Raw genomic sequence first — 288,358 nt, forward strand, 5'->3', positions numbered from 1 at the left:
GCTTGCTATGCTCTTTATGGGCTTTTCTGGTGATATCCATAGTGATCTCTTTCAAGGTTTATTTTCCTGGCTGGGGGTTGGCACCACCTTCCAATATAACATCATGTCACAAAATTTAACTAGAACAGTTATTTGAATTGCTAGCTCAATGGCCTGAGCTATTAAGGTTCAAGAAAAATCTTTAGGTTCCCTAGCATTGTAGAATAGTGTTAGATTATTTACTGCAGTCCAAGTAGGGGCTTGTGCCATAGCTAAAACCTCATGCCGTACTTAAACACTTCTCAACAAGTGGAATTGGAGCCCACTAAACTATTTGTATTAGCTAGATCCTTAAAAAGAAATTCAAGCTTTATACTAGAATGATTTGATTTTAAATTCTCTAATATTGTTAACTGGCTACTTTCAGGATTTGGGACTCTTGTGTTTTGAGTCTACAAATTGTATTAATTATTATTTTAAATAGTACTCTACCCATGGTTTCGTTACTCAAGATAGTTGATTAAAGGCTTAAAAATATTCATCAAACATACCCACGGATATCCAAAAAGTGAAAGTCATTAGAAAAGTGAACAAGTCTAAGGCCCACTTCCTTAAACCTCCTTGTTTCTCAAATGTGGCCATAAGACTCTTGCATAAAGAGTCATTGTTAAACATGATGAATATTGCCTAACTACAAGACTCTCCCCTCCTAGGGACTTGATGGACCTGGCGCAGGTTGCTGGCCACTCCAGCATTGCAGTGGGATATCATCGGTGATTTCTGTGTAGAAACATCTCAGTCAAAAGGGGGAAATGATAATGTAGAGAATAAAATAAAGCATTGCTAAGAAGGTTATTTAAAATGGAGCTTGGAGGACACTGAGGAAGTGTGGCTTGTGGACATCTCCTGTCTCAAATTCCCAGAATTCTTGCTGAACTCACCTAAAAATCAAGACATCTGCTGCATGTTAAAATGGACTTTCCAGGAGCACTAGCCCTAACAACTGATCACATACAGATTCATGTTACAGTAGCTATCCAGTACCAATCACAATTCATTCAAAATAACTTTTGTAAATTCCCTCTTTCCTCTTTTTTTTGTTAAAGATTTTATTTATTTATTCATGAGAGACACAGAGAAAGAGAGAGAGGCAGAGATATAGGCAGAGGGAGAAGCAGGCTCTATGCAGGGAGCCCAACGTGGGACTCAATCCCGGGACTCCAGGATCACAGCCTGGGGTGAAGGCAGCGCTAAACCGCTGAGCCACCCGGGCTGCCCTCCCTCTTTCCTCTTTAAAAACTCTAATTTCTTTTATCTCTTGTCCAGAGCACACTTTTGATTTTGGTTGAGTCTGTGTTTCCCAGATTGCAACCCCCAACTAAATGCATGTATTTTGTTTTGCAGCTTGCGGTTTTGTCTTTTGTTGGACTACAATTGATTTCGAGTATGTTATTTCTTTTCTTTTTTTTTTTTTAAAGATTTTATTTATTCATAGAGACACAGCTAGAGAGAGAGGCAGAGACACAGGCAGAGGGAGGAGCAGGCTCCATGCAGGTAGCCTGACGTGGGACTCGATCCCGGGTCTCCAGGATCATGCCCTGAGCTGCAGGCGGCGCTAAACCGCTGCGCCACCGGGGCTGCCCGAGTATGTTATTTCTTTACTGGCTTATTAAAGATATGATCTTATATGCTACTGACTTGTAAAATTCCACAGTGAACCTATGGGAAATAAACTGTTGCCAAAGACTACATCTCTGAGTGTTTATTTGTTTTCCCTGCCAAAATAATTGGGTCATCCAAAATCCAAAGCAAAGTAATAATAATTAACATTGGTCAGTGCTTTGGGATATATGATACTCATGTCAAACTTGAAATACAGGTTGATTCATTATGCTAAATTTATAATTGACCAAAATCTGGTTAAGCACGTTTTCAGATTGAGAAATTTTAAACTTAATATAGTATTTACTTTTATAATATCCTACTGAAATTATAAATAGCCTTTGAACGGACAAAATTGACAGCTGTTTTTAATTTGGTGCTACAGTGGCCACAATAATTTTTTTCACAATAATTATTTTAATACTGTTTTCCCATATTGTAGACACTTAATAGGGCTTTCCAAATGGTTTTATATGATAAAACATTTTGAACGCAGCTGTGAAAGACAGGAGGAAAATAGCAAATATGCCACACTAGCTAACTCTATAAAAATTACTCAAGAGGTGGTTTAGGGGTAAAATAGATTATATACTAACTTCTGAGGATACTTGGAGGCCTACTGAGGACTTAGTCTGGAGAAAACTTAAAATTAAGGAAATCCTAGATGTTGGCTTGATCAAATCAAATTGTTATATCTTGTATTAAAATAACAACTAAGGAAGGGAGGCACCTGGCTGGCTCAGTCAGTAGAGCATGAGGCTCTTGATCTTGGGGTTGTGGGTCTAAGCCTCACACTGATTGTAGAGATTACTTAAAAAAGTAAAATCTTAAAAAAAAAAGAGAGAGAGTAATTCAGGGTTAGAGGAAGATGGCAGCAGAATGGGAAGACCTAGGTTTGCCTTGTCTCATAAATACAATGAGAAAGCTATCAAATCATCCCAAACGCCCCAGAAATCAACCAGAAGCCTAGCAGAATAAACTCCACAACTAAAGGTAAAGAAGAAACCATACCAAAGAAGGTAGGACATGTGGAGACACACTTTGAGAGAGACCACCATCTTGGCTGCTGCCATGGGGAGGGAGCTGGTTCCAGAGAAGGCCGAGAGATACTGTAGCACACAGGGGACCCCATACAGGAAGACAAATTCCCATAGCAATTGACTTGGAAAGGAAGAGGGGTTGAATTTCATGAGTTCTTGCAACCATCAGGGATTACAGCCTGGAATTTTAAAGGTCAGCAGGCTTGGCTTGGGGGGAGCCCAGATGGCATTGGGGATGCCCTTGGGGAGAAGGCAGGGTGAACAGCCCACCAACATACAATGTAGAAACTGTGGTATAAAGAGTGCCTGGTGCACTCAGTGAGGAGGTTATTTGCTCAGAGTGCATCATAGAGAGGCAGCATTCATGGAGGAACAGGAACAAAGGACCTGGCAGGCCCTATTTCCCTCCCTCCTGCCCCTCACATCAGCACAGGGCCACATGTGGGAACCACTCCAGCACCAACACTCACTACCTAGCTTATACCAAGCACCATTCCCCTTGCTCTGGTGGAATCACCCTTTCTAGTCATGCTTGCCTCAGTCCCAGTCTGTGAGCCACTTCCTCCAGGGGATTGGCCTAACCTCCTGCCAACACTGCATCTCTCAACCAAGGAGTTTTGCAAGGCCTCAGTTCTGGTGGCAGCAGTGACAGGTCTCGTTTTACAAGCAGACCAGAGTACAATTAGTTAAAACTTGTCACATTCAGAGCAGGGACAAAACGTGGCCCACAATAGGCAAAGAGAGCCTCTGAAGATGACTGGTCTGAAGGATAGTGTCCAAGACACAACAGCAGAGTGCATACATCATACATTGCAGACATTCCCTGAGGTGTCAGGCCCTGGGAAACAGGGGACACTACACTGCAGGGCACTATAGGACCTCTTCTTCATAAGGCCGTTACACTGAAGAACTAGACACATAGCTGCTTTTCCTAACACACTGAAACAGAGACTTGACACAGAGGAATTTGCCTTAAATGAAAGAACAGAATGAGGCCATGATCAGAGATTTAAGTGAAACATATTAGTAACATGCCTGATAGAGAATTGAATGATTATAAAGATACTGGACTTGAGAGAAAGGTGAAAGACATCAGTGAGTGGCTAGAGTGGCAATACTTCTATCAGACAAAATAGATTTTAAAACAAAGACTGTAACAAGCCAGTGAAGGACACTACATAATCATAAATAGGACAATTCAACAAGAAGACATAACTGTGAATATTTCTGTACCCAACATAGTAGCATCCAAATACATAAAATAGTTAATAACAAACATAAAGGAGCTGATCAATAGTAACAAAATAATAGTAGGGGACTTGAACACCCCACTTATGTCAAAGGACAGATCATCCACTCAGTAAACAATGGCTTTGAATACCACACTGGACCAGATGGATTTAGCAGATATATTTAAAGCATTCCTTCCTACAACAGTAGATTGCACAGTCTTTTCAGGTGCGCACGAAACAGTCTCCAAAACACACCATATATTAACAAGTTTCAACAAATTCAAAAAGGTCAAAGTCATATCATGCATCTTTTCTGGCCAACATTATAAAAGTAGAAATCAACCACAAGAAAAAAATCTGGAAAGGCCACTAATACCTGGGGGTTAATTAATCTGCTACTAAACAATGAATGGGTCAACCATGAAATCAAAGAAGAAATTCAAAAATACATGGAAACATGATAATGAAAACACAATGTTTTAAAACCTTTCCGTCTGAAGAGACAAGTTTATAGCAATACAGGCATGCCTTAAGAAACGGGAAATATCTCAAACAACCTAACCTTGTACCTAAAGGAGCTAGAAAAAGAACAACAAAAAAACTCTAAAACTGGCAGGCAAATAATAATGATTAGAGTAGAAATACATGATATAAATACTAAAAAAACCAGAACAGATAAATGAAACTAGGAGCTGGTTCTTTGAAAATATAGAATTCATAAACCTCTAGCCAGACAGAGAGAGAGGGAGGGAGAGAGAGAGAGAAAGAACTCAAAATTACAAATGAAAGAGGAGAAATAACAACCAATATCATAGAAATACAAACACTTCTAAGAGAATATTATGAAAAACTATATGCCAACAAATTGGGCAACCTAGAAGAAATGGATAACTTCTGAGAAACATACAGTTTACCAAAACTGAACCAGGGAGAAATAGGAATTTGAATAGATTAGTTACCAGCAAGGATATTAAATCAATAATCAAAAAATTCCCAACAAAATAAAGTCCAGGACCACATGGTTTCACAGATGAATTCTACCAAAAATTTAAAGAGTCAATACCTATTATTCTCAAACTATTCCAAAAAATAGAAGAGGAAGGATAGCTTCCAAATTCATTCTATGAGGTTATTGTTACCCTGACACCAAAACCAGATTAAGACATTACAAAAAAAGAAAACTATAGGCCACTTGACGGGATGAGCACTGGGTGTTATTCTGTATGTTGGTAAATTGAACACCAATAAAAATTAATTTATTAAAAAAAGAAAACGATAGGCCAATATCTCTGACAAACATAGATGCAAAAATTCTCAACAAATACTAATAAAGAAAACTAACAATACATTAAAAAAATCATTCACCTTGATCAGGTGGGATTTATTCTGAGGACGCAAAGGTGGTTCAATATTTGCAAGTCAGTCAACATGATACATTACATCAATAAGAGGAAGGATAAAAACCATATAATCATTTCGATAGATGCAGAAAAAGCATTTGACAAAATACAACACCCGTTCATGATAAAAGCCCCCAACAAAGTAGGTTTAGAGAGAACATAACTCAACATAATAAAGGTCATCTATGAAAACCCCACAGTGAACATCATACTCAATGGGGAAAAATTAAGAGCTTTTCCCCTAAGGTCAGGAGCAAGACAGAGATGTCCGTTCTCACTACTTTTATTCAACATAGTACTGGAGTCCTAGCGACAGGACTTGACAACAAAAAGAAATAAAATGCATGTAAATTTGTAAGGAAGAAGTAAAACTTCCACTTTTTGCAGACAACATGGTACTATATATTGAAAACCCAAAAGACCCCACCAAAAAAACTACTAGAACAATAAGTGCATTCCATAAAGTTGCACGATGCAAAATCAAAATGCAGAAATATTTTGTATTTCCATATACTAATAATGAAGCAGAGAAGAAATTAAGAAAAAAAATCCCATTTACAATTGCACCAAAAATAATAAGATACCTAGGAATAAAGCTTAACCAAAAAGGTAAAAGACCTATACTTGGAACTATAAAACATTGATGAAAAATTGAAAATGACTCAAAGAAATGGAAAAACATCCCACACTCATGGATTGAAAAGATATGGTTAAAATGTCTGTACTGCCCAAAGCAATAATGCAAACCCTATCAAAATACCAATAGCATTTTTCACAGAACTAGAACAAACAATCTTAAAATGTGTATGGAACCATAAAAAACCTCAAATAGCCAAAGCAATCTTGAAAAGAAAAGCATAGCTGGAGGGATCCCTGGGTGGCGCAACGGTTTAGCGCCTTCCTTTGGCCCAGGGTGCGATCCTGGAGACCTAGGATCGAATCCCACGTCGGGCTCCCGGTGCATGGAGCCTGCTTCTCCCTCTGCCTGTGTCTCTACCTCTCTCTCTCTCTCTGTGTGTGACTATCAAAAATAAATTAAAAAATTAAAAAAAGAAAAAGCATAGCTGGAGGTATCATAATTCTAGACTTCAGGTTATATTACAAAGCTGTAATAATCAAAACAGTATAGTACTGGCACAAAAATAGACACATAGTACTTGTCCCTTAAGTAATTTTAAAGAGGCTGTGCTAGAGTTTGACCACAAGAGCCCTTTTAGCTATTTATATTTTTAAAAGCCCTCTTTCCTTTTTTAAAAAAAACTAAGTGTCAGATGATTGTGGGTAGTGTTTACATTTCAAAGACATAATATTTGTAACTTTAAGAGACAGAGGAAGAATTTTTTTTTTCTAAAAGTTTTGGGGGTAATTGTTATTTACCTTTTTAAAGTTTTAGACAATTTTATTTCAATATCCCGATCTTTTGTACTATCTACAAACATTTTAAAAGGAAAAAGAATGTGGTTTGGCAATTGGCAAAAATGGGTGGGCTTTGACTCGCTTGTAGAGTTGAATTGCCAGTTTTATAGGGATTTTCAAAACAAACACAGTTATTTTCAATTCCCCCCAAACTGGATTACAGCCTGAATATTAGGGGACTGACTCACCAATTTAATTAAACTTGCTTCTATCAGAGAATTGTTTAACTAAAATGGAAATCAAAAATAAAATAATAAAATAAAATAAAATAAAATGGAAAAAAAAAAGATTTATGCCCTTGTAAAGTTATAAATAATTTTTTAAGAAGTCTTGTTTCTAAATATACAATTCAACTTCCGGCTTCTACTAGTTCCTGAGCATTGGCCTTCTGCTGATCATTCATAGAAGGATCTCGGAGAACTTTTGGTCACAGGTTTTCTCTGTGAGGGGGGTGTTATGAACAGCCACTAATCTTTCTAATTCCACTCAAAATTTGGTATCATGTCCTGAAAGTAGAGATAAAAGGACTTTATTACTGAAAAAATATGCTTCTGTTCAGAGGATATAAGTTTCTTTGTGGTAAAGGGCCTAGGATTATACCTGCAAAGGGCATTGTATAAGGATGCCTAAAGCTGGTAAAACCTGATTATAAAACCCTATAAAGTAGGAGTAAAGTGAGCCTTACTGATAGTTTTGAGAGCTTGTGTTAAATTCATTTCCTGGCTCTCAGCATTTATATGAATAAATTGCATACTCTGAATCAACGTATTAGGCCAGAGTGCTTTCTGTAAACCATGTAGGGAAAAGGAAGTTAAGGGGAATTTAGATGGATGTGGCCATTAATTTTTGTCTTAAGTCTACTCTCTGTTCTTTCATCTTTTCAAAGAGAGTGGCCAAGGCTAGCTATTATACTAATAAGACAATAGACAACTTCCTACAAACAATTTTTTTTTCTTTTAAATATAGCCAACTTAAAGTTTCCATTATCTGGCCACTGATGATTAGAATCTTCTTAATCTTAACAATGACTCACACCAATAAGCCTCTTTATAGAAAAACTGGGGCAACTTCACTACTATACACTAATAATGCAGCAGAAGGAAGATAAATTAAGAAAAAAAATCCTATCTATGTATCTACATCTACACAATGGATTATTATTCAGCCATAAAAAGGAAGAAATCTTGCTATTTGCAACAACAATGATGGATGTGGAGAGTACAATGCTAAGTAAAACACGTCAGAGACAGACCAATACCATATGATTTCATTAATATGTGGAATTTAAGAAACAAAACAAATGAACAGAGGAAAACAAAAGAGACAACCCCCAAATCAGACCCTTTACCATAGAGAACAGATGGTTACTAGAGGGGAGGCGGGTTGGGGGATGGGTGAAATGGGTGAAAGGGATTAAGAGTAAACTTAACCTTGATGGGGCCTGAGTAATACATGGAACTGTCGAATCACTATATGTACACCTGCAACTAATGTAACATTGCATGTTAACTACTCTGGAATTAAAATTTTAATTTTTAAAAAGACTGGGTTTTTTTCAACATTCCTTCAGCTATTTGGGGTCTTTTCTTGTTTGATACAAATCTTAGGATTATTTGTTCCAACTCTGTGAAAAGTGTCCCACGTATTTTGGTAGGGATTGCACTGACTGTGTAGATGGCTCTAGGTAGCATAGACATTTTAACAATATTTATTCTTCTAGTCCATGAGCCTGGAATGAGTTTCTATCATTTTTTTTTGTCTTCCTCAATTTCTTTCGTAAGTGCTCTGTACATTTAGAGTCCAGATCTTTTACCTCTTTGGTTAGGTTTATTCTTAAGTATCTTTTGGGTTTTGGTGCAGTTGTAAGTGGGATCAATTCCTTAATTTCTCTTTCTTCAGTCATTGTTAGTGTATAGAAATGCAACTGGTTTCTGTGTGTCGATTTTATATCCTGCCGCATTGCTGAATTGCTGTAGGAGTTCTAGCAATTTTGGGGTGGAGTCTTTTGGGTTTTCCACATACAGTATCATGTCATCTGCAAAGAGTGAAAGTTTGACCTCTTTGCCGATTTGAATGACTTTTCTTTCTTTTTGTTGCCTGACTGCTGAGGCTAGGACTTCTAGTACCTCAAGAAGTTAAAAATAGAGCTACCCTACTACCCAGCAATTGCTCTACTGGGTATTTATTCCAATAATACAGATGTAGCCTAATGCCAGGACACCTGCACCCCAATGTCCACAGGTGCAATGTCCACAATAGCCAAATTGTGGAAGGAGCCAAGACATCCTTCTGCAGATGAATGGATGGAGAAGATGTGGTCTATATATACAATGGAATATTACTCAGCCGTCAGAAAGGATGAATTACCCGCTATTTCCTTCAATGTGGATGGACCTGGAGGGTATCATGCTAAGTGAAATAAGTCAATCAGAGAAAGACAGTAATCATATGGCTTCACTCATATGTGCAATAAAAGAAATACTGAAAGGGACCAGAAGAGAAGGAGGGGAAACTGCGTGGGGAAAATCAGAGAGGAAGACAAACCATGAGAGACTCTTGACTCTAGAAAACAAACAGGGTTGCTGATCCCAAAGTGGGTGGGAGAACGGGGTAACTGGTGATGGGCATTAAGGAGGGCATGGGATGTGATGAGCACTGGGGGTTATATGCGACCGATGAATTATTGAAAACTACGTCTGAAACTAATGATGTACTGTATGTTGGCAAGTTGAATTTTAAAAAAAAAGGCTGGGGGCCATGCTCCAGGTTTAGACCATGGACCCAAGCAGCATCCTTGGAGAGGGCATAGATAACATAGCCCCCATGATCCAAAAGTTGACTCCCAAATAGAGTCTAAAAAAGCAAAGATCTTCACTTCACAGGCAGTGAAGCCAAAACATTGAATTAAAGATGCTTGAATGTTCTCCCCTGAGGAAACTCCCCTGAGTAACCTGGTTGATTTATGAGCTTATTTTGCAGAAGTTGACGGATCCCCAGCAAGACGAGCTGAGACTGGAGCAAACCAGGAAGAGTTCTTGTTGTTGCACAGAAAGGACCAAGAGTGGGTGAAAATAACCTCTGTGAGGACACACACCTCAGATCCCCTCCATCATCATGCTTTCCCTGCTGTTTAATGAACATGTATCCCATGAAAAGACAGGATTCCTGAATTCCTATATTCAAAAAGGAGAACTCCTCCCTTTCTCCCCTATCTCCAATCATCATATCCCATTTAACCTACACACCTGTGGCATCCTGAGCCTCTGTCCTTAAATACACCCAACTGCAACTCCGTGTGGATGCAGATCTGAGAAATTTTCTCCCATCTCCTTGCTTAGTGCCCTGCAATAAAACCCTTTTTCTCCACCATAAAACCAGCATCAGTGTTTGGCGCACTGTAGATTGAGCCATGGGCCCTTGTCCAATAACAGAAAGGATGGTGTAGTGAAGACAGGGTCTCTGGTTTCCCATGAAAATGTAAGGTGTCTCCAGTCTCTGGCCCCCTAAACTATTTCACCAGGCAGCTACTACTGGAAAGGAACTTTTCCAGGACTAAGAAGCAACAAAGTTTAAGATGACAAAGGTCCCTTTGGGCTGCAACCTCTGTGACAAATTCTCCTGGCATCCTGGATGGAGAATGCTGCTTACAACCTTAGGTTTCAGAACCTCAGTCTACTCAACTGACCACCAAGGTATACCCAAGTAAGGGCACCCTCTGAATGGTAGAGACCAACAGAATAGTCTTGCTGGTCACAAAGTCAAGCTCTTAGGACACAGAACAAGATGAAAGGAAAAGCTTCATCTGGTTTTTAAAAAGGGAACCCTTTCACTATTTTTTTAAGGGAGACAGAACACGAGAGACTCCTAACTCTGGGAAACAAACTAGGGGTGGTAGAAAGGGAGGTTGGGGGGCGGGGTGACTGGGTGACGGGCACTGAGGGGGGCACTTGATGGGATGAGCACTGGGTGTTATACTATATGTTGGCAAATTGAACACCAGTAAAAAATACATTTATAAAAAAATAAAAAATAAAATAAAATAAATTTAAAAAATTAATTAAAAGTAAAAAGGGAACCCACAGCAAAGTTTGTCCAAACAGACCAGTCTGAGGAGAACTGTGAACTCACCCCAGACGGTGAGCCCACCTTGAACAGCAGGCTGACAGGGCCCATGCCTGCATCCTTCCCCGTAGCCCTTCCCACTTATTACAAATGCTACAAAGAGAAAAGAAAACAGTGACCACCTCAGGGAGAAAATGGTCAAACCAAGACTATTTTACCAATTTTACTAGAGTTGCCAAGTGCAAGCAACTGATTCCACAAATATTTAATCCAGCTGATCTAAATTTAGAAAGAGAAGCAGAGAGAAAGGACTCTCACGGCTTTAGGTACATTAGACCCCCCCCTCCGCTCCCCCCCCCCCCCCCCCCGCCAGGCAGGGAGCCAGGGGCTGATGTGGCTAAAATTCCCGTCTACCTGCAGCTTTTGTCAGGTGTCTCAGGACCTCTCAGCTGTGGTTGTTTTCAGCCAGGGATGTTATCCTGCCAGTTCCACCAAGTGTTGTGGAGGCAAAATATTTCTGTACTCTTCAACATTCTTCTAGTTGGCCTGAGAATTAAATTGACAGAAGATAGATTAACAGGAGAGAAAAAAACACAAAATTTGATTTTGTGTGCACAGAGGCCAAATATTAAAATTGAGAAGCAAACAGATGACCAAGGAAGGCAGCTGCTATATTTTTTTAGACAAAGAGGCAATAAATCTGTGAGGAATTGACAGGACAAAAAAAAAAAAAAACCACATTTGGGAACTTCAATTAGTAAGGGATTCTAAATGGAAATTTGGACAGGGGCCGTAAATTGCTAAAAGTAAAATGTTTATTTACATCCTTCTTGGCTCTGATCCCTCTCTCTGGAGATAGGATGTCTCTTTACCTTCTGGTACAAGATGTCTCCTCTTTTGATGGGAGATTTATTTCCTGCTTTCTGGAGACAAATGGGGGCAGAGTGGGTGTCTTTCTTGCACTGTTCCTTATGTAACTTTAATTCAAAATTGTTAATATGCCAAAGTGGCACATTGTGGGTGACCCTCCTTAGGCCTTCTGTGTGCTTTTGGATTGGTTAGGGCTTGGAATAAAGAGGCTGCCGTGCAACCCCAAGAGACTGTTCTTGAGACCTGGATTCTCCATACATTGCAGGTTCTAGGTCTCTGGCTTTCCAGATCTACACGGCCAACAAATGTGCGGTATGCACGCCCTAGCTGAACTTGGCAGCCAAGCACCCTCAGGCATGGGGAGCTGGGCTGGTCGACAACTACTGGCCGAGCCTCCAGGATGAAGGGAGCTCACCCCTGAAATCCTTCTGCAGTGTCACCTTTAAACTTGAAACCGTCCCCATTTGTTCCGCTGATGGGGTCCTGGACTCCTCTGGCGATCAAGACTCCCAGGTCTGTCCTAAAGAATATTCCTGTCAGACTGCCCAGTCTCACCCTGGCAAAGTATCCAGTTTCCTCCAGTCGTACTTTTGGAGGGAAGATGTGCAATTATGAGGTCGGGGCTTGGAATCGGGGAGCTGTCTCTGACCTACAAGAGGTCACACCAGGGACTGCGCATCTCCCAACGCTTGCCCCATTCCGGGTTCCTGTCTGCCCTGACCTTCACAGCCAACATATGCTGTACGCACACATCGTGTGGCCGTGGGCCCTCCAGCTCAGGACGGTCCCCAGCCACCTACATAGCCTCCTGGGTAGAGGGATCCCTTCCCTCAAAATCTTTCTGCTGTGGCAGCTGTAACTGGGAGAGAGGCAGTCCTTGCTCGGACCGGCTGCTCGATGAGGTCTCAGTCTTTTCCAGAAATCAGGGTTCTGAGGGGTCTCTTATTGGAGGATTCCCTGGCCGCTCTGGCCAGCAACAGCCTGCCAAGGTGGTCCAGCTTTTCCCTCATCTGTCCTTAGGGGAAGCAGCTACATTTGTTTAGGTTTGGTCTTGAAAGGAGGCAGATGACTTGTAACACCAAGAGCCTGATCTCGTAAGAGACCTCGGGCTACCCTGGCCAGGGCGTACTGCACGTGCACGGAACATACCTGTAAGCTGGCCTCGGGCAGGCCTGGCTCTCCAAGCCTAGGGAACGTCAGTCAGGCCACCAACCACCTCCGGCCTCTGGCCCAGAGGGGAGCCCCCCTCCTGAGAGCTGCTCTGATGTAGCAGCTGCAAATGGGCCACAGTCAGGCCCCAAGTGGGCTTGTTGCCCGGTGGGGTCCGGGGCTGCTTTAGGAATCAAGACTCCCCAGTGTCAGGGCACCTGGCTGGCTCAGCGGTTGAGCATCTGCCTTTGGCTCAGGTCATGATCCCGGGGTCCTGGGGTCGAGTTCTGCATCGGGTTCCCCGCATGGAGCCTGCTTCTCCCCCTGCCTGTGTCTCCGCCTGTCTCTCCATGTCTCTCATGAATGAATAAATAAAATCCTAAAAAAAAAAAAAAGACTCCCCAGTGTCTCCTAATGGAAGATACCTTGCCCTGCATACCCTGCCCCTTCCTGGCAAAGCAGTTGAAAAACCTCCAGTTTTGTCTTCAGGGGGAGTGTCATATAAGGGATGGGTCGGCCTTGCAATTAAGCTGATACCTTGTACCACCAACAGTCCACACCTGTGACACGGCCTCTCCTGACACCTGCCCTGTTCCAGGTTCCTGGCCAAGCCGACCCCTCATCTCGGCCCGTGCATATGCAGTAAGCACCGCTTCAGCCACTTGGGGTTGCCGGGGCCCTGCAGCCCTGTACAGCTGGGTCCCAATCCCAAACACCTGTTTGGGTTTAGTGTGGATGGGACCAGCCCCAACCATCACTCTGATGTAGCAGCTACAACCTGGGGGCAGTCTGTCCACATTTGAACGTGCTGCCTGAGTGGGTCCAGGGCTTTTCCTTCCAACAAGGCTCTCAAGGGTCTCTTATTAGATGATACCTGGAAAGCACTCCTGGCCTTGTCTGACCACAACAGTCCAATAAGTTCGAGCTCTGACTCGGAGGGGATATTGCCTGACGGGACGGATGGTATTGCAAGTACCCAGACATCTGGTCCCTAAGAGTCACTTCTCTAATCCAGTCTTCCAAGACCAGGGCTCTCTTCTGGGTCCCCAGCTACCTGGCATGGTGCTACATGTACAGCTCATCCCCCTAAGACAGTTGGGAGCCTCCAGGGAGTGGAAGTGGTACCAGACACCAATGCCTGCGTAGGCTACAGTGTGGAGTGTGCCCACCACCAAATATCACCCTGGGGCTGCAGCTGCAGTCTCCATTTGGACTTCCTGCCTGAAGAGGTTCTGGGCTTCCTCAGCAACCAGGGCTCCCGGTGCCTCTTATTAGATAATGCCCCACTGAGAAAGCCCCACCCCGCCCAGGCAAGGTTGACCAATATCCTCCAGCTCTGTCCTCAAAGGAAACATGCCTTTTGTCCACACCATCCAATTCCTTGACATGGCCCACTGGATCCGCACCCTCTTCCAGGGTCCCGGCTGCCTGGAACTGCTTTGACCATGCATGGCCAGTTCAGGCCCCTGTGGGTGGCTGGAGGCTGCTGGGACCCTCCCGGCTCCTGGGGCAGGGCCAGCTCTAAAATCGTGTGGAGGCAGAGCCGCAACTTGGCCCCACTGTTGTCTGGATTTGGACTTGCTGCCTGAGGGGTCCCAGGTCTCACCAGCAACTGTTGCTCCGTGTCTTTTATTGGAGGGTACCCTGGCCTGGCTGCTGGGGCCCACCCTGACAAGGGAGTCCCGATTTCTCCAGCTCTGCCTTCAGGGTAAGGACGCGCATCGGTGCGGGTTAGAGCATGGGAAGAGCAGATGCCAGATACTTCCAGCAGCCTGCCCTTACCACCCAGCCTCACGGGGCACTTGCGCTTTCCCAGATCCCTCCAGCCCGATCTGTGCAGCCGCTGCGAGCGCCGCACCTGCTCCATCAGCTGCCCTGGGGCAGCAGAGCCCTGGGGGCCCGTGGAGCTTCGAGAGCGCAGGGAGCCAACTAAAGAAAACAGGAAAACACTCCGAGCTGCTGACATGAGCCACGGCCAACCCCTACGCAGGTTCCCCGTCTCCTGAGGTCTGGGCTCCTGCCTCAGTCACCGTTCCCAGGTTCTCCCGGTGGGGGATACTCCAGACTCCTCAAGGACTGCCTCCAAGGAGAACGTGCCCGATTCTGTAGGTTAGGGCTTGGAATTGGGCAGAGCCTTTGGGACTTCGAGGGCCTGCTCCCCTGGCCCGGCATCTCCATGCTCATGCCCTGTTCCAGGTCCCTAACTCCCCGGGCCTGCACCACGCAGTAACATCCCCGTAAGCCCATCTGGGGTCGATGCAGCCCTCAGAGCCTGGGAAGCCCGCGCTAGGCCCCGACCACTTACACAGCATCCACGGACGACGGGGCCCACGCCACGCTTCTGGCTGATGGCTAGTGATGAGACACGGTCCCCATGGACCTGCTTCTGGATGGGGTCTTGAGCTTCTTTAGGAGCAGGCCCCCGTGGTGTCTCCTAATGGAAGAAATCCCATTCAGGGGGCTTCGTCCTTCCCTAGAAAGGCAGTTGAAAAACCTCCAGTTCTGCTCGATCCCGATCCCGGGCTAATTTAACCTGGGAGACCTGCGCCCGCACCGTCTGTACCCTGCCGGCTGAACTGGGGCTGCAGGGAGCACCCCAGGCCCGTGGGCCTCCCGCCGGGACCCAACCTCCTGAATGGCCCCGGGTGGAGGGAGCCCCACCTGCTGAAAATCCTTCGGAGGCAGCAGCTTACAGGTGAAGCCAGTCTGGCTCCATGTGCAGTGGCTTCCTGATGGTTGTCCGGGTTCTCAGCTATCGGAGGACACCCCAGCCATCCAGCCCCCTCTCCCTGGCAAGGCCCACCTTATTCCTGCAGCTCGGCCATCAGGGGGAATCTAGGCGTTTGTGGAGGTTCAGCCTTGGAATTAGGCAGATGCCAGGTACCCGGATAGCCACCTCCGTGACCCTCCTCACCTGACACGGCCCAGGCCAAGGTCCCTGACCACTCTGAGCTGCGTGGCCCACTTATGTGTGGTCCCTGACATGTCCCCTTGGCTTTCAGGGCCCTCAGATCCTGTGGAGCTCAAGCCAGTCCTCAAATCCCTGCTAGCTGCCAGGGTGAGGGAGAGCCTGAAATTCTTTCTGAGGCTTCGGCTTGAGCTGCTGACTGTCCCCAGCTGGAGTGGCTGCCCAGTGGCTTTTCCAGCAATCAAGGATCCCAGGTGTCTCCTATCGTGAGGCTTCTCAACCACCCCTTCTTGCTCCACTGAGACAAGGCAGTGCGGATTCTTTGAGCCTTGCCCTCCAGGAGAATATGAGCCTTTTTGTATGTTAAACCTTGGTGTTAACGCCAGGTATCCCAAATGCCCCCTCCTGTGACCCGGCCTCAGCCAACATTGCCCACTTCGAGGTCCCTGGTCACCCTGGCTACTTCGACTTGCGTAGCCTATGCTTGAGGGGTTCGTAGCCTGTCATTTGGCTGCTGGCTATCAGGGCCCTCTCTGGCTGTGGAGGTCAGGCTGGTCTCCCAACACCTGCCGGCCTGCAGGGTGGAGAGAGCTCACCTCCACTAAAATCATTCTGAGGCTCCGGCTTAAACTGGAGACAGCAAGTCCCCATTTGGACTGGCTGCCTGATGGCTCCTCCAGCAACTGGGGTTCCCAAGGGCGTCTCTTATTGGAGGGAAGCATGGCCTCTATAGGGCCCGGGCAGGGCAAGGCCATCCAGGCTACTTTAGCTTTGCCTTCAGAAGGAATATTTACATTTGCATGGGTGGGGGCATAGATGTGGGCAGATTCCTTGCACCCTGCATGCTCCTGGTACCTGATATCTCTGGACATTTGCCCTCTCTTCCAGATCGTTGGCTGACCTTACCAGGGAGGCCTGCACATGGAGTGTATGTACCCCAAAGTCTGGCTTTGAAAGACCCTGCTCTCAGAGCCTGTGAAATTCAGGCCAGGCCTCCACCACCACCACATCCCCTCTGGTGTGGAGGGAGTCCACCTTTTGAAAGTCGCTCTGAGCCAATAGGTGCGAAAGGGCCACCACTTAGGCTTGCTGTCCGCTGGGCTCCAGGGCTTCCGTAGCAATCAGGACTCTCCTGTGTCTCCATATGGCGGATACCCTGTCCTGCTAGGCAGGCCACACTTCCCAGCAAGGCAGTTGAAAACCCTTCAGCTCTGCTTTTGGGGGGAATATTCCATAATTGATCATTAGGCTGATACCCTGTACACTGTTCAGCTCTCTCCTGTGATGCGCCTCACCCACCATTGCCCCATTGCAGGTCTCCTTCTAGCCTCAACACCTGCCAGGCCTGCTCATTGTACTCTGTGTCCTGTCCCCTGGCCCTGGGCTGCAAGGGCACTCTGGGCCTGGGGAGCTCTGGCCAACCCCGATTACCTGGATGTCCTCTGAGTAGAAGGAGCCACTCCTAGGAAGTCGTGCTGAGGCAAGAGCTTTAATCCGGCCACAGTGTCCCCTTTTGGCCTGGCTGTCTGCTGGGATCCTGATGTTCATTAGCAACCAGGGGGACCCCAGGTATCTGTGACTTGAGAGCGCCCTGGTCAGCACTTCTGGTCCCACTCTGCTCCTAATGGCAAGTGCATCTTTCCGTGGATTAAGCTTGGAATTAGGAGGAGGCTTTGTGCCCCCAACAGTCCCCCCACCCCCCACCCCCAGCAACCTGGCCCTCGCTGTCATTCCCCATCTCAGCACATGCAGTACACACTCTGATTTCTGTCCCTGGGCAGCTGAGGCTTTCCAGGCCTGTGGAGCTGGGGTTGATCCCCAGCAGCTTCACAGGAGGAAGTTTCTAACCCCATGATGTTTGCTCAGAGGCAGCCGCTCGTGTGGGTGACAGGCCCCATGTGGACTGGCTGCTGGATGGGGTCCCTGGCTTTTGCTGCTTCTCCGAGGCCCCAACCATCTGGTTTGCCTCTGGTGTGGAGAAACCTTTCCTCGGAAAGTTGCTTCAAGCAGGACAGCTACAAACGGGGCATGCAGAGTAACTGCTTGGTAATCCACTTTTCTTTAATAAACATTTCTCAACAGTATGCTCTTTGGCCAATTCACAGGAACTATAAATGGTTATTTTCTTTAAAAGTAATTTTGTCCAGTTTTATTTCTGCCTTTTGGAGAGGGAATCTATCAGACTCCTGTGCTTGCCATTCTTGCGGTCCCACACCTAAGGGGGTTTGAAATATACTTTGCTCAAAAAACTTCTGGAAGCATTACTGGGCAAAATTGTTCTTGACTACATCTTAAAAATATCTACAAACATGTAACAACTAGGGAAGAGGGAAGCTAATTCTTGGTGCCAGTTTGAAGAGGAATTTATAATAACTGAAGATGGATATGGTAGTAAAATGAGGCCTGAGGCCCTCCTGAAACAGCTGACCTCCTGGCTAGCAAGGAGAGGCGAGGGCTCCATTTCTGAATGCTTCAAACTCAGGAACGTTGCAACTGCAGCAAGGAGGTTGCACGGCTAATATCCCGCTCAAGTAAAATATCGAGTGTTGAATTTAGAGTCTTGATGTGAAAACACTAATAAGACATTATTTAGTTGTTTTCACACCACCCTCTGTGAACTTTGATATTTACCTGAAAGTATTTCACTACACAGCTTCCCAGCAGTGCACTGTACTTTCAAAACTCGTGCATATAACCCCACAGGAAAGCAGGATTTGGAGCAACACCACTGTTGTTGGACCATTTCTAAGTATATGTGTTCGGGATAATCCAGCATGATGCTTTTAATTAATGCCATTCTGATCTTATGGATTTCCACTGTTGGGGGGCAAGGTAAGTTGAAAACATGAAAACAGATGTGAATATTTAGTTCCTCTCTCATATATGTGTGTGTTGGGTGTGTGTGTGTGTGTGTGTGTGTGTGTGTGTATGTTTTAAAATGAATAAATAGGTAAGAACATTTCGGATAAAGGCTTGTAATTTAATCTATTTTATCAAAATGTTTTCATACATGAAATTAAGAGAAAATAGGATGAAACACGTCTTCTCTGTTCTCTAAGTTCCCACATACGAATAGCCACCAACTACAACATTTGGAGGGGAATAACAGGATGAAAAAGCTGCATATAATGAAATCGAAAGCACCAAGTACCAGTTGTAATTCTCCATAAACTCTACAATGCCACTGACCAGAAAAACCATCCCAAGAAAATCCGGACCCCTTCAAAATGTCTGCATTTTCATAGGTTTGTTAACTGAAGATTTAAATATCACTAAACCAGGAACTTCCTTTTTCAATCTAATTGTCATTCAACAAAGGGAAATCTCTATTAGTAAAAACAGTACTGTATATCCTAATTTTTGTGTGTGATGTGCCAGTGAAATGTCAATGAGTTATTTTCTTTCTGCTGTTGTTGCTATTTGCTTTTTCTGAGCTCTTCAGCAAATGTTGGAAGTGGAAGAGAATTGCACATCATTTCTTTTTTAAAACTATAAAAAAATAAAAATTAAAATTAAAAAAATAAAACTATAAGCGATGTCTTACAATATTTTAACAATGGTCTCATCTTATTTCATGTTAAAATTAAAAAATCATCATATCCAAATAATGGTAAGCAAGCCTCTAACAAGATCCAGGACAGCTGATTAGACCACGTGTGGAAGTAGAGTTTCAGTCCTGTGTTATATTGTTTGATTTACAGGAATTTATTTTGCTATTTTATTGCTTGCTAATTTTTGCCTGTAATGAACATTCTTTGGGGGGAACTTTCTCTTTAGCCCTAACATAAGAGACAAAATAGAAGCAATAAAAATGCTTTACTTTTAAGAGCCACCCTCATAAGAGTTCCAAAGCCTTATTTCTATGGACTTGAAACTCCTTTTGTTTGTTACTACTTTTAGCATTGAGAGACAATCACAGGAGAGCAGTTAGCTAATGGGGTTAAAAGTACAACAACAGGCATTGCTTAGTCTCAATTAAAAATACCAAATTCTCTGGTTACACAACAGCCTCACTGAAGAACTATATAGATGGGTGTATTTGATATATTTCTTTTAACCTGTGTGTCTGGTATACATTGTTTTAAACACCTGTTAGAGATGGCATTAAGAGAGGGTTTCTAAATGGGGAAGAGCAGAGGAAAATAAGTGTAAAATGTGAGAATAATATGTAGAATTTTTAACGACTCATAGCCCAGAAAAAGATATTCGAATTTCCAACTAGTCTTCTGGAGAACCTTCGGTGGAGCTCTGTGCAAAAGTTGTGTAGATGCTAAATGACCTGTAAGTCTGTGTTGCTCTTAGATGCCAGTTGAGAAACTGGCCCCAAAGCAAAAGCAGCTTATTAAAGTCAACCTCATATAAAAATTCCGCATGCTCTCCATAGTGAATATCCGCTGAGCAACGTATTACGCTGCAGCAAAGAAGCTCAAAAGTAAATGAGAACTCCGTGCCTCACTACAGCTTCGAGTGTCCTTGGAGGAAACCAAAACATGTCAATAGATGGCAAGACTATGTGTGTGCCTTTGTGTATATAGATGCAATGTGTGCACATATATATGTACACACATGTGATATACGTGCGTGTATCTAAGGGCGTGGATTTATTTCACAGGGAATGTGGTCATAAGCTTTAGCAGGATGTGGAGACAGCAGACATCATCTCCTACTGGATTTTGGAGGGGCTGACCGGCTAAGGGAGGCCTGCCAAGGGAAGTCAACTTTCGGAGCTAGCGGGCCTCCGTGTGCACAATAAATATTGCTAAATGTTGTTGCAGAATGAGCTTTCAAGGGTTGGTAGGAGAAGGGCAGAGAATGGAGGTGGTTATTCTGGGCAGCAAAGTGTATGTGGGTAGAAATGCTATCATTTGGGTGAGGCCAAAGCATACCTGGCAAAAGAATGAGGAGTGGTATGACTATCAACATTGTAGCTGAGGGGCTTTTCCTCTGAATCTTCTCCAGAACTACCACGTGTCAAGTTGTTACGGGGTGGGGGACTTCAGGTTTCACAGGTTAAACACCACCGGAGTCACTGGTGTGACATTCTGTGCCACCTGCTGGAAAGTCACCTCTAGACAGATGCAGGAGGGAATCTTCCGAGTTAACTGGTCTGTGAGCTGAATTTCTGGAAGTGGTTTTCTTTATTTACCTAAGGCTAAACCAAAATCGCTTCATCCTCATGGCACCGGGAGGAACCTGACAACACAGAGGCTGAATCAGAATAGAGAAAAGAAAGGCCTTGGAGGCCCCGCACGATTCCATCCCTACCTGCCCGGCGCACAGTGTGGACCAGTGAGGGTTGCTGCTCCCCTTGGCCACCGGTCATGGATCGCTGTGTGGCATTTTCCTTCTCAAAGATACTGCAGAAAACATTTTACTCCACATGACTCCAAACCCTACATTTCATGTAGACACTAGGCTTTTCAAATACGCTTGTCCTCTTAATCAGAGATCATTTTTTGTTTTCTCCTGATTAGTACACCAGAAAGCACATAAGGTAAAGGAATTTGAGCTAGATGAAAGGAAAAAAAATCAATGAGATGATTAAAATAGGACTTAATGATTCACTGATGTAGGTTAATTCTACCGTTTTGTTTTTTTGCAGGGCCTTTCCATTGCGATTTTCCAAAAATAAACCACGGAATTATATATGGGAGAGAGGACTCTGAGGCGTTTTCCCCAGTTCCTGTTGGGACAATTTATTACTATTCTTGTGAATATAATTTTGCATCTCCTTCTCGATCCTTTTGGACTCGCATAATGTGCACGGAGGAAGGATGGTCACCGACACCCAAGTGTCTTAGTGAGTAAATGGCCTATCAGTAGATGTGGCCGTGTCATTGAGTAGCTAGACATGTGCCAGATGGGACATCAGGCTCTTGGCCCACCAGCACAGGGGATCAGGACTAGACGGTGAAGAGAGTGTCCTTTCTTGAGGAGCCTTTTCTGAAAACTAATTGAAGAATATGTGACCTTTCTTGTGTTACCTAGAAGTGCTTTAAACATTTTAATTTTAAAAACTGATGATCTATATACTTGACTATTCATGTGTAGCGCCTAATATTTGCTTAGGTTCAGCCTAGTCATATTTTTCCTTTAAAACAAGTCTCTTTACATGCACATCCTGTTTTGAAACTTACCATCCTCTTGGATATTGTGAAGATGGTGTGAGCGTAAATATTTTCGCTGTCGTATTTTCCAAAAAATACGACAAAAAAATCATTCTTATGATGATGTCTGTATTGATTCTCAATGAATGTGAAAAGTAGACTCAGGAGAGAATAGATATATTAAGAAAAAAAGCAATGGAGGGGCACCTGGGTGGCTCAGCCGGTTAAGCATGTGACTCTTGATTTCGGCTCAGGTCATGACCTTAGGGTCCTGTGATCAAGCCCTGAGTCTGGCTCTGTGCTCAGTGGGGAGTCTGCTGAAGAGTCTCTCTCCCTCTACTCCACTCCCCTCTCTCTTGCTCTCAAGTAAATAAATAAAATCTTAAAAAAGAAAAAGACAATGGGAGGCAGAAAATATGAGCCAACAAAGGAGACAGTAATGGTCTTTCTCCTTCTGTTTTGGAAACATTTATGAGAATTAAGAGAGAAATGGAGATTTTAGATACTAAAATCTAATCTTGTACCTAGAAAAGCTTATAAAAATAAAATAATATCTATAAAAACCATAGAACAGAATGAAATGTTAATTTACTTCCGTCTCAGAAATATGTGAGTGTATTTCATATAGTAAATGTCATCATATATAGCAGCATGATCAAAATTCTTTAGAAATTTTGTTTTATACGTGATTTCAGTTTTGTTAAGTTTGCCATTCTTTTAAAAATATTATAAAAAGCAAATTTAGTTTTTTTCTCTTTTTACCACTTCCATCTTGTACATTAAACAATTTTTGGTTCTTAGGACTGTGTTTCTTTCCTTCTGTGGAAAATGGTTATTCTGCATCTTCAGGACAAACACACCTGGAAGGTGACATTGTACAAATTATCTGTGATGTTGGCTACAGCCTTCCTTATAATGATGATACCATTACATGTTTGGAGAATGGTTGGTCTTCTCCTCCCAAATGCAACTCCACCAGTAAGTAAAATGCTGTCCTGTCACATCCTGACATGTGATGCGATTTTTTTTTTAAAAAATATATCTATTGTCAGGGGTTAAATGTAGATTTCACTACTTGCTTTTATGTTTACGCATTTGTTTTTCAGTTCCAGCTGAGTCTGATAGATATACAAATAACATAGTTCACCTGTCTACACAAATCCGTTGTGTGCAAGAGAAATATTAGACAATACAAACATTTTGAAGGCAGTCCCTGTATGTTAAAGTAACATCCACTTATCGTGTACATGAAAATTATGTTAGTTGGAAATAAACTTTATTTAAAACGAGTATTTAACTGAAAATGGAATATTTAAGTGAACATAAGTCCAATCCTAGTTAAAATGTCTTATGACTACGATAGTTTTTTATGGTTTTTCATGTGTGTATATTAAATTCTTAGGCTTAATTTGATAAACAATCAGTTTCTATGTTTAAAATATTTTGTACCTGTGAACGTTATTTGCCAGTGGCTTAGAATTTGGAAAACACCTCCTTTGAGTTGATGATGGCATCTCCGAGACCTGTGTGAACACTTGGAATTCTTCATGTTTAGAAATCCCTAGCAATCATTCTTAAGCCAGTTCGTGGAATTCCAGCCCACGCTTGCACAGCTTAGTACTCAACCAAAGACTCAAGAACACTCTTAAGAAGACTTCTCTAGCTCTTTCTCATCATAATACCCTCTCTCTGTTACTCTGCTCTGTAAATTCCAGCCACCATGGTCTCCAATACTGCGATCTGTCCTCTCAATTCAGGAAGACCATGGCTTCTCCCTCCCTGCCACAGAGTCTGGAAAGTGCTCTCCAAAGCTGAAACAGTCGTAGACTGTGCTTTGGAGTTTGAATGATTTTTCCCCTTTTCTTGGTCATTACAGACTTCACTGAGTAGTTTTTTAGAGATATGTTTTGTACAGTTTTCTAACGTTTTTCTGTTAGGAAGGTACGCTGATGCCAGCTAATCTATCCTCTCAGGAAATGAAGTCTTCTGATATGCCTTTTTTTTTTTAAAAAAAAAGGTTATTCACAACTAATATTTAAATTTAAACTTCTAGAAAAGAGAGTTTTTTTTTTTTAAGCAGCTTGAATGACAATACTTACTCAGTTACCAGTTAGGCCACAAGTTCTTTTAATTACAAGGGGCTTAAACAAGATTAGTCTTTGCAAAACAAATTTTAAAAACACACTTATTGACTTCCTACCTGAAATGTCCAGTGGTGGAACAGGGCTCATGGTTTATAAGGCTTCAGTTATGGTATCAAGATTTCATTGTCATCTCCACCTCAAGCACCATCTCTCTTCATTTTGTGGGGTGATGGCAATTGTCAGTGCAACAATTGTATTTTAGAGGCCTGACAACTCAGTTGGACCAGTACTAACCCACACAAGCTGGCTCCTGTGTACATTTTGTGAGATTCCATCATTAGCCTTTGAAAAATTCTGTGTATCTAGGTTGAGTTTTGGATCACAAACACCATGGAGAGTCAACGACATTTCAGGGCAACTGGACTCCAGCATGCATTCTGAGAAAAATTACCTCTGTGTCCATGAGTAGAGGATCACCTATTTGAGCTAAGGTTACTGATCTACAGGATAAGTATTTTAAACTGTCTAGCTAACAATGATTCAAACTTCATGCTTTTTCCTTAAATCCCGAAACTGTTTCCATCTGTGGTGGAAGCTCTTATTTTCACATTTCTGCATGGCCCAGGCTTTCTGAACAAAGAGTGCTAGCAAACTTTGCTAAAAAATGATTAAACAGCAAACATGCCTTGACGTTAGAGATGGTGTACCCCTCCAGGGTGACTGAGAGACACCTTTCTGGAGCCATCTGCTTACACTTCAGAGTAGTTAAAACCTTCCTCTCTCTCTCCCCACAAATTTGTCTCTGATCCAGAGAAAAGATCTCTTTCCTTTTTTCTCTTGCGAGGAGGATGGGTCAATGTGCCAGCTGCCCTGTAAAAGCTCCATGTCTCTTACTTCAGAGGTTCCTTTCCTATGGCGCAAAGCTACTGCTTGAGCACAATCACATCGGGCTGTCCCTGCATCCGATTAATGGAGTCAGATAGATTATAGGCTAGAGCTCAGAGAACTGGCAGTATGGATGTTTGTGAATAATAACCTATTTAGTCTCTTGTCTAGAGAACTAATGTTTCCTGTAAGGAGGATGTATTTCCGTATACATGTACATATACACACACATTAGGTACTTAATGTACTACCAAGGGAATATATAGTATGCTATAGGTGGTAGATATATAAATAGACACATTTATATAGTGGAATACTTATATATATATTTTAAATACTGCAGTTCATTTAGGAGTTCTTACATAAGGAGAAAGTACATAAAATAAATATTTACTAAATAACTCACAATGACATTTCCTAAAAGATAATTTATCCATTAGTACATAACGATAAAGGCTTTTGCCCATTTGTTGTATGCTTGGGATAACATTAGAAATAACACCTTGATTCTGTGGTTGCCTGGGTGGCTCAGTGGTTAAGCATCTGACTAGCTCAGGTCATGATCCCAGGGTCCTGGAATCGAGGTTCTGCATGTGGCTCTCTGCAGGGAGCCTGCTCTTCCTCTGCCCATATCTCTGCCTTTCTCTCTGTGTCTCTCATGAATAAACAAAATCTTAAAAAAAAAAAAGGATCCTGATTCTTAATATGCCTTACAATCTTGTGACATGCCAGCCTTAGTGAATGCCAGAAACAAAAGTAAGAGCAGATGGTTTAATCTCTGACGAGTTGGACTATGAAGGCTATGATGGATATAAGAGCAGAAATGGAAGCACCACAGGCTCCATGGTATGTGGAAAGGATGGCTCATCCCATTTTGTCCACATGCTATGGTAAATACTTCTTGTTCTAGGAAATAAAAGCAATTCTGAATGTATTTCTTTTTAGCAGACTCTATTGAAAGATGTTTCCTAATGAACAGTAATCAAAATTTAACGTGTCTTCACACAGCTTTGAGAGACCAATGTTAAATATCGATATAATAACAGATCTTTGAAAAGCACTTAACCCACCCAAATAAGGTTGTTTATATGCCACATACATTATAATATTTATGAACAAAATGAAAGCTGTTTTCAGAATACCATGACTGCGAACTGCCAAATAATTCAAAATAGGCAAACATTACCAAAGTTATAGATTGCTATGCACGCTACAGCGACTCTAGATATTTTAATCCTTTGACTTTCATTCTTTTCCTTATCATTTGATTATTAACTTATAATTTATAATCAGAGCCTTGGTTTTTTTTGTCTGTTTGAGAGCAAATAAACAAAATTGAATTTTGAGTTTCATGGCAAAATTGAGGAGGGGGTATAGGGATAGAGCCCTTGCCCCATACATGCAATACAGTCTGTCCCATTATCAACTTGACTGACCAGTGCACCACATTTGTACAATTGATGAACAATTTGACACATCACAATCACCTGAAGTCTGTAGTTTTTATTACAGAGCTCATCCTTGGTGTTGCATAGAGTCTTTGATTTAAATGCAGCACAGAGTGCCTTCAGGTCATGCCAAATCATACCTTTCCTTAAATACGGCTGTACATTTTCCCCCATATATATTAGTTTTCTACTGCTGCTGTCACAAATTCGCACAAACCTATACTTAAAACAATACAAAATTATTATCTTATAGTTCTGGAGGTCAGAAGCCCTGAAATCAAGATGTTGAACCACGGTTCCTTCTGGAGCTCCTAGGAAAGAATCTGTTTCTGCCTTTTATAGCTTCTCGAAGGCCTTTGCATTTCTTGGCTCACGGCTCTTCCTCATATCACTTCAACCTCTGCTTCTGTTGTCACCATTCCTGCTTTGCTTCTGACACCCTGCTCCCTTCTGTGAGAAACGTTGTGATTGCACTGGGTCTACGGCTATACAAGTAATTCAAAATAATCTCTCCACCTCAAGGTCTTTACCTTAATTGTATCTAAAAAGTCTGTTTTTCCAAGGAAGGTAACATAATTGCAGGCTTCGGGGATTAGGACATGGACCTTTTGGGGAGGCCATTGTTTTGTCTATACTACCACATAATAACTGTTCTTGAATAAATCAACTGAAAAATCCTACATCAGTCAAGATCAATTATTTTCAATAGCTTTTAATCTTTGTAATTGGATTAGAAAGGGATTACAAACAACCAATAAAGAATCGTCACACAAACTTACAGCAATAAAATACAGAGATACAGAAGTTCAACTTTTCCTAAAGCTGAGTGAGTTGCATTCCAGGGGAATATGCACAAGCTGTTTTTAAACTATTAAATTGCTAATAACGATGCATAAAACTGGCTAGTCCAAATAATACTTCTGGGGACCCATGGGTGGTTCAGCAGTTTAGCGTCTGCCCTCCGCCCAGAGCGTGATCCTGGAGTCTGGGGATGGGGGCTCCCTGCGTGGAGCCTGCTTCTCCCTCTGCCTGTGTTTCTGCCTCTCTCTCTCTCTCATGATTGTGTTCTCATGAATAAATAAATAAAATCTTTAAAAAAGTAATATTTCTGAGATTTAATTAGAAAACATTTCATCAGATTTTTGTGATATATGCTTGATTTATTATTTGGGTTTTTTTTAAAGATTTTAGTTATTTGAGAGAGAGAGAGAGAGAGAGAGAGAGCGCACATGTGCATGAGTAAGGGGGAACAGCAGAGAAAGGGAGAGAAGCAGGCTTCCTGCTAAGTGAGAGCCTGAGGTGGGGCTCAATCCCAGGACCTCAAGATCATGACCTGAGCCAAAGGCAGCCACTTCACTGACTGAGCCACCCAGGCGCCCTTGTCATCTATATTTTCACATGTGAATTTCCATATCTAATTTTATAAATGAACCACAAATAACAGATTAAAAGAGAAAATACACACATATATTCATTTTAACCTGAATCAGAAGGTTTTCATAATGCATTGGTTTTTTAGAAAGATATTAGAGATGTGGTTGGGTGTAATAGGAAGATTCAGAACACCTAGAAGCAACTTGGCCATGTGTTTTTTAAAAAGTCTGTATACTAAATACAGTTCCGCATTTGTAAAGTTAGGAATTATTTGCTTTTTAATGTTCCCTCCTACTTAAAATGTACTAGACATATCTTGTTTGGGCCATTCTAGTTATTAACTTTTTAAACATGCCTATCATTTAATTAAATATGTTGCATTTTAGGGGGCATCTGGGTGGCTCAGTGGTTAAGTGTGGCTGCCTATGGTTCAGGTCGTGATCCCAGGGTCCTCGGGTCGAGTCCCACATCAGGCTCCTCACAGGGATCCTCCTTCTCCCTCAGCCTGTGTCTCTGCCTCTCTCTCTCTGTGTCTCTCATGAATAAATAAAATCTTTAATAAAATATGTCGCATTTTAATTTTTATTACTTGGAAGAATGATTTTCTTGTGATTTGAGTATGAAAACTATTCATGTGCTAGATAAGTTATTAAAATTTATTAATTAAATAAATGAAACAATTTACTTCATAAGTGATTGCTCAGGACTTATTTATTACAGTCCTGAGGATATTGTCATACAAAATTTCAACTTGCTATTCAACACTCTAATTCCTCTAAAGGGGCTTATACATATTTGTTGGGCATAAATAATTTGAGGTTTTTTGAAAGTAAGAATATAAGTGTCTCTGTGTATGAAGTCCTCTGTTACTTAATAGCATATGTTAAATTTACTTTCACAATGATTATTTCATACATATTTAACTACTTTACTTTTATTTTAGATGTAGAATGTCTTCTTCCAGTTTTAGAAGCAAATGTAGGTGTTTATCCAAGAAGAGTAAGATACAAAACTGGAGAAGTATTGGAATTTTCCTGTGAACAAGGATTTACAGGAGTTGGACCAGCCTCAGTTCAATGCTATTACTTTGGATGGTCACCTAGTTTTCCAACATGCAAAGGTCAGTATTTATTTCAGAACTGATGAAACAACTTATATCAATTTAATATGTGTCTATATATTCTATTGGTCATATATATAATCTGACAAACTGCAAAAAAATGGTGATAGTATTATTTTAACTGAGGAGAAGAAGAGATGCTGCTCCATAGATCAGTTATGTTTCCTTTATCAAGGGGTTGATTCTACCTCTGTTTTGAAATAGGTAATTGAGTTTTATAGAGCAAATTATAGCAGCTGGGATGAGAAAATGTTAGGGATTTTCACCCAAACTCAATAAAAAATTATGCTTTAAAAATATTGTATATATTTTATTAAGTAATCAGAGTAATCAAATAAATATATGAATTTTTCAATATAAAACAATGATTTATTACTTGCTTCAGATGACATTACTTTTTAAAAATATTAGATAAAATTATTTTATATATTTATAAATATTAACTTATACCATGGTATCATACCACATATTTGATAGCTATTTACTTTTATATGATATCCAGATTATTGAACTATAAAATCTTCAGGGGAAGAATATTCTGGCTATAATAACCTGCAAAATATTGGGGGTTGGAGCAATCAGAATGTTTACATAAGGAAAGAATGTAAGATGACACTAAAAATTATTGTTAATTTAAAGAAATGCAGTAAGATGTTTTGTAGATGCAAGTCAATGTCCTTATTTCTTAGATAGGCATTCTGAAGAATTTAGAAGTAAAATCTCACTATATCTATCAGTTACTTTAAATTACTTAGGGGGCACCTAGGTGGTTCAGTCAGTTAAGCGTCTGCCTTCTGCTCAGGTCATGATCCATCCCAGTGTCCTGGGATAGAGCCTCATGTAGGCTCCCAGCTCGATGAGGAGTCTGCTTCTTCCTCTGCCCCTCCCCCTGCTCTTTCTCTTCCTCTCTCACTCTACGTGTTCTCTGTTAAATAAATAAATCAAATCTTAAATAAATTACTTCGCAAAAAAATTAAGTAAATTGGGCAAAATGTATTCACATATATCCAGGTGATCAAAATACATATTCATTTTTCTTTAATTAGTTCAGAATTGTTTATAATAAAAAGTCAACATTTGAGAAAGAGAATAGCCAATACACCATGTATGCTGTAAAAAAACAAACCTGAAAAAAAAATAGGAATAGTAACATAAGAGTAATTTAGTTCTTGGCCAACCAAAACAGTAACTCCACATTTTGCCAGATTTATAAGACTCTTTAAGCATTATTTAACAGTTTCTTTATGACAGGGCAAGTACAGTCATGTGGTCCACCTCCTGAACTCCTCAATGGCAAAATAAAGGAGACAAGGAAAGAAGAATACGGACACCGTGAAATGGTGGAATATGATTGTGATCCCTATTTCCTAATGACGGGGCCTAAGACAATACAGTGCATGGATGGACAATGGACAGATTTGCCCACTTGCACTGGTAAATAGATATTAATGTTTAAACAGAACAGTTTAAACTTTGTACTTATATATAAATATGTATATATAAAGATTTAAAATATTTAAAAAGTAACCAGATCTTTATTACATTTTCTTAGGACAAGTTAAAACATGTGACTACATACCTCACTTTGAGAATGGCTATGCCCAGTTCTCTATCCCTCCCTTTCGACATGGTGTTTCCATGAAGCTGAATTGCAGAAAAACATATACAATGATTGGGAATAATGTAATTACCTGTATTGATGGAATGTGGACTGAACTTCCTAAGTGTGTTGGTAAGAATATATTTCTTACTTTTGTATTTGATTGTTTATAATTCTTTAAATCATTAGGTATATTTACACCAGCACATGCTGGTGCCCATCAGGTATTAAATAGTTGGGATGTAAGACACTGAATTGTTTGTTCCTAATTACTTAAGAAAATGAATTGTTAAAGATTTTCATTGACCTATGAACACCATGCAAAATTACTGAGATACTAAGGGCTCTGTAAACCAAGAGAGTTTGGGACTTCTGCTTCAGAATAATATCAGATCGCTTTTTTTTCTGGGTAGCTACTGCTGTATCCCATCTTCACCATGTGATGGACTATGCCAAACTGATTTTCCTTGGCTTTTGGATAAGCAACGTTCTTTTAAATCTCTGTGCCTTTCCTCATTTGTGTCTTTGCTCTCTTCCTGAATGTCTTTCTCCATTTTAATCACATGTAAAACTATTCACCTTCATGATTCAACTCAAAATTCACTCTGTGGAAAAAAAAATTCACTCTCTGGGTTCATTTTGCACTACGCACACTCTGACCTCAATACTCTAGGAGAACCATATAGTCTCTCCACTGTGCTGTCTGTATATTTATCATATTGTCTTGTACCTAATGGATACTTGTCTTCCCATTTAGATTGTAACGTGCCAGGCCAGCAGGGTCCTTCTGTATTGACCCAATCTCGAATTCACTGCCTAAATAATCGTTCACTTAGGTTTACATAAAGTATTAAGATTCTGTGTCAGTAACTCATTTCATAATTATTTTTGGTTGTTATCCTATAGGTTTCTCTTCCGGTGCATGGTCCACTTGGTATCAGCTTTCTTTTCCTGTCTCACATACCTTCTGTTGGTCTAGACTTTGTCATACACAAAGGAAGTCTGTATAGGCTTTAGTTGACATTTTTAATGTCTCAAACCCTTTCTCATATCTTTTTTCCTCAGCTTAACCCAGTAGTAGGCCCAGAGAGTTTCTAGATGAGAAGACATTGAGGTACTTTGATTCAAGTTTTGCTTAGAGCTGAAAAAATGGGGAAAAAACAAAGAGAATGTTGTAAAACATCCATGTTCCAGTATTCAGAATTTACATTTTTGATATTATTTGTTTCAAATGCTTTGTAATAGAACAAATCATTTAAATAAAAGCATTGAAGAAAAAGGGAACTATCCATTATCCTATCAACCTTCCAAGAGAAATTCCAATTGAGTCGAATTTGTATTTTCTATTCTACTTTTTAGTATGTGTATGTATGTATATGTATATAAATATACATATGTACATACGTATATAAATATGTATATATATGTAAAGTGTGTATATATATATATGTATATATATATACTAAATTAGATATATATTTTTTAAAATGTAGGATGATATTTTTGCATCTTTTCCTAAACTTAAACAAAATTATTGTCTACTTGCAAAATGTTTTTCCTTCAACATTGTAATTTTACTGTGTTATAATCTACCTTAAGAATGTACCTTGTTTTATCACTTTGTTACCCTATTGGAAATGGAAATTATTTATTTTTGTCCTGATATAAAAGACATACTTCAGTGTTTCCTTAAGTATACATCTACAAGTGGAGTTAATGGACTCAGGTTGTGGATACTTTTGACTTTACAAGGTACTGCCAAATATGTACAGAGGTCTTACTCTTCTTTGTCACCACTTGATATTTTAATATTTTTGAATTGTTGCCAGGTCAATGGGTCAAAATCATTATCTCATATTTAATTTTGCTTTTCTGAATAATAGTAATATTGAGCATCAGTACAAGTATTTGTTGGCAGCTAGGATTTTCTCTTTTATGCAATGAGCATTTTTCTTTTATTTTGTATTTTCTTACTGATTTTAAGATTTATCTGAGTTCTGAATTGAATCTTCTCCTATTGTAAATATTTTAAAGTATTTTTGTTTTATTGTAATATTTCTATGATGTCCTTCTCATTGGAAACTTGTGTTTAAGTTAATTGTCTTACCAATTTTCCTTTCTTCAATTATATGTGTTTGTTCATACCTTATTGAGGAATCCCTTACTTTTTTAGGTGCATAAAGATATTCCCTTTTTAAAAGCATTATGATCTTATTACTAAGATTTATGTCTTTAATATATCTGATATATTGTTATATTAGAGTGCTTTTTTTGTCTCTATGTGGAAAACTATATCAATACTAAGAAAATTGGCTGTTCTATTTTCTACTAATACTTATTTCCCCATGTATCATTACTAGTACCTTATTTATAAATATATCTATTTCTAAATTATCTATCCTGTTCCCTTGACTTGTTTGTCTATTCTTATTCTAATATGGAAAATCATTCTTATTATAACAATATCTGTTACTTATTACTAATTAGAATCATCTTGACTATTCTTAAAAATGCCAAAAACCAAGTACCTTGATAATTTTGATTCAATTTTGTTTGGGATTATATGAAATTTATAAATTCAGTAGAATTACAATTTTATTTATTATTGACTCTTCCTCTCATGAACATAATGCTTCAATCTCTTTACTCAGGTCTTATATCAAACGTTATTAAAATTATTTCTAGGGATCCCTGGGTGGTGCAGCGGTTTAGCGCCTGCCTTTGGCTCAGGGCGTGATCCTGGAGACCCAGGATCGAATCCCACGTCGGGCTCCCGGTGCATGGAGCCTGCTTCTCCCTCTGCCTGTGTCTCTGCCTCTCTCTCTCTCTCTCTCTCTCTCTCTCTCTCTCTGTGACTATCATAAATAAATTGAAAAAAATAAAATAAAATTATTTCTAAATAAGTTTTTTCCCTAAGTCCTTTGGGATTCTACTGATAAAACAAATGAGATCTATTAATTTATATATTTGAAGAGTTATACTTTCTTTTAAAAAATTTTTTAAAGATTTTATTTATTTGAAAGAGAGAGAGAACATGAGTGGCCAGAAGGACAGAGAGAAGCAGACTCCCCCCTAGGCAGGGAGCCTGATGTGGGGCTAGGTCCCAGGACCTGAGATCATGACCTGAGCCAAAGGCAGATGCTTAAATGACTGAGCCACCCAGGTGCCCCAAAGTGTTATGTTTTCTATATGCAAGGTTATAATTTAATTTTGAATATTGGTTTTGTTTCCAGCAATCTTGCTAAGTTCCCATATAAGTTCTAATGATGAATTTAGACATTTTATTTTTATAAATAATTACAGTTTAATCTCTTTTATTTTATTGCTTTAGCTCATAAAAATACCTCTGCATGCTCCAGAAACAACAACCAAAATAATAGTCATGTAACCTGAGTTCCATTAAGTTCTGGGGTGTTTGGAGTCACCTCTTAGAGAAAGAGTTGGATATAGAACCTAGGAACTAGGCCTGGTCCCTGCTCTTCCTGTGCCTCTAATTCTTTTAACTTGATTCTAGATTTTCTGATTGGCTTGTCTATATGATTCTTCCACAAAAGGAGTGAAATCCATTTCAGATTTTTCTATCAGCCCACCAGCCTGTGTGCTCTGCTCTTTGACCCTGCATTCTAGCAGTCCTTGGGCTTTCATCCATAAAGCATAAGTATTTGCATGCCCCCCACCCCACCATGTCCTCAGATACCATTCCCCTGTGTCCTATCTCCAGCAATTCCAATATATTAAAGCCTTTAGTTTTGAGCTTTAAAGACTAGGAAACTTTCTGCTGCTATTCTTCAAGACTCTAAAGTAGAAAACCCAGAACCACTCTCTTCCCTCATCTCCTAGCCTTTTGGATTATCAACTGGCCTACCCACTTCTGGGGATGAAAACTGTAGCTGTTGCAGATACCTGGTCACTGCCCACTCATGATGACCTGCAAGGAGGGAAAGTGTTCCAGTGTTCCAGCCTTAAGAGCCTAGACTCTGTTATAAAAAGGTGTAAATTATAAATGTTCATGGTCAACAATTTTGATATAAGGGGAATACAGGTATCCAATCACTAGCATCACATAGGGAGGGTAAATTTAAAAATTGGAATTATTGGGGAAAAAACACATAAAAGGAGAGAAGTAGCAGAGCAATCTTTGTCTCATTATCCCATCCTTTGACATCCTCAGGAAAAGTTCCACAATGATCTATATATTTATGGACAAAAGGGAAAAATTATGACAATAAAAACCACCTAGACAAGCAAGTGGCTTATTATAAATGCATGTTCTTAGTGTTGTCATCAGAGGATTCTTTCTTTGAGCTTACTTTGACTTATTGAGTCAGGGTCTTTACTAAGCTTCTGAAATGTGGGAGTAATTGAACCTAAAGGGACATCCAGATTTATTTCTCCTAATACTATACTTCCCACTGCATCACCTCTTTATTATTGAAATGCTTTGAAAACATTTCACATAATTTAGTAGAAAACAATCACGTAAGAATGTCTTTTCATGGCCTTTAAAAATTAGGCTGAATGAAGTTTCATAAGGACTGTCCTCCAGTCAAAACCCTTGATCAGACCAATCCATCTTGCACTCTTATTTCCCAAAAGACTTAGACATATTTTTCTGTCACTCAAAGATGGAACACAGATTTTTATTTCATTTTTCAATTTTCAACAGCATAGTCTGTGCAATGAAATTAAGAATAGCTTTTTGCGATATTGCTTGAAGGCATCAAACGTAATTTAATTGTACCATTAATATTTCAGATATTTTATTCAAAATAATTGCTAGTTTCTGCTCAATATTCTTATCATGTATGAATATCTTCCTTTTTTAAAAATATCTTCCTTTTTTATAGCAACTGACCAACTTAAGAGTTGCAGAAGGCCAGTGTTTTTTGCAAGAATACTGATGTATCCACATAGGAATAAATTTAATCACAGTACCAGAGTAATTTACAGATGTTTGGGGAAGCCTGGATACAAGCAAACAGTCTGCATAAATGGGCAATGGCATCCTGAACTACACTGCAAAAGTAAGTTTTGTTTTAAAGATTCTGTAGACCTTGTTACATCTTTATCAGAAAATTTCTCTTGTAATTAGTATGTGTTTTTAAATTAAATTATTGTAATATGTAACTTTTTAAAAGATTTTCTTTATTTGAGAGAAAAAGAGAGAATATGGGGGGGGATGGGAGAGGGTGAGAAAGAAAAGAGAAGCAGACTGCCTGCTTAGCAGGGAGCCTGATGTGGGGCTCCATCCCATTACCCCAAGATCATGACCTGAGCTCAAGGCAGACACTCAACCAGTTGAGCCACCCAGGTGCTCCAATATGTAATTTTTAAGTTGATGGTGAAGTTAGAAACTACTCATAACACTATTTTCAGACAAATATTACCGCTTAAAAACACTTGCCTTCTGGTAAGGATGATGGAGTAAATCCATTTTATTATAATCTCTTGAAATCATAAAAGACAAAAACTGTAAAAATAGAACAAAAACTGAATCTTCAATGACATTAGGAAATAACTAAAACCCAAATGACCTTGTGAAGGATAACTAACAGATATTATAAATTCTGGATCAAAAGTAGAAAGTAGGCTGGGAAGAAAAATGATCTGATTAAGAAATTATCTTCCTAAGATTAAGTCTCATATTCCTCAAAGGCTTATTTTCAAATAATTTGAGCAATAGAATTATAAATTACAATTATAAAGTAGGCACCATGTTAAATTAAACCAGATATAGAGAAGATAGAGTAATTACAGAGAAATGACAATAGAGAAAATAGAGTAGACTTTAGACTTCTCACCAACAATATAAGAAGCCAGAATAAACCAAGTAATATCCCCAAAATGCTTAGAGAAAGTAATTGGAAATCAATTGTTTTCTAGAACAAAATTATTTATTGATTACAAAATAAAGACTTTTTAAAAAAGATTTATTTATTTATTCATGAGCGAGAGAGAGAGGCAGAGACACAGGTAGAGAGAGAAGCAGGCTCCCTGCAGGGAGCCCAATGTGGGACTAGATCCCCAGACCCAGGATCAAGCCTGAGCCAAAGGCAGACACTCAACCGCTGAGCTACCCTGGTGTCCCAATAAAGACATTTTTAAACATAGGAAAGATGGAAGAGACTTTATCACTTAAAAACATGCTTTGAAAGAAATCATATAAAATATGTATCAGCAAGATGAAGTATTAATTCTTAACAAAAGAGTGTTATATCATTAGAAATTGTGGGTAAAAAGTAGGATATATTAAATTTAAATAAGCAATAATTTCAAGAAGGTGAGGTGACTATTTAAAACAACTAAGATGTTTTTATTTTTATTAAGCCTCTTTATTCAATATATGTTTATTTTTATATAAAGAAGAAATATTGTTCTGAGAATTTCAAGAATTTTAAAGCCTTTTCTGTGCCCTTGGAATGTCTACTTAAATTAATTACTTACTGTGCATTTAGTAATTCTCATAAGTTTAAAATATTAATACCTATAGGTCACTTTCTATAACCACAAAGAAATAATATTTCAAAGTAATATTAATACTTATTTACCTCTCTACCCTTCATTTTGTGGGATACTTCCAAATGACTTTATATTATAGTATTTACAATACTAAGAACAATATGATAATTCTAAGAATATATAGTAAAACTTATGAGATGCAACCTAACCAAAATCTGGAGTGACATTCATAGCCTTAAAAAAATAAGCTTGGAGATATCTATCTGTCTATCTATCTATCTATCTATCTATCTATCTATTTCCCCAAAAGTTAGGAAAGTAATTTCCAGATATTATGAGGCAAAATAATAAAAGCAAAAGCAGATGTGAATGCAATAAAATATTTTACTTATAGCTGATCCATGAAATAATACTAATTTTGGAAAAGATTAATAAGCAGACCTGTCTAATCAATTCTACTCTACTCAAGAAGAATAGTGGGCAGGTCCAAATAGGCATTTCTATAACCAAAAAGCAGACAAAAATACAAATATAGGAAAAATGATATAAGAATACAATTTTGAAAATAAGGAAATTAAAAACATAACTGAAAAGGAAAATACCATGAAAAGGGCATTTATAGATCTTGGGGGAACCCTCTTTCTGGAGATTTCCTTTATCCTGAGGTAGTTGCCTTGACAAAGCTCTACCAGCCCTGGATTTTGAGTCCATTTCTCCCTTGGTGTTATTTCTCTCCCCACAGTTGACTTTTCAGGGTGAGCCCTTTTAAGACTACCCATATTTAGCCTTTCCCATGGGTTCAATTCTATCCTCTGAGATTTGGAAACAGAGGATATCACCAGGGCAGCCATGTCTTTAGGAGTTTTACCAGACAGACCACTTCAGTTAATCTTAAATTTTAAGTGTGAGTCAGAGACTATTCCCTGTACCATTATATCCATGGGAAAAGCAGTTGTTTAGAAGCTGCCCACTTTCACTTGGCTTAAGTTGGAATTTCCCCTTTTCTCCCCCATGATAAAACATATAGAGAGCACTTTTTAAAGAAACTTTCCCTATTGCCTCTTTAAAATTTATTTATTTAGCTCCTCATGTTTGTAATACTAGTTTAATGGTAGCGGAGTATATTTTATAATCTCTTGGCATGTGCTATAAAGGTTATCATTTTACCTTTATTTAATTTATTTTTTGAGAGACAGCACAAGTGGGAATGGGATGGGGATGAAGGGTGGAGGAATAGGGACAGGGAGAGAGAGAGAATCTCATGCAGACTCCTGCTGAGCATAGAGCCTGACATGGGGCTCCATTTCAGGACCCTGAGATCATGACCTGAGCTGAAATAAAGAATCAGCTCCAACTGACTGAGCCACCCGGGCACCCCTGTCATCTCACTTTAAATCTTGGTATAATTGAATTTGTAAGAATAGGCAAAGGAAATAAGAATATTCTTTTAATACCCTCAATTGTATATACAAACACATATGGATCTCTAAATATCATAGTTCATGAAAAAAGCAAGTTGCCTTATGATATGCGATAGCATAGCCTTTATGAATGCTAAAAAATAATTTTACAGACACTAATAATATATTAAATGTAGATTCACATGTATGTGTTTAGAGTAGAAAATAAAAATTGGAAACTACCCATATTTGGTAAGGTAGAAGAAAAAATGATGAAACTAGAATAGCAAAAGTAACTTTATTATAACTATAGAATTTAGTTTCTTTTATTAAGAAAAGGGAGAAGACAATGTTACTTATACCCTGAAAACAAGAAAAATCCAGATAAACTATAAAATTACAGTTTTTAAAAACCAGTCCATCAGAGGGCTAAGAAACGAATGAATGAAATTCCAGGCAGTAATATTCTCTCCAAGGAAAAAGGAAAGTCACGTTGCTGCTTTCATCCCTCCTGGAACAGTGGGAGGATGAAAAAGCCATCAGAAACATAAAATAAGTAAAATAGCAGAGTTTTACAAGAATATTTACAAGTGGAATGAAGGCTGACATGACACTTAAAATTTCCAAGAGCCAGGAAACAAAATACATGTGTCAATCTTTTCTGAATGCCCTGTTAACATCTAAAATTGAAATAAGGCATCCAGGATGTCTGTCTCCCCTCACCATCAACGTTGAGATGACTTCAGAATGTTCACTTTCCTTTCCCTTGAGTTCTCTTTGGAGTCCTGAGTTCCCTTTCCATATATTTCTTGGTCAGGTTCTTCATCATGACAAAATTTACACAAAAAACCTTGGAAAAAAAGGCAGTGGAATTATTGTTTTATTGCTGCCTTAAAAATCTCAGAATTTTTTGTGTAAATTTCTTCAGTTCCTGACAGGCCCCTTCTCCTTTCTAGTCTACTCATACCCTTCTCTCCATTTGGGGAAAAAATGACCAAAACAATATATCCTCCCACTCTCACTCCCCATGATGCTTTATGTTTGTCTGAGAGAGCTACTTTGGTGAATCTGGAATAAGACATACCTACCTATATGGAGAAGCAGCAGCTTTAAAAAAAAAAAACAACACACCTCTGTGGTACTTCATATCATGTACATTAAAAAATATTCTGTATCACAGATTTAACATTAGAAGCTAAATATGTTTGCATATTAGATAAGGCAGTACATAATGTTCCATTCCTCCGTTGCTAGCTGTCAGATTACTGATAATTTTTAATACTAAAAATGTTATAGTATTTAGAACACATTAACAGTGGTATTTAGGATACCCTAAATCTCAATATGAGCTAGATAAAAATTAAAAAAAATTGATTTATTGCATTAACTTGATTTTCTTAAAGGTTGTATTTGTAGATAATAAAATCATATTTCCGGAGTGAGCTAGAAAAATGAGAAGGAGGCCTCCTGAAAGTTGAGAGAAGAGTTTAATAACAATTTTGGAAAGAAATGGTAGGTAGCTGGTAGAGATTAGGTGAGGAGAATATCAAGTGGCAAATATTTGTCACACAAATTGCCATTCTTTTTTTTTAATAAATTTGTTTTTTATCGGTGTTCAATTTGCCAACATACAGAATAACACCCAGTGCTCATTCCGTCAAGTGCCCACCTCGGTGCCCGTCACCCAGTCAGCCCCACCCCCCTGCCCACCTCCCCCTTCCACCACCCCTAGTTCGTTTCCCAGAGTTAGGAGTCTTTCATGTTGCCAGACTTATTCTTAAGAAAGACAATAAAGTCCTTCGTTTTACGATTCAGGAATACAAGGCCCCAAGAAATCACTTGGTCAAAATCAAGACTGGAACTTCTTTCTAGGTTCTTCTGTCAGTGTTGTTTCAACTACACTCTCTATACTAGGTTGAAATTACAGACGTAATTACAGATGTTTGAGATGTTTGAGATTACAGAGGTCAACCTCCCTATTCCCCTGCACTGAGATTTCTAGGAGATGGACAGCAGGTGGTTTCTGACTCCCAAGATTGGCATCACAGAGCCTGATGCTCTTTTAAGAGTCTTGATGAAATCCAACAAGTATTCATCCTTGTGATTTTGTATTTAAATAAAAATATTTGAATATCGGGATGCCTGGGTGGCTCAGTGGTTGAGTGTCTGCCTTCGGCTCAGGGCGTGATCCCAGGCCCAGGGATCGGGTCCAGCATTGGGCTCCCTGAGGGGAGCCTGCTTCTCCCTCTGCCTAAGTCTCTGCTTCTCTCTCTGTCTCTTATGAATAAATAAATAAAACCTTAAAAAATATTTGAGTATCTAAACAGAAATTAATAAATGACACTACAAAATTTCTCAACAAAGAGGAAATGAGACACTGAAGTAGGACATTTTCTACATAATAAACTGCTCATCTATTTATCGAATGTATCTAACCTTCTTTTCATGTGCTTTCCATAGCTTGTCCTCTAGCCTGTGAATCAGACTTCATTAACTGAAAATGTACAATAACAGTAATATCAGGCTCATTTTTTTTAAGATTTACTTATTTGAGAGACAGGGTGCGCACAGGTGGAAAGGACGGAGGGAAAGGGAGAGAGGGAATCCTAAGCCAACTCTATGCTGAGAGGGGAGCCTGACGTGGAGCTTGATCTCATGACCTTTAGATCACGACCTAACCCAAACTGAGGTGGATACTTAACCACTGTACCACCCAGGTGCCCCAATGTCAGGCTAATCTTTACCTCAGTAAGTTACTGAGCCAAAACAGATCTTAAAAGACCAAGCTGTTAAAGGTTGACTAGAATAATGATGCCTCTAGAACTATTATGACATATATTTCTTAAACCAATAAATAAATAGGGCAAATCGTAATAGAACATAGGATATGCATGAGTTGTCCTACCTCCCAGATACCCTTCTAGTTTTTCTCAGAAATCACTTTTGTTTAGAGGACTTGCAGTATAGAATTCTAGTATGTCTTCCTTCACTTGAAAAAATAAACAACAACCTAATATAAAATTCAGGTTTCAGATAGTATGTGTGTTTTGGCTGAATTTATACTGATCTTAGGTTCTATTTTAAAATAATTTTTGAAATATTTACTATAAATTATTGTTATATTTCAAGTGTAATTAAACCAAGAGTCATTAGCTCATTCTTCTTAGTTTTAAGAGAAAACAGTATAGCGAGAAATAATATTTATCAGTTTATTTGTAATAACTTTGAAAGGAAGTGCCATTAGACAGCAGCATCTGTCCTGGAAAAAAATGAGCTAAAGAAGGACACAGTATGAGCCCAGGCCAGGCGGTGGGACTGTGGCTCAGATAATGATATTTTAGCATCCAAACTGACCATTTAAAATTTATCCCTTCGAACAAACCACGCAACCAAAAAGAAGTTAATTCCTAATCAAACAGAGGCATTCTAATTACATCGATTGTCAGTCATTGTCATGTTTAGAAGAAAAGGCAAATCATAAAAATCTTTCACTGAAGTCAAGGTTAGGTTATTAGGGGAAGTCTTAGTCAGTTCTATCATTACTATTGCCATTTTAATTTTTTTTTTGTTGTTTTAACTTGTTTGAATCACATGTACATAACTTTTTTGAATCATATGGTCAGCTGGAAAAAAAAATAAATGGGTTAATTCGGAAATTATACAAGAATACCAATGGAATAATGAATAGGAAATAGAAGGGAACACCAGAGAAATTTTAACCCAATGGTTATAACACAAACGTGCTTTGCAAATCGTAAACTATGTTAAGATAAAGTATGTTTGTTTCTACAGCATCATGTGTATAAATACACATATAACACACACATGTATAGAGAGTTACTAGTTATTGGATGTTCCTTTATACTGAAATATTATCTTCTTGAGCTTTTCTCCCCCTAGCTTTTATTAATCAAATAATTTAATTCCAATATATTTCAGGAGACATGGAACAACTCTGCCCACCTCCACCTCAGATACCCAATGCTCAGAATATGCTAACCACAGTGAATTATCAGGATAAAGAGAAAGTAGCTATTCTCTGCAAAGAAAATTATCTACTTCACGGACCAAGAGATATGGTGTGTAAAAATGGACAATGGCAGTCATTACCACGCTGTATTGGTTAGTAGCTTATTTCTAAATAATATGATTTTAAAAGTGTATACTAAAGAACAGGAAAAAGAACTTATGACTTTTTTATGCACTGTATTCTGAAGCATTAAATTGGCACCCAGTTCCATCACTTTTCAAAACTGTTTATCTATGAGTTACTTCCAACAGTGACCATAGAAGAAATATTTGAGATCTCTACTGGATACCCACTTCTATAAAGTATATTTACTTGATATGCAACTTAAGATGTATAATGGGCAATTTGGAAGTATAATGGTCAATTAGGATGTAAATTTGGTAACTGCTACTATAAAGATGATACCTAAAGTTATAGGACTGGATGGGATCATACAGAGAGTTCAAATGGCTAAATAAGAGAGAAAGTCAAAGGGACAGCCTTGGAGACTCTCCATTAATAGAGATCTAGGAAATGAGGAGCAGCCAGGTAGGGTTGTGGAAGAAAAACTAGGGAAGTGGTTCTAGGTTCTAGGACACAATTACATTGTATGTGTGTGTGTGTGTGTGTGTGTGTGTGTTTAGGGGGGTTATTCCACATCCAACAAGCAAGTCTTAGACACCTGCTGGGAGTCCTATAATTCAACTAAATTCTGACACTATCTACCCAGAGATAGCATCAGGTTTCATAGGTTAAGAACTCAGTGTTAGAAGATTACTCCTTGCACCCCTACTTCAGAGGCCAGTTACACATCTAGGTTGTCATCTGTGCCTCTGTCTATAGATTGGAGGTCCCAGAAACCCCCTCCTTGAGTTTACTTAATTTACTAAAGCAGTTCACAGAACTCAAAGAAGCATTTTACATACTAGATTATGGACTTATTATAAAAGGGCTTAACTCAAGAACAGCCAGATAGAAGAGATGTATAGGAAAGGTCACAGAGCATCCATGCCCTCTCCAGCCAACACTTTCCCATATCTCCATTAATTCACTAACCCAGAAACTCTCAGAACCTTGTCCTTTTGGGGTTTTATGGAAGCTTCATTACATAGGCATGATTGATTAAACTTTTGTATTGGTGATGGATTCAAACCTCCAGCCCCTCTTCCTTCCCTATAGGTCAGGATGACACTGAAAAGTTCCAACCCTCTAATCACAGGGTTAGTCCTCCTGGCAACCAGCCTATCCTCAGGTTACCTATGGGTTTTCCAAAATCCATCTCATTGACATCTCATGTACTGCTGTCGTCACTTAGGAAAGCCCAAGGGTTTTAGGACCTCTGTGCCAGCAATGGGGAGAAAGACCAAATATTTATCATAAATCACATTACCAGAGCTGGTGTCCCCGAAGCCAAGGACATATTGCAAAATGTTATTCAACAGGACAACAAACATGTCAAAGTCTGCCTACAACTAGACAAGAAGGCTGATAGTTGAACAATGGATTTAGCTCCCTAGAGTAACTGGTAACTTTGCTTTGATGTATTTCAGTAGGGGGCAATACCTAATGCCAGTGTGTTCAAGAGAAAATGTGTGGTGATAACGTCAGATCAGAGAGGATAGGAAACAAGTAGGTTTGCTCTGAAGGGAATAGGGAAATAAAGTGGTAGTTAGATAGGGGGTATGAATTAAGGGAAATTTTACCTACTCAGTTATAACATTTTCAGGATGTATGTTGATGAATGATTTGGCAGGGAAGGAGAAATTGACAATACAGACAAAGGGGACAATTCATGGAGTAGGGTCTTTGCTGAATTTAAAGGGGAGAAAATCTAATGCCCGCATGAAAGAGTCTGAGAAAAATGCAAGGACAGTAACTCAATGAAACAAGAGGTAGAAGAAGTTATTTGGGATAAGATTATTTATTTGGCCATTTCGTATCTGTATCTTTGGTGGTATATGGAAAGATAAATCAGTGCCATAGGATGAATCCCAGCCATTCTTTTATTTTTAATTTTTTTTTATTTATTTATGATAGTCACAGAGAGAGAGAGAGAGAGAGAGGCAGAGACACAGGCAGAGGGAGAAGCAGGCTCCATGCACCGGGAGCCCGATGTGGGATTCGATCCCGGGTCTCCAGGATCGCGTCCTGGGCCAAAGGCAGGTGCCAAACCGCTGCGCCACCCAGGGATCCCCTCTTTTTTTTTTAAGATTTATTTATTTTAGAGAGACAGCGAGCAGAGGAAGGGGCAAAGGGAGAGAGAATCTTCAGCAGTCTCATGACCCTGAGATCATGACCTGAGCCGAAATCAAGAGTTGGGTGCTTAACCAACTGAGGCACCCAGGCACCCCTGTATTCTGGCTATTCTTAACATGAAGTTGAAACATTTATTGACAGAGAAAGATGCATATGATATTATTTGAAATCAGAAAAATAAATGAAAAGCCGTACGTCAATCATTCATTTCAGTAAAGCTAAGAGTTTATGATCACGTACTGACAGGTACATGACATTTGCATAAAGTAACAGTAGTTCCAGAGAATAGAAATGGAAAGGGAGTTATTTATTTTTACTTTATTTATTTATTTATTTATTCATTCATTCATTCATTCATTCATTCATCATTTATTTGAGAGCACGAGAGAGAACACAAGCAGGGGGAGCAGCAGGAGGAGGGGGAGGAGAAGCAGGCTCCCAGCTGAGCGGGAAACCTGACATGGGGCTTGATCCCAGACTGTAATATCATGATCTGAGTCAAAGGCCGACACTTAACTGACTGAGCCACCCAGGAGCCCCTAGCTTTCCTCTTTAAGTAAAAATTTTTATGAAGAGGGTGGGCAGCAGGCCAGATAGAAGTAAATCTTACCTGTTCGTCATGCTTTAAATAAAAACCATTCTTACTACTTATACTTGCATGCCCTTATAATACATATATACTGAATACTTAAGTGTATTTTACTTTAGGGTGAAAGGAAGACCTATAATATTTTTTGGTTATCAGTTTATATTATAGAAATTATATCATGAGTTATTTGAGCTCTCAGATACCATATATGACATTGAGGATATAAGGAGATTTACTTATAGTATTTCACTTAAACTACATGTCGATTTTCTCTCAACACATAAATGTTATTTTCCAGAGTTTACACAATATTGTGGTCCCCCTCCACCTGTTAGCAATGGAGACATCACCTCATTCCCATTATCAGTATATCCTCCAGGATCAAGAGTCCAGTACCGTTGTCAGTCTTTCTATGTACTTCGGGGCTCCACAGATATAATATGCATAAATGGACAGTGGTCAGAACCACCCAAATGCATAGGTGAGTTCTTCATATTCTCCTGGAGTTTGATTTTTGATATTCATAGTGAAATTTTCATGGACAAATTTCATAGGATGACTTTTCCTTAAATTTAATTTAGCTGAAAATCTGTCTGACATTGATTCAAGCCACTTGGCGAGTATTTGGTGGAGCTGGGATTCAGGCATGGCAATCTGGTGCCAAATTCATATAGTTAAGCCTGATGCTCTGGTGGCCTTTTGTATCTACAGAAGAGACAGGGAGAAAAAAGGTCAACCTCTCTTTAACACTACAAGGACTAGTCTATCATATGTCATCAGGAAAATAGTAACATATCTTACAATCTCCTGGGCTTGGATAGATCTAGGTACGGAAAGAAGTTCTTTATGGTTGCCACTGCCTAGGATGGCTCCTCAGATTTAACCTTGGGCTTATTTCAGCAACTCTGAACAATTCCTGTATCAGAGATTATGGGCTGTAGAGAACATGCCGCTTAGCAGTGCCAGGGTGTGCTATTTGCTCAGGGGAATGCTACCATTCAGACTGCTGAATTTTAAAACGAGTGAGTGGACTCTGATCATGGGGGAAAGTAACTCTGCTTTCCTACAGAAATCAAAGTTTCACAAAAGTTATGACCCAGCAAGAATTTGTTTGTAGAAAAGATGCTCTAAACAAGCAATATAATAGCTAGTAGAATTTGTGGTCTCATTGATAAGTAGTTACCTTCAAGTATAAGGTATATTCTAAGTGAATACTTAGAGATGATTGGTTTTTATACATATTGTCCTCTTCAGCCCACTTTCTGAACTATATATCTGAAGAGATTGTAATAAACTTATTTTTACTATAACATTAGTAAGATGTTAATACATTTATGTGCACTTTTTGGAAACAATGTAAAAAGAATCTTGAGTTGGGAAAGGAGGGTAAATAACATTGACCATAATAGAACATTTTAATTTAATCCTGTTTGGTATGTGATCTTTAGGCATGTAAAGCAGAGTTATTAAGAGCACAGGCTCTGAAGTCAAACTGCCAAGGTCCATATTCTGGCTCAGAATATCCACTAAATTATGTGACCTTGAAAAAATTAATCTCTCTGAACCCCCATCTGTGCTTAGTTAGCCCAGGGAAATGATGCATGGTGTTGAGAGAAGATGCATACAAGTACTAAGAACAGTACTTGGAAAACACAATAAATATTAGCTTTCAATATTCTTTAAGAAATTTCAGTATTCTTGGAAAGGAAAAGTTATATTATTAATAATTTATTTTTATTATTTCTTCTTTCAGATGCATGTGTAATATATGAAGGTAACATGAACAAAAATAACATACAGTTAAGAGGAAAAAACATCAGAAACCTTTATGTGAAAACGGGGGATTTTGTTGAATTTGACTGTAAAGAGCCATATAAAGCAAAGACATCAATGCAGTCATTTCGGGCACTCTGTCAGGAAGGGAAAATCGAATATCCCATGTGTGGATGAAATAAGCATAGTTTCCCTGAATATAATTTTAAAAGTAACCCTACGTGTATAAGTATGCATTATGTAATCAATTCTATAGTTTATTTTCTTTATTCTTTCAAGTGTTGTTTACCTCAGTTTTATTTTCAACTCTGGGTTTTCAGAGGTTCACAAGTTTATGAGCTGAGAGCAGGGCTTTACTTATTAGGTGGATCACATTACACCTGGGCAAATCAAAGTACTGGGTTTCCTATACATATAGTACCCACGGAAAGTGAGCCTGTACCTCAATTCAGTACTTAATTCCATCTAACCTCTTCCAATTGTCTAAAATTTATAAGATAATTTTAAGGCGTTCTAAGTCAGCTTTACTTCCTCTTAAATAAAGTTGTTATGGCAATATCTATCACATCATAAAAATACAAAAACTATCACCTCTTACGCTTGTAGCAAGCATTAATATTAATAAATCCTCTAGTGTGAGCCTAATTATTCATCAAATACTAAATAATCCTTAAAGGCACAAATATACCATCTTCCAAAAATGAATAGAAGACTAAAATATTTATAAATCCTAGTGCAGAACTTCTAATATAGTCAAGAGGTGGTATAAACATACACAAAGATAACTACAATTATGAATGAAAATTATGAGGTTACAATATTTACAATTATGAGGATTATCGAGATATGTATAAAGAAGATTGAGAGGAAACACAAAGTATAACTGTAATAATTTATGTGGTTTGAGGTTAATAGGTTTAAGAAATTAGAATACTTATAAATTTTTATATTTCCTATATTTTATAACTTCTCATTTTGAATTATATTACTTTTACAGTTAGATAAGAGTTATCAAGAACTGTGATTAGACACCAAGAAAGTAGAAGATGAGAATGTAAAGACCCTGTAAGGTCATGAAACTTATTTCAGGCAAAAACTCCGTTATTTTTTGATGTACCATAGTTCAGGGAAATACTGAACAGGAACTTTTAGAAATATGCTCTGTGTGTTCCTGTATTTTAGCCAGCATTTCATAGTTTAAAAAAAAAAACACAGAAAAAACCTGCTGGCCAAGAAATATTTTAAGTATCTATGAAAGTGCTGACAACAAATGCAAGTAAAAATTAAGGCTTATGGATATAGCAATAGAATCTGCGATATGACATTAAAACATAAGCAAGTAAGAAAAAATAGATAAATTGGATTTCATCAAGATTAAAAACATTTCTGCTTCAAATGACATGAATAAGAAAATGAAAGCACAGCAGACATAATGGAAGAAAATAGTTGCAAATTATATATCCAAAAAGGGACTCGTATCTAGAATTAAAGAACTCTTACAACTCAAAATAAAAAAATAACCCAATTTTAAAATGAGCAAAAGATCTAAATAGACATTTCTGCAAAAAAAAAGAAGATGTATGAATGGCCAATTAGCATATGAAAAGATACTTAACATCTTGAACCATTAAGCAAATGCAACTCAAAATCACCATGAGATACTACCTCCCACCCACTAGGATGGCTACAATCAGTCAGATAGTAACAAGTATTGTTAAGAATATGGATAAATTGGAACCCATATACACTGCTGATGGGACTGTAAAGGGGCACACCCAATCTGGAAAAGCAATCTGGAAGTTCTTTGAAAGGTTAAACATAGAGTTATCATAGTCTCAGTAATCTACTCCTAGATATATACACCAAAAGAAATAAAAACATATGTTCATGCAAGCATTGTACATGAATGCTCATAGCATAATTATTCATAATAACCAAAAGTAGAAACAACCCAGATGCTTATCAACATACCCAAAACATAGATCTTATATAATATTATTTGGTTACAACAAAGGAATAAAACACTACTACATGCCACAACATGGATGAACCTCAGAAACTTTATGTTAAGTGAGAAAAGCCAGTCAAAAAGGATTACATATTATGTGATCCTATTTGTTGGATATGTTCAGAACAGACAAATATATAGGGACAGAAGGTAGATTAGTGGTTGCTTAGGGCTGAAGTAGGGAGACAGAGGCTGGTAGTTAACAGTGATAAATGTTCTCAAATTGATTGTGGTGATAATTGTAGAACTCTGTGATTTTACCAAAAAATATTACACATACAATACATTTTAAATGAGTGAATTGTATGATGTGTGAATTATATCTCAATAAAGTGATAACCAAAAAATGGTGGCAACATTTCAAAATCATGACAAACACTGGGAATTAAAAAAATAAAATTAAAAATTAAGATACTATCAGAATTTATAATGAACTTATACGAACTCAAAGATTGATAAGGTTGCTCCTAGCTCACACCGGCTACCTACTGACCTCTTGGTCAGGAGGAAGGCAAGTAGAAATTTCATTTCTCCTTCTCAATTCTGAGGGGGAAATTTTGAAAGTGAAATGTTATTTAAAAGTTTTAGAATGACAGAATACATATAAAAATGTTTTATTTAGAGAATAGAAAACAGTATTTTATTTAAAGATTTGAGAGAAAGACCACCCACAGGGGGAGGGGTAGAGGGAGAGAGAGAATCTCAAGCAGACTCCCCACTGAGGGCAGAGCCTGGCATAGGGCTCAAGCTCATGAACCTGAGTTCATGACTTGAGCCAAAATCAGGAACCTGATGCTTAACTGATTGAGTCACCCAGATGTCCCTCTAACAGTATTTTATTATTATTATTTTTTAAGATTTTATTTATTTGTTCATAGACACAGAGAGAGAGAGAGGCAAAGACACAGGCAGAGGGAGAAGCAGGCTCCATGCAGGGAGCCGGATATGGGACTCGATCCCAGGTCTCCAGGATCACACCCCAGGCTGCAGGCGGCGCCAAACCGCTACACCACCGGGGCTGCCCTCTAACAGTATTTTAAACTTGGATATTCTCGCTCCGTTCTGAGAATTTCTTCCTTTCTCAAACTATTTTGTGGCACATATTTCTAAACAATTTGCTTGAGCAGCAGTGTAGTCCTTGAGAAGCTTTGCTTCCTTAGCTAACTACCTGCCTCCAAGACGTAAAGAAAGTTAAAAAAAAAAAAGAAAGAAAGAAAGAAAAAGGAGTAGGAATGAAAACTCCAGAAAGCATTTCTTTATAGAGAGTTGTCAGGTGCATAAATTATGTGATATACAAATAACTAGAAGAATGTGATCCAGATCCATTTACAAGAGAAAAGACAAACAACTGACACTGTGAGATGATCGAGATACTGGAATATTGAATAGACAAGTATTTTAAACAAACTTTATAGCTATTCTAAAGGACATAATTAAAAAAGCATTCTCAGTGAATAAAACCAAAAGACATTAACAGGAAAATAGAAGCCATAGGAGAGAAAGAAATTCTAGAAAAAAATTTTTTTTAATTATTTATTCATGAGAGACACAGAGAGAGGCAGAGAGACACAGGCAGTGGGAGAAACAGGCTCCATGCAAGAAGCCCAATGTGGGACTCCATCCTGGGACTCCAGGACCATGCCCTGAGCTGAAGGCAGACGCTCAACAACTGAGCCACCCAGGCATCCCCCAAATTCTAGAAATTATATTTCAATGCTTGAAAAAAAATTTCACTAGGGAGGCTCAAAACAGATGGAATTGACAAAAGACAGTGAGCATAAAAATAAATGGAAATAATGGAAATAAACAATGGAAATAATCCAATTTAAATAATAAAGAAAAATAATTATAAATTATTTTTTATGGGAATGGTTGTGGAAATGGTTGGACAATAGAAAAAGGAAATGTGTACATGGAGTCTGAGAAGGAAAGAAGAGAGACTATGGAAGAAAAATTACTAGACCATCAATTCCTCAAATTTGATGACAGACATATACAAGATCTAGAAAATAAAGTCCATGCAAGATAAGTACAAAGAAAATACATTATATACAAACTACCGAAAACTAAGGATAATGAGAGACTCTTGAAAACAGCCATAAAAAAAAAAGTAATGCGTGCTATACAATGGAACAATAATTTCAATGAAGGCTGACTTCTTATTGGTGGCTATGGAAGCTGAAAGATAATGGAAAGTGTTTTTTATTTTAAATACAAAAACAAAACATTTTGAATTCAAAATATTATGTCTACTGAAAAAAAATCCTTCAAGAAGAAAAGCAAAATAAGTACATTTTTAGAAAAAAAGAAAGCTAAAATAATTAATGAGGATGCATCATGGCCAGACCTGTGCTATCAGAGATGTGTGCGCCTGGGAGTGAGGGCGGCAGAGGGGAAGGAAGATCCACAATTGGTCCCCTCCCTCCAATAGTTGTCAAGGCTCCGAGAACTCAGAGATCTGAGAAAACAAATGCTGCCATGCTCCAGTAGAAAGGACACCTGTTGGGCAGGTGGGAGGTGGGAGATGGGAGACCTGACTGCGTGTGTGTTGGGAGAGCTGCCCCCGGGGGGACATGCCTGGCCCGAGGGTGCTCAGATGGTGAAGGGGTGGAATCCTAGGTGTCAGGTGGGACAGGTGCCCTGAGGATCCCCAGGCCCAGGGGAGACCAGGTGGGCCCCAGGGTGGCCCATTCCGGGCACCGGAGCGGGCAGCTGGCTGGGAACAGGGAAGGTGGGCTCCGGCCTTCGGCTCCCTGTTGCCGAGAAGCTCCAGGCCCTGCCCCAGCACCCATCGCTGTCCCAGGAGGCAGCAGGGAGGCAAGACCCTCCCTGGGTGCCACAGCAGGAGGTCCCCGAATCTGGGGTTTTGAAACTCAGATAAAACTGCTCAGCCGCAGGCTGGATGGACACAGTTTTGCTGGGAACTGGGAAGAGAAGAGGGATGGATTGCTCTTCTGCAAGGGTTCACCGAAAATCTGCAAGGGGCACAGATTTTCAGCCGTGGGGCTCGAGAGTGGGGTGCAGCCAGAGTCCTCCCACCCATCCATGCTGAAAGCCTTCAGGGAGCAAAACAGCACCGGCTGGTGGAGTCCAGAGCCACTTCCACGAGCCCCTGCCTCCCGCACCCTGGGGGGGGGGGGGCTGTGCGTCCTGCAAATCCACCAGAGAATCAGCCCGCAGGCCCCTCTCCCGGAAGGTCAGCACCCACAAACCCGGCTCCAAGGCTACTACTAGTCCTGGAGGGCTGCAGAGCTTCAGCTCCTGGGGAAAATAGTATATGGAAGTCTTTGTATTTTTATTCTTTAGTCTTTCTGTGTTATTTTTTCAGTTATTTTCCTACTTTCAATTCTTCTCTAAATTCTTAAATTTTTACATAAATATTTTATATTTATTTTTTATTTTTTATATTTATTTAAAAATATAAATATTTTATATTCAGTTATAAATATAAATATATTTTATATATATTTATATTTATTTTTTGTTTCCTTTCATTGTATTTTATTTATATACATGTAATATATAAATGTTATTTATAAATATATGTTATATATAAATATATATGTAATATTTATATGAATATATATCTCTTTCTTTCTGTCTTATTGTCAGATCTAGTTCTTCTTCTTCTTTTTTTTTAACAAGCAGACCAAAACATATCCAGGATTTAGTTGTTTTTTGGTTATTCTTTTCATTGTTTTTTTTTTTCCTTTTTCTTCTTTTCTTTTCTGGAAAAAAATGACAAGATGGAGAAATTCACCTCAAAAGAAAGAATAGGAGGTAGTACTTACAGCCAGGGATTTAATCAATTCGGATGTAAGTAAGAGGTCTGAACTAGAATTTAAAACAACTATTACAAAGATACAAAGGAATTCATGTCAGCCCTGTGAGAAATATTAAAGAGGACCCTTTGAGTAGAAAGAGAGACCAAAAGTAATGAACACCAGAAAGGAACAGAAACAATCTAGAGGAATGGCGACTGTTCAGGTAATATAATGGCACTAAATTCCTATCTTTTAATAATTATTCTGAATGTAAATGGATTAAGTGCTCCAAACAAAATACATAGGGTATCAGAATGGGTAAATAAAAAAAAAAAACATCGATATCCTGATTATAAGAGACTCACTTTAGACTCAAAGATCTCTCCAAATTGAAAGTGAGACGGTGGAGAACCATTTATCATGCTTATGGACATCAAAGGAAAGTTGGAGTAGCCATCCCTAAATCAGACAAACTAGATTTTAAACCAAAGACTGTAATAAGAGATAAACAAGGATACTTGATATCATAATAAAATCATCTATCCAACAAGAAGATCTAAAAATTATAAATATTTATATTCCTAACTTGGCAACAGCCAAATATATAAATTGATTAATAACTAACTTAATGAAATTCATTGATAATAATACAACAATAGTGACTTTAACACTTACAGCAATGGACAGATCATCTAAGCAGAAGACCAACAAGGAAAGAAGGCACACTGGACCAGATGGACTTAACAGATATATTCAGAACATTTCATCTAGAGCAGCACAATACAAGATCTTTTTGAGTGCACAAAGAACATTCTCCAGAAGAGATCACATGCTGGGTCAGGAATCAGGACTCAACTGGTACAAATAAAGTGATATCATGCATATTTTCAGACCACAATGCTATGAAACTTGAAGTCAACTACAAGAAAAAAATTAGAAAACTACAAATACATAGGGGTTAAAGAACATCCTGCTAAAGAATGAATAGGTCAACCAGGAAATTAAAGAAAAGATTAAAAAATACACGGAGGCAAATGAAAATGAAAACATGACAGTTCAAAATCTTTGGGATGTAGCAAAGGTGGTCCTAAGAGAGAAGTATATAGCAATACAAGCCTTCCTTAAGAAGCAGGAGAAGTCTCAAATACATAACCTAATCTTACACCTCAGCTGGAAAAAGAACAGCAAATAAAGCCTAAACTCAGCAGGAGAAGAGAAATAATAAAGATTAGAGAAGAAATCAATAATATAGAAATAAAAAATATAGTAGAACAGATTAACAAAAGGAGATGGTTCTTTGAAAGAATTAACAAGATCAATAAGCCCCTGGCCAGACTTGTCAAAGAGGAAAGAGAAAGAACCCATATAGATGAAATTCTGAATTCAAGAGGAAAGATCCTAACCAACACTAAAGAAATACAAACAATTATAAGAGAATACTATGATCAACTATATGCCAACAAATTAGGTAATCTGGAAGAAATGGATAAATCCCTAGAGACATATAAACTACCAAAACTGAAACAGGAAGGAACAAACCATTCTAAAATTTGTATGGAACTAGAAAAAAACCCAGAACTCCAAATAGCCAAAATAATGTTGAAAAAGAAAATCAAAACTCAAGGCACCACAACTCCAGACTTCACCTATATTGCAAAGCTGTGGTCATCAAGACAGTACGGTACTGTCACAAAAACAGACACATAGATCAATGGAACAGAACAGAGAACCCTGAAGTAGACCCTCAACTCTATGGTAAACTCATCTGTGACAAAGCAGGAAAGACGATCCACTGGAAAGAAGACAGTCTCTTCAACAAATGGTGCTGGGAATATTGGACAGCCACATGCAGAGGACTGAAACTGGACCACTTTCTCACACCACACACAAAAATAGACTCAAAAGGGCTGAAAGACCTAAATGTGAGATGGAGATCCATCAAAATCCTGGAGGAGAACATAGGCGGCAATCTCTTTGACCTTACCTGCAGCGACTTCTTGCTAGAAATGTCTACAAAGGCAAGGCAAACAAAATCAAAACTGAACTAATGGAACTTTATCAGGATGAAAAGCTTTTGCTTTTCAACAAAAAGCAACAAAACTAAGAGGCAGCCTATAGAATGGGAGAGGATATTCACAAATGACATATCAGATAAAAGGCAAGTATCCAAAATGATAAAGACCTTGTCAAATGCAACTCCCAAAAAACAAAAAAATCCAGTTGAGAAATGGGCAGAAGACATGAACAGACATTCCTCCAAAAAGACATACAAATATTGAGAAATTCTCAATGTCACTCATCATCAGGGAAATACAAATCAAAACCACAATGAGATACCACCTCACACCTGTCAGAATGGCTAAAATAAAACAACAGATGTTGGTGAGGATGCAGTGAAAGGGCAACCATCTTACACATTTGGTGGGAATACAAACTGGTACAGCCACTCTGCAGAAAGCAGTATGGAGGTTCCTCAAAAAGTTAAAAATAGTACTACCCCTGACGCCTGGGTGACTCAGTGGTTGGGCACCTGCCTTTGGCTTAGGTCGTGATCCCCGGATCCAGGATCCAGTCCCACGTCGGGCTCCCTGTGAGGAGCCTGCATCTCCCTCTGCCTATGTCTCTGCCTCTCCTCTCAATCTGTGTCTCTCATAAATAAATAAATAAAAAATAAATAAATAAATCTTTAAAAAAAATAGTACTACCCTATGACCCAGCAATTGTACTACTAGGTATTTATCTGAGGGATACAAACATAGTGATTCAAAGGGGCACATGCACCTCAATATTTATAGCAGCAATGTCCACAATAGCCAAAATATAGGAAGAGCCCACATGTCCATCAACAGATGAATGGATAATATATGGAATAATGAATAATATATGGAATATTATTATAAATATATAATGGAATATTATTCAGCCATCAAAAAGAATGAAATCTTGTCATTTGCAACAACATGGATAGAACCAGAGGGTATTATGCTAAGGGAAATAAGTCAGTCAGAGAAGACAGATACCATATGGTTTCACTCATATATAGAATTTAAGAAACAAAACAGCTGAAAACAGGGGAAGGGAAAGGAAAATAAAATGAGATAAAAACAGAGAGGGAGACAAACCAAAAAGACACTTACCTAGGTATTGCTAGAGAAGAGGTGGGTGGTTGGGGTAATGTGTGAGGGCATTAAGGGGGGCACGTGATATAATGAGCATTGGGTGTTATATGCAACTGATAAATCATTGCATTATATCTCTGAAACTAATAATACACTGTATGTTAACTAAATTTTTAGAAGAGATTTTATTTATTTATTTGAGAGAGAAAGAGAGAGAGAGAGAAAACACAAGTAGGTGGAGCAGCAGACAGAGGTAAAGGGAGAAGCAGGCTGCCCACTGAGCAGAGAGCCTGACGCAGGGCTGGATCCCAGGACAAAGGCAGATGCTTAACTGACTGAGCCACCTAGGTGCCCCTAAATTTTTAATTTAATTAATTAATTAATTTAAATATTTTATTTATTTATTCACATGAGACAGAGAGAGAGAGAGAGAGAGGCAGAGACATAGGCAGAGGGAGAAGTAGGCTCCCCCAAGGGAGCCCGATGTGGGACTCGATCCTTGAACCCCAGGATTACACCCTGAACCAAAAGCAGAGTTCAGCTACTGAGCCATCAGGTATTCCTAAATTTTTAATTTTAAATAAAATTAAAAAGAAAAGAAATATGTGTGCATCTAACATGAATTTTCAGCTCTACTCTCTTCCTTCTCAGGGTTTTTTCCTGGTAACCAACCTCTAGTCACCTGGTTTGAAAAGGAAAATGTAAGCCACTCTTGTAAACCAGGAGCTCTTCTCAGGTGTCCCCAAACCTGCCTGTCCTATTACTTACTGTAGGTTCTTCTCACTTGAAATACATTCTACTTGAAAAATAACATCAAAGAAAAAAGAAGTGGCATACAACTAAGTGAAGCGGAACTGGGTTTTTAAACCAGATTTCCTTCTGAGAGTGATCAAAACTCTTCTGACCTTAAAAGTGTCCCTGACATTTCTAAACTTAATGACTAGTACTTTCTCCCTATGTTTAAATATCCTCCAGTGTTCACTTCCTTTCTTCATACCTCTCTTTACAATAAAAGTCTTACTATACCAATAACTCTCTCGCAACCAACCTCAAATCTCTTGCCCCCTCTTCCTTTGATGGTCCAGTCTAACGGATTTCCACACTGAAGGAACTTACCCATCTGTCTTCCTCATCCCTGTACTTAAGCAGCCAAGCGTTGTGGAGAAAAGCAAATAGGCATATTGGTGTCTAAAAATTCATGATCATTATGTTCACCACTGCTAAACAATCATATTCCATTTTGTTTGTGTCCGCCTAATAACCTCTACTCTCTTGTTTTGATTAAGGCTCTGACCCTTGACAAAAATCACGGGACATGTCACTTAGCTGTCTCGTTACCAGGTCTTAACACCCCAGCTTCTTTGATTTCTTTTGGTGTGTTTGTGTACATTGAAAAAAAATAATATGATAGAGTAGGAACTTTCACAGTTTTTAACTAAATTACGTCCCTCGCAACATAAACGGATACACTCTTAAAGATGTATGTAGTTGAAGAGTTTAAATCGTGATTAAAAACTCACTATATGCTTTGACCAGGGTAGAGCTCTGAACGTGTAAAAAGAAAAAGTACTACTTATAATAACAGAAAAATTGTTTTAATAAAGCAAAGTTTGGAGTTCTGATCTAAGGGAGGAAGAACCTGAACTCATCTCCTCCACACCAAATCCATACCTACTGATAGAGCTAGTCTTCATAAAGAGGAACTGAGGGCTCATTGAACAACTTCTGTACAACTAAAGATAGAAGGACCACACAGAAAACAGAGAGATAGAGATGCAGTAAAAAAAAAAAAAAAAAAAAAAGGGACCCCCCCACCCCCAGCCTTGCAAATTGCAGTGAGGAGGGATAGTACTGAGAGACCATGAGTAGCTTTGTCTGCCGTGTGGCACAGAAGAAAGCCTAGGTTTAAAAGAACAACTAGTATCTGAAGAAACTAGGCCTAGAATCTTACCAAATTGTGAGAGCTGCTGGAACTCTCTCTGGGTTGGAGAGGCTGGAAAGTGCCATGATTCCTGTTCCCATTCCACCTTGATAGTACAGATAGGAAAGGGTTCTGGGCACCATAACTAACCTGCCACCTCGATGAGCCCCAGGGCCCTAGCACTCACCAGCCCCAGGCAATCTGGTGCACAGGAAAAAAGTGTTGGTTTCCAACAGCAAGTGGAATATAAAGGAACTGGTCCTAGGATCCACCAAATGTCAGGGAAGCTACTGGAACTCTCTGCCCTGGAGGAGCTGACAAGTCCCACAGTCTGTGTTCCCTGTCTACCTTAATATGATGAATGGGAGTAAAGTCCAAGAACCGTAGCAAACCTACTGCCTCAGTGAGCCCCTCATCCTTAGCCCTTACAAGTCCTAACCAACCCGCCAAAGCATCCCACACATGATGCACACTGGGACTCCCTGATCAGAGCTCTCCACCACTCTAGTGGTCACACCAAAATAACATAGGTACAAAGCACTCCAGATCTTCATTACTTTAGGTCCAGAGGGCTTGCAAGGGCACATGTCAGTGCAGAGCGCTCTAGGACCTTTTGGCTCATGCTTGCTTTGGTCCCAGCCATGCATCCAAGGTTCTCCCTGCACAAAGCACCCAGGAACCCCTGGCCTGTGCCTACCTTGGTTCCAGCCTGTATGGAACACCTTTGAACTTCCAATCTGCATCCTACCTTGGCTCTAACTTCCTAGCCATGATGATCTCTATACTGAGTACCTTTGGACACCCCAGCTTGCACGCACTTCAGCTTTAGCTGTCCTCCTTAGGTGCCCTCTGAGTAAAGACCCCTGGGATCACCCCAGCCCATCCCATGTCAGCTATAAGTGTCCTACCAGGGTCCCCCTGCATGGGACACCTCAGGATTGCCTATCCCATGTCTCACCTTGCTTAAGCTATCCCACTGGATGCCTCTCATGTGGAGTGCCCCAGGACCTCTGACCCATATCCTGCCTTGGTTCTAGCCACATTTCCAGGGTACTCCCTGAATGGTGAGCCCAGAATACTCCAGCTGGCACCCAGTTTGGTTTTGGCTATCTTGCAAGGGTACCCTCTGTGCTGAGAACCCAAGGCTCATGCCCACTTCAGCTTAATGTCCTCCCAGGGTGCCCTCTGCTCCAAGAGCCCTGAGACCACATAGGCCAATATACACTTCTCCTTAGGCCATCTTACCAGGGCACCTCGGCAGAGAGTGCCTCAGATTCCCACACTAGACACAGCTCCAGTCAGCCAGCAAAGTTACCAAACACACAGTCTGCTCAGGGGATTACCATGCACAAGACCATTCCTTCACATTTAGGAGAAGTGGACATTACATCTAATTCACAGAAATGAAAACAAAAAGCCAAGTAAAATAGGGATACAGAGAGATATGCTCCCACCAAAAGAATAAGACAAAACCCTAGAAAAAGATTTAAATGAAACAGAGATAAGCAATATGCCTGATAAGGAGTTTAAAGTAATAATTGTAAAGATATTCACCAGACTGGGGAAAAGAGTGGAAGATCTCAGTGAGAAAAAGAACCAATTAGAGTTGAAGAATACAACTGAAGTGAAAAACACACTGGAGAGAATCAGTAGTAGATTAACAAATGCAGAAGAACTTATCAGTGATCTGGAAGACAGAGTGATGGAAAGCACCCAATCTGAACAGCAAAAAGGAAAGAATTTCAGAAAATAAGGACAGGTTAAAGGATCTCTTAGACAACATCAAATGAACAAACATTTACATTGTCAGGGTTCCAGAAAGAGAAAAAGAAGAGTAAATGGAGCAGAAAATGCATCTGAAGAAATAAAAGCTGAAAACTTCCCTAACCTGGGGAAGGAAATAGACCAGGTTTAGAGAACACAGAGTTCCAAACAAAATGAACTCAAGGAGCTCCATCCCACAGCACACAATAATTAAAATGTCAAAAGTAAATAATAAGGAGAATTTTAAAAACAGCAAGAGAGAAGCAAAAAGTATGTACAAGGGAAACCCTATAAGGATATCAGCTAATGTTTCAGCAGAAAACTTTTGCAGGAAAGAAGAGAGTGGCATGATATATTCCAAGAGCTGAAAGGGAAAAAAACTACAACCAAGAATATGCTATCCAGCAAGGCTATCATTCAGAATTGAAGGAGATATAAAGAGTTTCCCAGACAAATGAAATCTAAAGGAGTTAATCACTACTAAACTGTCTTCACAAGAAATGTTAAAAGGAATTCTTTAAATGGAAAAATAAAGGCCATAATCAGAGGTAAGAAAATCATTTTAAATTATCTAAAATATAACTACATATACAAAAAATATGAAGGAAGGAGTAAAAAAGTTCTTTTAGAATGAGTTCAAACTAAACTACTAACTTAATATAGACTGCTATACATTTTGGATCGTATATTTGACTCTCATGGCAACCACAACCCCCAAACCTATAATAAATACACAAAAAATAAAGAGAAACGAAGTATAACACTACAAAAAGTCATCACTCTAAAGGAAAAAGAGGAAGAAGAAAAAGCAGCAGCAGCAAGAGCAGAAGAAGAAAGGAACAGAGAACTATAAAAATGAGAAAATAATTAACAAAATGAAAATAAGTACATACCTATCAGTATTTGCTGTAAATTGCTGCCGGTCAGGGCAGCCCGGGTAGCTCAGCAGTTTAGTGCTGCCTTCAGCCCAGGGCATGATCCTGGAGTCCTGGGATCGAGTCCCATGTGGGACTCCCTGCATGGAGCCTGCTTCTCCCTCTGCCTGTGTCTCTGCCTCTCTCTCTCTCTGTTTCTCATGAATAAATAAATAAATAAATAAAATCTTGAAAGAAGAAAGAAAAAAGAAAGAAAGAAAGAAAGAAAGAAAGAAAGAAAGAAAGAAAGAAAGAGGTCTGAATATTCCAGTCGAAAACAAAGGGTGGTAGAACAGATAAAAAACAAGACCCATCCATATGCTGCCTGTGACTGACTCACTTCAGACCTAAAAGCACATATGGAGTAAAAGTCAAAGGATAGAAAAAGATACACTATACAAATAGAAGCATGCAGAAAAAGAAAAAAAGCCACCATAGTATACTTACATTAGACAAAAAAAGGCTTTAAAACAAAGATTGTAACAAGAGACAAAGAGAAGCATTACATAATGATAAAGATGTTGATCCAACAAGATATAACAATTATAAATATCTATACATCCAACAACGGAGCATCTAAATACATAAGGCAAATCTTAACAGACACAAAGGGAGAAATTGACAGTACAGCAATAGTAGGTGACTTTAACACCCCACTGACATCAGTGGGGCAGAAAACCAATCAGGAAATGGTGTCTTTGAACAACACATTAGGCCAGAGGGACTTAACACATACGTGTAACATCTATCTAAAAGCAACACAACACATATTCTTTTCAAGTGCATATGGAATATCTCAAAGACAGATCACATGATAGGCCATAAAATAAGTCTCAATAAATTTAAAAGGATGAAAATCATATCATGCATCTTTTCTGACCACAACAGTATCATACTTGACAAAATATTGGTGAACCACATTGAACAATATGTCAAAAAGATCATTCACCACAATCAGGTGGGATTTATTCTAGGGATGCAAGGATGGTTAAATATTGGAAAATCAAGGTGATACACCATATCAATAAAACTAGAAATTAATCACAAGAAAAAAAAACTGGAAAAAACAGAAACATGTGGAGGCTAAGCAAGATGCTATTAAACAGCCAATAAGTCAGTTAAGAAATCAAAGAGGAAATAAAATACATGAAGATCAATGAAAATGAAAAAAAAAAACACCAAAAAACAGTCCAAAATCTATGGGCTGCAGCAACAGCAGTTCTAAAAGGGAAATCTTTAGCACTGTAAAACTCTCTCAAGGAACAAGAAAAATCTAATAAACAATTTAAACTTAAACCTAAAGGAACTAGAAAAAGAACAACAGACAAAGCCCAAGGTTAGCACAAGGAAGAAAATAATAAAGATCAGAGTAGAAACAAATGAAATAGAAACTAAAATCAAACAAACAATAGGAAAGATCAATGAAACTGGGAATTAGTTCTTTGAAAAGATAAACAAAATTGATAAACTTTTAGCCATACACAACAGGAAAAAGGAGGACAGAAATAAAGTCAGAAACAAAGGAAGAAAAGAAGTACAAGAGAAATACAAAGTATTGGGATGCCTGAGTGGCTCAGCGGTTAAGTGTCTGCCTTCGGCTCAGGGCATGATCCTGGAGTCCCACATTGGGCTCCCTGCATAGTCTGCTTTTCCCTCTGCCTTTCTCTGTCTCTGATGAATAAATAAATAAAATCTAAAAAAAAAGAGAGAAAGAAATACAAAGTATTTTAAGGGACAACTATGGAGAATTATATGCCAGCAAATTGGACAATCTAGAAGAAATGGATAAATTCCTAGAAACATACAATCTTCCACTAGTGAATCAGGAAGAAATAAGTAAGTTGAACAGACCAATTATTAGTAACAAAATTGAATCAGTAATCAATCAAACAAACAAATATCCCAATAAACAAAAACCCAGGACTAGGTAGATTTATAGGTGAAGTCTACCGAACAAAATGAAGAGTTAATACACAAAATACCTGTTCCCCTCAAAGTATTCCAAAAAATAGAAGAGGAAGAAAAGCTTCCAAACACATTTTATGAGGCCAGCAATACTCTAATACCAAAGCCAAAGACACTGCAAAAGGAGAAAACTGCAGGCCAATATCCCTGATAAGCATAGATGCAAAAGTCCTCAACAAAATATTAGCAAATCACGTTAAACAATACGTTGAGAAGATATTCACCACAATCAGGTGGGATTTCTTCTGGAGACGCAAGGATGGTTAAATATTGGCAAATCAACGTGATAGGGCATATCAATAAAAGAAAGGGTAAAAACATCACATTATTATCTCAACAGATGCAGAAAAAGCATTTGACAAAATTCAACATCTGTTTTTTTATCAAAAAAAAAACTCTCAACAAAGTGAGTTTAAGATGAACTTATCTCAAAATAATAAAGGCTATATATGAGAAACCCACAGCTAACATCGTACTCAATAGTGCCACTGTGGAAAACAGTGGAGTTTTCTCAAAAAAATAAAAATAGAGATACCATATTATCCAGTCATTCCAATACTGGATATTTGCCCAAACAAACAAACAAACAAACAAACAAACAAACAACTAATTTGGAAAGTTATATACATCCCTATGTTTATTGCAGCATTGTTTTCAACACCCAGGATGTGGCCCCAACCCAAGTGTCCGTCAATAGATGAATGGATAAAGAAGATGTGGGATATACATACTGTCTTACACAGTTCTAGGGCCTAGAGGGTATTACGCTAAAAGAAAGAAGTCAGACAAAGAAAGATAAATGCCATATTATTTCACTTATATGGGGAATCTAAAAAACAAAGAAACAAAAAGCAAAAATAGGCTCAAATACAGAGAGAAAACTGGTGGTTGCCGGAGGGGAGAATGGTGGGGGAATGGGCAAAATGAGAGAAGGGGAGTGGGGGGTATAGGCTTCTAGTCATGGAATGAATAAATTATGGGGATAAAAAGTATGGCCTACGTAATATGATCGATGATAATTAGTGACCGATGGTGGCTATGCTTGTGGGGAACACAGCAAAATTTACAGCTTTCTTGAATCAGTATGTTGTGCACCTGAAACTAATGGAACATTGTGTGTCAACAATACTTCAATTAAAAAACATGAAGGCTGAGATGTACATATATTCCTTGAATTTTCCAGATTAGAATAAACTGAATAATGGAGCAAGAAGCCGATGTGCAATGAATGAGTTGAGGAATTACTACTCCATATCACTTCTTGCTATTTGCATTTGTGTTTTACTGTATCTTTATTCATTTTCTATTTTTGCTACCTTTTTTTAAAAGTCCATTTTTGGGGATCCCTGGGTGGCTCAGCGGTTTAGCACCTGCCTTTGGCCCAGGGAGTGGAGACCCGGGATCGAGTCCCGCATCGCGCTCCCTGCACGGAGCCTGCTTCTCCCTCTGCCTCTTTCTCTCTCTCTCTCATGAATAAATAAATAAAATCTTTTTTAAAAAGTCCATTTTTATTTACTTATGCTTCCTCTTTTATTAAGGTTTCTATTTATTTGGGTTACTTTTTTCCTTTTTTGTTTTACTTACTGTTCTTTCTCCAACTTTTAGATTTGGCTGTTTAATTCATTTTTAAGAACACTGATGGACATATATTTTTAAGCTAATATTTTTCTCTGAGCACCATTTTATCTATAACCCATGAAGTCTGTAGTGTTTTATGTTTTCTAGAAATCCTGCAATTTAAATTCATATTTCCATTTCAACCCAATTTGTCTACTAGAAAGTTTGTAAATTTTTAGGAGAACACCTTTTTAAATTTTGCTTAGGTTATAAATGTATTGCATATAACCAGAGATTTTAGCTTACGTTAATCTATTTGGGATTTAATTAGATTCCTTTACAGATTCATACACATGGCCAGTTTTCACAACTGCTTCATGCCCACTGTTATTTGGATATAAAATTAACATAAATGTATAAAATATATCTTATTGACTACTTGTTAGAATGTTCTATATCCTTTACTTATATTTTGTTCACTTGAAGCATTTACTCTATGCTTCTCTAAACTATGAAAAGTTTACTCACTTGCCTTCTTATTACCTGTCTGATGTCATTCCTGCTCTATAAAATTTACTCCCACAAGCTTCAGGCAATGTCTATTTGTCCCTATGATGAGAAATAATAAAATTAGCTTACAGTTTCTTTCTTTCTTCTTCTTCCCTCCCTTTCTTCCAACATCTAATTTTATTGAATGTTAAGATCTTTCTTGGTGTTTATATTTGTTGTTTTACATATATTTAGAATTCTGTTTCAACTTTCAATTATATTATTTGATTTCCACCTATAACCTATGAAGAAAGGAATGAAGGGAGGAAGGAAGAAAAACAGAAGGAAAGTAGAAAGTTAGTGAAGAAGAAAAAACAATTGAAAAATCCATCAATCAGAGAATAATTAAATATATTATGTCACCTCCAGCTTTTGAAATACTATTGACATCTTATAAAGAATGAAATCAATCCATGTGTATCGATATGGGGATAGGTCTATCATACACCCAGTGAAAATGAAAGTCTTAGAATAATATATAATGTATTCTATGCACTACAAATGCCATCTAATATATATAAAACCAAAAATATGTGCATATGTATAAAAACACATTTTTAAGTGTGTATAGAAGCATCTGGAAGACAACAGCAAATTCTTTACAGTGATAATCTCTGGACTGAGGAAGTAGAACTGGAGTTTTGAGAGGAATAAAGGAAATTTTCATTCTTTATCATGTTTAATTTATACTGTTTGAACTGTTTTACAATGTTAAAGAGTTGCTTTTATATGTGACAAAAATATTATTTCAAAACTATAATTTAAAAGATATTTGGTCACAGAAAAATTTACATGATGCTAGATGCATTTTATATGAACTGAAATCTTTAATCTTTGGAAAATTTAATTTGGATCATACTTTCTTTCTCTTGCTGAGAACATCGAATATGTCCATATGCTTTGGGTTCCACAGACCGCAAAGGGTCAGTGGGTTTCCAGCAGTTACATACTGTGCTCAACTTTCTACAGAAAAATCAGATATTTTCCAGCCTTGCTTTAGAATGTTCCCTTAAAAAGGATTTACAGTTTTCTTACAATGAATGGCAAGTAAAACAAAGCCTTTATTTTCTTCTTTTTTCTTTCTTTCTTTTTTTCTTTGATGTTGCATGTTGGAGGAAGGAAGAAAGACTTATCATATCAGTGTTGGTTCTCTGGGGAGGGTTCCTGGGTCCTCCAAGGGGCACCCATAGGACTGAGGAGCCCAAGATGGGTAAGTGCTGAGCAGCGGTCACAGCCACATCACTGCACAGGGGGTCTGTGGACCCCCTGGCTCTCTGTGCACACAGGGCTCCTGGCCTTCAAGAGGAACAACAGAACTAGGACAAAATCATGACCAGAGGTTTCCCAGCTGCTGCTGCAGTACCATAGTTTGGCTTCTGCGGGCCTTATAATGGTCATTTAAAGACTGAAGTATATGAAATACAGTGCAATGCTCATTTAAAGACTACAATAGTTCCCGAGAAAATAAAATATATAAAAACGAATTAAAATCCTTGTCAGTGGAAGCCTTTACTGTCTGATGATTGGTCTTTAATTTACATTTGAGAAGTGTATTAGGCAAAGTACTTCTCAGTTTAAATTAGATTTTATACTTCCATGCTCTCCATTTCTCCTCCCAGGGAATCATGCTGAGTTTCCCTGAATTCAGTTTTAAATTGTGAGATGTTCCCTAGGGTTTTGAACTTTCACCACGAGGAAACAAACAGGTATCTATGAACTGAGCTTCCCTTTGAGAAATTAGTTTCTCTCTGCAGAACCAGGCAACACCCTTTTAAAGTTTGGAGTACCCTAGGGCAACCACCATGGTAGGGATGCTTTGACCATTGGCTTAGGGCCCTATACCGCAGGGGTTATCACAGCGGGGGTGGGGGTGGGGGGTGGGGGTGGGGGTAAATCACCTGAACACAGTTTGCTTTCATGTTCATCATGCTAAAGACCATCTCACAACATCACCTTCTCTAAAAAGCAAAATGACCACTATTGTGACATTAATCTCAACACTTCACGCATCTCACTGAGGTGATAACTCATTGAAACAGTTACATTGCCAAGCCACCTTGTTGGACTGGGCTTGTTTATAACATTGTCTGACTTTTTCAAAGTTTCTCCGATCTCCTCAATCCTTCAACTTCCCTGCCCACATATCCTGCCAATTCTGGGCAGTGACTTCGGCGGGACAAAAAATATGGGACGTGAATCACCTTCTGGCCAAGCGCCATCCTCTACTTGTGCCTTGGGTCTCATCTCTTCTCCCCTTTCCAGGAATCCTCTGCAATCTGCTCTGCAATATTTTCTCGGTGTCTCCCACCTGTCCTTCTTTACTGACTTATTCCCATCTAATTAGGACAGGCTCAAATTTCTCCCATGCCATTAAAAAAACCACCTGCCTTATCCCCATCTCTCCCCTCCATGTCACCCTCCCTCTCTCCCCATCACTGTCACACTTACTGCCAAGCTCACTATAGCCACATCTCTGTTTTTTGTACCTTAGGTTTATCCCTCAACCTGTTTCTATCTCAATTTCACACTTAACGATGCTGTTCTTTTCCAGATTACCAATAGCCAGGTAGCGTTTTCGGTCCTCATGTTTTCTGGCCTCATCTCTTCTGGTTTTCATTGGACCAGTCCAGCCATACCTCATCAGTTTCCTTCATCACACCTCATCCTATAGGCAATCACTACACTTTAGATAACCTCAAGGCCCTGAACTAGGCCTACATCTAACCCTGAAAAACTCATCTATTACCTTAGTTGTAATAGACATCTGCTACCTGATGATGGCAAATAATGCTCAGAGCTCTGTTCTGATACCCGGGCTAGTACAGATTGGGTTCCCAGGCTGGAAAATTAGCAGCCAAGAGCATTTTGGGGGAATACTCTTAGGGATCTACATCTGTGGAAGGAAAAGGAAGGAGGCAGTGACGTCTATCAACTCTGGGTAGCTCGGAAGCCGAGATGTCCCTTAAGAAGTGTCCTGAGTTGGAATGAAGGGTCTTTTCTTAATAACTCCCATTGGCCAGTCACTGGTTAATGGCAGGCTGCCCTTGGAAGGAGTTATGACCTTGGGAGAAAAGATTTTCTTCCACTGAAGCAATTGCCTTAGGAAGCTGATAATAGAGAGCTCCCAGCAGCTGAGAGAGAAAGTCTTTTGTTTCTGAAAGGAACCTGGGTTGGTCATCACAGCATTGGCTGCAAGAATCAACTGCTTAGGGCAGCCCAGGTGGCTCAGCGGTTTAGCGCCGCCTTCAGCCCAGGGCGTGATCCTGGAGACCCAGGGTCGAGGCCCACTTTGGGCTCCCTGCATGGAGCCTGCTTCTCCCTCTACCTGTGTCTCTGCCTCTCTCTGTGTTTTTGTCTCTCATGAATAAATAAAAATGGTATTAAAAAAAAGAACCAACGGCTTACTTAATATTTTTGCTTGGCTACCCAACAGATACCTCAGAAATAACATTTGGATACTAAACTCTTCATGCTAATCCTTACTCCCTCATACTGCTTCTTCCTCTGGTTCTTCCTACCACACTTAGATGGCTATCATCCACTCACTCAACTGTGAAACCAAAGTGTCCCCCTGAACCTTTTGTCTGGCTCACCCCCACCCACGTGCCATCAGTCTAAATGTCATGATGACATCACATCCTAAATATCTCTTGCTCTGGCTTGCACCCTCCCTGCTGCTGCCTCTGTTGATTTGCAACCCTCCTGGGAGTTTCCCAGATAGAATCTGGAACTGGTCCCTGTACTCAGAGGGCTGGTACAGAGGCCGCCCACTCCGGGTTGGTAGGTGGCCGGTGTAATAACCAAAGGGAAGTTACATATGAGGTCTGTCTTTGGCAGCAGTAAGATGAAGAGATCCTGCTCCTCAGATCTTATGATTTATCTAGAGGCCTTAACTAGGTTCAGTCATGTGTACCATGCAGGTGTTCTCAATACCACATGACTACCTCAAGGCTACATTTTTGGAGTCACTTCTGGGAATGGGAAAGCAAATGGAACCCATATTCCAAGGACAGGGGAGGAAGTGAGAAGCTGGGATCCAGCTCACAGGTCAACCAGTGGTCACATCTTTTTGGATGACCTTCCAAAAAAAAAAAAAAAGCCTCTGGTGTAAATTACCATCACAGTTTGCTTGCATGACGGTATTCTTTTCCTAAAAGTGGTTTCCCTATGCCTAAGTTTTCCCCGCTTCACACCAGTCTCTCCTTACAGCAGTCAGTGGTGTCTTTTTAGCAATTACTAGAAACATCTCATTTCAATCAGTGACTTCCAAAATCTTCAGTTTAGCCTACAAAGGCCTTCATCATGGGATTCCAGTCTCTCCAGGTTTATCTTGTTCCACTCTCTCCACACTAGATATTTACTAGCTTCTTGGAAGCATCATGTTCTCTACACATGTTTTCCACATCATCCTCCCTCGCCCTGTTCTCCCTTCAAGTCTCAGCTTATATATCACTTCCTCAAAGAAGCCTTTCTTGAGCATCTAGGACTAGGCCGCATCTCTTGGTGTTTGCTGACAGAGTGTCTTCTTGGCACATGTCATCTTGTGAGGATTTGGCTAATATCTTCATTTCCCATCAGAATATACGCTCCATAACAGCAAAAACGATGTGTCTTATTCACTGTTTTGTCTGCAGTGCTCAGCATGATGTGTAGCATATGGTATGTGCTTAATATTTGACTTCGTGTGTGCCATTCCCTCTATTTGGGATGTCTTCTCTAGACTTGCAGACCTCAGGCTTTTCCTATACACCCTCCAAAAAGTTAATCACCACCTCCTCATGCCACCACTTTACTTTGTATATGTTCCATTGTTGCATTTTTTTACACCTTCATTTATTTAGCATTTGGGGTTTACATATCGACAGCTCGTGAACCACATTGCTCACAAAATATTTTTAGATTCCCCCTCCACATAGAAAAGTCAGTAGATTGCACAATTAAAAAATCAGAACATATGGTAATACTAAATACATAGTCCTAAGACAGTTGAGCAAATCTGTTTTCTGGGATATATATAGCAGGTGTTCAATATTGTTTATGAATGGATTGATGAATTTTTCAATCAAATGAAAGTGGTGAACACTTTTCTATTGATATTTAATTTCAAGCAAATTTCAGTGTTATGGGATCCACTGTGGATAATGACTATAGAATATTAAAAGAGTGATTATGAACTCGAGGACAGTTCTGAAATATACATGTTTAACACTGAATGAATTCACATGTAATCCACATGTGAGTGGATTAGGCCTAGCTGTCCTTCATTAGAAAATTGTTACTTGGAGATTTAAAGAATGTCATCATATTGAGAAGGTCTTGAGTTAGGTGAACTAAATAGCTTCTAGATAAGAAAATGTGCTGTTCTGATAATAACAACTAGTCCTACCAGTGGTCCTAGTACCCAAGTAGTGCTATTACAGTGCTTATGAATGAACCCTAATAACAATTAGACATATAACTGTTAATCAAATCAGAAAGTGACACTGTGAGTATAAAAAGTCTTCAACAGGCCTTGGTAATACTGACAATGTCAGGCTGCAGGACTGATTTTTGATGTTATAATCTGCATCATTCCAACAATTACTTGAAAGTGCAAAATATAAAAATGGAAAGAGTTGTTATTTGTTTTTAGCCATATTCCTTGGGCAACATTTTAACATGTGGATAGTTCACCAATTCAAAATTTAATTATTAACCTTTAAGCTAATACTACAGTTATTTTTTTTTTTTTAAAGATTTTACTTATTTATTCATGAGAGACACAGAGAGGCAGAGACACAGAGAGAGAAGCAGGCTCCTTGCAGGGACTCAATCCCAGGACCCTGGGATCATGACCTGAGCCAAAGTTAGACACTCAACCACTGAGTCACCCAGGCACCCCTACAACTAATTTTTAAGGTTCTTTACGTTTAGAAAGTGTAAAGGGAAGTCTCTTCTGTATTTAATAAAGTAAATCTTCCAATAAGATGTATAGTTTCTTATCTCTAGTGTGTTTGGTTCTTTAATAGTGACGTAAAGATTGAATTAAGAGTAACAGAAAACCTTAATATTAATGAATATGATAAGGACAAATATCTCGAAGGTAACAATATATCACAATGAATGGATATTAGGAAACAAACATTTTGACGTATGGATCAATCTTTTTAACAGATGGAAAACATGCAATAAAGGTTAAGTTACATGTCAATTCAGTCAAACTGGGAAGGAAACATGTTCTGGCTTATTTATAAATAAAAAATATTTGACATAGACAATTTATATTTAAATCTTCAAGCAAGCTAAAACTTAGAGATTTGTAATTTTTCTTCTAAAAATTATGTTTTGTAAAGGATTTAATGAGGTGATATGCCATTCTTCTTTCTGCCATATATTTTATGTCCTTCAGGGTTGTTGATAAGACATCATCCTTGATGAGAAAGAGAGAAGAAGGAAGAGAGATTTTTGAAATAAGCAACATTTCTGGTTAAGTATTTATTATAATCTCAGAGCTTCAATATTTCATATAATTAGTCATTGTTTTAGCTAGTTATGGATAAAAGCAAGTAGATAGACTTGGTAAATTATACCACCAATTCCTTTTTAAAAATTCAGTGCCATTTGATACAATAATACAATTTTTAAACAATTTTTTCTAAGTCATTTACCTCTTTTTCTTTTTGAAATGAGAAATCTGAGATACATCACAACACATAAATACATATAAAATTTTTCTATCCTGATTTTACCATAGTTAAAAAATTTTAGAGTTTTTTACCCATGAGTGTTTTATGAATATTTTTTACAGACTATTCAAAGTATTTAAAAAGTTGCCCTTTTATTGTTCATGTCATTTTGTTCATTGTTCATAATGATCAGAACAAAACCACGTACACTTTGCATTCAGTTATTTCTATAATATTCTTAATTGAACATAAAATACAATTTCCATTTTATACTATATCTTTAAAAGTGTCAAAATCCTAATCCTATAAAGCGATTTAGATCATTTTATTGTATTATTGTAATATTTTACTAAAAACAGGATTATTCTTCATTCATACATAAAGAAATATAAAAAAGGTTATTGTTTTTCTCTGACTTATTTCACTTAGCATAATACCCTCTAGATTCACCTATGTTGTCACAAATGGCAAGATCTCATCTTTTTTATGGCTGAGTAATATTCCATTATGTATTTAATATCTTACATATCCTTCATCCATTTATCTATCAATGGACACTTGGGCTGCTTTCATATGTTGGCTATTATAAACAATACTGCAATAAACAAAAGGGTGCATATATCTTTTTGAATTACTGTTTTTGTTGGATAAATATCCTGAAATAGAATTATTGGATCATATGGTGATTCTATTTTTACTTTTTGAGAAACCTGCATATTATTTTCCAAAGCGGGTGTGCCAATTTACATTCCCATCAACAGGGCACGAGGGTTCCTTTTTCTTCACATCCTTGCCAACCCTTGATTATGTCTTCTCTTTTTCATTCTAGCCATTCTGACAAGTGGAAGGTGATATCTCATGGTTTTGATTTGCATTTGCCTGATGATTAGCACTGTTGAGCATCATTTTGTCTGTTCACGTGTCTTTGGCTATCTGTATGTCTTTTTTGGAGAAATGTCCTCTGTCCCTTTTTTAATTTATTATTTTTAAAAAATATTTATTTATTTATTTATTTACAGAGCATGAGTGGCAGGAGAAGGGGCGGAGGGAGGGGGGAAAGAGTCTGTACTGAGAATTGAGCCTAAGGGGCTCAAGCTCATGATTCTGAGATCATGACCTGAGCCAAAATCGAATGGGATCCTTGAATGACTGAGCCATCCAGGCACTGCATTTGGGGAGGCTTTTAAATTTTCCATCTATTGGGGCACCCATATGGTACAGTTGGTTGAGCATCCAACTCCTGGTTTTGGCTTAGGTAGTGATTTCAGGGTTCTGAAGTCAGGTCCCACATCAGGCTCCATGCTTAGCATGGAGTTTGCTTAGGATTCTTTCTCTCTCTCCTTGCCCCTCCCCCTTCCACTGTCTCTCAAATAAATAAATCTTTAAAAAAATAAAATTCTTCTTATATTTTGGATATTAACCTGTTATCAGATATATCCTTTGCAAATATCTTCTTCCATTTAGTGGGTTGTCTTTTTGTTGTGTCAATGGTTTCCTTTTCTATGCAGCTTTTCATTTTGATGTAGTCCTAATAGTTTATTTTTGCTTTTGTTTTTCTTCCTCAGGAGACACCTCTAGAAAAATGTTGCTAAAGCAAAAGACAAGCAAAAGACAAGTAACAACAAATAGTTGTTACTGTTTTCTTCTAGGAGTTTTATGGTTTCAGGTCTCACATTTAGGTCTTTTGCCCATTTTGAGTGTGTGTGTGTGTGTGTGTGTGTGTATCATGTAAGAAAGTGGTCCAGTTTCATTCTTTTGCATGTAGCTGTCCAGATTTCCTCTCACTATTTATTGAAAGACTTATTTTCCCCCATTGTATATCCTTGCCCCGTTTGTCGTAGATTAATTGACCATATAAAAGTATGGGTTTATTTCTAGGCTCTCTATCCTGTTCCATTTATCTATGTGTCTATTTTGTGCCAGTGCCATTCTATTTTGATTACTATATCTTGGTAGTATATTTTGAAATCTAAAATTTTGATACCTCCATTTTTGTTCTTCTTTATTCAAGATTGCTTTGGCTATTCAGGGTCTTTAAATAAATTAGACAAAGAAAAAAATACCATATGATTTCACTTATATGTGGAATCTAAAAAACAAGACAAAGAAACAAAAAGCTGACATTGATCCATAAACACAGAGAACAAACTGATGGTTTCCAGACAGGAGGAGGATAGAAGGATGGACAAAATGAGAAAAGGGGACTTAGTGAGAGATATAGGCTTCCAGTTATGGATAAGTAAGTCATGGGAATGAAAGGTACAGCATAGGGAATATAATGAATTGTATTATAATAGCGTTGCATGATGACAAATCATAGCTACCCTTGTGGTGAGCACAGCATAACAATAGAATTGTTGAATTACTGTGTTGTATGCTTGAAACTAATGTAATATTGTGTGTAAACTGTGCTCAAATAAAAACCAAAAAAGAATGAGGAAAAAACAAATAAAAAAGTATAATATATATATATATATATATTTAAATTGTCACATAAGGAAACCTTTAGTGTTTTCAAGGTCTTACACAGAAATATGTTCCTGAAAATAACAATTTTAATCATTGTTATTAATATGTTCTTCTATCAGCAGAAAGATTTGTGCAACTTTGTTTCCCATCTTTCCATCTTCCCATAACTTACACTTGTACCTAAACTGGGAAGTGGAAGAAAATGCAACTTTCTATCTCAACATATAAGTTGTTTCTCACATTTAAATATTGCACATATAAATCAATTTATTTGCCCAATTGCCAAAGTGTCACTAATATGAAATAGCAAACAACACTTCGAATTCAGACAACTCAGAAAGTTGTCAGAGTCTGCTTGGCTGAAAACAATAAAATTTTTGGTCCTATATAATGACCATAAAGTTGGAATTTTGTTGAACCTAATATCTCTGAAATTTATAACATAAAGAATCTCTTGAATAAAAATCTGAAGAAAATAACCGGTTATAGGCACTAACTTCTCCTTACCTTTGTGAATGCATCTTGGATATCTTAACTGCCCTCTGTCACATTGTACTCTGAGTTCAGATCCAATCATTGAGAACTCAGCTATATATGTATCTCTCTTACAAAGAAACTCAATATACTCGCCATGGAAAATATACGGTCTATTGTCAAAATCCCATTTCAGGAATACATTATTATTTTCCATTTCAACAAAAGATAATGTGCAAGGCTCTGAAAAATAAAAAGAAGAAAATTATCTTGACACATCTTGGCATTAACAGGGAGCATTGTGTTTCCTATTCATGATGAACTTAAAATTCCTAGGCATTAGAGCGGCAACAAAGTCAGAATTAATATTTGAGTCAGAAAATATGTTCAAAGCTCACAGAAAACAGTCTGCCATTTATCTCTGTGGTCCTGGATTTGGAAAAAGTGTATGTCCTGCTAGCACTTAGTTTTATACCATTATGGCTTTCAAGGATAGCAAACAAAAAAAGGTGTTTTTATAAAGAGCATTGATAGTTGCTAATAATTATTGAAATGATACTCTTTTTCTTATTTTTTTTCTTCAGGAAACTCAAATAAAATCTCCATGAGACAAAGTATTTGATTGTTGGATAGATTTTATGAATATGTAAAAAGAAGCTGGATTCTCAACAATGACTCAAACTCTATGACTTGATGGAGTCCAGAGGGGTTGACAGTTTCCTCCCTTTTAAATGTTTAGTTATTAAGGAATATCAATATTAGATTAAGATGATTTAAATTCTGAACATTGAAAATATTATTGTGTCCTTCCACTAATGCATTAAAACAAAAAAATAAAAGCTTAAGGTAATTATTAGTATACCCAACAAATTTCTTTGATTTTTTTCCAAAATATTGATACTTTCAAAATGTCAAGTTATTTCAGGAAATGGAGTGTGTCCTTATTTGCCTCCTGGATGACATAGCACCAAACAGTAGGCCCTGAGGTAGGTTAAAGGTCCAGAGTTATTAATAGAACATATGAATCATACAACTGTAAAACATTAACAAACATCTTTTTTCAATATTTTTAGTATTTATTGAATCTCAGTGTGTCAGATGTTATGCTAGCAGTTCTATAGATAGAATAGGAATGAACAAAAATAATCAGAAAGACTAAAAGAATCTTTATAGTTACTGCAAAATATCTTTGGAAATGAGGTCAAATGGCACTATAATTTAAAATGCCAAAAAAAAATGCCATGGTTCTACAAAACATGAAATTTTCATTAAAACAAGTTAAAAATTAATTCATGGACCTTCTGTTTTCAGCTATGACAAAATAGCTTATATCAGACCAGCACTTCTACTAAAAACTAGAAAATCTGAAAACAGACATGAAGCAAGTATTTCAAGGCAGAAGAGAATTTCTAAGGCAATCAGTACTCAAGATGCGAAGGTTCTGGTTAAAGCTCATCCAGATGAGTCTAACATTCTGTGTGGCATTTTGCTCTTGGAGCATTTGTTGATTCTCAGCATGAGCTGAGAGACTGTAGAGAATGGTCAACAGCAAACATAGAGCTAGCAGAGCTTTTGGAAATCTCCCATTGTTGAGGATAGAAAATTGGAAATTTAGATCAGCTATGACAGTCAGGACTTGAGGGGTCAAGGACTCAGGAATGGGAGGTGCAGAGAATGAACACGGTACTCTGCACTGGCTTTTCCCTTGAAGCATTTGCCTATTCTTGACTTGCAGAAAGAGAGAGGATAAAGAGCCAAGCAGAAAGTCAAGAAGGAGGAAACTTGTCTAACACCAAACTCTTAGTGAAGAGCCCTCGGGGTTATATTCTATTAGTAGGGGTGAACAAAGGTCTGAAGATACGATTAGAAAACGCTTCATCTCTAGTTAGAGTAAGGCCAATTTCCCCTACTCTATGAGCTGGAAGGAGATGAGTATTCTCTGGAACAAGATGACATCATTGCTGCAAACTTCTAAAATTTTCCATACATAATATTTGATACTTAATCAACTGTTAACAGAAAAAGCAAAAAAATAGGCTAGAAATAGAAACAGGTCTCCAGATGATTCACATAATGGAGTCTGCAAGCAAGGACTTAAAGATAAGTGTGATTAACATGGTGAAGAAGTAGATGTTAAGATAGTCTTTCATCAGACAACTGAAATATACAAAAAAGAAAGTATAAAGTGGGCATTCTAGAAATACAAGGATATTGAGAGCTCAGTGGATGAGTTTAAAGCAGATTGGACACATCCAAAGGAAGGATTAATGAATTGGAAGATATATCAATAAAAAATTGCCAAATGGAAACAAAGAGAAGATAAAAGTTAGATAACTTTCTTTCTAGACCTTTGAAAAATCAAGCCACAGATTCAAGAAGTGCTACCAACTTGAAGAATGAAATGCTTGGAGAAATGCACATGAAGGCCCCACATAAATAGCCTACTGAAAATAAAGGGGAAAAAAAAATCTCAAAACCAGTAGAGTACAAAAAGAAACCTAGTTTCGAAGAAGTACCACTAAGAATGGCATTTACTAACAAAAACTATAAAATACAGAAAAGAATAAAATGACATCTTTTAAAGCATGGAAAGAAAAAGAGAATCAATCAATCTATCCCTAGTAAAATTACTCTTCATAAGTCAAGGAAAATAAAGAAATTTGTAGACAAACAAAAACTGAGAAAATAATAAAGAAATATTTTTCAGGCATATGGAAAATGATCCCTATCAGAAATAGTGAAAAACAGGAGAAAATGAGAAAAAAAATCACTGAAAAATATATAAATAAATCTAAAAGATTATTTTTGGACAACCTAATATTCATTGTGTCTTTGGGACTTAAACTATATGTAGAATGAGAATGCATGACACAGTAATAAAAAAAAGTGGGAAGGGTAAATCAAGATAAAATGTTCTGGGTCCTAGAAAAGTGGTAAAAGTACTAATTTATATTCAACTGTAATAAATCATGGTTAATTATGTAGTCTCAGTGATAACAGTAAAAGGAAGGCAAGAGGAAAGTATAATTGACAAGGTAGTAGAGAGTGGAATGCTATAAAAAGAATTTATTTACCCAGAAGAAAGAAAAGAGAGAGAGAGAGAGAGAGAAAAGAATACAGAATAGATAGGTTATATATCTAGTATAGTAAGATGGTAGTTATAAACCAAAATTTATCAGTATTTATCTTAATATGTATAAGGACTCAATAGTCTACTCTAAGAGGAAAGATTGTCAGACTGAATAAGTATGCTTTAAAATAAACTGTGTTTTAAAGAAACTCCCTCTACCCCTGCTTCCCCTCCTTTGTGTGCTCTCTCTCTCTAAAATAATAAACAAATCTTTTCTAAAAAACCCCAAAATTCTAAAAAAAAAAAAGTTATAGACCCTTAGCAAAACAGTCAAGAAAGAAAGAGATACATCTTAATAGCAGTAATAACAAAGACATACCACTAAAGGCATTAAAATGAATGTAAAAGGATGTTGTGAACAACATTATGTCAACAAATTTGACAATTTAGATATTACAGACAAATTCTTATAAGCCACCCTATCAAAACTGAGAGATGTCAGGATCTTTCCTCAAAGAAAACTCTATGCTCAAATGGCATGTTTGGTGGATTCTTGCATTATCAAGGAAGAAATGGTACCAATCTATATTTTAAATTTAATTTTAAAATATTTATAACCCTATAATTAAAGATGAATTATTGAAAATTTTACTTGTCAGCTTGGAAAACAAGATATCCATTGCCTCTTCTACCCAGTATTATACTCAAGTCCAAGCTGGTGAAATAAGTTAGTAAATAAGTCAGAAATGGAAAAAAATATTTTCTTTTTATTTAAAGATCTGCCTTTTTATTCCTCCTGAGAATCTTGGTAGATACTGTTACTTCTACTCAGATGCTTCACTAATAAGGCATAACTTGCTTCAACTTTTTATCTTTATTTCCCCATTGTACTCATATTTTCTATTATAGTATCGATCACACAGAATGATAACTGTCAACACATGTATCCACACCACTATGGCTTGTTCATTTAATAGCCCCATACAACACCAGTAACTGGTGTGTGGTTTGTATTTAAGAAATATTTGTTAGGGCAGGCTGGACTATAGTTATTTATTATCTATAGGAAAGAATAGAAACCAGTGATGAAATAAGTATACTGATAACACAAATATAGCAAACTAAGCATTATAATAGTGTTATATCAACTAACAGAAAATAGAAAGTGAACAAAATATGGTTTTATTTTATTAAATAGGTGGATATTTCACAGTACATACCTAAACACGATGGTGGTGTAGTCCACATTCCCTCTAAACAATAGGACTCCCTAGACCCTTCAAGGAAATGGTGATCAAAACATCTGTATTCTACCGAGGAACCGTTTTCATAGATGCCTAATGTCGAACTAATTATGACTCCATTTTTAATAAGTGGAGGAGCTCCACATGTTCCTTTAGATTCTGCAAAAATGATTTAAAAATATACAATGAATTTTTATAATAAACCTCTAATACTTTAATAATTGCTACAGAAATAAAATAAGATAGGGACACATGGGTGGCTCAGTTGGTTAAGCACAGATTCTTGATTTCAGCTCAGGTCATGATCTCAGGGGTGTGGAATTAACCCCATCTGGGGCTTCGTGCTCAGTATGGAGTCTGCTTGAGGATTTCTCTCCCTCTGCCCCAGCCCTCTCCACAATATGTCTCTCTCTCTAAAATAAATAATCTTTTAAAAAAGAAATAAAATGAGATATTTCATGTAAAAACATTTTTAAGTAGCTGTCAGTTTTTAAATAATTGAGAGCATAGTTCTACAATAACTTCATACTATAAAAGTGATTATTACGGTTACAATTTTATTTATAATATTGAAATACATATGTAAAACTGGCAAAGTATTAATGATCATGATCTTATTTTTCTTTTTCTATCTAATCAAAAGTGGAAATGTATGAAGCCCCTTTGAAGCCATGCTTTTTGTATGCATCCTCTTCCATTTTTTTCTTATTAAAAGTAATAAAATAGTTCCATATCCAAGGAGAATACGGAATCTCTAAATCTGCATCAAGCCCTTTTCTGAAACAATACTGTCCAGCAAACCCCAAGAAAAGCAATGTTTTCCAGAGTTGTTGACTGTTCACATTAGGGGTATCGGTCCTCTGATAGTCTGGTGATATCTATAAGACCTACTAATTTCTCTCTTCATAAAATTGACTTATTGGAATTAAAAGATGTCAGCAATGTCATCCTACTTAAGTGTATGTGCTTATTGGATATTGATCAGATCATTTCCAATTTATAGAGTAGAAGATGATGATGTTGAGTTGCATAGGGTCTTTCATATACTTTGAACTCAAGTGGTAATATTGATCACCTGATAAATTGTCAGAAAGCACTGTTTTACCTTTTCTAATACATAAAGGATATCTCACTTCTCCTCTATTGCACTGTACAGACAATTCAGACAATGAGTTTGATGGAGATAAGTCATATCCTTGTTTACATACAAAATCTATTAAATCTCCGTGTAGGACCTTTCCTTCATACTTCCACTTCATCTCTATGTTATTTCTGTACATGTGATCCACGTTAATAGTACACGGCTCTGTAAAACAAAATAGTCTTTTAAATTATTTACTTATTTGGCAAATATAAAGCTTAATATATTTTTAAAATGAAAAATTTGACAGGTATCAAAAGCAATGTTTTATATTTAACATTATTAAAACTCCTCACACATATACATAAGAAACACTGTATTCCTAACAAATGAATTTATACATTTTTCTTATTATTGTTATATTATAAATTAAAACCATTTAATTTGAACATTAAAAAATATTGTTTAAGGGGCACCTGGGTGGCTAAGTCAGTTAACTGTCTGCCTTTAGCTCGATTTGTGATTCCGGGGTCCTGGGATCAAAGCCTGCATCAGGCTCCCCCCTTGGCAGGGAATCTATTTCTTCCTCTCCCTCTACCACTCCCCCTGCTTGTGCTCTATCTCTCACTTTTAAATGAATGAATGAATAAATAAATAAAATTTTTTAAAAAGTCAATAGAATAAAGAATAATAATTCTAAAAAATATATTGTTTAAATTATGAGAGACACACTTTAGACCTAAAAGTGAAATGATACAAAAAGATACACCATGCAAATAGAAGAAAAAAAAAGCCAGGTAGCAATACTTATATTGGACAAAAGAGACTTTAAAACAAAGACTGTAACAAGAGATCAAGAAGCACTGTCTAATCATAATGATAAATCATTCCAACAAGAGCATATAACAACTGTAAATATATATGCTATGCATCCCAAAAAAGTCTAGCTTTACACCTAAAGGAGCACTCCCCCTGCAAAAAAAAAAAAAGCCCAAGATTAGTAGAAGGAAAAAAATAATAAAGACCAGAGGAGAAATACAAGATACAGAAACTAGAAAGAAAGAAAGAAAGAAAGAAAGAAAGAAAGAAAGAAAGAAAGAAAGAAAGAAAAGATCAGTGACACCAGGAGCTCTTCCTTTGAAAAGATAAACAAAATTGATAAGCCTTTAGCTAGACTCATCAAGAAAAAAAGAGAGAACAAAAATACATAAAACTAGAAACAAAAGAGAAGTAAAAACTGACACCACAGAAACAAAAATAAGAGAATCCTACAAAAAATTATATGCTACCAAATTGGACAACCTAAAAGAAATAGATAAATTCCTAGGAACATAATCTTCCAAAACTGAATCAGGAAGAAATAGAAAATCTGAATTGACCAATTGCTAGTAACAATATTGTATTGGTAATTAAAAAAAAACCTCCCAACAAAAGTCCAGGACAAGATGGATTCATAGGCAAATTCTATTAAACATTTAAAGAAGTGTTAATATCTATTCTCCTCAAATTATTCCAAAACATAAAAGAAGAAAGTGCGGTTCCAAATATATTCTACAAGGCCAGGATCACCATGATACCAGAACTAGACAGATACTATGAAAAAAAGATAACTACAGGCCAATATCCCTGGTGAACATAGATGCAAAAATCCTCAACAAATTATTAACAAGCTGTATTCCACTACACATTAAAAAATTCATTACCATGATCAAGTGGAATTTATTTTGGAGATGCAAGGATGTTTCAATAGTCATAAATCAATCAATGTAATATACCACATCAACAAAACAAGGATAAAAACCATCTGATCATCTCAGTAGATGCAAAAAAAAGCATTTAACAAATCACCATCTACTCATTATAAACACACTCAATAGAGTGGTTTAGAGGGAGCGTACCTCAACAAAATAAAGGCCATATATGATAAACTCACAGCTAACATAATACTTGGTGGTGAAAAATGGAAAGCTTTTCCTCTAAGACCAGGAACAAGACAAAGATGTTCATTCTTACTACTTTTATTCAACGTAGCACTGAAAGTTCTAGCCACAGCGATTAGAGGAAAAAAAAAAAAGAAAGAAAGAAAAAGAAAAGAAATTAAAAAAAAAGAAAAAGAAAAAGAAAAGAAACAAAAGACATTCAAATTGATAAGGAAAAAGTTAAACTGTCACTATATGCAGATGACATGATACTATACACAAAAATCCTAAAGACTCCATTAAAAAACTATTAAAAGTAAAAAATGAATTCAGTAAAATTGTAGGATACAAAATTAATAGACATCAATTGCATTTCTATGCACCAAATCAAATATATTAATTTGATATATATAAGCATATATTATTAATATATTAATTATATCAAATAAAAATAAACTCAATTGATCAGTATTTAAATAAGCCAAATTATAATAGTTTTAACTGTTGGATTAACAATATATGAAGATTAAAATAATCAAGTTGACAAGGATTAAGAAAACTATTACTTTAATCCACTGATGATAGAGTCAAAAATCAGATTAACTTTCTGAAGGACAATTTGGCAATTAACAGAAAAATAATTAAAATTCCAGATATTTTTGATCCAGAAATTCTTCTTTAGAAAAAACAAAAAAACAAAATAAAATGTGAAATAAATACATAATTTTAAAAATGAAAAAATAGGGCATCCCTGGGTGGCTCAGCGGTTTAGCACCTGCCTTCGGCCCAGGGCATGATCCTGGAGTCCCCGGATCAAGTCCCATGTCAGGCTCCCTGCATGGAGCCTGCTTCTCCCTCTGCCTGTGTCTCTGCTTCTCTCTCCGTGTGTCTCTCATGAATAAATAAATAAAATCTTTAAAAATAAAAAAATAAAAATGAAAAAATAAAGGACTTTTTAAATGTGCAGACATTTTAGTACAAAATGTAGTGTTTCGAATATAAAAATGTGGAAAACACATTAAACTTCCACAAAAAGTGATTAATTTAATTATGGCATAGCTGCATTATGGAATACTATGCAGCTATTAAAATGTATATTGTAGAAGTTTATCAAACTTTGTTCATAATATAGTTTGTGGGGAGAAAAACCGAGTTACATAGCCACTCATGACAGCATATATTTTTTTGTAAATGTGTTGTGTGTGTGTACAAAAGGTTTGTAAAACCATTATCTAAGTCATTAACAGCAAGTTTCAATTCAAGTTACTGATATTTTCTGTTTTCTTCTAGTTGCTTCTATATATTATTTTTTTGGTAAATAACAATAACTTGCACTTATAGTTTGAAAGGCTGTTATTTTTAATTAAAATGACTATTTTATTTTAACTTAGAGAAAATTTATGATACCATTACCTATTTGTGAAAGTCTGAATGTAACAAGTTCATTGCAACTGTAGTGACCAACTACATCACTTTTAAATGTAGTCTTGACTAGAAAAGTTTAAAAATGAGGCAAATCTATAGGCTTGAAATAAAAGGTGAATATTATGTGCTTAAAGTTATCTCAACTTAGATAATTATTTTGATAGCTCCTTTAAGTCTCCACTTAAACATTAATGTTAATTACACCATGTCTTAATCCAAAATATATTTAAAGTAATCACAAACATGTTCTTATTTGCTCAACAAAATAGAACAAAGGTAACCATTCAAGTGAGGAATTGACAGCTGAGAAAGCTATTAACAATACTCTCCACTAAGGAAAGAACTGGATTGATTATTCTCTCCAACATAACATTCTGGAGACAATATAGGGAGAGATGATGAGGATTATAATAAGGCGAAATTTCAGTTAGGAGAAAACACAAAAAGTAATCAGTCACAAAAATGTGAATCTATTGAAATGCCACTGAAATGCACACTTAAAAATAGCTAGCATGGTGAAGTTTTGTTGTTCATATTTTACCACAATTTTTTAAAAAGCAGTAGTTAAGAACTAATGTAGTTTTAGAACCTATGATATTATATGTTCTGTTTACAGTAATGAGAAGAGAAAACACTTGGGGAAAAGGATTTATACAAAAATCCTCATTCCCATGCTATATAAAATGTTATATAAAAATCACATAAAATACAAACATAATGGTAAAGGAAATTCAATGGGTTGTTATAAAAGGAATAAGCTCTAGGATCTAATGTACATAATGACACCTAGAGTTAACAATATTCTTTTGAATACGGGAATGTTGCCAAGAGAGTAGATCTTAAATGCATTCTCATAATGATAAGATCATTGGTAGTACAACTATGACAATGTCAAGTGAAGGGAATGTTAATTAGCCTTATTGTAGTACTCATTTCAAAACATATATGTATATCAACTCATTGCCTCATATACCTTAAATTCATGTTATCTATCACTTGTATCTAAATAAAGCTGGAAAAAAATTTTTTAAATATATAATGTGTTCTCTGTCTTACCTAAGCAAATAGGTGGGGATGACCATTCTCCTTGTTCACAATGAGATACTTTTGCTCCACTCAATAAGTAGTATTCGTTGCATCTATATTCCACTGAGGATCCTGTTGTGTAGCTTGCTAATAATCCATCAACGACAGCCCCATTTATTACATTAGGTGGAGGCTTACAATTCTCAATATTTTCTAAGGAAAGAGGTTATTTTCAAATTAATATGAACTTATAACAACATAATGATATCATATAGTTATCCATACTACCGTTCTTCAATATTTGTATTATATTATTCAGGACAATTGATTTCTAAATTTTCCAGAAATAAGAAAAATGCTATTCAGCCCAAATATTTTAAAAATTTGCTAAGTAAGGGACACCCAGGTGACTCAGTGGTTGAGCATCTGCCTTTGCCTCAGGGCATGATCCTGGAGTCCCAGGATCAAGTCCCACATCAGGCTTCCTGCATGGAGCCTGCTTCTCCCTCTGCCTATGTCTCTGCCTCTCTCTCTGTGTGTCTCTCATGAATAAAGAAATAAAATATTTTTAAAAAATTTACTAAGTAAGAATAAACAGCCATTTGCCTAAACATGCAAACATATGCATATTTGTCACTTTTCTTGCTTATGAAGGAATCATGATACAAATATTATTAAAATGTGTAGAAAGATAAACAATAACCTGAGGATTATGGTCAATTCTAAAACTATCCTTTGTCATTATCCACTTTTACTTTTTAATTCTCATTCTTTTCATCTCAGATCTCAGTCAATCCATGGATGAAATTTTCCACTTTTTCTCTCTTTATTTCTTCTCTTACTCTGCTTGTTTCTTTAGCATCCTTAATAGCATTTCTCTCATGTAACAAGTAAATCTTAAGTAAACATCTTTGTGAAGATCTTTCTAGGAGAGATCAAGAAATAAGAAGGATGATGGGAAGAGTAGCACATAGCCTGGCAACATAGCCTGGTTGCAGCATAGCCTGGTTGTGCATGTCAGTAAAACAAAAGACCAGGGAAAGGTCTCAGAAGGGTGTAGGCTTCAGACTGGCCAGATGCATAAGCAATATCAGAAGGACTGACTCAAAGGCAGGAACAGAGTGCCTTAGTGTAACTTTGTAGGACATGAAGGGAGAGGAAGTAGAGCATGATCATGGCCAGTTTCGCAATCCAGAGTTACTTATGTGCTTTCATTTAAAGCTCGGGTCAAAAAAAAAATAAAAATAAAAATAAAAAATAAAGCTCAAGTCATAGTGTCAAACAGGTCAGATAACAATACTTAGCACTATTGTACATTCAAAATTCTTTTTAGTTTCCCAATTCTTTATATTGGGTTAAATTCTAAGATGGCTGCATATACGGAAAAAAAAGTAGCAGAGTAGGTGCTGAATCAATGTATTTTTTAACCTTTCTAAACATTAGTCTCTTGCTAAAAGTATTTGGATTGAATAACAAGAATGACAGATTTTATGCAACAGGCTTAGCTATTTGCTGGTAAATCGAGCATACATACCAATGCACTCAGGAGGACGTGTCCACTTTCCACGTTTACAAGTAATTTCTGTGGATCCACGGAGATGATACCCACTTTTACATTCATATGCCACTTTATCCCCATTGTAATAAATCGTAGAGTTCAGGTTTGCTGCACCATTCTCAATGAAGGGTGGATTCCCACAGGCTGTCTTCTTTTCTTCTGAAAAGAGACAAATTAAGGAAAAAAGACCATTTAGCTACACATGCAGACTTCATTTTAGGGAAAGCTTATTAAGGTGTTGCTAACCAATGCATTTCGGAGGTTCTGTCCACTTTCCATTTTCACAACGTATTTCTTCTGATCCTTGTATCTCAAAATTAAGCTCACATTCTACATGAACTGTTTCTCCATGACGGTAAGTTGTTGAATGTGTTTGGATTTTGGAGTTTAGAGGCAGAGGTGGAGGAGGACATCGATTTCTTCTTCCTTATATAGAAAAATCACCATATTTAGCCATATAATTACAAAACTATAATAGGTAGATTTAATAAGCACATTCTATAAGCCAAGTACCATAGGAAGTATGGAAGACAGATCCTAGGGTCACCTCCTTGAGCTCCACTTTTGATGTTCACTGTTGATGTTCACTTCCTTGTGTGATAACCCTCCAAGTAAGCAGGAATTGTGACTTGCTTCTAACCAGCAAATGCCGCAAAGATGATGGGATGTATGTGATTATGTAGCGTGATAGGCAACATAGTACAATAAGGCCATTTTTGCTGAGACACTCTCTTCTTGCTGATTCTGATAAAAAGGCAAGCTCCCACATTATAAGCCCCCAAATGGGGAAGGCAAAAAGGCAACAGGCAGAATACTGCCTCCAGCTGGCAGCCAGGAAGAAATTGAGACTTGCAGTTCAGCCATCTGCAAAGCACTCAATGCTACCAAAAACCACGAGTTTGAAAGCAGATTCTTCCCCAGTCAAGCCTCACATGAGACTGAAGCCCCAGCTGACACTTTAATTGCAGTCTTGTCCAGCAGGAATGCAGAGGAGCCAGATAATCTGTGCTCAAATCCCTGATCTACAGAAATTGTGAAATAACACAAGTGTGCTGTTTTAAGCTGCTAAACTTGTAATAGCATTGTTATGCACCAATAGGAAACCAAAAAAGCAAGCAAATTAAAACAGCATTCATTATCTCCTCTAATCCTAAAATAGCTTTATTAAGCAGGGACAATTCTTTTTCTCATATTATAGATAAATAAAATAAAACTTCTGAGGTAGGTAAATTAACTATTAAGTGGTGGATCTGTTCTTGTACCTATGTCTATATGATTGAAATAAAATCTCCTGTTCTTAACGATTCTACATCATAGATGGTGTTCATTTCCTTTCAAAGGAATGTTGGGAAAAATCATTACAATTAAGTGTTTTAAAATAACACAAATTTGTTCTTACAGTTCTGGAAGCCAGAAGTCCAGAATCAGTTTCATTGGGCTAAAATCAAGTTGTCAGGAGAGCTGCATTCCTTCTGGAAGCTTTATAAATCAGGTTCTCTGCCTTTTCAAACTTCTGGAGGTTGCTTGCATTCCTGGGCACATGACCTTTTCTCCTGTTGCTCCAACCTCTTGTTTCTGGTCCATTGTCACATCTCTATTCCTCTTCTGTAGTCAAATTTCCTTCTGCCTCCTACATTTAGAGCCTACATGGATAATCCCAGAAATTATTCCTACCTCTAGATACCTACCTTTATCACATGTGCAAAGTCCTTTTTGCCATATCAGTAAGGTAACTCAATGGTTCCAGAGATTAGGATATAATTTATTATTATTCAGCCAACTGCACTGCCTACCCTACATTTAATGACTATTTACTAGAGAAAATAACAGGCACATTGGCATGCTGACTAATTGGGTGGGGAGGGTGGAGTAGATTTTAAGTAGCTTGCTATTTATTTCTGGAATAACACGTTACAGATAATTTGCTAACAATTTTTTCCTCTACTATTAGACCAAAGCTCTTGAGCAGGACTGGAAAATTAAAAACAAAAACATCGAAGTTAGGATCATCCTGGGCAATCCCATCTCATACTCGTGGTCATCTTCCTTTTTCACCTCTCCTAGCATCTGTTAAAAATCTTCATCCTCTCTTCCAAGTTCCACTTTCTTGTCTTCCTCTTGTCTACCAATAATGACTATTTTCTATATTACAGGGAAAATAGAAGCTATCAAGACCTTTACCTCTCCCCATTCCCAATTCTCAAACTCCTTCAATTCAAATATTTTCCATTACTTCCAAAAATGCTATCCCACACCATATCAATCAAACCCTTCCATGTTTGGTCAAATACTTTATACATGACTTTATCATATTTGTCACATTGTGTCAATTACTCTTTCAAATCAGTTCTCTCTGCTAGGCTTGGATCTCCTTCATATCTCACTGTAGCTATGTTTAAATGACTCTTGAATTGTTGTCTTCCAATGGGTGATCATACTATCTGCTTGTACATGTCCAGTGATAGAAACTTACCATAGACATTACATTTTAGTATATCTCTTAATTGAGGACCAAATTTTTCATTTTTACTCTGGGTAATATTCTGTTGATTTTTCTGTTCTTTACCCCCATCATTTTGAAGACTGTATATTCATATCAGGAAATATGTATCTAAATAAGAAAGAACCCTCAGAAAGCTGCCAGCTTGGGATAACTGAATCTAATAATTCCCAATAAATAAAATTTATTTATTATAATAAAGAGTTTAAAAGTTATAACCACTCTACAAACTAATACAAAATTCAAGATTTCTTCAGATTAAATATTGCTGAAAATATATAGCAATGATTTGAAAGACCATATTTATTTTTAAAAATAGCACTCAGCATAATACCCTCTAGTTCCATCCACATCATTGCAAATGGCAAGCATAAGTCAGTCAGAGAAAGACAAATACCATATGATTTCACTCATATGTGGAATTTAAGAAACAAAATAAGTGAACATAGGGGAAGCAAAGGAAAAATAAAATGAAAACAGAGAGGGAGGTGAACCATAAGAGACTCTTAATCCTAGGAAACAAACCTAGTGTTGTTGGAGGGGAGGGCTGGTGGGATGGGTTAACTGGGTGACGGGCATTAAGGAGGGCAGTTGAAGTAATGAGCATTGAATGTTATATGCAACTGATGAATCACTAAATTCTACCTCAAACTTAAAAATAATAAGATTCAGGACAAGGATTAGATATCAAAAACATTTTTTTTCAGAGAAATTAAAACTAAAGCATGATATTTTGTGTGAGTACAAAATTTTAAAAATTACCTTCACATACAGGAGATTCTGGGTACCAACCAAAGTTATAGCACTGAATTAAGTCAGATCCACTTAGATAATAATTTTCATGACAGAAAAACTGAACAACATCTCCTTCTTCATATGTTTGCTTAATAGGATGAAAATAACCATTTTGTATTAATCTTAAAGAAGAGCATTTTAACTCTAAAAATGAGAGAACAATGAAATACAAAAGAGTGTTATTTTTTTTCTGTTGAACAAAGTATACCTACTACTTATGTACTATATCTGGAATAGAAATTAGTTTGCCATATTTTGTTATATAATATAATTATATAACATATTATATGTTATATTATATAATCATATTAATAATCATATAACTATCATATATAAATAATATATTAATCATAATATAATGATATATATTTATATATTACACTATATAATATATCATATATATTATAAATATATATTTATATAATATACTTATATAATATATTTATATTATATTAATATATTAATCATAATATAATAATATAATATATATTATATTCTATAATATATCATATATATTATAAATATATAATCTTATACTATATTTATATTATATATTATATAATAATATATATACTATATATTATATTTGTTAAATATATATATATTTATGTTATATAAATATATAAATATATATATGTTATATATATACTATATTTATATTATATATTATATAATAATATACTATATATTATATTTGTTAAATATATATACTTATGTTATATAAATATATAAATATATATGTTATATATATGTTATATATATTTGTTATATAAATATAATATATATTTAATAATAAATATAATATAATTAATATTATATAATATTATATAAATATAATTGATATAATTATATATTATAAATATAATATTAATCATAATTATATATGATTATTATATATAATTATATAACATTATATTATATGTTATATTTTGTTATATAATAAAATCTTGTCAATTCCTATATTTATTAAATAATTATCTGAACTAAAAGGAGTTCTTTTTTTACTTGAGAGCTTTAAATGATCAAAGCCTATGATCAACATAATTAAAACTAGAAGCAAAAAAAAAACCCAAAAAGTATGAAAAATGAAGCATAACTAGTGGGACAATTTATAAACATTGCTGTATGAGGCAAAGTCTTTAAAATGAGACTGGATTGTCTTTAAAATGAGGACCTACTGGTACATTTTGGTGTGAGGGCCCATCCGTACGTGTGACACTCTGTCTCTTCGGTCCTCTTTCCTCCCGCTGTATAGTAGCCAGGAGCGCACTCATACTGTACTTTGTCCTTCACTCTGAATGTTTTCTGTGTTGTGGAATAATTTCCATGATATAATTCAGGGACCAAACATGTTTCTAAAAAAAAATAAATGTTATTTATTTTGTGCACTTTATCACTAAAGCTATAATATTAAAAATCAATCTCAAAACATATTTTCACAAAATCTTAAACACATTTGGTAGAATTAACCTTTGGCAAAATTGATGAATAACCAGTGTCCCATTGCTCTATTCCCGTTTTTTTTTTATACACCTGTGTCTTTTTTTTAATATTTTATTTATTTATTCATGACAGACGTAGAGAGAGAGAGGCAGAGACACAGGCAGAAGGAGAAGCAGGCTCCATGCAGGGAGCCTGACGTAGGACTTGATCCCGGGTCTCCAGGGTCACACCCTGGGCGGAGGGCAGTGCTAAACTGCTGGGCCACTGGGGCTGCCCTATACACCTGTGTCTTAATGCCACCAGTCTTCTCTAAATTCTAGTCTAGTGTACTTGGCAAAAGGTCAGAATTCAACTGAAGTCTTGTATGGTAACAATTTTTTGATTATGTGCCATCTGAGGATTTGTACAATTTAAATGACTAACAACATAGTAGCAAAATATGTATATTCAAATCATTGGATTATTTATATATTGATATTGGTTTACTAATAAAAATAATGATACTATCCCAAATTCTCCTCTAATAAAGGAAATAGTTATTTATGTTGCGAGAAATAGGCTGTTTTTTTTTTTCATTTTATTCCATTCCATTCTTTTCTTCATTACTATAAAGAAGGAATTACTTCCATCTTTTAGCTGTTGTGAAAAATGCCGCTAGGAACATTGGTGTACAAGTGTCTGCTTGAGTCTCTGCTTTCAATTGCTCTGGGTGTATACCTAGAAGTGGAATTACTGGATAGTATGGTAATTCTATGTTTAACTTTTAGAGGAACTGCCACCAAACTAAGTGTCCATCAATGGATAAATGGATAGGGATGCCTGGGTGGCTCAGTGGTTGAGCGCCTGCCTTTGGCCTAGGGCGTGATCCTGAGTCCTGGGATCAAGTCCCACATCAGGCTCCCTGCAGGGAGCCTGTTTCTCTCTCTGCCTGCATCTCTGCCTCTGCCTCTGTCTCTCTCTCTCTCTCTCTCTCTCTCTCTTTGTATCTCTCATGAATAAATAAATAAAGTTTTTTAAAAATGGATAAATGGATAAATAAAATGTGAGGTATCTATCATATATATGAATATTATTTAGTCATAAAAAGAAATTAAATTCTGTTGCATGTTATAACACAGATGAACCTTGAATACATTATGCTAAGCGAAATAAGCCAAGTGTAAAAGGATATTATTGAATGACTCCACTTATACAAAGTACCTAAGATAAGGAAATTGATAGAAAATAGATGTTACCAGGTACTGGGGTACGGTGGGGGATAGAGGGAGGATGGGTACAGTTTCTGCTTGAGTTGATGAAAAAGTTTTGGAAAAAATGGGGATGGTCATACAACATTGTGAATGCTACTGAATTGTACACTTAAAAATAGTTAAAATGGTAAATTTCATGTTATGTGTATTTTACTATAATTAAAAAAAAGATCAGTGGTTGCCAAGGGTTTGATGGAAAGGAAAAATGGATGAATATGGAAACAGAGGCTTCTTAGGGCATTGAAACTATACTGTATGATATCTTAATGGTGGATACATGTCATTGCACATTGGACAAAACTCATAGCTTGTATAACACGAAAAATGAACCCTAAAGTATGAGCTTTGGTTAACATATCAGTATTGGCTCATCAATTGCAACAAATATACCACGCTAAATGCAAAATGTCATTAGCAGGAAACTGTATGTGGCCAAGGGTGGGAAGGGGTATATGGGAACTCTCTGTTTAAGCTGCTCAATATTTCTCCAAATCTAAAACTGCTCTAAAATTAAGTCTATTAATATTAAAAAATTAAATAGGAACTAGTGGAGTAGGAGAGTTGTGGGAGTTCTCAACTCTTGGGTTAAGGAAACATTTAACATATATGAAAAACAATATATCAACTTCTTGCATTTGCAGACATAATGAAAAATAAATTCTGTTAAATAAAAATGTCTTTCAATATAAGAAAGTACTATCCTCTCAGTCCCTTATCTTCAGCTTTAGGAGGTGATTCTTAAACACATACCATGTTCTTCCCTACAGGTAGGTTGAGGAGACCATCCATCAGCAAGACATTGAGCCACTTCTTCATCCTTTCCTCCAGTGGTTTTATATCCTGAATTACAACCGTAACGCATGTTCTCTTGAATTTTGTACATTAATTTTACATCAGGGATGTAACCATTTCTCAGCTCAGGCTTAGTGCACTTTTCTATGGGAAAAAAATGTCTTTGCTTAACTTGGTGAAATTAAGCTTGTCTTTTACTTAATTGTAAAACTAAGGCAAAAGTTTAATATTATTCTTGAAATTTAAAGGGGAGAGAAAAATTTCACTCTACAGTTCCTGATTTGATTTAATTTTGGAATTATCCTGCATGTTCTGCACCAAATTTCTTCAAAAATTGATTCAACTCAACAATGACACTCTTTGTATTGATTAACCTCAGTTCTGGTAGTGAATCCCACTCTTCTCACATCTACTTTTAGAAAATATAACAGAGCTCTTCCACTAACTATCATTAGTGGCTAATAGAAGAAATTTCATTTGGATTTACTTCCTAATATTTTTAAATCTACTGTGTTTGACAATTTTTAACACCATGTAACAAAAGCATATACGTAGTTTATGGATCCTTAAATAAGTCTGCAGATACCTTAATGTGAAAACTTTATTCATTCATTTTTTTCAATTCAGCAAATGATAGCCTAGTTACATAGTAAGTCTGCAATAGCCAGTCCATAGTCAGTCCGTGTAGACCAAGACTGAATCACAGACATGTAATTCAAAGTCTTTGAGTTTGCAGTTATTTTTTAGCTAATACTTACAACAGTGTTGTGTTAGATGATAAATTTACTTCAGCACTGAATGGGGTGCAATAATTTTTTAAGCCACACTATTAGACCCATATAACAAATCAATTCACAAAAGTTAAGAGACTTGTCCAAGGTTAATATGAGTTTAAATATATGGAGTACCTGCTGTGTGGCAAGCATGTTATATGAATTATCTCAGTGAAGTAGCATTATGCCCATTTTATTGGTGAGAAACTTGGGCTCACAATGCCCACTTCCCAGTGGTGGAGCAGAATTCCAATGCAGGCAGGTTAACTGCGGAGGTTGTGTCTTAACCATTAGACTACATACTCAACTTGAGTTCTTCTTTTCTGGCTCTTATTTCAAAGCTCTTGCTAATGTTTATTTTTAAGTACTAGTTATGAATATTTATTTATTTATTAGAGTTAATCTATGGTCTATGTTAATACTAAAAGTGCTATGCTTAAATTTATGGTATGTTCTCAATTCATGAGAACAAATGGATATGTTCCAAATGGATATGTTCACTAGATATAACAAACCTCTGTAACCATCATATTCATTTTTTTTCTAAATGAAACAGACTCAACTAAAGTCTCTACTCTGCAAAACAGAGCTTAGAGAATCCTTTGCTCAAAAGAGGTTAGCTGATCTAATAGAAGCTCATTAAAGGTTTGACTATAGGGTACCGTGCATGAAATAATGAGATGAACCAATCAGATTTCCTTTTTTCAAATTTGAACTCAAAATTCAGAAAACACACTTTTCTGAATTTATTGGAGAAGAAGTTGGCACAAAAAGGAGAGATGAGTCTTTCAAAGGATAAAACACTAGAGTAATAATCTTATTCTTCTTAAGACCAGAGTCAAGCATTTTTCTGGCTTCTTATGCACAATTATCTGTTTAAGTTCCTCAATCCTTAAAGTAACTCCTTTGCATCTCTGTTTCTTGCAATATGATAATATCATTTTCAATAATTATCCTTATTCTCTTTATAGGACTATTAAAAACAAAGACAATGACATTTTAATAAGAAATATTGTTTCAGAATTTCAGAATATGCCTTCATTTTGTAAAAGAGACTGTGGGCAAGTAATTTTGTTTTCATCAACCAAAAGGTTTCACCACCCACCAGGTTATCTTGGACCCTTATGGACTAATCTCTTTAAGTATTATAAATATTTTGAGGACACAGCCTATAGACTCACTGAAGCACTGTGGTTCTGGAGACCAGCCCTCCTGGGTACATGTGATTCGCTCCTCTTGCTTCCCAGTTTCAGTTGTATAACCAGCCAAGCAGGCAAATGACAGTGTTTTATTTATTCTCATTGGAAAGTAATATCTTTTAAAAGAATAGTAATATTGTGCAATTCTTCCATTTTCCACACTAGGAAGACCACATGTTTTCTCTGAAAAGAATAAATATCAAGCTGAAAACTGAAAAACATATCTAAAACCATGAAATGTGTGATTGCATGATAGTATATTTTTAAATTCACAGTATCTGTAGCCACTTTAACAAGTACTTGTTTTTAATGCCTACCTTCTAAGGGACTTCTGTTTCAATCAGAATTAATCTGCTAGCAATCACCAATAACCAACAGAATAAAACTGGTCTGGCCGCTTCCTCAGGGAGGATATCCCTAACTTTGTGAAACAGCAGTTTCTAATAGAAATATAATGCAAGCCACATATGTAATTAAAATTTCTAATAGTCACATTAATAAAAGGAGTAGTTGAAGTTAACTTTAATAATACATTTTATCTGACCCATTAAAATGTTAAAAATATTTTTCATTTTTTCTCCTTATTAAGTCTGAACCCCAGAGTATATTTACACATATAGCACATCCCAATTTGAACTAACCATGTTTCAATAGCTGTATGTAGCTAGTGGCTACCATATTGGATAGCAGAGTTCTAGAGTAGATGAAATTTTGCTTGAGATAGGCAAACCTACAAAATTTTGTAATGAATGCCATTTTTTTAAAATAAAAGGCAGACAACTAATTAAAAAATAACAGATTTGGGCAAGAGCTTTACAAAGCAGGACATGTAAATGGTCACAGACCTCAAAAAAAGTACTCAGTGTTCTTTGGCAATATTAAGACAGAACATACACATACCATTTTTAAAAAGCACTCATCCCTATGAACATCAGTGCAAAAAATCTCAACAAAATATTAGCAAACGGAATTTAGCAGCATATTAAAAGGACCCATGAGCAAGTGAGCTTTATCCCCGGAATGCAAGGATGGTTCAACATACAAAAATTGGTCAATGTAATACACCACATTGACAAAATGAAAGAAGGAATAAAAGTATTTATCTGTGCACCTAAAGACATATTCATAGTGGCACTATTCAGGTAGTCTCAAACTGGAAACAATTCAAATGCCCGTTCATGACCAAAAAGATAAACACATTTTAGACATGCGTCTAGTGGAATATTATACAGAAATACAATGCTGAATATCATGCAGCCGTGGTGAATGCTGAATGGTGAATCTCATGAACATATTATTCAGTGAAAGAAGCCTGTCACACAGAAGTAAATATTATAGTTACTGAGATAATTTTTATTGAGATATAATTGATGTATAACATTATATTAGTTTGGGGTATACAACATAATGGGTGTACATATATATTTGCACATATTGCAAAGTGATCTCACAATAAATCCAGTTAATGTCTGTCACCACACAGTTACAAATTTATTCCCATGTGATGAGCATTTTTAAGATCTACTCTCTTAGCAACTTTTAAGTAGACAACGAAGTATTGTTAACACACATTTCACAGAAAAATTGTAACAACTAAATAAGATAATTATATAACACAGTCATTTTAGAGTTATTTGTGGTTAGAAGGAAGTTAGAGAGAGAAAAAAGAAGGAAGTTAGAGGTAACTATTTGTGCATCACTAGGAATCTGGATAAGTAAAATATCTGAAACACTGTGTAACAGTTGAAAGTAACAGATTCAGCAACATGGAAATATGTTTAAGTGATAGCAAGTAAAACAAAATAGTAAGAAAATAAACTCTATGGCAAGCTTTCATTTATGTGAATTGTAAAGCACACACACAAAACAAGACACAGTTCAGATAGTTACATATTTAAGAATATATCAAACACCTGTTAGTGGTTCCCAGTTTGATGCTAAGGGAAATAGAATTCAGGGTCAGGGACAAAGGGAGGAAATGCATAAATAAAGCAAAAGCGGCAATTTCATAGACCAATGATGATTGCATGTTATAAAATGGGAAGTGACATTAAATTCAATTCTTGCCCCTAATGTTCCTAAAGGGGGTGAGAGAAAGCATGGAAATATGAAATTATGGTTACTTTTTTTTTCTTTTTTGGTTTGTTTGAGTAAAAGAAGAGATAACTATGTAATAATCAGGAAATTATCTAGAAAATACAATGTCTTGATAGAAAATTCTATCAGCTGGTGTCTCCCTATTTATATGGAAAATATTCATGCAATATTTAGTTTAGACAGTAAACTATTCATGCAAAAATTATATCTTATTGTAGAATTGAATGTATTAATATGATTAATTCTATTTATTTTACTTGCATAACTTTAATTGCAGATCCTTTGTGGTAGAAATTTGTAGTAAACTATTGCCTAAAAGGCAATTATAACCCATGGGGCTTTTTGTTTCAATAAATTCCCTTAGGTGTTTATTTTAGAAAAGTCTTATTGCTGTGGTTTCCTATTTTGTATATTCACTCTTGCTGACACCTAATTATCCTGTCTGGTTTTTTTCTCCTTACAGTTTAATAAATAGCACAATTAACTATTCCTCAATAATCTGCACGTACTCTGCTTGCCTCAGGCACACTTATTCACACACTGGGCAGTCTGGTGATAAAGATCTCTAAGAGTGAGGGAGTTCATCAGTACAGTCATAACTTACACCGTTGTCCAACATCATTATTAATAGAGCTCCACTTCACTCTCAGAAGTGTCCTTGTCTGCATGATCAATTATATGGTCCTCCTTCTAATCACTACTTAAAAATTTCAACCAATGAACAAATTAGTATAAACATCAAAGGGTGAAGATTCAAAAATTTTGATGAATTATGGCTATTTCTTTCTCCAATTTCCCACACTACTCTCTCACTTTATGAACATAAAACTTAAATTATACAAGCTTTGCCATGTTAGGAATGAATTCTAATATGAAATTAGAATTAAGGTTAACATACAACTTCTACGTGGCAGTACTGTTAGCTTGAAAAACCCTTTTAAGTAATTAGGTCCTAAAACCTAGTGATACAAAGCAGGCTTTTTTGTTTCTTTTTTTTTTTTATCTTGTTTTGTTTTTCTAAGTTTGTCACTATAGGAATAGTATACTAATTATGGCCAAAGGAGAAAAATAATCTGCCTAAATATTTATAAAAATGATAAGACATATGCTTTTTATAAAGTTGATACATAAAAATGAAAGTCTATAATAAAACTTCAAGTTAAATGTATGTTAGAATTCTCTTTTATAATTTTTAGAGAATAGAGAATATTACAAATTAATTTTACCTTCTGCAGAGAGTTTTCCTGAGATGATGAATATGATGATAAAAGACAAATCTTTCGACTTCATCTTCAATGGTGTGCCCAACAAAGATTTTTAACAATTCTAAAGCACTAGGGACTCCTCAGTAAGTACACAATACTTTGCTTGAAGACAAAGTTAATTATTTACAACATCTGTCTAAGTGTCTTTGTAACAAAACTTATATTTCATTTAAAATATTTTTGAATAATACCAAAATAACGCAGACTATGTTCATGGACAACACTTTTCATGCCAGAGTCCAGTAAGAATACAATAACTTATAAGGGAAACAAGAGCAGCAGCATAAATAATTAACTCAGACTGCATAAAAAACAAGGTAAATTTTCAACTTCAAATCCCTATTGTAAGTCCATGGAGTAAAGTTCACCTGTGGCCATTGATCTCTTTACCATCATTGATCAAATGGAGAGATGAACTTAGAAACATGAGATAATGGATACCTCACGTTAAAATTGTATTTTGCTGTCTAGGATGCACTGCTTAAAGAGAAATATGACCTACTCATCTCAAGCAATGATAAAATTGTATTATTGATAGTATTGTCTAATGTTTAGAGCATTTGTAATCTGTGGCAGGTGATGAAATCAGCACTGTGCTTTATTATTCATTTATAAAAAATATTTTGAGTGATCACGATATACCAGGTCATGTTCTAATCTTGGGTATATAGCTGTGAAGAAAAAAGATTGAAATCACCGTCCTCATGGAGCTTACATTCTAACAGTTTTTAATGTAAACTACAAAATAATATGGTGAGGTGAGAGCTGTTACTATTTTCATTTTGTAGCTTTTTATTAAAATATATTAAGAGAAAAGTACAATACCATAATAGAACAGAACAATGAATTCTCACAAACTGAACACATTTCACAGTAAGAAACAGAATGTCCCAGCACCCCAGAAGTCATTGCATATGCCCACCGCCAATTTGAGACACTATCTTGACTTGTAATGGTGTAGATCAGTTTTGCCTGGTTTTACACTGCATAAATGGAACCATGCAGTATTTTTACGTCTTCCTCCTTTTGTTTAATATTTTGCTTGTGAGATTCATCTATAGGTTTGCGGGGGCAGTAGATAGTTCCTTCTCTGCATAGTATTCCATTCTGTTAATATGCCGCAAATTATCCATCCACTCTATGGTTCATGGACATTTGAGTGACTTCCAGCTTAGGGATATACCTCTGCTTATTTTCATTTTTTTCTTTTAATTTGAAAATTTTCAGATGCTATCACCTGAATTCTACCATTACATTGTATTATGCTTTCAAAATCACGTATTTATCCATCTATTCATTCGTTTTTTGGATGTATTTGAAAGCAAGCTACAGGTAGCTATGCATGCCCCCCTAAATACGTAAGCAAACATATCATTAGCTTAAGCTCAGTATTTTTTTTTATTAAAAGATTTTATTTATTTATTCATGAGAGACACGAGACATGAGAGAGAGAGAGAGGCAGAGACACAGGCAGAGGGAGAAGCAGGCTCCATGCAGGGAGCCCGATGTGGGACTCGATCCAGGGTCTCCAGGATCAGGCCCTGGGCTGGGGGTGGCGCTAAACCTCTGAGCCACCCGGGCTGCCCTAAGCTCAGTATTTTTTAAGATTGTTCTTTTGATATGAAATTTATAAAGAAATGTGCAACTGTCAAAGGTATAGTCTATGGGTCTTGAACAATGCATTCACCAGTATACCTCAGGCTGCTACCAAGTTCCCCCTGACTCTTGTTATACATAACCACTGTTCTGACCTTTCCACTAATCATATTTGTCTGTTCTAGAAGCTCATATGCATGGAAAATACAAATACTCATTTTTGGTAAGGCTTATTTCATTCAGCGTAGTGTTTGGGATTTATTCATGTAGTTTTGTGTACCAGTACTTCATTCCTTTTTATTGCTTAAATTTCATAAAAGGGTACTCTGAAGCTTAGAGAGCATTGAAGTTGGTTTGTCAAAACACACAAAGCTAGCCAGTGGTAAGCCAGGATCAAAGAAAGTTCTTTTTAAAATTATAATAGGGGCTCCTGGGTGGCTCAGTCAGTTAGGCATCTACCTCCTGCTCAGGTCATGATCTTGAGGTCCTGGGGTCAAATAATGTCAGGTTCCCTGCTCAGTGGGGAGTCTGCTACTCCCTCTCCCACTCCCCTTCCCTCCTGCTCATGCTCTGTCTCTCTCAAATAAGTAAATAAAATCTTAAAAAATAAAAATAAACTAAAATTAAAATATATACTGAGATATCAAAATTAAATATCTAAATTTTTAACCAATTAAAAGTTACCAGCATCTAGTAATTTATATAGTAAGTGTCTTGCATTTAAAAATGAAACTAAATGAGGAAGTGTATTTAATGTTTCAAAAATTAAAAGTCTGGAAGATATCTTTTATTCCAGGTAAGAACAAAGTCAAACAACGTAATTTTAAAATACTGATTTTTTTGAAACTTTATTTACCTGGTATTAACTTCAAAGGGTCTACAGTGAAAAGTCTCCATCCCACACTTGTCCCTCAGCCACCCAGTTCCCTTCTGTAAAGATACATAATGCCACCTTACCTTATGCATTTTTCTAGAGTTATCTTAAGCATATATAAGCAAATGTATACCTTCTTTTTTCACTTAGTTTCTTTTCCCTTAGTTTAGATTGGAGATCACTCTATAGCAATGCCTATGTGACTTTCTGATTTGTTTTTCAGATCGACATAGTTTTCTACTATATGGGTGTATAAATCAAATTCATTATTGTTGAATAATGAAGTTATCTACCAAATTTTATTATTGCTAAAATTTCTGCAATGTTTAGTACTACACGTGCCATTTTGTACATGTGTGAACCTATAAGTACAATAAATCCCCAGATGCAGATAAATACTGGTAGTAGATTTTTCTAATGGAAATTACACCAACCAACTCTCTCAATAGCAAAATACAAGAGAATGTTTTCCCACAGTACCATTAGTGCTATTAAATACTTCACGTGAGTAATTTGATTTGTAAGAACATAATCATAGTATAATTTATATTTCTCTATGAGATTGAAGGCTTTTACATAAATTTGAAAGCCATCTTTAAATCTCTCTCAAGATATTTTTTAATTTCAAAGAGAGAAACAGTAACATTGCAGTGGAGAAACCTGGCAGGTACCACCTTATCACAGTGAGAAGAGGTAATATCATCAGTAATTGGACACATCAACATCATGTACTTTGCTCATTTTTCTATTAAAGTGTTGATCTTTTTATCGTGGGCTTGTATGAACTTTTTATAGATCAAAAAGAATAGAATTGGTCTGTGATTTTGAGCCACATATTTTTTTTTTCTGGTGTGCTATTTATCTTTTATATTTGTTATGGTGGATCTTGCAAGTTAATCAATTAATCTTTTCCTTCAAGATTATGGGATTTGTGTTAAAGTTAGAATTACTACAATATTGTGTTGTTGCTGTTGTTTTTTTAAATATTGCCTTGGGGATGCCTGGATGGCTCAGTCAGTTAAGTGTCTGACTCTTGGTTTGGGTTTAGGTTGTTATCTCATAGTTTGGTGGGACTGAGTCCTGTGTCTGAGCTTCTTGCTTTGTGGGTAGTCTGGTTGAAAGATTCTCTTCCTCTGCACCTTACCCCACACTCGTGCAGGCTGTCTCTCTCCCTCTCTCTCTAATACTGCCATGGTATGTTATGACACTCTTTTGGTTTAATTTTCAGTCAATGCATATAAAACAAATCTTTGTGAACAGGGTCAGATAAGTATACAATCTCATTTTTTTTTAAGATTTTTTTGAGAGAGAGTGTGCAAGCAGTGGGGAGGAGTAAGCCAACTGCTCCCTGAGCAGGGAGCCAGACATGGGACTCCATCTCAGGGCCCTGGGATCATGATCTGAGTTGAAGGCAGTTGTTTAACAGACTGAGCCATCCAGGTGCCCCACAAGCTCATTTTTCCCAGAGAGTTGCCATATTATTCTGATTACTTATCAAATAATTCATGTTTTTTGCCATGGATCTGAATTTCCACCTTTGTCATATGCTAAATTCTTGTATGTTTCAGCATCTACACTAGTCATGTCTTTTAGTACTATATTTTTAGCTATCCTAGCTATGGAATATATGTGAGCATCTAATAAATGTAGTCCTCACAAGGAGAAAGTGGAATAACATCTTTGATATGTTAAATGAAAATAACTGCCAACCTTGAATGCTATAACTACTAAAAACATTTTCAAAAAATAAAATAAAGATGTTTTCAAATAGATAAAAATGTAAAGAGTATGTCAATAATAGAACTCTGCCCAAAGAACTGCTGAATGGCATGCTGTAGACTAATGGTAAATCAAACATGAAAATTCAGGAAGGAAATAATAGCAAAGAGTAAAAGGTGGGGGAAAGAGCTTAAGTCTATGGGTAAGTATAAGAGAATATTGACTGCCCAAAAGAAAACCGATAATGCTTACATGGCAAATAAATATGTAGAATTAAAATGCATGGAATCAATGCAAAAGCCAGGAAAAAAGAAATGGACGAAATGTGCTCTATGTTTCTAGGACTTTTAAGAAAGTTGTAGAGGTAATAATGCCTACTTAATTAGCATTACTCAAGGTTCAGTATTAAAGTTTCTAGGTTAACCCAACAGAATAATGTTTAAAAAACATGTAACTAATAGATTAAAGGGATAAAAGTAATTACAAAAAAACCCTCAAACATGATTATCATAAACGAAGACAAGGAAGTAGAAAGGAAGGAGCAAAAACTTATTGGTCAGATTTCTGCTTATGGCCAAGATGGAGTAACAGGAACTGGATAAACTCTCCCACTGAGACAACTTAAAGAAAAAAATAGACAAAATTTAAAAAACAATAGTCTTTAAGGCGTTGGAGGTTAGGCAATGAGATGAGCCCAGTTATCACCCCAGGTCACTGCCTGAGGGTTTCCTCCACATTAGAGAGTATAGTGGTCTTCCTGAGGTGAGGAGATGAAACTGAGAATTATGAAACCAAAGCAGGTAGGATTCAGAGTGCAAAGTCAGGAGAGAAGAGAGCTGCACAGATAGATCTGCAAAGCATTGATGTTAGGTTTTTAGCTGAGCACCGACAAGAATATCTGGGAGAAAAACATGTCAGAGGCCATGGAAGGTATCACCTGAGATCAAAGGGAGGAATGCCTGAAGTCCATTTGGGATTAAGGAGGGAGAATTTCTGTTCTCACAAGTCAGAGTGGGACACTTCATGACTTACATGGCATTCATAGAGCTCTCAGGTTTTTACCTCAGTGGTGGGGAAAAATTGGTCCTGCCTAACAGCTTAAAGCAGGCACAAAGAAAATGATGCCAGATGGAAATCTGGATCTACATAAAGACTGAAGAGCACCTCAAAATGTACCTATGTGAACAATTTTAAAGATTTTTAGATTAATTAAATATTTTAAGAAGATATCTGATGGTTTAAAGCAAAAATGACAAAAATAATTTACTGTGGGTTTATAATATATTACAAGTAAAATGTTGACAATAGCACAAAGGTTGGGAAGGTAGAAATGTATGTTTTAAGGTCTTTATACTAATACGTGAGCAGGTTTAATATTACTTATGGATGGATTGTGATAGGTTGAAGATATTTACTAAACCTGAAAGTAATCAATAGAATAACATAACAAAGAGTTACAGGTAATAGCCAATAAGGTATATAAGTTAAAATCATAAAAAAGAACCTATTTATTTAATGCAAAACAGGTCAGAAAACAAGATAAAGGTGGTAGTGGGAGGAAGCAGATAGGGTGAATAGAAAATAAACAACAAGAGGGCAGATTTAAACTTAGCCATATCAATGATTTCATTAACTGTAAAAAATTTAAATATCCAATGTAAAAGGCAGAGATTGGCTGATTGGATAGAAATATAAAGGCCCAACTAGATGCATTCAATAAGAAACCCATCTTTCACAAACATACAAATAGGTTAAAAGTAAACTATGGATAGATAGACCGTACCGTAGTGGGCTATACAGAGGCTCCAAAAAGATATGTCTTTGGTGTAATCCTTGGAGCCTGTGAATGTGACCTTTTTTGGAAAAATGGTCTTTGCAGATGTATTTGAGTTGAGAATCTTGAGATCATTCCGGATTATCACAGTAGGCCCTAAATCCAATGAAAAATGTCCTTGTAAGAGTGAGGGAGAGGGAAGTTACACAGAAGAGGAGAAGACAATGTGACCACAAAGGCAGAGACTGGAGTGATGTGGCCAGAAGCCAGGGCATATCTGAAGCCATCAGAAACTAGAAGAAGCAAGGAACAGGTTCTCTCCCAGAGCCCTCGAGATCTCTCGAGTGCAGCCCTGCCAACACCTTAGTTCTAGATGGTCTCCAAAACTGTGGAAGGATATATTTCTATTGCTTTAAATCAATGATTTTGTGGTAATTGTTATAGAAGCTGTATGAAACTAATACACATGCTAACAATGATCAAAAGAGAACTGGATTATAGAACAATGTAAATGCAATCAGTGCCAATGAACTTAAAATGGTTAACATGTTAAATTTTATGTTATGTGTATTTCAACACAATTAAATATTTTTGAAATGTAAGAGAGAGAGAGAGAAAGAGAGAGAGAGAGAGAACAGGAGTTGCTATATTAAGTCAAATAAAATGGATTTTAGAACAGAGAATATTACCAAGGATAAAGAAGTTCATTCCGTAATTACAGCATGCTCAGTTTATCAAGACAACATAATAATCCTAAAGATCTCTGTAAGTAATAAAAGAGCTTGAAAACATGTATAGTTTAATCAATTTTTGTTTTTTGAATCATGGGGAAATATACATATCCACAATTATAGTCCAAGATTTTAAATAATCATCTCTCAGTAACTGACACAGGTAGACAGAAAACCAGTAAGTATACAAAAGTCTTGAACAACACTCTCACCTAATTTGATTTACTTACTATTTGCAGCACACTCTACATGATGGCAGGATAGACATCCTTTCCATGTGCACATAAAAGTTTTATCAAAGAGACTATATTCTGGGCCATAAAACAAGTCTCAATTTAAATCATAAAAAATACTAGAGTGGGATTAAATTACTAATCCAAAACAATGATATCTAGAATATATGCAAGCATTTGTTATTTAAACACATCTGTAAATAATCCACGGGTCAAACAAGAGGTCAAAAGAGAGAGTACTTGAGTTAAATGAAAATGAAAAACATTACAACAAAATTTGTCAGACACAGCTAAAGTAATCCTTAGAGGTAAATCTAAAGCACGGACTACTTATCTTGGAAAACAAGGATTTCAAAACAGTGACTCACTTTTTAAGAATTAGAAAATGAAGGCCAAATGAAATTAAAAGTAAACAGAGGAAATGAATAGCTGGTCTAAATTTCATATGAAGATGCAAAAGACCTAAAATAGTCAAAGCTACTTTGCAAAAGAACAAAGTTGGAGGACTTAAAACTACTTGAGTTCAAGCTTTCTTTTAAAGCTACAGTAATCAACACATCATAATACTGGCATAAAAATAAACAGATCAGTGGAAAAGAAAAGAATTCAGAAAGAGATCAATACTTAAATGGTTAATTGATTTTTGGCAAATGTGCAAAAGCAACTCAACTCAGTGGAGATAGAATAGCCGTATCTATGAGCGAGGCTAGAGCAATTGGTTTTCCATATGTAAAAAAAACAAGCTTTGATTCATTCTTTGTACCACATGCAGAAATTAATTTGAAATGGTTCAGAAAATATACAAACCAAAATGACACAAGTTCTAGTAGAAAAACATAGTGGAAATTCTTTGTAACCTTGAGTTAGGAGTTTTTAGATGCAACACCATAAATTTATTTATTTATTTATTTTTATTATTATTATTTTTTATGGTGTAGGAGGCAGGACATGTGGGATTCCCGTAGGTGTCCAGGAGTGAAATGCCCTGGCATAGCCCACGGTCTTCTTCTTTTTATTTATTTTTTATTTTTTTTTATTGGAGTTCAATTTGCCAACATATAGCATAACACCCAGTGCTCATTCTGCCAAGTGCCCCCCTCAGTGCCTGTCACCCAGTCACCCTGTCCCCCCGCTCACCTCCCCTTCTACTACCCCTTGGTTCATTTCCCAGATTTAGGGGTCTCTCATGTTTTGTCACCCTCACTGATATTTTCACTACTTTCCTTTTATTCCTTTTCACTAATTTTTATATTCCCCAAATGAATGAGACCATATGTTTGTCCTTTCCCAGTTGACTTATTTCACTCAGCATAATACCCTCCAGGTCCATCCATGTCGAAGCAAATGGTGGGTATTCGTCATTTCTAATGGCTGAGGAATATTCCATTGTATACATAAACCACATCTTCTTTATCCATTCACTTTTCGATGGACACCAAGGCTCCTTCCACAGTTTGGCTACTGTAGACATTGCTGCTAGAAACATCAGGGTGCAGGTGTCCCAGTATTTCACTGCATCTGTATCTTTGGGGTAAATCCCCAGCAGTGCAATTGCTGGGTGGTAGGGCAGGTCTATTTTTAACTCTTTGAGGAACCTCCACACAGTTTTCCAGTGGCTGCACCAGTTCACATTCCCACTAACAGTGCAGGAGGGTTCCCCTTTCTCCACATCCTCTCCAACATTTGTGGTTTCCTGTCTTGTTAATTTTCACCATTCTCACGGAACACCATAAATTTAATGAATAAAAGAAAAATTGGTAGATTTCATCAAAATTAAGAAGTTCTGCTTTTCAAAAGACACTGTTACAAGAATGAAAAGACAAGTAACAGACAAGGAGAAAATATTTGCAAGTCATTTATCTGATAAATTTATCTTCTATCCAGAATAAAGAATTCTTGAAACGTAGGAAAACAACCCACCCTGTTTTTAAAAGTAGACAAAGACAGACTTAGGGTGCTTGAGTGGTTCAGTTGGTTAGGGACCGGCTCTTGATTTTGGCTCAGGTTATGATCTCAAGGATTGTGGGACTGAATCTCAGGTCAGGCTCTGCATTCAGCAAAGGTCTTCTTGAAAGATTCTCTCCCTCTGGCCCTTCCCCCCACTCACACTAAGATAATAAATCTTAAAAAAAAAGTAGACAAACACTTGAACAGGCTCTTCATCGGACATATGGCTGGCAAAAGAACACATGAAAAGATGTTCAGCATCATTAGGATTAGAGAAACATAAATTAAAACACAATGAGAGAATACTACTCATCCTACTCATCGGTATGGAATATTTCAAAGGATGTTTGACTGTAGCAAGTGTTCCTGAGGATGTTACCAATGTATAAATATGCAAAGAAACATATTGGTGGGACACACTGTATTGCTTCATAGCCTCAAAACAGTGGTCTCATTGAAAATCGTGATGGGCAAACAAATCAGGAGGAGGAAAGATTTGAGGAGCTGGCTTAGTCGATTCAGTGACCTTGTTTACACATTCAATACGATACAAAGAGCAAAGAGGAGTCTCTACTGGAAAAGTATCTAGAATCAGAGATGAAAACGAGAAAGAGGGGGTGGTGGATGGAGTTATACCACTTTTTCTTTTTTGCTCCTCACTCACACAATGTTTTCTCTTGACTGATCCAGTTGTCTCGAGACTGCGCTGCACTGCTGTGTACTAGTGGGGCATGCCTGCAAGTCACAAGACCCAACATTCATACCATTGAATTTGGGAGTACGTGCTCCTAAAGGAACATCAGAGCTATCACATCTTTTACCTTATGTGGCCAAATTAGGGGTGTATGCAGTCCCCTTACTAAGCAGCAAGGACAATCCTATAATTCTTTATCTGTCAAATCTAACAATCTCCCTGGGAATAGGACAAATGGGAGGACATGGTAAGACTGATGTTATTGTCTGCTCTAAGGGTAATTAGTAAAACCGAGCCAGGGGAGGAAGGTCTGGGTTGAAAGAGTATGCAATAAAAAGGAACAGGAGATTTGGCAAACAAGAGAGTTTTACCTGAAAATACTCTTAGCTGTCTCTCTCTGCTCTGGTGCTAATGGCTAATGTCAGTAGCCATTTGACCCCTTTTTCCCAGAAAAGGAAAATTGGATTCCAGCTGATTTATGAGTCTGTCCAATCTCCACTTGGACAAACTGGAAATGTGATGCAACACCCTCTGTGATTTGAATACCAGTATCTGCTTAGAGCTACCTTTCGGCTCACCGTTTGTGATCTGAATTTCCTTGATTGGTTTCTAGGTAATCTGAAATTAACAGTATCCCCAAATTGCACAATATGGAGGTTGTTAAAGAGCAAACTCAGCATGCTGGCAGTGAGGCTCTGAATGAAGACGAGTTTTCCCTGGGAAAGCTGCCTGGGTTGATGGGTAGAAGATTGCTGCTGCTTACCAGTAGTCAGTACTTCCTTTACAGCAAATATGAACATGGATGGAATTAAAAGGTCTTTTAGGAAAATGGCAAAGGAATTCAGATGGCCTCAAAGAGAAAGTAACAGTAGGAGGAAGACCCTGAGCAACATTGCAAACCTATGTCTTTAGCAACACTGTGAAAGTAAATATGTTATTGGACTATTCTTTTAATGTACCTTGATAAAGATCAATTGCAAAGATTGACAGCAAGAAGAATTTATTTCAAATATTCAAACAATGTTTCGCAGGTATGAAACTTAATGATGCTTTGGCATAGCAAGGGCAAAGTTTCGACCAAATTCATTTTGTTTTCATTTAGATCATAATTTTAAAAAATACCAGTATTACAAATAAATTTTTGAATAGTGAAATATTCATACAATGAAACTCTACATTGTAAGATCTATTTCTGAAATAGGCTTTTATAAATATTTTAGGTAAAAAGGTGTCCTCAATTTATAAAGCTTCAAAAGCTATTTTAGGTGGTGCTCCATAAATATTTCTTGAAACCAGTAAGTTTTTAGAATATTTCCTTTTACATGGGTTGGAAATTTTTACACATACTCAAATATATAAGTATTTCTCTGAATTATTGAGAAATAATAAAGAAATTATGACCAAAGTCTTTTCATAGGAAATCTTTGTTGAAAGAGGAACTATAGATGATCACTTTCTTTATGATGAGAATCAATGACTGAACAATAAACAAATTAAGAGCAAGCCTATTAGATGGGGCACCTGGATGGCTCAGTTAGTAGAGCATACCATTCTTGATTTTGGGATTGTGATTTCAAGCTCCCCCCAACCCAAGGGCAAGCCAGCCTATTAGCAAATTTAGCTATTAGCAACAAGCAATCCAAAAGATAGTATTTTCTTAAATGTAAATGTACAAGGCTTTCATTGCTACAGGCAAAAATTTAGAAGTTATAAAGTAATAAACCTGGAAAAAAATCACCTATTGAGAAAAATAATTCTGAATACAGAATGCCTAATATGAATTTATTCCTCTCAAGCATGAAGCCAAAATACAATAGGAATAACAAGCTGTATTAGGGGTATGTAGCTAAAACTTTCCAAGGATCTAAAAGCATGGATTTTATTTCCAAAAATCATTTAAAACTAAATTTTAAAAAATGACACCATATGGTCATAATGACATCTACTGGACATTTGGGATAATAACAGTTAATAAGAAGGTTAATTTGAAACTCTTCTAACTTCACCATTAATAAACTCATGCACAAGAAAGTTAGATTGCAGTTAATACGTTTATTTTCCTTCTTTAATATAATGTAGTATATCTCTGTAGAAAATAGGTACTTCTAAAGTAAAAGGTTTAATTACTTCTCAACTAGTCCTCCAAACCACCAATAAATACACAGACAGGCCTTTTAGCTTTTAGGTGTTAGAATCCTGATACAGATTTATCACATAGCTTAGAAGGAATGCTCTTCATATAAATGTAGGATATTATATAAAGATATTATATAAAATTTTAAAAAATTTAGTCTGGGGCACCTTGGTGGCTCAGTGGTTATGTTGAACTCTTGGTTTCAGCTCAGGTCATGATCTCAGGGTTGTGGGAAAGAGCGCCCCATTAGTGGGAATCCACTTGAGATTCTCTCTCTCTCTCTCTCTCTCTCTTCTCCTGCCCCTCGCCTCCTGTGCATGTGCACTCTCTCTAATAAACCAATCTTAAAAAAATTTAGTCTGAGTTTCAACAATAGAAAAAATTTTAACATCTGGAAGTCATATAGTGTACTGTAGTATATGACATATACTGCAGTATATAGTATAGTATACAGTATACTATATAGAAATACTTTTTGGTCATAACCATCTTAAATTAATACCAATAAACATTATACCCTGGTGGTATAATTTACCAAGATTGCTTATACTAAGATTTTGTTAAATGAAATTTTGAGAAAAGCAAAGCATTGGGAAAGTCAACAAAAATGTTTGAAAATTACTAAGAATTCCTACAACACTTTATTGGAAGAAAAAAAATGGCAAAGAAGCAACAAAAATTCTACAGTGAATTTCAATATATTCTAATACACCAAAATGGTCTTTAGAGCCATCCTAACCAAATCTCAGCCAATTTCAGACTAATTAGATTTAATCCTCATTCTAACAAATTAGTAAGCCAGTTAAATGATCTCTGCATTTTTAGTTACCACTGATTCATTTAAAGTTAAAAACTTTTATGGCTTTCATTTACAAACAGACTTCGGGATGCCATCAGATTTCAAACAGCCACTGGAATTAGGCTTCTGTGGTCCTGAAATCACAGTGGCCTAGTACTGGTAATAGTGACCCAAAACTGCTGAGAATAACAAGTTAGGTTTCAACACCTAATCATGATCAGGTCTATGTATATGATTTTGGTGACAAGTTTCTCTTACAAGCAACAAAATGCTCTTTTTAGGTCAAATTATAACTTCAATCAGTTCAAAGTGAAGGGCTTTTAGTATATATATAAAGGGGCAGGTTGAATTTAATTTCCCTAAAGGAGCTCACTAGCCTATATGGATGGTCCAGTTAGTCAGGGAAATAAATGGAGATGTTGTCTAGAGCATTGTGAGATTATTTTATCCTCTTGTCACTTCTAAGTGTGTTGGCAGACTCTTATATTTCCAAAATTTGTTTTATAAAATGAGAGTATAAGCTATTCTTTTTCCTTTTGGAATATGATTATACTCAGACTAATGTAATATTTTAAGACAAAAGACATGAATAATAGTGTTAGAAATATTTTATGACATTGCAGTTTCTAACATGCATAAAGCTATAAAATAATAAAAGAAACAGAGATTATGAAACAGTTTAGTTATTGTTACATATATATATATTTTAATTTTAATACAGAGTCAGATTTTAGAAGCTGTACAAAGAAGAGCCAAAAACACTTTACACATTCATGATTAGCTTTAGTATTTTTTATGGTACATACTGAAAATGTTATCATTTACTAGTAAGGAATGCCAAGTGTGTCCATCACCATTTGAATAGCTTGTAGGGGATTTGTGATTTCTTCCATGTTATCTCTTCTCAAAACCCAATCTGGTTTAAGTCTGTGAAAAGAATAAAAATCTTGGATTAACAAAGTTCTTCCCTTAAAAGAGTTACTTTCACTGTTTTGTCTTAACAAAAATGTGGCCACTCCTGAACACTTCAGATGCCTTACAATCCTCTCACCTGTTTGAGAGGTTACTGCCTTTTACTACTGTCAAGTTATTTCTCACCATCCTTCCTCCTTTGAGGCTTATGCTATTTAGCTCTCTTACTACTGCCTTCTGGTCTTCTAATAAACTCCTGGTATTTGGTTCTTGGTCTTCTCGGCTCCTGCCACCATTCTCAGTAACTTCAACATCCTTGTAGCTAGCCCCAAGTCCAACAATCTCATCTGTCAGTTTTGTCCCCCTTTCCTTCTGTTCTAGCTCAACCGACCCCATCTTCCATGATCACATAATAGCCTTCGTCGTCAGCAAGTACCCCACCACTGACTTCTCAATCTGAGACTGCAATTCTCCCACCACTTCTGATTCATCCATGTTGTTTAATACATCTACTGTATTTAATCTTCCACCCCATGAGATCTCTAATTCATTGACCTCAACATGTACCTACACCCATCATAATGCTGACATCACTTCCCTCCTTATCTAGTGTAGGTCCACCAATAGAATCCCCTTGGCAAATTTCATTCATTCTATTGTTTCTCTTTCCTATTAAATTCATATGGAAAGTTCTATTTGGATTCCAAGTTGAATCCAAATATCAGACTTCTCCATTCCCGATAGCTGAACAGGAGGAAAAGAAAGACTGCAGAAACAGGCTGATTGATTTTATGTCAATAATTACAAAACTAAATGAGTGCTTATAATTGCCTAGTATGCATCCTTCCTCTTTCCCCAAGATGATCATTTTATTCCTTTCTTCTCTTCAAATGTCTCTGCATACCCTCCCTGGTCTGCTTTTGAGCTGATGCTTATAATCTCATACTTCATTAGGAAAATAACATCCATCAGAGGGGAGCTCATCCATCTTTCTCACATAACTCTCTACTACATTATACATTTCCATCTTCTTATTTCCTGTTAAAAATCTAAACATCTCTTAATTGGTAAGTGGTCAAAGTGTGGTAAAGCCATACAATCGAACAGTACTCTGTGACAAGAGGGAATGAAACTATAATTCATGCATCAACATAAATAAACTTCAAAAATATTAAACTAAAAAAAAAAAATCCAGTCACAAGAAGCTGTATACTGTATGATTCCACTTGTGTAACAATGTAAAAAACACAAAACTAAAAGTATTGAAGTAAGATAAGCAGTTGCCAGAATCTAGGGGTTAAAAGGAGATAACTGATTACAAAGGGGCACAAAGTAACTTTGGTGTGATATAAATATTTTTTCTCAGTTGAAAAAAAGGAGAAGCTATTCACTTATGTTAATTAGTTTTAAAAACATAACTGGTATTAAAATTTATCAGTCCCTTAAATAGAAATCATATGTAGAAATGGTCCTAATATGTTTAAAGCAAGTAGGCTCTCTTTTGTTATACCGTGAAATATGCAAGCATAAATCCAATTTACAACTACTATACAGTTTATTAGTAATTATAAAGCTAACCACTATGTAACTCAGGTCAAAAAATAGTGCATTGTCAACACTGTAGGATTTATGCCTTGTAGAGAAGTGCTGAGTGATGGAAATGGAGACAAGGAAGGAAGGGAGAGAGGAAGGAAAGAAGGAAATTAAACATCATGAGTTAACATAGTTCATCAAAATCAATTAAATCTTTAATTAATAAGGTAAAACCAGAAAATGCTAAATTAATCATTTTAAATAAAATTTTCTTTGCTTCAGCAAAAAGTAAAAGTCATAGTTCTAATGTTTTGAATTTTGGACCAAAAATGAATTCATAAATAATAACAAATTTATATATTAAACCAGTATTACAATTCTAATTTATAACATCTAACAGAAGGATGTTGCTGGAGTTCTCTACAACAGAAAACCAATTTTTCTATGTAAATCGTATTCTAATAAACCTGACTCTAAAAACTATGTAACAGAATGTTTAAATTACTAGAGAAGTTTCTAAATGCTGACTCAGGGATCCCTGGGTGGCACAGCGGTTTGGCGCCTGCCTTTGGCCCAGGGCGCGATCCTGGAGACCCGGGATCGAATCCCACGTCGGGCTCCCGGTGCATGGAGCCTGCTTCTCCCTCTGCCTGTGTCTCTGCCTCTCTCTCTCTCTCTCTGTGACTATCCTAAGTAAATAAAAATTTAAAAAAAATAAAATAAATGCTGACTCAAAGTGTCTGAACTTCTGGCAATTCAGAGCAGAAACCGAGTTTGCAGCCTGGCATGGATCTGGAAGTAGGAACTTAAGAGTGGCACAAAAAGGCATGAGGTGTTCAGGTTTGCTTTTATGACAAGACTCATATTCAGATGGTCTTGTGTATCTGGTCTCTCCGGGTGGTCTATTTGGTGGTCTTATCTTTTTGTGATGCCAAGATTCATCAACAGATTTGATTATTGTCACCTATATCAATTTAATTCATCTAAAGCTTTGCTATCAAACTTGCATTAATCATGGACTAGAGAAGACCTATTATTTCATTAGGGGCTACAAAATAGGGATAGTTTCATATTCTCTCTGCATTTATTAAACAATTTTTTAATAGAAAATTCCGACATCAACCATTTGATTACCCTATACAGTATATATAAGAAAAATGGGACACACTTGATTCTCTCCTTTTACCCATAGTAAGCATCACGAGTTGTTTATGTAGCATCCTTCAAGGGTAACCAACGATTTTTTCCCCCTTAGTATCATCATAAACTCATGAATTTTTCATATGAGATATTCCATTTGTTTTTCAATCCTCAATCTGTATGTGTCACCACCTCCCCACTAGCCTCCATCTTGCTGAGTCCAATGGGCATTTTTCAGACCTTACCTAACAACCTCTCAGTAGTATTCCACACAGTTGATGTGACACTACTCTGGAATATCCTCTATCCAATTACCAATTCTTCTTCAGAGCTGTTGTCTGGTTCTTTCTCTGTCTGAGTTCTGGGGAAATGGGTTCTGAGGGTTGGTTTGGGAATTTCTTTTCTAGGTATTCTCTTCCCCTAAGGTGGTCACATTTATTACCACAGCCTTAAATGTGATCTAATGATTCCTGAATTTCAATCTCTCAACTGATTCTTCTGCCTAGAACCACAGCCCTGATTTTCTAATGGCTTGTTTGGCTTTTCCTCTAATTTGTCACAGGTATCTTAGGCTTACCCAAAACAAAACCCATGATTCAATGCCCCCTCCCACCCTATCTTCTGTCCTTTCAACTTTTATTTCTTGTAATTACATCCTAGTTTCCCAGTGATGCTATTTTAGCAGGTCCTGTAAGTTACTCTCTATCCTAGCCGTTACCACAATCTTAATTACTTTATTCACTTATTTGCTTACTGTGATTCTCCTGAAATTACATAACTCCATGCTATGCAATAATCAAAAGTTCACCACCTTATGGCAGCTCCATAGGATTCTTACTCTCACACTGATAGAGGTGTCTGCTTGGTTAACCAGATAAGCTAATTAATACCCATTTTAAAAAAAATTTCTAAAGCTACCTGTCTTAAACTAGTTAAACTACTATTATTATCTCTCTAGGTCTGCTGTTGACTGAATGACCAGCCTCCCCAAAAAAGATATGTCCACATCCTAATCCTTAGAACCTGTAAATGTTACTTTATTTGGAAAAAAGGGTCTCCACAGATATACCTCACTGATGGATCTTGAGATAAGATCATCTTGTATTGCCTGAACTGGCCCTAAATCCAATAAGGAGGAGGGAAGAGAAGAGGCCCATGTGAAGACAGAGGCCAAGAATGGAGTTATACAGCCACAAGCAAAGGAATACCTAGAGTCACCAAAAACTGGAAGAGTCAAGGAAGCATAGTGCCCTAGAGCCCTCAGAGAAAGTAAGGCTTTGCTGACACCCTGATTTTGAACTTCTGGTTTCAAGAACTGCCAGAGAATCAGTTACTGTTTGTTGTTTAAGGCCACCAAGTTTGTGGCAATTTGTTATAGCAGCTCTAGGGAAACTAGTACAAGGTCTCATAAAGAACTTCTTTAGAAGAAGAAATTTCAAGTATTAGGGAGATTAGGAGAGGAGCTGGAAGTTGGTATTGTAGCCAGGAGGGATTTTTAGCAGCTTTTGAACAGTATAGCTTGTTCTACATGAAAGAAAAAAAAAACTTATATAGCAAAGCTTATTATAAAAAGCTAATTGTTAGACTTAGCAGTTAACTATTTAATACAAGGAATTTATCAAATGACTATTAAATACCCTAAGCCACAGTATTATTACTTCATTATTTACTGAGATTGTCTACTTTAGATTTACCGAAGATTCTATTCTCATTCATACGTTGTTTCTCCATTGTCAAGCTCAGTATCTTGCTTACAGTATGTATTCAATAAATGTTTGTTAAATGAATGAATGAGTGAATGAACAGTGACACGAAACTACAGAGTTCATTTATTGCTTACCTTGAAACTATTCTGGTTCTTACAGGTGTTTCTGGAATAAAGGGAGTACTTATAGAAGAATTCATCTTTTGTTTATAAAGTGTTCTTTCAGTATTCATTTTATGTTTACGAGCTGTAAGCTTGTAGAGACTATAAATACGGTCAACAACTTTGGACTTACTTCGAACACTCTAAAAAAGAAAATGTACAATTATTAAAACTAAAAAAAATTTTGGATCCCTTCTTTGCTAGTAAAATCAGCCATAATAACCACTATACGGTAAACTTATGAATCTTTAACAAAATAAAAGCCATGTTTTCCAAGTTCAGCAGTTAGACGTTTAACTTTTAATTTGCAAGAAAATTATAAAAAGGTAAATATTTAAAAAATTGTACTCCTAACTCCATACTGAATAAACAGGTAAATATTATGATAGTCCTTATACCTATTATATCCAGTTACCAGCTCCTGTGAACTTTCTCTAAGTTTCCAAAGTTATCTACTTATCTCTCACAGCCCTAGGTCAGGTACAGTCTTTTTGCCTAGACCACTACACAGCTATACCTCTCTCCTTCCTGACTGGTCTCCCTACTTCCACACATGCTTTCTCAAATCCATTCTTCAATCAGTAGTCAAAGTCATGTTAGAACTTAAACTACAACATACTCCCTTGTGTAAAATCCTTCAGCAGTTTTGTTCTCAGGATGAAGGCCAGAATCCTATGAGGGTCTCACCACAGAAAAGCTTGAAATGTATTTATGGTTACAACAAGAGGATGAGGAGTCACACAGGCCTGGTTTTCTACCTTACTAGGATAATTTGTTACTTCCCTCAAGTAAATGGGAAATGGCTAATCATATAATGGTAATAAATTTTATTTTTAAAATTCAGTTTCCTCAAAACAGAGGAGCAAAGAAAGGAGGGAAAAGCAAAACAAGACAAAATCAGAGAGGGAGACAAACCATAAGAGACTCTTAACCCTTGGAAACAAACTGAGGGTCCCTGGAGGGGAGGCAGGTGGAGGGATAGGGTAACTGGGTGATGGACATTAAGGAGGGCATGTGATACAATTTAAGTACTGGATGTTATATGTAACTGATGAATCACTGAATTCTACTTCTGAAACTAATAATATGGTAAATGCTAATTACTTGAATCTAAATAAAATAAAATAAAAATTAAAACAATAAAATTAAAACAATATCCTTATACATAGCTTAACAAAATAAGAATATAAATATAATATTATAAATTATGTAAATGTAATAATGAAAATTTCCCCTAAATCAGAGTATCTTTCAATAGAATGGCTTAATAAAATTCAGTGTATTCATATTCATAGCTGTATAGCAATTTAAAGGAAAGATGTATTAATAATGCATTTAATGAAGGGTGCATGGGTGGCTCTGTCAGTTAAGGTCCAACTCTTGGTTTTGGCTCAAATCATGATCTCAGGGTCATGAAATGGAGGCTCACGTTTGGCTCTGAGCTAGGTGTGAAGCCTGCTTAAGATTCTCTGCGCCCCCTCCCACTCTATGCACTTTCTCTAAAATAAAACCAAAAAAGCTTAGAAAAACATATTAAATGAAAAAAGCAAATTTCAGAGTGATTTGTTCTTATGGTACCAATTACACTAAAAATATATACACAGATGGTTGAAACAGGTGAAGGGAATAAAAAGCATACTTATGATGAGCAGAGTCATGTATAGGATTGCTGAATCATTATATTATACACCTGAATCTAAGACACTTGAATCTAATAGAACACGCATGTTAACTACACTGGAATTTAAATTTAAAAATACAAAAAAAAATCAGTTTAATACGTTAGAAACACCTCCTATATCAACAGAACACACACAACACAACACATAAACATCTCCTATATCAACACAAAAGGCAGGTTTGAACATATACAAAACCCTATTTAAATTGGGATAGTTACTGAAGGAAAAATGTGAAAGTCTCAGACCTAAGAACTTAGAAAGATAACCTCAAAGCAAGAGAACTAGTACTTACAGAGGCCCTATTCGTTGTCTTCAATAAAACAGCTAACAAACAACAGGTTTTTGTAAAAATGCTTCCACCCTTGTCTGCAACTTTGTCACCAGGTTTTTCTCGGTACATTTGCAAAAGGTCCAGCAGTGTATCTATGCAGTTTTCTGCATCAGAAACTGCTGCAGTAGTTTTCTCATACTTGAAGAGAACAGAATAAAAGCAAACATTATAGTAAACACATGTAGCCTTAGAAATAGCCCAAGCAAAAAAGTTCAAAAAGTTTTTGATCTAATACAGCAAGTGCAAAGGACTTCATGAAATGATTCCTTGGTAAAACTATCGTTTCTGGATTCATTTTATATTCATGTCTGCATTTTAATTGTTTTTTTCTTCCCAAATTCCACAAAATATGAATCAGATCTAAAATCTTTGAATGTGAACACCTTTAAGTAAATAAAAACAAGATTAACGACAAGCCAATTTTACTGAGAACCTCTTAGGAAAAACTTATTTGTGATAGCTCATCATAGGATAAAATAAAGACTAAGAATATATTTTTCCTGCCTCAATTACCTAACTGTATCATTAGATTCATGTTGAAATTTACCTGGGAACAAATAATGCCAATGATACTAAGATAAAAATAACAAAACCTTATTAACAGTTAACATTTATCTGGCACTTTTACATATGAAGCATATTATATATATGGACTCATTTCATTATCACAATAACATTGTGAGGTGGATACTATGAAATTATTACTATACCCATTTTACAGTTAAAGAAAGTAAAGTGGAGAGAGGCTAAGTAACCTATAATAAGCTGCAGAGCTGTGATTCAAACCCAGGCAGTGTGGCATCAGTCTGTGTTCTCAAACCACCACTTCTCAGTAAGAAAATATCAGGTAAAATCTTCTAAGTTGTGGCTGAGGGATTGGGTGGGGAAGATAAATTTGTCATCTCAATACTTTCGATTGCATGCATTAGTTTAGTATAGATATCTGTTACCAGTCCAAAGCCAAAAAACTTAATGCTAATACCTATATAGAATATTATGTACAGGATAATTAAGTGACAGCAGATTATAAGAGGTTCTACTGTTTTGATACAACGGAGTGGACACCAACCAGCTCTAGAGGTGGACAAAAAAGGACCCAAATCCAGCTCTACCAATTATCACAATGAAGTGCTTAGGCAGGAGACTTAATTTCTATAAGAATTATTATTCCTTCTCTATAAAATAGGAATAATAACACAAATTGCCTTAGAGGATTATTTAGGAACTAAATTAAATGATGAATGAAAAACACTAGTATGTAGGAATAGATGTTAGTAATCATTGTTACTAATAACATAAAGATAGAAGAAATAACACCATAAAAAGTTTCTATGTACAATTATGTTAACAGATTAAATATTTTTCCCCCTAAGACTCTTGCACATAAATAAATTTTTAACTGGGTGATCTAAGTTCTAGCGGTGAGCAAATATGAAGTTAATCTGCTGGGTCAGATTTCTTGCAAGGAACAATTCATTATTAAAATGGAAAATTACCTTAGCGACATTAAGCAAGACTTGTACAGCATATCTGATGACTTCCATACAAGGAATGCTACGATTACAACTTCGGATCAAAACAAATATTTTAGAAACTGCTCCACTCTGGGCCATGTTCTCGCAACAAAGTGGAGATAATCTAGTAACTACCTCTGAAAGGAGGGGAAAAAAAGAGAGAGAGAGATAAATTCATAGCAACAAAATGAAGTTTTAGCTAATACAGTATTATAACATCCTTTGTACACTCAAAGGTAAAAAATGCATTTCTAACCGTATTTATACAAGATATTGTTAAACTAACCTAGGTGCTTTAAGGCCTCAAGAATAGCAGAAAGGTGCTTATAGGTCAAAAGATAATGAAGTGCAAGCGCAGTTCTTTTGTAAAGTTTGTTTTCTTCTCGAATCTCCCTGTTAACAAGTTGAAGACTTAGTCGTATAGCTTTAATTTTTGTACAATCATTTTTCTTCCTCCAAGAGTATCCTCTCCATAATGCCTTAAAGGGACAAAACACAGTGATTTTAAGATTACAACCCATGATGTTTTGAACTTCTATCTACATCTATTTCTACAAAATGTGTATTTCAGTAAATTTATAGGATATAATCAGACACATTGCAAATAAGACCTCAATTCACGTTCTAATAAACAACAAAATCAATTTTTCTGAAAAGAAATATATATAATATCCCTGTAAATAACCCAAAACATCATTCATGGACTACAGATGTCTAAATCTATTTAAAATGTCAAAATACTTTTTTATCTCTTAATCCTAAATATCTCTAGGGAAATTTAAAAATGAAGGACTTAGCAAAGATACAGTATTTATGTGTTATTCAACTGGAGAACCTCAACTTTTTAAAATGTATGCGACTGTGTTTTTAAAATGTTAGATACCATGTAGGTGAATTATAAGCCAAAGTCTGGAACTAACATCATATTTCCAGTTACCTGAATTCTACTGATTGCATTATTAAATTTTTCCTGTTTTTTACGGAGGAGGAAACGGCGTACTGCTTTCTGTATTACTGATGCAGCTCTATTTTGCTGGCTCATACATTCTGGAACTTCATGCTGACTTGTGAGGATGCTAGGGTATTTCTGAGCAAACCTCTTTTGCTGTAATCTTGTTCGAAACCACCTCTGTTTAAAACATAGAGATTTTCTTTATTTCTGGTTTTTGAAATAAATACCTATATACACATAAATACACAAATGAAATAAACAGAACATTATGCTGAAATACTTTTCAACCCTCCCCAGTGACACTACTTCTCCACTCCGCTTGGTGCAAATCTTCTAATCCTCACTGGGTGTGTGTGTGAATTTAACCTTGCACAACACAACCTTCATTTCACAATTGACACAAATTCTTTCAAGCTGTATGTGTCATTCTGCAAATTACTTTCTCACTCAATACTTTGCATATATCTTAATAAATAGTGTTCTTATCCAGAATACATAAGTAATTGCTATAAATCATAACAAATAAGAACATCCAAAAGAGAAAAGGGCAAAGTATATGAAATGCACACATTAAAAAAAAAAAAAGCACACAATCCACAGATAATCATTTGAATAGCCAACGCATGAAACATTTTTTAGAACTGATAGCAATCAAAGGAAATCCAGAACAAAATGAGATTCAATTGGCCATTCATCAAAGTAGCAAAAATCAGAGTCTTTATTAATGCTCTGTGCTGGCAAGAATGTAGGGAAACAGGTACCCTTAGACTTTGCTACAAGTATAAATGAGTACAATTATTTCAGAAAGTAATTCAGATTTATTCCTGTGCCTTAAAACATCAACCAATTTCTAACCCATCAAGCCATCCTAAATATGACATCCTATAAGCAAAAGGCAAAACACTGTATGACCTTAGCATAAGGTATTTGGAAATTATTTATTAAAATAGAAAATGTATAACAAAAACTATATAGTTTTGCTGCAAAAGAAAAGCTAACCTGGATACAGATGACTGCATTAACCTGCTTGTTAGCATTCTTCATAGCCATGTGACGTTTATATGCTCTTTGAATTTTAAGAGCAGACAGGTGATAATATGCAGCTGCTGTGAAGTGAAGAAGTCTGATTTTGGTTCTTTGTTCTAAAATCTATATGAGAAATAAAAAATTAACCAAATATTTGACTCTTAAGACAACTGATCAATGTTTATATTTTTTTATATCCTTAATACCAAATTATATAAATTAGCAATAAGTTAACTTTTAATTATTAACATCATACTTACATTGTAACTCAAGGTGATTATAATCCTTTATTTCCACATGTGTAACCCTTAATGTAGGGTATAAAAAGCGAACTTATATTTTGGGCACTTAAGAACAGTATTTAATTTAACTAGACTACACAAAAAGTTAATTAAAGCTTTGACTGTAATGAAAGAAGTATATGAATACTAAACTCAAAAAAAATTACAGTATTCTAAGCACAACTGCTGGAGAGGGTCATAGTAAGTCAGACAAAATTATTTGAATCAATTTCTCCAATTATTAGGTAGTCTTTTTTTTTTTAAGATTTTATTTATTTATTTATTCATGAGGGGGGGGGGGAGAGAGAGAGAGAGAGAGAGAGAGAGAGAGAGACAGACAGGCAGAAGCAGGCTCCATGGAGGGAGCCTGACGTGGGCCTTGATCCCCGATCTCCAGGATCATACCCTGGGCTGAAGGCGGCGCTAAACTGCTGAGCCACCCAGGCTGCCCATGGGTAGTCTTACACAAATCTAGCACAAGACTCTTGTAGCAGAACCACTCTATAGTGGCCTTTAGACCTCCAATTTATATTTAATGAACACAATATAAAATATTTCTTCTTTTTAATTTCAAATTTAAGGATTTTGTCTTTGCCAGTGCTTCAATATATTTATTGGACACCAAAAAGTCATGCACTCTCTAGGAGGGAGTCTCTCGCTGAAGATGTGGAAGTTACAGAGGAATTGTAGCTCATAACACCTCAGAGTTGCTTGGTGAAGTAAACGGCTACTTGAACAACAACCTCCTTCTCATGTGGAGCTCTTCCCTCAACTTTCTTTCAGTTCCTTTGTTAAGATTCATTACAAGAGAAAATTTAGTTTGCACTTTAGGTGAGCATCAATGTGAAACAAGCTCATAGAACAAAAATCTACAGCAGCCAGTGATCTTGTTACATGGCTCTGCAGAAGCTGAATCAATTCAAGTTAATGGTTATATTAGTTCTGAAATTATTCTCCAAAACCTAAAATTTCTTAATATCAAATTCTTTCTCTTTCTCTCTCTCTCTCTTTTTTTGATTCTATTTATTTATCCATGAGAGATACAGAGAGGCAGAGACACGGGCAGAGGGAGAAGTGCCTCCCTACGGAAAGCCCAATGTGGGACTCGATCCCAAGGACCCCAAGATCACAATCCGAGCCAAAGGCAGATATGCTCAACCACTGATCACCCAGGTGCCTCAACATCAAATACTTTCATTTCATAAAACTGAGATATTCTACTTAAAAATACTTACTCTTTTTCTTACTAACCAACCACGCACTAGTGCTTGTAGAACAACTGTAGATTTTTTAAATTCTACATATTTTATCCTTTGACATTTTCCGGCCTTCCTGGCTCGTATATATCTCTGTATGGTCAAAGCAGCAGACTTCTGCCGGAGAAAGACCTGCCTTTCTTTGTATCTTCTAAAATTCGCTTGGATCAAACAAGCAGCTTGATGTCTCTATAAGGAAAAATTTGCAAGTGACATTAATAGAAAGAGGCTTAATAATTTCAACCCACTGGAGGTTTTTGAATTTCTCAATGTAAAATGAGATGGTATAATAGTGATTTTTCTTTACACTTATATATAGAGAGAGAACATCATTATTTCATATACAAGAAAAGGTGATGGTATATAATTTCTAACCTATATAGGTCTATAGCTAAAAATTAAGTTTTTATTAAGGCACAAGCCAAGGTTGTTAGATCTATCTGGTGCTCTTTCCCTCCCATCTTCTGATACTTCTCATTGTGAGGGAGAAAAGGACTAATATTACCACAGGACAAATACATTTAATAAAAATGTTAGCAATATAAAGAACAGAATGGGCATTATAAACAGCTATCAGAGAAGATGTTTGTTGCTGCAAGAACCATAAAGTACATCTTAGAACCAGCACATCTTAGATTTTTCAGTTATATAACATCCTGACAACCAAAGTCTAAGACATCTGAAGAAGTCTATAAATTAAAATGGGAACTAGGTTTGCTTTACAACAAAGATTCCCCCACCAACTGGCTGAATGACCTTGGGCAAGTCACTTTACCCCTCTACACCTCAGTTTCCTGATTTGTAAAAGAGGTATGCTAATAACTACTTCAGAGGGTGATTATGAGGATCTAATTAGTAAATATACACTAGTAGGTATAATAGCTATTTAATAGTATTATATGAATGCTGAAATTTATAAGTAGCATATTAATTTTAATTTCTTTAATAAAAAGCTATAGGTACTGCAGCTATTCTAAAACTTTGATGTTAAATATTTTAAATAGATCATCTATTGTAGCTTAAAGACTTTAATATATTATTAAGTGTTTGACTTATAGTAGATAAAATATGCTTCCTCCAAATAAATTATTTACTCTAAAATTAGTTACTTCAAACTTGGGTTTGAGAATATTTTGTAAATATAAATATATAAACCAAAATATTCATAAAAAGCATTTTTATAGGTGAATACAATTTTTAATTGACTGCAATGTGTTTAAAATGTATAGTTAACAAAAAACATTTTTTATTTTGTTTCCTAAAATAGTTTCTTGCAAATGAGCTGTTTTTAAATTTTTGCACCTACTTTCATCATTAAGAAGTGTTCACGAGCTATTCTTCCAGAAAGTATGGCTCTCCATTTTCTCTGAATGATAATTGTTGATGCTCTCACATTCAGAAACCTAAAAGGCAGTTATTGAAAAGCAATTACAAATTTCTTTAATCTACTCAATAAGTATTTATTGCCCATACCTACCCCCCATGCTAAATACTAGAGAAAGAAAATAAAGTGGAAAAGTATAATTTACATTTAAATTAGTAGCAATCAGAATTCTACACACACACACACACACACACACACACACACCTGACACAACGGAAAAGTTTTGTAATTGGCAAAATTGGCATATTCTAGTGGCAAGAAGTATGAATTTCTAGAATGAGAAAGAATTCTGAACAGGATCAAAAGAAAGTACAATTAGCCAGACCTAGACAAAGCCTAGATAAAGAAATAATGGCAGGGTATAAAATCTGAGTCCATATTGCAAGTGGGTAATTAAGCAGACAGCAGGGGGTCCCAAAGAGAACTTAGGAGATTAATAGCATCAGGCAAATGAGATGGACATTTGTTTGAAAGGAAAGTTGGCATCGTGCAAATATCTACAAAGAAATATTCTGTAAGTAGAACTGAAGAACTTAGAAAGCGAGGGCTAGAGATTAAACTTTAGGTGTCAACATAGTGATAATACATAAAAACTTAGAATGGATTTAACTTAACATCATGTTACCACATTTCTTAGAAAATAAAGCTGAGTGTCAATGAGAAAAATTCAGCATTTTGGAACAGGAAACTTAGACACTGGTTAACACCTGATAGCAGCAACTATATCTTTATATGGTAAGCCCTGAGCTTCTATCCATGGAATCTATCAAAAAACTCTTCTTACACAGTGTGTTCTCAAAAAACAATCTTTAAAATCACCACTGATACAATAATTCATCAATTCTGGTAAATGGAGAGAAATCCTTACATTATGAAATAAAAATAATATAGATAACCTGTTAAGAGTTTAGAAAATGTATCTCAAACAAATGAACCAGGAATCAGAAAATACAATGAATATAAATAAGTTGGTAATTAGGTCTTCATCATTAAGGTATGTGAGGGCAAGGTAAAAGAAAAGAAAAAAAATGAGTTAGAAAGCAAATTTTGCCAGTTGCTAAATTGACAAACAAAATGGACCAACGCACTAATAAGGAAACCAAGATCTTACTGGATTATTTTATTCACTTCCCATCCGTCCCATCCTTACCCTGATCCCTATGAACTTAAATCAAGTTTGAGTAAGTATTTTTTGCTGAATTATATCGAGGCTCTATCTCAATCTCAGTCTTAGAGATATACTTTGTTTCATTAATGGAGAACGTTAACAAAACAAACCATACAAGTTAACCATAGCAAATGTTTCAAAGAAAAATCAATAAGCAGTATTATTTTATATAAAGACTTGGCTACCACATTCACACAGATAACCATCATACTCTCCCCACACAGCTATGATATGTTACCGTGTTCTCTCCAGTTTGGTGTAGAAGCAACCTTGAACGATTTTAACAGCTTTTAATACAGCTAGATAGTCTTTACGTGCTTTCCAATACCTATACCAGGCTTGAATCTTGCAGGCAGCTTTCACTTGATGTAAATATTTCTTGGCTTTATAGCTCCTCCACACAGCCTTTTAAATACAGAAATTTAACAAATATGCAATGAGATATATTTTCTTGCAAACTGAAGAAAAACCAGTATTAAAGACAGCTAGAGTAAGGTTAAGTAGACGAAAATCAATTGCAGAAATACAGTCACATGACAACTCTACTATTAGGCTCATTCATTGCTGATACATATGAGTCCTCTGAGAACAGTGGGGCTAACCACAGTGAACACCTACTATGTGCTTTATTACATATAACCTGGAGCTGGCTGAGAGCTAAGACTAATAAAATCCTAACAAATATTTCTAAATTGTAATATGTGTACAATGTCTGAAAAGCCATATAGGCGCATTCATTGTTCTCACTATCTCAATCCATCTGGAAGAACAGAAGGGAAAGGAACGCACTGATTACCCTACTTCCTGGAATCTTTCCCACCTCCCATCCTACCTCCCTTATGTATATCCTGGGTTTTGTGTCCAGGCTGCAGCAGACTTCTGAGAGCAACTCTCTATCATAGGACTATCAGTTTTTCCAATTTCTGCATCCTTACGGCTGACTAAATGTTTAAGTGACAGCTATAACTTATTAAGCCCTTAGCACTGTACTAAGGGACACTGTAGGTCCTTACAAAACCATAATACCATATAATACCTTATATAATACCATATAATATCATTATATAATTTAGAGATGAGTAAATCAAGAGAAACTGAGTAACTTGTGAATGTGCAGGTAATAAATGGAAAAGGTATCTTATTTATTCTTTATAGATAATCTCATAACAGAAATTGATGTTGGGGAAGAAGTGACAACAAAGGTGGAAGGCAACAGAGTCAAGATCCAAAACACCTACAATAAATACTGCAGCCACCCCTTATGGGGTAGGGGAAGAGGAAGGGAGCAGGCTCCAGAAGTCACCTGACAGGCAAGAATGATATGAATGTCAAAATTACTCTTGTGATGTCCCTGACTTACTCAGACTGTATTAATGTGGTTTTAACGTAAACAAACCTGAATACTAACACACTGGTATTCAGTGGGAGCCAGGCATCAGTATTTTTAAAAATTCCAAATGACTCTAATGTGCACTAAAGTTTGAGTCTACCGATTGTATGTTAAAAACTAGATGTGTAAAATATAATTTTTAAATTTAATTACATATGAGAAAAATAGCTAAAATTTCCTAAGATTATTTTGCTTTTCTGTCATTTGACCATAACCGTAACTAATACATCCAGTTAACCTATTTCAACCATTAACTTCTTGGGCAGCATTTAAAATCTGAGCATTCTTTTCTTCCTCTCCCCCATGCTTGGTTTCTTGATCCGTTTTTCTTGTTCTCTCTTACTACCATGTTTTGGCTTCTCTTCTCAATATTCTCAAATGTTGACATTCTTCAGGGTTTGAGTCCCAAGCAGATCCTCTTCTTTTACCCATTTTCTACATTATTCCTGGGTGATCCTATCACTCCCACGACTTCAATTATCACACATATGGCAATAATGTAGAAGTCAAATTCTGAAATCTGTACTACTCTCCAAACTCCAAACATGGCCAACTACCTTGCTAGACTGCTCACCTGAGACATCTGTTAGGTACTTCAACTTCATCATATACCCCAAACTGAATTCATCATCAGTCTTCCAATCTGCTCCTCTCTTTGCTCCTTGTGTCCGTGAATGGTAACATCTGCTGAGCTACTTGAGCCATACCTATGCCTTGGATGCTTGTTTATATAATGCAAATACTACCTCTTCCATCCCATTGTCACTACATCTTACTAAACTATCTTTCACCTGACCTAATGCCAAGAGCCTCCTGGGTGGTCTCCCTACTTCCCTTCCGGTTCTTCTTCCACATTCCTGCCACAGTAGTTTTTTTAAAAATAAAATTATGATTCTGGTTTTCTCCATTTAAAATTCTTCTAGAACTTCTTTTAATCTAGTGGAAGAGACTAAACTTGTGTCTAGATCTCACAAAGCTCTGTGAAATCTCACTCCCTCTACTGTCAACCTGGTCTCACATTACTTTTTACACTGTACCACACACACACACACACACACACACACACACACACTCTCTCTCTCTCTCTCTCTCTCTCTCTCTCTCATTTTTAAATTCTGTGTTATCTCCTACAGGGGGATACACTGGATACATTTTATTGGGCTATTTTGAATTCATCCTTTGGCTTAACAGCTCAACCTAAATGCTGCTTTCCTGGGAAGCCTTTTCTGACCACCGAGAGAAACTTAGGTTTCTCTTCTTTATGTTCCCGGCAACATAAACCTCTCATTTTGTTTTATAATTGTGCGTCCCTGCTCAAGTAAGTGCTTTAAGGACAGCAACTAAGTATTTCTTACTGTCTACGCCAATCACCCACGATAGCATTTAGCACATTGCCAGCACTGGACATTTGCTCAATGAAAACAGTATATCTAAGTTTAACAGCAAACCAACAAGTACCAACATATCACACCAAGGTTCAAAGCCTAGCGTATGAACAGGTGAGAAATAAACTGCTGAAGTACCTAGATTCCATTCCTGGATCTGCCTCTCTCTGTGCAACATTAGAAGTTATTTAACTTTTCTCAGTCCTTCACATTTCAGGAGACATAATATTCTATACTTCTCACCCACTGATACGTGTATGTGTGCGAGAAGTGTGGATATAATATTCTTATGTGTTATATAGAGTATATATATCTTTTATGTAGAATAATAACATAATGAAAAAAATTATATAGAAATGCTTTGGAAACCAAAACTGCTAAATACTCTGAATAAAGTACATATCTATATAGCTTAAGTGGCCTCATTAACAAATGGGTAGAGGAATACAATTATATCATTTGGCCTAAATTTTGCCAAATCTCACTTCACCTTAGCTTAAATTTCTCACTTAAAAAATAATTTTACTCAGTAGAGAACTCCCATGTATCAAACTATGTGCTCAAAATCAGTATCTATTGAAATGCATCATGCAAAGAGTGACCATGTTCAGAAGATCCCAAGTTCTGTGCTGAATTACTATTGTGCCCCTTTCCCACTCTCAAACAAATGTTCCGTTTTGGAAGATCATTGAAATGGTCGTGTAAATGAAGTACTACTCTTTATGACCTGCGTAAGTTAATTTTACAAATTCTAACAAATACCGACTGCAGAAAGAATGCAAGCTTTACACTTAAATAGAGAAGTACCTGGATTTTTATGGTGCTATCTTTAATTTTCTGAAACCTCCGTTTCTGTATGAATCCTCTCGTTCTAGCTTGAATCATGATAATGCTGCTCCTAATTTGTAAATATACTTGTCTTTGATGTTTTGTAGACAAAAAGGCTCGGTGGTGATTTTGTAAGACCACTGCTGCCTTCCTGTACAATAAAAACTGCCTTCTTGTTTGCCACGTCCTGAAGTACTGCTGGAGGGTCACCGCAGCTCTTTTCTGCTGGACAAACCTTCTCCGACACACGGCCATCTGAAGGAAGTACTGAATGCGCAGGGCAGCACACTTCTGTGTTTCCAATTTCCTTGTGACCATCTCGCAGAAAGCTCTTTGAGTCACTACTAGAGCCTCTCTCTGGGGGTACTCGGCCTCCTGTGAACAAGTGACCAGGGAAGCTCCACGCCACTTCTGAGTCCTAAGTGCTGAGCCGTGAACAGCTGCACACTGAGCTTCGGTTCTGCAAGAGCAGAAGGCAGACTGCTTAGCACTGGCTACCATGTTCACCTCCGAGAGGGTTCTCAGTCTCTCTCTAACCTTCATGGCCCTAAAAGCAGCCTGAATAATTCGCACAGACTTCTGAACTGCCAAAAATTTTTCCCTTTCCACTTTTACTCGGATATAGGACCTAAAATAATTCTGTATTACAGCAACGGCGGTTTTCTTTGCTTGATAATCGAGTTTGGCTCTGTGCATTCGGTAGAATGACTGAATTCGTGTGGCAGCCAGGTGCCTATGCTGCATGTCCTCTTGCACCTTACAACTTCTATATGAAGACTGTGTACACACGACTGGCTGGGTGCGCACTGCAGTTAGTTCCCTGTATCGTCTTTGGACAAAAATTACATTTGCTCTCAAGTGGAGATAATGCTTCCTTACTTTGGAGGCTTTAAAATGCTTCTGAATAATAGTGGCAGCCTGATGCTGTTCCTGAATCGGTTTCCTTAGGATCATGTCCTGGAAATCTGCTTCAGTACAGGCTGCTGCTGCATTCCTGGGTGCACTGTGTTGAAGAGCTTTCTTTTTATTTGCTCTATATTTTTCTTGTATTACTTTTGTAGCCCACTGGATCTTTTGGTAAAAAAGATACTGCCTATACATTCTGTATGTGCTTTGTATTACGATAGCAGCTCTGTGTTTTTCCCTTAAAAGCTGTCTTGCTTTCATTCCCTTATATGCAGCCTGAATGATCAAAGCAGAACGTCTCTGTCGAACAGAATTTTCTCTTTGCAATTTTGCAGCCCTGTATGTTCGGTAATGTTGCTGAATTAAAATGGAGGCATGTTTCCAGGTCTGAAATGTAACATATGTTCTGTGCATTCTGTAAGTGGCCTGGATGAGAACCGCAGCCCTGTGCATCTCCTGCAGCTTCTTCTTTGCCACCAGCCTTCGGTAACATGACTGGATTGTAATGACCGCTTTTTTTAATTTCAAGAATTGGTGCAAGTGATGCCTGGCACAAATGGTGGCCCGGTATTTTCTCTGAACAAAAACAGTAGCTCTTTTGAGGGAAATGAACCTTTTCCTCACCACTAAAGATCTAAACGTGCTTTGAATAAGGGTTGCAGAGGAATGCATGTTTTTCAAATGTTCTCTGGCTTTCATCCCCCTAAACGCAGCCTGAAGGATCAGAGCAGAATGTCTTTGTCGGAGGTAACACTGCCTCTGTAGTTTTGCAGCCCTGCTTGCTCGGAACTGCTGCTGGATCACAACTGAGGCATGTTTCAAGGCCTGGTACTTCACATTTGCTCTGTGCATTCTGAAAGCTGCCTGGATGGCAGTGGCAGCCTTGTGCACCTCTTGCATCTTTTTCCTTACCATCCATCCTCTGTATGATGACTGGATTTTAATGACCGCCTTTTGTACCCGCACGAAGTGTTGGAAGTATTGCTTTGCACAGACAGTTGCACGGTACTTTCTCTGAACCCAAACAGCAGTTTTCCTGAGATGCAGGAATCTTCTTCTCATTCTGAGAGTTCTAAATCTCCTTTGAATAAGAGTTGCGGCTAAATGCATTCTTTTTAAATGTCTTCTAGCTTTCATCCCCCTAAAACCAGCCTGAATACGTATGACAGAATGCCTTAATTTGTTATACCTTTGAAGCTGTGTGTTTCTTTCCTTTACTGCCCGGTACCTTTGCTGTATTGTTCTTGTTACCTTCTTTAACTTAGTAAAATAGACTTGCTGTCTGTGTCTTCTATAGTAGGATTGGATAAGCGTGGCTGCGCTCTGCATCTTTCTGAGGGTCTGTCTTACTCTTGTTCCTCTAAAACTTGCCTGAAGAACAGTAATAGCTTTCATAATTGTCAAGTACTTTGCACGCTGAATCTTACCTTCACAATATGCTCTATATCTTACCTGAATTATGACAGCCGCTGTTCTCATTTTATGGTATCTCATTTTTGCTTGATGCATTTTAAACATGGCTTGAATAACAGTGGCTGCCATGTGCAGGTGTCGGTTATGCCTTCTTACTCTAATACCTCTATAAATAGCTTGAATTTTAACTGCTGTTTTCTTTAAATTAAGGTATTCCTTACGTTGGTGGTTTGCAATTTTAATACCTCGATACCATCTCTGAATTATGATAGCCGAAGCCCTGCAGTTTGCGTAGTTTTTTTTGGTTTTGTAAGCTCTATATGTGGACTGTATAGTGACTGCTGCTCTGTTGCACTCCTTTATTTTTTTTCTTACTTTCATACTTCGGTAAGCTGACTGTAAAACAACGGCAGCCGCTTTGGTTTTCAAGTACAACTGACGCTGTTTCCTTCCAATACTGTGAGCCCTGTAATACATTTGGATCAGACAAGCGGCTTTCTTCATGATTTTCCACTTCTTTTGTTGCACATACATTCTATAGTTTGACTGTATGATGACAGCACATTTGTGTTGCTTTTGAATCTGCCTTCTCACTCTCTTTCCCTTCCAAGTAGATTGAAGCCTCAGTGCTGCCTCACGGAGTTCAATGTACTCCATACGTTGCCTCTTTCCTGCAGTCCATGCTCTCAGATGTTGCTGGATGACTAATGCTGCTGTTTTTAACAATTTGAACTGTTTCTGGGCTTTGGCCATTCTAAAAGCAGACTGAATCCTCACTGCAGCTTGACGTTCCCTTCCGATCTGCTTTCGAACTTTCCAGCCACGATAAGCACACTGGAGAGAAATCACAGCTGCCCTGGTCTTTAAAAATTGTGTTCTTATACCACGAACAGTCCTGCATGTCCTGTACCATCTCTGAATCTTGATAGTGGATTGAAGCACATATTGATATTTCTTCCTTTCCCTATAGCCTCTAAAAGCAGTTTGAATTTTAAGAGCAGCTATAGATTGTTGTTTGATTAGCTGGCGTACTTTATAACCTCTGTAAGCTGCCTGCAAACAAGTAACTGCTCTTTTGACTTGCAAGAAGTTCTTCCTTTGATTGACCTGTGCTTTGTACGCACGATAGTAATTCTGAATGACAAGAGTTGCTTTATAAATTTCCAGGTAGTACTGCCGCTTCTTTCTCATCCTGAAATAAGACTGTAGCGAAATAGCAGCTTGTCTTTGCAACCGTATCTGCTTTCGAACCAGGTGACCTCTAACAAAAGCTTGCAGTTTGATACAGGATTCCCGCATCTGCACATATTCGTGTCTCTTTAGTGCAGCCAGTTTTGCCGACCGGTACCACTGCTGGATAAATAGCGCGGCTGCTCTCCAGTGTAAATATCGTTTCCGAGTTTGTCTCATCTTGACAATTGACTGTAACTTTACTGTAGCATTTTTTAGTCTCAGAAATCTTTTTCTGGAAATATAAGCTCTGTAACATGATTGAATCTTTATAATGGATGTGAGGATGTGAATAAACTTTCTCCTGGCTTGCATCCCTCTATATGCAGACTGTAGAACAAGGACAGCAGAACGTGTTTTCTGGTAAGATGCTAGAACCTTCTTTGCTGAAACATAAGCTCGAAAATGAATCTGAATTACAAGGGCAGCTTTCTTTATCTTCCTATATTTCTGTAATTGTTGATGTTTTCTTACTTGTGCCTGCAATTTGGTAGTCATTTTCTTAAGGTTTAGAAATCGAAATCTGTCTTGTCTCATCCTCCAGTAGGACTGAAGAACACAAGCAGCTCTGCTTTGTCTGTATAAATTGCGAGCTTTCATCCTCCTGAAAGCAGTCTGCAGTCGAATGGCTGCAGCCCGTTTCTGCAAATAGTTGGTGCGCTCCATCTTTCCTTTCAGATACGCTTTGTAGTACTTTTGAATGGTCAGTATAGCTTCTTTTTTTCTTTTATATAACTTTTGAGCTTGAAGGCACCGGAATCTTGTCTGAATGATAACAACACAAGATCTAATCTGAACATATTTCTGTAATTCTTTGTGCATTCTATACCATGATTGTATGACAATAGCAGATTTTTCTTCTTTAGCTCGTTTCCTGACATGCCATTCTCTAAAAGCTCTTTGCAATACTATTGTAGCTTTTATTTGTAATTGCATTTTGCGTCGCTTCCATCTTCTGAACATAGATTGGATTATGAGACATGATGACTTTAGCATCTTATATCTCTGTTGATCATGTTTTCTTCTTAAAGAAGCCCGCCAATGTCTCTGAATTGTAACTGTGGCCCGAAGATATCGTTTGTAAGAAGTAACAGCAATTATCATTCTTATCCTAGATTGCAGGATAATTGAATAGTATCTCAACTTCAGAAACTGTTTTCTGGTGGAGTATCTTCTCCAATACCTCTGCAAAAGGCAAGAAAGGACACAAAGTAAGACAGATGGAACCTTCTATACTTAATACCTCTGCAAATATTCATTTTTCTAACATTCTGTTTAAAAATAAACACATTAAATTAAAAAACAACATCGCATTTGGATAATATTTGTCTCTCTTGTTTGTAGTTTAGTTTATGTTGATACAGCTGTAGCCAATTTAGAAATCCTTGTCTCAAGCCTAGTGGTATTTATATTGCATTTGTATTCCAGGGAAAAATATGAAGCAAGTTTATATTCTATTAGAATAACATATAAGAAGACAGTCCAAATAAAGCTATAGTAATATTCTGCTGTCTATTGATTCTAAGTATAAATTTCCTATGAATATATCTTTGGATTTTTGTATTTTCCCCTTAATATCAAGGCTTCTAAGCTATCTTGTAATGATTGGAAACTGTTTATGTGGGGGATCCTATACAGGTCCAATAATATAAACACAGGAATCTGAGAAGCAAGCTCTGAGTCATTTTTTTCATTAAGAATTAGTGAATGGTAATTCCTAATTAGACACACAAAGTAGAATTCTGAAGATTTGAGAAGTGATAAATAGTTAACTCTTGAATAGCCAAGGTTGCTTTCTTCCCATACCACTCACATTCCCTAACTCCTTTGTTAGGGCAAAGGTGGGGAGAGAATTCCGTATCACAGCTTACTTTCCCTTACATATAAGTAAAACAGTATAGGGGCTAGGTACTTCTGTCTCCTATAGCACTATACCCATTGTCATGCAACGGTGCCTCGAGCAAGCACACCCATCCAGGGTGAAGAGAGTTAGGAACCCTCTAAGTTTTTCCTAACAGATATTGCCTATTCCTTACCACATGTCCATTGTGGTTTTGTTCCTACTCTTCAGGCTGATGAGAAATAAGGAGAAATAAGGCACATTACTATGAAGAGATGTGTAAGTAACCAGAACATTTGTCCAACTACACTTAAGTGTATTAAAGCAAAATCGAAAACTTTGAAAACTGTAAGATTGGAGCACCTGGGTGGCTCAGTGCTTGAGCATCTGCCTATGGCTCAGGTTGTGATCCCAGGGTCCTGGGATTGAATCCTGCATCAGGCTCCTGGAAGCCTGCTTCTCTCTCTGCCTCTCATGAATAAATAAATAAAATCTCCTTTTTTAAAAAAAGAAAGAAAACTTTAAGCTTGATGCAAATGTAAAGTATTTTATTAAGCTGCCATAAAAAAGTAGGGAAAAATAAAGCAAATAGTTGTTCAGAGATGTAGTTGCCATTCTTTTTCTTTCTTTCCCCCCTAGGTGTTTGTTTGTGAAACCTTCAAACTCATATATTAAAGGTTCAATATGGATAGCTCATTTTGCATTTTGATAATCATTTATTATGAATACTGCTACCAGTTTCTGTTACTGAAATGTTAATCAGTGTTGATATGGATCATGAAAGATAAGTTCATTGCCTCTCCTTGCAGTAGAGATTTTAGCAGCACTGCTCTCTTTAAATAGCTTTTACTAAAGAGCATTATGTATAATTTTCTTATTTAATTCTCACAAAACACAATAAGTTAGCATTCTTTTCTCATGTAAAGAAAAGAAAACTTATGATGTAAAAATTTTGTAAAGTCATCAAGCAAGTACCAAGAGTCGGTATTGGGCCTAGATTTTAAACCAAATAAAGTGCTACTTTATTTGTATTTATTATTTTTACTCTACCAAAGATACCTGTGGCAGATTGCTTTCATCACTCCCAATTCTTCATTTCTCCCTATCTCCATAACCTTTGCCATATTTTGTATTTTCTCTTACTAAAGATACAGAGTCTCTGCTTGCTCTTGGCTATGGGTAGTCACAGAAAGAACACGGCACACCAGTGTAATCAAAGGTTTATCACCTTTCTGGCCAGAGAACCAAACAGGGCAGCCCTAAAAACACCTGGAGAGTCCCAGGAGGATTGGAGAGAAGGGACAGCTCAGGAAAGCAATCCCTTTTGTTATGAATTCTTAGGTTTACCACGAAGCTGAGTACACATGGGTCTGACAGCAGATTAGCCTTTGAGTACTGAATTAAGAAACACATCACTGCCTAGATCCCAAACTGGCCATTTGATGATACACACAAGTGATTGATACGAATATCACTGTAAATGCTTTAAAAAAGAAATGTTGATGTTGAAGCCATACCCACAGAAGGCTGATAAGAACTTGTGGCCTGAGCCCAACAAAGCAGATTACTTCATGAAACTAAAATATCACATAGTATTTAAACAAACAAAAAGTCTCTCATAACGTTTAAAATATTCAGTATATAATTAAAAAATACTTGGCATAAAAAATACAGGTACAATTTCAATCTGGGTAGGAAAAGACACTCAACTGATGCCAATAGACACTGGAATTACTCAACAAAGACTTTAAAACAGCAGATGTAAAAATGTTCCAAATATTGAAACTAATGGAAGGATAGAAAGTATCAGTAAAAACATCAAAGACACGTATAAGAACCAAATGGAAATATTAGAACTGAAAAACACAATTATCAAAATTAAAAGAAAAAAAACAAACCAAATCTCACTGGAATGGTTCAATAGCAGATGATAAACAAAAGAATCAATATACTTTAAGATCAATACAAATTATCTAGGCTGAAAAAGAAAAATGATTCAAAAGGTAATATCTCAACAAACTAAGAATAGAGAGGAACTTTCACAATACAATAAAGAACATCTAGTCAAACATCTACAACTAATGACAAACTCATCAGTGAGAAACTAGATGCTCTTCCATTAAGATCTGGAACGATGCAAAGATGTATCCTCACCACTCCTATTCAACATCTACTAGAAGTCCCAGCTAATGTAATAAGAAAAGGATATAAAAGGTATACAAGAGACAAAAATAATAAACCTTTCTTTGTCTACAGGTGACACAATCATCTATGCAGACAATCCAAAGAGATGACAAAAAAACCCTCCTGGAACTAATAAACAATCACAGTAAATTTGTAGGATATAGCACCATTAACATTAGTAGCAAAAAAAGAGAAATACTTCAAAATAAATCTAAATATACAAAGGACCTGTAGGAGGAACACTATAAAACTGTAATGGAAGAAATCAAAGAAGATCTAAATAAATGGAGAGATGTATCATGTTCATGGGTAGAAGACTCAGTGCTGTCAGTTCTTCCTAAATCTATAAATTCAATGCAATCTCAATCAAAATCTCACCTAATTACCCTGTGGATATCAGCAAACTGATTCTAAGGTTTATTTGGAGAGGCAGGAGACCCAGAACAGCAAACATATTAAAGAGGAAGAAAGCTGGAAGAATAACATCATCCAACTTCAAAATTTACTCTAAGACGATAGTAATTGAGACAGTGTGGTATTGGCAAACTAACCAATAAATCACTAGAATGGAACTGGGAGCCCAGAAATATACCCATAAAACATAGTCAATTGATCTTTGGCAAAGGGATAACAACTGAGGAGACAAAGGATAATTTGTTTGTTTTCAAAAAATTATGCTGGAATAAGCAGCAACCACATGAAAAAGAATGAATCTCAACACTGACTCTTTACCTTTCATAAAAATTAACTAAAATCAATCATAGATCTAAATGTAAAATGTAAAATCATAAAATGTATAGGAAGTAACAACAGAACATCTAAGTGACTTTGGCAATGGCTTTTTAGATTTAATGCCAAAAGTATAATCCAAGAAAGAAAAAAGTTGATGTCAGGCATCATTAAAATTAAAAAATTCTGCTCTGTGGGGATACCTGGGGGGTGGCTCAGCAGTTGAGAGCCTGTCTTTGGCCTAGGACGTGATCCTGGAGTCCAAGGATCGAGTCCCACATCGGGCTCCCTGCAAGGACACTACTTCTCTCTTTGCCTATGTCTCTGCCTGTCTCTCTGTGTCTCATGAATAAATAAATAAAATCTTTAAAAAAGAAATTCTTCTCTGTGAAAAACTGTTAATAGAACAAAAAGATAAGCCATACACTAGGAGAAAATATTGGCCAAATACATATCTGATAAAGGGTATGAATCCAAATATACAAAAACCCTTAAAACTCAATAATAAAAAATGGACAATAAGAATTTTAAAAATGAACAAAAGATCCAAACATATCACCAAAGAAGACATACAGATGGCAAATAAGCATATGAAAAGATGCTCAACATCATACAGCATTTTAGGAAATTGCAAACTGAAACAATGCGATGCCAATATATATCTATTAGAACGGATAAAATCTAAAATACTGAACACCAAATGCTGGCCAGGACGTGGAGCAACAGGAACTCTCATTCACTGCTGGTGGGAATGCAAAATGGTACAGATGCTTTGGAAGACAGTTTGACAGTTTCTTACAAACCTAGTTCTTTTGTTTTTTTGTTTTTATAAACCGAGTTTTAGCACATAATCAGGCAATCCCACCCTAAGATACATACCCAAAGAAGCTGCAAACCAATGTCCACAGAAAAACCTGTACACAGATGTTTATAACATCTTTATTCATAATTGTCCCAAATCAGAAGCGACCAAGATATCCTTTGATAGGTCAATAGATAAAAAAAAAAAAGTCCTGAGGTACATCCTATAATGGAATGTTATTCAGCAATAAAAACATGTAAGTTATCAAACCAAAAAAAAAGACATAAAAATCAACTTAAATGCATATTGCTAAGAGAGAGAAATCAATCTGAAAAGAGCATATATACTGATGGAATTGAACTACAGGACATTCTCGGAAAAAACAAAACTACAGAGACGATAAAAAGATCATGGGTTGCTCGGAATTGTGAAGAGGAGTAAGGGATGAATGAATAGGTGGAGTCTAGAGGATTTTCAGGATAGGATTTTGATCAAACACACATAATACCACCACATAAACAGTGAAGCCTAAGGTAAACTATGGACTTTAGTTAATAATAATGTATCCTTGTTGGTTTATAAATTGTAAAAAAAAAATATAATACAAAAAAATAAAGCAAAGCAATAGAAATGATAAATGCCTGCATTAACAGCATAGATTATTCTCATGTGTTTAAAATACTTATTATGATTAAAAGCAAAAATTATAACACTCCTTGATGTGATTTTAATTGTATGTAGATTCAGTGACAAGACAACTAAACATAAAAGTGGGCAACAGGGCACAAAGGGTCCTAGATAGTGGTAAGTTTTCTATATTCAACTTAAAGTAATAAAATATTAATTCTAAATGGATTAAAAGTTACATACACTAACTCCTAGAGCAATCACACACAACAACAAAAAAACATGTACAAAGGGATATAGTCAGAAAGAAAACAGACTAAAGTGTGACACTATCAAATGTTCAAAGAACTGAAAAGCCAAGAAAGCAGAAAGGGAAAAACGAAAGAATGGAAACATTCAGAAACAGTAAAATGATAGAGCTAAATTCACATATATCAATAAATGCTTGAAATATAAATAGTCTAAACCACTGATCAAAGGACAGAGATTTTCAAAACATAAAAACTAAATGCTGTTCTAGACTTCACATCATACAAAATCATATAAGTAATTAACAAGCAAAAGGAAAAAAAAATATATACCCTGCAGCTGATAGTCCAGTGAAAGTCGGGGTGGTTATACTAACATCAAGCAAGGTAGACTTCGGAGTAAAGAAAATTACAAGGGATAAAAAACAACATTACATAATAATAAAAGACCCAACTCATCAATTTCAAGGGTACATGTGCCTAACAACAGAGCTTCAACATATATGATGATAAAACAAAGAACTGAAAGGAGAAAGACATATCCTATTACAGTTGGGAGATCTGAACATTGTTTATTCTTTTACTCAGAGGGCAAAGAGAAAATTAGTCAAGATATAAAAGACCTAAACATCATCAACCAAATAGATCTAACATTTACAGAACAGTCTACCCATTAACAACAGAATATACATTCTTTTTAAGTACCCAGAGCATTTACCAACATTGGGATGAAGAAACTTCCTAGAAAAGGCCTATAGATTAGGAAAAAATAATTGCAAATCACTGGCAAAGAATATGGAAAGGATATGGAAAGAACTTTAAATCTCAGTAAGATAAGCAGTTCAATTACAACAATAAGCAAAAGATTTCAACAGACACTTCACAAAGAAGATAATCCTGAAGCCAATTAAGCACTTGAAAACATATACATCATCAGTGATTAGGGAAATGCAAAATAAAACCAAGATTAGATACCACTACACATCTAACAGAATGGCTAAAAAACACTGACATCACAACATTGGAAGATGTGGAGCAATGAGAACTCTCATGCACTAGGGTGGGAATAAAAATGGTACAGCCACTCTAGAAACCAGTTTGCCAGTATCTTTTTTTTTTTTTTTTAAGATTTTATTTATCCATTGGTGATAGACATAGGAGAGAGAGAGGCAGAGACACAGGCAGAGGGAGAAGCAGGCTCCACGCAGGGAGCCCGACACGGGACTCGATCCCGGGACTCCAGGATCACGCCCCGGGCCAAAGGCAGGCGCTAGACCGCTGGGCCACCCAGGGATCCCCAGTTTGCCAGTATCTTATAAAGTTAAACACATACTTACCAAATGACCCAGCAATCCTGATCATAAATATTTAAAGAAATGAAATGACTCAAAACTTGAAACAACACAGATATCTCCCAAGCGGTTAATGTCTCATCAAATTGTGGCACCTCCACACTACTCAGTAATAAAAAGCAAACTACTGATATATGTAACTTAGCAGAGCTTCAAAGGTATTATGCTGAGTGAAAAAAAGTGAGTCCCAAAAGGTTACATACTCTATGGCTCCATGTATGTGACATTCTCAAAAAGGCAAAACTATGGTAACAGAAAATGGAGTTATGGTCTCCTGGGGCTGAGTGTGGCAGGAGGAATGACCACAAAGAAATAGCATGAAGTTTTCTGGGTGAAGAACTGTTCTATAACCTGACTGAGGTAGTGATTACATAAATATGTACATGTATTTAGTTTATGGAGCTGCACACCAAAAAAGAGTCTATTTTACTGAGTGCTAATTTAAAACTTAAAAATTTAATTATGTTCATTTAAAATTTTTTAAAATCTAAATCAAAAAAATATATTATATACCTAAAAACAAAAATACTTGTGATCTTTTGCATCAAATCATAAAACCATATTAGGAGATACATAACAAGACCTAAATATAAATAGGGACCAGATACCATGTTCAGTATTTAAAGATACCAATTCTAACTAAACTGACCTAATTAAATTTCAAATTCCAACACTTTTATACTTCAGATTCAAAATGTTATGCAAATGTAGAAGAATTAAATAGTTAAAAACTTCTTTAAAAAGCAAAAGGAGGACTTATCTACTAGATATCTGGATTTCATGTAAAGCTAAAGTACAAGACCCAAAGATGAAACAAAAAGAACAGTGATACAGAAAAAAATTCTAGAAACAGAAGCATAGATATAAGAAAATTTGATGTATGCTAAAGGTGCACAGTAATGAGTCAAGGACGATTGTTTCAGTAAATTGACTGCAACAACTGGATATCCAACTATTAAAAAAAAAAATAGGTCCCTAACACAAATCAGGAGGGATTTAAGTGTGAAAGACATTACATTAAAGCTTTTAAAATATAATGTAGAAGAATATCTTCAAGGCCTTGGGTTAAGAAAAAAGTCCTTAGATGGTACACAAAAATACCACTAGCCATAATAGAAATTAACAATTTTCATTTCATAAAACAGTAAATCACAGTCTGAGATGAAGATATTTGTAACACTCATATCCAACAAAGGGCTAAAATCCAGAATGTTCAACATCTCTTGCAAATCCACATGAAGGCAAACAATTGAAATGGAAAAAAAAAAAAAGACTAACACTTAGCAAGAGATTTCCAATTTAAAAACATGTCTAATATCATTATCAAGAAAATGCAAATTAAAACTACTCCAAGATACTACCTCACAACCACCAGAATAGTTAAAATTAAAAAGACAGTTTCCAAGTATTTACCTGAACATGGAGTTACATGAATGTTCATAAACAGCTGGTGTGTGCTATCACTATTTTACAATTTTTTGGTAATATCTACTAAAACTGAAATATACACTCAAAAACAAACAATTGTACTCATAGGTATATATCAAACAGAGTGTACATTTTACACCAAAAGACATATTCATAGAAGTGATCATTGCTTATAATAGATCAAAACTAGGAAGCCAAATGTTCATCAACAATAGAAAAGATAAGTATATTACAGAATATTATAGAATGAAAGTTGGACCACAGTTACACTCAACACTAATACATCTCACAAATTTAATGATGTAGAATAGAATAAAAGAATTTACATTGTTTGAACTATCTACGTAAAATTCAAAAAACAGGCAAGACAAAATTATACTGTTTAAAGATGTACAGAAAAAAGGCATATATTAGAGTAATGGTTATGGATGAGGGTGAAGGAGTTAATGGATTGAGAAATGTCTGCTGAGAAGATGACAATATTCTATTTCTTGATGTAGGTGGTGGTTACATGGGTATTAGTTTGGTGAAAAATTATCAGGCTCTACATTTGTGTTCTGTGCAATTTTCTATGTGTAATATTTTACATTAAAAGAAGTTCAAAAAAGATAATTTATTAAATCAGAATCCTTCACTTACTGATAGTAGTAGTCCGACACAAAAATTTTCAAATTAATAAAATAGATAAAATTATGGGGTGAAGTTTCAATGACATTTACATATGGTAAATTTAAATAGCACACCTCTCTGATGTTATTAAAATGGAATCTAATATCAAAAACAGAGAGAAGGAATATGTCTACTATGCAAAGTAAGATAACGTTAAAAATTTTTTGCTAAGTAGAAAACTAACATAGGCATTCTGGGTATATTATAGGTAATATTTTGTTACATGCAACTCAGTGGGCTACAGAGGAAAATGTGCACATTTATCCCAAATAAGTTTCCAGGGCATATAGTAAAGATTAAACAAAGAGCTTGGTTAGAGTTTGTGGATATACAAAGTAAAATGGGGGATCCCTGGGTGGCGCAGCGGTTTGGCGCCTGCCTTTGGCCCTGGGCGCGATCCTGGAGACTAGGGATCGAGTCGCACGTTGGGCTCTCTGCATGCAGCCTGCTTCTCCCTCTATCTGTGTCTCTGCCTCTCTGTCTCTCTCTCTGTGACTATCATGAATAAATAAATAAAATTTAAAAAAAAAATTAAAAAAAAACAAAAAACAAAAAACAAAGTAAAATGGTATAGTATGTCAGCATGTACCATGGAGCAGAAGATTACAAACCTCTAATATAAAATAAAGAAGACAGAAGAGGTAAAGAATTAGACTTCAGAGCAAAGGAAGCATTTCAATTTGTTTGAGTCTTATGCTGAACATAGTAAGAATTTTGGAGGTAGTTGGAAGGTATTAAGTATTTGTTCAAGTATCAAAAAAAAATTGAAAGTCTAATATATAACTGAAAACTTCATTATATTTTACTTTCTTCCTTAAAAATGACATTAAAACTTTTTAAATTCAAAATACCAGGATACTATACCTGAATAACTGATGCTGATTCATTTTGAACTTTTTCCAGTTTTTCCTTTTTTAACATTAATAATTTTCTTTGTGCTAAGAATCCTCGCCAATATTTCTGAATGGCCAATGCTGCATTGATCTCCTTTTTTAATCGCCGTTTTGTTAGGAAATTGATTATAGCTGATTGAATAATTCTTGCAGCTTTGTCTTGCTCCTTAAAGAAAAAAAAAAGCAAATATAAAACAAGGCTTAATTACTTAAGTTTGTAAGAAAGTCATCTATTAAATATTAATCAAGTTGATCCTGAAAAGAAAACAACCCCGAGACTTAAGATATGCTCATCTTTGCAGTATAGATACTTCTAGGAATGTTAAAAGGTCTGATAGGTGGACGTGCATACATATTTATATGATTAAAGAAAAATTTCTAGGAAATATAATCCTAAAATAAAAGATCACAGACATGTTTGATATATCACAGGTCCTTAATAATCAATATAAAGGCAATTTAAATATGGTATGTTTCTCAGATTATGGCCCAGAGAATTCATGCCTGATTTTGAAAAAAGGGGTGGACCATACAGGGAAATAAAAAAGAAAAAAGGAGACCCTAAAATAAACAAAATGCCTTACAATATAAGGTAGCATTACTTTGTTACAATTTGAACAAAGGAATGAACAAAAAGGGAGAAGCAGTAAAATATTTCCTCTTAGCATAGAATACATTATGGTTTTAAGGCATAGACACTCAAGACAACAGAATATTGGGTTATGGGAAGTGGCATGGAGACTGCTGACCGAAGAGGAGCTACCTGCCCTGGGAAAACCATAGGTTAGTACTCTACCCATCGCCATGTCTGTCACTTCTAATAATGAATTACTAGGAAAAACAACATAGGTTAAATACTTACTAGGCATCAGGCACCATTCTAAACACTTTATGAATGATTCATCTAAATCTTACACAACCATAAGAACAGATGAACAGGTACCACTTTTATGACTATGGGGAAACTGAGAGAAGTCAAGCAGACTGTCAGTTCACTGGTAGGGTAGGCAGTATTTGAACTGGGCAATCACTTTGTCATACTCTCCAAGGTAGGATTTATAATTTTAGTTATCTGAACTGGACACTAGAATATAAGCTATTCCTTCTGGTGGAAAGAACAATTTTAAAGCATGTTTGATACCCTTTATGTAGCTATCTGGGACAGCTCACCATCAAGGATGGGTTCTACACAGACATTAGCTATCGATGCTAATTATTAGTTAGTTCTAATCAGTAGTTGTTATCTGTGAATGAAAACTGCACAGTATGGGAACATATTCAACTATGGAAGGGATAACACAGCCACTCTAAGGAAAAATGTAGTTAAGTGATTGAAACAAATACTACAAAATGGTGAGTCATATATTAGATCACTTCTAAGTGAAAAAAGACTAGACAATTCTAAAACTGGGCTGAGAAATTATGTCCAAGTTGATTAAGCCATCGAACATCACTGTCAGTGCCCCTATGAAGCATTATGGCCTTTAAGGCTACAGATATCCAAATTAAAACCACTCCCCCCATCCACAATTTCAAAACATATTTCAAAGGTACAATTATCAGTGTGGTACTAGCATACAGACCAATGGCATAGAAAAGAGAGCCCAGAAATACCTCTCATTTTGTGGATAAAAGATCGTTGACAAGGGTGCCAAGAGCTTTCAATGAGAAGAGTCTCTATAATAAAAGATGCTGGAAAAAGTAGATATCCACATACAAGATAAAGAAGTTAGGCCCTTTTCTTATACCATATACATAAACTCCAAACGGATTAAAGTCCTAAATGTCAGACCCAAAACTATAAGACTACTTATAGAAAATAGAGAAAAACTTCATATTTAGCAATGATTTATTGGATAACACCAAAAGCACAAGCAACGAAAGAAAGCAAACAGACAAGTGGGATAACAACAACATTTTTAAAAAATGTGTTCAGCAAAGGACAGAATCAACAGAGCGAAAACAATCTATAGAATGAGAAACAAAATTTGTAAATCATATATCTAATAAGGGACTCCTATCTAGAATGTATAAAGAACTCCTATAATTCAACAACAAAACAATCAAATAACCTGATCTAAAAATGGGCAAAGGAATAGCTATTTCTCCAAAGATGACATACAAATGACAAACACACAAATGAAAAGATCTTCAACAATGCTAATTGTCAGAGAAATGCAAATCAAAACCACAATGAGGTATCTCATTAAGGTTAAGGAGTATTGGCAGGGATACGTTGTGCATCACTGGTGAGACTGTAAAATGCAATGCATAGTGACCAATGTGGAAAATAGTACGGCAGTTTCTTAAAAAATTTTAAAAATGAAACTACCATAGATCCAGTAATCTCACTTCTGGATATATATTCAAAAGAACTGAAAGCAAGGTCTCAAAGAGGTACACACATAATCATAGCAGCATTATTCACATGAACCCATGGGTGGGAATAACCAAAAGATGAATGAATAAACTAAATGTGATCTATGCATACAACAGAGTATTATACAGCCTTAAAAATGAAGGAAATTCTTCCACATGCTACATGGATGCACCTTGAGGATGTAAGCTAAATGAAATAATTTAGTCATAAAAGGACAAATATTGCATGATTTCATTTATATGAGGTATCTAAAATAGTAAAATTTATAGAAATAGAAAGTACAATGGTGGTTACCAGGGCTAGGGGGAGGAGGAAGTGGAGAGTTATTTAAGGAGCATAATTTTAGTTTTGCAAGTTAAAAAATTTCTGAAGATTTGAGAAGCTTGGGTGGCTCAGTGGTTGAGAGTCTGCCTTTGGCTCACGGCATGATCCCAGGATCCAGGAGCAAGTCCTGCATCGGACTCCCTGAGAGGAGTCTGCTTCTCCCTTTGCCTCTGTCTCTGCTTCTCTCTGTGTCTCTAATAAATAAACAAATCTTAAAAAAAAAAAAAAAAAAAGCATTTCCTATTAGGTTAAAAAAAAAAGAGTCAAAAGTTGCATTTGAGTAAAAATTTCTAGGGGCAAGAGGCATTCTTATAGTAGGCTAAGGTAAGTTAACACTTAGACCATCTCAATCTTAAGTAAACTAAAATGGAACAATTTTATGTGACATTAAAGAAGCTACAGGTGGAAAGTAGATAAATCCAAAGAGGCAAACATATTACAAAAACTAGCAACTGTTTGAAAACTTAGATAAACTGATGGTAAAAGTTCCAATGCTGACAGTCACGTTTTTTCTCTAAATTAGACCGCACGTCAACATTTTTAATGCTATGTCGTTAAGCCAATGTGTCACAAGCTTGTTTTATTTTACCTTGTATATGGGCCACATACAGGGATTTACTTTGCTTTACAGTTTATGCCTACTCTTTGACAGGGAGAACTAAAAGGTAGAATGTGTTGGAATACCCTTGGATAATCCTGCTTCATTCGTTGGGTAATTGGGCCATTAGACAATTTTCACTTGTCACTACAAGAACTTGAGCCAGTCTATTCTCCATGGATAGTTTATATGAATTATAACAATAACAAGAAAGTAAAATATAACACCTGAAAAATTAGCTGTCTGAAGGTAATATTTATATATTTATTAGCTTATAATATTTCTATGAGAATATATAGGGAACCTATTGCTTAATGTCCCAGATAGCAAATGAAAAGACATCATTGGATGTTAGTTTAATTGTATAAGAGAGGGAGCATGGTCCTCTGGAGAAAAGAGAAAAGCAGTGGTCTTTAAGAAACAAGGAAACTGCTACTACCTAGACCCAATAAATAAATCTGGAAAAGAGATCTCACCAGCAAAAAGCTAAGAAATCTTTACAGTTTACATCTTATTAAGGTTATCCTGAGCAGAAAAGAAAGAGATTTCATTCACCCTCCCCCCTAATTCTGATAAATATCCATTTCATGGGATTTATTTATTTTAAAAGGTTTTCTAGTTTTTTTTTTGGTTGTTTTTTTAAAGACTTTATTTATTCATGAGAGACACAGAGACAGAGACACAGGCAGAGGGAGAAGCAGGCTCCATGTAGGGAGCCTGACATGGGACTTGATCCCAGGACTCCAGGATCACACCCTGGGCGGAAGGCAGGCGGCACTAAAACTGCTGAGCTACCCAGGGATCCCCCCCACTCTTTTTTTAAGATTTTATTTATTTATTCGTGAGAGAGAGAGAGAGAGAGAGTCACAAACGTTTTGAGAAATAAAACAACAGAAACCAAACTACCACTTTTAAACTAATAAAGGATACAAAGGAAAAGTTTCGAGACAAAAAGAGCTGGCTAACTGAACTACAAATCAGATACTGACACCCAGACCCAAGGGGCACTCCAGCACCAAGATCAAGGCTCCCAGAACACAGCATAAAAAGTTCATGGAAAACTCCTGGTCCCAGAGATGGGTTAGATTCCAAGAAGAAAAAAGCTAAGTCAGGTATCCTCAGTTTACTTTCACAAATTCATAAAGGGGTAAGTCATTTTACCTCCCCTAGAGCAAACCAGGGGACAGTGGTTGGAAAAGTGACATATCCAGTGAAGGAAACATCAAGAGTCAGGAGAAACGCCCATCCCCAACTCAAAATACACGCAATTGTCAATATTATGGCAATAACTTCACAAATCATTAAAATGTCAAAATCATAACGAGAATCAATCAACTGGTATTTTGTGAAGTATAATTCACATTGTAGTGTTTTCATTTTGGGGGAGTACCTGATGGCGTTTCAGATCTGTTTTTAGTTTGTATTTTCTCCAAGTTGTCTGTATAAGTCTAGCAGCTCTTGTTTCTTTACAAAGATCCAAAAGCCTTGAGCAAAGAAATGACAAATAAGTGATAACCACCTAAGAGAAAACAGAAGAGATGAAAACAGAAGTTTGATGGAGAAAAATAGGCAACTTGCTGTCACCTTCTGAGACTCTTATTATTAGTTAAGGAACTCTTGCTTACCTTTTCATCAGGAATTGTATTGGACATGTCTGAATGATTAATCATAGCAGGTATTCCACCAAGGTCTCTAACTGCAGACCTAACCAACTGAAAGTTTTTCTTTTCGTTTTCTAGAAGTTCTTTGTATAGTTCTGAAGTGTTTTCTACTAGGCAAATAAAAAAAAAAGAAAAGAAAAAAAATAGAGAGATTAGATAGCTCTAGTCAAAAATCTGATGTGGCAGAGAAAAAACTTGAAAAGTTCATCAGCCAAATAGGGCTAACCGTGATCAAATGCTTTAAGAGACAAATCCAGAGAGCTTCCATCAGATTCAGATGATGAATTTAACACCACCGAACCAGTCTGCGTGCATTCTACGGTTTGAGTAGTACGCTGACATATAGCATCAAAGGGTACATAGTAAGGATGGTAGTGATGGATCAGGTAACATAACACACGGCCATCTGAGAAAGACACTGTAAAATTCTCCACCTAATTGGAAATAACAGATAATTAATTAGCTGTATTTAGATAGTAATATAGATATTAATGGTTTTATATAGTCTGTATTTCCTCTTAGTAGCTAAGAAAATCACATTAGGTGATAGCACCTAGGATAATACCATATTTATAGCCAAATTATCAATTATAAAATACTATGTCAAAAATAGAATTTGATTATTGTGCTAGGAGAAATAGGGTCCCTCAAAAATTTCATGTCCTACCTAGAACCTCAGGATATCACAGTATTTGAATATACTGTTATTGCAGATTTAATCTGTTAAGATGAAGTCATAGTGGGTACAGTGGATTCTTAATCCAAATGTCTGGTATCCTATCCTTATATGAAGAGAGACACAGAGACAGATATACAGGAAGATGCTATGTGAGGACCGAGGCAGAAACTAGAGTAAGGTGTCTACAAGCCAAGGAATGCCAAGGATTGCCGGTAACATCAGAAGTTAAGAGAAAGGTATGAAAACACATTCTCCCCTAGACCCTTCAGTGGCTCACCAGTATTTAGTTAAAATGTAGAAGATTGTCCATATATCTGACAATGTTTTCTACCAACCATATTGTTCAAGGTATAACAGTTTATTACATTTAGTAACATGTACTCTGTATCATTTTTCTGACTTCATATTCCGGACCAGATTTTTTTTTTTTAAGATTTTATTTATTTATTCATGAGACACACACACACACATGCACACTGAAAGAGGCAGAGACACAGACACAGGTAGAGGGAGAAGCAGGCTCCATGCACCGGGAGCCCGATGTGGGATTCGATCCCGGGTCTCCAGGATCCGGCCCTGGGCTGAAGGCAGCACTAAACCGCTGAGCCACGTGGGCTGCCCCCAGACCAGATATTTTATTCATTTTCACAGGGATCCCTGGGTGGCGCAGTGGTTTGGCGCCTGCCTTTGGCCCAGGGCGCAATCCTGGAGACCCAGGATCGAATCCCACATCGGGCTCCCGGTGCTTACATTTAAAGGTATACTTCATATAAAAATACAGTATCAATATAACAAATGGTTACAAAACACTCAACTCAAGAGTTTTTTCCTCCTTCTTATACCCTGTGGTCAGGTTCTCTACTGTCCCTTCTGCATGCTGAGTTTATTTGCATCTACCTTTAAAATAAGGGTGTGATCTTTAGGTGCCCGTTCTGTGTAAATGTCTCCTATTGAGACTCCTGATTAAGGTATATTTTCTTAGTAATACATAAAAAATCATGCATTATACAATTGGTGACAGCTAAGATAAAACACAGTATGTGAAAACATCCTCATTCATTTGCAGAAAAGTTTGCTTATATATAAGCTACATTATTTTAAAAACACAATAAAATATTTTGTGAGTAAATTCTGGCTTTAACCAAAAGGTACTTAAAGATACTGAAGCTAAAACAAAAACACTTACTTTTTTATTATAGAAAGCACAAACAGCATTTACCCACTCCATCAACAGCTTTATGCTTTCACTATATTGTTCAAAGGAACCACTATTTCTGTTGTCTTTTTTCTTATTGATAATAACATCAGAATGGCATGATTGTGCAGACATTTTCTTCATACTCTGTGTGTGTTTTAAAAAGTCAATTTCTTCTTTTAACTGATCTAAATTAAGGGAAATATCCACCTGAAACACACAAAAAAGGGCTACAGGTATTTATGTTTTTCAAGTATCATTTTTAACCCAAAGAAGTTGTTGTTGTCTTTTTTTTTTTTTAAAGGCAAACATAGTTTATGCGGAAGTGATGGAATACGTAGTGGTTAATGTATAGTGTGTCATGTGTAAAATTATGGGACACACAAGACTGGGTTCTAATCTCATTTCTACTTCCTCTCAATGCTTTAACTTCTAGCTTCAGTTTTCTTACCTACGAAACAGTGAGAACACCTTCCTTACAGGGGTGTTGTGAAGAGTAATTTGAAATATATATAAAGCAATTGTCCCAGTTCCCAGAATAAAATAAATCCCAGTAACAGTCTATTTGATGAAAAATGCTTTTATAAATCAATATTAAAAATTGATAAAAAGTGTAAAATTTATCAAATGTACAATACCTGAAAAGCAAATGCTATTTTCCAAAGTAATGCAAGAGTTTTTTCTCTGTGTCTATCCACAATATCCTTAGATAGGATTGCATTTCCTATAAATGAAAAGACAGTCTGTTAGCACAATATATCTACATATCAATTTTTGGTGAGAAGAAAATGTTCTATCTTTACTCAATTTTTACCATGTTCATCATTTAATTGAATTCCTTGTGATCTAAGAATTTGAAGAACAATGTCAACATTGTGCATCTTCTGAAGACGACTTATTGCAGGCATCCTGAGTTTCTTTGAGAGATTCCAGTCCCGTGTGAGAAGTTCCATGATCCGCCTATTAAGGGAATTTTAAGATGACATTATCATGTAAAAACATATATGAAAAGCTCCCTGCATCAAACGGTGGGTCTCAAACTCAGACCTCAAAATATCATAAATATCCTGCCTTTAGCCTCTCCACACTGAGATGCTAAGAATCTGTCAATGCATGATTGTCTTTATCATGTAAAGAAATATACTTAACTTTCCTTTAAAAAAAAACAAAACAAAATGCAAGATGAAGTTTATTTAAATGCAGTTATCACTCACATAAATCTTTCAAATTTAAAGGATTGTAGGTGAGAAAGAGCCCAAAAAATGAACTGAAAACTGTGGCTCCATAATTGGCAAATAAGTCATTTCTCATTTTAAGCCTGGGGTTTGAGGTCTATGAACAGAATGTAAGAAAAGAAAAGAAGAGACATACATACACAAATGCACACATGAAAAAAACAACAGAGTTCTATAGGAAAAAAAGAAAGGGAAAGGAAAGGAGGAGGATTTTTATGGAGGAGCTATTGTATTTTACACAGTAAGCAAGTGCTTTCTTTTCTTATTTTAATCCTCATACCAAGTCCTACAATCAGGCATTATTATCTTTTTTTTTTTTTTTTTTTTTTTTTTTTTTGCAGATGAAGAAACCAAAGCCCAGGGAAATTTAGTAAACTGCCTATAGTCACATAGCTAATAACATGAACTAAAACTGAGTTTTATTAGATTTGAAAGCCATTCTGTTATATCTATACCAGATTAATGTAAAAATATTTGAGTACCTATCTTAAGAAGGCATATACTAGAACTTAAATTCAAACCCCTAATATCATCTAGTTCACTAGTATTTTATGTACTAGATAGTAATCAATATTTCTATAGAAAAAGCAAGCCCCCATGGAATATTAGTAGAAATCTGGTATACAAAATCAAGTCTCTCAACTAGTTAGAATTCCTGATCAACTAAAAAGCAACATTATTCAACACTACTTTTTTCAAGTAACTCTTGATATAATTGTCTTCCATTGTGGAAAACAGCATTGAACATAAAACCAATTACTGCCTGTTCTGGAAAATGGAGAAAGTCTAAAAACGTGAATTCTTATTGGCTAGAAAAACAGACGTTGTGGCTTGGATTCATGAAATGAACAAATTAAAAATATATAAAAATAACATGTGAAACATTTTCATCAAATAAATGCTCTAGCCTATATGGAAATTGCTCAGGTGAGAGACAGCTAAAGTTTCAAAAGTCTATTACCTTGTTGTGAGAATATATAATCAGAAAAGAATGTTCACAGGAAATTTAATTTAGAAGGAAACAAGTGACATGTATGTTGTTTTTGAAGAACTGGGGAGTTCTAAAGATCCAGAGATCCCTTCCTCACAAATATCAAATGTAATATAAATTGGGAAGTTTCCTAGAAACAAGGCAAATGTCTCCAATGCTGAGATCCAGAAGAGCCCAACTGCAGTACTATGCTCATGGCCACACCTTTCAAAGCAGAAACTCGTAACTCACTGGACTCATACAGAAACCAATTTTGAGGATTCTAATTGTTACTGAGAAATACTGTGTGATTTGAAGCCAGACATCCTGAGTTCATGTCCTAATCATGGTATAAAACTTGGGCACTCTTACTTGAGAGCTTACTTTTCCTCATGTGTAAAACAAGGTTAATAATACTTACTAGAATTGGTCCCAAGTAATGTAGTACTTATGAAACCACTGTCAACATAATGTGCTACTTAAATGTTTGATATTTTAATTAAAGTTCCATGCTTGTCCCAACTCCTATTCTGGGGCATCACTGGTTTCTACTCACAGACCCTTGTCACTGTCAGCATGAAAAAAAATTCTGCATAGGAAACAAGGTTTCTGGATCTAAAATTGACACCATTTTACAAAAGTGTTGCGGATACTTATCCCAAATTTTTTTAACCCTTAAAAAAGTTATTGCATCACAAGAAAGAGCAAGAAAGAGGGGTGCCTGGGTGGCTTAACTGGTTAAGTGTCCACTCTTGATTTTGGCTCAAGTCATGATCTCAGGATCCTGGGATTGGGATCCTGTGTGTCAGGCTCTGTGCTCAGCTTGAGGATTTTCTCCCTCTCCCTCTGCCTTTCCCCCTCACTCACTCTCACTCTCACAAATAAATTAATTTAAAAAAAGAATAAAGACAATATAAATACAGAAAAGTGTTTTCCAGAAAATTTTAGTCTATTCCATTAAGTAAAATAATTCTATTTTCTTATACTTACACAAGGCGCACCCCACACTGCAAGTCTACAGCAAGATTTGTAACAGCAAAATCAAATTCATCAAATGGTGTCTGAACATGGTTAACAGGTAATCCCAATAAGCTAAGGTGACGGGAAAGGTCACCTTCACCACTTAGGAAGTCTCGTGAAAAAGCCAGAAGAATGTCTTTACTAGTCTGTGGAGAAATAGGTTCCAGGTATTATATCCCAAGATTATAATTTTATTTAGGTAACAACAGATTCTTAGTCTGTGCATATAGAAATAAAGTAAAATGAATGGTATTATATTAAAAAAAAGTCGATTTTATATCATATGGTAATAACGTACATATAAATTTCTAATTTAAGGACTTTTAAAAAATTTCTCTTAATAACAAACTCCAAAAATTAGTATTCATTTGACAATATGCTAGATTAAGAAAGAAATTTCTCCCCTGTTAATTCCCTAGAAGCATAGTTTTGCTGATTTGATTCTCAGATAGGGATGTGTGCTGGTTAAAGGTCAACGAATAAGTTAGACAGAACTACTAATAAGATGGACTAGACAGGCATTCTTATCCTATTCCACTCCAAAGCACTCTTCTTTGGGAAACTTAGAAGTTTTAAAAGTGAAAATACATAATAAAAACAAGCAAAAGTCTTAAATGTGAAATACAAAAAGAGAAAATGAAAACTATACCTTGAATTCAGCATCTTTACAGAAGAGACAAGGATCATGATCAATAAGTTTGGATATTTTGGCATAATCAAGGAAACAAACCAACAACAATAGCTTTTTCAATGTAAACTTAGACAAAGCTTCTTCATGACCTTAAATAGAAATACAAAAAAGCATAGCACATCAATCTGTGAAAGATAAGTTTCACCTTAAAATATGACAATGTACTAATAAAGAAAAGTAATGGTAAGCACAAATAGAACACCATGCGTCTTTCTGCTTTAAATGTTTGAATTCATGCAATACTCATAGAAACTCTGTTTTAATATTTGCAGCTCATCGAGTAAGAAGCAGATGTATGGAGGTATCAAGTGATGTAGTCTGTCTCATGCAACAAATACTTAATGAGCACCTACTCAATGCAGGTCGCATCCTAGGTGCCATATGTATAATAATGAGCTAAAACAAATACAGTCTCCACAGAGCTTACAGCCTACTTGTGAGGAGAGGGTGGGTAGAGACAACAAAAAGGTAAAAATAATTATAGTGATGGAGGAAATGATGGGGAATGACGGGTGTAAAGAAAGGGAGAATAGTGGAGAGAAGGACTATTTATACTGGCATCCCTAAGAAGATAAAATTTAAACAGAGACGAGGAAGAATAAAAAGAAGCCATTTAGGTATAGTGTGGAAAGAATGCAATGAAGGTAGAACCACTCACCATCTCTATATAGATGAGGAACAGTGGGGTGTCTATACTCAGCAGCTATATCGGGATTCCAAAGTAAGCGATTCAGAATAAACACAGCCAACCCTGTGACATCACTGTTGTCTTCCAAAGACAGGAGTTCTCCAAAAACTGTCTGAAAAGAAATCAAAGTCCAGACTATGTGACCTTTGAGGAGCAAAGGGATACAATAAAGGGAAAGCAAACTACAATCTTCTAAGGATTTGGCAATGTTCTATTTTCTAAATAGTATGGAAATAACATGGATATTTGCTAAATAACCTTTTTAAACCATACATGCTTTGTGTATTCTTTAGTGTGTACGGTGTACGATGAAAAAAACCAAAAGCTCAGGACTAAGATAATTTCTTAAGAATCATCTGACAAACCATATTTACATTTTAATTTTTTCCTTTAAATTAAAAAACTATCAAAAGTAGGCATGTTGTTCAAATTCAATGATTAATTATTCTACTTAAGTATATCATGAAGGTACAATAGAAACTTAAATATTCAAAATTTTCTAATAGTTAACAGGTGGAAATCCATCTGGAAATAATCTAAGATAATAATTTGGGAAGTTCAGATCTGTTTATAATTAATGATTTAAACATGAAATTAATTTAACATCAACATGCTTATTATTGATTTTTAAAGGAACTAGAAAAAACTAAAACCATATCATACTATATCTTATAACCTTACATTGACCAATTGTGGAGATAAGAGCATGAAAAGTATATGCCAAAACAGAAAAAACTTTATTTTATAAAGATATTAGATAAAGATTTTTTTTTTATTAGATATTACTTATTTTTTTGCCTCTGATGTTTTCTTAAAATTCTCAAAGGCCATGGCCACCACCAGAACCTTAAGATGTGGTGGTGAGGTAAAATACTTTGTTCACAATTACTCATCCTTCCCCCTTCCATGTAAAAGGATTATATATTCCCATCAACTGACATGGACTTACTGTATCTCATTTGTGTTGGGCCACAGTGTGCTCTGACCAGTGGACTATGGATGGAAGCGACACATACTACATCCAAGTAGAAGTTTTAAAAGGTATTACAAGTTTCTACCTAACTCTTTTGCTTTTTACTACAGCCCAAATAGAGGTTCTACTCTAATAAAGGTTCTAGAATTATTTAACATGTGAAGCAGAGCCAGTTGATATGTAATTTTCTGATTAACAAAAGCATACTAAACTGAAATAAGAAATCTTAGCAATGACACTATTAAACTGTGTGAGCACAGTAAGCTTATAACTTGTTCTCTTTGGGCCTCAATTTCTTGAAAATTGAAGCCAAATTACTGTTAACAATTCCTTTCAGTCTCAAAGACCATTGCATTCTAGAACCTGGAATAAACTGAACAGACTATCCCATGTGACAATGGCGAAGGCCTAAAGAAAATGTAAAAGATGAAAGAAGACTGGAAACACAGAGTATTTTTTAAATAGAATCATATTTCTAATAGTCAACTACTAATGTCTTTTTCATTCAGTTAGTTTTAAAATTTTAAGTCTTACTGAGCCATGCAATGAGTGAAAAACACTCAAATTTGATGACATTTTTATTGCATCAAAATGGTTATAAGTTCAGGCTCTGGCATCAGACAGGTATAGATTCAAATCCTGACTAATAATTGGCATATAGCATGTCGCTGCAAACCTAAGCTTCAGTTTTGCCAATGAAGTGGAAATAATAAAACATACCTCACTGGGTTTTGAAAAGGTTTAAATTAGAAAGTATATTTAAAACAGCCTAGTATTATTGTTTGTAAAAGCTCAAAAAAGGAGCTTACTATACTTGTTATTATATCCAGTACCAAATCACACGTATTTAAGAAAACAGGAAAATTACTATGTGATGATAGAGCAATAATATATGCTGGCATAATCTAATTACCTACTAAGTGTTTATTAAAGGATCTTAAATTTTATACTGAAAGACCAATTAACCTAACCAAATGAAACCACATTTTATTAAAGAATCTATTAAAAATATATAATAAAAAGTCTACTGAAGGTATATATAATAAAAAGTATAAAATTTTTTAAAGTATATAATTTCAAAAACTGAAGCATATACTTACCTCTAGGCCAATTCGTAGCCATAAAGGATTATAGGACAATAGCCAATTCAGGACTTTCTGCCGTTCTCCTGAAACGCATGTGAAAAGCAAGTAAACTCAGACCACTAATCAAATAGAGACAACAGATAAAATTTTATGGAGAGAAATCAGTGGGGAAAAGGGATAATCACTTATATGAAATTAGTTAATTTAAATACATCCACTCTTAAATATATATATGATCATATTAAAGCACATGAGACTTTAGGCAGCAAAGTCAAATCATGTACATTTTTGACTCTGAAATATAAAGTCTTGAGTATTTTTAAAGAATTAATTAAAGGGGTGCCTGAGTGGCTCAATCAATCAAGCATCTGACTCTCTCTCTCTCTTTTTTTTTAAGCATCTGACTCTTGATTCTGGCTCAGGTCATGATTTCAAGGTCCTGGGATCAGCCCTGCATTGGGCTCTGCCCTCTGTGGGCAGTCTGCTTGAGGATTCCCTCCCCCACATCTCCCCGGTCCTCCTGCCACTCATGCATGCACATGTTCTTGCTCTCTCGATCTCTCAAATAAATATATCTTTAAAAAACATAAATAATCACAAGATTTCTATAATTTTCTTACCCACATCTTTCCAGAGGTGTCTATCTCTTCTAACAATTAACCGCCTAGCTTCAATTTCAATTTCAAGCTTCTTAATAGCTTTAACCATTTTTTCAGAAGTAAATAAACGACATGCTGCACGACGTAATCTATTCAACCTGCACCGAGCAGTATAAGCTCTGAGAGACATTTCATCTTTTGTAGGAGCTCTAGGAACACTGATTTTATGTTGACTCTCCACTCCCAAAAGAAGAGTAGCAGCATTCACTGGGCAAAAATAAAGGAAAAATGTTTCTGGTTAAACAATATATACATATATTCTTAAATCCAGCAATAAATGCAAATTTAAGATGGCCAAAACAGGGTGTATTCTCCACCCCTTCCAAGATTGCTCATCTCTTTCCTATCTCAAAATATGGCTGTTCCTATTCACTCAGTACCTTAGACCATTCTATCATTGCAACATGGGGCTCTACGTGCAAAGTGGATCTCAAGTCTAACCACTTCTCACAGCCTCCACGGCAATTACCCAAGTTCCCACACTATCATCTCTAACCTAGACTAATGAAATAGTCTTCAAACTGGTTTCTCGGTTTCTATCCTTTGTAATAAACTTATAAAAAAGTCTCTAAAGAATATGACTTTAAAAAATCAATTAAATTTTGAAATGCAACCTGAATTTTCATAAAACACACTTTATCTCAAGAAGAACTAAACATCAGGCTGTGTTTACTTTTGGAGAAAAAGAAATGCTGCCTTAGAGATTGTCTAGCCAAAGGACCTTTTAATGTAAACATGCTATACACTATTCTCTAACAAAAACAGACCAGGCCTCTCTTTGAACACTGCAACAATGAAGAAACTATTATCTTAAAGACAGCCTATAGGATGGCTTGACAATTTAAATGTTTACAAAGACTTTCCCTTATCTTGAGTTGAATTGATCCCTATAATTTCTATGCAATAGTACAAGTTAACTTTCTTTCTCTCTCAGGAATAAAGCCTTCAAATGCTTGAAGGACAACATGTTTCCATCTTGTTCTATACCTGAGTCTCCACTTTTCCAGAACATGCACTGAAATGTTTTAAAAGTTCTTATCAACTAGTTTTAAGATTGTTCAAAATTCTATAGCTTGCCTACACACACCTTAAACTAAGGCTAAAGAGATCAGGCCACACAGACTGTTAGATTTATTCACCAGGATTATACTTCATTATGTGGTTAAGATTGAACTATATTTCTTAGTAGCCATGTTTCACTCTTAACTCAGACTGAATCTGTATTAAAATATAACTCATTCCTCTGAAAGGCCGGAATTGCATTGGTTAATAAACAAGAATGGAAAGCAAAAAGAAAAGGCAAAGTTCGGTACTTTCACTAAAGAATACTCTAAGAATTCTCACCTACACAATCTTTAGCATTCATGTCAATGAACTAGTCAACCACGCCATTAACTATAATAGATGTGCATAATTAAAAAATGGCAATTCATGTTAAGAACTGTTAAAACAAGAGTATTATTTAATTTAAACATTAATGTTTACCTTCAGAAATATTTGTTTTTACAGTGAAGTCATCAGGAGTTAATATAAAATTTAGCCACCAAGTGAAGCCCTGCTCCTGCTTTTCCTTCCAGCGTTCATCATAAAACATGTTTTTTGCAGCAAACGGCATTGGGTGTCTAGGAATATCTAAGAAAAAAAATTGGTTTACTGAATAAGAAATTCTCTTTTAAATTACAATGAAATATATAGCAAAAGATCATTTTTTGGTAGCAAAACCACCTTTAAGACAATGAACAATATTTTGTTTTTCCACTATGTGCTGAAAACAGTTGAAAATGTTTTATGTATAAAATGTAATCAAATTTTGAAGGGGAAAAATTACTGCTGTATCTCCTCGTTATTTAAAAATTCTAAGTCACCATGAGTTAATTTCACTGAAGTCTAAGAAAATATTGTTATTTGAATACATATTTTTACAATACAAGGCTTTAATTCAATGAAAAGTGTCAATCCATTTCCATTTCAAATGTGATTAATGCTTCATGCCATGTCAGTTTTTCAGTGACTTTAAAAATACTGAGCACTTACCTGTTTTTAATGGTTTTATGAAGGTTAAAGTAGACTGTGCCACAGCAACAATAGGTTTTGTTTTTTTGCTTGTTTTAGAATTAGGAGTTCTGTATATTCTTGAATCTAAAATAAATTAGAAAGCAGAATAGTAGCATTAAAAATGACATAAATTCCATGAATGACCTTTAAAAAAAAAGATTTTATTCATTTATTCATAGAGACAGAGAGAGAGAGGGGCAGAGACACAGGGAGAGGGAGAAACAGGCTCCATGCAGGGACCCCGACATGGGACTCGATCCCGGGTCCCCAGGATCAGGCTCTGGGCTGAAGGCAGTGCTAAAGCACCGAGCCACCCGGGCTGCCCAGAATGACCGGTTTTAAAGTTAAGTTTGGGTTCTTTAACATCACATCTATTTCGCAAATACATAATAATTACTGTATCTCTGGTACTATGCTATGAACTTGGTGGTCAATTAAACCTACGTCTCGAAGTTATAAACCAGAAGCTACACTTTATCTTATGTCTGCAGAAGCTTTGATTCACATTCATATATACACACACACACTAAATGATGGTATATATTGCAGGTTCTGTGCTAGGTGCTGAGAATGCAGAATTACACATGTGGTCCCAGCCCTTAGAAGTTCTTAGTCTAGTACAAAAGTTTAAAAGGAATTATAATACACTACATAAAGGAGAAAGACATTTAAGCAGCTATGAAAACAAGAAGAAGGGAGCTAACTTCACCTAGAAGGGTATACACCTGAGCTGACTCTTGAAGTGGAAGTTAGGCATGAGGAATGTGGGATGTTGACAGACCTGCAATGTGGCTGGAGTAAAAAACACCTATCAGAAAAACAATAGGAGAGGTTGAAAAAAGTAGAAAAGAGTTCAATCATAATGAAAATAGTGGTAGCTAATGTTCGAATACTTTGTTGCAGGCACCATCACAGTCTTTTAATATAGAATACCTCAGGTAATCATCCTAGCAAACCTCTAAGAACTGTATTATTATTATTATTATTATTATTAATTATTATTATTTATTATCCACTTTTTATATCATTAGGATACTGGAGCTTAAAACAATTAAACTACTTGGTCAAGATCACACAAGCTATTAATGGCAGAGCTAGGCAGTATGGTCCCAGAGGCTGCACTATTAATCAGTGTGATATACCTGGTATGACAAAGATTTAAATCTAGGAAGTAACACCATTGTTTACATTTTAGAAAACAGTGGCCAATGGAATAAAAGGGATCCAGAGGTAGAAAGCTAAGAGGAAGCTATCACAGTGGCCCAACTTAGCTATTATGAGAATTCAGATGAAAACAGACTCAGTGGAGACAAATTAGAAAGAAGAGTTATTTTAATAGCAGAACCAACAAGCCTTAATAACCACTGGAAGGGCGATTGGTAAAGAATAAGAACTTCAGAAGATTTCCAGGTATCCAACCAAGGTCACTGAGGGAGGTAGTAGATGCTGTCTACAAAGGAAACTGCTAGAAAAATCACAGAGACAAAGTGATACAGTTTATAGGATAATATATAGGTTATATCAGAATAGAAGCAGGTTTCACACTAGATGATACATCTACTAAATATAAACAGAACTAAGAAAAGGAAAAATCCAGCCCACCTCCTATTTTTAACGTGGTCTACAATCTAAGAATAGAATAGTTTTTATATTTGTAAATAATTGGGGAAAGAAATAAAATGATTGTATTTCATGACAAATAAAAATTACATGAAATTCAGATTTCAGTGTCCATGAATAAAACTATATTGGAACACAGCCACACTTACTCATTACACATTGTCTATGGCTCTTTTTCCTTCTACAATGGTGGAGGTCTGGTAGCTGTGATAGGGATCATTTGGCCTGCAAAACCTACATATTTATTATCTGGACCTTCAAAGAAAAAGTTTCCTTAGTTTTCATTTAGAGGGATTAAAAATCTATGCCAATTGTAAAAATAAGGAGCATGGTCAAACTGTGACAGTATTTATGAGGTTCTAAGCTTCTTTGAATTTGAACCATTTTAAAATAAAAATAAAAGTAAAAAGTCCTTGTTCTGATACACTGCATAGGATACAGTGCCTCTGCATGGAATCATTTTATTCTGTGGGAATCCTTTCCTGGAACCATCTCACAGCTCCTCATCACTCAGAAAGGCCATATGAAGTGCCTCCCTTTCTGTGCTTCCATGATTCCCTGTGCATAGCTCAGTTATAGGACTGACAATAGCTTGAAGACAGGAATCATACCTTTTCTCTTTGTATCCAGAGAGCCTAGAACAATCCATAGCACAGAATAGGCACCTTATCAATACTAAATAAAGGTATTTTGGAAAACTGACTTCCTTTGTTCTCCCGGGTTTGCCAGAATAGAGCCAGTTATTCTTAGTGAGTGTTAATCATGCTCTCATATAGGCTCATAAGTCAGAGACACTCAATGTGTCTAATTCTCTTTAAACTAGGTGGCCACCTTAAAGAAAATCATTCATTCCTTGTACACCCTGTAGGAGATCAAAATAGGTATAGGTAGTTCCCTATTCTCAAAGAATTTGTTATCTGGTCAGACAGTATCTATAGGAAACAAAACAATACAAGCAAAGAAACAGTTAACAGGTACATACAAGGTGTTAGATACGCTGAATTCAAATTTGCTTAGGGATTATACCTAGAGGGAAAGGAAAGCCATCAGGGAGTTAATAAAAGCTGACTATTGTACTTGAAATAAGTGAAAGATTTGAATTAGTGTGAAAACAACAGGTAAGAAAATTAATAAGAGGATACATGGTCCGGAACAAGACAAGGATGCCCACTCTTGCCATCTTTATTTAGTGCAATATTGGAAGTCCTTACTAGAGCAACTGGGCAAGCAAAAGAAATAAAGAATCCACATTAGAAAGAAAGAAGTAAAACTGTCACTATTTGCAGATGAAATTATATGTATAGAAACCCCTAGAGAGTCCATCACAAAACTGTTAGAATAAATGAATTCAGCAAAGATGCAGGACACAAAATCAATATGCAAAACATTAAGACTTTGATGAAAGAAATTGAAGATACGAATAAGTGGAAAAATATTCTAGACTCATGGATTTAAAGAATTAATATTGTTAAAACATTCATACTACCCAAAGCAATCCACAGATTCATTGAAGTCCCTATCAAATTTCCTATGGCATTTTTCATAGGAATAGAACAAACAGTCTTAAAATTTCTTTGGAACCACAAAAGCCCCCAAGTAGCCAAAGCAACCTTGCAAAAGAAGATTTTAAAAATCTTGAGAAAGCTGGAGGCATTACATTACCTGATTTCAAACTATATTACAACGCTATAGGAAACAAAACAGTATGGTATTGGCATAAAAACAGGCACACAGATCAGTGAGACAGAATAGAGAGCCCAGACATAAATCCACACATACATGGCCAATTAATTTACATCAAAGGAGACAAGAACATACAATATACAGTCTCTTCAATAAATGGCATTGGGAAAACTGAACAGCCACTTGCAAAAGAATGAAACTCAACTACTATCTTATATTATGCACAAAAATCAACTCAAAATGTACCAAAGACTTGAATTTGATACCAGAAACCATAAAACTCTTAGGAAAAAAAAAAAAAAAAAGCATTGACAACAGCCTTGGTGATGAGTTTTTGGAACGGACACCAAAAGTAAAGGCAGCATAAGTAAAATAAACAAAGGAGACAAACTACAAGCTTCCTCACAGTAAAGAAAATCATCAACCAAATCAAAGACAATGTACTGAATGGGAGAAAAAAGGGAAAAAAGGGAACACTGGTGCACTGTTGGCAGGAATGTAAACTGATAAAGCCAATGGGAAACAGCATGGGAGGTTCCTCAAAAAATTAAAACTAGAGCTACTGTATGATCCACAAGTCCACTTCTGGGTATTTTTCTGAAGAAAACAAATACTAACTCAAAAAGATTCATGCCCCCTATGTTCACTGCAGTATTACTCACAATAACCAAGATATATAAACAACCTAAGAGTCCTTCAATATATGGAGTATTATTCAGCTATAAATATGGATGAAATCTTGCCACTTGTGACAACATGGATAGACCCTGAGGGCATTATGCTACATGAAATAAGTCAGACAGAGAAAGACAAATACTGTATGATCTCATATGTGAAATCTAAAACAAAAACAAAAATCAAGTTCATAGATACAGAGAACAGAATTGTGGTTGCCTAACGTGGGGAGTAGAGAGGATGAGGGGTTCAAAAGAATAAACTTCCACTTATAAAATAAATAAGTCATGGGATGTAGTATACAGCATGGTGATTAGTTAATAATACTGTACTGCCTATTTCAAATAGACAATTTTCAAAGTTGCTAAGAAAGTAAATCTTAAAAATCCTCATCACAAGAAAAAAATTGTGTAATTATGTATGGTGATGAATGTTAACAAAAGCAAAAAAAAAAAACAAAACAAAAAAACAAGATAAATGGATGGATGGAATGACATGACTAGCATGGCAAAGAATGTTGTGGAATATAAATTAGCAGGCTGGCTACACAGAGATCACATGAAGATGATCTTAAATGGCAGAACAACAAGCCTGGAAATAATCTGTAACGGCAGAGAGCCCCTGAAGATTTCTGAGTAGTAATCCTTCCTACCCTGAAGGTAGGAAAGCCAGATATTAGATACCACTCATTGCCTCCATCAGAAATTTGAGGCCAGTGGATCCCAATCCCTATCATCACTGGTCAAAAGCCCAAAATAAAACTCTTACATTTACCTGATCCTTCTCTTACTTAAACCATAAAAATATAACAAAATATGGTAGAAAGAACATTTAACCTATAGTTAGGGAGACTTGAGTTTAAATTATAACTATTTTAGTAGCTTCTGTGACCTTGGGCAAGTTACTGGACATTTTGAGTCTGATATGAGGGAGTTGGAGAAGGAAATCATTCTATATAGATGGGACAATAAACCTGAAATACCTTGAAGACAGAGCCTGTTTGAGGATTCAAGGATAACAAGGAAGCCAGGGTGGTAGGTGCAGAACAAGCAAGGGGGAAAGAGAGGTAAGAGTGAGGTGGGGAGGAGGTTGGTGATAATCCAGATCTTACAGGGCCTTATGTATCATTGTAAGAACTTTGGCTTTCAGTGAAATGGGAAGCCTTTAGGGGGCACAGAACTGGATACCTTAGAGTCCAACTAATTTTTAAAGTATTACCTTGGTTGTTATGTGAAAAATAGACTATAGAGAAGCCAAAGGTAGAAGCAAGATCTAGTAGTATACTCTATAATGACACAGACTAAATCAGGTGCCACTGGAAATGCTGAGAAGTGATCAGATTCTGTATTTGGAAGAAAGAAAAGATAGGATTTGTCGATGAACTGAATTTGAAATCAGACAGACTGCATTTATAAAGAAAAGTTTGGAGAGAAACACACTTAAGGACAGTTACAAGGTTTGGGCCTGAGAGGAGAGGTCACAACAGAAGTGTTATGATGGGAGTGACATGCCAGGTAGGTGTATCATGGGAAAGGGGACAGCAAAGGTCTGGCTTTGGGCAAATTAAAGATGTTCACTAGACACTGAAGCAGAAATGTTATATGTTGGATAAATGAGTCTATAGATGAGATGTGCACCTAAAGATACAACATTGGGAGGCCTCCTCCATGTATGGATGGCAGTGAAAACTATGAGATGGAACCAGATCATTAAGGGAATGAGTAAAAGTATGAAAAAGGGTCAGTGGCAAAGCCTTTACTTACTCCAAGATTTAGAGGTTGGGATGATAAAGAGCACTCCACAAGGAAGACTGAGAGGCAACCGGTAAAGTAGGAAAAGAACCAGGAGAGAGTGCGGATGGTAGAATGAAGCGTTCCAAGAAGGCAGAAGTCCAAAGTATCAACCAGTTTGCTAATAGTTCAAGATGAAAATTGAGAAATATTTATCAGACTTAATAGTGTGGAGGTATTAATAACCTTGACAAGAAAAGGTTTAGTAAAGTAGTCAAAACTTGATTGAAATGGGTTCAAAAAATAAGAGACAAAGGGGAAATGGCTAATACAAACGACTTTCTTAAAGATTTTTTTTTTTACATTAAAAGCACCTTTTAAGTATCATGTTTACACAGTATTATGTTTACACAGAAAAGTATACATATCTCAGTGAACAATAACAAAGTGAACAGTTGGGTTCTTTCAAGGAGTTTTGCGCAGAAGAAAACAAAAATGGAGCAGGGGCTGAAGAGGGATAAATGTTATTAAGGTTTTGTTTTTTGAGATGGAGTAACAGCATATTTGTATCAGAAATGACTCAGTTGGGAGTAAACAATGGAAGATATGGGAGAGAGAAGACAATTGGTAAGGCAACGTCCTGGGGTAAAAGGGCACAGGGTCTGTTGTACCAGTGCAGAGCCCTGCCACATGGGGTGCATAGGTACTTCAGGTGTTAGTAGGTAGCGAGAAAGTTGTGGATGATACACAAGTAAGAGTGGTTAAGTGTTGAAGTGTGTTAAGGTTTTCTTCAGTACTTCCACTGACTCAATGAAGAAGGAAGCAGGTCATCAGCTCAGACAAGGTTCAGAGGACTATCTCTGGAGTCTAACCACCTGGGGTAGCATCCTAGCTTTCTCATTACTGCCTCTGTGACCTTACAAATTACTCAACTTCTGGATGCCCTTGTCTCCTCATTTTGAAAATCCGGTATTGATAACAATTATTTTGTGTGACTGTTATGAGTATTAAAGGAGGTAGTAGTAAAGCACTTACCCGTGGGTCTGACAGAGGACATGCTCAGTAATTGTTACTACTATTATCAATCATGAGAGAGAAGGAAGGAAAGGTGTTAGAGGTTTCAGGAGAAAAGAAGGGAGGGACGAGACAGTCTGTAGCAAAGTGATAACGGTCAGTAAAGCCAAAAAGAGTTAAGACCTTTTTTTTGGGATTTGTGGTCATTAATCTAAAGTCCGATCAGTAAGATTCAGGCATTGAGCAGATAGAGTTGGATTGGGATTGGAATTTACTACACAAATACAATGAGGGGAAGAGAGATGAATGAAATGACCAAGATGAGTCATGGAATCCAAACTGTAAAAGTAGGAAAGTAAGGACATGTCAGAGTGAAGGCTGCAGAAAGCATAATGGATTAAAGGATCCTATATGTAGGAAGGGGACAAAAAAAAATGTCAGAATTGGGTTTCTAGAGAAAATGCTAAAATCACAGAGACAATGATTAGAAATGAAGATGTTTTTAGGAGAATGTGGACTAAGTACTTTGGAACTAAAAACCCAGGATACTGGAAGGATATCCTACAAGGATTTTGAAATGATAAAGAATAATGATGGTAGTTCTGGAGAAGCCAAATGTAAAAATCTTGAGAGTAATCTTTCATTATAACAAGGAGGAATACAGGTGGGAGAGATTAAAAAAGAGCCTCAAGCTGTTTTGCTGCTGTTTGCTTTCTTTTCGTTTGTTTTCAAGGAAAAAAGGAGAAAAAATAGTAGCCGTGAGAAAGAAGGTGGGCCACAGGGACACCTGGGTGGCTCAGCAGTTGAGCATCTGCCTTTGGGCTCAGGGTGTGATCCTAGAGTCCCGCGATGGAGTCCCACATCGAGTCCCTGCGTGGAGCCTGCTTCTCCCTCTGCCTCTCTCTCTGTGTCTCTCATGAATAAATAAATAAAACCTTTAAAAAAAAAAAAAAAGGAAGGTGGGCTACTATCTCAAGAGGACCAAGGTCAGAGAAATAGGAAAGAAAACAGACATAACTGGAGAGGGTTGCAGTGAAATCAGGGCAGAGCCAGGTTTCAACAAGGTAACAAAATGAGGGAATGTTTATAAAAGACAACGCTAATCACAGACCATGAGTTCAGAGCTGGAGGGATCTAGAAAATCGTTCAAACTCAGGGATGTTCAAAGGGAAATGAGATATTAAATGAGGGAAATGAGATATATGATACTTAGAAGTTCTAGAATTCTTTCAAATGATCTGTTAAATTAGTAGTGTGGTTTGTTTTCCTGCCCTGCCCTTGACTGTCATGAGGTCATCTGGGTTCAACGGGCATGGTGGAATTAGTCCTGTTTTTGAGGCAGACTTGATGGAAAGGCTGTGAGCAGTGGGGAAGGAACAACGATGTGTTCCCCAAAGGAATGCAGACCTCTGGGGCCCTAGAGACATTCCCTCTAGGAATGTCTTCATTCCTAATTAATGGCTAAGTAAAGGCTGAGGGAGGTGCACAGGGTATGCAAAGTCCTCTTCCGTGTTTTCTCAGATAGGCCAGGCACATCACTGGGTCTTCCAGTCAGGGCTTGGACTAAGGTGAGGAAGTGGAGTACTTCCCCTGGGCATAAAACCTGAGGGGTTGCCAAATAACTCCATAATCAGGATTAAGTATTTTAATGCAGTACTTTTTAAAATGGAAATTAATGCAAAAAGATAATGAACAAAACAGCAAAGTTTCAGTAAGAACAAAATCAAAACTATTTTAGAACTCAGCCCCATCTTCTATTAAGCAAAATGGCACATAAAGAGTGCAACTTAGAAGTCAAGCTTATCAATAGGAAATTCACTAAGCCAAAAGAAACAGCAAATATACGCCTTGTAGGTATACTTTCACTAAAGATGTTATCAACAAGACTCACCTGTCTTCTTCTTCAGGTTTAATTTCTCTCTGTTAAAATGTTTTGAGATGGGTGTTGTCATCTTTTTTGTTTTTTTAAGAGCTGATGCTTTGGATTCCACAGGAGAAAAATGGATTCTTTTGATTTCTTGTATCTCTGAATGTCCTGTAGCTGTAATTCTAACATTTGCATCTTCCCTGTCTCCCTCACTCCTCCTTTTACGGGCAATTAACGTGGTCTTTGAGGGAGGAGTTACTACAATTTTATAACTCTTAGGTTTACTGAATACTGGATCTATAACTGGAAGACAAGATTGAAAACCATCTTTCTCTTTTGTATTATCTGTTACTTTTTCAAATTCACCTGCTACACTGTTGAGACATCTTTTTGCCTTTGGTTTATTAGTCTCCTTTTGGTTTTCTCTGGTACAATTGGATTTCCTTTTAGTAATGGTAGCAGAAAGTATTGGGCGTCTTGTAAGTTTATCCTGGCTGCAACTAGAAATATCCTGCATTGCAGAAAATTTAGGTTGATTTTTTGTAAAACTATAACAATCTGACTTCATTTCTAAAGCTCTGTGTTCTTCAAAAGTAGCTTTGGGAGATTTTGAACTCTGACATTCAGGAATACAAGGTAAAATTCCATTTGTTCTTGGATCTTGAGACTGTGAGAACTGAGAATTTTTATTTGAGGATAATGATAATTTACATGTTTGCTGATATATACATGTATATGCCATATTATCTTTTACAAATTGATTTGGGGATAGAATTGGATTAATTGGCTCAGATTCTAGATCTTGATTAAGTCCATAATTATCATTTATGAAAGAATCAGGACTTAAGATTTTCCGGTAATTTTCATGCACACTTTTTGATTCCAAATGCAAAGGCACTGAATTATCTTTCATAAATATATCTGATGAAAGACACGTCACTACCTCTAGCTCATTATTAGCTGCACGGCTGTTATTTACAAAGGAATCTGGACTTAGAAAATTTCCTTGGCTTTGTGTAATGTTCAAAGTGGAAGAACAGGCTGGGGTAAGAATAAGTTTACAGTTCTCTTCAGTTTGGTCATTAATATTATTTGTGGAGTTAAAGGAAGTTTCATTAACAACTTTCTCACTAAAACTAAAATCTTCCAAAATGCTGGCATCTTCTACTTTCAACAGGTCCCCGTTTTCACATGCATGAAGAGATATGTAAGTTGTAGACCGACGTACAGAAAGAGGCAAGGAAGTCTCACCATGGCATTCTTTGAAAATAGGACTAATAGGTGATATCGGTATTTTATTTTCTTCAAGGATTAAAGAATTGTTTTCTGTTGGGGAACAGCCTTCATTCATATCCAAATTTTCACAAGCTTGTAGTGGGTTCCTAACTCTGTCAGCTTTTTGTGAAACACAAAATGTTTTGTTAACATTTTGAACAGAGGAAATCCTCTTATTTGAAGAGGCTGACATTTTCTTCTTCTTAATCGTACCCCAAAGACTCCTCTGTAAAAAATAAGCAAAACATAAAGATTAAGTTGATAGTTATTGAATTATTACCTTTATATTAGCAATATTATGCATTTTACTTCAAAACTTATCAAAATAGTCTTTTGGAGGAGCTAAGATGTCAGAGTAGTAGGGGGACCCTATGCTTGCCTTGTCTCTCAAAATACAGCTAGATACATGTCAATCATTCTTGAACACACAAGAAACTGATCTGAGGATTGAGAAACAAACTGTACACCTGGAGGATGAAAAGGGGTCACATGGTGGAAGATAAGAGGTAAGGAGATATGATTTGGAGGAGAAAAAAATCACAAGTGCTGTGGAGAGGAAGGAGTTCTGATCACAGAGCAGAGAGAGGACCAAGTGAGTGAGCAAGAGAGAGAAAGAGACATCAGTGTACAGGGGATTGTACAAGAAAAACAGTTCCCCAAAACCACTGAATGGGAAAATGAGAGGGGCTGATTATCACAATTTTTTATAAGTAGCAGAACTCAAAGCCTGAAGTTTTTAGAAGTCTGTGCCATCCCCAGGGTGGAGCCTGACAGGCATAGTGGTACTCCTGTAGAGAAAGGTAGAGGTTCAGGAGAGGACAGCATGGTCTGAGGATCCCCTGGGTTGTACTGGGAGTATGCACCCCTTCTTGGAGTGCGTTTAGGAGAGGTGGCACTGCCTCACAGGGGACAAAAGAGCTAGCAGGTGTGATTGAGCTGCCCCGTTCACTACCACAGGCACAGAGGGACTGCTGAGGGCCTAAAGTGGATGTTGGCTTTTTGCTGTGCTTTACCATCAACTCCAAGCCTGTGAATGTTCATGTGACTGTCCTCCTGGGACAAACTGGCACCATCCACACATGGCAAAACCTTCGCCAGAGGATCAGCATGGGGCCATGTGCACTGGGTCCCTAAAATTTGGTTTCTGAAACACAGGTGATGTGCTAAGACAAAACAGGAGCACAGTGCCACCAGGTGGGTGACAGCTCAGATGCAGACAGGGTGAAGGCAGGGATCTGATGGATTCCTGAGACACACAAGGGGAGATTGTCTGCTCTTTTGAGAGCTTCCTGAACAGCAGCCAGCGTCATCTCCTGTCTCTGGGGAGGAGGGAGGAGGGTGACACTGTTTTTATTCCCTGCCCATCAGCAGGGATGGACTTCAGTGAGCAACAGAGCACCCACGATGGAGCCTTGAGCTCCTTACACCCAGCCCCATGGCCCTGTGCTCTGAAGGTACTTCTGAACTAGAGCAAGTGTGCCTGGAGCCAGAGCAGCAGCGAGCCCCTCCCCCGAAGGCCAGGACCCTCCCCTCCGCATGCATCAAGTCTAGTGACCATAGAGTGCTGCAGAACTTCAGCTCTACTGGATATTGGATCTTGCCTCTTTGAACACAGCAAAACACCCTGTTAAAACTCACCACACTCTGGACAAGGTCCAAACACTCCCCACTGCAGGCAAGGAGAAACTCTGCAGAGGACTGACCTGAGGGAAAGAGCAGCCAAAACACAGCAGCAGAATGCACACAGCATACACCAGAAACACTTCCTGAAATGCCAGGCCCTGGTCATTTCTGTGACTTTGTCTTAATAAAGCCATTACTCTCAGGAGCAGGAAACCTAACAGGCTTTCCTAACACAGAGAAGATAGAGATCCAGGGAAAATACCAAGACAGAGAAATTCATCCCAAAAGAAAGAAAAAGAAAAGGTCATAGCCACAGATCTAACTGAAACAGATATAAAGAGACTGAATCAGAATTTAAAACAATAATCATAAGGATACTAGCTGGGCTTGAGAAAAGCATAGAAGACCCCATGGAGGCCCTTACCACAGAGATAAAAGACTTAAAAACCAGTTAAGCTGAAATAAATATTACTATAACCAAGATGTGAAACCAACTGGATATAATGGCCACAAGGATGGAAGAAGCAGAGGAATGAGTAAGTGATATAGAAGATAAAATTATAGGAAGTAATGAAGCTGGAAAAAAAAGAGGGAAAGAAAAATACTGGATCACAAACATAGACACAGGGAACTCAGCAACTCCGTGAAGTGTAATTACATTTGTATCATAGGACTCTCAGAAGAAGAGATGGAAAAATGGGCAGAAGGTTTATTTGAGGGAATTATAGCTGAAAACTTCCCTAATCTGGGAAAAGAAACAAACATCTAAATCCAAGAGGCACAAACATCTAAATCCAACTCTCAAAAGCAAGCCAACAATAAAATATACTGTAGTAAAATGTGCAAAATACAGACAAAAGAAAAACATCCTGAGAGCAACAAGGGAAAAGAAATCCTTAACTTAACAAAGAAGACAAGTCAGGTTAGCAGCTGATATATCCACAGAACCTGGCAGGCCAGAAGCAAGTGGCATGATATATTTAATGCATGAATGGGAAAAATATGCAGCCAAGAACACTTTATCCAGCAAGGCTGTCATTCAGAATAGAAGGAGAGATAAAGAGTTTCCCAGACAAACAAAAACTAAAGGAATTCGTGACCAGCTCTACAAAAAATATGAAAAGAGATTCTTTGAATGGGAAAGACAGAACAAAAACAACAAAGACTAGAAAAGAACAGAGAAATCTCCAGAAACAACTTTACAGGTATTACAATAGCACTAAATTCATATTTATCAATAATCACTCTGAATGTAAATGGACTAAATGCTCCAATCAAAAGACAAAGGGTATCAGAATGGATAAAAAAATAAGATGCACTTACATGCTGAAGAGACTCACTTTAGAACTAAAGATACCTCAGACTGAAAGTGAAGGGATAGAGAACCATTTATCATGCTAATGACCATCAAAAGAAAGCTGGGGCAGCCATCGTTATATCAGACAAACTTGATTTTAAACCAAAGGCAGTAACAAGAGATGAAGAAGGGCACTATATCATAACATAGGGATCTATCCAACAAGAAGATCTAACAATTTTAAATATTTATGTTTCCAACTTCAGAGCACCTAAATATATAAAACAATTAATAACAAACCTTAAGGAACCTCATTGATAATAATATGATAATAGGAGCAGACTTTAACATCTGACTCATCTAAGCAGAAGAACAAGGAAACGACTTTGAATGACATACTGAAACAGATGGACTTAACAGATCTATTCAGAATGTTTCATCCTAAAGCAGCTGAATACAAAGTCTTTGAGTGCACATGAAACATTCTCCAGAATAGATCACATATCAGATTTCAAAAAGTACAAAAAGATTGAGATCATACCATGCATATTTTCTGAAACTTTAAGTCAACCACAAGAAAAAATTTGGAAAGACCACATACATGGAGTTGTTAAAGAGCATCTACTAAAGAATGAATGGGTCAACCAGGAAATTAAAGAAGAGATAAAGAGATACATGGAAACAAATGAAAATTAAAATATGATAGTCCAAAACTTTTGGAATGCAGCTAAAGTGGTCATAAGAGGGAAGTATACAACAATGGAGGCCTACCTCAAGAAACAATAAAAATCCAAATATACAATCTTATCTTACACCTAAAGGAGCTAGAATAGGAAAAGCAAAGTCTAAAGACAGCAGAAGTAGAGAAATAATAAAGATTAGGGCAGAAATAAATGATATGGGGGGGTAAAAAAGACATCAGTGAAACTAGAAGCTGGTTCGTTTTTTGTTTTTTTTTTTTTAAGAATTAAATTGATAACCCTCTAGCGAGACTTATCAGAGAGAAAAGAGGAAAGGTCTCAAGTAAATGAAAGCATGAAAGAGGACAGATTATAACCAACACCACAGAAATACAATTAGAATAGTATGAAAAATTACATGCTAAAAAATTGGGCAATCTGGAAGAAATGGAGAAATTCCTAGAAACATACATAACACCAAAACTGAAATATGAAGACAGAAAATTTGAACAGACTCATAACCAGCAAAGATTGAATCAGGAATCAAAAATCTCCCAACAAACAAAAGTCCAGGGCCAGATGGCTTCCAGGGGAATTTTACCAAATAGTTAAAAGAAAAGTTAATATCCATTCTTCCCAAACTGTTTCAAAAAAATCGAAATGGAAAGTAAACTTCCAAACTCATTCTATCAGGCCAGCATTACTTTGATTCCCAAAACAAAGACCTCACTAAAAAGGAGAATTACTGACCAACGTACCTGATGAACATGGTTGCAAAAATTCTCGACAAGATACTAGTAAATCAAATCCAGCAGTACATTAAAAGAATCCTTCATCGCAATCAGGTGGGATTCTTTTTTTTCCCCTCGGTTGCAAGGGTGGTTCAATATTCACAAATCAACGTGATACACATTAATAAAAGAATGGATCAGAACCATATGATCCTCTCAATAGATACAAGAAAAGCATCTAACAAAGTACAGCATCCATTCTTATCCTCTAAGGAGAAAAACTGAGAGCTTTTCTTCTGCGGTCCCAAGATAGAGCCCCAAGACAGGGATGTTTACTCTAACCACTTTTATTTAACATAGTACTAGAAGTCTTAGCCTCAGCAATCAGACAAGAAAAAGAAAAAAAAGGCATTCAAATCAGCTAGGAAGAAGTCTTTCACTATGTGCAGATGATATGATACACCATGTAGAAAACCTGAAAAACTCCACCAAAAAACTGCTAGAACTAATAAACAAATTCAGTAAAGTTGTAGGATATAAAATAAATGTACAGAAATCTGTTGCATTTCTATACAACAATAAAGAAACAGCAGAAAGAGAAATCAAGGAATCAATCCCACTTACAATTCACCAAAACCCATAACTAGGAATAAACCTAATCAAAGAAGTAAAAGATCTCTCCTCTGAAAACTACAGAATGCTTATGAAAGATACTGAGGATGACACACAGAAATGGAAAAACATTCCATGCTCATGGATTGGAAGAACAAATTTTGTTAAAATGTCTATACCAGTCAAAGAAATCTACACATTTAATGCAATCCCTATCAAAAATCATTAGTATTTTTCACCGAGCTAAAGCAAACAATCCTAATATTTGTGTGGAACCACAAAAGACCCCAAATAGCCAAAACAATCTTGAAAAAGGAAAGCAAAGCTGGAGGCATCACAATTCTGGACTTCAAGGGATATTATAAAGCTGTAGTCATTAAGACAGTATGGTACTGGCACAAAAACAGACCTACAGATCAGTAGAACAGAAGAGAAAACCCAGAAATGGACCCACAAGTATGTGGTCAACTAATCTTTGACAAAGCAGGAAAGAATATACAATGGAAAAAAGTCTCTTCAACAAATGGTGTTGGGAAAACTGGACAGTCACATGCAGAAGAATGAAACGGGACCACTTTCTTACACCACACAGAAAAATAAATTCAAAACAGATGAAAGACCTAAATGTGAGACAGGAAACCATCAAAATCCTAAAGGAAAACACAGGCAGTGACCTCTTTGACATCAGATGTAGCAACAACTATTGTTTTACCAGATACATCTCTCTCTTTTTTTTTAAAGATTTTATTCATTCATTAGAGACAGAGAGAAAGAGAGAGAGAGAGAGAGAGAGAGAGAGAGAGAAGAGAGAGCAGAAACAGGCAGAGGGAGAAGCAGGCTCTATGCAGGGAACCCAACGTGGGACTCGATCCCAGGGTCTCCAGGATTACACCCTGGGCTGAAGGCGGCGCTAAACCGCTAAGCCCACTAGACACAGCTCTGAAGGCAAGAGAAAGGCAAAAATGAGGTCCTCCACTGGGACCTCATTAAGATAAAAAGCTTCTGCACAGTGAAGGAAACAGTCAACAAAAGTAAAAGGTAACTTAAGGAATGGAAGATGTTTGCAAATGGCATATCTGATAAAGGGTTAGTATCCAAAATCTATAAAGAACTTATCAAATTCAACAGCCAAAGAACAAATTATCCAATCAGGAAATGGGCAGAAGACATGGACAGACATTTGTCCAAAGAAGATGCTCAACATCACTCATCATCAGAGAAATACAAATCAAAGCCATGATGAGATATCACCTCACACCTGTCAGAATGGCTACAATTAACTCAGGAAGCAACAGATGTTGGCTAGGTTGCAGAGAAAGGGGAACCTTCTTATACTGTTGATGGGTATGCAAACTGGTGCAGCCACTCTGGGAAACAGTATGGAGGTTCCTCAAAAAGTTAAAAATAGAACCACTCTCCCACCTGGCAACTGTATTATTGGGTATTATTATTGTACCCACAGGATACAAAAATACTGACTCAAAGAGGCATATGCACCCCAAAGTTTATGGTAGCATTATCAACAATAGCAAAATTCTCAGACAAGCCCAAATGTCCATTGACGGATAAATGGATGAAAAAGAGGGAGATCTATATCTATATATCTACACACACACACAATGGAATATTAGTCAACAAAAAGAATATCATGCCATTTGCAATGAGGTGGATGGAGCTAGAGTGTATTATGCTAAGGGAAATATGTCAGTGACAGAAAGACAGACACCATATGATTTCAGTCATAAGTGGAGTTTAAGAAACAAAACAGATGAACATAGGAGAAGAGAGAAAAAAAAAGAGGGAGAGAAACCTTAAGAGACTCTTAACTCTAGGGAACAAACTGAGGGCTGCTGGAGAGGAGGTGGGTGGTAGAGGGGTTATATGGGTGATGGGTATTGAGGAGGCCACTTGTGATGAGCACTGGGTATTGTATGTAAATAACAAATCATTAAATTCTGCTCCCGAAACCAATATTACACTATATGTTAACTAACTAGAATTCAAATAAAAGCCTGAAACAAACAAACAAAGACTTCTCAAAGTTTTTAGTTATTTTCTTAGAGTAAACCACAGGACGATTAAAACTTATTACCTTTTTCTTTTTCTGCTCTTCTGCATTTCCTAGTAATATAGCTTGGTGTTTCAGAACATCATTTACAAGAAATGTCACAGTCTCTCTTACTCGGCCTTCTTTTAATGGTGTCCAGTTAACAGAAATAACAATTTTTTCTTTAGGCTATAATCAAAGAACACATTTCAAATGAGTATAAAAATAGTAATGCATAATATCAAAACATATTATATACAGTTTAGAAGACAGTAGGGAATTAATAATTGTTAGTCACCAATGCTCTATACTGTAACAACATTCAAAAAGCCAAAAATATTTTTCTAAGTTCATTGTAAGGAAAAAAGCCACTAGGTGGCTTAACAATGTTCAACAAGAAAATAGAATTATAATAAAATCTTAACTGTACCAACACTCCATAGCCTGGCAGCAATTTATCAGATGGAAAACCCCCTCAATGACAAAACAAACTCTGTGTCCATCGTTTTTCAGGGGGAAAAAAAAAAAGACAAGTTTTGTTTTAAAGTAGAAGCCATAAAACATCATAAGCAGCTAGTTTTAAAAAACTAAGTTTAGAAAAGTGAACTTTTACTCTGCAAAACGGCAAATTCTAACAAGATAAATCGAAAACCCATAAAACAACTTTAGACCACATAACAAAAGAAATAAAAAAGTATTACACAGATAGAGAAAAAAAAAATCTGTATCTTCCCATAGAACGAAAAGCAGGCATTCCCTAAGTAGAGGAGACAGTGTAACCACTGCTGGCACACAAGTCGGATTAGAGCCTCTTCTCGAGACCTTAGGATGTAGTTGTACAAACAGACAATCTCAGCTAATGGTTTATTTTCACACTTTCAAAGGTTCTCAATGGGAAGCCTGCAGCAGCCAAATCCTCTAGCTCTTGGTGGGAGGGATGGAAACATTACTACGGCCAATGCCAACGCAGGAAAGCCACGCAGGTTGGTCTTGAAACAACCGTTGCAAAATCAAATCTGATTCATCATTAAGACTACACTATAGCAAAGGAGGGGGGAAAAAGGGTCAAAATAGTAAAGCGTCATGCATTCCCCCTCCTCCACCCCCATGCTTGTTGGGGAAAAAAAAAATAAAACCACCCCAAAACCAAACAAACCCTGAACAGGTGCTTTCTCTCTCTCTCTCTCTTTTTTTTTTTGCTATAGACCCGTTTGGCCAAAACAGCTCAGCATTTCACCTGCAGTAAGTAGTTACTACGACTACTTTGGAGTCGGTTTCCCGGATACATATGGAAACTAAAACGCATATTATGATGACTGAGAGGAAGCAATGTACTTTTTTTTTTTTTTTTTTTTTAAGCTTTTCTAGGGGATCCCTGGGTGGCTCAGCGGTTTAGCACCTGCCTTCGGCCCCGGGCGCGATCCTGGAGACCCGGGATGGAGTCCACCATTGGCTCCTTGCATGGAGCCTGCTTCTCTGCCTCTATGTCTCTGCCTCTCTTCTGTGTCTCGCATGCAAGCATGCATAAATAAATAAATAAATAATAAATAAATAAATAAATAAATAAATAAATAAATAAATAAATAAAACTAAAAGCTGCTCTAATCCAGGCGCTCCTGACAATCCTAAAAGTAGACAGAGCATCAATTCTAGAACTGCAAAAGTCGGCCGCAACGCCTTAGGCCGAATAGAAACGCTATTTGGCGGGGGTCTCCCGAGACGCCGGCAGCTCACCTGGCAGCTCACCTGGCAGCTCACCTGGCAGCTCACCGGGCACCCGCAGGGCTGCCCCTCCCCCTCCCCCGGCTCGCCCCGCCCACCACCCACCTGCAGCTGGAAGCGGCGCGGAGAGACGCTGAAGCCCTGCTGCGCGGCGGGGGCGCGGCAGACCTCCACTAGGGCGGCCTCGTCGTTGGGGTTGTGCAGGAGCAGGGGCAGCGTCCGCGAGCCTCCCAGGCGCACGTCCCCGAAGCAGAGGAAGGGCGACCTGCAGAAGTGGCTGAGAGACAGGACGGGCGGGGACGCCGACGCCGCCGCCGCCGCCGCCGCCGCCGCCGCCTCCCCGGCCGCCGGCCTCGGCCCGGAGGGGCTCACCTCCCAGCTTCGCCCGGCCCGCCGGGTCGCCATGGCAGCGTCGAGACGCCGCCGGAGGTTCTGGCGCCGCTCCCGCGAGGCTGCTGCGGAGCGGGGACCCCGGCTGGGGCGTCTCGGAGCGGACGCGCCGCGGAGCAGACGCACGGGCCACCAAGTCACAAACCCCAGAGGGGCGCGGGGCCCGCGCGGCCCTAACCTCGGTTTAAACGCGCCGCCTCCACCAATGAGCGCGCTCGGGCGCCGCCCACCTCCGCGCGGAGCCAATCAGCGGGCAGCAGGCGCCAGCCAATGGGACGCCGGCGCCTTATTTAAACGGTTAGCCGGGCCCCCGCGAGCGAGCGGGGACGGGGGGCGGGGCGGGACCGGATCCCACCCCGAAGCCCGAGCTGCAGCCTCGAGATTCGCTTTTTCTTATTTGCAAACAGGCTGAGCTAAAGGGAAGAGAGCAACAGCATTTATTTCCACCGTAAATGCAGCCATCATTGCGGGTGCCCGGGCCAACCTTAGGTAAAACCTTGAAGGAGGCTAATTAATTTAAATGATTGCTCTCATCTAACATACCCCGCCCTGAATTATACAGTCATTAGCTCTCCTTTTGCTCTGGGGAAAGGGGGGGGGGGGGCGGGGCGAGCCCGGGGGGGGGGCAGCCCTGCGGGTGACAGGTGAGCTGCCAGGTGAGCTGCCAGGTGAGCTGCCGGCGTCTCGGGAGACCTCCGCCAAATAGCGTTTCTATTAGGCTTAAGGCGTTGCGGCCGACTTTTGCAGTTCTAGAATTGATGCTGTCTACTTTTAGGATTGTCAGGAGCGCCTGGATTAGAGCAGCTTTTAGTTTTATTTATTTACGATTCCAGTGGCTGACCCCACGAGGGCTCAGTACTATGACAGGCTGGGTTTCTTCTTACCTCGGGATCCTGGGAGCAAAATTAGATACACAAAAGAAAGCCGAGATTCCCAATAATTCGTTAAGTAATGGTTTTGACAGCCACTGCCCTTGACAACTTCTTGCTTTTTAATTGTGGGTATGTAATGATGATTATGGCTTGCATATTACTATTTACGAGATGCCAGGGATTGTTTAAAGTCTTTTACACATTTACCTCAACTCTCATTTCAACTCTGTGGAATAGCTACTCTTGTTATTTTACAGTTATTTACTGTACAGCACACAGGACAGCAAGTTGCAAACCTAGGATACATACATAGGTAGTTTATAGTCCTGCTCTGCTCTTATCCACTCTACCATCCTGCCTCTAAAGATAGAAACTAAACTATAACGTATGGAGGTGTGTATGGCTATGCAAAAGTATATAAAAAGCAAAGGCTCTGAGTAGAAAACAAAATGAGAAAGGGCAGATATTAAATCATATTCACTGACTCACTGACACCCAACACAACCTGAAGTTGAATCTTGTTACCTTAACAATTTTTAAGCAAAATTGTTTACTGAGTTTTTTTTTTAAAGAAGCCTTTAGGATTGATGCACAATAAGAACATTGCTAACTTAAGCAAAAAATGCTAACATGAATTACAGCGATTTTCAAGAACACTTATTTCATATTGTTAGTTATTCATCAATGTGACATTGCAAATATAAGCCCTCTTAAAGCTTAAGTCACTGAAGTGTTTGGTTCAAGTCTTTTAACATGGTGATAGTACATTTTGTTTATATGTTTTCCCATAATTTTTCATGAAGAAATGCTATTAACTCACTTTTTTTTTTTTTTTAAGCACAATGAACTGTCCTGGGTATTTTTTTATTTGCCCCTTCACTTCCACTCCCCTATTTTCCACACTGTTCTTTGCTGTGGGATTCTGATATTCTGTATATGCTACATTAATAGCTTTTCTTACTCTATGGCTTCTGGTTTGTTTCGAAGAGGGAGGTCACTAAGGGAGAAGAGGGAGGGGAGGGTACTTAATCCTTCTTCCCCTCTCCCACCTTGGGCTGACTACATCTCATCATTAAAAGTGACACATAGCCTAACAGGTAGGTGCCCTCTCCACATGGGTCTTTCCCCTCATCCCTTCGAATCTGGGGGAGGGAATACCAAAGTTGTTAATAGTTCCAGAGTATTGCATTATTGCTTGTTTCCCTACATCCTGGTTACATTTTTGCAAATGCAGGTGACCTTAGGAAAACATGGGTTTGAACTGCACCCGTCCACTTGCAGGACTTTTTACAGTACTCTAAATGTATTTTCCTCTTTCTTATGACTTCCTTAATAACATTTTACTTCTTTAGCTTACTATATCTTTAGGAATATAGTATATAATACATATAACATGCAAAATATGCATTGTTTATGTTATTGGTAAGGCTTCTGCTCAACAGTTGGCTATTAGTAGTTAACTTTTTGAGGAGTCAAAAGTTAATGCAGATTTTCAACTATGCCAGGCAGGGGTCAGTTCCTACAAGACCCACATTGCTCAAAATCATCTGTATTTCCCAGCCTTTCTCTCAATCTACAACTTGGGAAAATTGTGGATTTCCTTGTGACCATTTCATAAAGAAAGAAAAAGCCTGGCTTATGGATGGAACTGTGTGGTAAGCCAGATGTTCCAGCTGTTTATGGTCTTTGCATTGAATTTTTAAGGAGGCATGCAGAGTATGTTCTGCATTCTTATGCTTTCGAATGTGTTCAATAAAACCTAGATATGCTTTATTAGGACCAAAGAAGTTTATATTTATTTTAAATATCAAAATAACACAAAGAACTATCAATATACAATACACTTCCTAGTCTTCACAGAGAACTGAATTTTTCTATAAAGACATTTGTATTTATGAAACATGAGACAGCTAAAATATCTATGTAACACAAGATACTTCACACACAGTTGACAAAATAATGAATTTTGATATTTTAGATTTTTCTTTGTAATTGCTTTTAAGTGTCCTTTAATGATTAAAAACAAAACTTATGATTTGAGACTGAAGGCTAAGTTTAAAAGCATTTCCACTTTAATGTACATCATGAATCCCCTTAATCAGAACACTTACTACACAACATAGAGCAGCTAAATGCTCACCTCTGTACTCATTCTTTTTGGCAGCCACACTCATCTATTGTAATACAGTTGTATCTATAGGGAGAAGAAAAGTCCAATTGTTGGAAGAAATAAAAATTTTGTAATTACACCACAGTACACTGTCCAACTTTAACGCAAGCAGGAATATCAAGCAAAGAGGCAAAATAACAATGAGAAGTATACATGCTCTTCATTCAAGAAATGTTTTAGACTCTCCAACAATAATGCAAGCAATGAAATTACTTTTTTTTACTTAAGAATTAAAAAAAAGATATGTCTGTCTTTGTATAACTTCTATTCTCTGAATATAATTCTTATTTTCTCTTTGTATAAATGGCTGCAGAGGCTAAATTTAAATTGTCTTGAGATTCTTCAATAGTCATAGATTTAAGATCAATACATAGCAAGGTGAATGCAACATGAAGAGTAAACAAAACATAGTCACTCTCTCTACCAAGACCTTCTTTCTCTCATCTTCCACACAACCTAATCCTATTACTTCTATCTTATTAATGCTACTTCCAAAGGGAAGAGCAGAAAGCATGCTAATATTCTAGGATAAAAGGATCTTTAAATTGAAATAACATTAGAGGAAACAAGGGGCTGATCCCCCCAAAAGAACACTATAGATTTTACCGAGGAATGTGCAAAAGGGGGAGGATCTACCGAAGGATTGCCTATAGGTCCTAGAAATTATTTAGAAAATTACTCTCATATTATCCATTATTCACTGTAATCACAAGTAACATTTATCATAATAGTATTTAAAAAGTTTTAGAAATGCTACTTGTTCCTTATTAAAGAATACATTTTTAGTAACTTCAAATTTGGCACTGAATCTTAGAACAATCCAAATATGACTTTAAAAGTCCTAATTTTTCCTGAGTTCATCAACTCAAATTGTATGTTGTTTGGGATGTTGCTGCTCTTAATGAGAAACTCATCTCAAACCATCACCTCTAGTTCAGTTTTAGGCAAACTGAAATGAGTTTTAGGCAAACATTCAATGTAGAGCTGTGTAGTTATGGGAACTAATTATTTTTAAAAAGGGAGGGGAGGGTGGGTGGGAGGAGGAGACAGTGAGGCAGACACACTACTCATTTGATTTTATTTGTCAGATTCCTCTAATAAGTATCTAGAGACAGGCCCTGGAGTGGCTTCACAGTAACTATAAAGGCCACAAAAGAGATTTAACGAAACCAAATTTTCACACTAGTACTTAGTGCCATTTTCCTAAATAACCATAAAGTAATCTAAAAAAAGGGTTGCCTGTCCAGCAGGCAGCACAAACATAAAACCCATAACAACAACAACAAAATCAAAATCATTTATTAACCAGTACAATCTAGCCAGCAGAATCAATTTTAAGCAACTACAACACATTGAAAAGGCACAAAGCATTCAATTCAGAAAAGACTGGGTATAAAAAGGACACTGTCAAAGAGCTAATGCTCTAAATCTGACTTTTCATCAATGATATGTTAAAAATGATCTGTAGGAAGAGAACTCAAACTTATAAACATACCAGTTTGTGTTTTTGTTTGCAATTAAAGAGTAAAAAGCAACGAATGATATTTACTTACTTATTAGCCCTTAACAGTTTGTAGTCACTCTGCAAAGATGTCTTGACACTTTTAAAGTTGACAGAAAATTATTACTGTACCTATTTCATGACCTACAGTCGCTTAAAAGGAAGTCACTTAATAAAGCACCAGTTTAAAACCCTATTTATGCTATTCCTTTTCTCCCAGCAATAAATGACTAAATTACTTAAAAGTATGCAAAGATCATTACCTTTACTATTGTTGGTTAAATCTTGCTGGCATGAAGAACAAACCCTAATCTTAAATGGTATTTTAGGCTGCAAAAAATAGGTGGGGTTTCTTATAAAAATAACTTCAACTTGTCTTAAAAAAAATTCTAAGGCAAAATTATTTTAATAGTGTAGTGTAAAAAATAAGCTTATTACTTAGCATTTAATAGTGTCCACTTAAAGATAACATTCAATTAATTAAACTGAGGAAAACTGAGTATTCTTACTTGTAATTGGTTTGTCAGTATGACTATTCCCAGAGTATTTTCTTCTGTTTTTATTTTTATACATATAAACAGAAACAATCTTAGTATTCAAACTAATGATTTTTTTTTTTAAATCCATAATCCTAGGACTTCAACTGTGCTTCTTTGGACAAATATTTATTCAAACAACAAAGAATTTTAAATCTTTTAAACTATTTTAATACCTACTAAAAATCTTTGGTGCATTTAAGTAAAAACTGATTAGGTTAACAAATTTCTACACTTGATAAATTATTCAATTTACATATTAAGTGCTAACTGCTATAGCTAAAAAATTAATTTAAAACAATAAATTATGCTCATAAAATAAAAAATTCTGAATGAGGCTAAACTTAGTTGCAAGATTCAAAATTAAGTATAGTTATACAAAATTAATGGATTTTAGAGTTAATGGGACATTTGTCCAAATACTCCAAATTAAATATTACAAAAGGTTAACTGAAAAAGAGTAGGCCTCATTTCATATTTTTTGTGCCAACTTCAACAACATATATACATTCAGTTTGCCCAAATCCATGAGGTTTTCATAATTTTAAAATTTCCTATATTCTAATTTTGGAAATTAGAGGCAGCAGATTTGTGTGTGTTAGTCCACCCGCTGAGATCAGTTCTTCCTAAGAATTATGTTATCTAATTCCCAGACTGCTTAAGATTACATGAGAAAATGTAGTGCCTGGCACATAGTTAAGCATTTATTAATGCTAGCTTTCTTTCCCTATTAGTAGCTCTGCCATTTATTAATGATGTGAGCTTACTGAGTCCTTTATCTTAACCTCAGATTCTTTTTCTCTAAAATGGGAATATAGTACATCCTTTCTCTTTCAGAGCTGCTTATGAGGTTAAACGAGATAACTGAAAGCATTTTAAAAGAGAGTAAACCAGTATTCAAGTTTATCTACAATTATAACTAAATATAATTCTATTTCACTTTATATAAGAGATGTATTCCAGAAAAGTTTTATACTGTAAACCAATACCTACAATCAAATTATAGGGGAATTATTATGAAAAGAATCCTAAAGTAAATACCTTCAAAAAGCAAAGTATTCTTTTCAATGTGAAAATGCAACACCCTATTTCTTTCTTGCTACCAAGCATATAATATACTGTACACAGACACATACGTGCCATCTGCCTTTCTGTAAGTCCAAACTCTTCTACAATGGTTTCTGTTACTGTAAGGCAGGGTATACTTGTAGGTATTATTTCATTTCATTATAGTAAGGTTTTTAGTTAAAATCTTGCTGGTCTTTATGATAAAAATCATAAAGATCTGTATTTTTACAAGTCATTTTGAAAGACTAACAGACTAATAGTACCTCAGATAGTCAAGTTCAATCATGTAAGTACCTCATATAACATTTCCACACAAAAGCAAGAAAGTTTTAAAAAGAATACATTAATTATCTCCACTGGTCCTAGATTAATCACAACCAAACCCTGATAACTGAGGTGAACTCGGGTTGGTTTTGTTACTTACATGAGCTACTTTGGTTAACTGCCTCAATCTCAACATTTTTTCTCCTTTTGTTTTATTTCCACTAGTATGGTGAATTTTCCTGTAAAGTACCTTCATTTCTTAAGTGCTTCAGTAAACAAGTTTCCCCATTATTAAGTGGTTAAATTTCATTCATTAGAACTTCATTATTTTATTTGTGATTTTTTTCACAAGGGCTGGGCCAGACTTTACAGTTTACACAAAAAAAGTGCTTAAAGCAATTAGGAGTGTAAACAAAACTGAAATAGAAAACTCTTAAAATTGCTATTTTCCAGTAGTTTACATACAAATGACATGCTAGTAATAAATCAACCCTGCCTATTCTAATCCTTCAAGCAGCTCTACTAGGAAACATTATCCTAGTTTTAAGTTTAAATTGACTTGAAAATATGGAAAGTGCACATCTTTAAAGGTATTTTATAATTTTGACTTTTTTCCTCGATTAATTTTTATCACTGAGGTTTTTTTTGCTCTGACTGCTATTTCTTTTCACCAAGTCCTCAACTTTTGTCTCCTACAAAAATAAAAATCAAGGAAAATTACAGACATTAGGCTTATGTGAAAAACAAAATTAAAGGTCTTAGAGTACATGTAAATCTGTATACAAGTAGTGGTTCCCTTTAATTAAGTAACATTATGTTTTAAAATTTGGCACCTTTCCTAACAATTACATATGAAATATCTAGGTTCTGTTTCCCAGAATTTTGTTAGCCAATGTAAATGAGACCAAAAGTAGCTTGTTAGTTAAATTTCATTGATTAGTTATAATTGCCCCTCCTTTAGTGAGATGAAAATACATGCTATGATGTACTGTTGATGTTTCTTAAATGACAAAATATAAAAAGATGAACTTACCTTGAAAGCTATCTAGTTAAAACTGTCATAATTTGCTTTTAATACATTTTCAACTTCTATAATTTAATGCCTATACATAAAAATTTGATTTCTTATTCATAATTATTGAAGCATAGGTAAAAACCAATCATTTGGATAATTATTTCAATTCTAGGGTTCATTTAACAAGCTAATCTTACATTAAAGTTACCTTTCTGGCTTTGAATTTGCCAAAAGACCAAAGGATTAATAATAGCCTGAAATTATGGCCACATAAAAAACAACACAGAAATATCCAAGACTTCCCTATAAATTTAAATTCCTAATTCGATTGTTTAAAATGCTGAATGGATCATAAGTTAGGATAAGGAAGAGTTGCAATTATCGGCGTACTCTTACATTCTTTCTTAAAGGCTACATAGTCCTTAGGCTTGTTTAGAAGATGGTGAAGGGAGAAAAGAGGATTTAAACTAAAGAAGAATAAAAATTTCCACTGATAATTAAGGAAAAAACCAAAAACAAAGCCATAAAGTCAACAGCTAGTAATTTTGAAAAGTTTGAGAAACCATTAAAAATTAGCACTAAGTCATTTTTAAAAATCACAAAAATGCTCATTTCAAATATTATACCTCAAAATGTGTCCAAATAGATACTTGTATGCTCAGGAAACAGAGATACGTATTTTTCTTGATTTGAAATGGTTCTGAGGACTGGAGAAACAAGAGGAAATGAAAAAATAGCAGCCCTACTAATTTAAAAGCCATCAGTCTAGGCTACCATTAGCACATAACCATCTAAAAAGTCTGTGGAATGTTTAGATTTACTCATGAATGATGCTCATTATTAGAAATACTTTGTACAGCAGTAGCATTATCGAGGCCTAGTAATGTTCCAAGATAAGACTGTTCTCTAGGATCTAGCATTTGCTCAGGTCGTACTGGATGAACTATATTTGCAGGTTGAGGAGTAAGAGTATATTTTTCCAGAAAAGCTAAATCAGCTGCTCGGGGATAATCAGTTGATTGTGGCTGTGGCGACAAGATGTCGTGAGAAGATGGTGGGAGGGTGGTGGTATGACGCACCAGATCACTCTGAGTGTCAGGCATCTGAACTGGAACCAGCGTTACTGGAACACATACTTCGGCAGACACGTTCTGTAACATAGTCTTGGCTTCTGCCTGATAAACTTTGGGCTGGTCCATATATTGTTTTGTTTCTGTTTGAAAGATTTTATCATCAGATGAGTACTCTACTGGCAAGGATACAAGTTTTTCCTCAGAAGTACCGAGAGGATCGTCAGGAGATTTTATGCCATGAACATGGTCAATGTGGTATTTCAGCTTGTCTTTCCGCTTAAATGTTGCATTACAGTGCTGACAGTTGAAAGGTCGGGCATCAGAGTGAATAACCAGGTGTTTTGTTAAAGTTTTCTTAATTCTAAAAGATTGATTGCAAATTTGACACTTGTATGGTTTTTCACCTGTATGAATAAAAATGAAATTAAGTATAAAATGCACTCACTTGGTAAGACAATGATTTAAAGTAGCAAATTTTCCACATGAATACTCACAGGAACGTAATAATAGCAGTGATACTACATGCTATCACATAAGGGAGACCGTATATGAAGCCAGTGAAGAAAACGGGCTTGAACATTAAAAAGATCCGGTTTGAATTCTAGCTGTACCACTTACCACTCAAACTTGGAGCAAGATAGTTTCCAAACGTAGTTTCTTCACCAGAAATATGGAATAACAATAGTACCTACCTCGGAGTTGATAAATGGATTGAATGAGAAAATAAGTCGTGCTCAGATCTGTACCTGGTGTGAGTACTAAATGGACCCAGAGGATTATTATTGCTTGCTTTTATTCCCACTACAGCCCCTAAAAAAGTTGTAAAGCCAAAACATCTAATTTCCTCCCACGCAAGAAGGATAAAATGTAAAACTGCAACTTTGATTAACTGGGTTCTTAGATTCAGACTAAGAAATAGTGATACTTGGGATGCCTGGGTGGCTCAGTGGTTAAGCGCTTGCTTTTGGCCCAGGGAGTGATCCTGGAGTCCTGGGATCGAGTCCCACACCAAGCGCCCTGCATGGCGCCTGCCTCTCTCTCTGCCTATGTCTCTGCCTCTCTCTGTGTCTCTCATGAATAAATAAAAATGTTAAAAAAAAAAAAAAAAGAAAAGAAATAGTGATACTTCTGTCTAGCCTGAGGTCATCATAAGGAGAATTGATCAGGGTAAAGAACAAGGAAGTTGGACTAGTTTTCACTTCTTTGTGAGTCAGTTTTGCTTTTAATATTAAACATTATAAATTCATAGGTTAGCCAAAGTAGTAGTCAGAATAATGGCCTCCCAAAAATGTACATGTTCTAGGAAGCTATAAATACTTTATTTTCCATGGCAACAAGGGGCTGTGCAGATCTGATTAACAATTGAAATGGGGAGATTAACTGGATTATCATCCAGGTAGGCACAATTTAAACACGAGTCTTCAAAAGTGGCCGGTTACTGAAGAAGAACGGGTCAGAGAGATGCAATGAGAATTCAACCCCTGAATTGCTGGCTTTGAAAATGGAAAAAAGGACCAGGACCCAAGATCCAAGAAATGTGGTGGCCTCCAGAAGTTGTGAAAGAAAGACGCTCAGCTTGTAAGAAGTAATAAAACTAGAATTTGCGTCTTGGTCCTACAGCTCAAAGAATGAGTTCTACCAAAAGGACAATTGAGAAAGAAACAGATTCTTCTCTAGAGCTGCCAGAAAGAAATGCAGCCATACCAACATCTAGATTTTAGACTTCTCATTAACAGAGTTGTAAATCATACACAATTATACTGTTTAAGAGGCTGTGGTGATCTGTTACAGCAGCAATACAGAACAAATAAGCCCACACAAACAACTGTATAACAGACACAAAGGCACTTATTTTTAAAGCTAAATGAAAAGGTTTTATAGTAATTGTTACACGAGTTTGTTGGTAGCACTGTTTTCTTCATCTCTCCATTTACGACAATGCCAAATCTAGAAAATTAAGAGAATTGCATCTTCAAGTTGAGCCACCAATATCAATTAATTATTTGTTAAGTTTTATTGCTTAATTGTTATTTTGTAGACCACTGGAACTTTCAAATCCCAATAACACAAAATTTATACAGACAGGACTGCTGGTTTCTGTACTATTAGACTTCTACTTGTTTCTGGACTTGTATCATTACTGATACCACTAAAGAGGAAGTAAGACATGAAGTAATACATTATATTAAGGGTTAAAATTCCTGAAAAGATAGTATTTGCAACCATGTATAGAACACACTGTATCCACAATTTGATTTTGCCTGAAATACCTAGAATCAGGGACAATATGAAAAAGGTCATAAAAGAGCGTTCTGAAAAAACAAAATTACACTTCCAAAATGCAAGAACTATAAAATTCTTTCTGTAATTCCTGGCATCAAACCAGTCACACCTGAAGCTTTTAATGATTTTTTTTTTAAATAAAAACCCTAGCAGAGCATTACTAACACCACCAACAAGTACAGAATTTATTTTTAAAGATAAAAATATTGGTTTTAAGCGTTCTCCTTTGGCACAGTACTAATCATGATAATTTCTTAAGCACATTCATAAAAAAGCTTTTATAATGACTTAAAGTCATAGTCAATCAGTTTCAGTGTCCCACAAATACTTTTAAGAAACTGAGACCCAAGTAGGCATATTTCTTTAAGAAATTTCTATGATCATTTTAAACAAATATTTTCCAACAGAAAAAATGAATTTAAGTTTGTAAAAAAAGCAAGATCCGCAAAGAAATATTGATATTTTATTTAAAAAGCAAGTCCAGAGTGCTTAAAGATACACAGTGAAAAGGTTCAATACTATGAACTTAATGAAATGAGGAATACATATTAAAGAAATATACTTTCTACAGCCAAGTCTTTCTGTAGCAAAATTATCGATTTGACAATAATTAATCCAAGTTGGATGCATCTCAAGATCAAATATCAGAGGCCTAAGGAGACAAAGGAAAGGTTTCTTGCAAGATATATATAGAAAGTCTATTTTTTAAGAGAAGTAGAGAAAACAATGCTCAAAGAAATATAACCTATTTGTCAGCTAAAATCAGAGTAGCTTAGGAGTTTTTAGAACTAAAAACTGTTGGGACACATGAGTGGCTCAGTCAGTTAAGTGTCCAATTCTTGATTTCGGCTTCGGTCATCATCTCAGAGTCATGAGATCAAGCCCTGCATTAGGCTCTGTGCTCAGCACAGAGTCTGCTAGAGATGCTTTCCTCCCCTCTCCCTTTACTCCTCCCCTCATGAATGCTCTCTAAATAAATAAAAACAAAACCTTTAGAATTAAAAAAAATGTCTTCCAGTGGATCAGTTGTGTTTAGATATTAAAAATTAGCATATTGGAATATAAATTGAGAATTCAGACTTGATGGGAGTAGTTTATGTCCCACTATGTCTCTTGCCAGTGAAGGGGAGAAGAAACAAGATTTTTAAAAACCCCCCAAAAAAATCTAATCCTTTGAGGCACTGAAGTACCAAAAAGGCAGGCAGGATGTAAGAGGCCAAGATTCTGGAGACACAGGTAGATAGAAAGGTGTTTTCTCTCCTCAATGTACTTTCAGATTTAATGTATGGGGAAACAGAGTCCAAGTGCCAGCTGAGGACCTCATGACATTCCACTAGAATGGGAAGATAAAAGCTGGAGTTTGGAACTAACAAGGATTTAAGGGGTCAAGAGCCTGGAAAGGAAAGAACAATGGAGAAATGAACAAAAATACCTATATATTCCAACACCCAAGATGAACATTTGCTGGATAAGATAGCTAGAAACCAGAGGCTAGGAAACTGAAGAGTTAAACAGATATATGGCAGCAATCCCAAGGGAACTGGGGAGACAAAGATTAGAGTTTAAGTTTCACCAAAATGGGGAGACTCTGGTACAAACATCATACTTCAGTTGAGACCCCAGAATCATGATGAACCAGAAGAAAGGTAGAGTAGAAATAGACCAAAAGAGATCAATGCCATCTCAGTCTGTGCACCTGTGACAAGAAAATTGATTATATCTGGGAAAGAATACAACTTGAAAAGCCTCTACAATTTTTCATTCACAAAATCTAAAGTTCAATTCACAACAGTCAGGCTTATCAAGAAACAGAACCAAATGACCAAGTACCAAAAGAAGGGGTAACAAAAAGATAAAAGATACACCTAAAGGTGAAGAAAAATTATGTAGACTAGAATATTAAAATGAATAGGATTAATATGTTCAAGAAAACATAGAGAAAGAGAATTTCACCACAGAATTGGAATCTATGGGAAAAAAGAAATTCTGGAACAGATAAATAAAATTGAGTAATTCAGTAGATGGATTTAATAGGAAATTTGACACCACAAAAGAAATACTTAGTACAATGGTAAACGGATCAATAGGAGTTATCCATATGGAAGCACCCAGAAAAAGAGTATTGAAAATACAGAAAGAGGGGTGCCTGGGTGGCTCAGCTGGTTAAGTGTCTAACTTGATTTCAGCTCAGGTCATGATCTCAGGATCATGAAAACAAGCCTTGCATGGGGCTCTGGGCTGGGTGTGGAGCCTGCCTAAAATTTTATCTCTCCATCTCCCTCTGCCCCTCCTACCTGTGTCATGCTTTTTCTCACTCTAAAAAATGAAATTAAAAAAAGAAATACAGAAAGAGCATGAGATATATAAAAGACAAAATAAGATATCTTACATACATAAATTGGAGTCCCAGAAAAAGAAGAGAGCATAGAGCAAAAGCAGTATTTGAAAGAAAAACCAGCTAAGAATCTTCTTAAACAAAAGAAAGACATCTTAAGTCACAGATGCAACAAGTTCTACAAACCTCATTAAAAAAAACACACACACATACACCCAAAACAAAACAAAACAAAATTTTTTAAAAAATAGCAAAAAGCACATCTGGACACACCAAAATAAAACTACTAAAAATTAAAGACAGAAAAATCTTAAAGAGCAGCCAATTAAACAATTAAAGAGACATTTCCTTTAAATGAGCAACAATAACAGTATACTTTTTAACAAAAACAAAAGTTCAAAGAGGAAAAAATGACATACTTAGAATGTTCAAAGAAAATTAACTACTAAAGTAAATTCTATAGTGAGAAAAAGTATTCTCCATGAAGAAAAATAAAAACATTTCAGATAATCAAAACCTAAGAGAACTGGTTACTTATCCTGCAGATATCCACCAAGGGGGAGTTCTTCATGCAGAAAGAAAAAATACTAGGTGGAAGAATGCAAGTGCAGAAAGCAGCAAACAGTAAAGGACAAATACATGGTTTAAAATAAATAATATGGGTTATTTAAACCGAACCAAAATATAATGTCTTATGTGGTTTAAAGTATATGTAGAATTAAAATACATAACATGCATAAAAGGTGAGAGATAAAGGTGTTTTACAATCTTTGAATTGTCTAGAAATTGATAAAGAATTAACTTTAGACTAATAATTTATGAATATACACAGCAATCTTTAGGGTGACTACTAAAGAACAATGCAAGAACATACAATTAACAAGCTAACTGAGGGGAAAATGTGTAATAAAAATTCTCCATGATTACAAGGAAGTGAAGACGGGAAAGAAAGTATCAAGGAACAGATGGGACAAATAGCATGACAGGTTTAAACCCAAATAAGTATCATGTAAAATTTTAATGACTAAACTCATCCTAATTAAAAGCGATTGTCATAAGAGATAATAAAATGATGTTCTAAACACACATCTTAAATACAGATCCACAGAAAGATTAGAAGCAAAAAGACAGAAACCATATATCACAACATCAGCGATGTAAAAATACTTAGAAAACCCTAATATTTAGAAATTGAGCAATGCAATTAAAAAATAAGCTATAAATCAGAGAATAAAGAATATACATTAGAAAATATTGTAAATTAATTGGAATAAAAACATGAACCAGAAAGTAAAGTGTGGAATCTAACTAAAATAGTGTTTAGGGGGCAACATAGAACTTTAAAATACATACAAGAAAAAATAAGAAAAAAAGAAAAGAAATGCTAAAATTTAACAAGTTAGGCATTGATGTAGAAAAGCTAGGGAAAAACAGAAATTAATGCCAAAAAATTTTTTGATAAAAAGCAGAAGTGAAATAAAAAACATGTATAAACAAGGGAAAAATAAAAAAAAAATCCTATAGTCACTAAAAAATATATATGATACCTTGAATTCTGCTGATAGACTTCATATTTTAGAGTTAGTTAAAAATAAGAAAAAAAGGTTCGACAGCTCTGTAACTATTAATGAATCTTTCATTGAAGTCATTCTCCAAAGAAAATAGGTTCAGAGGGATTTATCAGTGAATTCCTCCAAGTATGAATAAGGAAATAATGCCAACTTTACATAACCTCCTCCATTTCATTTAAAAAAGATGTGTTATTTCCCAAATCATTTTTTGAGGCCAGCACAGTCTTAATAAAAACCTGTCAGGAACACTACAAGTGAAAAAAAAAAAAAAAAAAGGATAAGCAAATTAAACTATATAGTAATTGGATAATACATGATCAATTTGTGTTTATTTCAGGAATGAAAGATCTAATATTAAAAAATTAGTTAATGTAATTTATCTCATTAATAAAGGATAAAGATATGATCACCTCAATAAATGCAGAAAAAAATTTTGATTAAATTCAATATCTATTCATGACACTCTTAAAAAATTAGGAATGGATGGTAATTTATCTGACTGAGAAACAGTAACCTATAAAATACATAGAAACATCATACTTGATTATAAAATACTGAAAGCTTTTCCCTGGAGTTGAGAATAAGACAAATGGCCACTATCAGTATTTCTATTCATATACTACTGGTGATGTCAACCAAAGCAATAAGGCCAACAGGGAAATAAAAGGACTTAAAAAGGGAGAAATTAAATTGTGACTATTCACAGATGGCCAGTTTGTATACTTGGAAAATCCAAAATGAGCTAAACTATAAAAATATGAGAACTTAGCAAAGTCATTGGATAAAAAGTCAACATGCGAACTCAACTGCATTTCTATACATCAGAAACAAATACAAATAAAAATACAGTTTATAGAATTCTGTACAAAAAAATCAGACATCTAGGTATAAATGTAATAAAAATGTGTAAGATATCTACACTAAAAAACTATAACTTTTTTTTAAAAGTAGGCTCCATGCAAGAGTCACATGCTCCACCGAATGAGCCAGCCAGGTACCCCGCAAAAGTATAACACCTTTGAGAAACAATTAAAAGGACTTAAGTTAATGTAGGGATTGTCCATGGATTGGATGATTCATTCAATATTATAATCAATTAGGGAAAAAATGGCTATATACTCAATGATATTCTAATACCATTCCCAGCAGGTGTTTATGTTTGGAAATTAATGTTTCAAATTTATATAAAAACATAAACAAGAATAAAGACATCAAAAAAGAACAAAGCTGGATAACCTACAGTACTAGATGTCAAAAGTCACAGTAATTTAAATGTATAGCAGTGGTATAAGGATATAGTACAAAAGAACTGAACAGAGCCCAGCAACAAACCAATATATATGATCTCTTAATTTAAAACACATACACCAATGAAATGCTGTAAAAAAAGGATGGTCTTTCTAATAAATGGTTCTAGGGTAACTAGATAGCTACATGTAAAAAGAGAAAAGTAAAAAAGGAACTCTGACCTTCGCCTAATAATGAACACAAAAGTAACTTACAGAAGGTTCATAATCTAAATATCTAAATTAAAACATCTAAAAGGTAAGAGAAAAAAATATTAACAGCCTTGAAATAAGCAAAAATTTCTTCAAAAGGATACAGTAAGAACCTAACTGGAAAAAGAAAAACCCTGACACATGCCTTTCTATAAAATTCAAGAACTTCAGTCACTGAGAGAGATCATTACTACAGTGAAGAAGAAAGCCACAGAGTAGAATAAATTTGCAATTTAGATATCCAGCAATGGACTCATATCCAGAATACAGACAGAACTCCTATAAATCAATTAGAAAAAGACAGACAATCCAGTTTAAGAAAAGCAGCAGAAGAATGAATCAGGTGTTCCAAGAAAGAGGATATTCAAATGAGTACATGGGAAGGTGTCAGTATCATTACTTTCAGAGAGATGCACATTAAAGCCACTCGGAGACAGTGCTACATACCCATCAGAATGGCTTAAAACAAAGACAGTATCAAGTGTTGGCGAAAACATGGAGCAATTGGAATTCTCCTAAGTCACAACTCACTATGTGAAAAGGGTAGTTTACAGGGTAACTTGGTAATAAGCAAGACGATCAAATCATATCTGGGTATTTTAAAACAGAAAAAAAAAAAAGGAATGTCTTTAGAGAATTGCACACAGAAAGAGCAAACATAAACATCCAGAAAAGGAGAAAATTAGAGCTAAAAGTTGAGTAAATTCCCAAGGAGAAAAATCTGCCCAAATTCCACAATATTCAAAAATATTGAAGCTTGTAGAGAATTAATTGATGGGCAGAATATTGCTCATTTATGATGCCAATTTTAACATAATAAGTAAAAATCGTAAAGGGAAAATTTAACCAAGAACAATTTAACCAAGAAGAACAAGGTTTAAATGTCCATATTTTACTCCCAATTACATAAAGATATTACAGTACCCACTAACTTTTACCTGAATGAGTCCGAAAATGCATTTCTAGACTTGATTTGCCTTTAAAAATTTTCTTACAAACATCACATTGATGAAAGGTTGCTTTGTATCTAAGAAACATAAAAAAGGTTGTTTTCAATATAAATTTAACATCATGAAAAAATGTTATAAGATTATTTACTAAAGTTACTTATAGTTCTCACAGTAATAAAGCACAGAATTCCAAAGGAATGTGGAAATACTTTTAAAGTACCAACTTTATCTCTGATTCTTCCTCCACCAGTTACATTCAACAAACAAATCTATAAAAAGAGGTCCTTAGACTTCTAACTTTAAACAACTTAGTTTTAAAATTTAAATAAATCATTGAACCTTCTGTATTATTATTACTTGCTATTAAAAACATCAAAGGAAAAATTATAGGGACAGAAACAGATCAATGATGGGTTGAAGAAAGAAAAAAGGAGTTGAACAAAAAGGTCTGGTAGAAATTTAGGGGTGATGGAACTACACTATATTTCGACTGTGGTAATGATTATATGACTGCATGCAACTGTCAAAACTTGTGGAACAATACACTACAAAGAATGAATTTTTATGGACATACAGTATACCTTAATTAAATTCAAAAAATAGATGTTGGGGCCGAATGAAGAGAAACTGCAGCAGTCTCAAAATGTGCCTTCATCAAAAAAGTAACACTGCTCTAACTGGTTCACTTAATAACACAAATAATAAATATTACAAACTTAAATTTTATACCTAAATTTTAAAAGAACGAGATACCAGTCCTTTATTTTTATTACAGATGAATAGACTTAAAAAGCTGTAAATTACTCAAAGCTGCCTTATCAGGCAGTGAAATGTAGTACCTAAGAATTTGTGTTTGTGAATTAAAAATCCTAGATCCCAATTTCATTATGAGGAGTAAGATATTTGTAAAATGATTAGCATTTAAGTTGTGGTTATTAGGAAAGCCGATCATCTCACCTTGGAACTAATTCATATCTGATGAGTATATGGGAAAATAATTAACTCATATATATGCAGCTATAATATTCTATAAGACACTTTGCTCTTAACATATCTACTGAGTCTACTGGAATGGTTAGCAGATTGTTACCAATATTCAATAGCAATAGTATGCCTAAGGTTTCAAATGGCATTCATACTTTTCAATTCATTCAACTCAACATTTATAAAGTGGCTACAAAAACTCTATGCAAGGTCCTGTCTTCCAGAAACTTACTTCTACTTGATAAAACAGACATTTAAAAATATAATCTAGATTTAGTGACTTGGGAGTGTCACTGATAAACCTAGCAAAAGGTTTGTAACCAGTATGCTTGGTTTGTCTTGTTCCATTCATATCCATAGTAAATTCAAAGAGAGATACAGAGTCACCATGGGCAGGCACAGAAAGATGCAGGGGTACTCAACTAGGGGCAATTTTGACTTCCATGGGGCAGTTAGCAATGCCTAAAGACATTTTTGGTTTTCACAACCCGGGGTAGGTGCTACTGCCATCTGGTGGACAGAAGCCAGGAATACTGATAAACATCCTACACTTTACAGGACACCTTTCCAACTAAGAATTATTTGGCCCAAAATGTCTTAGTGGTGTGGCTAAGAAATCTGGGTCTACACTATGAATGGAGTGAAGTTTTGAACATAGATATGCTCATTTAATTGCCCCACAGTGAACATAGGATAAAGATAAAATCTACAAAGATCTAGATGGATCAGCTCTCCCTTCTCACAGGGATGCTAGAGTATAGATCTTCAGGATAGGAATGATAAACAGTTCCAAATGAAGCTGAGATGCCCAATGTGTAAAGGACTTAAAGACGTCAATTGCAGGTGGCAAAAAGGAACTTATACTGACAGTGATTTAAGAGGTACAGTAAAATCAGAAGTCATACACAACAGCTTGTTACAGTGAATGGAAAGTAGAGAAGTGGATACTGAAATAGAGTCACCATTTAAAAATGTTCAAAAGGGAAGAAGAAACATTAGAAAATAATGGGTAGGGGAGGGGGTGCTAACCTTCATCATTCCACATTCTTTCCCTGGATAATCTACTTTTATGTGTTCACATATAAATCTTTATCCATAGGTCAGACTTCACTCCTGAGAGTTAGACTTAGATTTACCTATCACATTTCCTGTTTGAGTTTCTATTAAGCATCTCAAAGTCAATATACACCAAAATACTCATCCTCTTCCTCCGTAAACTTAGTCCATCTTCTGTATTCTCTATCTCAGTGGCTGGTTTATCAACCACCCACCTGAAAAGAGGAATTCCTTTAAAATATGAATTATCCATACATAACTATTCCCATTCTCTCAAAAGACTTAAGTATTTTTCAAATAAGTATCTTCTGCTATTTATTACTAATGCTACTCCCTAGTTAGGCCCTCACCATCTTTTTCCTAAATTCTAACAGCCTTCCAACTGGTTGATTTACTTGCCTCAGTTTATCCACCACAAATCCAGCCTCCATACATCCGTAAGAGTGACCTACCGCAAAAGAAATCCAACTGTGTCACTCTCTTGTTTAAAAACTTCAAATGGCTTTTTATCACATAGGACTAAGTACTCGTTCCATAAAATGATATACAAGGCTTCATATTCTAGATCCACCATTAGCCAACCCTTGTAGAAAGTGGAACCTACAGGTTCTGGTTCCATAATTATTCAGTACAATAGATAGGCCCATAAGCTCTGGTGGCAGTGAGGGAATCCCAAAGTTCTTTCATAAGGTTTACAAGATCAAAGTTATTTTCAAAATAATACCATAACATTATTTGCCTTTTTCATTGCGTTGACATTTACACTAATGACATACACAGGGCATGGTAGGTAAAAGTGCTGGCACCTCAACTCCAAACAAGGTAGTGATACTAAAATGTACCAATGGTCATTGTACTCTTCACCACCATGTATTAACGAAAGGAAAAAAAATGATAAAGGAGTTAAATTACTAATTTTACTAAATTCCAACCTTTCAGAATGTGGCCTTTTTAATGTTCGCTGTGATGAAGTGGAACTACACAAGAAGCACTTCTATTGTATACCAAAGTACAACAGTTATCTCAAAGAAAAGCACTCATGAGTCTGATTTGTGAGCCGAAGTAGCCATTTTCTCCATGAAATATCATTTTACTTGAAAGAATGAAAGACAAGTCACAACTAGAGACTTGAGTATTTGGCAGATATTTTCACAAGAATTAAAGGAAGTAAACCTGTTACTTCAAGGGAAAAAAAATGACAGTATTTCCAACAACGATGAAGTTTGAGCTTTTAAGCTAGTATAAAAATTTTGGAGAATATGCTGGGCACCTGATTGGCTCAGTCAGTAGCATCTGCCTTTGGCTCAGGTCATGATCTCCAGGTCCTGGGATCGAGCCCTGCATTAAGCTTCCTGTTCAGCAGGGAGTTTGCTTCTCTCTCTCCCCCTCTGCCGCTCCCCACTGCTCATTCTTTCTATCTCTTTCTAATTAAATCTTTAAAAAACTTTTTTTGGGAAAACTTGTATCTGCCCCTTGTGATCTTGACAGCTTCCCAACACTCCTTTCTGAGAGACTAGAGGCAATATTAACAAATGTGATTTGTTGATCCTGTACTATGAAATGTGCTAGCATTTAGAAAATTGGCATAACTTAGTGAACCCATATTTTCCAAATGACAATACATCATTTTATAATATGTGTAGGTAAAAAAAAAACATTCAAGTACAAGACCAATATACAACAGAGTATGAAAACTTCATTAATCTTGTTTCAGATTGCACCTTTCAACTACCTTTAAGAAACTAGCACTTAAACTGTTTTGGTGTAATAGCAAAGACTAATATCCACAATTACCTAAGACTGCTATCATAATACTCCTCCTTTTACCAATATGTATACAGAGAGGCTAGATTTTCTTCATTTACTTCAAACAAAATAACACATGGCAGCAGATATGATAATCCAACTGTCTATTAAGCCATTAGATTTATAAAAATGTAAAACATGACACTCTTTTAATATTTTTTAATTTGTTTTGTAAAGTAGCTCTTTTTCACAAATTGCTTTTTACGTGAGCATGAGTATATTACTATTTTTAAGTGAATACATATTTTTTTCTCAATTGAATTTCCATTACAATTTATATAATTTATTTAAACAATAATATAGTTTTATATTATAATTTATATAACAAGAGTTCCTGAGATAGTGAATGATTTTCAAGGTATAAAGGGGTTGAGAAAAGTTACAGAATCTCAGGAGCAAGTGAGTCTGCAGTTCAGTCTATTTTCCAGCCATTCTTACAATATGTTTAAATTCTTATTTCCGTTTTTTTTAAGATTTTAAGTATTTATTTATTTGAGAGATAGTGCACATGATCAAGGGGAAGAACAGAGGGAGAGGGACAAGGTGACGCAGGGCTGGATCTCACAATTCCGAGATCATGATCTGAGCCAAAATCAAGAGTTGGATACTTAACTGACAGAACCATCCTGGTGCTCCCTTATTTCTTTTTCTATACAGGATCATGTTTATCTTTCTATCCTAGCACTTAGCAGGATTCCTATTACCTCATGAATAGAAGAATTAAATGACTACAATGAATACATTGATTCAATAAGTGAATCACTGAACAAAATCAGTGAAACAATAAACCAGCATATGAGAATACAAAAACTGGATACAAATCAACACTTCCTACTCTTCTTCAAAGAGGTCTATCATTTACCACATTTAAAGATACTATGTGTATTTTGTTGATCATGCTCAGTGCTATTAACCTACCTTTCTTGGTACCTTAGCCTTTGTTCCAAACACCTTGTGCAAGAACACGGATTCTCTGAACATTTTACACTCAACAACTAATCTCAGTTAAACCCAAATATCTAAATTTTATTAAAAAGTTGGTGTTAAAAAGAAAACAAAAAACAGACTCTCAGGAGAATAAACTGATAGTTACCTGAGAGAGGTGGCAGGGGGATGGGTGAAATAGGTGAAGAGATTTAAGAGTACATTTTTCGTGATGATCAATGAATATATACAGAATTGCTGAACTGCTATATTGTATATCTGAAACTAATATAACACTGTATGTTAAGTATACTGGAATTAAAAAAAAAAAGTTGGTGTTCAGGACAGCACATGCCTCCTTCACATAAAATACCATTTTTAAATGATCAGTGTGATAAAAAGAAATCTAAGTTCTGATGAGAAACATGTCCCAAAACTTGCTCTTATTAAGTATAATATATAGACAGCACATTTATATTTTTAGATAAGAGCCACAGCAACCAAAGATAAATGAAATGCCCAAAGAATGCCAAGATTTTATATTAGCGATTAACTTCACTGTCTACCACCTCCTAGCCTTGAGTCACTGAAAACAAAACAAAAATGTTTCATTCAATTCTGTTAGGTCAGAAGAGAAGCTATAGAATTCCTCTAACCTATAGTTATCCAATATAGTAATTATGAGAAACTGCTTTTTCACTTACTTTTGCCACACTTTTTCTCCCAGGTGTACACTTTTGTAATGAACAGTGAGATGATCCCTACGACCAAAACATTTTCCACATTCTTCACACTGATGGGCCTTCTCACCTTAAAGACCCAAATATTTTGATTACAATATGATATGCACTTCAGTTTGTCCCTCCAGAAATATATTATCAAATATTAAGATAACATGGTAGGAAATATACCAGGAAAGTAACCCTTTATTTTGAGCTATTTGTTTTATATTCCCTACTCAAATACCTTTCTTCAATAAATCTTTGCTTATTTTCATGGATGTGAGCCCTTTTCCCCACTTGGAAAAACAACAAATATGTTTTTTGCTATAGACTTAAAATCTTAACCTTTCAATGTAACAGAGAAGATAAATGAAATTACTCCAAAACTTACTAACTTTTTTAGGAATATATTAAGTCTAGATGTCAAATACTTCAAGTGAAAATACACTGAATCAAGAATAGGCAGTTTTACTGTTGATAAAAAAGTCCCGAAAATTTTCAGATCTTTGTACTTTATTTTTAAAATATTTTTCATCTGTGGGGATTTCATACATCTATTTGTAATGAGCCAAAATAAAATATGAAGTAAAATTCTAGATTAGTCCCATTTCTCATCTCCATTCTTATATTCAGTTACAAAGGCTTGGCCTTTAAAAACCACTGTTTCAACTTAATCCAGTATGCAATTAAAGCATGTCATCTCCAGAATTAGGAATTTAGAATTCTTCTCCTAAAAATGAAAATGCATAATTTCAGTGAAAAAGTCATCAGACTGTTAGCATCTCTTAAATGTGTTGATAAGAACTGCAACCTGCAACCTCATTGTGATCATTTAAGGAAATAATTACCGCCATTGCATACTTTATATTTAGATTATGTTTATAATAATAATAATCACCTGTTCTACTGTGCTCATAGAGATGGCTCTTTCCCATTATTGTGCTCATATAGTTGGCTCTCTTAGCACTTCCTGAACATCAATCTGAGAGGAAAATATGAAAGAAAGCCCCAGAATATAAAAATTATAAATACAGTATAAAGATCCGAAATTGATCAGGATTATTAACATACTCTTTTCCAAAGATGGGGTTTCAAAAATTCACTATTACATAAACTATAATACCCAATTATAATCATTTCTCTTCAAACATCTGTTTTGCTAATTTCTTTAAAATCCAATAAAAATGGGAAATGTTATCTTGGCATTTCCCTTTAGAGGAATGCCAATACCAATTACTGCACACATTCACATTATATTCAAAAATGCAAATTTTGAGAATTTGATTAAAACAAACTTCAAAATATAGTCTGTAGTCATATAAGGAAATCGAATGATTAAAACTACAGTGAACAAAAACATGTTATAAAATTATGTTCCTTTCAGATATTTTAAAAAAGGTTTTCAGAATCAGCATTATCAATGAAGTGACTGTGACCAGCATTTGCCAAATTATTTAAATTATAGCCAACATAAACACGACGCAGTATGTGGTTGCAAGTGCCTTTTTAAAAGATCTTATAAACATCATTACAAAGTACACCTTCCTTTACCTGAATGTATTTTTTTGTGCTTTGTAAGGTGGTCATGACGAATAAATGTTTTCCCACATTCGTCACATTCGTATCTTTTATCATCATGATGTACTCGTAAGTGAAGTCTATAAAGAAAAAACAATTGAAGACCATAAAAACTGGTGACACCAAGGAAAAATCTTGATTAACTCTAAATAAGGGAAACTGGACTGTTTACTTATCCGTTCACCCTCATACGTTATTTGCTCTACTTCTTGAACTCTCATCTTTCCCGACTCTTTCACTACCAGGCTACAAGGTTCCTACTCACTTTTTCAAAAGACATCTCAACATTTGCACATACACTACATCTACATGACATTCCTTCCTGACTTAGATCCTAAGTCTACTTCACTAAACATACTAAATGTATAAAGTTTTTGTATATCTGACTGGTGGAGTTTCAGAGATAGCAAAAGTAGGAATGAGTCAGAAGGAATTAGAATCAGACAAATAAGGTAAGTGACTTAAACCTGTGATACAGCAAATAATTAAAAATTAACCCTTTTCTGGACAACTGATACCATTTATAAATTGATAAGTAAAAATTTAGTAAATTTTATAAGTAATCAACTTTCTGACACATTTTTGCTACTTTTCTTCATGCTAACCAAAGTGTAGTTCATTTTATAGTCACCCAAGGACACGTTATACATGTTTAAATTATTAAAATTCATTTAACTTGGAATTATTTTTAGCACCATAATCCTCTATCAAATATATCCCAGTGAAATGAATAGTTTTCCCATTCAAGTTGCCAAAACAGATACTGATTTCATAACTAAAACCAACAAACTGACTGAATTACATCTAAAGAGGACACATTCTATTTAAAAAGAGGTAAAAGAGGAAAATAAAAAATGAAAGTGTAAACATTTAAGCCTTAAGATTAAAAACCCTAAGAGCATTAATAAACATGTAAAATGTACATATATCTCACATTATTTATTCAGGAAAAAGCCAACTTTTCACAAATTGCACATGTGCTCAGGGATTCAGCTTTAAAAACAGTTACACAGGTTACAACTAATACACAGAAGACTTTCCTAAACTGAGAGTCCTAGAGTTTTCAATTTTGCCATATTTCATTCCAAAATATTCTTTGATAATTAAGAGTAATGAAATACACTAAGGTTATTAGAACATCAGAGTTTTATGAGTTTTGATTCAAAGAAAATGAAATAAATTTATATGATAGTGACTCTTAGTAAAGCATTTAGCAAACTTGATGATGAAATATTTAATATTTTATACTACAGAATAAAGACAATATTAAAAGTTGTAACATAGGGGGAAATGTCAAAGTTTTTTTTGCATAATTTTAAGTGCTAGGAAATGTTTTAATTCAACAAACAACTAATGCAACAATAAAACAGAATTAAAATAGAGACATAATTAAAAAAAGACATAATTTATCTTACCTAATATAGGGGAAAAATGTCTTTACTTACCTGTATGAACTTCCATGACGGAAACTTTGCCCACAAATACTACAAAGATGAGGTTTTTCTCCACTATGGATTCTTAAATGTTCTTTCAAAGTAGTCCTGTGTTAAAAAATATATACTTATCTGAAGACTTTTTAATGTCAATACTTATATTAAACATAGATTTCCAGGGGTGCCTGGGTGGCTCAGTTGGTTAAGCGTCTGATTCTTGATTTTGGCTCAGGTCATGATCTCAGGCTGATCATGAGATCAACCCCTGCATAGGGATCCATGCTGGCTGTGCAGCCTGCTTAAGATATTCTCTCTCCTTCTTCCTCTGCCTCCTGCCCCCCTGTTGGTGTTCTCCCTCTCTCTCAAACAAACACAATTTTCAGAACGCTTACTAGAAAGGTATTCAAGCTAACAGATACTATGACCAGTTTCCTTTTTTCCTACAGTATTTTTGCTTTTTATTGGATTAGTCTCATAAGCATATAATCACATCTGTTTTGTCTCTTCTTTAAGACACATACACACACAAATTAACTTTGGCTTCCTTTGCCATTACTTTGCTCAATGATTTAACTATACAGCTTAAGCAGTTATCAAGAAGTACAATGATAAATGATAAATTGTTACTACTGCATTAAGTAAAACTGATGTGAATTTTAGTAGAGAATTTAATAATGTATAAGCAATCCAGTTTATCAGTACTATTTCTTTCAAATACATGCTCAGGATCTGTGAAAAGAATGTTTTATGGCAAAGAAAGCTTTACAGGTAACTTGTAACTTCCAGATGCCAATGTGAAAAAAGGAAACCATATAAAGAATACAATCACTCTCATTCTTAAATCTTCCAGCCCTACTGACCCAGGATGGGCTTGTTAAAATAAAAAACAAAGAGATCAGTCTTGAAAGTTCCCTGAGCAGACAAAATGAGTTTAGTCCCACAAACAAAGCCTAATATAGCTAGCTTATTTTGCAAGGATAACTTGCCCTGGGTCATTTGTTTATACCTCTGAAAATCACAGCCAAAACTTAAAGCTCCTTCCTAAGGTTGATATGAGGTAACTATTAGCCAATTCTTTATCACTTAAGAAATTCTAATGTCACAACCAACCACTGTGAAGAATAAACAGTCACTGCTTTCTCATTGTATAAACTGCATATAAAAATATACCTGAGTCTCATTCTATGTTTTGGTTTGAGTGGTCCTGATGTGCAAACCTTTTTTTTTAATGTAGGCACAATAAACTTTCACTAGTTACCACTTTGGTGATTCATTGGTTTTACTTCTGTTATTTCTGAACTTTTGGTAGGCTACTGTATAACCACTGCTGCTCCAAATATATAGCTAGCATTTCCTTTGGTTCTAACACTCAGAGATTTCCTACATGTCAAGTGCTGAATAAGGATAGACAAAGTTATTCTGGAAGGAAAAAAAGTAAAGGGAAAGGTGTCTGACCTTTTCGGACTTTTGACTGTTTCTAATACTTGGTTTTTATTTTAATCCCGCATCTTCTGAGTGGTAAGGCTGAACCTGAGATGAAGGTAGATCCATGCCAGTAGATGGTGCTCCTCCACAAGGCCCACCAACACTTGACATGTGTGGCTGCAGGTGTATTTAACTTTGTGGAAATTATCCCTAAAGTTATTCCTATACCCCCATCTATTAAGTAATTAAAAAGTAAAAAGATGGAGAGATTGTTTTAGTTTTTGGTTTACTTTTTATTTTTATAGAAAGACCTTTAAGAAAAAAAGAATTTATAATGTCTAAAATAAACTGTATCAATCTATAAGTTTTCATGTAAATATAGCATACTGATTTTCCTATTTTACCATTACATTAATTTGTTATTTTAAGAAAGTGGCATTTCTAATGTTTTAAAATTATGGAACTTTTATATTATATACTGAAGGATATAAAATTTGTACATTTTGTTCTAAGGATAGTATTACTACACTTAAATGCAGAATAAGACTTAGAACATTACTATATCTCAGGATGCCTGTACATGTTCCTTCTTGATCTCTCAGAGATAACCATTTATGTTAGCCATTCCCTTTCTTCTTTTACTACCTAGTAGTATGTATCACTAAGTAATATATTGTATATTTTTGAAAAACTGAGTAGCAAGCACAAATCTAACAATATTGTCACTATTAACTCAAGAAGCCACAAGACAGCATGAACAGGGTGTCTGTATAAAAGTCTGGCTGTAGCTTGCCTGAGAACTGGCAAGAGCCCTTTCTAACATGTCAGTGTTAGAGCCATGAATAAACACTGGAAAACAGAGGGTTCATCACAATCAGAACATCTGACAACCTAGAGTGGATCAAGTATTAGAAGTCTGACAGAAATACAGTCAAAGTGAACAGGCTGCTATACAGATTTTGCTTCTAAACTTACTATGGGTTACCTGTAATTCTCATGGATAGGTCATAAAATAATATTTCTGTGAAACGAAACAAATATCCTCAGTTAAATCAAGTAGCAAGGCATAAATATAATAGTAGGAACCTCACTAACAAGTATACAGGTATTATACAGTGGCAGAGAATAGGTAAGAATTTGAATCAGGGAGAAGAAAATGGGGAGCTGTTACTCAATGGGTATAAAGTTTCAGTTATGCAAGATGGGTAAATTCTAGAGGTCTGCTGTACAACATTGTGCCTTAACTCAATGATAATTCTGTATTAATAACTTAATACTGTATTGTAACTTAATAACAATACTGTATTGTACTCTTAAATATTTGTTAAGACGGTAGATCTCATGTTAAATGTTGTTATGACAATAAAATTTAAAACAAAATTTGGGAGTCAGACCTACTCTAGCATTCTGTCCCCTAGCTAAAAGACATGCCAGCAGGGATCTTAGCAATGACAACCCTCAATTTGTCATGCAGCATTACTACTACCACTGTGTGCTGATTACCCATTGTATACACATTTTGCACAACTGACAGCTTGGAAACTTCATTTACCATCCTCCTATGAATTCCCTTTGCCTCTGTCCAGTATCACAATTTCTATTTCCTGTAGCTCCTTTAGATGCTTCATGAGATACAGTACATCAAAGGCTAACTTTTTGATAATCATGAAAAATGTCTTAATGTATCTTCAGGCTTGGTTGTTAATTTGACTAAGAACAGAATTCTAGGTTGGAAATAATTTTCTTTCAGAAATCTCCAAAGTACTACTGTATCATTTTATATCTAGTGTTGCTATTCAGAGAGCTGTCCAAGTAATTCTAATTCATAATTCAATGTATGTAACTTTTTTTCCTTGAACAATCAGAAGCATACAGAAGCTTCTCTTTGTGCCCAGTGTTCTGAAATATCACAGTGATGTATCTTGGGGTAGGCTTATTTTCATCTAATGTCCTAAGCATTTGATGGGTAATTTCAGTCTGGCAACTCATGTCCTTCAGTTCTGGGAAATTATCTTGAATTATTCAGTGATGATTTTTTTTCCCTTGCTATTTTCGTTGTTCGCTTTTCCTTTCTGGGCCTTTTGACTGGTTCTCTAATGTTCTAATCTTTGTCTCACACTTCTGTATCATTTGCTCTACCTTTTGGGAGGTTCCCTCAACTTTGTTCTTCAATCCTTCCATTAGAGTCTGTACTTTATCTATTACACTTGGAATTTCTGGGAGCTCTGATTTGTTATGTCAGTGACTCTTACATAGCATCTTTTTCTTGTCTAATGGATTACAGATCTCCAACCGAGGATACTCATAATTGTTGTTTACTTCCTTTTTTTTTTTTTTGCAAGTTTTCTTCTTTCTGCATAATCTGTTTCCTTCAAGATTTTATTTTTTTTCCTTCATAATTGTGTTGGCATCTAGCTCCCACGTTAAATGCTTTCCTTCTGTGTTTTAATTCTTCTATCTGCCTATGATTACATGTGATAGACTAAAACGTGGATGGCACGGTCAAAGAGCATGAGGGCTTGGATGACTAGGCTTCACAATAGGTGACCTGAGTGTACTATTTGTTAGAGAATATATTTGTCCTTTGCTTGCCTCAGATTTTTAGGGAACTGTTCTCTAATCTACTGCGTGAGGGGTAAAATCGAAAATCCAAGATGTCAGCAGGAACAAGGCCTGGGGCTCACGGCTTTAAACATTCAGAATGCATTCACCATCTAACAACATGGTATACTCCACCAGGTATCTGCTAAGTTGGGATAGGGGTAAGAGCCCAGCAGCAATTACCTGTGCGGGTGGCAGAAGAAAATCCAAATAATCTAACTTCTAAAGTTTTTTTTTTTTTTTTTTTTTTTTTACTCCAGTGCTCCCTGTTCTGTCTTCCTTCACCCTAGTTCCAAAGGTATCGGATACTACCCACTCCTATACCTTTCGTGAATTCTATGGTATAAACTATGTTCTTGAGTTGTCCACTGCCACTTGGGATTTGTCTTTCTTAGATCTGCTAAGTCAGTTTCCACTGATCTATCTGCTTTCTAGCTTCCAAATCTGTGTTGCTCTTGTCACATTTCTGTTCTCCCTATCTTTATAGCTTACTGTCTTTTAAATCAGCTAATCAATCAATAACCTTTAATGTAGTTTTAGTGGGGTTTCAGAAAGAGACAAAGTGGTATCTATGTTAAAATTACCAAATAACCTGCAAATCCTAACTTCATATCATCTTCTATAACATTTTATGTAATTTCTTCTTCTGTCCTTAAATTTCAAATTAAAGTATAATTTAAGTATCTTATATCTGGCATTATCCAAATCGTTATACACTATATTTGTTAATTATTTCTATGTAACAGTACCGAGATTATTCTGGGAGTGTAGATGATTCCTCACCTTTCTCGTACTGATTTTCCACAGATAAAGCAAGTCCATTTTCTCTTCCCACCATGGGTACATTCTATATGGCGTTTCAAATTTCCAGTGTCATTAAACTGGCGGCCACATATATCACATGGAAAAGGACCTAAAAAGGAAAGAAGAGTGTATATTAAAAGTTTATAAAGAATAGATATGAAGTTAAATTTGATAGGTATTTATGAATGTATACCTACCACTGTAAGTGCATGTATTATAAACAATGTACTTATTCATTTATAGTTTTCTCTTCTTGATTGTTTATTCCTAAGGTAACAATCATCTCTATATGCCCAGAGCTGAGTTTAGGGTGTGCCATCTAATATAATAAATGAATAACCTAATGAGTTAATAAATTGAAATGGCCAAGTCCTAGTTTGAAATCAGACTGGAACAAAAAAAAACAGTCATATACCAGAAAGGAAGTTACTGTGAAACTTTGGAAGAATAAAGGAATCCGCAGAATTCATAATCTGGAAATTTACTGTTGTTCCTCAAAACCACAAATTTTTAATGATGAAAATACTGTAGGCTCTACTCTAACTCTAATGAGAAATTAATCATAATAGAACAATGGAAAGAAAAGGCATTTGGACACTGGAATTCATAAGCATATCTATAAGAAAAATTGTTCAGTAGCTGCAATAGTTTTGGGGGAGTTTCAACATGTTTTTGAGAGATGACCTCAAAATGTATTAAGCTTCTTTAACATATTCTCATTTAAAATCCCCAATATTTCATCTTCCGTGAGATCTGAGCCTTTTATTCATTTATTAACTCTTCAACAAGTATTTATTGATTCTTAATTCATTACTAGCACTGGGTTAAGTAAAGTAGTGTTAGGGAAAATCCCTCCATCTCCTCTTACAACTCTCCACCAAAAAAAATAATAAAAAAAGCCTTCAAGAAGCTGGAAAAAAGAGATTCAGCATTTGCACAGTTAAAGATAAAAAGATAAAGCAGATAAAAGCACCAAGATGAGTATGTTAAGGCAAGTGTACGTTAGGCCAAGAGTAAAATAACTGTATGTATTCCTGAACGCTCCAGCTGGGTAAAGAAAGAAAGGAGCATTCTCTTTCATGTTCGGTTACTTACCAGTTCTTCAGAAGAAATACCTACATTCTTTCCCCTATATTGGATACCCAGTTTTGCATGCAGTTGAACCTCCTTGAACTTGAAGCTAGGTTGGGAAGTTACTAAAGGAGTTTTTCATGCCAACTCTCTAAATAGGATAAAATTAGAAGATTTGACTTTAAAGCCAATTATGATTTTTATACTTATAGAGATATATTAAAAATTCTTCTACTCTGACTGTTCAGACTGTATTCCTTAGAAATCTCTCTCCCTTTGATTTACAGAATATATAATCCTAATGTACGTAGTGCAAGTATGGCTTTGAATGACCTAAAGCAGTAATACACAGGTGTGTGGTATGTGGACCAACTGCATCAGCATCACTTGGGATCTTGCAGAAATGCAAATTCTTGGGCGATACCTCAGACCTGAATGTACATACATCCATCACGTAACATACAGTGATTCAGGTAAATAGAAGCATAGAGGTGGTATGTGTGTATATACATATGAAATGTATATATTACGTATTATATGTACATACATAAAACATATACACACACAGTTCTAGTTCAACCACCCTTTAGGAATGCTTTTAACAATTCTAACTGCTATCTGTTCAAGGATCTGCTTGTATAATTTTACTGACAGGAAAAATAACTATTGTGTGCAAGCTAAGTTACTTCAATTTGTTAAGTTCCAATACTTAAAAAAATTTCTAAATTAAAACTAAACCTATGCCTTAGGATGTCTACTTAGGTCGACTTAGAATACCTATGTATTTACTAAATTATGTATTTATTTAGCAAATCAAGAACAGAAAAGGAAGTGGAAGCAAATATGTTAACCATAAAATTATATTTTGCTATGATGTTTCTATAACATGGGACAAAAAATGATTATCTATGGTTTCATCTCAAAAAGGAAGAAGCCTACCAATTTCACAAGAGAAACTCTTTTTCCTGGAACTAATGTATAAAAAGAAATTTCTCACATGCAACATGCAACCATGAATATGTCTCCAACTACGTTCTGCTAAGTATAAAAACTGCTTCATACGATGGCTTCTTAGGAATCCTAAGATGAGATAGAACAACTTACTAAAGGCATTTCATAAAATACTAAAGCTAAAAAAATAGTCTTCCAGCATACGTTGTCTTATATACCAGAATTGTAAAGATTAAGGGTTCCTTATTACAGATGTGCTATCTACCTTTCCCCGACAACATACTTCAAGGTTCTTTCATATAATTTTAAGACCCTGTGTCACCGTAATTACCCACCTCTTGAGAACGTACTTGTCAATATCCATCTTGATTGTTGGTATCCAGAAATGAACGCAATGTTCCAGATGAATTTAAAATCAGTGAGATAATTATCTCCCTGATTCTGAACAATAGATTTTTATTAATATAGTTTGAAACTACAGTGGTTTTAGTCAGTCATATGACATTATTGGTTCAGATTGTGCTTTAAAAAGCTTTTGCTTTTAAGCCCATCTATAAATAAAGGAGTTTGGATTCTATACCATTTACAGTTCCTCAATCCCCAACGACTAAAAGTCAGATAATTCCCATGTTTATGATTTTGTATTTACTCTTAATTTTGTTTTAACTTTTCTATAGCACAAAGATTTTTTTTTACATTTTTATTTTCTGCTCTATTAACTAGCTCTGCCAGCTTTATGTCATCTACAAATTTCATAGGCATGAAGTATACATTTTTATGTAAGTTGAATAGGGAAAAGGCTGCCTTCTGTTTGAAAGGCAGCTATGCTCACCACTATATCACCAATGCTGCAGAACAAATGGTCTCTACTTTGGATGACAGTAATTCTTTATCTGTATTAACTGTCTTAAATGTACCTAATTGAACTACCATCTAACATACAGGTTTCCACCTTGGCCAGAAGCACTAGAGAAAGGATTTGTCAAATATAATACTGAATTCCACATATACTAGGTTCATTCCATTCCCTGAAAAATGAGTTTTTTCCAAAACAAAAATGCCTTATTCAAGCACTCACAGACCTATCCAACAATGAATGAACTATGATTGAATGCAGTTTATGATCACAGACACATCTGCCACCAAAACAGAAAATAAACACATTTACTCATCTGCAAGAACAGCAGCACATCCCGTATTTCTCCCAATTTATCTGACTTCCTTCTCCTAAGTGGTTCAACAGCAGCAGGCTCCTCCAGCATGGTGTGATACTCAATAATTCCTATTACTGGGGTGCTTGCCTGGCTCAGTGAGTCTTGCGTCTGACTCTTGATTTTGGCTCAGGCCACAATCACGGGGTTGTGAGATCGAGCCCCATGTAGGGCTCTGTGCTTAGTGCAGAGTCTGCCTAAGATTCTTTCCTTCTCCCTCTGTCCCTCCCCTACTAAAATAAATAAATAAAATCTTAAAAATATATATATAAAAAAATAATTGCTATGACTGCTCTTAGAAAAAGTAATTTGCTTACCCAGATGGAACTTTTCTTGATGCTTTAACCGTGCAAATCGTGATTTGAAATGTTCTTCGCAATAGGTACACTTAAAAGGCTTATCTTGAGAATGTAGAATCATATGTTCCTCCAAGTGTGGTCTTCGAGTAAAAGACTTCTTACAAATCTAAAAGAAAATGTACACAAAATGTAAAGGAACTTGAATTAAAAGTTAAAATACCAAGCTCATGATGAGAAACAAACATACAAATTCAAGTAGTTGGAGAATTTTTTCCCAACAGTTAAGTTACCAAAAGTATAATCAAATTCTAATTGTGCAGGGAAAAAAATGCCGTGAAGAAATTATAGTATGGAATTATTTTAAATTTGTACTAAAGGTAGCTGAATTTCAACTCCTTACGTTTCTAATAGGATAATTTCTAGGATTACACAGTACTCTTAATATCTTCATTCTAGTCAAGATTTCTAAAATCTGTTAAATGCATATTTTTATTTTTTATTACTTTTTAAAGATTTTTATTTATTTATTCATGAGAGACATAGAAAGAGAGGCAGAGACATAGGCAGAGGGAGAAGCAGGATCCCTGTGGGGAGCTTGATGCAAGACTCGATCCCAGGATTATGACCTGAGTCAAAGGCAGATGCTCAACTACTGAGCCACCTAGGTGTCCCAAATTTATATTTTAAATCACATGTCATGAATAAAAGGTTTTATTATTGTTGCCATATATTTAATTGGGAATCAGAATAAGAAACCACAGAAAATAGTTTTAGAGTTTATCTCTTGAAATGGCCAAAAGGAAGAGCTTTTTAAAAAAGTCTGGCAGACATGAGATTTAAAAAGGGGGAGGTCAATGTAGGTTCAATACTGTGACAGATATACCACTCTGAGGGGATGCTGATAATGGGGGCAAATATACATTTTTAGAGGCAGAGGGTATATGGGAAGTCATTATACTTTTCTCAGAAATTATGCTATAAAACTTGAATTGCTCTAAAAAACTAAAGTCTTAATTTTCTTTTATTCAAGGGAGGGGAAGGGGCTGCTGTGACAACGACAACAACAAGGACAAGAACAATATAACATGTACTATATATTAGGCACAATGCTAAATAATTAATGGTTTATTTTACTTAATTCTCACAATAATCCTGTGATGTATAATTTTTATTATTTTTATAGTTGATGATGAAACTTAGTAAGGAGAAGAAAGCAACTTATGTAGATCCAAACAGTAATTAACTTCAATTCCTGGAAGCTGAAATTAGAGAAATGGTGGTAATTTTGCTGTATATATAAATTGAAGCCCAAAAATAAGGAAGACAAATGATAGCTTATGACTTCTTCAAACAATATTTACCTGAATAATGAAAAAGTCTTTTAGCGGTTGTGGCAGAAGAGGGATCTAAAAATTCTTTGCTACTACTGGAAAAACAGAAACTAATTCCCATCCCCTTAAATCTGACCTAGCTGTAGTAACCTGTTTAAACAAAAGAATGTGTTGAGAACGATGCTGTCTGAATTCTGAAGCTAGCTCATAAAAAGTCTGATCGTTTTGGGGTTCCTGGGTGGCTCAGTTGGTTAAGAATCTGACTCCTGATTTCGGCTTGGGCTGTCATCTCTGGGTCATGGGACCGAGCCCCAGCTCGGGCTCTGCACTTGGTGGGGAGTCTTCTTGAGATTCTCTCCCTCTCCCTGCACATGCATGCACGCAGAAGCATTCTCACTCTAAAAATAAATAAACCGGGGATCCCTGGGTGGCTCAGCGGTTTAGCGCCTGCCTTTGGCCCAGGGCGCGATCCTGGAGTCCCGGGATCGAGTCCCGCATCGGGCTCCCGGCATGGAGCCTGCTTCTCCCTCCTCCTGTGTCTCTGCCTCTCTCTCTCTCTCTCTCTCTCTCTCTGTCTATCATAAATAAATAAATCTTAAAATAAAAATAAATAAAATAAATAAAATAAAATAAACATTTTAAACAAAAATGCTGATAGTTTAACCTGGGCTTCTTGGAGCTTAGCTACCATGCTAGAAAGAAGATTAAGTAGCCTCACGAAGAGACTACTTCTGGAGAAGAATCAAGGTCCCTAGCCAACTGTCCTTACTGAGCAGCTTGTCAGCCAACAAGTTCTACCCATGTGTGTAAGCCATTTGAAAGTGGCTCCAAACCAGACAAGACCATACTAGACCACTTGTATCAGCTGAAAAGAACTGAGTGCTTCAGTTGACACCAGGTGGAATAGAATTACCTAGCAAAGCTATGCTCCAAATTTAGATTACTGACCCACAAAGTGGTGGGATATTGTAAAACGGTTGTTAAAAGCCACTAAGTTTTGAGACAAATAACCAGATGTGGGGGGAAAATTCTAACATTTTAACTCCTACTTACATAGCAATGTCAGTTTATACACACAACTATAAGCACATGCTATGGTGGTTGCATTAAAAATAAAAATAAGATTTCCATCAGGTCTACCATCTAAAAACTAACCCTTATGGGGTTTATTTATTTTTTTTTTTAATTTTTTTTTTTATTTATTTATGATAGGCACACAGTGAGAGAGAGAGAGAGGCAGAGACACAGGCAGAGGGAGAAGCAGGCTCCATGCACCGGGAGCCCGACGTGGGATTCGATCCCGGGTCTCCAGGATCGGGCCCTGGGCCAAAGGCAGGCGCTAAACCGCTGCGCCACCCAGGGATCCCCCCTTATGGGGTTTAATTTGAAAATATTAGGATAACTTTGTACAAAAGAAAGATTCTAAAAGTGAGATAAGCTAGGTTTATATTACTTTAAAATCTAATTACTTTCCCCAGAGGTAACATTACATCGATTTTGGTTTTCTACTACAAATTAAATGCTCTTACATCACATTTCCAACTTTCACTCTTGGTCTTCTTAATGGAGATAAATTCTTGTGCATTTTCAGGATGAAATCTATAAGGAAAAAAAGACTATTAGGAAAAGATTATATTAGCTAAGTTCATATTCCATATAATCTGTCGACAGTGATTATAAGAATCAGGCACTGATTTCTTTCATAAAGAGAAAAGCACATGTAAATTACCTTAAGAATATATGTATTGTTAACATTTAAAAAATGTATATGCCCAAATTTATGCAGAAATAGTCAAAGAAAAGTCTGATATTTTAAATACATTCAGGAACCTAGCTATTCACAGATAATCTTTAAGATAATTTGCTTGATTTATGTTTTTTTTTGGTCCAAATTTCAGTAAATTTCCTTTCTTAAAATTAAATATGCAATACTATACTAAACATGCTTTCTCTCACAAATTTTTATACACCAAAGACAAAGTTGAGCACAAAGAATAAGTTTCCTAAGTTCTAAAACCATGTATTTTGAAAATACACCTGTCAAAACCCAAAATAAAAAACAGGAGGACTAAAATACCATCTTAAACTTCTCTAGTTCTTGTTTCAACATCAAAAAGATTCATCTCAATAGCATTAATAAAAAACAAACATTTGCTGCTCTTACTAAATTTGTAATCAAATATATTTGTAATCAGAAATGTCTGCAAAATATTAAGCAAAATAAGAATTGGAGACAAGCATCCCACAGTTGTTTTTAGCTTACTCCATATTTAAATTAGAAGGCACAATAAAGTATTTTATGGAAGCAAGATAATACTTGCCTCTTAACATGCTTGGCTAAAGTCTTCTTGCTTGCATGAAGTTTATTACAGTAAGGGCACTTGTGCTCCTTCTTATGAAATTCTGTTTCATTACTGTGCTTCTTTCTGTGAACAGTTAGGTTAGACTTTGTCGAATAGCGCTGGTGACAAATATCACACTCAAAGGGCTTCTCACCTGTGTGAACACGTGTGTGGCTCTCATATTTCCCTATAAAAAGAGAGAAGTTAAAATTACATTCAGTATATTAGTACATAGTGACTGAAATTTGACAGTGAAATAAAATCTCATGATTAGTAACATTTAATACACACACCCACACACAAAATTTGAAAACCTTACTTAAATATAGATCTCTGATAAACCTTAAGACTTATTACTTTGATTGTACTGCTTTCCTTGAAAACTAGGGTCACTGAAAAACAGTTATTCATGTTTAGGTATTTAAAAATTAAGACTTGAGTAAATTTGCTTAAAATTCTGTTGGCAAAGTCACTGAACTTAAATAAAACTTTAATATATATATTTTTTAATTTAAAATTGACCTTCAGCAAAATTCTACTTGTCACTTAAGATTTACTATTTTTATACTTCACTTTTAGTATGTATATGCATGAATTGAAAAAAATTTTCAGATTTGACAGTCCTTTTAAAAATATCTTAAAAAGGCAAAATAAGGACTGTGTGGGTGGCTCAGTTAAGTGTGTGCCTTCGGCTCAGGTCATGATCCTGGGGTCCTGGGGTCCTGGGACAGAGCCCCACATCAGGCTCCCAGCTCAGTAGGAAGCCTGCTTCTCCCTCTTCCTCTGCCGTTCCCCTTGCCTGTGCTTGCTCTTTTTTCTGTCAACTAATTTTTTTTTTTCAAAAGGAGAAATAATACGCTTATGTATCTTAGAATTCTTGACAGTTTTATCTATCTATCCACAGAAGGGAGTCTGGAAAGGGTACCACAAATCTAGAATACTCAACAAAACCTATACTTTACTACAGTATATTCATGTAAGATCTCGCCAACTTATAAGACATTAGAAAACAAATCACCTGTACTTGATGCATGCTTAACATTAAACTGCTAAAGCCAACATATGTGGGCAGTATCAAAGAAAGCAGGAAAAGGAAAGATGAGCTGGTATAATGCATAGACACCCAAAGTCATACTAATGTGAGATTTGTGTTATAATCTGAATATATATCTAAATTCTGTACAAATGTTATATGTTTCTCCAACAGGAAAAAAAAAATCAAGAAATTTTAGCATGAACTTTCCAGGGGAAAAAGTTACAATAAAAAATGAAATAAAAAGATACATTTTGGCTTAATTTTCATTTATACTCCTATTTTGACTAAAAATTTTTCATATTATTATGTAGAACAGAAATTTCTAAAGTCCAGAGACAGAACAGCATCACAGGTAAGGGCACAGACCCTGAATCTATGCACCTAGATATAAATGCTGGCTTTTAAAATAACAGGCTATGCCTCAAATCCTTCTCAGCTGAAAAAAATGAAATGAAAATACTTACCTTATATGATTGTCATAGAAATAAATGAATCAATACATATTAAAACACTTCTAACAATGTCTGATACAGTATGAGCTATCAATTGTTTATTATTACTCTGTAATCAAAGCTGTGAATGAGCACATCTAGTAACTTAAAGTAGAAATTTCGATGAAGAATACTTCTGAGCAGAAAGCAATAAAAATAAGAAAAAATATTACTGGTAACAGCAGTGTTCAATTAAAAGCCTACCTTTGCTCAGCAAAATAAATGTATAAATTTTTCTTTAGGCCAAAGCTAATGTAAATATAGCATTTCAATTATATACTTAGAAAAAATTCTATACATATCATGGAAATTAGAAAACAACCCAAATATTCCAGACCAATGAGGAAAACAGATAATCGTAATTATTTTTCTTAGTGAAATAAATGAGTTCACCATTCTATTACATACATCTATGTATGTTTAAGCTTAATAAACACCTAGTTTATTACCTAAAAATTAATTCCACTACACTTACATACAGAATACCCAGAAAAGGGAACCAAAGTATTTTTCTCAAGGGAGGGGGAAAGCTGACAATTACAAGCAAAGAAAAACTGAAGTATGATGAAAAATCCATTAAGTACTGATGTATAGACCACACAGATGATGGTGGATGCACTATTTACATACATACAGTCAGGAAACTCAAGTATTTGGTCACTTGCTAAACTAGCTGTGTGACCTTAACTAAGATAATTATTTAACCTCTCTCAGTTTATTAATACTGCATGGGGTTGCGAGAAGCACATGAGTTAATATATACACAATGCTTAAAACATTCCAGCATTTAGTAAGCACTGATAAATGTTAGTCATCTATTACTATTATTATGTGGTTACTAGTCACAGTACACACCTGTAAGTATCCTTCAAATATAGATATGGGTATAGCGGACTTATGAATATATATTATAATAGATCAAACTGGGGTTTCAGCTCTCTGGAAAAAGTCTAAGAACTTCACTTTTTCCCTTACCGTTGTTAAAATAGCCTAGCATCTCTGTCTTCTCTCTGCCACTGCTGGGAGATATTCTCCATTTGTACACGTATACACACAACCTACGACCACCACTTCCTCTGCTGTGTTCAAGGAATGAGATTTAATACTGGAATTTATTGGGGGAAAGGTGTTCTTGTGTGTCCCAAGGTGAAATCTGAAATGTCACAAATAAGTAGGTCCTACAGAAGATGATCTGAACTCTTATGGCTTAAATCAAGTGTTTTACAAACTAAAGATCATTAGTGTTCATGAAATAAATTCCTTAGGTTGTGAATAGAATTTGAAAGGGAAGAAAGGAACAGAATAGAGTAGAAAATACCAGAGCATATTCACATTATTTTTGTGCAATGTTTTTGTTTCAATTTATGTATGAGCACATGTGTAAATATGTATATTAGATAATAATATATGCATCTCTGAACTTGAACTATCCAAAATACTGATTCATATTACCTTTGCAGGGTATAACCAGACATTACTGCTATAATATCTTTGGGAAAATGTTTTCTGAGTTGATCTTATTCTTTTTCTATTATTATAAAAAGGCATGCATGTATTAGATTCCTTAACCTTTATTACACATCAATTAGATATAAAGTCAGAATCCAAATATTATTATTATGTACTAAAATCCCACAATTTTAATTTTGAAAAGATGGAGATCATTGCAAGGAATTAAAAAGGTTCCTTGATTGTGAAAGTTTTCACAATTCATTTTTATTAAATTTGCTTTTCAAATTATGTGACACATAGTTGTGGTAAAAAAAAAAGTGTAAACAAATCAAGAGTATATAGTATGATTTTTCAATGATTAACTTTTTTTTTTTTTTTTTTTAGAAAAGGCCCACTCTTAACAGTGCACATTTAGTTAAAAGTCACACAAATCAAGAGTATAAAGTGTGATTTTTCAATGATTAACTTCAACTTTTTTTTTTTTTTTTTTAAGAAAAGGCCCATTCTTAACTGGGCATTACAGTGCACATTTAGTTAAAAGACAACCAATCATCTAATGTTTAAATCTCATTTTTATACTCAAGTGAACAACAGCAACTCAACAAATCTTAAAGTATAAGAAAAAATTTTCACCAAATTTTGTATTTCCTATGAAAATCCCCTTGCTGAAAAGATGTTAATCATTAAAAGCATTTTCCCTTTAATTAAAGAAATTCTTTCTTGCTTGCAAATACAAACTAAGTTACATGTAGTTGAATAGCAAAACCACCAAAATGACAGTTAAATTAAAAATCAAAAGCACTTTTAACTATTAAATTTCCATTTTCCTAAAGACAAATAGACTTATGGCTTAACCAAGAAAAATAAATTTAACCAGAAGATCCAAAATTAAAAAAAAGTAATTTAAATAAATCCAGCAGAGTCCAGAGAGACCAATGAAAATACATGTATTTGAATGATTCATTATGACATTAAGAATATCTAAAGTGAAAAAAACTTTTTTGTTAGGTTATTAATTCAATTTTATGCACACAGGCATTGCAAGGCCAATTATGTCTATGATTTGAATTTCTGAACAACAGTAGAGACACAGCTCCTAAGGAAACACTGAACCCGTAAAAGTCAGGTAGATCTCTAGGGGCAAATAAGGGAAAATTTTAATCTCTAAAGAAATTTCATTTTTAAAAAAACTGGTAGCAGTGTGGGAGGTACTTATAAACAGTCAACACCTACATTTGTTTCTTCTTATGCGGTGGGGAGAGAATTCAACAATAAATAAAATATTCATTTCAAAAAATTTGTCAATAAAAAATAGTATCCCTTCAGAGAATAATATACTATGTCCAACCATTCTTGGTTACCAAAAGAAAATGTATAAACTAACAAATTTCAAGCACAGAATTTTTCTAAAATGAATCCCAATATGAATGGTGTCCCAGGCTAAAGAAATTTTCACATGAAAAAAACTTGACCTCGTGCTTAAGAATTTATTATTCCCCCGTGAGTCATGCAAAATTACCATTGTCAGATTTTGTGAGTTTTACAAAAAGAAATATTCCCAAATTAGCTCATTGTGTATCTAGTATTGCTAAATCTTCTATTATTCCTTGAATTTATTCACATGGCATACTCTAAAGAACACTTAACTACTTAGCCTTAAAGAACTGTGTCACTGTTATAACTCTTCTGTATTAAGAACAAAGTGGAATCTCTGTCAGGTTGGTCTAGAGAGTCACATTTTTTAAAAAGCTATAAAGTATTTTCTATCTCTAGAAGAGATTATAAATTTAATCCAAGGAAAGATTTTAGTTCCCAGTAGGCACAATAAAAAAGATAAATTATCCAAATTTTCTCTCACCCATCTGTCATCTTTTCCCTATTTTTGCCTTTTCACCCACTTTACCCTTAAGGGGGAAAGGTCAAAGGACTCTTATTTGCATGAGAATACACTGAGAGCAAGACAGCTGGTAGCCTAAGGAAAAATATAACTGGATCAGGAGTCCCACTTCAAGCAACTATTAAATACATCAGAAAGGATAAAAGACCCAAAGTAATGGAATCCAATTAGTCGACTACATAGTGTGGAGCTAATGGTTCCAGCAGGTCTCACAGCTTATTCATTAATTCTCATAAACCACTCCAAAACACCAAAGTTAGAAGCTTATAAAGAAGCCAACTGGCCTCTTACAAGTCCAAAGTTACGTCAGACACCAATCTTTACATTTAGTTCACTTAAATAGGAGCTTACTGAAAACTTGCTACTTGCAATGACCTAGGGTATTAACAAAAATTGGTAACCAAAGACACAAAATTTTCAGGCTTAAAATCTAATGAGAAATAAACCACCAAAAATCTAGGTAGCCATTTTTATCCATCACCCAGTCCACTTAGTCTATATTCAGTGCAACTGTTGATCTATCCCCTTCCCACAGCCCATCCTCAATGCTACTCATCTTCCTGGTCCAAGGCTACAATATCCTCTGGTCCTTTCCAATTTCAGTCTCCCTACTGAAGCCATCATGACCTTCCTGAAACTTCAGTAGGCTGTCATTTCCTTTGTCAAATTTTTTTTCAAGTTTCTATCACTCACTGATAAAATCTAAACTCTTCTATATGGCATAAAAAACATGCAAAATTTGACCTCTGCTTACGTGCCAATCTTCATCTACCATTTTCATTATACCTCCTCACCCATCTTGAAATCACCCAGTCCTCAGCAATTTCCAGAACCAATATACCTCAACATCTTTGCAGTGTTAGTCCTTTTGCCATGTAAATTCTTTCTTATTCTTTAGTTCTCAGTTCAAATGCTATCTGCTCTATGAAATCTTTACTGATTCCTTTTACTTTTCCTGGTACGATTATCTTCACTGCAATGATTGTGTTTTTGCATGTACTCATTAAACTTTAACATTCTTGAGAACACAGAATATGTAATTTCATGTTTATTACTAGTAGAGATATGTAATAGCTATACTAGATTAACAATAAGAGCAGCTAGTATTCCTTCAATATCTAAATTTCATACAGTATTCTGAGTGACTCACAAGACTACCCCATTTCATCTTCATAATAACCTCCATGAGAAGGTACTACTACCATTGTATCAGCATCATCCCCTCTACCTATGAGGAAACAAAAATACAGACAGGTTAATAAGTAAGCTGCCCAAGATCTGGATTAAAAAATGCAGGTGGTCTGACTTCACTATTGCTCAAGCTTTTTTTTTTTTTTTTTTTTTTGCTCAAGCTTTTTTAATCAATATGATATAATCTCAATCTCAATCTTTCTCTATCTCAGTCCTGGGGAAAAGCAAGTGGCACCAGTGAGGCTTAAGCAAAAGAAGGGGTGGATAAAAAGAAGGGTATATTATCCAATACATTCAGAAAAGTAGGCTGCAGGTAAGTCTACAATGTGACCTATTGATTCTCACAATTATTTGGGCTGCCCTCGGTTAAAAAAGCTGCATAACACCTTTCTCTTAGTATATTGGGAACTTAATCTTGAGCAGTGTTTTCCTAAATTGGGTGCAAAGAACTGCAGTGGGTTTTTTTTTTTTTTTTGGATATTAAAAGAAGCACCACAGAAGTGTCTTATAATAAAATTATTTGAGGAAATGCCAAACTAAATAAAATTACTAAGTTTTTTTATGAGCGAACTTGACAGCGTTATGAGAGACTATGAATTACCGTATTTAGTTTTCCAATTTTACTTGAAATTAGAAAACATACAACTCCTCTTACTCTTAAAGCATCTCACAGCCCTCACATTCAACAGGACAGTTTAGAGATCTAAGTGTTTGGGCCTACAATGCCACTTGTGACCTGACCCCTGCTTATTCATCTCAAGTCAAATCAGGTCAAACTAAGAGAGTAGAAGAGGGATGTTCTAAGAATATAGAGTCAAAGAAGAATCTACTAAAAAGATAATGTACTCTCTAGTATCTCAATCCAAAAATACTCTCTTCTCATGCCCCTCACAGTACTTGTTTTATAGTTGCATGTGAGAGAGAGAGAGAGAGAAAGAGAGCCTGAGTTTAGCAAGTTCCTTTATTCCTATGTTCTTCCAATTGAGTTACTCACGAAATTATTTTATTCATGTTTGTACAGTCTCAAACACAGTAAAAATAATGGTAATTATTAAATTGGATTGTCAAAAATATTCTGACTTGGAGATTCAAAGGCTTAAAATAAAAAGCAGTAAGAGGTTACCACTTATGCCATAGGGTGTATACTGTCCAATATTTTAAGAGCAAATGATTACCAATACCTTATAAAATCAATTTTTACCTAAACCAGTAACGTAAGTAACTCAACACTGGAAATACATGGGGATATATCAAACTGCATAAATATTACAAGGTCAAGCTGCACTTCAATGTTCCTTTTAACATTATGTGGTGGAGTATATTTAAAAATTTCTGAACTTTGATTTATATAGAAATAGCTTAACTATTGCAGTTTAAAAGTTTACATTAGTATAGTTCTTGTAAAACCACCTCCAAAAATTATTTTGCTGGCAAATATTAGACCTCTTGAAATTAAATGTTCACTTACATACTTTTTAACTTAAGGTTATAGATCACATTTCCTGCATATACTTTTCTAATAAAGAAAAAGTTACTAATTATTATAATAAAGAATACTACTAATCAAGACATTTCCTAAAGTCTCTACCTACAGAATTAATTTATATCCAGTTCAGTTTTATTCTTAACTATAAGCCTAAACTGAAACATTCCAATTCTAAACAGTACTAGCTAGATACTAGAGACTTGCAACTCAACTAGAGACATGCAACTCAGCCATGTTCAAGGGGAAACAGTATACAAATCATTAAGTTGAATTCAATTATACTAAATTCAATTTTCTAGGGCTTAAAAAATAGGACTTATCTAGGAAATTAAATCAACATATAAATCAAAGCACGACATTCATAATTATTAAGTCTGGAGTTTTTTCATACCAAATACCTGAACTATGATCTTCACCTTTAATGGGACATGAGATAGGGAAAATAAAAGCTAATAAAAACAGTTAAATTCCTGAATCAAAACAAATTTAAAACAAGATAAAATAGGCACTATCGAATACCCACCCTAGTTAAATATTCCTCTAAAAGTTACTTTCAAAGCTTCGTTTTTAATTATCACCCTTAAAATATCAGGAAAAGTTATTAGAGACAGAACACAAGCTTTCTCTTCTTACCTATGCGGTCAAATGTCTTATCACATTTAGGACATTGCAAAATTTTTTTGTTACTGTTCTGAATGACTACAGGAGTTAACCCCTCATGAATATTTCCTACAGAATCACCAGGCTCAGGTTCCTCTTCTGCATCATTATGATCTTTTTCACTTTGTTCTTCAATGTCGGAGTATTCATCGGACATTTCCTCCTCTAGCTCATCTTCTTCAGCATTATATTCACTTCCAGGGTCCTCAGAATCATTCCTGTCTGACTTTTCTTTATCAAAATTTTCTTGATTCAAGTGGTCTGACCCATCACCACTTTCTTGTTCATCATCACTGGTGTCATCAAACTTAACAGGACACTTCCGATTCCTTTTCGATCTCCTTGTGGAAAAACTTCTCTCCAGCATTTTTAACCCATGTTTTTTCCCTAATAAAAGGGACCTATGGGTTTTAGCCAAATGATTCTCTAAAGACTTTTTGTAACAAAAATGTCTACTACAGAATTTACACTGATGATTATTTGATAGTCTTCCAGCTAATTCACTTAGTGTTTCTTCCGGTGAAGACTTTTCAGCCAGCTCAGTCTGAAAAGTGGCAACATTTTCATTATTTAGCAACTTCACTGCATCTATAATGTCCAGAAATTTTGCTGCCTCCAACACAAGAGGTATTTCATATTTGTACACAAAAAATTCTGACGTGTACAGAAATTCAAGCAGATGCTGAAAAACGGAGTGTGTTACGTGATCCAGGGTGACAACATCAGTGCTTGGATTTTTGCTCAAACACGCATGAAAATAACTACTGCCGACCGCAACAACGACTTTGTGTGCACTAAATTCTTTCCCTTCTACTATGATAAGTAAGTCACAGAAGGACGGGTGCTTCTGCCTATCATCGTTTAAATACTTCAGCAGATTCTTGTTATACTGCAAAGAACTCAAAAGTTTTCTCTGATCCGGAGAGGGAGGAAGTTCCTGGTAGCAGTGAAGAGCTTCAGGAGCTGGTCTTTCTGGGGAAGGAGTGCAGGTTACTTCGTCACACCCCACTGCGACATCGCCTTCTGGAGAATCTTTGTGATAGCCCAGGTGGATCTTCTCGTCAAGATTTGAAGTAACCTTTCTCCTTTTCTTCATTGCAGTACAACAGTTTCAGAACAAGAAACTTCATAAGTGTCTTAAGGGACGTATTTAAAAAAAGAAAAGAAAAGAAAAGAAAAAAAAAAAAGGACAACAACAACAACCACAGAAAAACCAAAAAACTAGATTGTCTCGGTTAACAGCTTCAGGAGGGGCGTGCCCGACGGTTTCATGGTCTGCAAAAGAGGAAGAAACACGTAAAAATAAGAATAGCAATAATAAAAAAAAAAAACAAAAACCATCGCAAAAAAAAAAAAAAAAAAAAAACCACAGTCTTAAAGATCCATTCAGGGCACCCGCGTACCAATCCTTTCTAAATCAAAACTAAATTATAATAAAGTCACACCTTCCGTTCTCCCGCGGCTATGGTTTTAGGGTGGAGAACGAGGAGGGCCGGGTTATAAAAGACAGGCAACAAAAGAATGATTTTTAAAGGAAGCCGGAGCACACCTTTCGGGCCTGATTCACGAACGGGATGGGTTAAAAAGAGGGCAAAAAAAAAAAAAAAAAAAAAAAAAAGGGGGGGGTCCCTCCAAGATCGCGGCGGGTCGCAGGCTGAGGCGCGCTGAGGCGCGCTGCCTTCAGGGTTTCGGGGCACCGGGCTGGCACAACAAGGCCGTGGCGGCCGCGACCCCCCGGCCTCCCCGCCGACACGCCGGTCGCCCGCGCGGGGAGGGCGCACCTCCTCAGGGACCGAGAGCGTCCCGCGGCTGAACGGCCCGCAGCGCACGGCCGCGGGCGGGGCGCCCGGCAGGAGCCGCAGGGTCGCCGGCGGGGCGGCGGAGGGAAGCTGAGGAGCCTGCCCAGGCCCGGCCCAGGCGGACGCCGCGCCCGCCGACGCCGGCCCGCCACCCTCCCCACCCCGGTCTCCCCGGGCAAACGCCCCACAGACCCATTACCGGGGACGCAGGGCTCCCCCGCCGGCTCCCGGCCGCTCAGCTCCACTCCGGGCGCGCTCGCTCCAGCGCCTACCCACTTCCGGGTTCAGCCCCCCGCCTCACCCTCCCTCCCCTCCCCGCGCCCCGCCGCCCCCGCAGCCGCCGAACACGTCACCCGCGCGCAGCCTCCGCGCCTGCACTGCGCATGTGCGCGCACCCCGCCTGCGCGCATGCTCCGTGCGCCCCCCTTCCGCGCTCCCTGGGAGGGGACCGTAGCTACGCCCCGGATCCGTTACTCCTCGTTTTCGCGGTGGTTTGGCGGCCCCGCGGTGACTGACGCGCACGAGGCTTTGCGGGAAAACCAGGCTGCGGCACGGTGCGGGGGGTGGGGGTGGGGTGGGGGTGGGGGGCAGGGCGAGGAGGCTGCTGGGTGCCGGGGAAAGTGGCGGAGGCGCGACAGCACGCGCCGGTTTCCTCCGCGCTGGTGGCCGTGCCGCTTGGTGCCCCGCGACCCAGGGCGCGGCACGCACGCCGGCCTTAGCGGACCTCATCTAAGCAAGAGGTTGAGGTCCTCTCGGTCCTCTTCGGCTTTGAACCCCGAAGGCGGGGATCCCTGGGTGGCGCAGCGGTTTGGCGCCTGCCTTTGGCCCAGGGCGCGATCCCGGAGACCCGGGATCGAGTCCCACGTCGGGCTCCCGGTGCATGGAGCCTGCTTCTCCCTCTGCCTGTGTCTCTGCCTCTCTCTCTCTCTCTCTCTCTCTGTGTGTGTGATTATCATAAATAAATAAATTAAATAAATAAATTAATTAATTAAATAAATAATAAATAAATAAATAAATAAATAAATAAATAAATAAATATTAAACCCCGAAGGCGGTTGCTCCTAAAATTATTATTATTATTATTATTATTATTTTTTAACATCTCCATGTACACAGAAAATATCGGGACAGTTGTACGTACAAGTAAGTACACAGCTGTTAGGACAGGAAAGGCAGGCAAAACAAAAAGAAAGAAAAAAAAAAAAAAACCCCAACGAGAACAGCTTTTTGAAGCCGGTACCTAAGCTGTGGCATTTCTGAGAGTCTCAAGTGATGCTGATATCGCTGGGCTGAGGACCTCAGTTTTGGTAGCAAGGTCCTAGTTGAGGCGGTTTTGCAGAAGCAAGGAAAATAAGAGCCTGAGGCCAAACAGAATGGGTCACCAGACTTGGTGACCCCGCGCCACCCATCACCCCCTACACGCACAAGGTACAGCTGGGAGCCTACAGGGGCCACCGCTCGCAGTGGAAGAACTAGTTGGGGTGGAAAGTTTCTCCTGCGAGAAGATGGAAACTTTGAGGAAACTTGACTGACCCAAGTTTTCTTTGATTTGAAAATAGTTAAAACCCTTAATGAAAACACCTAGCACTCACACGAATTCCGGACAAGGATTCCTGTCACCTGCATGACTCATTCCCACAAAAGCCAGCCGTCTAAAATGAGAGTCAATCAAAAACAAGAGACTAAAAACTATAAAAACATTCTCTGCAGCCTTCGGATGCACAAAGCCTGAAGATACTGGGTTTCTCGGAAACAAAATAAGTATATTTAAAATGCTTTTTAAAATAAAGGGAGGAATTGAAGGAAAATGAGTGAGAAATTGCTAAAAATAACCAAGCAGATTAAGGAAATAGATGTGAAAGCTATCATTTTATTAGTACTTAGAGATGGAAATGTATAATTATGGATTCTCATATTAAAACAGAAGAGAGGTTAAAACCAAGTAAAAAAATGAATATATACAAAGAAACCGAAAAAGAAAAGTGAAATGTAAGAAAGAGAAGCAATAGAGCAAAAATCAGAATATTAGAATACTTAAAAAGTTGAGAAATTTCTGGCAAGATTTGGCTATTAAGGAAAGAGAAGATGCAAATATAAACCCAAGAGTTTATTTTCTTAATAGTTTTGTAAATCTTCTGGAATGCACATACTGTCATTGTTAACAGTGACCTTCAGATGAGTTCTTTAGAATTTACCCTGAAAATTCTAAAAACATTCTATTATTAAGAATGTCTATATATGCAAAACAGTTTAGCTGTTCTGATGGAATTTGCTGGTCTTTAACCTGTTAAATGAACAGTAAATCAGTTTGAAGGATCGCCAAATCTTAGAAGTGTAAGGAGAATATAACTGAATGCAACAGTGGTTAAAATGATGGATGCAGGGGCACAGTGGTTGAGCGTCTGCCTTTGGCTCTGGTCATGATCCCGGGGACCTGGGATCCAGTCCCGCATCAGGCTCCCTGCGCGGAGCCTGCTTCTCCCTCTGCCTGTGTCTCTGCCTTTCTCTCTCTGTGTCTCTAATGAATAAACAAAGACTTTTAAAAAAATGATGGATGCGATCTTCTAACAAAATATCAACCTGTGCTTTAAAAATTGGCAGAACTAATATGAGAAAGACAAACCAACATTCATATAGTAACTTATAGTAACTGATTACATCAAAAAATTACTAAGAAGCATACCATTTTTAAAAAGCCTTAGTAAAATTGACCTAAATGATACACATAAGATAGTGCATCTAACAGTTACAGTATACAAATGAAGCACTTATAAAAATTGATCTGGTAAAAAAAGAAAGATCATTGTCGTAAAGCAATTATCAACATATTTCAAAGAAGTGTAATGAGATTATTAATGAATAATAACAGTAATGATGATACTTTAAATTTTTCCATACAATGGAAACTAGTATAACTTACAAATAACTTATGATTCAAAGTAGGAATCACAATGGAAATTACCAAATAATTTGAACTGAATAGTAATAATGAAACATAGCAAAACTGTGGGATCTAGCTAAAGCTATGCATTAAAGGTAGTTGATTTCTTTAAATTCTTATATTTCCAAAAAAAAAAAAAGCTGAAAATGAGCGTCTAAGTTCTCAAAGTTAGAAAAGTAAACATAAAAAAGTAAGAAAAAGGATAAGATAGGAATTAATGAAATAAAAAGGAAGCACACTTACAGATGAACAAAGCCAAATGTTGGTTCTTTCAGGAAAAAAAATTTGATAGGCCTGTAGCATAAATGACTATAATATATACATATATATAGCATATATATGTATATATAATTGCTAAAATATACATATATATGTTAGACATTTAGGGAAAATATGTATATATCTATATATCTATATCTGAATCACAAAGGAGGAGGACAGGGGCGCTTGGGTGGCTTAGTCAGTTGGGCTTTGGACTCTTGATTTCGGCTCAGGTCATGATCTCAAGGTCTTGGGATCAAGACCTGCATCAGCCCTCTGGCATAGCTAGGAGTCTGCTTATCTCCCTCTGCCCCTCCTCTAGAAAAAAAAATAAGGAGGAAGTTATACATCCTACAATTATTATAAGTCGATAAGACAATGTTATTCCAATAAACCCAATAATATAGAATAGACAAAATATCTAGAAGCCAAAATTTATTATTTTAATAGGCATAAAATTGATATATTACCAGCAAGAATAGTCAACAACAACAGAAGGAACAAATAACATGAGGTATAAAAAAGGTATTATTACAGGTTCTAGTCACATTAAAACCATAACAAGAAGGTACTATAAACAATTTATAGCAATAAATTTCAAAATTTATATGAAATAGACAAATTCCTAGGAAAACATAAATTATCAAAATTGAATCAGAGATTTAGCAGTCTTATTTTTAGTAAATTAATTCTACAAAGTCTTCCAGATAATAAATTCCATCTATCATTTAAGGAAGAAATATTACCAATTTGTACAACTCTTCCAAAAAATGTATTTAAAAAGAGGAAGGGAGCAATATTTACCTTATATTATGAGGCCAGCAGGATCATTATATCAAAACCTGAGAAGGACATTGCAGGAAATGAAAATTACAGATCAAACTCACTCAAAATCTTAGGTACAAAATCTTAAAATCAAATCCAACTGTTCTATGTGTGTGTTATATATATATATATATGGGGGGGAGTGGGAGAGAAAAGGAGGGAGAAAGAGCTACAATTCAAGAATTGTTGAAATTTAGTAATGAACTAATGTAATTCTTAACTGAATAAAAAATAAAAACTATAGACCATCTCAATAGATGCAGAAAAACATTTAATAAATTAAACACACAAAATTATGTTAGACAGTGATCCCAGGGTCCTGGGATCAGCCTTGCTTTGTGCTCTCTGCTCAGCAGGGAGCTTGCTTCTCCCTCTGCCTACCACTCTGCCTACTAGTGAGCTTTCTCTCTCTCTCTCTGTCAAATAAATAAATAAAATCTTTTTAAATATAATAAAATAAAAAATGAAAAAACCTCAAACTAGGAACATAAGTTCTTAGTATGATAAATGGAATCTACACACACACACACACACAAACACACAAAACAGAAAACACCAGCAAATACCATACTTGACTCAAAAAAAGTCACTATTTCTACAGAAATGGATAATGCATGAAGCATGCCTTTTGTCATCACTTTAATTTGACATGTTAATGGAGATCTTACCCAGGAGAAATAACTATGGATAAGAAAGAAAAGGTATAAGGCTTGGATGAAAAACAACTATGGATTAACTATTAATACAAAAAAATTTTAGAACACAAAGTTAACATGCAACATGAAATAATATTATACTATAGGAGCTGTGATGGATGATTGTATCGGTTAATGTGGTCAAATTGGTCAAACACCCATCTAGATGCTGCTGTGCAGGTATTTTTGATGTAATTAACATTCATTTCAGTAGACTTTAAGTAAACTAAATATCCTCCATAATATGGATGAGCCTGTTAAAGAAAAATTATTCCTGACACTTGTCAAAGAACAGTAAGGCAGAATTTATGCAGGAGGGCTACTTCAATGGGATTTTGTGGTAGGGGACAGAGATTGGCCTCAATTTCAAGTACAAGGAAAAGTGGGAGTTTACAGCCCAGGAGCTGGCCAGGGGAAGGGGCGTGTCAGTGGATGGAAAACTCTTAGGAGGAAATGTCAGGGTTAAGAGGGGATTTTGGCTCAACTGACCTGATAGGATTCTTAATGAAGACAAGTCATCATGTTCAGTCCTCACCTGTGGTGTGATGGAATATGAGAAACAAGATATTAGATAGTAAGGGTGAGGGATTCTGGCTAAACTGAGTTAGTAGGTTCTTGCTAAAATTGAACAATGAGGAAACCAACACAGAAGCTCAAAACTCAGGGTCTGGTTGAGAGAGAGCTTAGAGGAGCCTGCTTAAAGTCTGGCTAAAGAAAGAATCTTAGGTCTCATCCAATCAGCTGACGGCTTTATGGGCAAAGGCTGAGCTTTCCCTAAGGAAACTCTGCCTGAGTTTCCAGCCTACTGCCCTGAGGTATTTGGACTCAAGAGTGGAACATCAACTCTTACCTGACTTTCTAGTCTGCAGGCCTGCCCTACAGATTTCAGATTTACCAGCTCCCACAATCAAACATGTAAGCCAATTCTTAAAATATCTATCTTACTGGTTCTGTTTCTCTGGAGTACCCTAAGATACCAGCAGTGAACAATAATGAAATAAAAATTTAAAAAGAATGCCTTTTACATTTCCTCAATTATATAGCACCAACTGCCATTTCTCCAAGGTGTCAGAAGTTTTTGTCAGAGGAAGTAGCTGATGGGGCAAGGGCCAATGAGGAAAGAGCAGAGGTAGAAAGCCACAAAAGAAATGAAACCTACATTCTCCAGAATCTCCTCCCTATGTTTTCCTTTTGCTGCTCTGTCTGGTCTTACATCAATATCCTTTGATAGGCTGTTTCACCAGTTGATGTGAGAAAGTGAAAATGTTTTCTTCATTTATTCATTGAATATCCATTGAACAGCTAACTTGTACCAAGAATGTAACATTTTAAGTAAACTTAATCATGAAAAGATGTTTTTCAACAGTATCAAATATATAAAATGCCTGAGAATTGATCTACTAAGTTCTATTTAAGACCTTTATACACAATTCCCTATAACAGGGCTGACAATCTTTCTTCTGTATAGGGCCACATATTAAAGGCTTAAGCTTATAAGCTCCAGACAGTCTCTATCCCATTTTGTTCCTCATTTTCTTGACAACTCTTCAAAATGTAAAATTTAATCTTATATTATGGACCATACAAAAACAAGCCATGAGTGAATTTGACATATTGGCTATTGTTTTCTGAGCCCTTCCCCTAAAACATACCTCAGAGAAATGAATGACCTAATAATTGAAGAAAGAAGCCATATTCACATATAGGAAGAGTCAATTTTGTGAAGTTGTCAATTGCCCACAAATTGGTCTATAGATTTAAAGACATCATTAAATTGGATCTCATTAATATTCAATGCTTTTATTCCCCAAAGACAAGAAAATAAAAAGGCAATTTACAGAATAGGAGAAGATATTAAAAAAACATATACATGACTAAGAACTGATATCCAGAATATAAAAAGAACTTTTAAAACTCATTTTTCCTTTCATAAGAAGAAAAAATATGAGCAAATGAGCAAAATGCTTGAACAGACACTTCCTGAAAGAGGATAAGCACATGAAAGATCTTTTATTTTATAATACATCTTAAAGAGTATGCCAATTAAAATCACAGTGAGATACCACTGTATATCCATTGGAATAACTAACTTTTAAAGACTGATGATATTAAGTGGTGGTGACGATGTGGATCAACAAGAAATCCCATACACTTGCTGTTGAAATGTAAAATGGTACAAGTTCTTTGGAAAATAGTTGAACAATTTCAGAAAATATTAAACTTACACACATCGTGCAAGCTGGCTATTCCATCTTTATCTAAGAGAAACAAAAGTATTATATCCACAAAGTCTTATATACAAAAGTTCATAGCAACTGTACTTGTAACAGTAAAAAAATGGGAATTATCCAACAATACATATAAAAAATCATTCACCACTATCGAGTGGGATTTGTTCCCAGTATTCAAGTATGGGTTCAATATTTGCAAATCAATCAATGTGATACATCACATCAACAAGAAAAAGGATAAAACTCATGTGATCATTTCAATAGATGCCAAAAAAGCAATGGACATAGTATAACATCCATTCATGATAAAAACTCTCCACAAAGTAAGTTTAGAGGTCACATACCTCAATAAAGGCCATATATGAAAAACCCACAGCTAACATTATCCTCAATGGTGAAAAATTAAGATCTTTTCCCCAAAGATCAGAAACAAGACAAGTGTATCCAGTCTCACCACTCTTATTCAACATATTATTGGAAGCCACTGCCACAGCAATCAGATACGAAAAAGAAATAAAAGGCATCCAAATTGGTAAGGAAGAGGTAAACCTTTCACTATTTGCAGGTCACATGATACTATATATATAGAAAACCCTGAAGATTTTGCCATAGAACTACTAGAACTGATAAATTAATTCAATAAGGCTGCAGGATATAAAAATCAACATATAGAAATCAGTTATACTTCTATACACAAATAATGAATGAGCAGAAGGAGATATTAAGAAAATAATCTCATTTACAATTATAATAAAAGAATGAAATATCTAGGAGTAAAGTTACTCAAAGAGGTGAAAGATTTGTACTCTGAAAACTATAAAACATTGATGAAAGAAATTGAAGAAGACACAAAGAAAAGGAAAGCCATTACATGCTCACAGATAGAACAAACATTGTTAAAATGTCTATACTAACCAAAGCAATCTACAGACTTAATGAAATCCCTATCAAAATACCAACAGCATTTTTAAAAGAATCAGAACAAATAATTCTAAAATTTCTGTGGAACTAAGAAGACCTAAAATAGCCAAAGCAATCTTGAGAAAGTAGAATTAAACTGAAGGTATCACAATCCCAGATATCAAAACATACTACAAAGTTGTAGTAATCAAAACAGTATGATACTGGCACAAAAATAGACACATATATGAATAAAACAGAATAGAGCTCCCAGAAATAAATCCTCACTTATATGGTCAATAAATTTGTGACAAAGGAGACAAGAACAATGGGAAAAAGACAGTTTATTTAACAAATTGTGCTAGAAAAACTGATGGCTATGTACAAAAGAATGAGACTGGACCACTTTATTACATCATCCCCAAAAATTAAACTCAAAATGGATTAAAGACCTAAAACTGAGACCTGAAACCATACAACTCCTACCAGAGAGCACAAGGAATAAGGTCTCTGACATTGGCCATAGAAACATTTTTCTAGATATGTCTCCTGAGCAAGGGAAACAGAAGCAAAAATAAACTAATGAGACTACATTGAAATAAAAAGCTTCTAACAGCAAAGGAAACAATGAATAAAATTAAAAGGCAATCTACTGAATGGGATAAGATATTTGCAAATGACATATCTGATAAGGTTAGTATCCAAAATATATAAAGAAGTTATATAACTCAACACCAAAAAACCCAAATAATCCAATTAAAAAGTGGGCTGAAGGCATGACTAGATATTTTTCCAAAGGAGACATCCAGATGGCCAATATACATATGAAAAAATGTTCAACATTATTTTTTTAAAGATTTTATTTATTTATTCATGAGAGACACAGAGAGAGGCAGAGACACAGGCAGAGGGAGAAGCAGACTCCATGCAGGGAGCCCGATGTGGGACTCAAACCCAGGACTCCAGGATCATGCCCTGGACTGAAGGCAGGTGCTCAACTGCTGAGCCACCCAGGGATCCCTGTTCAACATTATTTATCATCAAATCAAAACCACAATGAAATATCACCTCACACCTGTCAGAATAGCTTAAATCAAAAACACAAGAAAAAACAAGTGTTGATGAGGATGTGGAGAAAAAAGAAATCCTCATGAACTTTTGGTGGGATACAAACTGGTGCAGCTACTGTGGAACACAGTATGGAGGTTCCTCAAAGGTTAAAAAAAAAATAGAACTACCATATGATCCAGTAATTCTACTGCTGGATATTTACCCCAAGACAATGATAACATTAATTCAAAAAGATATATGCACCCCTATGCTTATTGAAGCATTATTTACAATTTCCAAATTATGGAAGCTGCCCAAGTGTCCACTGATAGATGAATGGATAAAGAAGTGATATGTATATACAATGGAATATTACTCAGCCATAAAGAGAATGAATCTTGCTATTTGCAACAACATGGATAGATCTAGAGAGTATAGTGCTAAGTGAAATAAGTCAGTCCAGAGAAAGACAAATGCAATATGATTTCACTGTATGTGGAATTTAAGAAACAAATGTACAAAGAAAAAAAGAGACAAAGAAACAGACTCTTAACTACAAAGAATAAACTGATGGTTACCAGAGGGGAGATGAGTGGGAGCATGGGTGAAATACATGAAGGGGATTAAGAGTACACTTATCACGATGAGCACTGAGAAATATATATAATTATTGAATCACTGTATTGTACATTTGAAACTAATACACTGTTTGTTAACTATAGTGGAATTAAAATTTAACAAAAACAGGAATCAACCCAAAAGTCCAACAATAGGTAACTTCATAAACAAGTTGTATGTTCAAAATACAGAATTCTATTACTTAACAAAAAAAAAAAAGAACTAATGCTGGAGGCCATAACAGATGATTCTGAAAACAACTACATTGAATAAAAGACAAAATGCATATAGCCTACAGAATTCCATTTATCAAAATTCTAGGAACAGCAAATTATAAAGACAGAAAGCCAATCACTTTGTTGCTTGGTTACAGCAAATGCGGTCAGTTTGTGATAGATTAAAACAGGACACACACACACAAAAAACACCTTTTGTTCATCATTTTGATTGCAGTGATGGTTTTACTAGTGTATACACATAACTGATCAAATTATACACTTTAAATGCATGCAGAATATTGCATGATAATTAATTCTAAATAAAGTGATTTAAAAAAAGGGGATCCCTGGGTGGCGCAGCGGTTTGGCGCCTGCCTTTGGCCCAGTGCGCGATCCTGGAGACCCAGGATCGAATCCCACGTCGGGCTTCCGGTGCATGGAGCCTGCTTCTCCCTGTGCCTGTGTCTCTGCCCTCCTCTCTCTCTCTCTCTCTGTGACTATCACAATAAATAAATAAATAAATAAATAAATAAATAAATAAATAAATAAGAATATCACACAGACACATGAACAGAGACATACAAATAAGCAACAGAAAAACAGAAAGCCCAAAGATTCAAATTCATGGATGAATTTAGCATATAAAAGGGTAAAATTTCAAGTCTATAAACATAGACTGTCAAGTACATGAGAATAAACAATGAGGTAGGCATCAAAAATAAAAGTAAGTTGTATATAAACTTCTCAGCAGATCAAGATAAATTCCAAATGGATCAAAATTTTCAATGTAAAAACTGAAACCACAAAAGTACTATAACAAAACAAAAACAAACTTCTAATGACAGCAAAATTGGGAAGGTCACTCTAATCATGAATCAGAATTGAGAACCAGTTAAGGGACAAAATTATTAAATCAGCCATATAAACTTAAAAATTTTTTCATGGAATTGTTCTAGTATTACTAATGGTATATTAAGTAGCTCAAACCAATTCTCCCACTGTGAACAGCTAGGTCAAAATGCTGTTTTAAGCAAAGCATCCATTTTGAATGCATGGGGTAGCTACCAAAGTTGTGTGTAAAGAACTATAAGGTCATGCTCTGCAAGAAAAAGAAGTTCAAAGAGATGAACTTTTCATTTGGGGGAGCTTCTCCCTTAAAGCAGTTACTGACTGAAAAGTAACGACTGAAAAACTGATAAGATGAACAGAGCTTGACAGACTCCTGAAGCAAGGAGATAAAAACTGAAATTTAGGGATCACAAAAAAATGAAGTGCCCTATTAAACACCCCATGTTTTCAGCTGAGATTCTAAAAGGCCTAACCTATGAGTTAAAAATGTACCAGAAACAGACAAAATCACAAGACTAAAGTCTTGGGATGCCTGGGTGGTTCAGTGAGCATCTGCCTTTGGCTCAGGTCATGATCCCAGGGTCCTGGGATTGAGTCTGCTTCTCCCTATGCCTATGTCTCTGCCTTTCTCTCTGTGTCTCTCATGAATAAATAAATAAAATCTTAAGAAACAAATCAAGACTGAAGTCTTTAGTATTTTTACTCCTTGAGAAAGATAATCTGGAATTGCTTCTTATTCAACCTAGCTGTTGGCCAGAAGCAAAACTAAATCCTATTTCAATTAAGATGACATCATCCAGAATCTTAATTTGTTGATTTTTAGAATACAATGTCCAGCAACAAATCAAACACATACACACAAAAGGATGTTTCCAAAAAAGGAAGAGACAAAACAGACAAGTAGACAAAACAGTTCTACAGGAGATCAAGAAAATGGACTTATTGGCCCAAGACAACAGCAACAAAGAATCTAGGGGCAATAAGTTCAAGAAATTGGCAGAGAATATTGAAGATTTCCACAAAGAAATGGAAATTAGATAGAAACTCTAGGATAGAAAAAGACAAATGATGAAATAAAAACAATAGGTGAATTTAACCTGAGATTAGAAAGAGCTACGAGAAACCATTGAGCTAAAGATAAATCAGAAGAAATCTCCAAAATAAAACACAGAGACCAAGAACGGATAATCACAGAAAAGAGAAAATAAAACTGAAACACATGAATAGACCTAATGTAAATCTTAATAGAGCCACAGAAGGAGAGGAAAATGAGAATGAAGAAGAGGCTATATTGTAAAAGATAATGGGTAAGAGTTTCCCACTAATGAAAGAGATCAAGCCAGAGATTATTAGGAACTCATGCAGGATAAATAAAAAATAAAAAAAAATAAAAAATAAAAAATAAAATTGGACATGTCACATTGAAAACGCTAAAAATCAGATAAGGAAAAAAAAATCCAAAAAGCATCCATTACAACTACAAAAAAGTTATCAGCATTACAGGAGTAAAATTAGACCAAAAGCTGACTTCTCAATGGAAACCTTAGAATCCAAAAGGTATCTTCATAGTATCTTAATGATGCTAAAATAAAATAACTGCCAAGCTAGAATTATATTATCCAGTGAACAAATCCTTTATATAAGAAGGAAAATAAAAACTTGTAGGGTAAAAAAAAAAACTTGTAGGGTACACAAATCTTGAGAGAATTCATTAGCTGCAGACTCATAGTTACAGAAATATCAAATGGAGACTTTTAGGCAAAGATAAAAATGATCATAGAGGGAATAATGTAATGAAGGAAAGAATAAAGATCAACATGAGTAAATGCAAATAAATATTGACTCTGAAAACAACAACAATAATAATTACTATTTGGGATTAACAAAATAATAACATAAAAGGCAAGATACATTGAAAGGAATTAAGAGATTCTCAAGTCCTGTGCTGTCCAGCATATGTTAAAAAGTTCTAATTTTTATGTAACTTTAACAACTCAAGGATGTTTGTTATGATCTCTGAGGTAACTACTAAAATCAAAAGTAAAAGAATAGTTGATAAGCAAGCTAATAGAGGACGGAATTTGAACATTGAATACAGAGTCCAGAAGAAGAAAAGAAAGGAGAGAAAAAGAATCAGAGCAGGCGAAAAAATAGAGAAATACAATATGATGGTAGATTTAAAACCAAATGTAATACCTAATTATTTAACTGTAAATTGACCAAATTATCCATTTAAAAAGACAATGATTGACAGACTAAATTAAAAAAAAAAGATCAAAACTTCCTACGTGATGATTACTAGAGACAAACTTAAATATAAAGAAAAGTTAAAAGTATTTTGAAAATGATACACTATGCAAATACATAGACTGATATATCTACGTTAATATTGGACAAAATCAGCTTTAACATAGATGTGTTACTTGAGAGAAGGACATTTCATTTTTTAAAAAAATTTTATTTATTTATGATAGTCACAGAGAGAGAGAGAGAGAGAGGCAGAGACACAGGCAGAGGGAGAAGCAGGCTCCATGCAGGGAGCCCGACGTGGGATTCGATCCCGGGTCTCCAGGATAGCACCCTGGGCCAAAGGTAGGCGCTAAACTGCTGCACCACCCAGGGATCCCGAGAGAAGGACATTTCATAATAATACAATTTGCAATCCAGGAGGAAGATATAGCAATTCCAAATATGTATGCCTATATGAAATTATCTATGTGTTTTATGTACTTATATATTTCTATTTACCTATTCGTATTTATATATAAATTATTATTTTATATTCTGATATAAAAAGATAAGTATACTATTATATAATATTTTATTCCTTGATATATATATATATATATATATATAAATGGAAAACAACCACTTAATATGCTCATTAAAAAAGTATATTTTTTTGGTAAAAAACAAAACAACATATAATTGATAAACCCATAAGAAGATTTCCTTTCCTATGTGTCATTTATTAAGCTGTTGTCTATTCTACTGACTTCAAGTCCACCCTTCAGTACTCTGCATTGTGATGCTGAGAATGGAACTCAGCTTTGCAGGCTGACTCCCTTTAGTCTCTACCAATAGAGAACAATAGATAAGATTTAGAGGAAATAAGAAAAGCATAGTTGGAAAGTGATACTGGCCCCCATCTTATAAAAGGACCAAAAAGAAAGGACACGACCAAGAAAGTGAAAAAACCATCCCACCCCAGAATAGGAGAAAATATTTGTATATCATAAATTTGATAAGAATCTAGTATAAAGAATATATTTTGTAAAACTTACAAATAAAAAATAAAATGCAGTAACTCAACTTTAAAAATGAACATTGGATTTTTTTTTGAACATTGGATTTGAATAGACATTTCTGTAAAGAAGGTATATAAAGGCCAAAAAATAAATGAAAAGATGATCAACATCATAGTCTTTAGGGAAATGCAAATCAAAACCACAATTAGGTACTTACCACTTCACACCCACTAGGATGGCCCTATTTAAAAAGACTGATAACAACAAGCATTGGTAAGGATGTGGAGAGGTTGGAACACTCATAAATTGCTGGTGGAAACATATAATGGGGCACCCACTTTGGAAAACATTCTCAAATGTCAGTTCCTCAAAAAGTTAAACATGAAGTTACCATATGATACAGCATTTCCACTCATAGGAGAACTGAAAACCCATGTTCACACAAAAACTTGTGCATGTATATTCATAGCAGCATTATTCACAATAGCCAAAAAGTGGTAAAAACCCAATGTCCATTAGCTGATAAATGGATAACAGAGTGTGGTATAGTCATACATTAAATATTTTTCTGTCATAAAAAGCAATAAAGTATAAGGAGGGCACATGATATAATGAGCACTGGGTATTTTATCAGATTGATGAATCACTGACCTCTGCCTCTGAAGCCAATAATACATTGTATGCTAATTAATTGAATTTAAATTTAGAAAACTCTAAAAAAAAAGAGTTCTGGTGACTGGTTGCACAGTAATGTGAATATATTTATCATTGACTGGGCTATACACTTAAAAACAATTAAGATGTTAAGTTTTATGTGTATGTATTTACCACAATTAAAATAAAATTTTTGATGAAAATTTAAACATAAAAAATTAAAAGATAAAAGAAGGAATAAAGTACTGATAATTGCTATAACATGGAGGAACCTTGAAAACTTATGTTAAGTGAAAGAAATGGAACACAAATGAACACATATTCTATGATTCTATTTATATATAAAACATACAAGGGAGTTCACAAAGACAGACTGGTAGTTGATTAGGGGCTAGGGAGAGGGGCAAATGGGGAATGATTCCCAATGGGTACAGGTTTCTTTTTAAGGTGATAAAACTGTTCTAAAACTAGATTGTGGTAATAATTGTACAACTTTGCAAATATCCTAAGATTCATTGAATTGTACACTTTAGAAGGGTAAACTTTATGGTATATGAATTATATAATAATAAAAATGGTATATTCATTTTTGTAATTGTAATACATGTAATAATTTTTATGTGTAAAAGAGTACTTTTGGTATGGTATGGTCACATGTATAGAAAGGAATTATACTAAGTGAAGACTGGAAGACATTGCACAAAAATATTCATAGAAATCTTCTCTGAGTGATGAGGTGATGTAAGATTTTCTTTTAATTTTTTTTAAAGTTTTGTGTATTTATTTGAGAGAGAGAGAGAGAGTGGAAGACAAAGAATCTCAAGCAGACTCCCCACTGATCTCAGAGCTGGACTCAGGGCTTGATCCCACAACCCCGAGATCATGACCTGAGCTGAAATCAAGTCAGACACTTAACTGACTGAGCCACCCATGTGTCCCAGATTTTTTTTTCTTAATTAAAAAATATATATATATTTCAACTCTTCTATTGTAAACATACAGTTTTGTAATAAAAAAATAAATTTACTAATAAATTTATTTTCAGATAAAGTCATAGTACTTGTAGGCTCATTTAGATGTTAGACTCCAAAGTCAGAGCTCTGAAATATGCAAGACAAAGAATAGGAAAGAGTTTTCATCTTACCATGAAAACATTATGATCATAAAAACTTCATATACTTTAGGGAGTTCTCTGCTAAATAGAGGGGGAAAATTTTTGTTTCCAACTTTATTGAAGTACAACTGATTAACTGTAAGATTTAAAGTATACAACATACAATTTGATATACCCATACATTGTGGAAGGATTCCAACCATCGAGTTAATGAACAAATCCATCACTTCATATATTTACTTTTTTGTGTGAGTATATTTAAGTTCTAGCCTTTTAGAAAATTTCAATTATACAATACAGTGTTCCCAACCATAGTCACCATGCTATACATTAGATTCTCAGACCTTATTATTAACTGAAAATTTGTACTCTTTACTAATCTCTCCCTATTTCCCCCACCTCTGAGCCTCTGGCAACCACTTTCCTACTCTCTGTTTCTATAACTTCAAGGGTTTTGTTTATTTGTTTGTTTGTTTGTTTGTTTTAGATACCACATGTAAGTGACACCATGCAGTATTTGTCTTTTTCTGGATTATTTCATTTAGGATAATACCCTCCATGTTGTTGCAAAGGGCAGGACTCCCCCCCCCCTTTTTGGCTGAATTATATTCCATTATATATATGTGATATATATGAAATATATATCATGTTCTTTATCCAGTCTTCTTTTTTATTTATTTTTTTATTTTTTTATCCAGTCTTCTATCTACATCTCTCAAGTTATTTTCATATCTTGACTACTGTGAATAATGCTGTTATAAACATGGTCTTACTTATATTTCTTTGAGACAACGGTTTTATTTCCTTTGGATATATTCCCAGAATTGAGATTGCTAGATTATATGTCAGTTCTGTTATGAATTTCTTGAAGAACCTCCATAATGTTTTCCGTAGTGGCTACACCCATTTACATTTCCACCACCACTGTGCAAATGTTTCCTTTTCTTTCTTTCTTTTTTTAAGATTTATTTATTATGAGACACACACACACACACACAGAGGCACAGACATAGGCAGACGGAGAATACTGCTCCCTCTAAAGGTTACTTACTTTGCTAAATGTTTCCTTTCCTGTATAGGAGCTTTTAGTTTGATGTGGTCTCACTTGTTAATTTTTGTTTTTGTTGTCAAATTAAAAAAACCATGGGCAAGACTAATGTCATAAAGCTTACTTCCTATGTTTTCTTCTAGAAGTTTTATGGAGTCAGGTCTTATAATTCAAGTGTTTAATCCATTTTGAGTTGATTTTTTTTGTGTACAGTGTAAAATTGGGGCCGAGTTTTCCCAAAACCACTATTGAAGAGACATTCTCTCCCCATTGTATATTTGGCAACTGTGTAAAAAATTAATTGACTATATATGAATAGGTTTCTTTCTGGGTTCCTTTTTCTGCTCCATTTATCCATGTGGTTGTTTTTGTGCTAATACTATACTGTTTTGATTGCTATAGCTTTGTAACATAGCTTGAAATCAGTAAGTGTGATGCCACCATCTTTGTTTTTATACAAAGCAATACAGGCCTTGCTCAAGGAGCAACAAAAGTCTCAAAGACGGAACCTAATCTTACACCTAAAGGAACTAGAAAAAGAACGACAAATGGAGCCTAAAACCAGCAGAAGAAGGGAAATAATAAAGAGTGGAGCAGAAATGAACGATGCAAAAACAAACAAAAACCAGTAGAATAGACCAATGAAACTAGGAGATGGTTCTTTGAAAGAATTTAAAAAATCTATAAACCTCTAGCTAGACTTATGTAGAAGAAAAGAGAAAGGGCCCCCCAAAAAATCATGAATGAAAGAAGTTTGCACACCACAGAAGTATAAATAATTATTAGAGAATAGTATGAAAAACTATATGCCAACAAATTGGGCAATCTGGAAGAAATGGAGAAATTCCTAGAAACATATGTAACTACCAAAACTGAAACAGGAAGAAATAAAGAACTTGAACAGACTGATAACCAGCCAAGAAATTGAATCACTAATCAAAAATCTCCCAACAAACGAAAGTCCAGGGTCAGATGGTTTCCAAGGGGAGTTCTACCAAACATTTAAACAACAGTCAATACCTTTTCTTCTCAAACTGTTTAAAAAAATAGAAAGAAAAAGAAAACTTTAAACTCATTCTATGAGGCCAGCATTACCTTGATTCTAAAACCAGACAAAGACCCCACTGAAGAAGAGAATTATAGGTCAATATCCTTGATGAACATGGGTGCAAAAAAAATTCTTAGCAAATACTGGCAAATAGAATCCAACAGTACATTAAATGAATCATTCATCATGATCAAGTGGGATTTATTCCTGAGTTGTCAGGGTGATTCAATACTTGGAAATCAATCAAAATTATATACCATATTAATAAAAGAAAAGAACCATATGATCCTCTCAATAGATGTAGAAAAAGCATTTGACAAAGTACAGCATACATTCTTGATAAAAGACCCTCAACAAAGTAGGTATAGAGGGAACATACCTCAACATCATAAAGGTCGTATACGAAACACCCACAGCTAATATAATCCTCAATGGGGAAAGACTGAGAGCTTTTCCTCTGGGAAGAGACAAGGATGTCCACTTTCACCACTGTTGTTTAACCTATACTGGATCAGCAATCAGACAACAAAAAGAAATAAAAGGCATCCAAATCAGCAAAGAATAAGTCAAATTTCACTCTCCAGAGATGACATGATATGCTATGTAAAAAGCCTGAAAGACTCTACCAAAAGCTTGCTAGAACTGATACACGAATTCAGTAAAGTCACAGGATACAAAACTAATGCATAGAAATCTGTTGCATTTCTATACAACAATAATGAAGATGCAGAAAGAGAAACCAAGGAATCAACCCCATTCACAATTGCAGCAAAACCCATAAGATACCTGGGAATAGACCTAACCAAGGAGGAAAATATCTGCATTCTGAAAACTATAGAACACTTATGAAAGAAACTGAAGGTGACACAAGGAATGGAAGACATTCCAAGCTCATGGACTACAAGAACAAATGTTATTAAAATTTCTATTACTACCCAAAGTAATCTAACATTTAATGCAATCCCTATCAAAATACTACCAGCATTTTTCACGGAGCTAGGATAAACAAGCCTAAAATTTTATGGAACCACTGAAGACTAACCAATGCGATCTTGAAGAGGAAAGGCAAAGTTGAAGGCATCACAATTCTGGAATTCAAGCTATATTACAAAGTTGTAGTCAAAGACATTATGGTGCTGGCACAAAAACAAACTCATAGGTCAGTGGAACAGAACAGAAAATTCAGAAAAGGACCTACAATTATAAGGTCAACTAATCTTCAACAAAGTAGGAAAGAATTTCCCATGGAAAAAATATGACAGTCTTTTCAACAAATGGTGTTGGGAAAACTGGACAGCCACATGCAGAAAAATGAAACTAGACCACTTTCTTACACCATACACAAAATAAATTCAACATGGATGAAAGACCTACAGGTGAGACAGGAAACTATCAAAATCCTAGAGAAGAACACAGGCAGCAACCTCTTCAATATTGGCTGTAGCAATTTCTTACTAGATATGTCACCTAAGGCAAGGGAAACAAAAGCAAAAATTAACAACTGGGACTACATCAGGATAAAAAGCTTCTGCATAGTGAAGGAAATAATCAACAAAACTGAAAGGCAACCTTTGGGAGGGGAGGAGATATTTGCAAATGATGTATCTGATAAAGGGTTAGTATTCAAAATCTATAAAAGAACTTATCAGACTTAACACCCTAAAAACAAAAAATCCACTTAAGAAATGAACAGAAGACATGAACAGACACTTTTCCAAAGAAGACACATGATAATATGCCCAACATCACTCATCATCAGGGCAATACAAATCAAAACTATGATGAGATACCACCTCACACCTGTAAAAATGACTAATATCAACAACAGAAGAAACAAGTGTTGGCAAGATTGTGGAGAAAAGGGAACCCTCTTGCACTATTGAAAGGAATGCAAACTGGTGTGGCTACTCTGGAAAACAGTTTGGAAGTCCCTCAAAAAGTTAGAAATAGAGCTACCATATGATCCAGAAATTGCACTACCTGATATTTAACCAAAGAATACACAAATACTAATTTGAAGGGGTGCATGCCCCTCAATGTTATGGCAGCATTATCAATAATAACCAAATTATGGAAAGAGCCCAAATGTCCATCGACTGATAAATGGATAAAGAAGTTGTGGTATATGTATATATATATATGAAAAGATGCTCAACATCACTAATTATTTGAGAAATTCAAATCAAAACTACAATAAGATACTACCTCATACCTGTCAGAATGGCTGTTACCAAAAAGGAAACAATAATGGGGGGTTTGACCAATTGCACTACTGGGGATTTACCCCAAAGATACAGATGCAGTGAAAAACCAAGACACCTGCACCCCGATGTTTATAGCAGCAATGTCCACAATTGCCAAACTGTGGAAGGAACCTTGGTGTCCATTGAAAGATGAATGGATAAAGATGTGGTCTATATATACAATGGAATATCACTCAGCCATTAGAAACAATGAATACCCTCCATTTGCTTCAGTGTGGATGGAATTGGAGGGTATTATGCTGAGTGAAGTTAGTCATTTGGAGAAGAACAAACATTATATGGTTTAATTCATTCGGGGAATATAAAAAATAATGAAAGGGATTAAAGGGGAAAGGAGAGACAATGAGAGGGAAGTATCAGAAAGGGAGACAGAACATGAGAGACTCCTTACTCTGGGCAATGAAAAAGGGGTAGTGGAAAGCGAGGTGGGCAGAGGGATGGAGTGACTGGGTGATGGGCACTGAGGGGGGCACTTGATGGGATGAGCACCGAGTGTTATACTATATGTTGGCAAATCAAACTCCAATAAAAATACACAAAAAAAATAACAGGGGTTGATGAGGAGGGGGGCAAAAAGCGAACCTTGTGTGCTGTTGTAGAAATATAAATTGGTACAGCCATATGCGAAATGCTATGAGTTTCCTCAAAAAAATAAAAATAGAACTACCATACAATATAGCAATTCCACTCCTGGTTATTTATCCAAAGAAAATGAAAACATTAATTTGAAAAACTATATGTACTCCTATGCTCATTTAGCCTTATTTCCAATAGGAAAGATATGGAAGCACCCTAAGTCCCTATCAATAGATAAATAATTAAAGAAGGTATGGGATATATATAATGGAATATCACTTGGCCATTAAAAAATAGTATCTTGTCATTTTCAACTACATAGATGAATGCACCTAGAGGGTATTATTGCTTAGTAAAATAAGTCAGAGAAATACCACAAATACCATATGTCTTCATATATATTTGGAATCTAAAAAACAAAGCAAATGAACAAAACAAAAACAGATGCATAGATACAGAGAAGCCAGAGGGGAGAAGGATGGGGAAATGGGTGAAATGGGAGAAGGAGATTAATGATACAAACTTCCATTAATGAAATAAAATAGCCATGGGGTTATAATGTACAGCATACAAAATATAGTTAATCATATTGTAACAAGTTTTTCTGATGACTGATGTTAGCTAGATTTATCATGGTGATCAGTTGATGATGTTTATAAATGTTGGATCACTATGTTGTAAACCTGAAACTAATAATACTATATGTCAAATATTCTTTAACAACAACAACAAAAGGAGTTGGAGAGAGTATTCAGTGAAGAAGTTAGAGAAATGTATTTACCGTAGCAGAAAGCCCAATGAAAAGTTTTGATACCCAGGGAAGTATGTGAAAAGCCATATGTGAAATGCTATGAGTTTCCTCAAAAAAAAAAAATAAATAAAAATAGAACTACCATACAATATAGCAATTCCACTCCTGGGTATTTATCCAAAGAAAAGTTTTGATACCCAGAGAAGTACAGGGTAGTTGGGGCATAGACAACAAGGAGATTAAAACCCATGTAGCTGATGATACTATAGAGGTCCAAGTGATCTGAAAAGTGCTGGCAGAGAAAAGCAAAAAATAAAAAAGTTTGGAAAAAGTTTAAAAGTAAGTATGACAAGGGCTCCTGAGTGACTCAGTTAAGCATCTGCCTTCTGCCCAGGTCATGATCCTGGAGTCCTGGATGGAGCCTGATGTCAGGCTCCCTGCTCAGTGGGGAGTCTGCTTCTCCCTCTGTCCCTACCCCTTCCCTCGTTCATGTTTTCTCTCTCTTTCTCTCTCTCTCACCTGCTCTCTCTCTCTCTCAAATAAACAAAATCTTAAGTAAAAGTGTGATAAAATTAGCCAAAAAAGAGGAACTGTCATCATTTAGATTTCAACCTCATGTTTTTATAATCTGACTCATATTTTAATATGAAACTGGATCTCCAGTACCATATCTAACACTTGCCAAATGCTTACCATGTACTGGATTCTGTGATCACAACTTTAAATATATCAATTCTTTCAATCCTCACAAAATCCTATGATGGAGGTAATCCACCATTTACTAGCTGTTTTGTTTCACTTCATTTCCGTACCTCATTTTCCTCATTTGTAAAACAGCGATGGTAGTAATAGGACCTAATTGGAGCAATGCCTGAGACACCGAGAACACTGTCTGGTGCAAGGTAGATGTTCCATGAAGCTGAGCCATCATTATCGTTACTGTTTTTTACATGATTGCTATCGTAAGGCCTGTTTTATTGCCATTTCACAGATGAAGCTTGGAGAAGCCAAGGAAGTTGCCCAAAGTCATGTCGCATGGCTAATACGTAAAGGAATACAATTCTGAATGAAGTCTCCTCACACCACTCTAACCTCTGCTAAAATATTTGAATGCTATCCCTTTGGTTTTAAGATGCGCACCCAAGTTCTGAACAAAACCTGTATAATCCAAACCCCACTTGTGTCTAGATCTCATGCCATGCTTTCCTCTGTGTTCCTATCACAAGAGCCTTGTTTTACTCCTTGCAAATCGACTTGCATGTTCTCTCCTCTCACTGGGTTTTAGTACTGCTGCCCATCTGTGGCATTCGCTGTCCTACACATATTCATCCTTTTAGAGACCTCAGTGCATATCTTCTGGAGGGAAGCTTTGTACTAATTTCTCTGACTAGGCTAAAAACCTATTCATATGCTCTCATAAAACCACACACCTCTCCTTTGCAGTATTTAACATCCACAATTTTAGGCTTATTTGTATGTTTTTTATTCATATTTTCCTCCACTAGACATGACACCATCATTTTCCTTTGTTCTCTACTGTGGGCCTAACCTATCGTTTAACATGGAGGTGTTGAAAGGGACAAAAAGATAAGAAAGAAAAACATGAACTGGAATGGGTAAAGAAGAGAAAAGGGATGAAAGGAAATAGTAATAAAGAATAAAATCACTATGATAAAAGATTAGGAAGTGGGGGGTACATTTTTTAAAAGATGAATGAAAAGTAAGATCTAAGTGTGATAAAATGGAAATATTTATAAATAGGTAAAGTGATGAAGTAAATAAAGGACTTAGAAGAAGTAGAAATAAGACCTGGGACAAGTAACATCAAAACACTGAACTAGGGTAAGGAAGGTGTTCATGAGGGGTGAGAACAAACTTACCCCGATAGGTAATGCCTAGGCTGCTTCCAAACAGGGGCTCTGGAGACGAGACAGGATCAAAGGAGAGGAAGGAAGAAGGGGAGAGGTCAGAATTAGTCCAGGGGCTATAAAACCTTTGGGTAACAGAGATAAATACTGTATTTGCTTTCTTTTCAGAGCAAGATTTAGGTTGATTTGTGAAAGACACCAAATGTTTGTTTGGCAGAGTGGCAACACAGAGAGAAAATGTCATTTCCTAGCATAATTCTCTACAAGAAAGAAACTGTAAATCCTCTAAAGAGCATGTTGAGGTTAAAAGGTAGCCACATTTGGATTATCCGGCTTTTGTTTTGCCTGGAGTGTGTAAGGTGTTGTAAGATGAAGGCTATAGAAGAATTATGGAAATAGAAGAGATTTTCAGAGGTCATGTTGCAGCAGAGAGAGGAAAGCCAAGGAGGGAAGAATTTTTTTTTTTAATTCAAGTATAGTTGACACACAATGTTACATTTCAGGTGTACAACATAGTGATTGGTTAAGTTTAAGAGTTATATGCTCACAAGTATAGCTACCATCTGTCATCATACAATACTATTATAATGCCATTGACACTTTTTTCCCTTTTGTCCACATGACTTAATAATCATTCCAATAACTGGAAGCCTGTGTATCTCCTACTCCTCACTCCTCTTTCCCCATTTGGTTCATCCCCCACCCCCTTCCCACCCAAGAGGGAAGGGATTTCAAAGACAGTTGTTAGTTAAGAAAAGGACTTCAGTTTTAGGTGATACCTGTGGTTGATTTTGATCATGTACCACCAACTGATAAGCAACAGAAGAACATATAGTTCAAGGGGTCAAACCATAGAATTGGCATAGAATATAGTGGGATGAGTTTAGCTTTGGAGTCAAATTGATTTGTGTTCAAAACATACCTCTTACATCCTCTGAGTGTCAGCTTTTATGCTTCTCAGATTAGAGTGAAAAACATAGAGATGTGATCAGTCTTTCAGTTCTTTGTGAAAACTAACTTTACTAACAGTAATTTACATTTTAAACATTAAAAAAAACCATTTTAAAGTATGAAACATTTGCCTGATGAAATGGCATATCTGAAATATTTCTGTTTTAAATACAAGGATACTCTTCTAGAAAATATTTAATTTGGGACGCCTGGGTGGCTCAGCGGTTGAGCGTCTGCCTTTGGCCCAGGGTGTGATCCTGGAGTCTTAGGATCAGGTCCCGCATCAAGCTTCCTGCATGGAGCCTGCTTCTCCCTCTGCCTCTCTCTCGGTTTGTCTTTCATGAATAAATAAATAAAATCTTTCTTTTTAAGAAAGAAAATATTTAATTTATGGCCCAATCTTATCTTTTCCTTTTCTTTTTAAATTTTTCTTTAAAAGTTTTCTTACTTTCCTAACATTTAATGTACTATTTATATAATAGACTCTGAAACTCAGAGCAACTTCCTGGAGACCCAGAGGAAACAAATAGTGGTTGATATACATTACCTCAGGTCATAAAATGTAATTGCTTTAAACATTTTTAGGAACAAGCATATGTGAATAAATAAACCTGCAATGCAGAAACACGCTAAGTTTTAATGGATAAAGATTTTTTTCCACTGGAGGGTGCAATTTGTCAGTGTATCAAGATTTTCAGTTCCTTAAATGAGTGTACTTAATAAATAATATGAGAGAACTGATTATTTCTAAGACACTAACATAGAATGCTGAGTAGATTTCATTGAATTTTAAATAAGTGAAATTTCGTTAACAGGAATCTAGGCTTTACTCTACAATATACTTAAGATTGAATTAGAATCAAATGACTTATAAGCTGAGTGTATTTTACTCTTTTATTCTCTTTTTTGAATACTGTGTATGACTTTCTTGGTAATTAATACTGCAAAAATGTATGCTAATGATTCATAACAAAGAAAAATACAATACCACCTGTATTATTAAGAAGTTTTGCAGTTGCTTTCCCCAGCAGTCTAAGTAATCATTAAAATTCTCTATAAAATATAAATCACTTTCCTGTTATTAGATTTTAATAACAGGAATAATGTATAGTCTAAAATTAAATGTAAATTTAATAAGCATAATACTAATATACACATTTAATTGAAAATGGTTTTGCTTTTATTATACACCTCACAAAGTATGAAAGCTATCAGATGTGTGCCTTAGATAGACTAATAATATATGAATTATTGTAACAGCCAATATTTATTAAACACCAACTTATAATCATAGTAACAGCCAATATTTATTGACATCTGTCAGGTAGAGTTCTATATTAATTAATTTTCCATTTTTAACTTCTTTAATTTTCACAACAACTTCAATAGGTACCATTTCCCCCATTTCACAGATGAGGAATCTAAGGTGTCAAGGGACTTGCCCAAGTTGATTCAATTAGTACCAGGACTTAATGTAGCTGGCTTGAATCCATGGCCCAGACTTGATCACTGTTTAATAACTATGTTAAATTTGTGGGTGTCAACCACTGCTACTTAGATAGTAATGTCTTGATTTTTTTTTTAGACACTTGCAGATAGACACTTTCCATTGTGGGGTTAATATCTCAAAAATGTCAATAAAGTGTGGTTTTTATTTGGCTTAAACTGTTAGAACTCCTGTTAATTATGATTTAGATAAATGATCTTGTAGTACAGACTCTTACCTCCTACTTCCACAGCTCATCTTCCCTTTCAGTAACAGAAGAGCAGTACTTTGTTGGCACATGTCACTCAGTAAAAGATTGCGTTGTCCAATCTCATGCAGTCTTAGAGATGTCTGGCTACACAACTAAATGGGTAATGAAATGCTATGTAAGTGTTGTGTAGGATTTCCAGGGAGTGTCCTTAAAAAATCAGGTCTGTGTCCTGTAATACTTGCTCCTCTCTACTCCTTCCTAACAGCAGTGGCATGAAGAGCAGCTAGGGCTTATGCAGCTACGTTGGACCTTGGGAAAAGATAAATGACAGAATGACAGAGTAAGAGAGAAGGAATTCGGTCTCCTTTAAGTCTCTTATTTTAAATTTTTCTGTTATATGCAGCTATATATTATTATATTCACATTTGATAGATTTTGATAGAGTTCAAGAGTCCATTTTGTTTATCTTTTAATCTTGTCAACACCAGACCCCTGACTTACTGAATAGATGATTCTGCTATGAGGTCATCAGGGATCTTTTCAAGGTTTTATTCATTTTCAATATTTTGTTAAGCTAGTAATACAGGTTTACTTATTTTATTTTTACACCAAAATAGTCTTAAAGGTCATTTCTACCTGTAGTTCAAAATTAATTGCACAAATTGTTCTACTCAGGTTAACAATTTGTGACCTGCTTTTAAGTTGTCAATTATTTAAAACATTTTAATTCATGCCAAGATATATTTCCCTTTTTGTAACCAGGAATAATACTATGGCATATTTTTCTTGAGGTCAAATAAATTAAAAAGTATTTTTTTGAGATGAGTATCATGGTTTGGCAGTGAAGAATAAGTATGACACAGTCACTTTTTATAAAGGAACTCATAAATTTCATTTTTTGGCATTTCCTCTTTGCTCAGACACAAATTTAGCTTCTGCTGTCCTCTCTTTCAACTTGCTGACTGCCTCTTATTTAAGGGAAGAGAATAATGAGGTTTGTCTTAAGGCCCTTTCCTTTCATTTAATCAAAGTTCTAGGAGGAAAAAAAACTCTATAAACTTCACTCTAGATTAGATGACCAAAGGCCTATGGAAGTTAAAAGATCATACAGGTTTTAAGATTTTGCCATATGTAGCAATAACAGTAGCAACATAATATGCTTGTTAATAATACCCTCTTACTTATGTCGGACTTATGTATTTGGTGCAGTACTGTGATTTGTATGTAATGTCATTTAATCTTCACAATACTCTGAGAGGTACTAGTACTTTACAGCTGAGGGAACTGAATTGCAATGATACTAAATAACTTGCTCAAGATCACTCAGCTCATGTGGAAATATTAATATTTGAATCCATGCTTTTTGACCTTGCAATATTATTTTAAAGTATTAATACATTCTGGGGCCGCCAGGTGGCTCAGTTGGTTAAGCATCGACTCTTGATTTCAGCCCAGGCCATGATCTCAGGGTCACAGTGTTGAGGCCTATATCTGGCTCCACACTCAGCACAGAATCTGTTTCAGATTCTCACCCCACCTCCCTTCCCTCTCCCCCTCCCCCAGCTCTCTCTCTCTCTCTAAAGTAAATAAATAAAAAAAATCTTTTTTAAAAAAGTATGATACATGCAGAGAATAGTTATAATTATTGCATTAAATTAGCTGAATCAAAAATACAATTGGAGAAATATACAAAACTGTATTATATATAGTTTTTGATCTATGTTTTTCAGATTCTCTTTCTTGGTATTGAAATGTAAATTTATGTACATCACCATTTGCATACTTGTTGCATTAATAATTTAAGGTTTAATTTTTTTTTTACTAAATTAAATAATTTCCAAAGGAAATAGTCATAGTGTTCATTTAAATTCTTCATATTTTTTCTATTTTTCTATGATTTCACCATATATAGGTATTAGGATAAATGTTGTAACTCAGGTTTAGATTTAGTCTTGGGAAAGAATCAGCAGGTGGCAAATTACTCGGTTTGATAAGGTGCTGATTATACCTAGTTTTCTTTACTTATGTAGTTGGCCCTCTAGGTAAATAAAATTATCCATCTCCATGTCTACCAAGAATATACAAAAGGAAATGTTATGTAGAGATGGAAAGATCCTTTAAAATAAATTTAATATTCCCTGCAATTTGCAGAAGGAAATAAGATCCAGATTCATCAAAAAATTTGACCAAGATAATTTACTCAAGCAAAAGTTAAGAGTAAAATATAAAGAGCATGTACTCTAGTGTCAGGAAATGTAGGTCAAATCTTCGTTCTGCAATTCATTAGTCAAGAAAACTTGGCTATGTCGCTGAACCTCTGGAAGGGATCAACTTTTTAACTAGTGGAATTAGCTAATGATAAAATCTTCTATAAAACTGCCATGAAGATCAAATGATAAGATATAATGGTAGTGTTTTGCAAACTAAGTGTTATATAAATGTTGGCTGTTATTAATTGGATTTTGCTTTTTATTATAGAGAAGAGAGACTATAAAATGTATACATCATCAGCAATTTAGAACTGTTTCCCATACAAAGGCAAACACCTAATAATTTCTTTTTAAAAATTTTGCAATAAGTCTTAGACATTAGATTTTGGGGGAAGATGGCAGAGTAGAAATATCCTAAGCTCACCTCATCCCATGGATACAACTAAATAACACTCACATCAGTGGAAATACCTCAGAAAATTATCAGAAGGCTAGCAGAACAGACTCTTCACAGCTAAATGTAGAGAAGGGGCTACATTTAAGAGGGTAGGAAGGGTGGAGATACAATCTGAAGCTAAATGGACTCACAGGACTATCTGAGGGAGGGACACTTCAGGCATGCAGAGGGGAAAGGGCCATACCCTGCACCAGACCCCCTCCAAACACAGGGGACTCATGCAAGGAAGATGAATCCCCAGAACATTTGACTTTGGAAACCAGAGGAGCATAATTTCATGAATTCTTACAATCAGTGGGGCTTAACATCTGGAACTTTAGAAATCAGTAGGCTCAGCTCTGGGAAAGCTGGAGGGTAAGAGGAAACTGAGTTCATGCCCTTAAAAACACAGCACAACAAATAGCCCTGTGGAGATAACAGCAGAGAAGCAGTAGCTTGGAAAACATCGGGAGTATACGGGAGATTTGTTTACTAATCCCAGAGCATATGCTGTAGGGACAGATATGATTGAGAGACTTCTCCAGGAACAAAGGAACTTGTGGGTGCCATTTTCCTTCTCCAATCCCCAGCCTAGACACACAGACACTTTAAGAAACCAGCATGGTGCCAGCATTCTCTACCTAGCTTGCTAACAGTGCACCCTGCTCCTGTCCTTTGTTCTCCCATGGACATATTCCTCCAGCTAGGCCTCAGATCCAGTTCTTCTTCAACAGCATACTCCTGCAAACCTTTGCACTCTTCTGGGCATACTTACTCCAACCTGGCTGGTGTTGGCAGGAGTTTTGGGCAGCTGCAGGTCCCCTCCTACAGTGGACCTGTACTGACCTTGCTGGTACTACCTACCCACCATGCTCTTCTGAAGACTTGCCCTCCGCCAGCTCTGAGGAAGGAGTTTCTGTAGAAGAAGCTCAGGTCTCATCCCACAGAGACCTGCTCAAATCTAACTAACATCAAGCCTCCTGCTCCCATGTTCTGCTGTGGACCTGTCCCCTCCAATACATCCTTGGACCGAGCCCATCCAAACAGGTGCCAGAAGCCTGACAATGTGCAAGCAGCCCCAAAGGGGCCAACACCACTCCAAAGTGACTCCTACTTTGGGGAGAAGGGTAGATAACCACATACACACTAGTTCCACTGCTGCCCAAGCAATGGGATGAGGAAAGACATCTGGTCTGACTGTAGACCCTGCCCACCAACCAAAGTTCCTCAGGGGACAACATAGGGAAAGTACATGGCAGTTCCATGCTACTACATCTCTGGAAAATGCCTGGTCTGACTCAAATCAAGTCCATGGTGGCCCCAGACTAGTCCACTAAAAACACAAGGACCAAACCCTGCTCACAATAGGAAAAGAGAGCCATTGTAGATGACTGAATTGAAGGCAAAAGTGGCTCAGCCACAACAGTGAGATGCACACCACACATATGGGAGATACCTGTGAAGGGTCAGGTTCTGGTGAAAGGGGAGATTGCACCACAGGGCACTACAGCACCTCTTCTTAATAAGACCACTACTTTTGAGAGCAGGAGATATAGCTGACTTTTATAACACATAGAAACAGACACAGAGAGTTAAGTAAAATTAAGAGACAGAAGAATAGTCCCAAATGAAAGAACAGGACAAAGCCACAGCAAGAGAGTTACATAAAACTAAAATAAGTAATATGACTCATAGAGAATTTAAATTAATGGTCATAAATATACTTAATGGACTTAAAAGAATAGAGGACTTCGGTGACACTCCTAATTAGGAGATAGAAAACATAAAAAAGAATCAATCAGAGATGAAGAATTCAATAACTAAAATTTAAAAATGCACTAGATGGAATAACTAGTAAACTAGAGGAAACAGAAGAAATCAGCAATCTGGAGGACACAATAATGGAAAGCAATCAAGCTGAACACAAGAGAGAAAAAAATATAATAAAAAATGAAAATACTTAGGGAACTCAGCAACACTATCAAGTGTAGTATCTTTCACATTATAGGGATCCCAGACGGAGAAGACAGAAAAGGAGGCAGAAAATTTATTTGAAGAAATAATAGCTGAAAACTTCCCAAATCTGTGGAAGGAAATAGAAATCTAGGTCCAGGAGACAGACAGAATTCTGAACAAAATCAACACAAGGAGGTCCACACCAAGACACATAGTTATTAAAATTGAAAAGTAGTGATAAAGAGAGAATTTTAAAAGTGTCAAGCAAAAAAAGAAGAATTACATACAAGGGAAAAAAGATAATGTTATCACCTGATCTTTCAGCAAAAACTTTACAGGCCAGAAGGGAGTGGCTAAATATATTCAAAGTACTGAGAGAAAAAAAACTGCAGCCAAGAATACTCAATCCAGCAAGGCTATCATTCAGAATAGAAGGAGAGAGAGAGTTTCCCAGATAAACAAAAGTTAAAGGAAGTCATGTTAAAGGGGACTCTGAGTGGAAGGGAAAGACCATATATAAGGACTAAGAAAAGTAGGAAGCACCAAAGTAGTAAAAATATGGATATCTATCAAAATTTGACAATGGACTCACAAAATAAATTGATGTAAGGCATGACACCATATAAAGAATGATACCTAAAGCATGGGGGACTGGTGAGGAGAAAAGAAGGGTTCAAACTTAAGTGACCATCAACAGTAGAGACTGCTATATGCATAGGATGTTAAATACAAATCTAATGGTAACCACAAGTGAAAACCCAGTAATAAATATTTAAAAAATAAACAGCAAGGAATCCAGTATATCATTTAAAAAAGCCAGAAAGAAAAAAAGCCAGCAAACCATAAGAGTAGAGTGCAAAAGAAGAAAGGAATGGAAAAGAAAGGAATGGAAAAGAATCAACCACAAGTAACAAAATGGAAATAAGTACATACCTATAAATAAATGAATATAAATGGATTAAATACCCAATCAAAAGACTTACGGTCATGGAATAGATTAAAAGAAAAAGCAAGATCAATTGACATACTGCCTACAGGAGACTCAGTTCAGACCTAAAGACAAATGCAGATTAAAGGTGAAAGGGAAACAAAACAAAGGGATGGAAAAATATTTATCATGCAAATGGAAGCAAAAAAAAAAAAGCCAAAGTAATAATACTTATATTGAACAAAATAGACTTTCAAACAAAGACTAACAAGAAATAAAAAGGACACGATATAATCATAAAGGGAACAATCCAACAACAAAATATAACAATTGCAAATATTATGTATCCAACATGGGAGCACCCAAATATATAAAGCAGCTAATACAAACATAAAGGAAGTAATTGATAGTAATACAATAGTAGGAGGCGACTTAAACACCCCACTTACATCAATGGAAAGAGAATTCAAACAGAAAGTTACAAGATAACAGTGGCTTTGAATCATACATTGGACCAGATGGATCTAACAGATATATTCAGAACATTCTATCCCCAAAGAGCGACTACACATTCTTTATAAGTGCATATGAAATATTCTCCAGCACAGATCACATATGAGGCCACAAAACAGGTCTCCAAAGATTCAAAAGATCAAAGTCATCCTTTCTGACCACCATTGTATAAAATTAGAAATCAACCACAGGAGAAATTCTGGAAAGAACACAAATACATGCAGGTTAAAAAAAAATGCTACTAAATGCTAAGGAAGCTAGAAATCAACTAAGAAGTCAAAGAGGAAATAAAAAAAATACATGGAGATGAATCTAATGAACACACAATGGTCCAAAGTCTTTGAGATGCAGCAAAAGCTGCTCTAAGAGGGAAGTTTATAGCTATACAAGCATATCTTAAAAACAAAACAAAACAAAACAACAAGGAAAAATCTCAAACAACCTAAGCTTACACCTAAAGGAACTAGAGGAACAAACAAACCCCAAACCATGGGTAAGGAAGGAAATAATAAAGAGTAGAGCAGAAATAAATGAAATAGAAACTAAAACAAACAAACAAAAAAAACAAAAACAAACAAACAAAAAACCCAACCCACAATAGAACAGATCAATGAAACCAGGAGAATGTTTTTTTGAGAAGATCACCAAAATTAATAAACCTTTAGCCAGTCTCATTAACAAAAAAAAGAGAAAGAAGGCTCAAATGAATAAAATCATAAATGAAATAAGGGAAATAACAACCAACACCATAAAAATACAAAGGATTATATGAGAGTATTATGAATAATTATAAGTCAACAAATTGGACAATCTAGAAGAATGGATAAATTTCTAAAACAAATAACCTTCTAAAACTTAATCAGAAGAAATAAAAAATTTGAACAGACCAATTACTAGCTTTGAAATTGAATCAGTGACTTAAAAAACTCCCTAACAACAAACAGTCCAGGACCAGATAGCTTCATAGGTAAATTCTACCAAACAATTGAAGAAGAGTTAATACTTATTCTCAAACTATTCAAAGAAGAAGAGGAAAGTAAGCTTCCAAATTCATTCTATGAGGTCACCACTACACTGACACCAAAAGTAGTCAAAGACACTACAGAGGGATCCCTGGGTGGTGCAGCGGTTTGGCGCCTGCCTTTGGCCTAGGGCACGATCCTGGAGACCCTGGATCGAATCCCACATCGGGCTCCCGGTGCATGGAGCCTGCTTCTCCCTCTGCCTGTGTCTCTGCCTCTCTTTCTCTCTCTGTGTGACTATCATAAATAAATAAAAATTAAAAAAAAGACACTACAGAAAAGACAACTACAGATCAGTATCTGATGGACATAGATACAAAGATCCTCAAAAATATTAAACTACATACAACAATACATTAAAAAAATCATTCACCATGATCAAGTGGGATTTATTTCTGGGATGTGAGTGTGGTTCAGTATTCACAAATCAATCAATGTGCTACATCACATCAACAGGAGAAAGGATAAAAACCATATGATGATTTGAATAGATACAAAAAAAAAGCATATGACTAGTACAGCATCCATTTATGATGAAAATACTCAACAAAGTAGGTTTAGAGGGAGCATATCTCAACATAATAAGGGGCATATATGAAAAACCCACAGCCAATATTATCCTCAATAGTAAAAAACATCTTTCTCCTAAGATCAGGAGCAAGACAAGGAAGGATATCCACTTTTATTCAACATAGTACTGAAGTCTGAGGCATGGCAATCAGATAAGAAAAACAAATAAAAGGCATCTAAATTGGTAAGGAAGAAGTAAACCTTTCACTATTTGTGGATGACATGATACTACATATAGAAAACCCTAAAGACTCCATCACAAAACTACTAGAACTGGTAAACAAATTAATGCAGTTGTAGGACACAAAATTAATATACAGAAATCGATTGCATTTCTATACACTAATAATGGAGTAGCAGAAAGAGAAATTAAGAAAAAAATCTCATTTACAATTACAACAAAAATAACAAGAGACCTAAGAATAAACCTAACCAAAGAGGTGAAAGATCTGTACTCTGAAAGCTGTAAAACAATGATGAAAGAAATTGAAGATGACACAAATGGAAAGATATTCCATGCTCACTGCCTGGGAGAACAAATATTGTCAACATGTCCATACTATTCAAAGCAATCTACAGATTTAATGCAATCCCTATCAAAATGCCAACAGCATTTCTCACAGAACTAGACCAATAAACCTAAAGTTTGTATGGGACCACAACCACAAAAGTCCTCAAACAGCCAATGCAGTCTTGAAAAAGATAAAAACTGGAGGATCACAATCCCAGATTTCAAGATCTATTGCAAAACTGTAGTAATCAAAGGAGTATGATACTGGCACAAAAAATGGACACATAGACTAATGACATAGAAGAGAAAATTTGGGAATAAACCTACTCTTTTATGATCACATTAATCTATGACAAAGAAGGCATGACTATATATACACTGGGAAACTGGAAATGGTGCTTGGAAAACTGGATAGCTACATGAAAAAGAATGGAACTGGACCACTTTCTTACACTATATACCAAAATAAACTCAAAATGTATTAGAGAACTAAATATGAGACCTGAAACCCAAAAATTCCAATTACTGATGCTAATATCTCTGACATTGGCCATTAAGCAATATTTTTCTAGATATGTCTCCTTTGGCAAAGGAAACAAAAGCAAAATTAAACTATTGGAAGTACATCCCTAGAAAGCTTTTGTGCAGTGAAGGAAACCATTAGAGAAACAAAAAGACAACTTGCTGAATGGAAAGAAGATATTTGCAAATGACATATGGGATAAGGGGTTAGTATCTAAAATATATAAAGAAGTTATATAACTCAACACCTAAAAATGAAATGGAAATGCTACCTTGTGGATTAGATATGAGCAGGGCCAGAGGGCACAGGTACACTAAAAACCTCATGTAATTTATAATTCAGCTTTTGTGGGACTTGTGATGATATGATTCATGTCTTTAAATTCCAGGAGGAGTTTCTCTAGGATCCTAGAGGGCCTCTTCTGGCAGAAATTTTAAGGAGAACAGAAGTGGCCCTAACCACAGCACTTTCCCCTGCAAATAATCCAAGGATAGAGCTGATCTTCCTAATTTCTCTCCTCATTATGAATTTTAGAGCCTCACCCTCAGCTCCTCCAGATGGATTATTGTTGGTAAGACTCAGACCCTGATCTGTGAGGGTTCTGAGCCCTTGGTTCACCCTGCCATAGCTGTTACACTTGCCCATTTACTATCAAAATAGGTCAAGTTGTATCAGGAGTCACCCAGGTAGGATTGAAACGAATTCCTCTTGATGCTTCTAGGATATGGTTAGCTTCTATGGATATTCTATAGCTCTTACTTATTCAACAACCGCCTCAACTTTTTTTTTTATTTAATTTTTATTTATTTATTTATTTTTAAACCGCCTCAACGTTTAAGCAAAGATTATGCTCTTCTCAAGGAAGCCAATGTCTGAGTAAAATTGATTTGGTTATTTCTGTCCAAAGTAAGACCACTCTTACCGGCTCTTCTAATGAGTTATTTCCTTCAGAACTCCTCATCGAGTTGGCAATTTGTCTGTCATGTTTCATAATTTGTCAATCCCCTGCCAAATTTTATCTCTTCCTTTTGTCTTTTACAGATGTTACCTCCCCTCCTTCAACAATTTTTTTTCTTCTAATTCCATTTCTCTCTGCTTCTCGGAGAACCTAACTGACCTGCAGAAAGAGTAGGTTTGGCTAGAGAAAGTGGACACATGGTATAAAGACCTTTTTACCACTTGTGGTAGTGGCTTTACATGTCCAAAAATTATTTCTTGTCTCTTCAAGAGGTAGAGCCTTGTTCCCCTTTCCTTGAGTTTGGGCTGGACTTATTTCAAATGAATAGAATAAAAGAAAAGTAATGATGTGCAACTTTGGAGACTAGCTTATGAAAGGCACTATACTTATCTACTGCTTCTCTTTTGTACCACTCTTTCTGGAGGAAGCCAGCTGCCATATCCTGAGGACACAGGAAACAGTGGAGAGTCCCATGTGGTGAGGAAAAAAGGCTCTCTGCCAACAGCCATGTGAATGCATTATCTAGACTTCAACCCTAAGCAACAAGTTTATTGCAATCTCTTTTTTTTTTTAAATTTTTATTCATTTATGATAGTCACACACACACACACACACACAGAGAGAGAGAGAGAGAGAGAGAGAGAGAGAGAGAGGCAGAGACACAGGCAGAGGGAGAAGCAGGCTCCATGCACCGGGAGCCCGACGTGGGACTCGATCCCGGGTCTCCAGGATCGCGCCCTGGGCCAAAGGCAGGCGCTAAACCGCTGCGCCACCCAGGGATCCCTTATTGCAATCTTTTGAGGGACTCTTAGAACCAGGTGCTTTTGCTTTTCTAAACATAAGCTGATGCAAGATAATAAATGTTTGTTGTTTTAAGATGCCAAATATTGGAGGACTTTGTTACATAGCAATAGATTACCCCTATACTTGTAAATCACCATCTAAAAGTAGCCACTATTGAAGAAGCGCTAGACAGACAAAATGTCAACCCACTTGTCATCAATCGGCCTCTGTCATCAGCCACTCCAATGCTAGTAAAAAGACTACAGGAATAAAGAAGCCATGGGCACAGAGATGAAAGCCATTCATGGTTCCCACAACATGAACCCCCAATCACCAAGGTTTATCTACCTAGTTACTGCTGCTCCTGGAAGTCCAAACTGAGAGCAGTGGAGAACAACACAGAAACATTCTATGAGGAAACTAACCAGCCAGTTGGTAAGACAGCAACATTAGATGCTTTTCAGGGTCTAAGTTTAGAGATTATCAAGTGTATCAGGGTCTAAGTTTAGAGATTATCCCTGTTATCATTCTGTTATTGATTTTTTTTTTGTTTACGGTTAGAAAATAAGCTATTAAATTTCAATGATTTCCAATTTATTAAGGTTTGTTTATTGCATGGGTTATGGTCTATCTTGATATGCGTTCCACGTGAGCTTGAGAAGAATGTATATTTTGCTATTGTTAGGTAAAGTAGTCTATAATGTAAATTAGATCACAGTGTTTTTTATGCTTTTGAGTTCTCCTATTTCTTTGCTGATTTTCTGTGCACATTTTTGCATCAGTTTTTAATAAAGAGGTGCTGAAGTGCCTAACCATAATTACAGACGTCTATTTATCTTTTCAGTTTTATCAGCTTTTGCTTTACTTCTCTGGCAGCCCTAACTTTTGGTATATATACATTAAAGATTGTCTGTATTTTTATTTCTGGTATGTATAATGTTTCTCTCTCAGGGACTTTGCTTTGAAGACAAATTTAAATAATATTAATATAACCATTTCTGTTTCCTTTAAAGTAATGTTTGCATTATATATCCTTTTACATTTTGCTTTCAATCTGCCTACATTGTTATGAAGAAAGAGTATATAATTAGGCCATGATTTTAGATTCAGTTTATGAACCTCAGTCTTTTAGTTGGCAAATTTTGTCTATTTATATTTACTATAATTATTAATACATTAGGGTGTAAGTCTGCCATTATAGCTTTTATTTTATGTTTGTTATTTCTCTTTTCTTATTTTCTGTCTTGGTGTGGGTTATAATTCCATTTTAACTATAGCATTATTTTTTTTTTGTTTAGATTATGTTTTTAGTTCTAAAATTTCCATTTGGTTCTTCATTATGTTTTCTACTTCTTTACTGAGACTTTTTTTTTCTTTCCTGAGGGCTTTTGTTCTTTCAATTATTTCAAGGATGTTTGTAATTGCTCAATGAAGCATTTTTATTATAGCTTTATTATTATTTGTCAGATAATGCTAACATTCCTTTATCTTGGTGTTGGCATTTACTGATTAGTATTACTATTTTTTTCATTCAGTTTGAGATCTTTCTGGTTCTGGCTATGAGAGTAATTTTTTAAAAATTGAAATCCAGAAATCTGCATATTATGTTAAGAGATTCTGGGTCTTATATAACCCTTCTGTGTTAGGTGGCTTCCTCTGATATTACTGCATGGGAAAGAGGTGGGTATATTATTACTCTCAGGTGGGTAGAAGTTTAGGTTATTCACTCAGTCCCTGTTGACATCCAAGAGTGGTGTATACCTTTCTGGCTGAGAGAAAAAGAATGTCTTGTTGCTCTGGTGTCACTTTTACTAACACTAGAGCAGTGGGAGTGGCCTCATTACTTCTGGGCAGTGGCAAACATTCTAACTTTTCTGTAAGGCTCGTATGAAACCATCTCAGGGGGAAGGGATGACACTTCACAACTGCTGAACATAGAAATATAGGCTCCCCATATAGTCTCCACTGGCAATATGGGGAAAGAGCATGGTACCACTCAGTGGCTATAAATCCTAGTTCCCTGTGTAGCTTTCTCTGACAATATCCCAGCAGGAAAGTTAGGGTGACTTGTTCGGCCTGATGGAATGAAAGTCTAGGCTCCCCATTTGACTTTTGCTGGAATTGGTAGAAGTGGGACCACAGTCTTTTTTCCATGGTATTTGGCTAGAGTTGAGGGGTTGTTTGAAAGTTTTCTGTCTTGCTAGGTTGCTTCTTTCCTGGTCTTTTGGCTAAACAGGGCAGGCTTTTGCTGGAGCTCTGTTCATCTGCATCCACTGACACTTATGAGCTACTGTTTTTTTTTTTTTTTTCACTTCCAAGTCTGGGATATATGATGGCAAACAAACCAAAACCAAAACAAAACAAAACACCCAAGGAACTTAATTATTGTGTCATTTCTTGAATCCTGAGTACACTAGCCAGTCTGCTTTCTTCTATCTTTTCAGAGTCTCTTTATGTTTGTTTTACATATAATGCCCAGGGTTTTAAGTTGTAATTACCAGCAGGAATAGGAGAAAGTATGTGTACTCCATTTTCCCCGAACAGGTCCCAGGAATATTTTCATATTTTTAAGTGATTAGAAAAAGAAACAATAGAAGAATAAAATTTCATGATACATGAGAATTATAAGAAATTTAAAATTTAGTGTCTAAAGTTTTGTCTATAGCTGCTTTTGTGCTACACTGGCTAAGTTTGAGTAGCTGCATCAGAGACTATATGGTTCACAAACTATAAAATATTTACTATCTGATCCTTTATAGAAATTTGCTGACCCTTGGATCACCTAATGGAACGAATTACTAGTATTTTGCTAACAGAAATGATTAGAGTACTTCCTCAGTCAAAAATAATAGAAAGGGATGTGTAAATTCAGATAGACTCTACTCATTTTTATGTTCTGGTGAATACTGTTTTTGTTTAATGCTGGTCAGGAAAGATGATGCTACTACAGAAGTTTTCCTGTACTCCTACCACCTAGCATCCATATTTTTTACAACAATCTTTTTAAAAAAATATTTTATTTATGTATTCATGAGAGACACACAGAAAGAGAGAGGCAGAGACACAGGCAGAGGGAGAAGCAGGCTCCATGCAGGGAGGTGGGACTCCATCCTGGGTCTCCAGGACCACACTGGGCCGAAGGTGGCGCTAAACTGCTGAGCCACCCGGGCTGCCCCAACAATCTTTTTTTTAAAAAAGATTTTTGTTATTTATTCATAAGAGAGACAGAGACACAGGCAGAGGAAGAAGCAGGCTCCCTGCGGGGAGCCCTATGCCAGACTCTATCCTAGGACCCCGGGATCATGCCCTGAGCCAAAGGCAGATGCTCAACCACTGAGCCAACTAGGCCTCCCTTTTACAACAATCCTTATCTCATCAATTCTAAGAAGTACTTTTCTTTGCATTTGAACATCTCTGATGTGACTTACAATTAGTATCTTGTCATAATTTAATTGGCAGTATTTTTTCTTTGTTCGTCGTGAATAAAATAAAGGTATACCTTACAACTGATGAGATCTTAGATTTACTGAAATATGCAAATAATCTGGAACAATTACAAATAAATCCTTGTGCAGTTAAGAAAACATACTCTTGAATTTAAGCCAAAAGCTACTCAGGTTATACGGAATGAGTTTTCTTTAAACATTTATCTCAGAGTCACTTTTTAAATTTTCCTTGGTACAAAACATCTTTCACCTATAATTTTTTCCTAATTAGATGTTTTCCTAGCAGAGTCTGGTACAAATATTCTTATATATTTTTTTCTACTGTCAAAATGTTTTCCAAGAAGTTTGAATGTTTCCAAAAACATTTTTTTATTATGACTGTACACATTTTTTGTGTATTTGTAACTTCTGTTGTCATGTTGCAATTGTATAACCAAGGTTGTCACTGTTGTAATGTTGACCAATTCTTATCCTAGGAGTCATAAATAGTAAGTCCAAAACTAATTTGAAAAGGCATGATGTAAGGAAAAAAAAAACCCAATGGTACGATTTCCCACTTATCTAACCTTTCAAGGGCACTTAGCAGTTAGAAGAACATTATGAGTACAGACAGATTTCATGATTAGAAGGTTCATTAGTAAGAAGGTACAGAATACTAATCACAAGACTTTCATTTGCACTGACAAGGTCTGACCTAGCTAGCATTCATCAGTGACAGTAGAATTGCTCCCTGGTGGTATCAACCACAGGCGAGGCGGGGAAAACATGTTCTTCATGGAGGAATTCATCAAAAGTGAGCAGAGCTGTATCACACACCATTGCTTCAGGAACTCCCCCGAGAGTAGCCAGCGTCTTATCTGAGTCAGTTTGTTTGGTCTATAAAATGCAAAGTGCTCAGAGGAAGTTTGCATGTGAAAGAAAAACAGTTTGAACTTTGGAACTCTGGACAAACAACCATCACATGAATCTGTACCTTAAATAATCTCATTGACCATAAGTAGGTGCTTTAGTCAATATGAAATCTCTAGGCACAGCAGTATACTTTGTGCTTAACCCTGGAGTCATTAGAAGTGTTATAAACTCTTATAAGCATTTCCATTTTAAAGTACTGTGACACCAAAACAATCACTACATTAATATCAATCAAAATTGCATATTTTAAGTCCGGGAGTATATTTTCATATTTTAATTAGAAACATGGATTTAATGGCTCTTTTCCCAAATGTCACAACTTTCAACGGAATATGTCCTTATCATGTAAAAGCATTTCATGAATAATGATGAAGTTCTCACAGCTGTGTTTGGTGCTGTGAAGGACAAAACTGAGCGCTGCTAGTATTTCCATCTACAAGGAGCTTACTCCTAATTTGTTATAAAATTAGCAAATGAAATGATTAGTTATTAGAAATAATAACTAAATATAACTGAGTGGGAAGTACCCAAGCTCTGGTGCTTCTGAATCTGACTCCCCTGGGCCTCAGTTTCCTTATCTATACAATAAGACCATATTACCTAACATACAGAGTTGGGGTAAGTGTTAGGTAAATGGTGATTACTGTAAACAACTCCAAATCATACAGTAAATATCTCAAACACAGGCTTACCTCATTTCATTGTACTTTAGTTTATTCTGCTTTACAGATACTGCCTTTTAAAAAAAATATTTGATTTCTTTATTCATGAGAGACACAGAGAGAAGCAGAGACACCGGCAGAGGGAGAAGCAGGCTCCATGCAGGTAGCCCGATGCGGGACTCAATCCCAGGACTCTGGGATCACTCCCTGAGCCAAAGGCAGATGCTCAACCACTGAGCCACCCAGGCATCCCACTGCCTTTTTTTTTTTTTTTTAAACAAACTGAAGGTTGTGCCAACCCTGTGTTTAGCAAGTCTATCAGCATTTTTCCAACAGTGTTTGCTCCCTTCATATCCCTCTGTCATATTTTGGTAATTCTTGCAAATATTTAAAACATTTTCATTATTAGTGTATCTGTGATTAGTGATCTCTGATGTTACTATTATAATTGTTTTGGGGCACCACAAATCACACCCCATATAAGATTATGAGATTAATAAATGTGTGTGTTCTGACTACACCACTAGGCATTACCCCATTTCTTCCCCTCTCCTCAAGGCCTCCCTATTCCCTGAACTACAGTAATACTGAATTTAGGCCGGTTAATAACCCCACAATGGCCTCTGAGGTTTCAGGTGAAAAGGAGAGTCACACATCTCTCACTTTAAATCAAAAGCTACAAATAATTAAGCTTAGTGAGGAAGCCATGTCAAGAGCTGAGATAGGCTGAAAGCTACGTCTTTTTGCAGAAAACAGTTAACTAAGCTGTAAATGCAAAGGAAAGGTTCTTGAAGGAAATTACAAGTGCTGCTTCAGTGAACACACAAATGACAGAGAGTGTAACAGCCTTATTGCTGATGTGGAGAACGTTTTAGTGCTTTGTAGAGGATCAAACCAGCTACACATTCTCTTTTGCCAAAGCCTAATCCAGAGCAAGCCCCTACCTCTCCTTCAGTTCTGTGATGGCTGGGAGAGGTCAAGAGGCTGCAGAAAAAATGTCTGAAGCTAGAGGTTGGGGCATGAGGTTTAAGGAAAGAAGCCAACTCCCTGACACGAAGTTCCCAGATGAAGCAGCAAGTGCTCATGTAGAAGCTGCAGCAAGTTACCCACACGGTCCAGCTAAGAGACTTAATGACGATCACTACTCTAAGCAACAGATTTTCAAGGTAGGAGAAACAGTCTTCTATTGGAAGATGACACATCTAGGGCTTTCATGACTAGAGAGGAGAAATCAATGCCTGGCTTCAAAGCTTCAAAGGATAAGCTGACTCTTGTTAGGGCTAATGCAGCTGGTGACTTTCTCTTAAAGCCAATGCTCATTTACCATCGGGACCCTTATGAATCATACTTCATCTATGGGCTCTATAAATGGAACAACGAAGCCTAAATGACAGCATGTCTGTTTACAACATGGTTTACTGAATATTTTAAGCTCACTGTTGAGACCTGCTGTTCAGAAAAGAATTCCTTGTAAAAGATTACTGCTCATCGACAATGTACTTGGTCACCCAAAAGCTGTGCTGGAGACGTACAATGTTGTTTTCATGCGTACCAACACAACATCCATTCTGCAGCATATGGATCAAGGAGTAATGTTGACTTTTAAGTCTTATTATTTAAGAAACACATTTCATAAGACTATAGCTGTTATAGATAGTGATTCTTCTAATCTGGGCAACGTGTTCTGGAAAGGGTTCACTTTTCTAGGTGCTATTAAGAATATTTGTGATTCATGGAAAGAAGCCCAAATGGCAACATTAACAGGAGTTTGGGAAAAGTTGGTTCTGACCCTCATGGATGACTTTGAGGGGTTTAGGACTTCAGTGGAGGAAGTAACCATAGATGTGGTGGGAATAGCAAGAGAACTGGAATTAGCAGTGGAGCCCAAAGACACCACTGGATTGGTGCTTCCCTCTGATAAAACTTCAACAGATGAGGAGTTGCTTTTTATGCATGAATGGAGAAAGCAGTTTCTTGAGATGGAAACTGCTCCTGGTGAAGAAGCTGTGAATATTGTTGAAATGACAAAAAATATTTTAAATATCATGTAAACATAGTTGATAAGCAGCAGCAGGGTTTGAGAGAACTAACTTCAATTTTTTTTTTTTAAGATTTATTTATTTATTTATTCATGAGCGACACAGAGAGAGAGGCAGAGACATAGGCAGAGGGAGAAGCAGGCTCCATGCAGGGAGCCTGATATGGGACTCGATCCCGGGACTCCAGGATCACGCCCTGGGCTGAAGGCAGGCGCTTAACCGCTGAGCCACCCAGGCATCCCCTAACTTCATTTTGAAAAAAAGTTATTTAATGGGTAAAATGCCATCAAACAGCATTGCATGCTACGGAGAAATCACTCATGAAAGGAGTAGATTGCTGTGGCAGTCTTCATGGTTGCCTTATTTTAAGAGACTGTCACTGCCTGTCTTTTCAGCACTATCACCCTGGTCATTCAGGAGCCATCCACACTGAAGCAAGATCCTCCACCAGCAAAAAGATTATGACACGCTGAAAGCTCAGAAAATGATAAGCATTTTTTTTTTTAGTAATAAAGCATTTTAAAAATAAAAGCATGCACTGTTTTTTTTAAAAGACATATTCCTACTACACTTGATAGGCTATAGCAGTGTGTAAACATAACTTTTATGTGCACCGAGAAACCAAGAAATTCCTTTGACTTATTTTATTGTGATATTCAATTTATTGCAATAGTCTGAAATTAAACCCGCAATACCTCCGAAGTATGTCTTCGAAGGAAGACAGGAAAACACCAAAAGAGAAAAAAAGAGATCAATGAGATGAGTGAAGGATGAGTGTACTGGAGTCAAGAATAGGTTAAATGCACATTAGCAAATCTATGTCTTGTCCTGATTCACTGTTGTAAAGCATGAGCAGAGGCTAGAAGTACCATCTGGATTGTTGTGAAACGTTTAAAAGCAGTGGCCCCTCTCTGCTTTTATTCATTTCCCCCATCATGGTTTAAGTATAAAGCACTGTGAATGAAGGTAGTTGTCAAAGTTAGCTGCAGGCCTGTGGGTGTTTTTCTTTATTATTATTTTTGAGGGGGAGAGGTAGTTTTAATTTTATGGGCTCCTTTCCCCCTTTTTATGGTGATCTAATTGCATCGGTTAAAGGCAGCTAACCAGTTCCTTAGAATATGCTCTCTAGCCAAGTCTAAGTTTATTTAGACGCTGTAGATGGACAAGCTTGATTGTTTGAACCAGAATGGGAACATTAAACAAACATCACAGCCCTCACTAATAACATTGTGACTTTGCTGTCAAGTGTAGAATCCTTCCTTCAAGAAAAAGCTTGTGACCATTTTGTATGACTTGTCTGGAAACTTCTGTAAATCTTATGTTTTAGTAAAATATTTTTTGTTATTCTAAAAAAAAAAAAAGAATAGGGCTGGGCCTTAAACAGTTTCTATTTCATATGCTCATAAAATTATTGTCTTACATTGGAAATTTTCTGAAAATTTAAAATAATAAAATAAAATAAATGGTGAAAAAAATCAGCTAAAGAATAAATTATGATGCCATTAACATTGATTATATGTCTATAAGTTTATGAAATACACACAGAGGAGTAAATTTTAACTTTAATTTGAATTTTATTATTGATTGAAATGTCTTTGCAATGATTAAACTCAGGTACAGGATTAAAATAAAATGTTACTTTCTAAACAAAATATAATTAAATACCACAGATTTCAGAATAAATCATGAAGCTTTTCTTAATTTTTAAGGAAATACTATAATCATAAACTTAAAAATGGTAAGCATAAAAAGATATGTTATGAATAATCTCCAACTCATTCCTGTCCCTTAGTCACTCAGGTGTTCTTCCTAAAGTGAAAGAGTTATTAGTTTTTCTTTTTAATTCTTTTGATGATATTTTATGCATAGATAAATGGACACATGTAATTATAATTGTTTTTGTAATGCAAATGTTGCATATGTACTATATATGCACCATTTTTCGCATTACAATTTTGCAATAGCCTTTGGAGAATTTTATGAAGCTCAAATTCATATACTATGTTCTTTTTTTAATTTTTTTTAATTTTTATTCATTTATGATAGTCAGAGAGAGAGAGAGAGAGAGAGGCAGAGACACAGGCAGAGGGAGAAGCAGGCTCCATGCACCGGGAGCCTGATGTGGGATTCGATCCAGGGTCTCCAGGATCGTGCCCTGGGCCAAAGGCAGGCGCCAAACCGCTGCGCCACCCAAGGATCCCTACTCTGTTCTTTTTTAAACAACTGTTTAGTACTCTATTAAATATTTAGACCATATATTTTAACCAGTCTCCTATATGTTCCTTTTGATAGACATATGGGTTTTCCCCAATATTTTATAATTACAAGGAAGTCATGAATAATCTTGTAGATGAAATTTTCCAATTAGGAAAGGTTGATGCAGTTACTCATTTGTGAATGGTGCTTTTATAGACTCTTGAAATTTCTGAGTGAAGACCAGGGACTATAGTTAGATAGCAGAGGGATATAAACTATAGGGTTCTCTGAATGCTGTGGAATTACCATTAATAATATTCAATAATATTCAATAATAATATTGAACTATTGAAAGTAATGAATAGTGTTTAGGGAAGGTGAGTGTTCCTGGTATGAGGTCTCCTATTCTGGCACTCTGGAGAGGAGAACTCTGAACAAAAGCTTCACAAGATTTCCAGATAGAATAAAACTAGTGGTGTGAAAGGTCTAGACTGTCAAAATGCCTATGTTATAGAAAACAAATGTTGCAGAAAGGAACAGGTAAGAAATCAGGATCTAAATTCTGGGAGATTAATTCAGTTGTGAGAAACTGGCTAATACTCTGACATTCTAAGTAGCAGGCAAAAAGTCCAGAGTGGGAAAACCCATCAAGAGTGAAGTTAGAAAAAGTAGTTGGTATATTTTACTCCTAGAAAATGAGCTATGAGATCTTTTCCCTATGTATACGCTGTTCTGAATTTGGGTGGCCCATATTTACAGCTAAGATGTCAAGTTACCATCAATATCTACACGTAGCTTGCATTTCCATCTTTCCAGAGGACAAATATCCATCTTTGGCTTCTTTCTCAGCTTGGTACAGTTCTAGTATGCTGGGTTTCCATAGTCTTTGGGGCAAGGGTTTTCAGGTAAAGTTTCTGTGCTCTTAACAACCACACTTTTTAAAAAAAAGGAAATCCTAACAGAAAACTAGAATATAATTAGGAATCTGGTGGAACAGCAGCCAGGAAGTTTGGCCCTAAATTATTAAAGTTTTAGGATTCCTTATTATGTGCCATGTTAACATATTAAACATTTTACAATATATTTAATTCTTATAATCATAAGTGAGTACTATTATGATTTAAAGATGAGACACAGATTTAGTAACTTTTTCTAGGTTACACATAAAGACACAGAGCTAGTGTTAAAAGCAGAGCGGTCTGGCCTCAGCGCTCACTTGTTTAAAACTAAGGAAAACAACCACTTGTGTACCTAAATTTAGGCAGGAACCTGGATCTCCATGTTTCAGCAACATTTCCTACACCAGAGATTGAATGTAGTAGCAGCAGATCAGCTCTGGATCTCACTACAGAGTGGGCAGGGGGAGAGAAAACTTCCAAAGTATAGATAAACTTAGCTTTCATTGCTTATTGTTAATTAGAGACTGAGGCTACATTGAAGGAAGGCCGGAGGAGCCAGGGATAGAGCTCTTTTTAGGGGCAAAAGGAAAAATTGGGGTAAAAAGTAAAATGGACTTGTTAGCATTAACTGTTCAGCAGTGCATCTCTCTCATCTCTCATCTACTTCTCCATGTATGTATGCATGTATGTACCTACCCTCTAGTTCTCTGTTAAAATACGTGGTCAGTGAGGGTAACGACTGTCTTGCCTTGTATACTATTGTATATTTGATGCCTAATCCAGGACTTTGCACAGAGAAACTATTTCTTGAGTGAAGAGGTCAATGTTATTCCATTTGTCATTGAGGTAATTTCAACTTTGTGCCTACAGTTTTATGGAGAAGACTGATATTAATAAAACAATAGCACAAACAAATGCAAAAGCACAGCTCTCATTCATGGTACAAAGGGAAAGAATATTGTTCCTGGTATTTAAAGAATGAATATAAAAAGGGGGCTTTATGTTGATGTTACGGGTTGAATTGTTTCCCCAAATTCATATGTTGAAGTCCTAACCTTCAATGCTTCAGAACTTGACCTTATTTGGAAATAGGATCCTTGCAGACTTAATTAGTTAAGACGAGTACATACTGGAGTAGGCTAGGCCCCTAATCCAATAGGATCGGTATTGTTACAAAAGGAGGAGATTTAGAAACAGACACACAAAAGGGAGAAAGCGATATAAAGATGAAGGTAGAGATTGGGGTCATGCGGCAGAAATCCAGGCACGGCAAAAATGGCCAACCAACCACCAGAAGTTAGGAGAAAGTATGGAATAGGTTCTTACCTCATGGCCCCCAGAAGGAACCAATCCTGTCAACACCCTGATCTTGCTCTTGTAGCCTCCAGAACAATACATTTCTGTTGTTTCAGCTACTCGTCTGTGCTAGTTTTTAATGTAGACCCACAAACAAATATAATAGGCCATGAAAGCCTTCCTGAGGAAATAATACTTGGTGATGGCAGTGAGCACTGAAGGGTGATATACAGGAACATTTATAGACAGAGAGAATGTGCAAAGGCCTTGTAGTAGGAAGAAAGCCTATATGACTTATCCTCGGCCATATAAATTACCACTACTTTTCCTCAGGTTTTCATTTGTTTTTTAATTGGTTCAAATATAAAATGTTTCTTTATAGCATTTGTTTTGGTATTAGTGGTAGAAAGTTCTTCACCATTCCAAAATGATGTCGTTGAACCTATATTCTGTTACGCATTATTTATTGTTTTACCTTTTTCGTTTAAATCATTCTTCCAGGGGCACCTGCGTGGCTCAGTCGGTTAAGCATCTACCTTTGGCTCAGGTCATGATCTCTGGGTCCTGGAATCAAGCACAATGTCGGGCTCCCTGCTCCATGCGGAGCCTGCTTCTCTCTCTTCCCCTGCCACTCCCTCTGCTTGTCTTCTCTCTTTCTCCGTCAAATAAATAAACTCTTAAAAAAATAAATCATTCTTCTAGTAGAAATTTATTTTGATGCATAGTGGTAAGCAGGGAAAAATCTTTTGAAAACTATTTTCAATTCTCTTGTGGCATTTTCTTACGCTGTCCCCATTATTCAGTCAATTTCTCTCATTGTTTAGTTCTTGTTTAATAAAGCAAATATTTTAAGTTCAATGATAATACAAAACTCCTTTTCTCCTCTTTATTCCTTTTTAAATATGGAGACTATGTTTTCCAAAAAACCCCACTGTTTGATTCTTTTCAGACTCCTTTACCGTCCACCTACATTCTGTTAATGGCCGCTTTCAGGTTTTACTTTGAAGGTGCTTGATGTAAGTTATGCTAGTTCAGCAACGTAATATATATTATTACATATGATACATGGAATAATGTAATATATATTATATTATATATTAAATGATTTCCACAAAATAAAGTTTTAGCCACCATTTTTTGAGCAATAAAACATAGACATCATGCTACTTTGCAGCCTGCTGTCGTTACTTGTGCAATTTACTTAACTTCTCTGAACTTTGATTTACTCACCTATAAAATGGTGTTATGAGGATTAGAATGAATACTTCACAGTAGTCCTCCCTAAATCCAGAGTTTTGCTCTCTGTGGGGTCAGCCGCAGCCTGGAAGAAAATGATCCTCTTTCTGATAAACCATCAAAAGATCAATAGTAGCCTAATGCTACGGCACAGGGCTTATGTCATTCCCCTCACTTCGTCTCATCATGAAAGCACTGTATCATCTCACATCATCACATCATTGAGTAGAGGAAATACGATATTTTAAGAGAGAGAGAGAGAGAAACCACGTTTGCATAACTTTTATTACAGTGCATTGTTATAATTGTTCTCCTTATTATCATTGCTGTTCCTCTCTTACTGTGCTTAAAATTATAAATAAAATTTTGGTATAAGTATGTATGTACAGGAAAGAACATCATATATAGAGTCAGGTGCTCTCTGTTTTCAGACAACCCCTAGGGGTTGTGGAATGCATCCCCTGCCAATAAGGGGGGACCACTGTATACAAGGTGCTTAGAAAAATGCTAAGCGCATAGCAAGCACTAACAGTAAAATGTCTGTTGTTATTTGCAGAGTGGTGGTGGTGGTGGTGGTGACTTGATTTTTACAGCATAAGGTACTGGTTTAAACAGGTTTAGAGATGTTAAGCTTGTAAAATATCATGTAATTGCCTAGCATACAGTTGGTACTCATTAAATATACATTTACAGAGTAAATGACTGAGACTGAGGTAGAGTTTTATTGTGGAGCTGACATCAAAGCTTGTGCTTTCAATCCCTCTCCCTCGAAATATCTCCTCTACTTACCTCCTGCCAATTAATATCACTTTCTCCCAAAGCAGTTGCATGACGACTCTTTCTGGCTTCTTTTAAGTCTCATTTTCAAAACATTCTGTCAGAAATTCCTTGAAAGTTGTCCCATAGAATTAGCTTTCTCCCCAAGTTTTCAGGGCAATATGGGATTTTCTGATTTTTTAATGTTGTGTTTTAAAAAAGTCATTCCATAATTTCCTGGTTGATCCTTTCATCTTTTAGCAGGATGATCCTTAACCTCCATGAAAAGATAAGAATAGGAAGGAAATCCTTCCAAACTTCTTCTTGTGATTTAGTTCTAATTTCAAGGCATTATGGTCTGAGAATACGCAGGGGACGATCCCAATCTTGTGGTATCAGTTCAGACCTGATTTGTGACCCAGTATGTGGTCTATTTTGACGGGATGAACACTGGGTGTTATTCTATATGTTGGCAAGTTGAACACCAGTAGAAAATACATTTATAAAAAAAATAAAAAGAAATAAGTCATTCCAGTTGGTGTTGTGGTTAAAGAAAGAAAAAGGAGAGTTAGATTATCTACTTATTGCCAGTTTACTCCACATCTACTATGGTAGTATTTTTCTCTATTTGGGATTTTTATCAGTTACCCGAACTTGAATTGGGTTAATATTTAGAGCACTTAATATTTTAAGGTGATACCGATACTTGACTAATGGAATTGGAATCTTTCTTAATGTGACTCATATTGGACCTAGCCCTCCAGTTTGTTTATAACCTCGATCAGCAGTCAGTAGACTTTCCTGGTAAAGGGCTAGGTAATCAATATTTTAGACTTTGTGGACTATATATGGTCTCAGTCACAAATATTCCACCCTGGCATTGTCGCGTGAGTACAGCCATAGACTCTCTGAATGCAAATGAACAGGGCTGTGCTCTAATAAAACTTTATTTATGGACACAGATATTTGAATTTCATGTAACTTTTGCATTTTACATGTCACGAAACATTATTCTATTCAAATTTTTTCCCAACTACTTAAGAATGTAAGAATCGCTACTTAGCTTGCAGGTTACTTAAAAATAGGCAGCTGTTGAGAGTTGCTCTGCAGACCAGAGTTGTTATTCACCCTCCCCCTGCCCTCGATGACTGCAATCCCTATTTTCCAGAGGATCTGATTTTACCCATCACACCAGGTGGAATTATCATTCTTAAATTTAAACTACTAATCTATCATTTCCTTCCTTATAGATACTTCATTGATTCTCCAAACTCCTTGGCCTGACATTCCAGGTCACAAAATCTGCTGTCAGTTTACTTCTTTTAGACTATCTTTCAATATTTTTCTCTTAGCATCCCTTGGCCAATACAGTTATTTGCCAATTCCACAAATATGTTAAACTATTCTACTCTCTCCTAGGCCTTGAATATCTTTATCACACTTTGATACTTGGCATATTTTTACTTATTCTTTAAATGTCTATTTAAAATGGCATCTCAAAAATAAAAAAAAATAATAAAATGGCATTTCTTCCATGAAGTTGTTTCTAAATATTCAGGCAGAATTAATTATCTTTGCACTCATGCTTTCATGGCACTTCGAACATGTTTTAAAATGTTTATCTCATTATGTTATAATTCAATGTATTTATGATTATCTACAACAATTTTAGTATGAGCCCTTAATGTGAGTTTTTTTTTATCTTCTTGAAACCTGGTATATATTTACAACTTGATGAATGACTTTGAATGCTACCACAAAAGAATTAGATTTGAATTACCATGTCCATCATATTCACACAAAATTAGTTTTATCTTGAAGAAACAAAAAGATACACAGAACATTTTGGAAGGAAAGTGGTGTATGGGTTTTTCATTTTGCAGGGCAAAGAATCACTTGGCAAATTAGAAATCGTTCTAAAATTTGTTTGTTTTGAATATTTTTTCTTAGTGGGTTTGAAATTTTAAGGCTACACTTTCAGTTGCCGAAATGATCAAGGTTTTAAAGAAATAACAGCTCTTTGTTGCTGTTAGCTTCTACTACCACTTACAGGGAGGCGTGGTGAGATCAAAATTCTAAATCTGAGGTTTGGGGAGGTTTTTTTCAGTAATAGGTACTTGGGCACAGAAATATTCTCAGAGCTCATCCCAAATGTGCTAGGGCTGCTAATGATGAAAAAGCCTCAGGCAGCTATTGATCCAAACTCTGAGCCTCCTTTCTACTCTTTTCAGCTTCCAATTCATACATCCTCTCTACTCCTCCACAGAGAGGCTAGATAAATTTATCTATAGATACAAGCATCATTCCAGGGAAGAAAGTCACAACACATGCATTTGATAAAAAGCTTCCTGGAGACTCTACAGGCCTGAGCACCTTGTGACTATTCACCTTGGGATGGCAACCCCCCTCAAAGACCAGGGTCAGCACATGAATCCCTTTGTATCCCTTTGCCCTCCTTTGTCATGAATGAGGCACGCAAAACTCTATATAATCATCATTCATATCAAGATATAAGAAAAATTTACTATGGTGTGCTCAAGTTTTCAGTCCACTAAGGATTTTAGAAATTGATTTTTATATCATTAATGAGAACTAGTCAGAATTGTTCATATTCTTTTCTTAATAATGTCACAATAATTTATGGTGTGAACAGAATTTTGGTTTTTTTTTCATATTGTCTCTCCTACCTGAATCCCAGCCTCCATTGCTATTTCTACTTCTGTGTGGTGGTGATAACCGAATGAAGAGAAAAAGCAAAAAGGCCTCATCTGTTTTAATTGCTGAGTAGGGATGTAAAATAACTAGAACCAGGACTGCCACTTGAACTAAAAAATCAGTTTTTAAAAAGGTGTCTTTATATATCTTTAAGTGAAATAAAATAATTTCTAAAGGCAATTACAGGATTTGAAAAAAGGAAGTTCATGTATGTCAATAAATTAATCAATGAGTTGTTTTATCTTATTATGTGAACTTTATAATTTATAATATTTATGCTCTCTCTACAATTCTAAAAAATATATCCCAATTAAACTTTTGCAGAACTCAGTACCACAAATAAGTACATTTAAAAAATATCCAGTGCAGGGCACCTGAGTGGCTCAGGGGTTGAGCATCTGCCTCTGGCTTACACGGGGTCGTGGGATCAAGTCCCGCATCGGGCTCCTCGCATGGAGCCTGCTTCTCCCTCTGCCTCTGTCTCTGTGTCTCTCTGTGTGTCTCTCATGAATAAATAAATAAAATCTTAAAAATATATATCCAATGCATTTGCAGTGAGATTTTTCTCCATGTGGACTATTTTTTTTTTACATGTCATAATGTACAATGATTTATTCGTTAGATTTTGTTGTTGTTGACGTTTAAAAGTCTCTTAAGGATACTCAAGCTTGTCATGGATTCTTAATTTTTTTTTTTCTCTTTAGGCTCATAATGGCCATTTGCTCCTTTTGGCTGCCTGCATCCACTTCCTCTCCCTTTGAAAGCAACATTCTAAAAAAAAAAAAAAAAAAAAGACAAGAAAAAAAAAGCAAGCAAGCAACATTCTAAATTCCTTTGGAGGACTCATCACTTTGCCATTTGGTGTAGTTGGGCAGTACTCCACGGCAAATCAAGGGGCACTGTCCTACCTGAGGTATGCTACTCTGATTCTCTCTTTCCCGCCTTTGACAGATGGGAAAATGAAATTCACTCAAGTGATATTATCCTGATAAAATTGTGTGATTTTTCTTATCTTGATTCTGCACTACCATAGACTCCACTCTATTCAAACCTATTCTTCTGAGTTCTTATCTAATGTCTATGAGGCATTAAATACGCTGCCAATAAATTCTTTGTTTCTAAGGTAATCTATTACTTATAATCTAAGAACTCTTTCTTAGATATACCTCTCAGTCGTTCACATCCTGGTTAAAAATGAGCATCAGTAATTGTAGGAAGGAGCCCGCAATTGGATGTATCTCAATTACTGTCACATCTGCCTGTTTTAGAGGAACAGATTCTCTTGCCTGTCCATCAGCTGCTTGATCCCAGCTTGCTCAGCTATAGTCACAAGGGAACTTCCAATGGTAGACTAAGCCTTATAGAGCCGCTGCCATTTTTAGTCGAAGCAGTAGACCTTGGGAACTGGAATTAGTCTGGTTGCCCTTGGAATATTCTCTCACGTGATTATGAAGCTTGTTCTTTCACTTTAATTGCTAGCATATCTTTTTCTGCCTGTGCTGCTGACTTATTTTTTCCCCTCTCGGCCTGAGTCCCTGTTTTGAACACAACCCTTGGGCCTGGGGCCCTGAATACCCTAAATATATACTCTCCACTATGACCTAGCCCAGGGCCTTAGAGCATGAGCACTGGCTGGATTTCTGTTCGAAATGGACCCACTTTAAGCCTCCTGCCTCGGGGGCATGATTTTCTTTAGTGCTGCTGTTGTGCCATGCAATCTACCACATAAGCTTGAGGAAACATATGTTCTGCTATGTATTAATTTGCATCCAATCCATTCCCTATAGTTGTGTGTGTGTGTGTGTGTGTGTGTGTGTGTGTGTGTGTGTGTGTGTAGGCTTTCTGGAGCAAAATACTTAAATAATATGACAATACATTTTATATTTTCACATTCTTTCAAATAGTCACATTGCCTGGCTTTGAGACTCAAAATAATTCCATATTTCTTTGGCTTTACTGTCTTCATTAAATATCCCAGTATGCAAGGCCAGAAGCCTGGGGATCATCCTTTATGCCTCCTTCTCCTGTACTCTTATTCTCTATCAATATCTAAGTCCTACCAGCATTTCTTAAATTGACTCCTTCTCTTTAAGAGTGTCCAGTACTCCAGTTTAGACCCTTGTCTCTCAGACAGGAAAAATATTGCTGGCCTCATACTTGGACTCTTTGCCTTCAATTGTTCCTTTCAAAGCTTTCCTCCTCCAATTTAGACACCATATTTAACACCATGCTTAAAACACTCTTAGATCTTGGGACTTACTGAAGTAGATTGGTTGTATCACCTACAAAGCATTCCTGGCCCTCCCCCAGAGAACCTAATACCAAATAACCAGTTTGAGAAAGCTGCTCTACTAGATGGTGTCCAACCTACTTGGCTTTTCAAGACTTGACTACTGTATTCCAGCACAGCTTCATTCTCTCTCATTTTCCCACATTCTTTCTACACTCTAGTCACCTATGGATCTCTACACTCACCATAACGTTTCATGACTCTAGGCCTTGTGTTTTACCTTCTAGGTCTAGGACATCCCCACCTCTCTTCTACTTCCTTATTCAGATCATTAGTTTGGATTCATAGTTTAAGATTTATCTTAGGGTCCACTTTCCCAAGGGAAGTTACTAGCATTTTCTCTACACTTACTGCTTTCTTGCATAACTTTTCTTTTTCTTTTTTTTTTTTTTGCATAACTCTTTTATTTGGTATATAACATATTATACTTGAGGCAGATTTACAATGGCTTAACGGGTCTGCCAAGAACCAGTCTCCTCTTGCCTTTCTGACACCTTCAACCAGCATTCTCCTTACTCATTCTCAAACCCATCAAGGATGTTCCCACCTCAGATGGCCTTGCTGCTATCCTTCCCTGGACGTCTCCTCCTAAAGAGTTAGGGGTAGGGATAAGGTTACTTCTGCTTATTTCTCTACTTCCTTCAGGTTTCTGCTTATATCTCATCTATTAGCAGGTCTTCCTTGACCACTCTATATAAAATAGTAATCCTCCACCTGCCTAGCATAGCACCTGATGTTTCTCATATCCCAGTTAATTTCTTTCCATAGGGCTTACCACCTGAAACACTTTTATTACATATTTATTATTATTATATTTTCCCTACTTCTATAAATGCAGTCATTTTGTCTATTTCATTTGCCAGCACCTAGGACCATGTGAGCCTGATAGTCAATGCTCATTTTTTTTCTTAAGTAAATCTGTTGGATTAGTGAAAAAGATCAGGCTAGTAACAAGGAGACTGGTCTATATAAATAAGTCTAGATTTAGTCAACTAAAACAATGATTTCATCATGAACTAAAAAGGAGATTTCAGTTAGAATGAATTAAAGGCATTAACTTTTCTAAACTATTGTAAGAACAATTTGTCTTCCATATTTAATGTGTGGTTGTGATAACTCATGTATTGATGCAGCACATTCTTAAAGTTGTTATTAGTCTATTTTTTAAAGATTTTTATTTATTTATTCATGAGACACACACAACACACACACACACACAGAGGCAGAGACATAGGTAGAGGGAGAAGCAGGCTTCATGCAGGGAGCCTGACGTGGGACTCGATCCCTAGTCTCCAGGATCACACCCTGGGCTGAAGGCACCGCTAAAGTGCTGAGCCACCTGGGCTGCCCGATGTCTTTTTAAAGCAAAGAAGTTGAATTGCTATCTACCACCTATCTAATCTGTCATCTATCTACAATATATCTATCAACTATAACTATTATTATCTAGTTACATACTCTACAGAAATATATTTTTTTACAGATATTCTACACAAAATTTAAATATTTCAACTTTATTCACTATTTTGGATGTTACTGAGTGCCTGAATTAATCACACCTTTTTATTTTCTGTATTTCCAATGCTTTGACATCTAGGACCTTTTGCTGACCTTAGAGAGACTGAAGGACTGTCCCTCCCAGGACTACCCAATTCCTAGACATAAGACTCCCTTGCAAGCATGTCTTTCATATACAAACAATTAATTCAGAGTACACCCCTCATCACTTGCTTTATCAGACTCTTATACTCCAGACCACTATTCTTTTGCCCAAATCACCCCTGAGTGAGGCATTAGACAACTAGAAACAGCCTCTACACCCCAGAGCCTGCTAAAATTATTCAAATTAAACCTGCTTACACTGTCTCACCTGTTCCTGCAGAAATCACACAAAAAAGGCTTTTGCCCACATTTTTTCCCCTCTCCTCTGTGTGTTGACTGACCATGGTGCTTCCCTGTCTGTCCCTGCATAGCTTGACATTTCCCCTCCTTTTAGGCATTGTGTATAACAAACTATCTTTTCAGTGGCAACCATCCATTTATCTATTGGCCTCACCATACATGAATAATAATAAAACTTACATTCAAAACAGTGTCTTTTTAACATGTTATATGTTTGTGTGTCTTTGTTTGGATTTCCTATAATGATGCAAGGCTTAAGTACTAATGTTTTATTGTAGATTTAATCCCAGAGCAGAAAGAGTGAGAGAAGGGGTAAATGAGAGAGAGAAAAGGATGGGAGAAAATATAAAGTGTACTTTCCTTAATTGTCTCTTGCTTAGTAAGTCACACACAAAAACCATTATTTTATTCTGTCTCTACTGGGTTCAGACTTGGTAATAAGTATTTTTCTACAGAGTTATTCACTGAATCTAGATTTCTATATTTATTTGCATAGAATTATAAGAAGTAATCTCTTACAATTTAACACTATTCCTTTCTCTTTAATCATTATATCTCTCTTATCATTTATAATTTTGTTATTTGTTACTTCTGCTTTTTGATCTTTTCCTTGATTAGCAGTTTTTTTTATTTGTAGTATGTTGGGCTCTATAAAACAGGAGACTCAGCATATACTCTAGGGGGTTATTAGATGAGGGTCAACGGATCTGGAAGCATAGAGAGGGGGTAATAGAGCTTTACTCTGGAGAAGTCAGTGACAAGAGACGAAAGAATAAGTTGGACCTGGTTGTGGGTGGGAGAGGTGGGGTTAGATTAGTCAGCTTGTGAAGACGATGGTTAAGCATGAGAGAGACATGAGGATATTAAACCAATGCCTGAAATCATTCTTCTCCATTCTTGTGAGCATATATTATAATATGTGTGAAAGAGATGGCCAGTTGTTCTGGTTATTGTAGAAGACCAATTGCCTATGGCCTGTGGATCATCTAATAGAAAATTCCCTTTCATTCCCAGTTGCTCTGGTCTACACTTGTCCTAATTGTCCTATGTGTTCTCAACTCCTTATTGTTAAAAGACCAGGTTGCCTGGAAGGTTTCCTCAAAACAGAAGGTGGAGCTTTTGACTCCTTGTGGGGCTATGATGTTGTAAAAGAGAAAGCCGTAGGGTACTAGGTACTCCTGGTTCAGTATTTAATAGAGTGTCTTGTTTCCCTTTATATTGTTTCTCTTATACTTGTAAGGGAATGTATCTACTTATATAGACTATAGGTAATGTTCATATCAAATTAATGCTAATTTTATTTAGTTGAAGATGAAATTGAACCAGCAACTAAAATCCATTCATGAAATCTAGCTTTCTTTTTTGTTTTTATAGTCTACAATTTTTCCAAATCTGAAACAAAGTTCAAAAACAAATGGAAAGCTCCCTAAGTCAACATTATTGGAAAATGACATTGTAAATATTGATAGCATATAATCAGAAAACAGTAAGATGAATGGAAAAGAATCAAGGTTAAAATATTTTTTTCTAGATTAAAAAGCAGTTCTTCTTTGAATATATAGATTTTAAACTCTTATGATATGAAATTTTTGGATAATGTTTACAAACAACCTTTACTTAGGAAAATAATTGATATTTGAGAAGATCACTGAGATCTTCATCAGTCAAATTACGGATTTACAAATCAAATCTAGAACCAAAAGGGTTCCAGTAGTGTAAAGCTATCTAAAAAGAGATTCTATCTCTCTTGAGGAATTATTTAACATATAATTTTTTACATTCTCGAAGCAAGAGAAAACTACTTTCTCATTTTCTCTATTAAAAAAAGAATTTGGGAGGCACATTAGAAGTCTTTGAGGAGAAAGCACTACTTAGTTCTCCTCCCAACTGCTCATAAGTTTCTTAAATACCTTTGTGTCAAGATAAACTTTATTAACCCACAGTTTTCTTAGGCTAACCTCAAATCTACTTTCTTGTAATTTCCGCCAATTGTTTCCAGTATAACCTAGATCTAGTCTGATCAGCATTCTATTTTATATTTACAGACTTCCATATCCCACTGCCTGAATTCAATCTCAGTCCCATATCATCTGTTCCTCTAACAGATCAAGACCATTAATCCAATGGGACCTTATTTTCTTTTGTTCAGTTAATCACTTTCCTTAATACACAGCTCGGTACCCATTGTCTCTCACAACCACTTAGAAGTCCCTCCGTCACTTACTCTTCCATCCTGAAAACGCCTATTTCTGGAGTAATCCCTTGGTTTGCTAGCTATGCTTATACACTGGCATTCCTTTTGCTGCTGGCAAGATCATGCCAGTGTGTTTTTTTAGCAGCATTACAAATGAACAAGACTGCAGTTTAGTGGGACCCTTCCCTTCCTGCTGTTATTGTACCTGGTAGCTGACATTTTCAATAATTCTTCATTGAAGGACTTAATATCCTATTTTCTTCTGTTTGAGGCTTACTCTCATTTGAATACCATTTTTTTCCACCTCCCCAGGAAGCTTGCTCCATTAAGTATCCTTATCTTTTCCATATCTTTAACTTTACTTGTTCCTTCTCTCTTTGTCATGTATTCCAGTGTTAAAAAGAAAGATTTCCACCATACATCTCCTTTTAACATTGTCTCTCCTACCCTTTTTTCTTCACAACCAATTTTTTGGAAAGTGTAGTTTGCATTCACTGTCTCTATATTCTAACCCTCAAATCATTCATAAATATGACTGAAGCTTGAATTCCATCCCAACATTCCATTGATATTCTCTCATAAATCTCCTTACTGCCAAATTCAACTGACAATTTTTGGTCTTTATCAGACTTAATTTTCCCACAGCATTTTCGTTGCTTATAACTCTCCGTCCTGATCCTCTTTCTTTTCTTTGCTTCCATTATATACATTCTCCTTATTCTTCCTCTTCAACCTCTGACTTACTATCCTCGTATCATTAAGTACTGGAGTATTGGTGTTCTCTAGAATGTGGCTGTTGGCTTTGCCCCTTCTTATTTTGTCTCTTCCTTTCCGAAGTGACACCCTTCAGGCTGTGACACCTGAGACAAATTACTGAATGTTTCTGTTTTTATCATCTTCATAATTGAAAAAATTAGAGCCTACCTCATAGTATTATGATGGAGATTAAATGAGAGAATGCATACTAAGGCCTCAGAAAGCGTCTGACATATAAGTGACTCAATGTATTACATATTGTATGACTATTCAGATATGGGAAGATTTAACATTGAAAATATAAGAAATTATCCCCAAATTAAGTTATATAATGACTTTTCTGTAGAGTCTTCAATAAGACAAAAAGCAAGGGTCACAAAATAAGTAAATGTGTGAAAGATAGTAAATTTTTAAATTAACACTTTATAATGAAAAACTACAGGCAACTTAAAGGACAATAAATATTTTGGGAGAAAATATTTTCCATACTTACATCTTACTAAGAATCAAGATCCAAGATTTATAAAGAAATGCTATGACTATACAAATGAGAAACAGAACTAACAGAAAAGTAAACAAGATACATTGCAAATCACTGAAAAAAAAAAACAAATGTCAAAGATACTCAATCTTTCTAAATATGAAAAATATGTAAAATGAAAATGTCATTTCGTTATTAATTTTTAAAGTTATACAAAAGCAGAATAAATAGTATGATGAACCTCATCATGCCCAATAGCCAGCTTCAAAAATGATCAACAAATGGCCAATCTTGTTTCATAGTCACTCCTCTCTCCACTGAAATTTAGAGATAACCTTTTACTCTTTGATACTACCAAATGTTGAGGAAAGTACAAATAATAGGTTTCTTCACACATAGCTGAGAAGAATTGAAATTTTGTGAAGTATCTATTAAACTAAAAATTGAACACTATATAAACTCCCAAATTTCTGCTTTTTTTTGGCATTCGCCCTAGAGAAACTCTTTTTAAAAATTCTTCTGCATTTGGACAAACAAGTGTGTAAAATGATTCCTATTGAATTATTATTTGCTTAAAGAAAGTTGGAAACAACACTGATTCCCTAAAAAGGATAAATGAGCTATGATACAACATATGTTAAAAAAATAAACTATGGTACGGTACATCCATACTATGGGATGCCATGTGGCATTAGAAAGTGTGAGCTAGATAGATTTCATAATGTGTCAAAGTATCTGAGACACATTCCTGAGTGAAAAAAGCAAGCTGCATGAAAATACGCATAGGATGATATCATTATTTTTAAAAAATGGGAAGAAAAATAATTTTTATATCTGTCTATTAACTATCATCTGTGTATCTATCAAACTACATTCTAGAATGGTATAAAGCAATCTTCACAAACAATAACAATGGAAGAAAACTATTAGAAAAGACCTGAGAGGGGGATGAATCCAGTCCAGCATGAAAAAAATCTGCACCAGGTTTGAAAAATCACCCCATCCTCCCATGTAAGATGCTTAGAAGCACAACTGCTTTTTGAATCTAAGTCCCTGTATTTTCCAGCGAAGTAGCTCTAAGAGGGGTAGAGGCAGGGATGGCATCCAGAGACTCTGGGGCATCGTCTCCTTTCTGAGTCAGACAAAGGTCACAAGCGGACTTGGACGAGACCACCAGCAACACATCAGAGTCCTCTGAATGAGACCATGGCGCTTATGAAAATTAACTACTTTCTCATCTTCTACCTCAGTTTCTCACTGCTCACCTACATAAAAAGTAAGCTTTTTCCATTTATTGAACTTTTGGCACTTTTTCTGACTTAAATGTTTCTAGCAAATAGTTGATAATGTTGCATGTGCTACAGAATACAACACTTGAAAAAAAGTACAAAGAATTTGAAATAAGCAAGTGTCCTGTGTTAAACAAGTCAGTGTGAATAATATTCTGATTCTATGATTTCCACTAACTAGACATAGAAAATGTTCTTTTTTTAGCCTCTTCAGTAGTGGTGAGCAGGGGGTTGAAATGGCTACATAAAAAAGAAGGTATTTTGTTGTGTTTACATTTGTACACAATAGACTTGGCACTTGACAATGATATCCTTTAAAAGGAAGTTCATCATGGGCTATGTTGCATTTTATTCCCAATACTATGTGTTTATCTTCACTTTTCAAGAACTTTATATTACCATGTTTGCTCTCATAATCAAGGGGATAGGTTTAATTTTTCTCCAAAGGATAAGAGTTCAAAGCACCAGAGAGAAATGGGTTTCCTTTCTATTGTGTTTGCTTCTGTTTCGTAAATGAAGATATTACAGTCCCCCAAATAAAAACAGAAGTGATGTTTCTAGGGTATCTTGTCAGATGTATCACAGCGTAGAAAATCAAAGGACACTGAATGGCCTCAGCTGTGTGTTTATGAAGGACAGTAGCTACTGAATACATTTAAAATGAAGACAGGCAGAGTGTGTGCTTGTCAAAGGGGCTGTGTGATTTGTGTCTGTTGAATCTGAATATCAATAAGGCAAAGCATAGAGCAGCTGCCATTGAATAAGATGACTTGGCATTAGCGTGCACTGTTGTCTAATCTGGGTCACCTTCTGTAGCCAGTGAGATTGTTACTTGTTTGGTTTACATCTGAGCTTATAGCAGAGGCTGGGTAAAGAGAGGAGTAGGTAGCAGAAGACAATTACCGAAAACCCAAGTCAAACTTTAAATAAGTGAGCAGTAAAATTTACCTGATTGCAATATACACTTGTGTGCGTGTGCACAACACACACACACACACACACACACACACACACACGGGACTTTGTTTTTTTTTTTGGTGATGTGTTTGTTGAAAATAGTTATTTAAATAATTATTTCTCTTCCTTGAAACTTCAAATGGGTCGCATGCAATTGAAGTGAAGAAGGGAAGTGTTATGTTGAGATGTACAGATGGGAAGAGAAAGAAAGCAAAAGAAATAAGATGCATAAAATGCAAGGTGAAGTGAGTTTGCAGTACATTTTAGAGCAAAAAACTTTGTCATGTCAATGCAATATGTGTTAAAATATCTAGCATTTGCTGCAGTTAGCTTTTAAGGAGATGAATATG

General features: G+C 36.1%; 4 protein-coding genes across 7 annotated transcripts; 1 reads left to right on the forward strand and 3 right to left on the reverse strand.

Moving 5' to 3' along the window:
- Positions 1-18,367: 18,367 nt before the first annotated feature.
- On the forward strand, positions 18,368-49,221 carry CFHR5 (complement factor H related 5). Of its 2 annotated transcripts, none has more exons than XM_055319316.1 (10): positions 18,368-18,550; positions 21,321-21,518; positions 22,627-22,803; positions 28,560-28,736; positions 29,988-30,170; positions 30,289-30,468; positions 35,184-35,360; positions 42,135-42,274; positions 45,348-45,530; positions 46,803-46,940. In XM_055319316.1, the coding sequence occupies exons 1-9, from the start codon at positions 18,493-18,495 to the stop codon at positions 45,486-45,488; spliced, it is 1,431 nt and encodes a 476-aa protein (XP_055175291.1). In that variant the 5' UTR covers positions 18,368-18,492; the 3' UTR covers positions 45,489-45,530; positions 46,803-46,940. The 2 variants fall into 2 exon arrangements, with proteins under 2 accessions (XP_055175291.1, XP_055175290.1); XM_055319315.1 differs by having other exon boundaries at positions 18,371-18,550; positions 42,135-42,317; positions 46,803-49,221.
- Positions 49,222-69,219: 19,998 nt separating this feature from the next.
- On the reverse strand, positions 69,220-97,594 carry F13B (coagulation factor XIII B chain). The gene is made up of 12 exons (XM_055319325.1): positions 97,390-97,594; positions 94,049-94,249; positions 92,053-92,238; positions 89,788-89,964; positions 88,577-88,753; positions 85,561-85,740; positions 85,291-85,473; positions 83,787-83,969; positions 79,411-79,611; positions 78,282-78,464; positions 74,025-74,234; positions 69,220-70,792 (listed from the first exon to the last, which is right to left on the reverse strand). The coding sequence occupies exons 1-12, from the start codon at positions 97,451-97,453 to the stop codon at positions 70,788-70,790; spliced, it is 1,950 nt and encodes a 649-aa protein (XP_055175300.1). The 5' UTR covers positions 97,454-97,594; the 3' UTR covers positions 69,220-70,787.
- Positions 97,595-110,642: 13,048 nt separating this feature from the next.
- ASPM (assembly factor for spindle microtubules) lies at positions 110,643-178,220 on the reverse strand. 2 transcript variants are annotated; one of them, XM_055319053.1, is made up of 28 exons: positions 177,794-178,220; positions 176,012-176,155; positions 167,726-169,202; positions 159,092-159,196; positions 158,543-158,689; positions 157,019-157,264; positions 156,414-156,481; positions 154,311-154,452; positions 153,611-153,741; positions 152,932-153,107; positions 150,551-150,696; positions 150,375-150,460; positions 149,728-149,946; positions 148,089-148,296; positions 147,827-147,969; positions 147,592-147,720; positions 142,871-143,065; positions 130,937-133,312; positions 125,214-125,380; positions 123,730-123,826; positions 122,403-122,612; positions 120,860-121,009; positions 119,846-120,037; positions 119,195-119,387; positions 118,891-119,045; positions 117,356-117,532; positions 115,355-115,524; positions 110,643-110,856 (listed from the first exon to the last, which is right to left on the reverse strand). In XM_055319053.1, the coding sequence occupies exons 1-28, from the start codon at positions 178,091-178,093 to the stop codon at positions 110,754-110,756; spliced, it is 8,052 nt and encodes a 2,683-aa protein (XP_055175028.1). In that variant the 5' UTR covers positions 178,094-178,220; the 3' UTR covers positions 110,643-110,753. The 2 variants fall into 2 exon arrangements, with proteins under 2 accessions (XP_055175028.1, XP_055175027.1); XM_055319052.1 differs by having other exon boundaries at positions 128,558-133,312.
- A 4,182-nt stretch (positions 178,221-182,402) lies between these two features.
- Positions 182,403-226,028, reverse strand: ZBTB41 (zinc finger and BTB domain containing 41). Of its 2 annotated transcripts, none has more exons than XM_055319056.1 (11): positions 225,965-226,028; positions 223,940-225,241; positions 215,733-215,940; positions 214,941-215,010; positions 212,099-212,246; positions 208,528-208,657; positions 203,731-203,826; positions 202,259-202,365; positions 200,690-200,795; positions 195,204-195,292; positions 182,403-186,981 (listed from the first exon to the last, which is right to left on the reverse strand). In XM_055319056.1, exons 2-11 carry the CDS (start codon positions 225,060-225,062, stop codon positions 186,326-186,328), a joined length of 2,733 nt encoding a protein of 910 aa, XP_055175031.1. In that variant the 5' UTR covers positions 225,063-225,241; positions 225,965-226,028; the 3' UTR covers positions 182,403-186,325. The 2 variants fall into 2 exon arrangements, with proteins under 2 accessions (XP_055175031.1, XP_055175030.1); XM_055319055.1 differs by lacking the exon at positions 225,965-226,028 and adding an exon at positions 225,412-225,429.
- Positions 226,029-288,358: the final 62,330 nt, after the last annotated feature.

This window comes from Nyctereutes procyonoides, unplaced genomic scaffold (assembly GCF_905146905.1).
Source record: "Nyctereutes procyonoides isolate TBG_1078 unplaced genomic scaffold, NYPRO_anot_genome, whole genome shotgun sequence".
NCBI lineage: Eukaryota > Metazoa > Chordata > Mammalia > Carnivora > Canidae > Nyctereutes > Nyctereutes procyonoides.

Bases quoted from the DNA above. Each gene is read 5' to 3' on its own strand.
- ASPM (XM_055319052.1), bottom strand. From the start codon at position 178,093: ATGGCGACCCGGCGGGCCGGGCGAAGCTGGGAGGTGAGCCCCTCCGGG. The intron at 143,066-147,591 runs GTACTCCCCCAA...TTTTTCTTTAAG, and splicing joins CAGATCTGAAACGCCATCAG to GAGCAAGACAAAGCTGCAAG. The intron at 119,046-119,194 runs GTTAGTTTAACA...CCCTCCTTTCAG, and splicing joins TGAGGCCTTAAAGCACCTAG to AGGTAGTTACTAGATTATCT.
- CFHR5 (XM_055319315.1), top strand. From the start codon at position 18,493: ATGATGCTTTTAATTAATGCCATTCTGATCTTATGGATTTCCACTGTT. The intron at 30,171-30,288 runs GTAAATAGATAT...ACATTTTCTTAG, and splicing joins AGATTTGCCCACTTGCACTG to GACAAGTTAAAACATGTGAC. The intron at 42,318-45,347 runs GTTAGTAGCTTA...GTTATTTTCCAG, and splicing joins GTCATTACCACGCTGTATTG to AGTTTACACAATATTGTGGT.
- ZBTB41 (XM_055319056.1), bottom strand. From the start codon at position 225,062: ATGAAGAAAAGGAGAAAGGTTACTTCAAATCTTGACGAGAAGATCCAC. The intron at 215,941-223,939 runs GTAAGAAGAGAA...CTCTTTTTATAG, and splicing joins TAAGACATTTGACCGCATAG to GGAAATATGAGAGCCACACA. The intron at 186,982-195,203 runs GTAAAAGTTAGT...TTATTCATACAG, and splicing joins GCATTTTCGGACTCATTCAG to GTGAAAAACCATACAAGTGT.
- F13B (XM_055319325.1), bottom strand. From the start codon at position 97,453: ATGAAGTCGAAAGATTTGTCTTTTATCATCATATTCATCATCTCAGGA. The intron at 89,965-92,052 runs GTATGTGTTTAA...ATTTTTTTTTAG, and splicing joins TACCTGTAGGGAAGAACATG to AAACATGTTTGGTCCCTGAA. The intron at 85,474-85,560 runs GTTAGCAACACC...GTCTCTTTTCAG, and splicing joins AGAACCTCCGAAATGCATTG to AAGAAAAGAAGACAGCCTGT.